We start from the raw sequence: 244,552 nt of genomic DNA on the forward strand, positions 1-244,552 counted from the left end.
ATATTGGTAGTAACTCAGGTAGGCCTGTATAATTCAATTTCAATTAACTCATAACATCATCCCCCAGCTAGCCCACGCTCTACAATAAACTGGTGTTAACAACCACCATCGTCTGTGTCTCTGTGTCCTGAGGGCCCTGAAAACACCACTTGAGTGGTGTGTGGTTGCGAAACTGGCACCTGAGCTCTCCGGCATGGGGAAGGGACATAGAAGGGCTGTCCGAAGACGCCCTTGAGCCACCAGCAGTTCAACAGGCAGCCCCAGCACCAACCCCCTCCCAACTCGCAGCAGCCACACCTCCGGGATCCGGCGGAGGACCGGGTGAGAAGCGGCGTAGCAACCACCATGGGTAATCGCCGGCAGCTAGCTTCTCCGTCCAGCAGCCATCGCCAGGACCATCCAGCAGCCCAGCAGCCAGGCCACCCCTCTAAGTAGCCCCTGCGACAGCCAAGACCGGCCATGCCTTCACAAGCCAACACAGCAGCTGGAGGTCCCACAGAAGAGAGGAGGAGAGTCTACATCGTCACTCTGGGTGAAGGACGCCGGTTGACCACTGTATTCCGCATTGTATTCCGCATTTTTTTTTTGGACATTTGCTGGTTTTTGGTATGGAAACCCTGTTTCAGAGTCTGGTGTTTTTAGCATTTTAGGTATAAGAACCCTATGTCAAAGTCTGTATTCGTTTTTATTCTGTTCTCTGCTTGGTGGGGGGAAAGTAGGCTTCGGCCAGGTAGTCTCCCTGGCCTCAGTTTGGTGTCGGGGGTATGTGGTGTGAGGATGGTGTGGCGAGCAGCCACACCTGACCTGGATCTAGGTGATTGGGATCAGGGTGGCTGCATATTTGTTGCTCGTTGGTTGGGCTAACGAGCAACAGGTTAAAACCCCCATTCCCACACACACCCAGGATAGAAGCCTGTGTCATGACATGTTCAATCAGCTCCTGGGCTAATTTCAACTAACCCACTCTCTACAATAAACTGGTGTTAACAACCCATTATCTGTGTCTCTGTGCCAGAGGGCCCTAAAACACAACTTGGGTGGCGTGTGGTGGCCAAACTGCCAGAGACTCCATCAGTTTTTCACACTGCAGCCCTCTCGTAATGAGGCAAATTACATCGTATGCTAGCTACTACGCATAACTATATATACAAATGAATCTCATTAGGATATATCCCCTGAAATGCATCATCTTGTAAAGTTAGCGAACTAGAGTTAGTTAGTGTTTACTAACTAGAGACACACCGATCACAATTTTCCTAGCCGGTTCCTATTTCTGATTTGAAGTCTTACCTGCAGATTCCGACTTCCGATCTGCTGTACATCAACGACAAATACATCCAGTGATCTGATCACGCTCACGTGAAAGGTACACTGCACATAGACTACCGCTGCAATTTTGAGTTCCCACAAAAGTGAGATTGCTGATTTTGACACTGTATATTATTGTCCATTATTTACTATGGAACAATAATAGAACATGAAACTGTCAATGAGTTCCAATAAAATGTAATATGGGACTTTTACCAAGTTTCAGTATAATTAAACCTGTAACTCTCACTTAGTTTTAGCAGGACCCAACATAACTAACATGGACATTTCCGATTCAAACTTCAATTTAAACTCTTTCACTTTAAGTGCAAATCAACATTCATATTATATTTATATGGTACTTTGCAAATAAATTGCAATCATTACAAAAAAATAAACTACTTAAATAATCGGCCGAGTCTACCTACTTTCGTTCACTGGAAGTCCTCCTTCCCTCACAGCGTTAAACCAACTGAATCAAATTGAATGACTGGTTTTGCTCATCTCATCTATCAGTCTCAAATAAAAAAAGAGTCATCACGAGCGGAGCTCTGCTGTGACAGCGGTAGATACGCAGTCTGCACCATGTTAGAATATTGTCAGGCGATGAATAAATAATTCATCGAATCTTCTTTGTTTACCTTGAAGTACCTCCAAACCTTCTTTCTTTTGCTCTATTTCAAGTGTCAACTAGTCAACTACGTTACATCACGTTGGCATCGGGTTTGAGAAACTGAGCATTTTTATGAGTACAGTACATAAGCACAGTATTGGTGTGTAAATTTGACCAGCACAGAATCAGATATATCTGACATTGATCAGCCACTGAGAACCGGCTAATTCCGGTCACCGGCTGAAAGGTGCATCTCACGATTTATATGTTAACATTACGGTCACATTTTTTTGCTTCATTATAACTCTCCTACTTCCCATTTTGCCTGGGTTTTCTGGGTATCAGTAGATGTTAAGTGGGAGGAGAGGGAGGGGTTACAGAACTCAAGGTTGTAGCATCCGGTCCAATACGAGGGATGTAATTTAAATACCCAATAAATTTACGCTATTTTTTTCTATTGATTGATTTTCATCATTAAATTACAATTTTATATATTTATTTTTATATATATACACTACTCACAAAAAGTTAGGGATATCTGGCTTTCGGGTGAAATTTATGGAAAATGTAAAAAGTTCACGCTACAGTGATATATCATGAAAGTAGGTCATTTAAGTAGAAGCATGCAATGGTGATTTCCTCATCTCAAACAATTTATTGAAACAAAAGCCAACAACAGTGGTGGGTAAACCACAACAAAAAATGTCAATGTCTCAACTTGTCATGTGGCCTTGAGCATCAATTACAGCTTGACAACGACGTCTCATGCTGTTCACAAGTCGACTTATTGTCTGCTGAGGCCTGGCCCCCCACTCTTCTTGAAGGGCGGCCCTCAGGTCATTGAGGTTCTGGGGTACAGAGTTATGAGCCTCTACACGGCGACTCAGCTGAACCCATAGGTTTTCTATGGGATTCAGGTCTGGAGAAAGTGCAGGCCACTCCATTTGAGGTACCCCAGTCTCCAGCAGCCGTTCCCTAATGATGCAACCTCGATGAGCTGGAGCATTGTCCTCCATGAAAATGAAATGAGGCCTGTGTTTTTCATGCAGGGGCACAATGACTGGATTAAAGATGTTATTCAGATAGTATGGGCTTGTCACTGTACCATTCACAAAGTGTAGGGCAGTTCTGTATTGACTAGACACACATGCCCACACTGTAACACCACCACCACCATAGGCTCGTCTGGTGACAACAGTGGCTGATGCATAGCGCTCTCCTTGACATCTCCAACATTGTTGGCGGCATCATTTCTGCTCAACGTGAATCCACTTTCATCAGAGAACAGCACTGAGGCCACTGGTCCCTCGTCCAGTGTAAATGCTCCCTGGCCCGTGCAAGACGATGATGTCTGTGCCTGGTGGTGTGATCAGGTACACTTGCAGGTCGTCTAGCACACAGACCACGCTGATGTAAACGGTTTTGAATGGTCTGACATGACACTTGGGTGCCTCTCACCTCCCTAAATGTGCCTGGAGTTGAATGGCATTCATCATGGGTTTCGCAGGGCACTGTTCACAATGAAGCGGTCATCAGTGTGGGATGTGGCCAAAGGACGTCCTGCTCTATGCCTTTCTGTGACTCTTCCAGTCTCTGTGTATCTCTGTTGCAACCTGCTGATGACACTCTGTGACACTCTAAGCTCAGTGGCCACTGAGAACATCCTGTTTGAAACCTTGCAATGGTGAGGTACTGTTGATCAATTGTTAGGTGTCGTCTTGGTCTCATGATGTCAAATTGTGAACAGCGTGATGAAGAGGACTGTTTGAATACCAATTCTAATTGAACCAGGAAATTTATTGGTCGATTCATGGATCAAACACCTGTTGTGAATTTTGCCGTTCAGCTCCTTGTTAGAGAACAGCAAGTTGTGCAAAAAGTACTGAAACATTGAACAGTTGGACATGTGCATTCAAAAGTTTATAGAAGGTCAAATTAAGTTCACCTGTAAAGGTTTTAGTGCATTTTAGGTTCATCCTGAAATTTCACCCAAAAGCCAAATATCCCTAACTTTTTGTGAGTTTTTGTGAGTATATATATATTTATTTATTTATTTCTTTATTTTTTGCTGAAACTCAGCTGGCATTTCGTACCTATGTATTTTGACTTAAAATTGCGTAGTTGGTACACAAAATGCGTACAGGTAGGCAGGTCTGTAATAATAACAATAATAATAATAATAATAATAATAATAATAATAATAAATATAATAATAATAATAATAATAATAATAATAATAATAAAAACGACAATGACAAAGTCTGGGCGTCTTCAACTAATAATCTCGTAGAAAGCTGAGCCATCCCAAAAGATGGATCCTCATACAGTGTTTTGTTGGTTACTGTGATAAACTTTAAAAAATGAACTTGACTATATGCTGTCACACATGACTAAACATGAACTCAGCGCAAGGAATTCCAGTTCGGCAGACAGTATATACCACAAACTAAATCAACCATGTCAATAACCATATCAACCAGATATAAACCAAGAGTCAAAGGATTCTTACTCAAATGCTGTGTAAGTGAGAACTGTGACACCCAGGAAGAGTGATGACAAGCCACAGCCCAGATAGGTGACGATGGTCAGAATCTTCTGGTTGTTTGGATCCACCTCTGTCCTAGAAACATCCTGGCCACATCACACGCACACATATAGTTGGTACGTATTCATGCACATTTCACACATTTTGTAATCCAGATAATTTTTGCACATAACACTATTAACAGCAAGCAGCAAGAAATAGCTCCTATTATTACAAGTCTCTGTGGAACACTCGATTTTGACCACTCGATCAGTTATTTCTGAATAATGGCCGCTGATCTGTTTACAATGACCGTTGTGATCATGTCCCTTGTTTGACGTCATCTAGTGGGCCATCTTGTGACGCCAACTAGAAACTCCAATGTAACGGCAGAACTCCAACGTTTGTGCAGTGTACGAGTGCGGGCCAGAGCGTGGATTTTTTTACCAGCTTCAACGGCTACGTAGTGAAGCGTCTCAGGTGCGTCAATGTTGTCTGAGAGAGGAGGAATATTGAAGACAACAGCGATTTAAATATTCTTTAACACACAGTTTGATATTTCTCTGCATATACGTATGAACGTATGTATGTGACAAATAAACCTCTCGAATCTTAATCTTGATAATGAGTTTTATGTTTGAAGTACCACCCATGCTTTTATCATTGATTTTTATGAAAAGCATCTTTGTGATTTCTGCTTATTACTTGTTTAAAATGTTTGCTATATTAAATACAGTATATGTTCGTTCTTTGTATTTAAAATGGGTCTTGATCAGTGCTTGAAGTGGAAAAAAATAAGTGCAGCTACTCTGTGGACAACATTCCCTTTGAATAGATTTCAAAACATGTCTACTGACATTTTGAAATAAACTGTAGTTTTTGTGTTTTGTTAACACAGCGACCACAGATTCGAATTACAGATTTCCGAGTTCCCATTGAACGCCGCATCACTTCCTGCTGTCTCTCAGCCCGATACAATGCTTTGTAATTCATCTGAACCAGAGAGCGTAGGCAGCAGCCTTTACCAACATTGGCAGAGAACTGGTGGAATAGATAGAGTGAAAGCAGCTGTTTCCACCAAAAAGGTGCGAAATAGAAAGTGCAAACATGGATACCCCAATTTAAAGATATCCCCCGTCCATGTCCATATATGGTCAATGACATCATGGCAATCTCAGCCGGAGCTCGCAGTTAGTCTGTTATGATAATAAAATCAAATAGTGTGCTCCGACTCAACAAAATATGATATATTTTACAATATGTCCAGTTGAATTGTCTACTTGAGAGGGTAGAACAGAGTACTGGCAACTTGCGAGAAGTGCGCAAAAAAAAGTCTCGGTACGCCAAAGAGTAAAAGGTAGAAGTACCGGTACTGCATACTGGTGAGGACCAGCCCACATCATCCTTGAATCAATAAGCAAATTTGACAGCAGCACTAGGTCTCTAGTACAATGTAGGCCAATATGAAAACACATTTAAATTGATTGCACTCTTTAGTTTAGTTTAGTTTTATCTTTTGTTTCTATGGGAAAGGCTCCCAAGGCCGTGTGCAGTTGGACAAAAAAAAGACCTCTCGTGCAAAAAGTAGAGAAATGTCGCGCAGCTGACAGTATAGATGAAACAGTGGATTAACGTGTACTTAATAGGAAGCTTGCCCCACCCACACACCGCGCCGCGCCCCTACGTTGTACCAACGCGCCTGGTGTAGTTCCACCGTAATCAACGCCCCATTCAGTCTCATTTCACAGCTAATTTAACATTAACAGTAAATAGCTAATTTCTAGGGAAACTAATTAGCCAAATTCGACTGTTTTTTTGTTTTTTTTCTTGTAGCAGAAGCTCTTAAACTAGGCATACTAGTTATACAATTATTTCAATTAAATATTCTGTGGCAATGTATTCGTTTTTGGAAAGTAGCCATGTAATAAGCTGGATAACGTACAGACAGCCATTCATTAGCACGAAATAACCCCTCTTGCTACTGATACGACCCCCCCCCTGCAGGGTCTTGGACCCCATTCCCATTAACATTACCCCCACCACTACTACCACTATACTTCTACTCTAGGTCTGACAAGATTAATACAACTTCTCCTACTGTTCAGATCATGTGATTCCTGTATCAGCTGTTTGTCGCCCTCCCTCCTCAGCCAGGTGTTTGGGGTGCCAGAGGGAGGTACGCAGTAGAAAGGTTTATGAAGGGCACCTGCGTACCAACAGAACTCCAAAGTGTGTGAGATGATCGCACAGACAGGCGGTGTAGTTGACGCTGGTGTTGTCTTTTTTGCAGCCGCGTCCATCCCAGCCTCCGTGGCCGCCTGCCCAGCCAGACGCACGCACGCACGCACGCACGCACACACGCACACGCACACACACACACACACACACACACACACACACACACACACACAGGTGCCTGTGTGTATTTATCATGTAAAGCTTTCAAAAAATTGGTACGATTAATATGGAAAGGACGACTTACCATTGTCATTGAAGTTCCAGTACACACACTGGACATTTCTGTTAAGCTATGAAGAGAAAAGAAAACCATTTATTTGCACTTACTTACTCCACTACATTTCAAAGCAACTATCTATACACCAGTCATGTTAGTTAAGTAAATTTTAAAAAAGATTCGTATTTACATCTATCAAAATTAATATAAAAATATACCCTTCTTTTGTAAATTGTAGCTAGGATCCGAGTCAGGGTATTTGTACTGTACTTTTAAACAAGTAAAATGTCTGAGTACTTCTTCCAATACTCTGTTTTATACTATATAGGTAAAGCAACACAACTTATATAAAATGTATATTTTGAATGTATTTCCCTGGAGTAAAACATGATTTTCAGAGGACTGTGGACCGCTATATAGATTCATGGATGCAGGCAGGTATCAGCCTAAAACAAATGGTGAAGTTAGAGGTGAACTCTCCTACCGTGTTGGGCGTTAGGTGGTGCAAAGTCACACTAACGTCCTGAACCAGCTCTGTGATTGGACTGCTGGCGTTGGTCACACTGGCGGACACCACAAATGTGTTGAGAACTCTGCCATTTTGGGTACTCTGTAATTGGAAATCATAACCAGGGGAGTTCTCCTAAACTCTGACTTACACCGTAGTCCAGGCTTACTGTATTTCCGCTAGCCTGGCTAACTTTCTGGATAAGCGTGCTCCTGAGATCCAGCTACAAAAGATGCCAGCTAGGTTACGGCGGCAACTAGTGCCTTCCTCCTAGCCTGGTCAAGGCCAGGCTTTGAAAATGAGGCCTGGCTTAGAGTGGCACTATTTAGCGGTCTCATAAAAAAAACCAATGGTTAACTTTAGTTCTGCATGATCATTTCTGTACTTTAATTACTTATCCACTTTGCACCCTGTGAGTTATTTTACCAATAATGACCGGCTGGCTATCCCTAACATATTTGATAGTCATTTTCGATTTTGTTCATCTTGAAAAAAAAAAATAATGTATGTAGTGTGGGGATGGTGTGGTTTGAGCAGCCACACCTAACCTGGGTCTTGGTAATTGGGTGGATCCAGGGTCAGAGGGGCTACATACGTACCTGTTGCTTGTTGGTTGGTCTAACGAGCAGCAGGTAAAACCCCCATCCCCACACACACTCAGGAGAGGAGCCCTTGTCATGACACACCTCCATCTGCTCCTGGGCTAATTCCGCCTAGCTCACTCTCTACAATAAACTGGTGTGTCTACAACCCCGTCTTCTGTGTCTCTGCACCAGAGGTCCCAGAACAAGCCACTTGGGTGGCGCGTGGTAGGCGAAACTTCCACACTGGCTTACTTACTAAACTCCTGAAGCCCAAATTACTCGCACACACCAAAACAGCATTTCGCTCCCAGGTGTAACGTACAGAGCTTGTGAATGGACTCGCTCCTCTACATCAAAATGGCTGATCAGAGCAACCCCCCCCCCAACCGAAGCCCGTTGCTGAGACCATGGGGAACCTTGAAGAGCATGGGGATGGCGTAGAACTGAAACTGGATCCTGGGAGGCGTCTGGGGGAAGCTGTGTTCCAGGACAGAAGGAAGAGAGATGAAGGCCACCGTGCCGTTGAACGGAGCCTTGTTGATGTGTATCTACAGCACACACAGGAACAGAATGCACACGTTAAGAACACGCTAAGGCCTGATACATGTTCTTCCAAATCCTTCAAAACATCAACCAGGTTCCATGATTTGGTGCAGAATGTATATTTAGCGGAAATTGTCATTGCATCACCGCAACAAAACAGTGAGTAAAATAATAAGGGCAATAATAAGATAATGATGAAATATAAGAATAAAAAATAATAAACCTAAAAATTAACAAAAAATTGGTAAGATACCTTCAACTATAACTACTACTGCTATGACTACTACTACTAGTAGTAGTAGTAATATAATTATAATAATAATAAATATAGCTGCAGACAGCAATACATGGGGTCCAGTATCGACACCAATTACAATTTTTCGCAATAGCATCAGTTTGTGCTGTCGCTCCTCTTTACATCAGCATTACTATCAAAACGAGTTACAATTTTCCGAGTTTCCCTTGAACTCAGCAGTGGCTGACGTAATGACGCGGTGACACGAGTTTTCCATGTCCTGGTGACACGTAGAATTACTAATACAAGCCGATACACCTGTTGTGTTATTACTTTATCCTAAAAATGAGAAGGTGGTAGTCTACTACCTGTAGTCCACAGAGTCCTGCCTCACAGTGTCTCTGGAAGGAAATCACTCCGCGTGGAATTTCACAACAACACCCCTCCATTCAAACGGATTAAACACTGCTGTCCCTCAAAGACATTTCATCAACTTTTTAAACTTTTGGGACTAAAATAAAACAGACGCAATTCAGACCTGTTGCTCTGGAGCTTCAAGGGAACTCCATGTTCGAGGACACAAACACAGAATATGTTTTTGGCTGTTTTCTACTCCTACAGTTTGTGTGTTACGACTGGCTCAAATGTCAGAATGTTCCCATGGAACGTAGCATCAGTTTGTGCTGTCATCTGAAGGTCAGCATTACGAGTTAAAGTTTCCATTGAAAGCAGCATTGGCTCACGCAGTTTGTAACGACGAGGAGTCTACACCACGCACTAGCGATGTCACGGTGTCCCGTTTTAGGGTGTATAGTGGTATTAAGCAACCATGGTTCTGAACCCCAAGCCTTTCCCTGTAATACTGTGCTCACGGTATAGATTTATGTTGAAAAAATTGAAGTTGTAAATTTTAATTCACCCATACTTTAGCAGACGCATTTCACCATCCTTTTTGGCAGCGGCAGAACTGCTTTACGCCAATATTTTATGACACGGTGCTTTACCTTACTTGGGAGCAAGTGTAAACAAAGATGGTGGAATGGGGTTCGGGAAATGACTTAATGGATGGATTATTACAGCATTTGGCTGTCTGCTACCATGCAGCGACAACATAAGGCGAGGTAAATAAAGTTGACATATGACATTTTTCAAATGAGTCAGATTTTGATATATATCTCCTTATTTTGCCTCTCCTGTAAATTTGAAAACCCTGACAAGCACCTTCCTGTGCTGCTCCATGTCAGAAGCTTTACCAAGTGTTTTTCTTTTTTAATATCAACTATTTATTGATTGAATATACAGAAAACAAAGGGGTGAATTAATACTGTGAAATACAGTAAACCGCAGTATTTTGGTAGATGGCTTCCATAGACGCGAATGGCGTTCGTAGCCACAACCAGGGCATTTATAGCACATTGGAAAATGATATCATTAAGCGCCTTACTCCACAAACTCATCTTGCTCCACCATCCGACTGGAAGTTTTAGAGCCTTCGGTGATGCGTGAAAGTTTGACTACTTGCGCCAGATTTTGTTGTTTTTTTACTAATTCCTGCTCTGTATGTGGATTGATTTGTATGAAACTTGAACCACGCGATGTCTGCAATGCCCCGCTTCTAACGACACCTCAACCGTGTCCGTAGCTGCAGCGGTCATCCTGTTCCGAACACCTTTAGCCCAAAAATGGCAAGGAAAATAATACAAATCCTAACAATAACAATCCTATGGGATGGACCCCTCATAATAATAATAATAATAATAATAATAATAATAATAATAATAATAATAATAATAATAATAATTCATTATAGCAAAACAAATATTAAAAAATAAAAATAAATATTAACAATTAAATAAATATTATAATCATTGGTAGCATAGTAACAAAAGTAACAAACACCTGGAGAAATAACAAAAATGTTACTTCTCCAGGTGTGTTCTATTAACTAACCTCAGGGTTTAAGCCGCCCTGGGCCGATGACACGCTGAAAGTGAGACCGTCAAACTGCCCTGGAAACACATCCACCACGGATAGAGCCACAGCAGGAGCCACCAGGGCAGAGTGGCTGTTATACCCCAATATCTTATCCCCCACCGCCTCTGTGATGTTCAGAATACTGAGAGGGAAGGACGGAGAGGGGTGGAGAGAAGGCGATGGAGAGAGATATGGAGGGTGATGGATGAGAGAGAGGGATAGAGAGAGATATGGTGGGTGATGGAGAAAGGGAGAGGGAAGGAGAGATAGGTGGAGATTGATGGCGAGGGAGCGGGATGGAGAAAGTGGGGATGGGGAGGGATGTGGAGGGAGAGGAATGGAGAGACAGGTGGAGAGTGATGGAGAGAGGGAGAGGGATGTAGAGAGAGGGATGGAGAGAGGGAGATGGGGAGAAATATGGAGGGTGGTGGAGAGGGATGAACAGAGATATGGAGAGTGATATAGAGAGAAGGAGAGAGATGCAGAGAAGGGATGGATGGAGAGAGGGGGATGGAGAGTGATTAAGAACGATGAAGAGGGATGGAGAGATAGAGAGAGGTACATGGAGAGAGACGGAGAGGGATGGAGAGACAGGGGGATGAGAGAGTGATAGAGAGGGAGATTATAACCATATAATATAACCATAATGGACCATACTTTAACTATAATTTAACAGATTATAACTGTCTTCTTCATTCAGCTGCTCCCGTTAGGGGTCGCCATAGTGGATCATCTGCCTCCAATAGCTTCGGTAACAGATTATAACTATAATTTACCATATTTTAACTACAATTTACTGCACTTATTAAAGGTCCCGAAACTTTTAACTTGAATATTAATCACCATTCGATCAGTGCTGATATTGTTTAGTTTTTGTTTGGTGGTGGTGATGGATCAACATGCCTTGTCATATCCCAGGAGACATTTTGGTTAAATTTGAGTGTGACGTTACACACATTTCTTTTTTCTCTCTGTAGGACCACAGGACAATGTGTGGACCCCTAACAGTAGCCATGGAGATTCTGAATCTCTGAGTCATAGTCCAACTCATGGCTATTCAACCAATCCCGAACCAGTGTGTGAGTTTATACGATCATTTTAAACCGAGTGAGAAAGATGGAGCATGGTGGGAGAAGAGAGTGCATTGGTAGGGGGGGTCCATTTCAATCAATTTCCTGATTGGAGCCTCTTTCAGCCACTCACGTGTTGGTGAACGGCTGGAGGTCGCTGTCGGACTCCAGGACGTCAGAGATGACGTTGATCACTGCCAGGCCCAGGTTCTGAGTAACCGCACTGATGTGCACCACTGCCTTCAGCATGTTGAGCACAGTCTGCAGCTCTTGGAAGCTCAGCGTGGATTGGTTACTGAGCAAATGCTCAATCATCACAACCACGTCCCCGGCATTGTCTGTGAATGAACATCAAATAGGACTGAAGTCTGTGAAGTGAAGGATGATGTGCATTCTGATGGGGGTTTGTGGTCGTGGGGTGTGGTTTTAGGAGATGATTAGCAGTCTTTAAAAGCTGCTGTGTGTGTGTGACCTTCCTTCAATTCGTCAACTGGGTGATGCAGCAGCACCAGGGGCGTAAATTACAGGGGGAACAGGGGGGTCCGGATCCCCCCTTCCTGGTAAAAGAAAGCGTTGTCCCCCTCAATATATCATTGTAAACATAACAATATAATTTTAAATAATCGCGGCTTTGCGTCCCAATTGCTCTCTGACGGCACCGACTGTTCCCACGGCGTGCCAGCCCTTGATCGGTGCGCCAAAACACTGTGTTTTTATTTTAAAACTCGGTTATTTTATTTTACTCTGCTTCCTCATGTAACGAAACAAGCACCATGTGTGATGGGGACACGTTCTCCGTCAACCCCCCTGTGCAGTCCCCCGTGCTGCCCCTGCCCCGTGCTCCGCCGTCATACTCGCTACTTCTCAAACCAAAGTTACGCCCTTGAGCAGCACATGCTCCCATATTAGTGTGGCAAGTCAATTTTAATGCTTGTTTGAAAAGACAATTAATGGCTCTGCTGACGTAAAACACCCGGTAAAGACTTTCTCCTGTCTTCAGCTGCCTCAATGTCCATCACTTAACCCTGTAAACATGCAGTCATGTTCCAGGTTTATTGTATGCATTGTATTGTATGTATATTGTATGCAATAATGACCATCTGGCTGCACATTATCCTGCCTATTACATGGGTACTTACAAAATAAATTAATAGATTGGAATAGATTTGAAATAATCTTATAACAAGTAGTTATAAAAGTAATAAAGTGTCTACATTTGTCTATCTCCATCAACAGTCACCTCTTCAATAGACAAAAAAACCCCAATAATAATAAATATAGCTGCAGGCATCAATACACAGGATCCAGTTAAGTCATGTTTGGCACATAATACGGTTTTCCGGATTCTATGAAACGAAGCGCGATTTTCAGAGTTTACATTCAACGTCGCATCGGCTTGTTGTCTCCTTGTTGTCTGCTGACCTACGCAGCGCAACCCTCCAACTGCGAATGAGCACCAAGAGACGAAACCGCACCGAACGGCACGGATCATGATGTCACATAACGCTTAATGATGTCACAAAGCGGCCCACTCCTGAAACTAATCAAAGCGTTTCAACGTTCGGACAGTTTTTCACTCATTTCTGCTCCAAATGTACATCGATATTGATCCAACTCGAATGTCCCGGTTCTAACGAGATCTCAGCCATGTCTGTGCATACTGCGATTGTTGTGTTCCAGATACTTTTAGCCCAAAAAACGATTCCATTCAAAAGGACTAAACACTGCATGTCCCTCACAGGCATTTCATCAACTTTTTAAACTTTTGGGCCTTAAATTAAACTGACACGATTCAGACCCGTTGCTCTGGACTTGCAAGCGAACTCCATGTGTGAGGACACATACACGGAATGTTTTTGACTTGCTTGGGGGTGAGTAAGGAATGTCAACATTTAAATTCCGGTACTCCAGAGAGCAAATATATAAATCGACAGCTCAGCCATTTAAGTGGAACGGAAATCTGTGTCGCAATTTGGTCCAGTAGATACCGATCATTTTGGCACCAGGCTTCGGTACCCAACCCTAGTTAGCACTGGTTCGAATGCCGCAAAATAAGGGGGGACACGACACCGGGTTCAATGCGAACAGAATGTGTTTATTTACAAAAGGGGGAAGAGAGATAAAATATCAAACAAAAAGCTGGGTGTTCAGATTGGCTGGACCCAGCGCAGATACTGCCCAGAGCAACCCCTAGAGACTGATGAAGTCAACACCACACACCTAGCACGATGCGAATGCCCCCCCCAGAGCCACAACCTGCACATATAGAACTAATTGGCTGATGATGTTACAACGTGCAATAAACATCCACAAACTCATCTCGCTCCACCACCTGACCATAACTTGTAGAACGTTGGCGTATCGGGATGTGCGTACATTCTACAACTTCCGTTAAATTCTCAACAGTTTTTCACTAGTTCCTGTCAGTCCGTGGGTTCGGCGATTGTCGTGCGCCGGACACTTTAAGCCCGAAAAATGCAGTCGTAAATTGATGATTAAAATTGGAGCAATAACAATAGGGATGGGCTGGACCCAAAATAATAATGATAATAATGATAATTATTATTATTATTATTATCATTATAATGATAATAATTATTATTATCATTATTATAATAAATAATACATCATCATAAATGGTAATTAAATGATTCACGAAAAAAACGTTAATCCACAGAAACTCGTCACCACGTAGAGTCAAGCCCACTTGACTGCGAATGGGTGATGCGTTCATGTACCAAGAACTCGTCAGAGAAATAGAACCTGTGAAACTGTAATTAGTCCGAGAGATACGCCAACGTTTTTTCGTATTTCATGGAAACGTGACCTATCTAAAATTCAATCCAAAGTAAGAAGAAGAGTAATAATAACTCACGAAAATAACTCACCGCTAATTTTACATAAACTCGATTATCTTCGTAAACTTCCATAAATATGTAAACCTCTGTAAATACGTTGCTTCAAACATGTGACATGAAGAGCCAATTGTACAGAGCAGAGAGACAACCATGTGACGGATGCCTCCTCTGGAGCTGACGCAGTAGGTCTTCCTGAAACGTCAATTTGAACTCAAAATTGCACTCCTCCCAACCCGAGTCCAGTGAGGTTCCTGTCCCCTTAAAAGGAAAGCAATTAAAGAAAGAATCCCCAGTAGGAGAGTCCAGAGCGCAGATTCTGGAACCTCGGAACCTCCACTTGTAATACGTAAGTAACACGACTAAACTGGACCCTGTGTATTGCTGCCTGCAGCTATATTTATTATTATTATTATTATTATTATTATTACAGACCTGCCTACCAACTACGCAATTCTAAGTCAAAATACGTAGGTACGAAATGTCAGCTGAGTTTCAGCAAAAAAAAAAAAAAAATATATATATATATCATAACACCAAAATGAAAGAAGCAGCATAGCATGTGGAGCATGTGAACTTTGTGTCTCTCTGTAACGAACCAGGAGTGACGTTGATGTCATTCAGGTCAGGGATGGTTTCCACCACCGGAGGACACTGGTCCAGGTCAGGGGACATCCAGTGCGTACTGAGACACAGCTTGCTGTTGGTACATTCAGATTTAAATTCATCCCAACATCATGTAAACCGAACAGATTGAAGCACAGGAGACAAACTCTGAAAAAAATAAAACTAATGCTATTTTTCACAAGACATCAAACCACTTATTACACCTCCATGCTCTTAATGATGGTAAGATTTTATGAGTACATTGTTATAAACACTGGCTGAATAGCACGCCGCCATCGAATCCCATGTGAACACCTCCCCCAAGAATAAAAAACCCAAATTGTATTTCTGTACAATAAAAAAGCTAAATACATCTACTGTGTACCCTATCGCAGAGACAGCGATCTGTTACTCATGGCACTGATTGTCAGATAACATAATACAATCAAAACGCTCTGCATTTATGGTTAAGAGGCAAAGGAAGTGACGACATCGTGCTTCTGTCCCACCCCGCGCAAATGTATTGCGGCTCGACTTCCCCTTCCGCCCCGCCCGGGCAGCCGTAGTCCATTCTTGGGATTTGTTGGTAGTCGCACTGGTTCCGTTTGAGCCCCTACACACCGCAGACATCAAGATCGTTTCTCTGAAGACGGCCTTGCTGCTAGCGCTCGCCTCGCAGAAACAGAAAGGCGAGCTGCAAGCATTGTCAGTCAACCCATCCTGCATGAAGTTCGTGGGTGGAGGCGATAGAGTGATCATGCGTCCTAACGCTTCTTTCAACCCGAAGATCAATACCACTCAGGGCTTTAAGCACAGGAGCCAGTTGTTTGTGTGCCTTGGTGCCCAAGCAAAGGGTAGGCCCTGTCCAAGGTACGGTTGGCTCATTGGCTGGTGGAAGCCATAGACTTGGCCTACAGCCTGTCATTAGAGGTCCCTCAGGGCCGGTGTGCACTCTCCACCAGGAGGGTCTCCTCCTCTTGGACCCTCTTTAAGGGGGCATCGGTGGAGGATATATGTTGGGCAGCGTCTTGGAGCTCCCCTCATACACTTCTGCCGTTTTCACATGTTGGAAGTTACTAGGTCTGCTCTACCACATGCTGAGTTTGGCGCAAAGACCTCGGTATGCAGGGGTTTTCAGTATCCCGTAAGCATTTTTCCTCACACGGCCACTGACATGTCTCCTGACATGGCCACATATACTCCAGTGGGGGTGAGGTCACGATATTATGTGAACCTATCTCAGGTGATCACGATACCACCACGTGATGGTATACAGTCCCATGAGTAACACATTGCAGTCCCTGGGATAACGAACATCTAGGTTGTGTTGACAACCACCAACCAAGCCGCAATAAATTCCTAAAAAGGCACTTCCTCTGCCTTTCAGGCTTGAATGCAGAGCGTTTCGATTGGATTACGTGATCTGACAATCTGTCCCATGAGTTAAAGATCTGGTCCCTCCTCAGGGAACCGTGGTTGCCTAGGCAACCTAGATGTTATCCTGTATGTCAGTGCTGCAACCAACAATATTTGATTCATTACTCAGGACAATTATCACATGTACTGTTACAGTCAGAAGAATGTGCATATCTTTGTATTCATATATAAAGCAGAATTCATCAGAATTCCTTATCCAACTTAAAATATGTAACATTGGATTGAAATAAACTTGAGAAACATGACATCAGATATCAGCACCGGTTAGTTCTAAAAGTCCCTTATATCAGCAACTGAACTCGACACACTGCATCACACAATTGCCTTCAAAAACAGGGAATTGGAATTGAATTTGTGTGGATGGTTTTAAAGGTTCGAATGCATCGCCAAGTGTGACTTCACAGAGTCAGGTGGGTTTCAGTTTTGTCTTGGCAAGATAGGTGTTTATCGGTGTTGTATTGCCGACTGAAGAGATAATAACCGAGATAACCGATAAGGATCAGGTCAGAGGACAGTGCTAGGACAATCGATCACAGAAACCATCTGGTGATTTGTTTTCCCTCATTAGCCACGGCAGCCTCCAGATTCAATGTTCGAGTGTACTTGATCGACACACGGAGAGAGTCCACAATACAGCTTCACAGCAGACTTAATCAACATCCATAATAAAGGTCAGTGAACATGCATTGGAGCGGTTTGCTGAATCAATTGTTTTCACGATAGAATTGTTTTGCAGATGATGAGATTAAGGATTGGGAATGACAGTCATTACACAGATGATTCCATCTGTTTGATTGTACTTTGCAGTTCTCGCTTGCCAAAATCTATTTTCCACTCTTACCAGTGTCGTGTGGCGTTGCGTTGGTGGTTTCCTGGGCATGGCTGAGTGGCGTTGTTTTGTGCCTTGGTAGCGGGCCACTTAAACAGGCCTTTTATGGTCTGGTGGGTGTGTCCTTCACACTGAACTATCACTGAAGAAGGAAAAACAGACAGGTGCCGTGATATTGGCCCTAATCAGATCTGGCATTAAAATGTGTCCTGGGTGATGATGATGTCCAAGTGCGCTGCTGAGGTCAGGGACTCATTGACGTCAGAGACGCATGGAGGTCAGGGACACATGGTGGTCAGGGCATGGAGGTCAGGGAGGCATGGAAGTCAAGGAGGCATGGAAGTCAGGGAGGCATGTAGGTAGGTGGGCATGGTGGTCAGGGACGCATGGAGGTCGGGGATGCATTAAGTTCAGCGACGGATGAAGGCCAGGGACGGATAAAGGGCAGGTAGGCATGGAGGTCAGGGACGGATGAAGGTCAGGTAGGCATGGAGGTCAAGGAGGCATGGAGGTCAGGGACACATGGAGGTCAGGGAGGCATGTAGGTAGGTGTGCATGGTGGTCAGGGACGCATGGAGGTCGGGGATGCATTAAGTTCAGCGACGGATGAAGGCCAGGGATGGATAAAGGGCAGGTAGGCATGGAGGTCAGGGACGGATGAAGGTCAGGTAGGCATGGAGGTCAGGGAGGCATGGAGGTCAGGGACACATGGAGGTCAGGGAGGCATGTAGGTAGGTGTGCATGGTAGTCAGGGACGCATGGAGGTCGGGGATGCATTAAGTTCAGCGACGGATGAAGGCCAGGGATGGATAAAGGGCAGGTAGGCATGGAGGTCAGGGACGGATGAAGGTCAGGTAGGCATGGAGGTCAGGGAGGCATGGAGGTCAGGGACACATGGAGGTCAGGGAGGCATGTAGGTAGGTGTGCATGGTAGTCAGGGACGCATGGAGGTCGGGGATGCATTAAGTTCAGCGACGGATGAAGGCCAGGGATGGATAAAGGGCAGGTAGGCATGGAGGTCAGGGACGGATGAAGGTCAGGTAGGCATGGAGGTCAGGGAGGCATGGAGGTCAGGGACACATGGAGGTCAGGGAGGCATGTAGGTAGGTGTGCATAGTGGACAGGGACGCATGGAGGTCGGGGATGCATTAAGTTCAGCGACGGATGAAGGCCAGGGATGGATAAAGGGCAGGTAGGCATGGAGGTCAGGGACGGATGAAGGTCAGGTAGGCATGGAGGTCAGGGAGGCATGGAGGTCAGGGACACATGGAGGTCAGGGAGGCATGTAGGTAGGTGTGCATAGTGGACAGGGACGCATGGAGGTCGGGGATGCATTAAGTTCAGCGACGGATGGAGGCCAGGTAGGCATGGAGGTCAGGGAGGCATGCAGGTCAGGGACATGTGCTCCTGGCCGTATTGAAAGGCCGCCCTTGTCAACCAGAGAGTCAGAGAGTCGACTTTTCATATCAGAGAGCGGTCATCGTGTAGTAATAACAGATTTTAAGCGACTTTCAAGCCAACCTAAACATCACTCACATATGCGACTGATCTGAATGCCCTGTGTTGCTATGGTGACGGAGCTGCTGTTGTAGGGCAACTCTAGGAGGTATCGTATCCTGTGTTCTGCCTCCATCGTGCCGGATTGCGACCTCACAACCTGAACCTGGAACACACAGCTCTCTCTGTGGACCAACAAGAGGCCCCTTCCACAGGGAGATGTGAATCAATGCCATTTTAGAAAGGGAATGAAAATATATGTAATTTAGAATAGTATAAATTTAGTATTTTAGTATTTTAGAAATTATTTAAAAATTAGGTGAAATACCTTTGCATGGAATTATTTGGTTGCTTTGTAAATAGAAGTCAAGATAACTAAAGTACTGCTCTTAAAAAAATGTATTTTCTCATTGTAACTGAAAGATGTGAAGTAAAAAGTCTCAGCATGGATGAAAATGGTGGTGATGGATGGATGCAGAAATGGATGGATGGATGGATCGACTACGAGGATGGATTGATGCATTGATAGACAAATGAATGGAAGGATACAGTGAATGGATACAGTGAATTGCCCATACCTTGAATGTCTGTGTGAGAAAACCTAAAACGGAATAAAATCTTTGAAGCAAACAGATGCTTCATCCAGCAATGTAAAGAAAATTTGCTCAACACTGAATAAGTTTTAAAGTTAAACATAAAAAACAAAATTGACATTTAAATGTGTGTGGAATAATGGTCAGATTTTGTCTTACCACTTCAGACATGGAGATATTTGATTGTTGATTGGAAGGAAGTCTGAAATGTGAATTTAAGTAATGTTGAACAATAATAAAATAGGTAAAAGATAATGAAAAATAAAATATGGATTCTGCATTTTGTTTAAATTACCATGCATTCTAACACACAATCTACACACCCAAACAGTTATTCTAACCCCGACCACATTCTTAAATTTCTTTGACCTTTTACATTGTTTTACTATTGTCCATTATTCTTTCTGTATGTATTTAATTTTTTGCATTATAATGATTGTTGTTGGTGCTGTATACTGTGTATATAGATTTTATATAATCACCTGGCAGCCTAGCTATTTACTAACATACAATATACCTACCTACAGTACCTACCAACTTATTTACAGGACCTACCTGTTTACTTGAAGCACCTACCAACCTACACTACCTACCTATCTACCTATTAACAGTACCTAATAATTTACCCACTACAGTAACTACCTACATACAGTACCTACCAAATTGTAGTACCTGCCTACCTACAATACCTACCATCCTACCTACCTATATATAGTATCTGCCTACCTACAATATCTACCATCCTACCAACCAGTACTGTATATAGTACCTGCCTACCTAAAATACCTACAGTACCATCCTACCTAACTATACTGTATATAGTATGTGCCTACCTACAATACTTACCATCCTACCTACCTAAACATAATACCTGCCTACAGTCACTCCCTCCCTAACTCCAGCCTACATTACCTACCAACCAATTTATAATAACCACCTACACTGCCTACCTACTGACCTACTTGTACCAACCTGAAATACCTACCTACCTACCGATAGCACCATCTCCCTACTGTACCTTCCTACCTGTAGGCCTGAGAAAGGACCTGAAAGTTGAGTACCATCATCTCATTGTTGGGTAGCATTGTGTTGAGCTGTGAAGAGGCAGAAGAGTTTCACTATTGGTGGTAGAACTTTTACCTGTAGATGTGGTAAGGTGGCCTGCAGATGGAGAGGACTGTATATGTAAACAAAAATGTTTTTTACAGTACTTTGTTGCAGCCGTAACACACTATTTTAAATATCTTCCACTTGGGCCATTTTTACTCTGCCGTTCTCATGAGAGAAGAACTGCAGTGAACCATGCTGCATTGCCTTCATATTCCTTAACAATGATGTTTCTCTGCTGTTCTGTGTAACACACCCAGATGGAGAGAAACGTCTCCGGGTTGCAGTCGCCGGTTATGGACACATTTACCTGAACCTCATAATAAAGCTCTGTATGGGAAGAACACAGCGCATAATTTAGAAACCAGGAAAAATGTATGTAATGAAATGTAATGTAATGTATTAATTAGGATCATATGAGCATTACATTGTAGATATAAAAAGTTGCCCGATACTTACCAGAAGGTGCAGTGAAGGCGGTTGTGGCTGGGACAGCACAGGTGGCAGTACTTGTATAAGTGGCGATGATGCGAGATGTGCTTTTTGGACGAGTGGGTGTAGGTGTGGTGGGGGCAATGCGGGAGGGGGTAGAAGAGGGGGTTTTGGAGGTGGTGGTGGATGTCATGGAGGCTGTGACAGCAGAGGAGTTTGAGACAGTTGGCTTTGAGGGGCCACCCCCGGGGAAAGAGCCTTTGGAGAGAAGGAACGGAACACTTTTCTTTGGCACATTGAAAGTATGCAAGAAAACTACAAAGTTAAGATACGTAGATAGATATGTAGACAGCTCCATCTTACCAATGGGGTTGGTGTAGATGTTCTTTGGGTCCACCATCACCTGAAGTAAGCCGCTGGGCTCTCTGTAAGGAGTTTGTAGATGTTTGTAGATGTTTGTCTGCACAACAGCCACATCCAAGCGGGGGATCACATTTATGTGAGCCAGGCAGCTAAATCTAGACAAAAGATACGTTGGTTGGAATACAGTGGAAAAACGTCTGTGAAAAAGGTGTGTGTTGAAGTTCAGTGCTGTATTATAATATTATTTGAGTCATCTCGTACAACTGACCGTCATACGACACAGACGACGCAAGCTTGAATCATATTGAATACCCAAACCCGATCGAAAAATAAATAATGAGTAGCACAGCCTCAGCAACTGTCAATATTACCACATTTACCTGTCAATACCGTAAGCCCACCACATCTGAGGAAGAACAAGGGGAATATTATACTACATTGGTTCACTAACAAAGAGGACAAGAGACATGAAATAAAACAAGGGAACATTCATTTGTAACTTGCATTTTGTCCAGTTTCTTTCACGTGAGACCTGTTAAGAGATTTCAGTTATAATTTCAGGTGGATAGTGTGCATTAAAATCAATTTTGACCTGGATATTATTTAAAGAAAGTGGTTTGATATCATGTGCAGAAGCTTGTCCTACCCGGTCAGCGCTGAAACAGACAGGCTGTGTAGATACATGTCGGAGGGCAGCACTTTTCTGAGCTGAAGGGACGACCAAAGAACAATCATTTTTGAGTTGTTTTTTTTATTTTGTGGTGCAGCGTATCGTCAATCAGCATGGAGTCTTTTTAGCTTTTCAACTTATTCTCAAAAATTTTGTTATTGTGGATCCGTGCGCTCAGTCCCAGCCATATTAAGCAAATATTAAATGACTCCCAGCCATAACTTCTCACCCAGAAATGAGCAATGTCCCGCGCTCTGTACAGGTCAGTTTTGGTTCCATCGATATGGAGGATGAAAAACCTCAGTTTAATCTCGTACAGAGACCAGTCTGTAAAACACACAAAGTAATGTCAAATTTCATGCATTGAGTTGTTATTTATTTGCTTTGATTAGTTTAATTACAATGCTGCAATGGGGGGGGTTCAGCTCCCCACAAAAAAAACCAACCACAACGTTTGGTTTGTTTTTCATTGCCATAAAGTACCAAAATACTATTTCAGTGGTTCACTCTTACATAGAAAAGCAAAGTCATTGTTATGTGTTTCATTGGCAAACTTTACTTCAGCATCTTGATGTGAAGTGAAAATTATTATCATTATTATTATAATTATTAAAGTATTTTTTTAATTATGAGGTAAAGAAATCGTCTGACGGTTAGGTTTTGCTTATTATAATTAGCTTTTAACATTAAAAGCATGATGAATTTGGGCTTTGCAGCTTAGCTGGAAAATATATCCATAACTGTATGTCTCCGTCACTTGTATGACTCTGTATGGGTCTTAAAACTATTGATCACAGCACAGAACTGCTTCTCTGTTTACTCTTGTGACAGAGGGAGGGGCAGTCAATATTTAAACTGACTGAATGAAGCGTGGCGAGACAGCCCGGCCAGACACCAGAAGAGGCTCCTGGAGCTTGTTAAAGCCGGCAGGGTCTATTTCCAAATAGGAAATTGTCCTATTTGCTATTATCCTATATCCAAAATAAAAACACAAGTGTGTCACCCAGTGTGAACATTATGCAAGGACAGAGGACCAGAGCAAAACATGTGAGAAATTAGTAACCTGCTGTTGCCCACATAACACAGTGAAACTCCAACCCAGGGGCAGTAGTGGAAAGCAATGAAGTACTTTGTTACTCCACTTTAGTACATTTTTCAAGAATCTTCACTTACTTAAGAATATTCCATTTTGAGAATTTTGACTTTTACTCCGCATCACTTTTCCAAGAAATATCTGTGCTTTTTACCCCAAAACATTTCTAACACAGTCCCATTACATTATTTAAATAATTACAACAAACTGGATTTATTTGTATCAAAAGTATATTCTATCCAACTTCTTTGTATTATAGTAAACAGGATCTACATGAGCACTCACCTGCAGAAAAAAAGCTACAGTAGCACTTATTTTAGACGTATTATCGACTTTTCACTGAGTTACTATATAAGAGGTACTTTTACTTTCACTACAGTCATTCTGGGTCAGGGTATTTGTACTTTTACTTAAGTAAAAGCCCTTAGTAATAAATTAATAATAAACCTAAGAGGTCTCAGTAGGTTTAGATTTAAGACCCTTTTTTCATGGACTCACAGCACCGCAGATTGGAGTCGGGGCACGGTGAGCACGCCTGGACGTCCCAGTTGCCCTCCTTCCATTTCACTACATCCCCCTCGGTACAGTCCTGCCACATCACTTCCTGGCGGCTGCGAGCATGAGCCCACAGTCGGAACAGAGACAGCCTGCCCTGCATGCGGCTGACAGGGTGGATCTGGAGCTCTCCGTCGGCCATCGAGTGGGACGCACCCAGTGTGAGGGTTCCGTTCGGAATGAGCCGGGGGCGTGGGGAGGACACGAAAGGAGAATCCTCCACAGTGGCGACTGCAGGACACAGATGAGGATCAGCGTAATTTGAAAATGCATGTGTTTCCTTTATTTCTGTTCTGAAGGGTGTTTTTCTAACTATTCTTTTTGAGAAAAACAAACCAGCGATTCAGTTAAAGAGTAACTACCAGGTTGTTGTTGTTTTTTTAATGGAGTTGTAATTTTGTGGAAGATGGTTGTAAAAAATCCTGAGTGAGAGCTGATGTGCAGTGGAAGCGCCTCTTGGTTATGTTTACATTTTTTGTCATATACAAGTATTTTAATATGATAGCTTTATTTATATAGCACCTTAAAAAACACAGTTTACAAAGTGCGTTTACAGATGAAATAAAAGCAGGGTGTTCAGATCATCAATTTAAAAGGCAAAGGAACATTAATGTGGTAGTTACGCCACCCAAGTGACGTTTCCAGGGCCCTCCTGCACAGAGACACGGACGACGATGTGTTGTAGACACCAGTTTATTGTAGAGAGGAGGCCAGGTTGAATAAGCCAGGAGCAGATAGAACATGTCAGGCTCCTCTCCTGAGTGAGTGTGTGGATGGGGATTTTAACCTGCTGCACGTTAGCCCAACCAATGAGCGTGCGGTGTGGCTGCTCAAACCCTCCCATCCACACACCACATACCCCCAACACCAAACTGAGTAAAAGATTGGACCTAAAATAGAACCTTGCGGTAAACCACAGGTTTTTTGAGCTGTCAAGGATTAGTCGTTACCTATGGAGACCGCAAAAATTCTTTCTAAAAGGTAGGAATAAAACCAGCCAAGTGCAGTGTTCTTGATGCCAACCTAGGTGCAGTGTCCTTGATGCCAACCCAGGTGTTAAGACCCCCACAAGTGGCACCTGAACAGGGACTTGGGAGGGGCAGGCCGCCGAGTGAAATGCGCCCCAGAACCGATCCGCTGGCTGCGGAAGCGCCTCGCAGACCTGGAAGAGGAGCGGGGCTTCCTCCACTGTCGGCTGGAGCACGTCCTTGTGTGAGTGTCCAGGAGCACGCTGCGACCTGCCACTGGCCCACCGCCGCCAACCAGGAGCCGGCTGGAGGACTAGACCTCGCGTCCATCCCCAGGAACCACACAGGATTCGCCAGGTCCCCAGCCCGTCCCAATGGCCCAGAGGAGAATGTCGTGGGGGGGGGGGGTCGCTGTGTCCAACCCGGGATTCCCAAAGGGGAACGGCCGGGGCTCCGCCGCAGCCACGGGCGCCACCTTTCTTTTCCGCATGATTCCCCTCCCGCCGGCCCGTGGGAGGATGGATGTCCACCAGCCCGGTCCTGTGGTCACCTCGGTCATGCTCTCTCCCCTTCCCGTGCTGTCCCCTCTCTGTTCCCCGTCAGGGTTAAGTGACCCTCTCTCTCTGCCCCAGAGGGCAGACGTGGCTGCACTTCAGTGTTGCTTCTCTGATGTTTTCTCCTCCCTGCCAGGCCTCGCGCCCCTCATACACCACTGAGTTGAGACAACCCCAGGGGTGAAGGTGCGCTATCGGCCATATCACCTGCACAAACACAAACGCTAGATTGTGCAGGTGGAATTAGAGGTGATGCTGAACATGGGCGTAGTTGAGGAGTCCACAAGTGACTGGTCTAGTCCCAAAGTGCTGGTGAGTAAGCCCCATGGGTCGGTCCAGTTCTGCGTAGACTACCGAAGGGTGAACGCGGTTTCAAAGTTGGACGCCTACCCAATGCCCCGGGTCGATGAACTTCTTGACAGGTTAGGTACGGCTTGTTTTTTCATGACACTGGATTTAACCAAAGGCCACTGGCAGATTCCCTTGTCTCAGGAGTCCAAGGAAAAATTCTCCTCTCCGTTCGGCTTGTACCACTTTTCGGGTTCGGGTTGTTCGGTGCCCCAGCCACCTTTCAGAGACTCATGGACCGCATCCTGCGTAGCAAGAACATGTAGCATACGCCGCGGCCTACCTAGATGACGTAATCATTCACAGCGAAACCTGGGAGCAGCATATGCAGCATGTAGGCGCAGTCCCTGAGGCGGACTTGGCTCACTGCCAACCCAAAGAAGTGTGCCGTGGGATGGAGGGAGGCACGGTATCTGGGGTACCACTTCGGTGAAGGCCTGGTTCAACCCCAGCCTGATAAAACCACTGCGGTCTCAAACAGGCCGAGACCCAAGACCAAGAAGGAGGTTAAGCAGTTCTTGTTCTCCAGTACTATTGGAGGTTTGTCCCCGACTTGTTAGAAGAAGAATTAGAAGAATCTTTAATCATCACACGACATGCCACACCACCACACATACATACACACACACGCACATGATTTGGATGGTGGCCGGTAAAATGTGGCCTCTGTATTTGATCCTGGCTTGTCCTTCCTCCGGGGGGGCAGCCAGGAGCAGTGGGCAGCATTCAATGACGCTCCCGGGGACCTGGTTCCATATGTCCATCGCTGGTCAGATGATGATGTGTGCATGGTTTTGGTGGGGGTCCTTACTGATGTTACATGGAGGAAACCCCATGTGAGCATGGGGAGAACAAACTGTCAGCCGGACTGCTCTCCAGCCTAAGTCAGGCGGTGGGGGTATGTGGCGGACCAAGGAGCGTGGTCAAGCACCAGCTGCAGACGACAGCACGGTTCCCTTTCCCGCGCCAAGCTGCCTTGAATCGGCCAAATTGGTCCAACTCGAGGCAGGGAGGTTTCTTAATGTTTGTCTGTCTTGCAGAGGAGATAGGCGCACAGGATCGTCAACAGACCAGGAGCCAGACTGTGGAACGCTATTCCTCGTGCGCTCAAAATTATCACCACCACCATCATTATTATTATTATTATTTATACTTGTGGCCAGCAAGCCCTTGTTCACGATAACATGGTTTGCCATGTTGGCAAACCATGAAAGAAGGGACTCCGCTCCCTCCCAAAACCCTTACCTGGGGGCAGAGATTCCCACAGAGCAATAAAGTGAATCTATGTTTGTAGAAAAAGTAGCCAGCACTAGCAGTCTACAGGGGGTGCAGTAGCTCCGGAGGTAAAGCGGGTCATCTCGTGATCAGAAGATCCCCAGTTTCTCCTGATAGCATGCTGAAGTGTCCTTGAGCAAGACACTGCTCTCATTGAGCTGGTGTGCGATGCAGGAATGAATGAGAGACAGAAGAGCCAATTGTTAATGCTATTCTCACAGGCTGCAGGGCTTGATGGGCATGCATGACTCACAATTCCTCATTCAGGAGCTGTTGGTGCATGACTCCAAACAAGATCCAAGAGTTGTCACCCATGGTTCACAGATCTCATTTGTGATCCGATTCAGGAGTAATTGCCTCCTCTTGGTGCACAACCGTCACTGGTTCTCCGCTGTTTTTGTTCAAGAGTCAAATCTCAGTTCAGCCTGTGTGCCTAGCTGCAGTTACAAAGTCGCAAATGAAAAACTCCTTTGCCAGATTGACTCACAGCTCCGGAGTCATTAAAAAGATTTGTTCACTATGAACAAATTGTTTGTGGATCTTGCATCATTAATGTGGAACATCACTAGGCTACGTGATGGGAATAAAAAACATTAAGAGCAGCAGAGGTGGGGTGCACACCTCTCGCTATATGTCTAGATGGTTCTATTATTCTGAGCCTTCTTATATGAAGTCAGGCAAAAAAAAAGCATTTGAGGGGCAATTGTAATATTGGATATGTAGCGATCCAGAAAATAGCAGAAAAAACACCTGTTCTAATTGGATCACGGGACTTGGTGTGGGGCTTGAAGGTTTACTGTAAAAAGAACTATAATTGTTTTTTAAAACGAATGAAAAAGGCAAAGGAAAAAATTTTGCAATTTGATTTGGCGACCCCATTTAAAATCTCCTGCGATCCACCTGTGGGACAAACACTGCTCTACTGTAGCTTACCTACCCGCTATCAGGTCCACGTCGCTGCCGTTCACATAGAGTGTGGGGGTGATAGTGGTTTCTGACCAGGTCAAACAGAGGTAGTGCCATTGGCCAATAGCCAGCTGTAAAATCAGATCAAATCATTTCCATTTATTACACAGCGCTGTGACATACTGTCTGTTAATAATCTGTGATTATTGTCACAGTCAACAGCTTTTGCGTGCGTGTATTCACTGGTATCACTCTGTCTACTCTAGCTAGAGGCAACAGCTTGTGGCGCTCCAAAGAAAGTACAGTGGAAGGCTTGTAGAGATTAATGCAGATGTTTTGAGAAGCTTTGCAGTCACCAAATGCGCCGCCGCCCAAGTAGTGACGCATAACCGTATGTATATGTATGTGACAAATAAACCTCTTGAATCTTGTATCTTGACATGCGAACGACTTGTTCGTAATAAACGCTTATTTTGTAGCCTGCTTCACACTGAACATGACAAGCACAAACCGGAAGTCCATTCATTCCTGTGGAGCCAGATTCTGCATGCGAGCAGCTATGATGCGCTGCGGTGCAAAATATCTGTGTCTGATTGAGGTGCCAGGATGCATCCAATTTTTTCCACTCACGCGACAAGTTTTGGTCCGACATTACAACCGGAAGTCACGTAGGTGAAGTTTTTTATTGGAACTTGGCTTAAAACAAATTAAACAAGTCATGTATTTCAAAATATAATTATTATTATTATTAACGTTAACATTGGAGGTCACCATATTCACTATCATTAAATCAATTTTTTATATAAGTGAATTGTGCGTATTTTTTATTGTTTTTGCACTTTGCAAACAATACATAAAGGACTTTTACTGGAAAAAACAATGTCTCCCATTAAAATGTGTGACGTGAAACTCAGAAGCAGTTCATCCGATGATCACTAGGGGAAGGATCCAACTGTCAAATACAATTACGCATTTGGCGTGAAGGAGCACTTTAAATGACTCAGGTGTGAAAAAAGATTGGGAGAGCGCATGGAGCTGAAAATAATTACAAAGGACTAAATTCCAAGTCCAAGGCTTAAAATGTCAAGGCAATGGATGTAATTCATATTGAATGTTGAATGTGTGATTTACATTTGCATTCCACCAAAATAAAACTTTTGACGCAATTGAATGGTTCCTGTGATCCAACTCTTCTGACTCGCTCATCGTTCACCGGAAGTGCTCCCTCACCCACCAATCATTAATAACATTGAGTGACTCAATGTATCCTTTTATTTAGTAAGTAGCTGTGACTTATATCGCACATTTCATACATGAAAGAAAGAATAGAAGGTTTTAAGCCTACTTTTGGGAAGGCGATCCACTTTACCCCGAACAGCCACACCACTATTTGACCAAACTCTCCCCCCAAGCCCAGGTCAGGCCATTGGCCAAGAGCTGCATGGTACAAGAAGGCAGTCCACGGTGAGACGGGCACATCCTGGAACATGGTGAGTTAAATATGTTTAAATACATTCTTTTTTTTTTTCATGTAATAGAAATAGAAAGGCAGGGGTAGAAAGAAGATTGCACATTAATTACAAAACCAAAGACACCCTCTTGGAAAAAAAAAAAAAAAAAAAGTCAGGTTGTGATTATTCAGTGTTCAGGTTGAACATACCTGGAGCTGCAAGTGCAGGCAGACGGTGAAGTTGTTCAGCGGCGGGATCAAGACATCTGGCCTCAGCCTCCAGTGGCTGCAGCCCTGCGTGAAGTCAGCCATCTTACCCCAAAGGGTGACCTCAGCTGCGGCTATAAATAAATACACCAAAGAAGGGACATGCGCCACAAGGGGATTAAACAGAAATCTGGGTCGATTCAGTTTCACATCAAGTAGAAGTGTTCACAATAGCACTGACTGACTCCGGAGAGCGAGTCTACTTTAAGACGGAGTAACATAAAAGAGCACAAATACACACACACACAATGTATATATATATATATACATGTATATATATATATATATATATATATATATATATACATATACATGTATATATGTATATAAGTATATATATGTGTGTGTGTCTATATTTGTTTTAGTTCATTTCATGTATCGACCATTACTCAAGCGTTCACATATTCACCTGAGCTGAGACAAAGGTTATACAGTATAGTTGAATATGTGCACGCCGTATCTCCGAGCAGGGTAGTAGTTCCACTGCAGACGGGACACAGTCAATATTTACTGTGTTGAAGAGATAGCATATCCTACTGTTGTTTAATATCAATATTCTCTGCATATAGAGAATCAACAACTTAGACGTCAGCTGCAGTGTTTATGACATTCCACGTAAAATGAAAAGTATACTTAGTGTAATTTGTATACTTTTTATGTATTCACAGTAAATATGGCTGTGTTTTGTTGAACTGCAACCACTTAAAATGTTCTGGGTGTTAGAAGTTGTACTTCAGATGTGCTTAAATGTATTAAAATACATAATTTAATGTATTTTTGGTTTCTTTTGACAAAATAGCACTCGATACTCACCCAAGTATACTAAAGTTCGGCCCATGTCTCTCTCTCTATATACATATATTTGCCCTTTCACTAACACTAACACTAACACTAACACTAACAGCATATTAATGACTAGTATACTAAACCTGTACTTTCAACTAGTTCCTACCAGTAAACAGTAAAATACACTTCAGGTATGATCACAAAAATAGTACAAATAGACATGAATGACACGAATAAACTACTAAAACACCAAATATATTAAAAAGTATACTTTCAGACTGGACTTTGTTTTTCTAGGCTATAATAGAAGGTACGTCCCTTTTGGCTGATCAAGACGGATTTTTGAGACATGTGCATGAAATGTTATTACTTACACATACATGTATAATGTTACACATTATATTTTCCTTCATCTTCTTTTACATCCAATGTGTTTTGGACCAATAAGTGTAAGATAAGCAGTTCCCTACCTGGGTCCACAGCCGCGACAGAGATCCCCAGGAGAGACAGGACCAGAACGGCGTCAAGGACAAAACACATCCTGGGCACGATAGCGACTGTCACAGTAAAAGGAATGTTTGTATCACATCTATCGTGCAGTACCATCTCCACATGTGTATGAAAACAGAATTTGTTCATGTTTCACATTAAACTACAAAATCTGAATTTCACATCTTAATGCAAGACCTTGCTGAGACTAACAACTCACAATGTTAAGTGTTGTATTACAGAATCAGATCAGCTTTTTACCTGTGTAAATAAGTCCAGAAGCAGGGGGTCGCCGTAGATAAAATCCTGTTTCAAACCACTGGGAGAATACAGCTGTACTCAGTAAAAATATCCCGAATTCCCCCCAGGGATTCATAAAGTGTTATCTTATCGAATTTCAAAATGCAATATTTGAATCCAAATTACATCCAAATCCATAAGACAGCAGACATAATTCTGTCTCTTCACACAAAGATGGTGTCAAATGTTTGATATGGTCAAGCAAAGCTCATCCATGTGTAAGTGGGATACTTTTTTATGAGTGAGGGAGTGATAAACTAAGCTGGGAATCATGAGGTACAGTACATATGAATATATTAGAATGCCAACTCTCATATAAAATATTGTGGAACCCGTAGTGTTAGTGGCTTATGTTTTTGTTTGAATGAAAACTAGTAAAAATAAAATAAATGTCTATCATTCAAATTCTGGCTGGTTCTCTCTATGGGTGAGGGCTTCGTTATGGAACATATCAGTGTCACTTTATTTTAGGTGTTTATAAAATGTAAACAATCCATTTTGTATTTTAAAAATTAGTGGGTATCGTCCTAATTCTGCTATGCACACGTTATTTGGTGGTTTTTCGTTGGGTAAGGATAATAGATTTGCAGCATTCGGCTTTTGACGTTTTATAAATTCATTGTTGTGGTTTGACATTACTGGCAAAATGTACTTGTGATTGTAAGCCTCTTCTGGACAATAAAACTGCCTCTCTGCCTCCAAATGCTCAGCTTAATAGGGGGAGACTTGTGACGACGCAAAGACATCACATGATGCCCCCTGGGGGCAGGACAATGGATTGTTTCAGTCTTTGGATTTGGCATGAACCAACCGTCATATTGGAGATGGAAATTACACCACTGCCATATTTAAGATGTGTTTCAGGTCTTGAATACACCATGTTTGTTGATTTTTTTTCTTTAATGTTTTAATTTCAAAAATTTTCAAATGCAGGAAATGAATACCCAGAACAAGGCCCACATTTAAATAAGGCAGATGCTATTAACACCTAGGTATTAGTACCCAACAATGCTGGTGTGGAAGAGCCAATGTGCTTCTTTGCATCCGGGTGCATAGTCAGAACAGCCCAACGGAATTTGACCAGTGGGAGAAGAATCTTTGTCACATGACCACAGCACAGGGAGAACATGTAAACTCCACACAGAAAGGCTCCTATTTTGGGAGATATCCTACCAGAGTCAACAGCACCCAAGGCAGGAATTGAACCCAGGACCTTTTTGCTGTAAGGGAGCAGTGCAATGCACTGCGCCACCATGCCACCAAGCAGCCCAAAACACGGCAACATGGGCCAATGACACGCATCTGTCTCACCTTGTTCAATTTTATATATTATTTAAATATTATCTATTGTTTAACTGCATTTTAGAAGTACAAATGTGTACAGTCAGTACCGGATGTTTGTAATTATTTATTGTTGATAGGCCTTCCCTGAAGAGTAAGTCTTTCAAGTTTCAGTTTGAAAGTTGGAAAATTGGCAATGGCATTATCTGACTTGTTCCCTGTGTTGAAATACCGTATACAGCCTGTTCAAACAGAGATTCATGAAACACTGATTGCCTGAATCTATCATGTTATCATCCCAGTGGTGGCCTGCTGGCAACAAATCCTTGACTTGCTCTCAAAATATCTGTTTTAGTGTGACAGTAGCTTAGAGTATCCATCCAGGGGTGGAGTATCCCCAGGCTGGTTGTGGTGGGCTGGTCTGGTTAAAAAAGTCCAGGACCATTTTGTAGTCCCTGTAAGTCCCTGCCTGGGTGTATATAGCATGGCGGAGACAAGCACCCAAGTTGTCCGTAGCAACAATGCTATTTGCACCCGGGCACACATTAGATACTGTATGTGTAAATGTATTGTATGTATATTTTAGAAACAGCATCAGAGTCCCGATGTGCTGCGCCACGTTAAGGACAAAGGTGGGGGGGGTGATTCCAGGAGGCTGTGTGTGTGGTACTTTGTTAGTGCTTTTAGAGGTCCTGGTGGCCCTGGTTTATTGCGGGCAGCCAAGCTAGGATGGAGTGAAAACTGGCGCCTCGCAGAAGAAATAGTGATAGCTAACACAAGAAAGGTCATCCCACGTTTTAAAACGGTTTGCATGATCTAGCAAAGCAAAAACAATACAGTCCTGGCTTTTCATACTAGATGGGTGGGGTTGACGCTTTTTCCAGAAGGTGAGATTCTTTGACAAGCTGAGACTTTCGCCATTGACCCATTCAAACCTGCCCTCCAACTTCTTGTCACTTAGTCCGATCCAGCCCCGCCTTTTCAGTCGTGACATTTTGGTCAGTTTGATCATTTTATTCAAGAACAATTGGTCATCTTGGGTGATCACTATCGCCAGGTCCCCTCCCATCGCCTCACAGTGACACCGAGCTTCCTCCCATGGTTTTTTTATGTTGGACAGGTTGAAGCAGCGCTGCGCGTGCTCCATCCAGTCAATTGGACAACGCTGACACTCCAGTGTCGTCATGTTGCATGAATGTGGCAGGTATTTGCTCGTTTTAAGCAATGATTCCAGACGATGTTCCCTCCAGTTAGGGTCCCACGGGGTAGGTGTGGTGGCAAAGACATGGACTGAGCCCACAATGATGGACGATAACCCCAAGATCATCACCAAGACACCCAGTCCTATTGTGATGCTGTTCCATGTAGACTGCATGATCTTCACCGGCTCCTGTTCTTTCTTCATTCTCCCTGGCTTCCTGGCTTTCTTGCCTCCATCCTCCAAGTTCTCCTCCAAATGGACTTCTTCAGGACTTGCACGCCCGGACATTTCACTAGATGAAAGACAAGACTGGATCAAACAGAGTAAAAAGTGGACCGTTTTCATGGAGATACTGTACCAGCACAAGCTTTTTATTTATTTGGACATTGGGTTGGGAACCAAAACTTGGTTCTAAATTAGAACCGAACTGTAAAAAATTTGAATTTTGGTTCTGCTTATCGGATTCTAAACACAATGACCCTTTATTATTGCAAACAAAGGCAGCCTTAGTAGTCTTTTATGATGGTGTATGATGGGAGGGTACTCGTAAAGTAACAGTTACTGTTATGTCGAATCTTGATTTGCAGAGAGATGACCAAAGCCCTAAATCCAAAGTACACACCTCCCGCCAGAGATAGTTTGACTAATCAACTGATTCCTTCCTGGCACAAGATGAAAAAGTCAAACATTATATGTGGGCTGAGTGAAGTTTGCAAAGTTGCATTAACCAGCGACAGTTGGACAAGCATTTATCTTACAGTGACAGCACACTATGTCATTGAGGGAAAGATGAGACAGATAGTAATCAAAACAAAAGCAGTCTATACAGCGCAAACATTAGTAGTTGTTGCTAAAGAAATTAGTGACATTTTGCAAGAATTTGTCCTAATTAATACAATAGTTGCTGTCACTGTTGACAATGTTGAGAACATGGATGTGGCAATAAAAAGGCTATGGTATAATTCGTAAAGCTAGGCTGATTTGCGCACACACACTCAATCTTGGGGCACAAAGTATCCATTATGTGGCAAAATGGACAGCCAAGATCAGGGATGTTGTCTGGATAAAGAGGTGATCCATGGAAAAGACTTTGCTCAGGGAGAAGTAACATGTCCAAAGTAAGCGTCTCTCAGTTCACTTAATTTGACCCTTTTATAGGACAGCTCATTCATGCAATAGGTACATTTTACAGGTCTTCAAATTTGTTGTAAGTAACATGACATATATCTCATGTCCTACTATGTAATTACGCCACATAAAACTGGATCTTCTCATAAAGATATGATAACTATTGTCTGTCACAAAGCAGCATAAATTGTCCTTTGACAAGGTTCAAAACAACAAAATACGCACATTTAAACACACACACACACACACATACACGACAAAATACACACATTTAAACACACACACACGTACGTACAATAAGACTAAAACTGTAAAAGTAAAATAATCTAATTTCCTATGGATTATCAATTGTAGGTCCATGTGTGATTTTTCTTGTTTGTGTCATAGAACTGCCTCAACACTCCTTCCTTTTTCAGCCAATTCCCTGCAAGAGGGCTTTAATGTCTCTGCTGGAAGAGCTTTTTGCTGCTGAAGATGACCTAAAGATGAAAATCTTATGAAGCAGCACCACATCCGTCCAGCACCAGACTTACAGAGAGCTGAAGATGTACCAAGAGATGCCACCAACAATGAGATCTGATGACCCTTTTACCTGGTGGTGTAACAAAAGAACAACGTATCCTTTTCTATCAGAGGTGGCCTTTTCGTCTCCTAAACCCTTAGTGAGAGGGTTTTCTCTGCTGCTGGAGACACTATTTGCCCAGAAAGATCACGCATACTACTGGGAAAGGCTGATATTCTGATATGCTGATTTCTCTTAACAAGAACTTTTGAGTTGCATGCAACTTTAACATACCGGTTTTGATGTATTGACTCTGTTTATTTGCTTGCAGGCAGCTAGATGTTGTGCACTGAATGCACTTAAGTTCTAATATTTTGCCCCATATTGCTGCTCAGGTGGACTGATTTTTCCCGAACATTACTTGAATGATATATTCAATAGGTTTCGACTAAATAAGACTGAAAACAAGCAGCTCAAAATTTTATTATCCACAAATGGCTCAACCGGTACTGCTTTCCACTGTGTTGTCATGGAATAGAGAATAATATTCATTACCGTTCTAAAACTTGACAATTATTCATGTGACTTAAAATTAGTTTAAAGGGACAATTAGAACATTTTCTTCTAATTATCCACAAATGCGACTGTGTTGTTTGGTTAATTTAAACATCAGTACTTTTCAAGACAAAAAGTTCCAACATTGCCTCTATCTCAAGTACTAATAAAGAATTAAGATATTTTTGTTATCTAAACATTTGACCTTTTTAGTCACTATTCTTGGAATCAAAACAGGGAATTGATAAGAACTGGAAGAAGAATTAGCAGAATCTAGATCAAACGATACCCAACTCTATTTGGATACCCAACTGTTTATAACACTAGAAACACAGGGTTTCTCTCTTTGTTAACGCATGGTATGGCATCTGCGTCTATATCCCTTTGTTCTGACTAGAGGGTGATCAGCCACTGCATCACTAAGACCAGGGCAGAGTGCAGGGGGTTGGGGCGAATATCGATAGCTGTGTGGTGGCTCTGAAAGTCTCTGAAAGTCTCTCATTTACAAAAATGCCATATTTATTATTTATAAGTGCAGAGTATTTAAAAAAAAAAAAAAACAGTGTACTCTAAATCTAAAAGAAATATAGTCTTTCTAAAATAAAAAAAACGACACTGCACCGGCACTGCTCAGCGTGCTCGCCATGCAGTGCACAGCGCTGTCTGAAGGACAGAAAATAAAAAGAATAGTATAAAATTAGAAAGTTTCTACTTTTACTGTTCTCACTGCCTCCGAATGGTCACACTTTTTTGAGCTGACAGAAAGGCTACGGTAACTCAGATTACCACTCTGTACAATTGTGGTGAATAGCTTAACATCTTAGAATGCACAACATGTCGAACATGGAGGCGGCTACAACAGCAGAAAACCACGTCAGGTTCCACTTCTATCAGACAAGAGAAAGCTGAGGCTGCGATGGGCACAGGCTCACCAAAATTGGACAGTTGAAGACTGGAAAAACATAGCCTGGTCTGATGAATCTCCATTTCTGCTGAGGTACACAGATGGTAGTGTCAGAATTTGACGTATTCAATAGCATGAATGCATGAACCCAACCTGCCTTGTGGGAACAGTGCAGATGGTGGCCGTAGTTTAATGGTGTGGGGAATTTTTTTCTTGGCACACTTTGGGCCTGTTAATACCAATCAATCATCGCTTCAATGCCACAGCCTATGGCATTACCTGTGGCCAATTTGAGTATTGTTGCTGACCATGTGCATACCATCATGGCCACAATTTACCCATCTTCTAATGGCTACTTCCAGCATGACAATGCACCATGTCACAACGCAAAAGTAATCTCAAACTGGTTTCATGAACATGATGCAGTTTGGTATTTTTTAGTATTTTTAAGAGCTTATAGAGCTTATTGTGCGTAATCACCAGGTGTCATGACATTTCACTGCATATATGTATGACCATATGTATATGTATGTGACAAATAATCTCTTGAACTTGAACTTGACTGTAGCGGACCAAGGGGCGTGGTTAAACTGTGGCTGCAGACAGCAGCATCGCTTCCTTTCCCGCAGCCGCCCAGCTACCCTGAGTCTGCTGAATCAGCAGACTCATGTTTCTCTGTCTTGCAGAGGGGATCAGTGCAAAGGCTCTTCAGCCGACCAGGAGCCAGATCGGAAATGTCTTTCCTCCTACGCCCAACCCAATGACAATGAGGTCAATGTTGTTCAGTGGCCTTCCCAGTCACTGGATCTGAATCCAATAGAATACCTTTGGGATGTGATAGATCAGGATATTCGCAGCATGGATGTGCAGGTGACAAATCTGCAGGAATTGCGTGATGCAATCATGTCAACATGATTGCATGGGAATCTCTTCCAACATCTTGTGGAAATCATGCCAAAAGGAATTGAGGCTGTTTTGAGAGCAAAGGGAGGCCCTACCCAGTATTAGTATAGTGTTCCTAATAAAATGCTCAGTGAGTATATATATATCAACTGCAAACTGGACTTGTTCCTGGCAGTAGTGTGTCCAATCACCAGTTTGTCTTAAATCTCCTCCTCTTCCTCCCTTATTTTGCTGGTTTCTTACTGTACGATCCATCTACCACTCTCCCACGCCGTTACCGCCCCACCCAGATGGCATGCTGCTGCTGCCCCCACCATCAACCGTGCTCCTCTTTCCAGACCCCATGGGAGGTTGAAAATGGTTCACGAGGAGGACATCACCCCTCGTCATAGCATCTTTTTACACCTTCATTGTAGGCCCCATCCCAATTTACCTTTAAAACAATTCAAGTTTAACAAACACAATACACACTTAATTTAGATGGGTGGCTGTTGGTGCTTTGCCATGTCTGTACTTGCATCCGCACTGATGTCATTCAAATTTAATTCAGGTATCACATGCAAGGGAATTTTACTAGATGGAACAATGAATCATAAGTCTACGGGCACTGTTTTTTTTTTTTCAAGGGAATGTACCACAATTGTGTTTCTACTTCTCACTGCCTCCAAATGCTCGGCTTTATGGGGGAAAGTTGTAATGTCACAATGACATGGCATGTGACATTAATTCACTAGACGACACAAAACCAGATCCAAGTAAGCCCAAAAGTGCATATTTTTTCCATGAAACACTGGACCAGCATAAGCTTTTCGTTTGGACGTGCAAATTGTTTTTTACGCGGCATATTTTTATTTTCTCTTTATTCTCCTCCAGTGTTCTCTGAACACTGCTTTTAAATTCCGAAGAATCTAAATTGAATGGTTGTGGCACTTTAATAATGCCCTTCTAATCCCTTGCAATTGTCTTCATTTCAATAAACTAAGTGAAATGTGTGATACATTGCTAAAATAGTTTCACATTTAACAACATGTTGCCAAGCCTTAGAAGCATTTTTACTTTATATTAAACTGAGATATACCTGCACACTTTTGGGTTTCATCATACTTGGCATACTTCTAGTGTTTAACCAGAAATGCAATCATGTTTCTCCTCTCCTTCAACCACTTCACTGGCTTCCAATCGCTGCTAAGATCAAATGAAAAATGCTGGTACTCTCCTACAAGGCCGTACATCAAATTGCCTCTCCATGCCTACAATGACTGGTCAGATTCCAAACGCTGGTTCTTAAGCTAGTTCACAAGGAAAACACATTGTCTGCCTCCCATCAATCACACCATCAGTCTAGGCCGCTCCCAGGTAAACAATTAAACATACATCTTCAACAAACACAATACATACATTGTAACAGTTGGACAGCTGTTCCTACTTCTCCATGTAGATACTTTGACCCGAGCTGATGTCCAACTTCTTCAAATGAACCTCTTCAGGGCTCCATCCAAGGGCATTTCACTAGATGAAACAGTGAATGATCAATAGACTTGCAATGGTTCTTTATTCATGATCGCCACATGTTAGTATCGGACAAAAGACTTTGACAGACCTCACTCTGTTACATTCATGACCAGTCAAAGAGATTGTACCACAATTACGTTTGTACTTCTACTGTTCACACTGCCGCCAAATGCTCAGCTTTATAGGGGGAGTTGTGATGTCACAAATACACGTCATGGTGATGCATCTAGCCGCCCAGTTGCCACAGAGGGGCGGGGCTAGGTTGGGAATTACCCTAATTGGACTGGATTTTTCTGCCCCATTCTCTTTTCTCATCGCCAAAAGTCAATATTAGATCAACAACAGGGACGGTAATACAACAAAATAATTCAAATACTTAGACTACATAAGATTAATACACAATTCAATGCACACAGAGCAAGCATTTCATGATGACCCACAGTGATCCTTCCATCCACATCCAAGCTAAATTCAATTTTCTTGAACTGGTCTTTTGCTTTGATTTGTTGTCTTTCGGTCAACATTGTAGTGGTGCAAGATATTCCTATATAGGAAGATGTGTGTGCTGTGAGCATATTATTAATATTATTATTTATTTATTTATTTATTAAATTTTATTTATTTATTTATTTTTAACCTGTGCTGTCAGCATGCTGGGCATACAACACAGAGTATTTGTATGCCATTGCATTCAGGACAGAGTTAGTCTGCAAGTGGAGTTCTCAACTTGCAATGCAACTCTTTATTAATTCTTAAATCATCAAGAACTGCTGCAATAACTCTGTCCTGTGAGCACAGTTTTTGGTTATAGAGAACCACCACCAACCCCCCTCTTTTGAGAACTATTTATCATCTTTAGGTCTATAAACAACTGATCACTACTCCAAGAGGGGGAGATTCACCACAGGTGAGACAATTAAACATAGAACCAAACAACATTTACATGAAAACATAAACATTGGACGACAACATTGTAGCATGGCCGCTACTCCCCCGGCTCCCCCAAGGCCACAGGACACAGGGTTTCTCGGGCTGAAGCGCCGGGTTTATTGCGCACACTGTTTCGACAGTTCAAGTCCCATCCACACAATAACAAAGGTGCTGTTATAGCCTGGCTCCCATGGGTCGTCCCGCCGCAAGCTCCCGTGCGGTCCCTCGGCCATCCTCTCACTGCAAGAGAAACCAGACATAAGAAGCTTCCCAGCTGTCGTGATTGGCCAGTCATTCAATTGGGCACAGCTGGCACCGAGGCGGACAGCGCCAGCCTACCACACTTGAGTGTCTGCAACATACCCCCACCGCCCAACTTAGGCCGATGGGGCTACACCAGTCACTGGTAGACTCCTCTATTACCCCCATTTCCAGCATGGCCATCAATTCTGCCTGCACAGTTTTGCGTTTGTGCTCGGGCAGCCGGTACGGCCGGGTGTGTATTTTCAACCCTGGTGTTGTCTCTACATGGTGGTGTATGAGAGACGTGCAGCCTGGCAGGTGAGAGAATACATCAGCAAACCATTGCTGTAAAGCGGCCACATCTGCCGCCTGGCCCAGCGAGAGATGGTCATGTGAAAGGGCTGGGGTCTCATGGGTAGCTTTTGGAACCTCCGGGCCCAACTCGTCTCTCCCGATCACCGTGGTGGCCAGCGAGACGGACACCCCCTCCCTCCACGCCTTTAAGAAGTTGAGGTGATACACCTAAGTCGCTCCTCGCCTGTCAATACGTTCAGCCTCATAATCCACCTCCCCTACTCGCCGTGTGACCACAAAGCGCCCTTGCCACCTGGCGAGTAATTTAGTTCTTGATGTTGGGAATAAGACTAGCACCCTGTCCCCCGGGGGGAAAATTGCCTCAGCCGTGTCCCTCTGTCATACAGTGCAGCTACCGTTCCTGGGCCTGGAGCAAATTCTCACGTGACAGGTGTGTGGAGTTTTGCCCACAGGTCCAGAACATACTGAACTTCATTCTTGCTGATACTAGGCCCTTTCTCCCAGTTTTCCTTCCAAAAAGGAGCTCAAAGGGAGAGAATCTCGTGGAGGCCTGGGGAACCTCCCACACGGCAAACAACACAGGGTCCAACCATTTGTTCCAATTACGGCTACCCTCGTATACACCAGGCCGTCGGTCTGGGGATGGTACACGCTGGTCAACATTAAGCGGATGCCCAATAACTCATATAGTTCCCGAAGTGTGCGTGACATAAAGGATGTGCCTTGGTCGGTAAGGATTTCTTTTGGAACCCCGACCCGGGAGATGACCTGGAACAGCGCTTGAGCAACACTTTTTGCCGAAATATTGCACAATGGCACTGCTTCCGGGTATGGGGTTGAGTAGTCCACCAGACTAACACAAAGCGATAGCCGCGGGCACTGCGGTCTAACGGCACGATGAGATCCATGCCCAGTCTTTCGAATGGGACCTCCACCAAGGGGAGGGGCCTTAACGGTGCTTTTGACGTTTTGACGCGGGTTAACCAGCTGACACTCTGGACAGGCGGCGCACCCCTTGCGCACGTCAGCTCAGATGCCCGGCCAGTAAAAGCGTGCCATTATCCTCTGCAGGGTTTTATCCTGTCAGGTGCCCGGCCTTTGGGTTGCTATGAGCTGCCTAGAAAAGTATTTCCCGGCGGCTTTTCGGTACCAACAATTGGGTGAGCTCCTCTCCTGAATGGGTGTCGCGGCTCACCCAATATAACCTGTCCCTACACTGCACTGCCACCCATCAATCCTTTCTACTCGTTCGAACACGACGTGCATTGTCATCACGAGACTGTTTGAGGGGAAAGTCCCCTTCAGGAAAGCTCATCGGGGCCGGGTAAGCCCCTTGAGGAGGCTCCCCCGTCCCCGCCCCCTCGGCCACCTGCATCGTATCGCTACAGTCCCCGGGCACCGCGCAGCACTTCCATGTCCCTACCTGCCATGAACGCACCCCCCCTGCTTCCTACATCAGCGCCCCAAAGCCCAGTCAATCCGTGCCTGATAACAGGGGCATAAGCATATCTATTCTATCTATTCCATTTTATTTCATTTTATTTTTATTGTATTTTATTTTATTCTATATATTTTTATTTTATTCTATAAGTATTCAACTTACTGTATTACGTTTTAGGAGTCAGTTAGTCGGTCTATTAGAAATAAATTTTTTCCTAGGACATATTGTGTGTTATCACCGGGTGCGTTGCATTACATTTCACTGCATATATGTATGAAAGTATGTATATGTATGTGACAAATAAAAATCTTGAATCTTGAATCTTGAAAGGGGGTGCGACAGGCGGGAAGTAACCACGGCCTGCACCAAATGCTTTTCCCCCCAGTGACAGATTTCCAGCTGCACCATCGGATACACGTGAATGTCCCCATGCACACATCTAATCTCCACCCGTGATGCCGTCACCAAAGCCCCGGAATGAACCAGGCCTTGCTGGATCATGGTCTGCGTACAGCCGGAGTCCCTCAAAGGCCGGTGTCTACCCCCTTGTAACCTTACTGCTACATAGTAGGCCCCTTCCTGATCGGGGGAGGGGCCCGGCGCGACGGCGACTGGGACAACCTGTCCGACCTCCAACAAGGGGCAGTCCCTGCAGCGGTGGCCGAGCCGCCCGCAGCGTCAGCACCCCTGCCCAAGCGTCTGAGGAGCCCTCTACGGGCCCACCTCGGTGCCAGGCAGGGAAGAGGGTAGGGAGAAAAAGGGGGTTGTTCAGGAGAGCGGCACTGAAAAGGAGTTAGTATGGGTAAGCGGTACGCCGTCCCGCGGCGCTGACGGTCCGGACTGGCCTCCAGTCATCCTCCTCCGGGCCGCAGGGATGGTCCAAGCCCTGGCCTATCCCCCGGTGGTCCTGAGGTCGGACAGAACGGCAGGCGGACGTGGGTCGCCAGGTGGTCTTTGGCCGGGTTGATCGCTGCCTCCACGGTGTCCGGCCAGTTGCAGCGGATCCAGCTGGCCGTCCGGGAACCGGTCCAGGAACCGGTCCAGGACCACGGCATCGATGATCTGGTCGACCGTCCTCTCCCCCGGCTGCAGCCACTGTCTGGCCGCATCCCTCAGCTGCTGGGCATAGGCAAAGGGTTGGCCGGCACCGGTGTAGGCCAGGGCTCGGAATCGCTGCCAGTGTCCCTCCGGTGTCAGCCCCAGCCGGTCTAGGATGGCCTTCCTCACCACCTTATAATCACGGCGGGCAGCGGCCGGCAAGCTGTGGGCCGCCTGTTGTGGTTCCCCCGTAAGCAGTGGGAGCAGCCACAGGGTGATAGTTCAAAAGTGGCGAGGAAGGCCTCGGCGTCATCCTCGCCTGTCATCCGGTGCAGCACGACCAGAGCTGGAGCATCCGGACGCCGTTCGCCGCTCGCTGGTGGGCGTTCCCGGAGCAGCTCTCGCAGCGCTTCGCGGTCCGCCTCCAGCGTCCGCGTTATTGTCTGGAGTGTCTGGGTCTGTTGCTGCAGTAGGATTGTTTGCACTTCCTGCATCTGGGCAAGGTGACCGACCAAGTTTTCCAGCGGGGACCACTCCATCTTGTGCACTCTTCCTTAATATCCTGCCGACTACAGCACTTGTAGAGCGACCACTACCCCCCGGCTCCCCCAAGGCAGCAGGACACAGGGTTTCTCAGGCTGAAGTGCCGGTTTTATTGCACACACTGTTTTGACAGTTCAAGTCCCGTCCACACAATAATGAAGGTGCTATTATAGCCTGGCTCTGATGGGTCGTCCCGCCGCAAGCTCCTGTGCGGTCCCTCGGCCCGCCTCTCACTGCAAGAGAAACCAGACAGAAGAAGCTTTCCAGCTGTCGGGATTGGGCAGTCATTCAATTGGCCACAGCTGGCACCGAGGCGGAGAGCGCCAGCCTACCACACTGATTTCCCTCACCTCCCAGAGCCCTCATGTATTGAAAAACAGCTAATTAGGTCCAGGAAAACTAGGACTACATTTGGGCACTTGGCCTCTTCTTGTCATAGTTAGGGCAGTAGATAAGGAGCAAAGGAGAGGAATGCACCCAGGTGGGTGCTGGGGTGCATTCGAAGCAGGTATGGTGGTGTGTGTGTGTGTGTGTGTGTGTGTGTGTGTGTGTGTGTGTGTGTGTGTGTGTGTGTGTGTGTGTAAGGTGTCCACCGGTAGGGGTACATGACTTATCCCACTTGGTTCTGGTGTATAAGGTCTGTATTATGTCTTGGAGGGACAATGAAAGGATTCTTGCTGTTACCTGAAATATATGTTAAGCATTTGAGTATATAAAGTACATAAAGTCTAATTGACTTTTTCATAAAATCATAACTTCCAGGATGCATCACCAAATTACCCTAGATTGTGCGATCTAGAGTGTTGAAATACCATTTCGCAGCATTTCTCAGTTTTAAAACCGATGATGCAGATAACTTACTAGGGTAGAAACCACGGCTAAGGATTACCATTTTCACTGCATCCCAGAAGTCTTTCACATTGACTACCATTATATTGCTGTGGTGGACTTACATTGTCACGAACTGAAAAGAAAGTTGAAATGGAAAATGGAAAAACAAAACAGAACAAAACACAAAACATGATAAAGCACTGCTACAAAACGTTTGAAAAGTTTTTCGATCTTGCAATGTATTTCAGTTATGACCGACTTATTTCTATGAGAGAATTCAACTAAATGTTCAAAGCTTTTTGTCAGGCATACTGAAAACACCCTTCTTATGCCCCTCAAGCCTCCACAGGCTTGAGCGGAACCAGGAACTGTGGAGGTCCGTAGAGAACTTAATACATTCAGTGTGTTGTATAAGTCTGTAAACTTTTACTTATTTCACCTTATCAGTCTACCAGAATCTGTCTCTGAACAAATCTGAGACGAGAAATTACCAATCCAATTGCTGGTTCTTCACTCATTAGATGTATAAGGTTTAACTTTCGTGAGGCACAGGTTCGCGCACAGGGATTTTTTGTTTCATTCAATTAACATTGGAAAATGAAATAAATGTAATAAATACATCTACAGTAAACACTATTTTTTGTTGGTTTTTATTTTTATTACTGCTGAGTTTACGTGGGCTGGTCCGCGCCCAAAGAGATGAGGCTCGACCGGGCAGACTGTCCTCAGTGTCAGGGACCGTGGACTTAATCACTAAAGGTTCCAAAAGTTCCTTTGTACGATTTTCCCCAAACCAACGGTTTTGAACTACTACACAGGTAATTTTAAGTCAGATCAACATTTGGTACATTGGCACGAGGACAAAAGGACAAAGACCGAATGTGGTGACTGTGGTGATTCAAATGGGAGAAGACAACTTCTGCATGCAAAGTCTGCATTTAAATTACACTGATCAACCTCACACTCTGAATCTATGTGTTAGTGACCAAGTATTGAACATGAAACGGGGTTGCTGGGCCATAGAAATACTTCTCCAGAGCAAAGATCCCTCTTTAAGCATCTACACACTGTGACCTGAGATTTTAGAAACTGTGTCCAAATAATCTATATGTTTCCTTCTTATATGACTTCTCAAAATTGTTAAAATTTTCCAAAACTATTCCAAACTGCATCGCTCACATTTTACTGTCTCTTTTTTTCTGTCGCCCAGGAAGAGAAGGTTCTGCAGGCTTCTTCGCATGTGCAAAGGGAGATGGCTGGGCAGTAACCTCCCTGGCTTGCAGTGCTTTGACTGTTGGTGGTGTCACTGGAGTTTGAAGGGTTCCTCTGAGTACCTGCGGTGGTCCCTCAACAATTTTTTCACAGGCTTCTGATGTTTGGGCTGACAACCTGGTCTCTGCAAAGTCTGCATTGTGGACAGTTGTGGCAGAAAGTAGTTCTGGTTGGATGGTTCAAGTTAATACATTGTCCAATATGCCGTGACTCGAAAGGTGCTTGATGAGTTGGTCTCTTCTAATTAGTGTAGCTGGACAATAGCAAAGGTGGAAGTGCCAAAGGTGGAAGGCTGATGTCCGAGCTCCTCACCCTCTCTCTAAGGCTGAGCTTAGTCACTGTCAGGGTTCGCCCGGGTCCTACCGGCATCGGCCACTAGATGCCGCCAGTACTGCCTTTTCAGGGTTGCTCTGCTTCACCTATTTCTGTTCCTGATTACCCTGCCTCATTAGGTGATATGTTTCACCTGTGTCTCGTTTGGTCGTCCCTATTTAGACCCTGTCGTTTGTGTCCTCGGGCGCTCAGTCTTGAGTTTGTCTAACCTCATGACAACGCTATTGTTCCAAGCTCCCGAGACTTCTTATTTGTTTTTGCCCAGTTTTTGTACTTGTTTTGAGGAAACCTCTATTTTTGCCACCTCGCCTCTGCCTTGTTCTCTGCACCTGGGTTCACTCAGCATACCTCCTAACAGCAAGACTGAGCCACAACATGGACCCAGCAGAGAGTCAGCCTCCAGAGGTGGAAAGCCTGCGGGTGGCCTTGACGAACCAGGGGACTGCGATTGGCCGTCATGAGCGGGTTCTCCAACAGGTCCTGGACAACCTGCAGTCGCTCGCCCAGGCCGTCCAGCAGAGCCAGGCACAGGCTCCACCTATGGCCCCTGCGCCAGCGCTGCCTCCCATGGACCCGCGTCCTCCAGATCACTGCCCTCCTCGAGGACGTCTCTTCTCTCTCTCTGTCCCTGAGACTACAGCCATGGAGGAGTACATCCGGGGGGCGCTCACCTCAGGTTTCATCCGCCCTTCTACCTCCCCGGCGGGCGCAGGTTTTTTCTTCGTGGGTAAGAAGGATGGCGGCCTGCGTCCCTGCATTGATTACCGTGGTCTGAACAAGATCACGGTCAAGAATCGCTACCCCCTTCCTCTCATGTCCACATCTTTCGAGCAACTGCAAGGCGCCACCATCTCCACCAAACTCGATCTTCGAAACGCATACAATCTCGTCCGTGTCCGCGAGGGGGATGAGTGGAAGACGCCTTCAACACACCTACCGGCCATTATGAATACCTGGTCATGCCTTTTGGATTGGCCAATGCTCCCGCTGTCTTCCAGGCCTTTGTAAACGACGTCCTCCGTGAGTTTCTCAACCGCTCCTTGTTCGTCTACATCGATGACATCCTCATCTTCTCCAGGACCCTTCCCGAACACATACAGCATGTGAGACAGGTCCTTCACCGCCTGCTCGCCAATGGCCTCTATGTGAAACTGGAAAAGAGTGAGTTCCACGCCACCACCGTTCAGTTCCTGGGGTTTGTCATCACCGAGGGTCACGTCCAGATGGATCCTGCCAAGACCGAGGCCGTCCGGGACTGGCCACCACCCACCTCGGTCAAACAGGTTCAGCGCTTCCTCGGGTTTGCCAATTTTTACAGGCGCTTCATTCTGGGTTTTAGCACTGTGGCGGCTCCCCTCACCGCCCTCACTAGGACATCCACAGCCCGCTTCGCCTGGACTGCGGAGGCTGATGGGGCGTTCAGGGCTCTCAAGACGCGGTTCACCGCTGCCCCTGTCCTGGCCACACCAGAGCCTACCCTACCCTTCGTGGTGGAGGTGGATGCTTCCGATGTGGGAGTGGGGGCCGTTTTGTCCCAAAGGACTCACGACAAGAAGCTCCATCCATGTGCTTTCTTCTCCCGTCGCCTCACCCCAGCGGAACGGAACTATGACATAGGGAACTGGGAGGTACTGGCAGTCAAACTGGCGTTGGAGGAGTGGCGGCACTGGCTGGAGGGGGCCCAACACCCATTTGTCGTCTGGACCGACCACAAGAACCTGACATATATTCAGGACGCCAAACGCCTCAACTCCCGTCAAGCCCGATGGGCCTTGTCCTTCAATCGGTTCAACTTCATCCTGTCATATCGCCCCGGGTCCAAGAACCTCAAGCACGACGCTCTCTCCAGACAGTTCGACCCTCCTGAGCTGGTTGAACTCCCCGAGCCCATTCTCCAGAGCTCCCGCATCTTGGCTCCGGTCCGCTGAGGAATCGAGACGCAGGACCGGCAGGCCCAAAGGAGGGAGGCGGATCCCGGCAACGGGTCCCCGGGTCACCTGTTTGTCCCGAAGGCTGTCCGATCACAAGTCCTGCAATGGGGGCATTCATCCCGCCTCACTGGCCACCCGGGGATCTCCAGGACCCTCGAGTTCCTCCGCAGGCGTTTCTGGTGGCCTACCATGGATCAGTATGTCCGGTCCTTCGTCGCTGCCTGCACCATCTGCACCCAGAACAAGAACCCCCGGTCACGTCCCATGGGGCTGCTGCATCCCCTTCCCATCCCCAGTCGGCCCTGGTCACACCTCTCAGTGGACTTCATCACCGGCCTTCCACCGTCTCGGGGCCACACCGTCATCATCGTCGTTGTGGACCGGTTCTCCAAGGCCTGCCACTTTATTCCTCTGCCCAAGCTCCCCTCAGCTCTGGAAACTGCTGAGCTCATGATGCAGCACATTTTCAGGGTGTTCGGCCTGTCCCTGGACGTGGTGTCAGACCGCGGTCCGCAGTTTGCATCCCGGTTCTGGAAAGCATTCCACCAGCTCTTCGGCGCCTCCGTCAGCCTGTCCTCCGGTTTCCACCCTCAGTCCAATGGCCAGACAGAGCGGGTCAACCAGGACCTGGAGACAACACTGAGATGCCTCGTGTCCTCCAACCCTGCCTCCTGGAGCGACCGTCTAGTGTGGACGGAATACGCTCACAACACTCTGTGCTGCTCTTCCACTGGCATGTCCCCGTTTGAGTGCCAGTTCGGGTACGTACCTCCTCTGTTTCAGGAGCAGGAGGCGGAGGTTGGAGTGCCGTCAGCCCAGCGGTTCGTCCAGCGGTGCCGATGGACCTGGCAGAGGGCTCGTCAGGCCCTACTGAGGACATCCCGGCAGCAGCGGATCCAGGCCAACCGACAGCGCAGACCAGCGCCTATGCTCCGTCCGGGCCAGAGGGTCTGGCTGTCCACCAGGGACCTTACATTACGGGTGGAGTCACGCAAGCTCGCGCCACGGTATGTTAGTCCCTTCAAGATCGTGCAGCGGGTCAATCCTGCTGCATACCGTCTTCTGCCCCCCAGGTCCATGAGGATAAACCCCACCTTCCACGTGTCGCGGCTCCGACCGGTGGTCACCAGCACCTTGGCGCCCACCACGAGGCCTCCTCCGGCGCCTCGCATCATCGACGGTCGGCCCGCCTACACGGTCCGCCGGCTCCTGGACTCCCGCCAGGTCCGCGGGGCCCTGCAATATCTGGTGGATTGGGAGGGTTACAGGCCGGAGGAGCGCTCCTGGGTTCCAGCCCGGGATATCCTGGACCCCTCCCTGATCCAGGATTCCCGCCGTCGCCACCCGACACTCCCTGGAGGAACGTCGGGAGCCGTTCCTGGACGGGGGGGTCCTGTCAGGGTTCGCCCGGGTCCTACCGGCATCGGCCACTAGATGCCGCCAGTACTGCCTTTTCAGGGTTGCTCTGCTTCACCTATTTCTGTTCCTGATTACCCTGCCTCATTAGGTGATATGTTTCACCTGTGTCTCGTTTGGTCGTCCCTATTTAGACCCTGTCGTTTGTGTCCTCGGGGGCTCAGTCTTGAGTTTGTCTAACCTCATGACAATGCTCTTGTTCCAAGCTCCCGAGACGTCCTATTTGTTTTTGCCCAGTTTTTGTACTTGTTTTGAGTAAACCTCTATCTTTGCCACCTCGCCTCTGCCTTGTTCTCTGCACCTGGGTTCACTCAGCATACCTCCTAACAGTCACCCTATGGAGGAAACTCATTTTGGCCACTTGTATTCGCGATGTCGTTCTTTTGGTCACTACCCAAAGCTCATGACCATAGGTGAGGATGGGATGTAGATGGACTGGTAAATTGAGAGCTTTGCCTTCTGGCTCAGCTCCCTCTTCACCACAACGGTCCGGTACAACGCCCGCATCACTGCGGACGCCGCACCGATCCGCCTGTCCATCTCACACTCCATTTTCCCCTCACTCGTGAACAAGATCCAGAGATACTTGAACTCCTTCACTTGGGCCAGAAACTCGCTCCCGACCCGGAGGGAGCAATTCACCGTTTTCCGACAGAGAAACATGGCCTCAGACTTGGAGGTGCTGACTCTCATCCTGACCGCCTCACACTCGGCTGCAAACTGCCCCAGTGCATGCTGGAGGTCACGGTCTGATGAAGCCAACAAAACCACATCATCTGCAAAAAGCAGAGATGCAGTTATGAGGTTCCCAAATCAGACACTCTCCTCACCTCGGCTGCGCCTTGAGATCCTGTCCATGGATACCACAAACAGAATCGGGGACAAAGGGGAACCTTGGCAGAGTCCAATACCCACTGAGAACGTGTTTGACTTTGTGACGAGAATGCGAACACAGTTTTCACTTTGGTTGTACAAGGCCCGGATGGCTCGTACCAACGGCCCCAGTACCCCATACTCCCTCAGTACCCCCCACAGGATCCCCAGAGGGACACGGTCGAAAGCCTTCTCCAGGTCCGTCCAGGACGGAATCCACATTGCTCCTCCTGAATCTGAGGTTTGGCAATCGGCCTGAGCCTCCTTTCCAGCACCCTGGAGTAAACTTTCCCGGGGAGGCTGAGCAGTGTGATATGATTAAAATTGGAGCACACCCTCCCCCTTCTTGAAAATGAGAACCACCACCCCGGTCTGCCACTCCACAGGTACTGTACCCGACATCCACGCGACACTGAAGAGGCGTGTCAGCCAAGACATGCCTCTTCAACAATGTCCAGAGCCTTCAGCATCTCATGGCAAATCTCATCCACCCCCGGCGCCTTTCCACCGAGGAGCTTTTTGACTGCCTCAGCAACCTCTGCCAAGCATATGGACGAGACTTCCCCCGAGTCTTCAGACGCTGCCTCTTCCCCTGAGGACGTATTGATCGGGTTCAGGAGTTCCTCAAAGTGCTCTTTCCACCGCCCGACAATATCCCCAGTCCGGGTCAGCCGTTCTCTTCCCCGGCTGAACACAGCCTGAGCCAAGCCCTGCTTCCCTTTCTGAGTCGCCGGATAGTTTGCCAGAACTTCCTTGAGGCCAACAGAAGGTCCTTCTCTATAGCCTCCCCGAACTCCTCCCACACCCGGGTTTTTGCTTCAGTGACCGCCGAAGCTGCAGCTCTTCTAGCCTGCCGGTATCTGTCTGCTGCCTCAGGAGACTCCTGGGCCAGCCAAGCCCGAAAGGCCTCCTTCTTCAGCTTGACGGCTTCCTTCACCGCTGGTGTCCACTAACGGGTTCTTGGGTTACTGCCATGACAGGCACCGACTACCTTCCGACCACAGCTCCTTGCAGCCGCCTCTGCAATGGAGGTTTTGAACATGACCCACTCGGATTCCATGTTCCGAACCTCCCCCGGGATGCGTGAAAAATTCTTCGGGAGGTGGAAGTTAAAGACCTCGCGGACAGGGGCATCCACCAGGCGTTCCCAGTTCACCCTCACTACACGTTTGGGTTTACCAGGTCTGTCTGGCAGCTTCCACCGCCATCTGATCCAACTCACCACCAGGTGGTGATCAGTTGACAGCTCTGCTCCTCTCTTCACCCGAGTGTCCAAGACATACAGCCGCAGATCTGATGACACGACCACAAAGTCAATCATAGATCTTTGACCTAAGTTGGTCTGGTCTGGTACCACGTACACTTATGAGCCACCCCATGCTCGAACATGGTGTTCGTTATGGCCAATCCATCACTAGCGCAGAAGTCCAATAACAAAGCACCACTCGGATTCAGATCAGGCAGGCCGTTCCTCCCAATCACCCCTTTCCAGGTTTCTCCATCATTGCCCATGTAAGCATTGAAGTCTCCCAGTAGAACTATAGAGTCCCTAGGCGGAGCCACCGCCTAGGGACGCCACCAAGAGACTCCAAGAAGGCCAAATACTCTGAACTGGTGTTCGGTGCTTAAGCACACACAACAGTCAGAGCTTTCCCCTTAGCAACTTGTCGCATAGAGGCGACCATCTTGTTCACTGGGGAGAACTCCAACACAGCGGCACTCAGCCAGGGGCTCATGAGTATCCCCACACCCGCCCGGCGCCTCTCACCCTGGGCAAATCCGGAAAAGGAGAGAGTCCAGCCCCTCTCCAGGAGTTTCGTACAAGAGCCAGTGCTGTGCGTTGAGGTGAGCCCAACTATATCTAGTTGGTAACGCTCCACCTCCCGCACCAGCTCCAGCTCTTTCTCAGCCAGAGAGGTGACCTTCTACGTCCCTAGAACTAGTCTACGATGCCGAGGATCAACAGGCCCAGGCCCCCGCCTTTGCCTGCTGCCCGGCTGACATTGCACCCAACCCCAACGCCTATCCCTGCAGGTGGTGGGTCCACAGGGTGGCGGCTCCATGGTATTTTCTCAGGCTGTGCCCAGCCGAGCCCCATGGGTCAAGGCCTGGCCACCAGATGCCGGCGAGCTCCCCTCCCAAGTCTGGCTGCAGGAGGGGGCCCTGGTTTCCCTATTCCGGGCAAGGTACCATGTTGCCTTGATTGTCGTTGCATTAGGGCCCTTCGAATCGCTCTTTGTCTGGTCCCTCCCCTGAGATCACTCTGCCTTAGGAGACCCTACCAGGGGCTAATGCCCCCGACCACACAGATGCCAGGGTCACAGGCTCACTGTGGTAAAGTGGCGATTGCTCAGGGGGCTATATACACCGTATCTCCTCAAATATAAACCAGACGGCAGTTGAGGTAAATAAAAGCCCCCGTCACTTGTTGAGGAAATATGGGTACTGTCAATAAATTACACTGAGTTTGATTTCACTATTTTTAATTTTATTTTTTTTTCAAAACCAAAGCAAAACCACTCCCACTTCCTCTCACTGTTGTGTTGTGCTTCTATCACCACAGAGTTCTTATTGAGTTCTCTGGTGGTTCTAACATCTTTTGTTCTCACGTCTTTTTAAGTGGATCCCCACCTTTAAGGGGTATTCTGGATTCAGTCAACATGTCTCGTAGCTCTGTTAAGGGCGGAGTGCAAGCTCAGAGATCCTAACGTTCTCCCCTGTCCCCAGCCAGTGCCAAGTAATGTCCTCGTTGGCTGTGGTGGTCTCATGATGCAGCCGAAGTACATTTATGAGTTGGACATTGATGTCCACGGTTTTAAGTTATACGTTCTGACCTCCTTGTTCCAGAGCAACGAAATTAGCTCATTGTGGAAAATGAAATCAACGACAAGAACTGGGAGCGTGGGGGAAGCTGCTGAATGGGGCTCCTAATTCACCAGGGACCGTTGTGGTGGAGCCGACACACAAGAACATTCTGGTGGGACGTGTTGTGATGATGATGTGGGGGGACCACCGGATGCCTGTCAAGGTGTTGAGCCAGATGTTTCCCCCTGCCTGGCTGTGGAGGATCGATCCTTCTGTCAGGGGCTGTGCAGGTCGCAGTTTGACGTCCCCAGCTCACCTACTTCGTCTCCACTGTCAACTGTAAGCCCCGAGCAGCTACTGAAGGATTGTGGCTTAGCGGACATTGATGTTGATGGCACTCTCACACTTCATTTTATCCATGGGGTGGTTTGCAGATATGGTTTGGCACCGGGCCAGTGTGCATCTCTCCGAATCCTAGTGGGTAGCCGATATTGCTGACGTTTTATGAGTATGTTGTGGGTATAGTGCGGTCATGGTTTGTATATTGGTAGGTAATTGCAATTTTTGTTGGGTGAATATAGCACTGTTGATTATGCATACTTGTAATTAGACAAAATCTCATGTTCATTGTTATTTTATTATTTTTATTTCATTATCATTACTATTTTATTTATTGTATTTCATTTTATTTCAATGTTCCCCCATCAGGAAACGATTATTGTAGCTCCTCCTCTTTTGTGGAGCATGTATTAAATACACCGCATCTCCTCAAATATAAACCCGTACTCACCGTATCCTGTATCCTTTGTTTTGCGATTTACTACTATTTTAGATATTTATCTTTCTAGCTTGCTTGTGCATCAGATTTTCCTTTGGTAAAGGTACAGTACCTATATGTACGTATGTATTTTGTCTGTTAATGTGCATTTTGTTTGCAGTTCATGTTTTGGCCTAACATTGGCTTTTACCTTTTTACCATTGGCTTTTAATGTAAATCGGAGTCTATAGGTATCAAATTTCCATTTCTATGCGCCAATACAACAAAAAAAAAATGTCCACTATCCGATTCAAATGAGGGCAACTGTCATGATCTCCGCCTTCTTCTACTTCCCCTCCCTCTCCTTTCCTGTCCCATTAGTCCAACTCCATTCACCTGCACACACAGCTGTTCCCGATCTGTAATCTAACCCCTATATATGCCTCTCTCACCAGTCACCCATTGCCAGTTTGTCTTTGATGCTTGCACCAGACTCTCCAGCGTTCTCCGGACTGATTCCCTGCTACCGACTCTGCCTCGCTCCGACCACGTATCCTGCCTGCCACTCCCCCTGTCTTCTGTCTGCACTCCTCGTTATCGAACCTGCCTGTCCCCGACGATGCATCCTGCCTGCCCCCTGCCTGTCTTCTGTCTGCTCTACAAATAAAAGACATTACCAAATATCCCTGCCTGTCTTTGTGCTGCAATTGGGTCCTAACCACACCCGTTACAGTACAAACTGGCCAACAATGGACCCAGCACACAACCCCGAGTTGCTGCCACGCCTGGGAAGGGTGGAGTCACAGCTCCAACACCAGGAGGCTGTCCGAGCCTCCATCTCAGCGGACGTTCGGCTAGTAGCGGCTAGCCAGGAGCAAGGACTCGCCATGCTAGCTGCCCAGGTCCAGCAGCTCGCCGCAGCTTGCCACACCTCCAAATCCCCCTCCAACCGACGCCCCCTCTGCCAGGCTCGGCTGCTCCTGCCCCAAGGCTCACATTCCCTCGCCATACTTATTGACTCCGATGATGTTAACATCATCGACGATAACCTAGCACGGCAGCTGGGTGTTGGTCTAGTTCTCCTGTCTTCTCCGGTTCCTGCCACTGCCCTGGATGGCCGCCTCCTGGGGACAGTCACCCATCAGACGGTGCCCATCCGCATGCTCCTGTCCGGCAACCGCCACGAGATGATACAGTTCTGCATCCTGCACTCAACTCGTCACCCTCTCCTCCTGGGGTTCCCCTGGCTCCGGTGTCACAACCCACACCTCGACTGGACCACAGGGGCTATTCTGGGATGGAGTTCTGCGTGCCATCAGGTCTGCCTGAAGCAAGCCGCCGCACCTCAGCCACCCAACAGCCCCAGCTCCGCACCCGACATGTTGGGGGTCCCCGCCGAGTACCTCGACTTCAGGGAGATCTTCAGCAAGGCCAAGGCGACATCCCTTCCCCCGCACAGGCTGTACGATATTGCCATCGACCTCCAGCCCGGCTCCACCCCCCCCCTGACATTACGGTCAAGAACCGCTATCCCCTCCCCCTCATCTCATCAGCCTTCGAACTCCTGGAGGGGGCCACAGTGTTCACCAAGCTCGACCTACGCAACGCCTACCATCTGGTCTGGGTTCGAGAGGGGGACGAATGGAAGACGGCGTTCAACACTCCCTCCAGTCACTACGAATATCTGGTGATGCCCTTTGGTCTCACCAACGCCCTCGCCGTCTTCCAGGCCCTGGTCAATGACGTGCTCAGGGACATGCTTAACAAATTTGTCTTTGTGTACTTTGACGACATCCTGATCTTTTCCCGATCCCAAGCTTAGCACGTCCACCACGTCCAGACGGTCCTGCAGCGCCTTCTGGAGAACTCACTCTTTGTGAAAGCGGAGAAGTGTGAGTTTCACGTCCCGTCCGTTTCCTTCCTGGGGTACGTCGTAGGGAGGGGGACCATCCAGATGGACTCCACCAAGGTCTCCGCCGTCACCACCTGGCCCGCCCCGGACACCCGCAAACAGCTCCAGCGCTTCCTCGGTTTTGCCAACTTCTATCGGAGGTTCATCCGAGGCTACAGCATGGTGGCTGCCCCCCTCACAGCCCTAACTTCCTCCAAGGTGCCGTTTCGGTGGTCCACCACCGCCAACGACGCCTTCCTGGCCCTGAAGGCACGGTTCACTTCCGCCCCCATTCTGGTATTCCGGTTCATCGGCCCATTCAAGATCGAGAAGGTAGTCAACCCGGTGGTCCATCCGCGTCCATCCCACCTTCCACGTGTCCAAGGTCAAGCCAGTCCGGGAGAGTGCTCAAGTCCCCTTGGCGCCTCCCCCGCCTCCTCCGCGCTTCATTGACGGGTTTCCTGCCTTCTCTGTCCGCCGTCTCCTACGTTCCCGCGGCCGTGGGAGAGGCCTGCAGTACCTGGTGGATTGGGAGGGTTACGGTCCGGAGGAGAGGTCCTGGGTCCCTGCGAGGCACATTCTGGACCACACCCTCATCAGGAGGTTCCATCAGCGCCATCCTGACCAGCCCTCCAGACCAGCCCTCCAGACCGGGTCAACCCTCCCGACCGCAGACCCCACCACCTCTCTTGTCTGCGTCCTCCAGCGATGTTTCAGAGGCGGAGGACGTCGACTCTGGGGGTCCAGTACCATGGGCAGTGTCCTATTTACCAACCGGATTGGCCGGAGTTTGATTTGATTTTGGAATAACAGTTGTGTAACAAAATAATGTCACAATATTTATAAATCTAATCACATAAACATATGCACAGACATAACGACGAACACAACCTCATATAACCCCAGTCACATATTTTTGTTTTCAGCAAACTGTTAATTCACACAGACACCCCAGCCTTGGAGTCTAGACGCAGCTATCAGTGTTTAGGCCTCACCGCAACCTAGCTGCGGAGAGCGAGAACAACATTCGTCAGAGTTCACCTTTTGATGCCAATCTGACTATATACTGTTTCTGACTTTCCAAAATAAACTGTTCAACTCAGAGATCTGGCCCTTGTACAAGTAAAAAACAATGTCCGTCTGCCTTTTAGACCACCGATTGACAAACTGCAGATTAAAGCGACCCTTTAATTTCTGTAACAGTGGAAATAGGTTCTGTGCTGCAACAGTTACAAGAGAAAGCCGCTCTAACACAAAATACACCACATTAAGTTGTTTTTAAGAAGCTAGTAGGCTACAACTTGAGCCAATGGATTTCATATTGATTTACATCTAGATTACAACTATGTTCCGGTTATTTCTTTAAGCAGATTGATTGAACAGGCTCAACTAATGACCCTGAGTGTTGTTCAGCCACAATAACAGTTGGAAAATGGTGGGCTCAATGGTTTTCTTCCTCTTCTCTTCTTTTGGTTTTACTCCAATGCAAACACCAGAATATGGATGTGCATGTTCTATGTTTTCATAATTTGTTAGTCTCGACTTAATATTTGTTTTGCACTAAATTTGTTTTGCACTACAGTTAGGCTATTTATTTTCTTTTAATGCATATTTGAGTCAATTATTTTCTTCTTGATATATTTTTTAAATAAAAAGTATTGTTAAGTTTCTATTTGTATTATATCTTATCAATTATGCTCTCGATTTAATTGTTTTTGCACTGCAGTTGTAGTCTTTATTCATTTTCTTGTACTCTCTTGTTGATAATTTTTATTTGCACTGTAATTGATATGACCTACTTTTATTATTTCTTGTTTTAAATTCTGTATAATAAAAATATTTAATAACCTGACATTTTTTTGCATAACTTTCATTTGTTTATTTGACAGGGAAAATGCACATTACATATATTGCACCAGATATTTCAATCTGCAGTCCCTTGGTGGGAGTTGTCGGTGACTGCAATTTGGAACAGTAAGAGATAAACGTAGTAAAATTGCCTTAAATTAAAAGGCAATACAAATCAAAAATACAATACAGTGCATAGCTTTACATTATAAATAGATAAATAAAGGCCTAGGTAGAACTCTAATGACTGCATGACGGGTTTGCTTTCAGCCATTTTTAATGGAAGACTTTCAAAGGACTGCACTGTCATCACCTTTTGTAGATTACAATGAGTGGTGAAACCTGCAAAATGAAAAAAATGATTGTGGCTAAGACTCAGATCCTTTCACTGCGGGGGAACGGTGCATGTTCAGTGATTCGTTCACGGAATGTGCACAGTGAACGTGAGCCCTGACTGGATAGCCAGCCGCTGAGTCGCTCAAACCTGCCCCGTCCCTCTCCCTCTCTCTCTTGTCTTGAAGTATCAAAGTAGGTGGTACCAAATAGTTTATTTAATAATTAGGTGTCATGAAAATATAAGTGCTGTACATAATAGTGTAGGACTTTGTTAAAGTAGCTTTCAGTTTGCAAATGCACTGAACGACTCGGTCAACAAATCTTTTGAACTAATCTTTTTAATGAACTGATTCTAATGAGTACATTAGAGTACACTGAAAAGAAGTGATTTGCCCATCACTAAGAAGGAAGGAAGTCTTTTAACCCATATAATTTTGTAAAAATAATATATATAAGGCAGAAGAATCATCAAATAAGACTTTTATGTAGACTGGCCCCATTACTGGTTGGCTACATTACAACAATTCATGTGTGCTAACTCTGTGTCCTTAATTTAGGAAACTAAACAAAAAGTGGCTTTGCTCATGGAGAATTAGCTCTGATTGCAATGGCTATATTATGATTATGATAAAAATGATGTGTGTACCATGTTTGTCATTATGTACTGTGGTACCATGTTAGTGCTGTTAGAGGTTCTGGTGTCCCTGGTTGATCGCGGGCAGACAGGCTAGGATGGAGTGAGAACTGGCATCTCGCAGAAGAAATAGCGTTTGTTACGACAATGATTGTTTTCCCATGTGCCATAAGAATTTGGGTTATCGTTGGCCAGTGGATTGACGATGGCGACACAGTTTCCTGCGTCGTTGGGTTCACCCCCTCTCCAGAAGGAGAGACTCAGTGATTTGTTGGTATTGACCCAATGGTAGTCTGAGCCCCTTCTTACTAACCCGATCCAGGCCGACAGCCTTTTAGGATTCCCAGAAAATTTCAGTTTTTTGAAGACTCTTTTGGCCCATTGTTGCAGGAAGATCTGGTCCTGAGTGGTCACCACCTCCGCTAGGTAGGCCCCTTTCAACAACTTACAGTGACAGCGTGCACTCGCCCATGTTTTTTCTTCGATGGACAGGTCGAAGCAGCGATGCGCGTGCTGTTTCCAGCCGCCTGGACAGAGCAGACACTTCAGTGTCGTCATGTTGCATAAATGCGGCAGGTATTTGTCATATTTGAACAATGATTCCAGACGACGTTCCCTTGAGCTGATGTTCCGCTCAACTTTGATCAGCGGTTCTTGCTTCACTCCAATGGGGAGGAGTACGCTCATAATGATCAGCGATACCCCGAAGAACACCGCCAAGACAACCAGTCCTTTTGCGGTGCTGTTACATGTAGACTGAATGATCTGCACCGGCTCCTGTCCTTTCTTCATTCTCCCTGGCTTACTTGCCTCCATCCTCCAAGTTCTCCTCCATATGAAATTCTTCAGTACTTGCACGCCCGGACATTTCACTAGATGAAAGACAAGACTGGATCAAACAGAGTAAAAAGTGGACAGTTTTCATGGAGACACTGTACCAGCACAAGCTTTTTATTTATTTGGAAATTGGGTTTGGAACCAAAACTCGGTTCAAAATTAGAACTGAACTGTAAAAAAATTGAATTTTGGTTCTGCCTATCGGTTCCTAAACTCAATGACATGTTATTATTGCAAACAAAGGCAGCCTTTCGCATCATCCTCTCTCTCATGTGATTTTCTTGTTTGTGTCATAGATCTGCCTCAACACTCCTTCCTTTTTGAAGTTAGAACTCGTTCTAACGAATTCCCTCTTCTTCATGAGAGAATGATTCCTCAAACAATATCCTGCAATTCAAGCAGCCAGCTTGGATCAGCGTCTGATGATGCACACATCATCGTCGGGGTTAAATGCTGCTCACTGCTCCTGGCTGCCACCCCCCGGGGGAAGGACAAGCCAGGATGGGTCAAATGCAGAGGAACCATTTCACCGGCCACCATCCAAAGCGCGTGTGTGTGTGTATACATGTGTTGTGGTGGCGTGTTGTGTGACAATTAAAGCTTTGGTTTCTTCTGAAAAGAGCCCCATATGCGGTCAGATCCTGCAAATTCTTCAAAAGATTGAGAAGCATTTTACTGTTGAAGAGGGAGACACAGTGTATGTGTGCAACCTTAAACAGGCTGTCTGGGTAAACCTGTCCAAGCCGTACCAGAGTAATGAAGAGTGAAAAGACAACAAAGAAAGAATGACGAGGACCAAGGAGAGGGAGGAGCAGCCACCTCCCTGCAAGAGGGCTTTAATGTCTCTGCTGGAAGAGCTTTTTGCTGCTGAAGATGACCTAAAGATGAAAATCTTATGAAGCAGCACCACATCCGTCCAGCACCAGACTGATAGAGAGCTGAAGATGTACCAAGAGATGCCACCAACAATGACATCTGATGACCCTTTTACCTGGTGGTGTAACAAAAGAACAACGTATCCTTTTCTATCAGAGGTGGCCTTTTCGTCTCCTAAACCCTTATAGAGAGGGTTTTCTCTGCTGCTGGGGACACTATTTTCCCAGAAAGATCACGCATACTACTGGGAAAGGCTGATATTCTGATATGCTGATTTTTCTTAACAAGAACTGTTGAGTTGCATGCATTTTTAACATACCGGTTTTGATGTATTGACTTTTCTTATTTGCTTGCAAGCAGCTAGATGTTGTGCACTGAATGCACTCAAGTTCTAATATTTTGCCCCTATTGCTGTTCGGATGGACTTATCCACAAATGCATAATAACGCTTCCCAGTCAGTCACCGAAATCCAATAGAATACCTTTGGGATGTGATAGAACAGGATATTTGCAGCATGGATGTGCAGCGGACAAATCTGCAGAAATCGTGTGATGCAATCATGTCAACCAGAATCTAAAAGGAATGTTTCCAACATCTTGTGGAAATCATGCCAAGAGGAACTGAGGCTGTTTTGAGAGCAAATGGAGGCCCTACCCAGTAGTGTTCCTAATGAAGTGCTCAGTGAGTATATATATATTAACTGCAAACTGGACTTGTTCCTGGCAGTAGTGTGTCCAATCAGCAGTTTGTCTTAAATCTCCTCCTCTTCCTCCCTTATTTTGCTGGTTTCTTACTGTACGATCCATCTACTACTCTCATCTACTACATCTATATGTATGTGACAAATAAAAATCTTGAATCTTGAATCTTGAATCCCACGCCGTTACCGCCCCACCGAGATGGCATGCTGCTGCTGCCCCCACCATCAACTGTGCTCCTCTTTCCAGACCCCATGGGAGGTTGAAAATGGTTCACGAGGAGGACATCACCCCTCATCAAAGCATCTTTTTACACCTTCATTGTAGGCCCCATCCCATTTTACCTTTAAACAATTAAACATAGAGGTTTAACAAACACAAAACACACTTATCATAGATAGGCGGCTGTTGGGGATTTGCCATGTCTGTATTTTTCATCCGCACTGATGTTCTCCATATGAACTTCTTCAGGACTCACATCCAAGGGAATTTCACTAGATGAAACAGGAGATGATCAGTGTACGGGCACTGGGCACTGGTTCTTATTTCAAATGGAACATACCACAATTGTGTTTCTACTTCTCACTGCCTCCAAATGCTCAGCTCTTTGGGGGGATATTTGTGATGTCACAAAGAAATGGCGTGGGACATTTCACTAGATGACACAAGATCAGATCTAAATAAGCACAACAGTACCAATGTTTTCCTGGAGCACTGCAGCAGCATAAGCTTTTTGTTTGGCCATGCACTTTTTATGTGGCATTTTTGTGTGTGGTTTTATTTTCTCATAATTGACATTATTCTCCTCTTCACAGCTCCTATGTTCCATTCTCTGAACACTGCTTTTTAATTCCTAGGAATCGAAATTGAATGGAAGTGGCCCTTTAATAATGCCCCTCTAATCGTCTGCAACTGTCTTTATTTCAATAAACTAAGTGGATTGTGTGATACATTGATAGAATAGTTCACATTTAAGACCATGTTGCCAAGCATTTATACTTTAGATTTAATTTAGTTTAATACTTTGTATCATCATATAGACTATATTTTCTCTCGTCCCTCTCTGAGATTGGAATTACAGGATCTGCACACTTTTGGGTTTCACCATAATTGGCCAATCACTTATACCAGGTCTCAAGGAGTCAACCTCGACAAGACTAAGCTGCTCGTTCTCCCTAGAAACTGCAAATTTCTCTATTACCATTGAGAACACCAACGTTCTGTCCACTATAGCACATCCAGAATGCAGCTGCCTAGTGTTTATCAAAAATGCAATGATGTTCCTTCTCTCCTTCAATCCCTTCGCTGACTTCTAATCGCTGCTCAGATCAAAAAAAAATTCTGGTACCCTCGTACAAGGCTGTACATCAAATTGCCCCTCCATGCCTACAATCACTGGTCAGGTTCTAAATCCCGGCTCTTTAGCTAGTTCACAAGGAAACCAAATTGTCTTCCTCGCATCAATCACACCTTCGGTCTAGGCCCCTCCCAAGTAAACAATTAAATATGTTTAACAAACACAATACATACATAATATGAGTTGGACAGCTGCTCCTACTTCTCCATGTCGATACTTTCACCTGAGCTGATGTCCAACTTTTTTAAATGAGCCTCTTAAGGCTCCATCCCAGGGCATTTCACTAGATGAAACATGAATGAAAAGTGAATGATCAGTGAACTAGCAATAGTTTTTTTTCGTGATCAACACATAATGTAAGTATCGGACAAAATACTTTGACAGACCTCAGTAACACTCATAACCAATCAAGAGAAAGTACCACCATTACATACTCCTACTATTCGCACTGCCTCGGAACACTCAGCTTTATAGGGAGAGAGTTGTGATGTCACAAACACACGTCATGGTGATGAACCTATCCCCGGCCCCTGTGGCAACCGGGAGGGGGGCTAGGGGGGGAATTACCCTGAAATGTTATGTCGACGTGTTTCTATGAGGACTGGATTTCTCTGCCCCATTCTATTTTCTCATCGCATGAAGTCTATATTATTAGATAAATGACAGGGACGGTAGTACAATAAAACAGGGTGGAAGTTGCTTAAAGGATTACAAGCTCAAACAAAAAAATACCAAAATGCTCATACATGCACTGCAACGTCGTTTCACATGCTATGGAGTTGGTGCGCTTTCACTTATGCAGTTTTAAGTTCCTTTGAATGGAACCCTGGAGCGTTTACTTACTATTCGATTTGGGCAGAGGTGAACGCAGAAATCACACTCTGATGCCGACCAAAACACCTTGTTCCAGACTATGTGTGAGAGGTGATCTCGAACCTGTTCCAAGCGAACCATAGTGGGATGAGCATACAATTCAACCCTGATTCGACCCAATTGCAGGAAGTGAACAATAACACATTTTAGGTTGCAGGCGGGCATTTGTTTTCTGCTGTGCTTCCCTGCATAAAAGAGAAGCAGCTCAGAATAGTGGCAGTTCAGGACAATTGACAAGTAGGACGACATTGATAACATTATTGGAAAAAGACCCCAAGCCAACCCGGTGGACACTGGAATCCTTCCAGTCCAGCACTCAAGCAAGTCTATCCACATCGCATCCTCTACAGCAGGGGTCTCAAACTCAACTTACCTGGGGGCTGCTGGAGGTAGAGTCTGGGTGAGGCAGGGCCGTATCAAGTATTCCACAAAGAAAGGGTTTCAAGTATTCCAAAAAAAAGTACAACTTATTTTCCCTTTCCTATTGCAACACCATGCTGTCTTTATTAGGTCACTGATTACTCTTGTTGAGTCCGCCCACTTCCTAAGTCCTGTGTACCTTGCACTGGGTGACAGGATATATTTTCCTTCCACTTAGTGTCACTCCGGAACCATGTTTAAACTAAGTGACCAACGCGTTGGCTATCTTGTCAACAAACACCACAAGCTGTCACGCCTGAGCAATGGTAGCCCATAAGTGATAAAAAATAAATAAAACGCCCAGGGCAATGACTCGGCAAAAAGGTGCGTGTGAGAAAAACGTGCGGGCCGCACTCACACTAAACTTTGATGTTAAGTAGGGGGCCACAAAATATCGTCCTGCGGGCATCAATTGGCCTGCGGGCCGCGAGTTTGAGACCCCTGCTCTACAGTCTGGAGATGGCAGACACACCCCTGCTATATATGACACCAATAAATGAAAGTCTTTTGCGAAAATATGACTCCTCTTCCACCATAATAACTATTTACACCCGGGTGTTGTATACTATTGTACTGTATGTATCTGTCCTTACTTTTTCTATGATAGCTTGGTATGGTTCACCTGAACATCAGCGACAAAATCCACCTGTGCTATATTGTGAAGGTGGCTGGTAAAGTTAGGTGTCCCCACCGGTCATCTTTGACCAGCAGGTGTATCACAGCAATGCAGGCCTGTATTTTCCAAGCCGTGATTGTATTATTGATTTAGTTGCTACAGCTGTCAAGAGAGGTTTTCCAGAGTAATAAACCTCCTGACCTTCTGTTAGTTAGAAGACAATATCGCAAGAAAAAGTTTATAAGTATATAATCTTTAATTCTTTCAAGACTCAAGTATAGTGAATGCTTAGACATGATAAAGCATTGAACGTCCACTATTCTCTCGGTGTAAAAGTGTTCTTACCACTGATCGACCGCTGCGTGCCCCGAGATACCACACCCATTCCGACTCAAGAAACATTGTTGTTGGATGGAGTTATGTCTTTGATAAAAGTAGCCCATATTTCATTGAATCAACTTTGTTTTTGGATATTGCCAATAGTCATACAATACTCGTTCTGCCACGCATATTCTGCTTGAGGTCCCCAAAGCACCTTTGGCCCTGGGTCGCCCCTTTCACTTTGCTGCAGCCGATGACTGGAACAAGCTGCAAAAAAAACCTGTAAAATGGAGAGTTTTATCTCCATTCCCGTTTTCAGAGACTCTATTACAAGCATTCTGGCTCACACCTACAGATGTTTTGCATGATGTGCCCTGCCCTGTCACCCCGCTCTCCGTTTCTTCCTGTTGTCTGCTGCTCTGTCCACTCCTAGTCTTAGCCTAATTCTCAAGCCCTCTGGTTACCTCCTCTCTGATATTTGCTGCTACAGCATGTGTGTTGTTGCTAGTCATGTGTGCTGGCATAGGTCATATGTGAGTCTGTACTTTATTGTTTATTGTACTCTGTGAAATCCCAATTAGTTGAATCTAATCTAATGCTGTTTGCCCTGTTGTCTGTTATGTACTGCCTGTACCGTCTGTGCTGTCTTTTTTGCCTGTTCATGTGGTTTGTTACCTGGTTGTGGCGGACAAAGGGGCGTTGTCAAGTACCGGCTGTGGACGACAGTACGGTTCCCTTTCCCGCGCTGTCCAAATCGAGGCAGGGAGATTTCTTAATGTTTCGTCTGTCTTGCAGAGGGGATCGGCGCACAGGCTTGTCAGCAGCCCAGCAGCGGAACGCCATTCTTCCTGCGCCCGAGAGGATCATTATCATCCGCATTATAATAATAATCATTTGTTATATATACTTGTGGCCAGTGTACCTTATTGTTGAAGTTGACAATTAAAAACTCTCCCCATGTTGGCGCACCACGGCCATAAAGACTCCCTCCCTAAGCCATTACCGGTGGCCAGAGCCCCCCACACTCGTGTTTTTGCTGCTCCCTTTTTTTCCCACCCTTCTTATTGTTTTTTTTTTTTTTTAATCTCAACCCATGTTCCCACAGGAGGTCTTTTCCCTCTTGCCAGGCTGTTATTGTAAATGAGAATGTGTTCTTAATTAACTTGCTTGTTTAAATAAAGGTTGATGATGATGCTGCCTAGAGCCCTAAATTCAGCTCTCCGCTGCAGACCTACTTTTGTCTTTGGATGGCTAGTGCCACCAACATACCGCCAGCTTCAGAACTTTCTCCTCATTCTCTTTGTCTAGTTTCCAGAACAGAGGAACCTCTGCGTATAGTGGCAACCAGGATGTGGCATGATTTTTCCCTGGAGTATCCTTTGGCCAAGGCAATCCCGTAGTGGGATGTACTTCAGCATGGTGGTGGCCTGCTCGGCTGCTCCAAAGGGTTCTGAGCAAGGCTTTACTTTTGGTTGTAGAGGGTGAAGCTGTGGGATCACTGCAGCAACCACTGTTTTGTCACAACAGGGAAGTAACACACAACACCACAGGTTTCCATGTGCAGCTTCATGTTCAACTTCTCAAGTTTTTTACTTAAGCATTGACGTTGATTGTCCACCAACCTTAATCCCATCAGCGTATCTGCGTCGCTTCTCTAATCATATCCAAAGAGAAATACCTCTAAGTAATTATATCATTCTAAACACCCCTCTCCTCTCCCACCATTAACAAGTTCCTGATCCCAGTCGAGGCCTGAACAGACCGCAGGATCGATAGATGAGTAATCGACATCAGGATCACAAAGATGCCGCATCCAAGGTCATGTCACAGAGTTTACAACACATTCAAAGCCGAAGCCCAGCAATAGTGACATTACCAAGCCCTTTCTTCACAACTTTTAATTGCACATGGCTCCCATGTTATTGTGTAGGAACCTCAAGTTTAATTCCTTCCACCAACCTCGACCAGAAAGAGCATTAATATGCTTTCTCATATTTTCTGTGTTCGGAAGTTCACCCGCCTGTGAGAAGAATGGTCATCTGAATTCCTCCAAATGGTTGAGCATCAGTCATTTCAACCAGTTTTTTTTAACTGTGTGAGTCTGAAGGACAAGCTCTCTTCACAATTCCATAGTGGGCAGTTGTTAAAGTGATCCCAATTTATCTCCATCCATTGGAGTAAGGTCCTCTCCGAGACGTCATCTTTTATGACTCACTCCATTCAGAGTCAAGTTCTCATTCCGTTCTCAGTCAAGTTCTCCTTGTGAAGGATTTAGGATGTTGACATCTGGAAAGGACGCAAGTTCAAGTTCAAGTTCAAGTTCAAGAGATTTTTTGTCACGAACATATAGTCATACATACAGTATATGCAGTGAAATAACATGACACCCGGTGATTATGCACAATAACACTGGAGACAGTCTCTCCATCCACATCCAGTGTTATTGTGCGTAATCACCGGGCCACCCTGTGCCACCCTGAAGCACTGTGCTGATCAGCTGTCTTCGGTGTTCACAGACATTTTCAACACCTCACTGGAGACATGCCATGTACCGGCCTGCTTTAAATCCGCTACCATCATCCGAGTCCCAAAGAAACCAAGGACCACAGGGCTTAATGATTACAGACCCATTGCCCTGACCTCTGTGGTGATGAAGTCTTTTGAACGCCTTGTGCTTTCCTACCTCAAATCCATCACAGACCCTCTCCTGGACCCCCTGCAGTTCACCTACAGAGCCAACAGGTCTGTAGACGATGCAGTACATTTGGCCCTCCACTTCACCACCCAGCACCTGGACTCCTCAGGAACCTACGCCAGGATCCTCTTTGTGGATTTCAGCTAAACCTTCAACACAATCATCCCGGCTCTTTTGCAGGACAAGCTCTCCCAGCTGAGCGTGCCTGATTGCCCCTGCAGGTGTATCACAGACTTCCTGTCTGACAGGAAGCAGCACGTGAAGCTGGGAAAGCTCTGAATCCCGGACCATCAGCATCGGTTCCCCTCAAGGTTGTGTTCTTTCTCCTCTGCTCTTCTCCCTGTACACCAACAGCTGCACCTCCAGCCACCAGTCGGTCAAGCTCCTGAAATTTGCGGATGACACCACCCTCATTGGGCTCATCTCTGGTGGGGATGAGTCCGCCTACAGGTGGAAGCTTGGCCATCTGGTGACTTGGTGCAGCCAGAACAACCTGGAGCTCAAGGTTGGGAAGATAGTGGAGATGGTTGTGGACTTCCGGAAGAACGCAGCCCCACTCACCCCCATCACCCTGTGACTTCCCAGTCGACTCTGTGGAGTCCTGCCGCTTCCCGGAACCATCATCTCCCAGGACCTCAAGTGGGAGCTGAACATCAGCTCCATCGTCAAGAAAGTCCAGCAGAGGACCGATTTCCTTCGGCAGCAGAGGAAGTTCAACCTGCCTGAGACGATGATGGTGCCCTTCTACACCTCCATCAATGAGTCCGTTCTCACCTCCTCCATCACCATCTGGTACGCTGCTGCAACCACCAAGGACAAGGGCAGACTGCAGGGTGTCGTCGCTCTGCTGAGAAGGTGATTGGCTGCAATCTGCCATCCCTCCAGGACCCTGAGGCAGGCAGGTAAGATTGTGGCTGACACAAACTCTTTGAAACACTTCCCTCTGGCAGGAGGCTGCGGTCCAATAAGGCCAAAACCTCTAACCACAAGAACACTTTTTTCCCCTCTGCAACTGGCCTCATCAACAAGGCCGCCACCCCCCCACTACGCCTGAAATTGAATGGGTATGTCTATGCGTTACATTACCGCACATTCCTCATTCTCTGGACTTCAGAAAATATAAATATATATATACTATAACTATAACATACTACATATAACTATACTACTATAACTATAACATTACAGATTGAACTAATCCTCGATAGCAAAACTATATGTCTGTATATTACAATATACATTACATGAATGTATTTATATACATTACTATCATTCATATTGTGGGTAATTATGAAATACAGTTTCATTGATCAGTCACAGCCAAAATTAAAACATGTATAAAGACACTGGGTGTAACTACGCAACCAGTTAAAAACTGGCACTGAAACGTTTAATCTGGCGCACACACAGCGGGGAGTCTGATACTAGATACTCGGGGGATGGGAAATAGCAAAGGAAGGACCGCCCCGCAAAGGGGGGTGTGTCGTTTGTAACAAAGGGATGAGCGGGGAAAAGTTTGAGCAGACTCCTGGGTGAAATGTCTGCTAGATGATAGACGCAGCTTAGGACTCACTACGTCAACATATAAAGTTTATTTTTTTATGGTAGATTCTCAAACTGTCCAATAAACTCTCCGTAGCTCAAAGTTCCAGTTTCATTGCATCATTCCGGATTTGGAAATTTTGAACACGACAACTTTATCCGTGGACATTGCACATACTGTTACACTTTAAACTGAACCTTTGCACATTCCTGCACAAACTGTACAGCTTTATTAAAAAAAAACGAAAAAAAAAAACCATCCTTATTTTACATATTCTTATATATTTTACTTATATTTTACTTATTGCTTTACATTTCTGTTTCATGTATGCACCGAACACCAAGACAAATTCCTTGTTCTGTAAACTTAATCGGCGCTAAAGACTATTCTGATTCTGATTCTTATTCTGGTCCTGATTCTGATTCTGATAAACTCTTTAAGCTCTCAAAATACTAAAAATACTAAAATGTAATCTAATAATTGACACGAGGTGCTCGTGCAGGCGGCGGCAAGGGCTGGCGGCACAATCGCGATTCTGAGTTCTATAATTATATCCTAGAATTAATTGTCTGTGTTGTATTTAATATACATTTAAATCCTCCTAAATGAAACTTACCTTAACTGCTCAACTCGTCACTGTAGTGTTTCAGCTCTGTGAATCGCCTTGGCAACACAATAAAGACTTTCACACAGGTATTGAGTGGATATCTGATGTATGTTTGTGTGCAAAGACATTATGTTTACTTGGCACACAAATATAACAACATATTAGTGTTGACAGCGTGATCAGGCAATCTAACAGCACAAATTTCAATAAGAAGACAGCTGGAAAGATTACCCCAACCTGCATGATGTTTGACTGAAGTAAGATGTCAAATGACAACATATAACTCATGGGCTATCTGATGAATCAAAACTATAGTTGAATACAAAATTTAATGAGAGAGGTCCATTATTATTATTATTATTATCCTCGTTAATTATATGATAATGACGGCATATCAGTATATCACTGTCAACAGTAGAGATCGAGATTTTGTTATAATAATAATATAATAATATAATAGAATAGAATAGACTCACAAACCCGATGGCAAGTCATTTTTTTGTAATTTGTTTAAAATTAGTTTACAACTGATGTAAAACGATCACACATTTTAAAGAAACATTCCCTTTCTAAACACCTGAACATACCAATATTAATATCCATACAGCAACCTTCTTCCATACAGTAACCATAAAGTATAATATATAATATAAAGTATAATATATATATAATCCATATAGTCACCATATTATTTGTGCATTCTTCTTTGAAGTAATATTTGTATGTCTGTATATTTTATCACCACACAGTAACGAGGCTTCACTACCTTACTGTACTGTGTCACTGTACTGGGTTGTTCGGTGTTACCCTATTGCTGCGCCGTACTGTTGTGTACTGTGCTGTATTATCCCACAAACACTACCTCACTTTAAACACATGCCACTTTAATGCACATATCTGTATTTACATAATTACCTATCCCATATACATAAGTCTATCCCATATACATAAGCCTATTCCCTTTATCTATTCCATTTAATTTTATTTTATTCTATATATTTTTACTTTATTCTTTAAGTATTCGACTTACTGTATTACGTTTTAGGAATCAGTTAGTTGCTCTAGTAGAAAGAAATTTTCCTAGGACATATTGTGTGTAATCACCAGGAGCGTAGCATTACATTTTACTGCATATATGTATGAAAGTATGTATATGTATGTGACGAATAAACCTCTTGAATCTTGAATCTTGAATTTTATTTCTTCTTCTTTAACTTGTTTCACTGGGTCCGGAGATATGGACACTTACAAAGTGGCATCATACAATCTGCGGAGGGCGGTGAAGGACGCTAAACAGACAGACGTACAGAGAGACTCTGGAGCTACAGATGGAGCAATGGGACACCAGACGCTTGTGGCAAGGGCTGCGGAATATAACAAACTACAAGAGCAGCTCCTCCCCAGCCACGAGTGTGGACACCTCTCTAGCCAACAAACTGAACTCCTTTTATGCGCGGTTTGAGTCTGGCAACAGCACCGCTAGCTCGCCAGATAATTGGAGTTACACCGCTGGGGAGGAGTGCACACTCTCAGTGTCCTAGCATGACGTCAGGAGGGCTCTGAGGCGGATGAACACCAGGAAAGCTGCGGGCCCAGACGGCATATCTGGACAAGGACTGAAGACCTGTGCTAACCAGCTAGCCCCGGTGTTCACTACAATATTCAACATCTCCCTGGCTGAATCAGTGGTCCCGTCCTGCTTCAAGAGGTCCATAGTCATTCCTGTCCCGACGATCTCTGCCTGCCTGCATGACTACCGTCCGGTGGCCCTCACCTCGGTGGTCATGAAGTGTTTCGAGAGGCTGATTAAGGATTATATCTGCGCCTCCCTCCCCCGCACCTTGGACCCGTTGCGGTTCGTGTACCAGCAGAACAGATCCACAGATGACGTGGTCTCCCAGGTACTGAACACCACGCTCACACACCCGGATGGCCGGAAGGGGGCCTAAGTGAAATTGCTGTTCATCGATTATAGTTCAGCTTTCAATACCATAGTCAACACCAGACTGGCTGTCAAGCTGAAGGAGCTTGGACTGAATACTCCGCTGTGTGTCTGGATCCTGGACTTCCTCTCAGCCCGGCCCCAGGTGGTTAGGGTGGGGAAGCACATGTCCAGCACCCTCACCCTGAACACAGGATCCCCCCTACTGTACTCCCTGAACACACATGACTGTGTGGCCAGGTCCAGCTCCAACACCATCATCAAGTTTGCTGACGACAACGTTGTCGTGGACCTGATCACCGATGCAGATGAGAAGGCCTACCGCGAGGAGGTGGCTGACCTGTCACTCTGGTGCCAGGACAACAGCCTCCACCTGAACGTCAGCAAAACTAGGATGCACGCGCCCTTGGTGATTAATGGAACTTCTGTCAACAGGGTGAGCAGCTTCAAGTACCTGGGAGTCCACATCACAGAGGATTTAACATGGACTTTACAAACAGACACTCGGCAAGGCAGTGTCTTTACCACCTCAGGCAGCAGAGGAAATTCCGGATCTCGGTGAGGATCCTCGAGTCCCTCTACTCTGAGTGGTGGAGAGCATCCTGACAGGCAACATCACTGGTGGTTTGGGAACTGTGCTGCTCAGGACAGGCGGGCCCTGCAGAGGGTGGTGCGTTCAGCTGAACGTACCACTGGAACTACCCTCCCCTCCCTGCAGGATTTATACACCAGGAGGTGTAGTAGCAGAGCCCGTAGGATCATGAAGGATCCTCATCACCCCAACAATGGACTGTTCCAGCTGCTGCGGTCAGGCAAGCGCCTCCGCAGTCACACAGCGAGAACAGAGAGACCGAGACAGAGTTTTTTCCCGCAAGCCATAAGAACTGTCAACGCTGACCTCACCAGGGGTCCTCACTGAGCCATACACATAGGCTCCACTACCTTACGTATGTACTGTATGTAGCATACTGTACCGCATACTGTCACTGTTGTGGGTTGTTCTGTGTTACCGTATTGCTGCGCCGTACTGTTGTGTATTGTGCTGTATATCTCACAAACACGACCTCACTTTATTCACATGCCACTTTAATGCACATATCTGTATATACATAAATAGCCTATCCCATATTCACAAGTCCATCCCATATACATAAGTCTATTCCCTTTATCTATTCTGTCCCCCCACCCTGCATTACCCTTGAGTTCTTATTTTATTTTATTCTATATATTTTCATTTTATTCTATAGTATTCGACTTACTGCATTATGTTTTAGGATTCAGTTAGTGGGTCAAGTAGAAATTCTTTGGTAGCTACTGTTTTCAGTCTAGAACATATTGTGTGTAATCACCGGGTTGCGTTGCATTGACATTTCACTGCATATATGTATGAAAGTATGTATATGTATGTGACGAATAAACCTCTTGAATCTTGAATCTTGAACCAAGAGAAATTCCTTGTGATAAATATAGATGATAGACGTAGTGCCACGGTTTGACCAGCAGATATCGCCAGCGTCAACATGGTTCTTCTCCATCGGTCACTCCCACGGCTCATGTCGTGAGGACGTGGCTTCTCAGATATGAAAATGTAGGCTTGCTGCAGAGCAGCACCGGTTCCCCAGACTGGACCCAGGTCAATCCCGTTCTGGATGAGCAGCAGAATTCAGAGTATTTTTATTATTTGGGGTATTTTAAAGCAGAGATGTCTTTCCCCTCTCAAGCCACGACTCGGGTCCAGCTGGTCATGGCCTATGGTGGTGGGTAGAATGATTGGTACTGAGGTGGACAGTACTGTGGTAGTTTATTGCATTATATTTATTCATTCATTCTGTCCGCACAGTTATAAAATCCATCCTACCAATATAAGTGCACTTGGAAAATAATCAAAAAATACATTAATAAATTGATTTAAACAACAATAAATGCCGCAAAACACTATTATCAAAATCAAATAAGACCTGCTCTGACACCATTTTTAGAAGAAAATTAACTATCCGCTATTTAGACAGTATTAAACAAATTGGACGGTATATTTTCTCCGCAAAGCTTTTGTTGATAGTAAAGATGTGTTTGTCGTACTTCCGACAGGATTTGGTAAAAGCTTGGTGAAAATGTAGCCTCTCGTTTGCTCGGTGCTACGTCACACGTTTCGTTGCTCTGACTGGTTGTAGCTCCATCCAATTTTCTGACTGGTTGTTGGACTATCTAATTGCGCCCAGAAACATTGGGTCTAGTAGGCCTACTCACACGCATCTGTGAATTGGTCTGGTGATGTCGCACTAAAGAAATGGCAGGGAACTCCTCCAACCACCTCGAACAGAAACCATAGTAATGCTAAAAAGGAAACGTTCAGTTAAAATAGTTGAGTTCCAGTATTTGCTCCCCGCACTGTTGCTTTACTCCCCGGAGCCCGTGTCATTTCGATTCTTATTATCATTGTACATTTCTGATCGGCGTTGACTGTGTTATTTTAAAAAGCGTGAATTAAATAAATGATTTCTTTCCATCTCACATTCCAAGTCAACTACATGAACTGTGTACACATACACAGTATGTTAAACATCAAACGTATTTATTTACAACAGTGATAGTATGAAGTTGAAGTATTAAGCTCTTTCGTATGAACAATTCGGAATATATATTTGTAAGGAGCATAAAAAAAGTGCACATCACATTTTAAAATCCTCTACTGAAAATGTCCACTCGCCTGCGCTGCGCTTTGCCTTTAAACGCTTTCGTCGAATGGTGGCGGTGTGTCTACGGCTTCAGCTGTAGCGTCCATTATCTTGGGGGGGGTTTTACTTTGGAAAGCGCGAAGCGGAAGTTAGAGTTTTATTTCCGGTTTCCCCGCGTCCCCGGAACTTGAACGCGGAAGCGGTGGAGTCTTCTGACCGCACGTCACTGCAGCGGCTCCGCTGTTGGGCCTTGTTTTATGTTCGTGTTTGTTCATCAACGATGAGTATACATTTGGATATACGACTCAAAAGAGCGAATAAGGTTTACTATGAGGGGGTAAGTCGACACAGGTTTATTTATCTTGCAAGGCTGTTATGGCCATGTCACATGATTCATGACGTCACCGTTTAAACGGCTAAAGGCGTGACGTGATGGGTGGATGGTAGATGGGTGGATGAATTGATGGGTAGATGGATGAATGGATGGTAGATATATGGATGGGTAGATAGAGGGGTATTGGGTATATGGCTGGATAGATGTTAGATGGGTGGATGAATTGATGGGTAGATGGATGGTAGATATATGGATGGTAGATAGAGGGGTATTGGGTATATGGCTGGGTAGATGGATAGATGTTAGATGGGTGGATGAATAGTAGATGATGGGTGGGTAGATGGTTGATGGATGGGTGGGTAGATGATGGATGGATGGTAGATGGGTGGAAGGTAGATGGGTGGATGGGTAAATGGTAGATGATGGGTGGATAGGTCGGTGGATGGATAGATGGTAGATGGGTGGATGAATTGATGGGTAGATAGATGGATGGATGGATGGTAGATATATGGATGGGTAGATAGAGGGGTATTGGGTATGTGGCTGGATAGATGGTAGATGGGTGGATGAATTGATGGGTAGATGGATGGATGGATGGATGGTAGATATATGGATGGGTAGATAGAGGGGTATTGGGTATATGGCTGGGTAGATGGATAGACGTTAGATGGGTGGATGAATAGTAGATGATGGGTGGGTAGATGGTTGATGGATGGGTGGGTAGATGATGGATGGATGGTAGATGGGTGGAAGGTAGATGGGTGGATGGGTAAATGGTAGATGATGGGTGGATAGGTCGGTGGATGGATAGATGGTAGATGGGTGGATGAATTGATGGGTAGATAGATGGATGGATGGATGGTAGATATATGGATGGGTAGATAGAGGGGTATTGGGTATGTGGCTGGATAGATGGTAGATGGGTGGATGAATTGATGGGTAGATGGATGGATGGATGGATGGTAGATATATGGATGGGTAGATAGAGGGGTATTGGGTATATGGCTGGGTAGATGGATAGACGTTAGATGGGTGGATGAATAGTAGATGATGGGTGGGTAGATGGTTGATGGATGGGTGGGTAGATGATGGATGGATGGTAGATGGGTGGAAGGTGGATGGGTAAATGGTAGATGATGGGTGGATTGGTCGGTAGATGGATGGATGGATAGATGGTAGATGGATGGGTATTGTGTATATGGATGGATGGATAGATAGTAGATGGATCGATGGGTAGATGGTAGATGGATGGGTATTGTGTGTGTGTGTGTGTGTGTGTATGTATATATATATGAATAGATGGATCGATGGGTAGATGGATCGGTATTGTATATATGGATGGATGGATGGATGGGTAGATGACTGGTTTTCAGCTTGATTGGCCACGACCGGTGACCAACCGATCAGATATATTTTGGGATTATGTGTCGGTCAAATTTGCAGCCCGATCCTGTGCTCATGTACTTGTAAAAATGCTCCGATACTCAAACAGGATACCAACGTAATGTAACGTAGTTGCCGCTCAAAAAAGAGAGAGAAAGAAAACCAAAGGAAGAAGACCAAAGGAAAACTGGCTTAAATAAAAATAACTGACTCAAAAACTCGCTAAATTAATTTGTTAACTCGATTCCACAGTTTGGAGTCGAGACTGCAACCGGAGTTGACTCCGATTCCATTCATTACTTGAATCGATTGTCAGAGTCAACGTGATGGAATCGAGAATCGACTCTTTTGGAGTCGACTCTCCACCTCTAGGTTCAGTATTCTTCCTACAGAAGTTGGCAGTGTGCAACCCCCATTCGCACATGTGGCGACAAAAACAACAAGAAGTCATTCTTTATGGCAGCCAGTGACTCCAAGCAATAGTATGTTCCTGCAATAGAGGATACTGCAGTTTTAAGACCGCAATCCTAGGGTCACATTTCTAGGACCCTAGATCCCCTAATTTTTCACGACAGTGCCACCCAGCGACTCATAGGTTTAAAGTTTTATTCCACCAAAATACTACTTTTTAACGACTTATTATTTTAGGTTTAAGGTGAGAGATGGTTAGTGTTAGCGTGTCGTCCATCGTGTCCTTCCTATGCGCTGTCACGAAAAACAACTAGGGCCCTAGAAATGCGGTCCTGAAATTGCAGCCTCCTCTATTGCAGCAACAAAAGTCCGACAAAATCTGTTTCCGATCAAAATTGAGGAGAGAAATGAGCCATTCAGAAGCTGAATATTGATGTATTTCATTATCTGTAATGCCTGGTGTACCAGTTCGTTAACAATATTTGGGACTTCCAGTCAGTCGACCCTCAAAAATAGCCTGTGTCCCCGTCACACGAGAAACTGCCCAATCGGAGTTGGATATGTAAATCTGGGGGTTCGCTGCAAGCGGCCGGTTGTGGGAGGCAAAAGTTGATGCAGTTTAAAATTTGAAGACACAAACGGCAACAATCAATGTCTCGAACACAAGAAAAGAGTACAGATCTGAAGAGACAGACAGCCAGCTGAGCCGGCGCCGGAAGTTCAGGTTGAGTGAAGTTATAGGGAAGCCGTGTGTGAGCATCAACTGTTCATAGGAAAGGATTTTTGTCAGATTCATAAACGACCAAGAATATGAATTATCTTCATGTCCTTAAAAAAAAAAAAAAAAAAATTTATTTGGATCCTTATATTAAAGTTGTTCCATAGAAATGTCTTAAGGGATTTTTTTTTTTGAGGACAGCAAGAAGGGAGAGCTGCTGGAAAGCGTTTCAGGTGTGTTCGACGGACTGGTGCGTTTTTAAAAGCTTTTGGATCTGATTTTATACGCACGACAGAAGGCAACACTTGTTATTATTTTGCCACAGCAAAATCTTACAAGCGGGAAACACTGTCACGTCTGCAGCAAAGTTTTTTTACATTCCTGCAAAGATGATTTATCACCTGCCACGGGCCTTTTCGCCATAACTATCCCTCAACTCGCATAACGGGTGAACGCTCGCTCTCGGCTGGCTCGATCCAATTTGGGATCGAGATAGGCTTTGTCATCGTGGCGGTGGAACGTGAAGGGGACGGTAAGTGACGGCGGGCGGAAGTGCCGGGCAGAAGCTAAACGGCAGCTGCCCTGTCTCTCTGACGAACGCTGCATTGTGTTGCCGCGTGCGGTATCTTCCAGGAGGTGCTTGCAGGCGTGGTGGTGCTGGTGAGCAAAGACGCCGTCCAGCACCAGGGCATCTCTCTCACCATGGAAGGCATAGTCAACCTGCATCTGAGCTCCAAGAGCGTGGGCGTCTTTGAAGCCTTCTACAACTCGGTCAAGGTAGGAATGCCAAAGGCGACTTCCAAGCGGCCGTATCCTCGAATTGATCCGCCTGTGACGCTGACAGGATGCCACCCCGAGTCTGCTCTAAGTCATTTGATGTCGTCCTGGAACAGCCCATCCAGCTCATCAGCTCAAACATCGAGGTGGCAAAAGCCGGCAAGATACCCGGAGGCAAAACGGAGATTCCCTTTGAGTTCCCTCTACACTCCAAGGGAAACAAGGTCCTATATGAGACATACCACGGAGTCTTTGTGAATATTCAGGTAAGCGAATAATCCAGGAAGGGCTCTTTCATGAGGCGGCAACTTGTGAGACGAGTCCCTCCTTCTGTCTCTGTCTCCGTTTGCAGTACACCATGCGCTGCGACGTGAGACGCTCTCTGTTGGCCAAGGACCTCAGCAGGACGTCCGAGTTCATGGTGCACTGTCAGGTAAGATAGGCCGACGTTAATTGTCACTTATTCAAATGTTAGCCGGCATTTGAATGGAGTAAACACACCCCTTAAGAAGCAAGCTTATTGAAGATCGATCCTCTTCTGCTTTGGGCTGCTCCCGTTAGGGGTCGCCACAGCGGATCATCTGCCTCCAATACCTTCTGTTCTGCGCGTACTCCTCCTTCTTTACACCAGCCGCCTGCATGTCCTCCCTCACCACATCCAAAAACCTTCTCTTTGGCCTTCCTCTTTTCCTCTTTTCCTCTTTTCCTCTTGCCTGGCATCTCCATCCTCAGCATCCTTCTCCCAATCTAACTCTCATCTCTCCTACACACGCGTCCAAACCGTCTCAATCTGGCCTCTCTCACTCTTCCACCAAACTGTCCAACCTGAGCTGTCCCTCTAATGTACTCGTTCTTAATCCTGTCCATCCTCCTCACTCCCAATGAACATGTCAACATCCTCTTATTGAAGATCTGTCATCTATATACAGAAGGGAAACTTCAGCAGCATGTGTCTGCGGCTGCTTGGCTCCCTTATTTTTTTTTTTTACTCTATATCACACAATTCATCAATCTTATATCTTATCTCATACAATGAAGTCCAAATCCATAGACTATAGTCGTATAAATGACATAACATAGTGACGTTAAACATTACGTTATCACATAGGATATAGTCCTCGGAATAACTAGGCTACAATTAGAATGTAACACATTTATTTTATTTTATTTATAAGCGCAAAAGGAAGCGATAAAACAAAAACCAAACATGGCAGGAACTGTGCGGGAGAGGTAAGAAACCTCAAAGGGCTTGGAACAGAGGTTTCCCAAACGTTGGTTCGGTTCAATCGATGAAAATGTTTTTTAATCGTCTCACCCCCCTCCTCTCGTACTAAGATGTGATCATACGGAAAACGTTTAAAACTGACGCCGAATGTGAAACTGCTTCAAATGTAGCCGCTGCTACATGAGGTTTCAGAACTACAACCTGTCAATGTTTTAATTTTTTTTGGTCTTTTTATTATTATCTTTGTACCATGTTTTGTATTTACATGGTGCAATTTCATGTTTTCCTTTCACACACCTCGTGGAAATACAAGTACTTTGAAAAAAAAAAAAACAACCTCATTTCAGGGCGACAAAAGAGGACATGACATCCAAATAACCCCTCCTCCGTTATCCATTTGAAGAAGCGGGCCCCCAAGTTAAGTCGGCTGCCGAAGCACTTCCGTGTCCTGTCGTGACGGTGTCGCGTCTTCATTTCAGCCGCAGAAGGCGAAGCTGGTGCCCACGGCGGTGGACTTCACCATCACTCCAGAGACGCTGCAGAACACCCACGAGGTGCGCCGCGCTTTTCCGTAGCCCTTCACCGGATACAGGTCGGAGTGTTGTTTACCGATGTTGAGCGAGGAACTTTTGGGCTCTCTCTCTCTCTCTCTCTCTCTCTCTCTCTCTCTCTCTCTCTCTCTCTCTCTCTCTCTCTCTCTCTCTCTCTCTCTCTCTCTCTCTCTCTCTCTCTCTCTCTCTCTCTCTCTCTCTCTCTCTCTCTCTCTCTCTCTCTCTCTCTCGTAGAGGAGCCTCCTGCCTCGCTTTCTTATCAGGGGTCACCTGGATTCCACAAACTGTGTGATCAGCGAACCGCTGACCGGAGAGGTGGTGGTGGAGAACTCGCAGGTTCCCATCAAAAGTATCGAGCTGCAGCTCGTCCGGGTGGAGACCTGCGGTGCGTAGCGCTCGCTCCCGTTGCCCTTTCACCGCACACTCACAGGACGGCATTTCCATATGCGACGGGTTGCCAAATGCAGTACCTGCAGACTCGACAGGCTGTGATCCCATGCTGTCGTCATGAAACAGGAACACACAAAAATGTTTGGTGGTGATGGGGTTTTAGAAGCTCCACTCACAGAAATTGCGCCATTATACGAAAAGAAACCAAGCGATTGAATGAGTTAATTCTTTTTTGCTTATAGTTATCATTGTCTTTGGCCATTATGCAGCCTTCATGGCTCCATGCCAAAAAGAAAGTCATTAAAATGCCCTCACGTCCCAGTTTACAGAACGTCAGTTTGGGCGGGTGAGTCTGATCCCATAGTATGCTGTGCACGTTTTGAGGTTCCCACAGGATTCATTCCAGATTTCCAAAGATATTTTGTCATTAGTTTTACCTGGTTAAGTGTTGCTAGAACTACATTTCTATAATGCAGGTTATTCAACATTTGTAATGCACGTTATTTAATATCCCCTGTCACCATATTCATTTATTTTCATATAATATATATTTTTTAACACTATACGAAGGGAGTTTTAAACTCTCTTTCGTGGAGCGTGGTCGTTTTCACTGTCCTCCCCGAATGTTGCCGGGCCCCAGGTTGTGCTGAAGGATACGCTCGAGATGCCACAGAGATCCAGAACATCCAGATAGCGGAGGGCGACGTCTGCCACGGCCTCTCCATCCCCATTCACATGGTCTTCCCCAGACTGTTCACCTGCCCCACGCTGGAGACCACCAACTTCAAAGTCGGTCAGTGGACAGCATTTCCAACCCTTGACCCCAACCCACCACAAAATCAAACTATCGGCGCAAACATTTTGTGTTGCTTGAGCAGTTTTGTTTTTTTGTTTTTTTTGGGGGGGGTCATATTTCTCGGCCATATTAGTCTTTTTAATTGTAAACTGGTTGAAGTCACATTTCTAACAACCAAATGTGTTTTTATTTTTAGAATTTGAAGTCAACGTGGTTATTGTGCTTCATGACGACCACCTGATTACAGAAAACTTTCCTCTGAAGCTTTGCCGAATCTGAAGCCGGAGCAGCGTCAGCACAGAGCCTTGGACTCTGAATTACTGAATGTGAAATAAAAGCATTCTTGGGAAGTAACCTTATTGTAAATATGGAGTCAAATGTAAAATATAACCCCAGATTTGTTCAGCTACTGATATTGGAGTCTTTCATGTGCTTATTTGATTATAACCTGATAATATTAAAGAATTTGTTTCTTTAAAATGAAATGTGGGGTTTTTTTGACGTCCAAGGTTATTTTATACGTACATGTTATGTTATGGATAAACGTTGTACAGGCTAAGAGGCTTCGTGGGATTATACAGTATGTGTGCTGGGAGAACAAATGAAGAAATTATTACATAATGAATAATACACGTGTGTACCCTTGTGGGAGATATTACGCTGAATTATTCATCAGTATTGCGGGGTCCAGCCCGTAGAGCTGGAGCTCTATTGTTATTGTTCGGGCGAAAATTCTCTGAATTTTGAAGCCTAAAACTATCTGGAACACAAACTTCGGCATAACACACGAACGCCGTTGATGTCACACGAACGAATCGATCCACATACGGAGCGGATGTTGACGAAAAACGGACCAAATTTAGATATATCAGACACGGTCCAATGCATTTCACGCTGAAATATGTCCAACCTGGCCAAAACTATCTGGAATACAAACTTCGGCAGAACCTACGATCACGGTTGAGGTGTCGTCACAAGGAACTCATGGTTTAAATTGCATCCAAATCCATCCACATACGGAGCAGATATTAAGTGGAAAAACCAAACAACTTTTGTTGTCTTGGTTAACTGACACGTCGCACGTCTTGTTGTAAAATGAATTTACAGTAAGACACTTTATGACTTTATTTACTATAAATGTACAGTTTCTGATTGAGATTGTCCATTGTGCAGCGTAGACTATCACTCTTGTTCTTACCTTGTACATATCAGATCTGTTCGATGGGTATTTTAAAAAAGTGGTCCCCATTACTTTGCCAGATGAATGAATAATACAATAAAAACAATCCTTAAAATGTTGTCTGCGCGTCCCCTTGTAAACACTGAAACGTGGGACTCTGATGCTTTCAAGATCCGGAGAGGCATTGGAAAAGTAGAAGCTGTGCAATGGTACCTACCCACAGAAATAACCACAACGTTTTCTGTACGTCTTTCATGGAAACGTAACTTACTGAAAATGTAATCCAAGCAAAAAAACTCAACTTTTCAAATAAATTGTGTAAATTCAACTTACCGTAAATCGACATGGATACTTCATAACGGGCATACACGAGACACGTCACCTACCAGCAGATACTCCTGATGTACTTCAATGCAAAAAGGAAAGAAAGCAATGACAAGATATAGTTGAAAATAAAAAATAAAATGCTTTTTTTTGTTTGATGTTAACAAATTATTCCATAATTCTAATTCCAAATTAATGTTAAAGTTACATAAATGTTGCCTGCATTACAATACAGACAAGTGATCTGTTAAACGGAATTTTCGTAATGAAATATTTTTATTGTTATGAAAAGTAACCACAAAGGTTGTTGTTACAGATGGTGAAAAATAGACGAAAATAAAGAAGCCACTGTCCAAAAATCCAGTTGCCAAGGTCAGTCGCAATATTAAAAAAAAAGTACTGAAGAAAAATCGGGTGGAAAAAAACACAAATAGAAAAAACTCAATGTAAGTGTTGATTCCTCATACATATTGGTGTTAAGAGGCTAATTTCACCTGGATGATTTACAATTTGGAGACTCCTAGAAATAAACAGTGTGCAGCTTAGAGTTTAACAGCAATTCTTAGAAACAAGATCCAGAATGTTTGCACATGGACACAAAATGACCTGGTCGAGGTCAGTCACAATATTCCAAAAAAAAACAAAAAAAACTACTATGGACGTAACTCCACGATGTTGGATGTTTGTACGTGTAGTAAATTGTGCATTTCACATAAAAAAAAACAAACCTGATACGTACTGTAAAACTCAGCTGGACCCCGTGTTATTGCTGCCTGCAGCTTTATTTTCTTACTTGAATCTGTTCTTACTTCAGGCATAATTTTAGAATTGCCTGTTTCGGTCGTAAGCAAAAATCACAACAAAATTAAATCTTAACCTCTCCTAACTCTACTGGAACTGCTTGTTTCTAGAGAATGTTTAGCTGTGGCTGTGACAGTGGTTTGATACTGTGACAAAATGTACTTATTGTATGTCGCATTGGACAAAAGCGTCTGATCGATGACATGTAAAGTAGGTGACAGTTGCATATTTGGCTTCATTTGAGGACATCTGTTTTTTCACTGTCAAGAGAAGCTCTTTATTTTTGTAATAATAAATTTAAATAAAAAATTTAATGGTACAGTACTCCTTCCTCCCCCATTCTGACCATGATATAATTCCAGCGTTTGTAAATGTTGATCGACGCCAGTCAGTCCACTGTGACCTTGATGGCTGTTGAGATTCTGAACACTCAAAGCAGTCGGCACCCAACTGTTCAGGGCGAAAACGCCCCCAACGCCCAAACCCGTCAACCTTCATTGACTTGCTGCCCCGCGAACCATGCCGCATATATCAGCGAAAGGGTTTCATTTCGGCTCCCAAACGCAGTACCTCTCTGCTGTGAAGGCCAAGAAGCCTCTGGAGCAGCGTCATGTAAATGTTGGTGTAGTTTCTATGACTTCCTTTAGAGGAAGCTCTTTAGAATAGAATTTCTGCCATTGTACAAGTACAACAAAATTAAGTTTGCAGCTTCTGTACTGGATACTATAAAAAGAACAGCAGATAGATAAACATATCAATTAACAATAAGGTACGGAACAGTATAAACAGTGTCTGGCAGATAGTGCTTGAAGAGTGCAGTGGTGTTAGTGGACTATTGGAGGTCCCCTGAGATGTGGATGCCCAGAAAGCTGAAGCAGGACACTCCCCCCACTCCGACTCCGTTGGTGATGACTGGGGCGTACTCCTCATTCCGTGACCTTCTGAAGTTGATTAGTTCCTTAAGCCCCTTTCCGACTTGCACTGTAAATCCTCTGGCAATGTTCCGTATTGGCATGTGGGAAAGGAGCCGTGTCGATGTTTTGTACATTTCCCCCCTCTCTACCTAATATAATTTACGGGAAATTGCCGTAACGGCTGTGAATGGAAGTGTGTGGGAGTGGAAGCAGTAACATTCCCGTAACGTAGGGGTGAACCCGAATCCAAATAAAGCACAAATATTGAATTTTTACCAACCGGAGGAGCTCGGCTGCAAAGATGAGAAACTGAAACACGTCCAGTCTCTAAGGAGACAGGTCATTTTTATTATTTTTCTTCTTTAAAATGCCACTCAGACCAGAGACGTGTGTTTTACAGTTAAGGGCGCAGTGCAGGGACATAGGGCACAATCGCTTGGCTTGCCTGCCAGCTGCACCGCAGCATGGAGCTGGACATGGAGAAGTAGAACAGGTTGAAAATGATCACGACGATCCAATAACATTGGGTTAGGGCGATTGTATCCGGGGACAGGGGGCTCTGTCCCTGCTCCATCAGCGGAGGGAAGAGTCCGTTTTTTAGCACTATTCTAAAAACCGCTTCTGTTGCCTTGTCTTATGTGATATTAGACACCTCTTGCACGAGCATTACATGCTGTATCCGTAAGTCGTCCCTGTGGGAACAGACTCCATACGGAACCGCCTTTTACGGATATTTTTTATCCAGCTCTGTTAGAGTCCACGTGGGACTCACCTCCACCTCAGCTCTGGAGGCTGATTCGTCTCTGGAGATCAGCTAAAGGTGATATTTTTGCAAATTAATTTGCGGGGGGGGAAAATAACAAATGTAGATGGATAGATACCAATTTTCCCACAAGGGTTGATAGTTATTTTAAAAACAAAATATGTCAAGGGAAATACATTGTAAAATCATGCATTAAGTCTTTATTAAATTGGTGTCACAGTTAACGTGTTTACATCTCACAGAGAACACACAAAAATGATATTGATCGTAGTATTGGGTTTTTTGTCTTCGGGATTAGCATGTTTCAACAAAATTCAGCAAAAGGTCCTCAGCATTACTTAACTAGAATATATATAAAGGATTAGATTGCCCTCTGCGTTTATCAGCATTATTTAACTAGAATATATATAAAGGATTAGATTGCCCTCTGCGTTTATCAGCATTATTTAACTAGAATATATATATAGGATTAGATTGCATGACATAATCATGCAGTACATAGTTATACTACATGGTTTGCCAGGTAATATGCCTGGTAAAGGAACCAATTTACTACTGAATCAGTGTATTAAAAGAGAAAAGAGGAAAAAGTAGTATAAAAACACTTGTTTCAAATTAAACAATATTAAAAAAAAAAAAAAGCTACACAGACATTATAGGGAGAGGATTCCTAGAAGAAAGTTGCCGGCGGATTTCCCAGGCGCTTCCGTCCAGCCAGCATGGGGAAGTCCTCAGGCAGCAGCGCATGCTCTCTGCAGGTGGGACACGTATTCTGCTCTTTGAGCCACGACTTGATGCACTGCCAGGTCACCAGGCACAGGAAGGGGAAAGACAAGGTGAGCCACTAATGCCACTGCGTAAATTCCGGAAGCTGACTTCTACCTTTTACCCATAAGTTGTTTCACCCCCCCCCCAAAGGCAAGAGACAAGAGTACAAAATACACGATGAGCAAAGTCTTAAAAATATTGGCGCTTACATAACAGTCATATTTTAAGCCATCATTTATGTCGAGAAGGGGAGCTAGCGCATCTTTAGTCTCTCCACTAAAACACAGTTACCTCTTTGTGAAAGCTGTGCCTGCACTCCAGCACAAACACACTGTCTGGGTACATGGCTTCGTAGCAGATGATACACGGATCTTCCATGTTCAGCTACGGGGAGCGGTTGACGTTGACAAAAAGAAGGAACGAAAACACAGTCAGGCAATTAAGTTCTTTGCGTTTGATTCATCAACAGTCTAATTCCATATCTGCAAACTCACAGCCTTCTTCTGAGAAGGTCTCTGCTGCTTGACTGGCAGCCAGGCCTGGGGAGGGGGCGTTCCACCCCGTCTCGCTCTGCTTCCAGGGGAGTCACGTCTGCTGTTCTGAGCAGAGTTGGTCTCCTCCTGTTATCAGACGAAACAAGACAACCCTTGTTAATCCACCGAGGAACTCCCGTTTCCGCTTCTCCGATAAAACTGCTCCCAGAAACAGGGTTGAAAAGATGCCAGCTAGGTTACCGTGGCGACTAAGGCTTTCCAAGCAGGCTAGGTGAGCGGACGCTGAGGTTAGTGTTACTATGCAGCGGCGGCATATGTGACCAATGGCTGACTTTAGTACCGTGTGATAAGTTCCAAGTTCCAGTAATATAAGTTGTAATTATTGGATTGTCTGGCTATAAGTGTTTTGCATTAAAATGCCAATATGCCCATTTATTAGAAGAATTTATTCCATGATATTTGTGCGATTTAATCAAAATGTTTAAGATTTACTCATATATGAGCCTAAAGAAATAATTGTATATTTTAAAAAGTTCTGCATGAAGTTATAGCCATACTATGATTTGATTATTGAGAACAGAAACACACAATGGCTATCAAAATGTATTTAATGGCATTTTCACCATAAAGAAGCCGTCATGGTTCTCTATTACCTTTGCACTGAGCTTTGCACCAGTTGCTAAGACAGACCTTTCTCCATCATTCAAACGTAGAAAAATGAAAGCAAAACAGACGTGCAAGCTTTTGGGTTTAGAACTACGGACGGTCAAAGGGTCAAATAATGGAAAAACACCGTAAAAAAATGTATTGTTAATGCGGAAACTTTACCATGCAGTCTGGAAATGCTGAAAACCTGACCAAAGCCCCAGTATGCTGCAGAGTGCACAAAATGCTCCCTTAAAACAGTGGTACTCCACCCTTTCCAGCTCAGGCGCCACATAAACAAAAAACATTTTTCGCAAGAGCCAAATTTCTGGAACCTCCCTTTCATCCATCAAACCATTATACATTTTAAAATAAGGCTACTAGTTAAATGTTATGAAGTAATGGAAAGCGTGGTGTATGCAATAATTGCAATTTAATATTATTATCATGTTTTTTTTTTTTATTAACATTGCAACCACAAATGTATTATCAAAAAACAATGAACAAAGCGACGAGCCTACTCTACTGCGTCTGGCCACCCTCCCATTCCAACATATTTCATCCCGACCTTGTCAGGGTTGGGCCAACCACAACCATTTATCTAATATGGGGCGTTGGGGTTTTATACGATGACAATGCAGAGGAGAGCTGTTGAGGCATTTTCGTAAACAACCAAGATGGCTGCCGGTGATGTGGAACGGTCTGTCGAATCCTCTATCGCGACAGTATCTAGCGAACTGGGCGGTATATTTTCCTCTCACAAGTGTTTGCTGTAGTTCCGACAGGACTTCGTATAAGTTCAATTTCAATCGCTCAGCACTACGTCACTTCTTTGGTTGCTCTGACAGGTTGTAGGTCTATCCAATTGTGTCCGGAGATATTTTGGTCTGCGCCTGTTGATAACGGCCCTTGGAAATCGAAAATGAACGGAGAGATTCCAGACTAACATGCATTTGGGAATAAGTCTGGCGATGCCAGGCGAAAAGATGCCATATTCTCTGGAATATCGCATTTAAATTAAGTTAAATGGCTTTAATAAAAACCCTTGATTGATATAAAAGTTGTTTTTTCAATTTATTAATTGCATGGAAGTTGTTGTGGTGCTTGTTGCGTGGAAGCCGATGGAGGATTTGGACACCGTGGTCTCGCGTGGCACAGTTGGTCCGGTGATAAAGTTGCCGGCTCCAGGTTATGACTTATATATGGTGATAATATGATTGAATACAAATGCCAGTGGAAACCAGGTGATCAGCTGTTAATCACTCAACAGATCAGATCAGTTAACAGAGCAACGATCACTACCAGGGAACAGACGTCATGGGAAATCCAGTTTTGAATACTGCAGACAATTCCCCCCCCCAAAAAATAAATAAATAAATAAATAAATAATAATAATAATAATAATTCAATAAATTTTGTCTATCTAACACTTTAAAGAGCTGCATCTAGTGATAAAAGAACTGCGGGTTAAGTATCTCTGCCATATATCAGGTTCCGAAAGACATTTATTACCAGTACATTCCGAGAGCACCATGAAGTGCGAGGTGCATCAAACAAGTGTAGGTTATACCTGGTGGTCTAGGATGATCTGGGCCACCCCACTGATGACATCCTCGAAGGCCATCGTGGTGAAGGAAGAGCCTTTCATTGTTCGCAACTTCTGAACAAATTTCATCAATTCTGGCCTGGATTGACACACACACACACACACACACACACACACACACACACACACACACACACACACACACACACACACACACACACACACACACACACACACACACACACACACACACACACACACACACACACACACTTTTGGACTTCAAACTTTTACACCGAGAAAAATAGTGGGCGTTCAATGTGAAACTACACAACAATGTTTTCTGGAATATTCTCTAAATAATGTCTGCGAAACAGAAAACGAACACATAAACCCAAGGGGTTAAACTGGGCGAGAGCTACACTAAATTGACATGTGCCAATCAAGGAATGACCGTTAAAATGAAGCAGCTGATAATGCGAGAGATAACGCATCTTCACTTTCTGACGTACTGTGTTGGAGTTCACAGCTCTGGTCAGCTCTGGTGGCCTGGGTTGAAAAACGGCAAACAGACCTTTTAGCTGAATGTTACTGTACTATAGGGTTGGACAGGGTTGGGGGGGATTGGATATATATTCGTCCAATCGCCCAAGGCGACTGTACTATGTAATGAATAGCTTTGCACTCATGTGAAAGGTTGATTTGAAGAAAATGGCAAGAAATGTTAATAAAGGTTATTATATAAAACAGTCCCCATCAATTTAACATGCTCTAGTGTCCTTGAGCAAGACACTTAACCCCTAATTGCTCCTGATGGCTGCGTCCGTCGGTGTTTGAAAAACTGTAAGTCGCTTTGGATAAAAGCGTCTGCTAAATGACTAAATGTAATGTTAACCCCATCAATTTAACTCTGTCGACCGCTGGCTCACCAACCTCTCATTTTCCAACAGCCCCAGAAATTCCAAGATCGAAATTTGAAGAAACGGATGGTGAATTGAAATACTCCTAAAATCGCAATACAAACAAAACAAAACCAAAAAGGAACTCAGCCAACCCCTACCTTGTATAGTCAGGAAACATGGTCCTTAGGGTCTCGAGGATCCTCTCGAACACGTTCTTTTGATGTCCTTCCAATGGTTTATTCCTCTCTCTGCTCTGGCTCGACCGGGCCCGATGAGCAGTTACTGCATCGGCGCCACCTTGTGCCGTAGAAGGGCCTGCATGCTGGCTGTGTGTGGGGGCTTGAGGGCTCATTACCGGGCCTGTGACAATGGGCGGGCCAACATAGCAGGCCTGCGGCGGCTGGGTCAGCGGCTGGGCTGACAGAAAAGTCTGGACGATAGCGAGAGGTGGAGAACAGAAAGATGGAGTTTCATTTTGAAATGAGAAACCAGTTCTTCTCACCTGAGGGAAATGCTTCCAGAGACGAAGAATAAGAAACGTCGACTGAGATTTAACGACACAATTTCCGAGCATCAACATTGTGTCATCTTTTAGCCACACTCCGTCATATTGGACTAAAGAGTTAATCACCATTAAATATCATCTAACAATCTTGCAATCTTGTTTCCTTCAAAATATGATTTAAAGACTTAAAATAAATAAATAAATACCCATTTCACTTCGCAGGATTTATCCAGGGCTATGAAAAAAACAACCTGAACATTCCATAACAGTGACATTGTATATTGCCCACAATAATAAAACCTGATATAATGGCAAGTGCTTGGGTTGAGGGAGCCTTACAGGCATGGCGGGGGGCTCGGGGGCACTGGGCACACTGACGGAGGGCAGTACGTTCAGCCGACTCCCAGTTTTCACTTGCAGCATGTGCTCCTGGTACAGAGTCTGCGGGACAGCAAAACACAATATGGGCTTCGCACCTGAACGCCGACTGGAATAGACTCAACAGCAGAATATAAAATCAAAATACAATACTGGAATTGGATGGGAATTCATTCAGATACAGAGTGTATCAAACTTGCATTTCTCTAACGCCATATTTCTTCTGGTCATAAATAATAGTACTCTGCCACGAAAAACAAGGTCCCGGCACAAACTATGCTTTTACCGACACCCACATAAAATGTATGAAATGGCATCTAGAATTTCACTAACAGACTGCTGTGGAATGGTGTGTGGTTCTGGTGTACGGTGGATTCTGTTATTACGCATTTATGTTAGACGTACGCAGAGTGATGTGAGGCATGTGAACGGTCATTTTTATCATATTTTGAAAACTGACCAATATTGCTGTGTTAATGTGGGACAAATGCCTCGACAGCTTCTTTCCTTGGCATCTACAAACCTCTACAACAGTGATTTTTTCTTTGGCCTCCTGGACACAGATCCCCCATTTGTTTTGAAGGACGCACATGACTTGAGGTGGGTAACTGCAAAGAACAAAATTTAGTTTAATTACTGGTCCATATTAATTAAAACTAATATAATGACTGAGCAGGTGGCGGCCGTGGTGTCTTTACCTCGGCGCTACTTCCTCTAGTTTGGCCATAACATCTGTGGTGTCGGCCAGTGCCTTGCGCAGGCAGTACAAGGCCTTCTCACGACGGTTCTCCAAAATGGAAAGCTGGAAGATGACAAATGGCCACAGTTTGGATAGAATGATTGCTTAGTTTGACCTATCATTTGTGGTTATCTTAAGGCGCCACATCACCAAAATAATTAACCAACTAACCTAGGATAAATAAAGCTAGCCGTTCTGAGAATCTGAGGGCTTCTCGTCCCATGATTGCGGATCCTCTCAAGTTAAAATCTCTAACGAGCCTGAAATTGTCAAAGACTTTCCATACCCAATTCTTTATTCCTTCGTCTCTTTATCTTTTCTTCATACTCATCTTTTCCCCCACGTCTTCTCTTTATCTTTGTTTCATCAGTAATGATTGGCTCACTGTTATTCTCATTTTCTAGTACTATTATCACTGTCTTGACAATTTGTTAGGAGATACAATACCATGGACTCAATACATCATAGAATTGTCCTGGCCTTAAAGGCACCATATTATTTGTACATACCATGTCATTTATTTGAAGGACTTTAGTTGAAATGACATTTCACGTACAGAAATCATTGGCATTTTGTGAGGGAATAGAAAAGTCCTACCTCTGCTGCCTGAGACCTCTTGGCTGCCTTGACACGCAAATTATTGCGTCTTGTGATTTCATCCTTCAAGCTCATCTTTTTGGCCTCCGACTCGTGGCTGCAGGAAAAAGGTCTCATTACTGTCAGAGGGCTACAGTGTCCATCAAAACATTTTGCAGTATCTTCATGCTTTAACAAGTCATCGCTTACCTCGGTTCAATGAAGACATTGAATTGTGTTTCGTACTTTTTCTTTTTCTCTCTTATACTTCTGCCAAGGCTGTGCATCGGTTAAAGGAAAACAAGAACACATATACATGAGGGAAAGAAATTATGATTTTAAAGGCAATTGAGCCCCTCAATTATCCGTACGATTAATGTCTAATTTACCCAGACACACAGCAAAATAAAAACACCAGTCAGTGTATGAACCAGCGAATTGGGAGTAGTTGGGGATAGTGCTGTAACAATATGTACACGCACACACACACACATGCACATGCTTTGGGTAGTTGCCGGTGAAATGTTGCCTCTGCATTTAACCCATCCTGGCTTGTCCTTCCTCCGGGGGAGCAGCCAGGAGCAGTGGGCAGCATTCATGGACGCGCCCGGGGACCAGGTGATGAGTGTCCATCACTGGTCAGACGATGATGTGTGCATGTTTTTGGGGGGGGGGGGGTCCTTACTGATGTTAGGTGGAGGAAACCCCATGTGAGCACGGGGAGAACATGCAAACTCCACACAGAAAGGCTCCTTTTTGGGAGATAACCCGCCGGAGCACGGTGCCAACAGCGCCCCAGGTGGGAATTGAACCCAGGACCTTCTTGCTGTGAGGCAGCAGTGCAATGTAAGTACAGGTACTCCTCACTTAAAGAATTACCTGGTTTACGACTGTTCAGACTTACAACCAGCTCTCTGGCCAGTCTGTATTGTTCGCTGCGTCCAATAGCACGGCGTCTCATCATCAAACATATCATCGCGCATTACCCTTTATATACTATTTACACTATATATACTGTATACATCTCATCTCTGTTCTCAGTCTCGTTCCCACAGTCTGTCAGTATTCACGACACTAGCGTTCGCAAAGGCCACGCCCCCTTACCGTGAAATAACACGGGTCCTCGCTACTCGACCAATTTGCTTAACGACCTGGTTGTAGGAACGGAACTCTTGTCGTTTAGTGAGGAGTACCTGCATTCAAAAAATTATTCTGCTCTGTGTTTCATTCAAAAAATGTACTTTATCCACAGACTTTTAAATGAGGCCTTGTAGATCTCATATCAGGGAAGATTCAGCAACTGGATTTCTTATTTCTCTTTCAGAAACAGATTTTGGCGGACTGATAAGGTGAAATCAGTGAAAGTTTACAGAATAAATGCATTGCAACCCAGAGTAAAGCTCAACCCCCATTGGCCCACCGAACCTGGTATTTGTGCTCAAACCCCATTGGCTCACAGAACTAGGGGCCTGGCAGCTAATTTACATTTAAAGCTACACACACAGAAACAGTCCGTTTTGGAACAGTATGCTATGCATGTTGGAGTGGCTTGAATGCAGTGAGTGGTATTTTCAGCAAATTCAAAAACATGTTTTGGGGACCTCAGAGACCTATATTAACTTGTTGAAAAGGAGCACAATAGGTCCCCTTAAAGTAACTGATCAGTGCAGAATGCATTGCTGCATGCTGTAAATTGACATGTCTTTGCCGCAAATAATGGTGTTGAAGGGGCCTATAAATTAAAAAGTACCTGTACACCCACTTTAGTGTTTCCAACAATTCAGCTTCAGTCAAGAACTTACATTTTTGCAAATCACTAATTACCTTAAATTACCTGTTGTGTTATTAAACACATTAAATTAATTGCATATAAATGTACTAATCGGCAAAAAGTATTGACTGCAAAATGTATTCTAGATATAATAGTTAGAGCCCCAAACATATATACTGCTTAGCCACCCGAATGGTCCTTCGCCTTACCACGCCTGTTTTTTGGACAGCTCGTCAGTCTCCGTTTTCAGGGCTCGAAGCTCCTCCTGGTTGGACTTCTTTTCCTTCTGGTCTGTCCTCACCATCTCCTCCAGCTTCTGCTGGAAAAGCTCCAGCTCTTTATTAGTCACCTTAATACACACACAAAAAAGCTGTTAGAATTTTACTCGCAGCCATCTGTGAAACCAATAGTTGTTTATGTGTACTGCTGTCTTTTGGCGGTTACCTACTTGTATGTTGGTGATGGTAACCTCCAATTCCTCCTTTTGGATAGCTACAGACTCATTGCGTTTGGCATTCACCCTGTCATAGTCTTTCACTATGGCGTCTATCTTTTCTTTCAGGTCCCTGCTTCTTTTCACTTTCTTGTTGACGTCATGCTAGAATGTGGAAAAACATTCAAGGGGGGAAAAAAATAAATAAACAAGTGTTGTATCTTAAAATAGAAAGGCTTTCCAAAAGGTGTGAAGTTGTGATGTGACTGTTTCAGCGTTGGTTAAACTCACTTCGGTTCCTTCTGTATTGATGGCCACACTCCTCTGGTCTCCGTGATATGCCTACAAATGGGGGAGAAGGGAAAGAAAAAATAATAATAATAAATAAATAAATAAAAATACACATTCAGCATTTACAAATCCGTATGTACTTCATGCTTTTCAGTTTTCTTGGATGCATAGAGTAAGCAACGAGTTGGTCCTCACATGTGCATTATTATAAAGCTCCAAGTCCACCAAGTCACTGGATGAAGGCTGGGAGACATCTTGTGGATTCTCAGCTCCTTTGCCTCCTGTCGCACTGAAGGACTGTGGACAAAATGGTATGGAAGCCCCGACTGTGCTAGCCACGATGGTAGCTGACAAGGCAGAATGTGACTGTTGGGAGCTGAGATCAGAACAGGGAAGACAGGGGTGTGCTTCAACGCTTTTAGAGGAGCACTGTCCATGGTCCGTGGAGATTGGGATCGTGTATTGGTCTATTACATCCAGGTCATCCAGACCATATCCACTAAGTTGTGGAGCAGTGTCCAGAAAAGAAAAGGCGTGCTCAGCAAGGCCAATACGCTCGCCCATCATAACAAAAAGGGGGGATTTCAGGAGAAAGGGCTGACAACCACCAGCCTTCTGGATCTTTTGTTGAGCCTCGGAGGGGAAATTGTCCAACTGGCCCACCAGAAGTGGATCCATGGCATCCAGGGGACCATGCTCCTCAAAGATTCGGGAAAAGTAGCTAAAGTTGGAGAAAGACATTGAAGAAAAGCAAACACACACATGAAGGGGGTGAATAATAAAGAGGATATGTACACCAGGTGACTTAAGAGCGCAAGCACAATAGAAGCACCCCAACACAAGGATTTTAAGCTTGTTGCTATCTTCGTGTCAACTAATAGCAAACGTTTTTTTTGATAGTTACAGCTTACAGTTACTGTAAAGGACCCAAAACCGCAATAACAATTTAATCTTTTTTATTTTTTAACAATTCTAATTAATTTGAATGGTTTTTGATAACGTTTTGGTAAATGTTAACATTGTATGCATATGATTAATTCGACTTAGTTTACTGTATGTTTCCCCATCTTCGAGTTATTTTTAAAGTTTGTTGTATTTGCCAATTCTTAGCTTTATTGCATAAAGCTAAGAAGATATTTTATTCATGCCCTCTGTTTTAAATATAATGGCAATTGTAATTATATCTTGGATATTTTAATGTTGATCTTTTTATGTACATAAACGCTGAAACCTCCCACATACCACTGAATCTTTTACCATAGTTTGGCAAAAATTGTGCTTGTGGTTGCTTAAGCAGGTTGTAGTGTCACTAGTGGATTTGGTTCGACCACCATTATGCAGTTATATACTGACATACTTTTTTAATTCAAGGAGAAAACAGTGGGGAGATTTTTTTAAAACTGGTTTTCATCTCAATTAAGCTTCTTCCTTTTGTATTTTAACTGGATTTTCTTTCAGTGATAGTTTGGAGGACAACAGGCCGTTAACATTAGTTTGAAAGTCTAAATTCCCAAATCCATTTATAATCATAAACAAATGTAAATAGTAAAAACTAAATGGACTTACTCATACAAATTCTCTTCAGTCGAGCCTGAGTTATTGTCTAGAACGGATTCATGTTCAAGGTTTCGATTGCCAATGGCGTTGTATTGGCTCTCAAAATCAGCCACTCTGCCTTGAAGGTGATCGGGAACTCTGAACGGATCCCCAGGGTCAAACAACGATCTACATGCAGAAGAGGTTTTCAGTAAGACAAGCCATCCACCACACCAAATTAATGCTTTATGCAGATATGGAAATGACTTACAGAGGGTCATCATCAAAAAGGTCATGCTCATCTCTTGGAGTCCCACCTCTCATCCCAGACAAGACAACGACACTCTGGGAAGGTAAAATGACTGAACGGTGAAAACAACACTGGTGACGATATGAGTATGAGGCACGCCCCCATCCACCTTCTCAGCTCACCTTTGGCTCTTTCTCTTTCTTTTTCCGACTTCGGTTCTTAGTTTTGATAGAATTCTAAAAGTAAAAAAATTAGCACGTGAGAGCAGCTCAAATACATTATTTTGCCTTAGGGTTACAAACATTGGCTTTCAAGTCAGTACAAAAGTTATTCATCGGGGGTTGAACTGGGATTTGGGAGGTGGGCGGACCCTCATTTTTAAGCAATCTATGCAAGTTATTTTTGTCATAAAAGATCAAACATCTGCAAAAAACAATGTATTAGGATATCTGTTGGGCCTTCGTCTCTGAAGAGCGAGTGAGATGGTATATTACCGTAATTAATAGATGTGCAACAAAAAGAAAGTACTTTGTAAGTAATTTGGCCACTCCTAACAAAGAGAATTTCATGGATCCTCAAGATTATCAGTGAGTTGACCCTTTGCAGAAGGCCCATATAGGATATATATAAGATATTTAGTGTACCCAAATTTAGGCGTTGTTCCTGACAGTTGAAATGACGACTTCCATTTGGCCTCTTCTAATCTACTTCTGTGTACCTTGAGCAAACCCACCAGATTCTTGTGACATGATGTACTCACATTCTGATTTCCATTCTGAGACTTTTTCATGACTAAACAATGGCCATCTGAAAGATAAAAGTCAATAGGCAATTAAAACAGTCAAATTAACCGGGGCCCACTCCTGGAGCCGGGCCGCTCCCATAGGATTCCTCCGCCTACAGTTGACATCACTTGCTGATATCTTTTCAAGTTCAAAAGATTCTTACCCAGAACTTCAAAGTACTCATCAAGAATAGTGTGGCAGGAGTCATATTGATCCCGATGCTCCTCCAGGCTCCAGATAAAAAGACGAACATCTTGTGCAGAGGCCTGCTTCAAGTATTCGGCGACAGTTATTGCTGTTAGACTAAAAAGTTCTTGCCTGATACCAAACCCCGCTATAAGCATGTCCTGCACTGGAGTAAAACTGAGAAGAGGAGCCAGATCCAACACCTCAATGTGTCCTATGTAGAGTTCAATGAACAGTTTGGAAGCACTTAGACCTATGGAAAAAGGAGAGAGAATTTTTTTTTTTTAAATGCCTTTCCAGCGAAAAAAAAAAAAGCAGCACTCAGTAGACAAGCCCTTAAAGATGAGAGGATGTCGCACTGTAGGGATTAACACCGACCTTCATTGTCAAGTTGTTTGGCCCAGTTCAGACTGTTGCTGAGGAATTGGATGAAGACGCGAGCCCAGACCCGGTTCTTCCGTTCCAGCAACATGTCCATCATTTGTCCCAATGTCTCAACCTGCACATGGTCTGTGTCTAAGATCCTTCCTGCAACTGGGTTTCCCTTTGAGCAGTCCAGCTGCACCCAGGGCTTCAGGATCAGCATCAGAGCATTGACATCAAGGCACCTGTCCTCTCTGAGGAGCTCTTCATTGAGGCTGATCTGAAGGAGGACCCGGTCCCTGTACAGGGATGGTGTCCGGGAGCAGGCTAGAGTACCACACAGGAGCAACATGACAATTGATGGTGAGGATAAAGAGCTATAACACAATGACTTATTTTTGAGATTGCCATTTATCTCCAATTTTGCAATTATACAATTGTTATTATTCTCAAATTGAATTGCGTGTTGTATGAAAAACACACTGTTAAAGATTATTACAAATTTAGAATTGCAAGGAGCTGTTCAATTAAAAAAAATAAATTTTAATATTTGTCTCAATGGTGGTGCCATACTCCAGACAAAATATGTATTTTATTTGCATGTAAAATATTGTATAGGCTCTGTAGAACCTGACAACCTTCAAGAAACACCTGAAGACCCTGCTCTTTCGAGAACACCTGAATGAATACCTGATCCTATATTAGCTATGATTAACTATTCTTGTTCCTGTTGATGTTAACTAGATTTAAGTTGTTTTGTTGACATAATGCACTAACAACATTAAAAAAATGTTGATCTTTTTTAGCCTCTCATGTTCGCCACGTTGGACAAAAGTGTCTGCTAAATGAATACATGTATTGTGAACGTATATTCTATAAATATATTGTGGGGGGAGAATCACAAACCTGCAATATTAAAGTAAGAATTTTGGTAGGTCTTCAATTTGGGGAAGACTATCAGTTTAAGTGGCTCCGAGAATTAGTCGCCTCTTGTACAAAAAATAAAAAAATAAAAACATTGAGTGGTATCTGCTCAAGCATGATGGCAAAGGTTTAGATCATTTTACAAAGTCGTACCTTCACTCAATACAGCCATACCCTCGTCTTGCTCACAATCTTTCTCCATGATATTGCAAATATTTGCACTATTCTTTTCTTTGGATGCTTCTTTGAACTGCTTTCTCCTGAGCTTTCGGTCTTCTTTGGACTGTAGCTTCTTGAGGCTAAATAACAAAAGGAAATGGTCATCAGTTCTTCCATAGTGCAGGCTGTTTTCCAGATGAAGAATGAATTATGGACAGCAGTTTATAAAGCACTACATTGAGTGGCATTTCCTAACAGAAGCAAAGCAATTTATAAAAACTTGATGGAGGGGGTTTATGTTCATAATTATAATTAGTTGACAGTATGGGTAAACTGACATCAGCTTGTTTCACTCATCACTTATTACCTTGTACATGTCTGATTCACTCTGAACTTCTTTGGACGCACAGGAATTTTGACCCGCGCCTCCAACTATAAGGAAAGGGGGGACAATTAACAAATCTTCAAAAGGCATATCATCCTTTAGTTTAATTCATGCCAAGAACCACGATGAATGACTTGATAAGTAATTATAAAGTACTTATGATGTAAATATGTAAAGAAACGCCGTTTCAAATTTTGGACAGTCCATGTCCACTTTGGGACGGTTTAAAATTGTGTTTTGGGACGGTGATGAAAAAAGTTAGTACGGCATAAACATAATGAGGAAGATGCACAGGAAGCTACCATACCTTACATTTGATCAAGCCTGTTGAATCATATATTTTTATACTACAGATTTTCCCTCCACAGTCAGGCGTAAAACACGGCTGTTGCAGAAAATCCTATGAGAAAACGTAAAATATGCACTTAATGCTGTGTACATAACAATATTATAATATTGTTTTTCCTTCTATTACAGTGCAGACCTACCTTTTCATTCCTATTGGGGAACAACGCTGCCTTGAGGCTTTTCCAACAGGTGAGGTGGTACTCCACAATGCAGTGTTGGCAGCAATCTATTCGAATGAATCCCTAGAAAATAGAACCATGTCAATGTTTATGATATGTGCCTCTCAATCCACAAGAAATTTCAGAAAGATGCAACTTTGATATGTACCTTAAAATCTGGATCAGTGAAGTAAATTTCGATTTTTGTGTAGCCATGGCAATTTTCATGGTGACAAAGAGCATCTGGCTTCGGTGGGAACTTGCAAGACTCAATTGCATTCATCAGAAGTTCCTAAATTGGGAGGATCATTATTTACATTGCATACTGCATTATACAAACAAACAAACAAACAAACAAAGGAAGGCCAGGGCCAGAAGTGTCAAGGTCACAAATTTAGTCCAAGGGATTTATTTATTTTTAAACTAGCAGGTTTTGGTCGATGTACAATTTGGCCCATTTGACCTCTGAACTAAAAAAAACAGACACTAATAAATAAAGGTCATGTATAAATTCATTTAAAAGGTAGACATTCAGCATGTCAGGCTCATTGAAAACAGAATAAAAATACCTTGAAATAGTCTTGCTGAGTCTCTTTGACAATCTCTTTTGTCAATGGCCAGGTAAGTTTACCAGGAGTTATTTGTTTGTTGACCATCTGGAGTGAATCGGAAAAATGTCTTTGTGCATCCTTAAACCTGCAAGAGATATAGATGAATAACCCACGCAGTAGTTTCTCTTTAATAATTTGCTCATTGACTTTCAGTAGGACAAGTAGTCAAAAGCTTCGACTGAAATAATCCATTCATAACTCCCTGATTTATGGTTTGATTGTGATGACTAATGGCTCCAAACTTGTTTTTTTTACTTACACTCACTTAGCCAACCATTATTCCATAGTGTATTAAGAGTGTTTTACAGTTAAATCTAGTCTGCATCTGAAATCCCTTTGAGATTTATAGAAATTCAAATAAGTTGTGTCTTTGATGATAAGATCTTGAAGTCCAGTGATGGGTGGGAGACTTCAGAAAGTCACTTCATATAAAAGATTACCAATAATAAAATAAATGTATAAATATAAAATGATATTATACAGGGAAATAACTATTTGTAAGGATTTAGTGCTTGCTCACCTGTTTTCCTTTAGGTAAACCCGACCAACACCATAGTAAACGAGACACATGAATGTTCTAGCCTGAATGGACTTGATTTTGTCGAATTCTCTTCGTGCTGCTGTAAGTTCCTGTGTTAAATTGACAAGATTACTCATGTTAAATTAACAACACATTTTTGTAGCTTAAAGTTGTGTTGTTAAGATCAGGGAATTCAGAAAGAGGGATGTAACGGTATGCCATTTTACAGTATGGTAACTACCAAAATGTACATTCAGTTGATAAATATTTGATATAAAAAAAAGACAAGGTGAAGCCTCTGCGGCACAGCATGGGAATGCACTTGGCGGGAATCTCAAATTTACAGCAGAGGCAAAATAATGGACATATTAAAATCCAACTTATTTGAAAAATCTAAGATAAACTTTAATTCACTTCACCTTATGCTTCCGCTGCATGATAGCAGATGGCTAAATGCTGTAATATTCCATCCAATGAGTAATTTCCCCAAAAGCCGCGTTCCGCCATGTTTGTTTATACTCTCTCCCAAGCGCGTACATGTAATGTAAAGCACTGTGTTGTAAAATATTGGCATAAGCAGTTCTGCTGCGTAAACCTAGATGGCGGAATGCGGCACTTTGGGAAATTACTCCTTAGATGGATTATAACAACATTTGGCCGTCGGCTACCTCGCAGCTGTCAGCTTTGAGCGTAGCAGCACAGTCGCAATTTTGCGCCCAGTTGGGTCCTGCTGCTCTTAAAAGATTCTGATACAGCAAATAAGTGAGTTACCTCTGGTTGCCCAATTTCAATCAGGGCTGATGCCCGGCCATAGTGCAGCAAGGCTACATCAAGTGTAGAAATTCCAAGTTCCTTGAAAACAAACAAAAAAATGGCAACGTTAGAATCAGCTTATATTACCTTGCACCTTAACTTATATTGTAGCATATTGTTTTTTGTTAGGATTAGAGGATTGGATTACCCACATGCCTATGCTGATGAATCTGAACCATTCTAAAAAAACAGGCACATGCTCACAACTACTAATAAGTATAAACCATAATAATAATGAATATAGCTGCAGGCGGCAATACACAGGCTCCAGTTTATTCGTTTTAGGTACATGTTACAGTTATTATGGAAGAACTTGTTAAGACTTAAGTCCAATTTTACTTCATTTCAAAATCGAGTTCTTACTATGCCTTAACCTGTCTCCAGACAGATCCACTGAATAAAGCTGAAAGCACCTTTAAACCAACCAAGTCTCAACTTTGCCCCCCAGTATACAGACGTGGACAAATTTGTTGGTACCGTTACAGCTCCTGACCGTGAAATAACACGGGTCCTCGCTTATCGAAAAATTCACTTTATGACCTGGTTGTAGGAACGGAACTCAGTCGTTAAGAGAGGAGTACCTGTATAACAAATTGGATGATGTCACAAAGCGCCCCGCTCCTCCTCCCCAGCCGCCCCACCTCAACTGCTCCGCCAATGGTCGGCTACTCTGGTAGATTGGCAACGTTTATTCTCCAAATAAAGATCGATGTGGATCAAACTTGGACAGCACAATCCAAGGACACATTCATGTCCGTGGGTTCAGCAGTTGCTGTGCGACAGAAACTTTCAGCCTTAAAAATGCCAAGGAGAAAAATAATATATATAGCTAGAGGCAGCAATACATGGGGTCCAGGTTTGTCGTATTAGATACAAGTTAAAGTTTTCCAAGTTCCCATATAACAGACCATCACTTCCTATCATCAGCAATTACAAATTTTAGAGTTCCCATGTAAAATAGAAATCACAAACAGATTTAGTTCTTCTAGCAATGAAGTCAGATTTGTTCATTGTTTTTCCATTTTCCCAAGTCACTTAATATCAAATTAATTCATGACGCCAGGGTGGCCTTAAGAATTATTGTGCTTTCTTCAGCTGTTTTGTACTGACTGCATGTAGACTCAGAAACTATGCTGATGTTACTGATTTGGCAGCCTCTTTGATGAACCTTTTTGCTGCTACGATGACAATGAGAGTTCACATCAGGACGAACACTTTGACTAGAATATATTAATATTAATGTTATAACTAACTACAATTCAAGATGACAATCAACTTATACAATTCAACATAACCAAATTAAGGGTCTGTAATGAATACCATCTGTGATGCAGACCGTGATAAGAGTTGTGGCCGGTGGTGTAGCAGTGATCCACTGTGTTCGCCTCTCTGCATGGACAGTTAATAATCTGCTTGTATCTTGAGTTTGTGTCTTATAGCCCCTTGTGTGCCGTGTAAGGCAATGATGACGGAGTGACGTAATGGCAATTCTGTGTGACTAATTATAGTTCTGGTGACAGGCAGCATTAATACTAACACGAGTTACAGTCTTCAGAGTTCCATGGAGCACATCATCAGCTCCTACAGTCTGTAGGTTTACCACTAGCTTGAATCCCACAAAACACAACACCATATCTAAGACCTGGTTAAATGCAGAGATATTATTATATTATATTATAGATGCAGATATTGCCCAAAGCAACCACTAGAGGGCAGTGTAGTCGACACCGAGCACGATTCAAATGCCACCCTGGAGCCTGAGCCTGCACACATATAACAAATTGTCAAATTGATGTCAAAGGTCCACCGCCCTATTTTTAAGTTTTAGAACTTCCAGTAAATGTTAAACTGTTTTTCACCATTTCCTGCTCCAAATGTAGATCGATATGGATCAAACTTGCACCACAAGATGTCTGAGACATCCCGGTTCCAACAAGACCCCACCATGTGCGTGGGTTCGGTGGCTGTCGTGGGTCAGGCACACCAAAAATTGCATTAAGGAAAAACAATGCCCAGGAGAAAAATAATAAAAATCCAAATAAAATAGAAAAAAAGAAATCAGAACAAAAACAATAGATTCAACACTTACTATGAGCCCTGCGGGCCGGATAATAATATTAAAAATAATAATAATAATAATAACAAATGTAGAACCATTCTTTTTTTAATTTTGTTTTTTTATATTGTATAATATTGAATATTTGTACATTCATTTTCACAAATTGTGTTTGCCTATTACATTTAGTTTAAGTTCGGCTATATAATATTCTAGGAATCTGACGTCTTTTACTTGTAAGTATCCATGGTCTCAATAAGAACATATTGATAAATCCAGATTTCTTCATGTGCGTACGCACAATGTAAGCATGTGATTAAGCCCCGCTATGAACCGCCAACACAAAATGTATATATTAAACTTTGTCAGAAAACAACCATTTCCAACCTAAACTCTTAAGGCACTGATGTAAATGGATTCATAAAGGGTAACTCAAATCCATAAAGATTAACTTCAGAGAAATCAAATATAGCTTTACCTTCGGCGTATTTGTTTCCAGCAGCGTGATGGCCTGTGAGAAAGCCTGCTCCGCCAGACGGTTACGGAGATCATCCAAGGCGAGGTGACCATCCTTCACTGCCGACCGCAGGGCAGCACACAGCCCTAGTCTTGTTTTCTGTAGTGCAATCACAGGGGGGGTAAGAAATCAGATTGAGCCCAAGTGTATGTGTCATCACAAAGCTATCGTGCCATGAATTACTGGAGTAAGCATTATGACCAATTTAACAGCTTCACTAATTTAACGTCAGCACGAGTTTAACCACTCGTGTTGGGATGGCTCGGTGAAGGGTCTTGACTCAACTGGGTTCACGCTTCTCATAATTTCATCGTGATAGAAACTTTCTTTAAATCCACGTGTAAGAGTTGTACTTGAGCCGACCTCTCACATCGGCACCAACTTGGTCATGTTACATCGCCAGGTTGCTGTAAGGTGTGACAGGCTCAGAGATTTGAGTTGCGAACTACAACTACAGTATATCTATAACTATTCACATCAACTTTAGGAGGTAGGAAAAGCTTATGGTATCAGTAGATGGGGTAGCTGTTCCATCAGTGGAGCCCAATTTCAATGGTACAGTGGGCTCACGGATTGGTATGTCTCATGGTTTTGGGGCTTTGGTAACGTTATCTTTTAGAAATTAAAATAATGTTTTTATAGTAGTCTGCCACAAATAGTGAAATGCTCTGTGTGTATGACTAGGGGGGGGGACAGGGGTTCAAGTTCATTGGTGGTTTGTTATAATTTGCATAGGTTCATTTGATATTGGAGGGATTGCACTTTGTGAACCTGACGTAACAGTGGGTGTGCTCCTTTTCAGCCAGGGCCCTTCCCGGGCTGGGGAGGAGCATAGGCTATCTTATATAGAGGGGGAAACATTTTCCGGTGGCAGGAGACAGCAACTTAAACAACACAGCATAAAACTTGACCTCTTCACCCAGCTTAACTCTGTTCCCTTCATTCCGCCAAAAGAGCTGTTCAAAAGAACCCGATCGTTCCTGAACAACGTGGTGACAAGAAGTTCGTAATAAAGAGGGACACAATCCCAGGGTTATTTTCCAACTGGACACATTGATTAATTGCACTCTTTAAACATTTCTATGTAGTTTTATCTTGGGTTTTTACTGAAAATGCTGCACAGTTGGAAAAAAAACAAAAAACAATTCGACCTCTTGTGCCAAAATGGAGGAATGCTGTGCTGCTCGGACCCCAACAGCACACCGTGCCCGTACGCTGCGCCAACGTGTCCGGTGGACTTCTACAGATACCGTAATACTGTGGTTCATGTGTGCTGCATCTGCATATTGAACTGTAGGGGGCGTACCCAATGGCTCGATAACATGCCGTGTACCGTTTCATCCCTCACGTACACGTTCTACACATGCACACTAGAAATCGAAATGGGTAAAAAAGAAAAAGAAAAAATTAAAAAAAAACACAAATTTACTGCAGGCTTTTTACAGGAATATATAACGTTTGGCTTAACAGCGCCAATACAAACAGCGCCATTTAACTCAGAAGTGGGGAATACCTGCTCAGAATTACCGGTTTCCAAATTCCATGGAATGCAGCAATTGCTTAGCACTCTCGGAGGTGACGATTGTCATCTTATTTTATGGAGAAAAAAAATGTGTTTTCCTTTCATGATAAGCAATGGTGACATTTATGCAAATGCCGTTTACAAATGTTCCAAAATAAAAAACAATACATATGAGCTTCCCCAGAAAAGTTGTTAGGCCTGGTGGCAAGTATCTTTGGTCGGGGGTCAGCAGCCCGGTATGGGTGGGCAGCCAAGTGTCTTTGAGCAGCGACAGACTGATGGATTAAGATAGGGGGCCCTATCGTGTCTGTGACAACAGAATTACAGACAGAATTGCGTAATTGAGAATTTAAAACAAGCTATGAATATATTCCATAGGGCCCTACATAAATTCAGTGCTAAAAGCTGACTGGCGATTTGAATATGCCTACGTAACGTGTTATTATAAATAAGTCATTTATTTAAAAAAAAATCTACAAGAATAGCAGAGTCTTACAAAGAATCTAACAATGTAAAGTCTTTGAATATGTTGTTTTCAACAACAAGAAAATTAATTAAATTAATATAAAGTTTTTGCACGAAACCCGAAAAAAAGTCTGGATTGGCTACTGATTCTTACAGCCTTGGAATGCTGGGCACATTTCAACAACAAAATAAATACAAATAAATAATATCAAAGTAGGGGTGGAAGGGGCAATATGGCAAGAATAGGATCAGGATCACGATCACGATTCAATCGTGACCGGTGCAATATACAAAGTCTTGCAATGCTTGGCTCTTAAATTATTACCAAAGTGAAATGGTTCTAGATCGTATTTAATAAATATGTTCTAAGATCATTTTATTTTTCTGTCTTGTATTCATTTACAAAAGCAAGAGAGAAAAAAAAAAAAAGACATCGGAAGCCAGGAGCCGGCTCAAAACAAATATAAATATTGTTTTATTTTAGATAATATTTTATTTCCGTTAACTAATTGAAGGAAACAACCCCCCCCCAATACTATCGATCTCTCTGTAAAGGCAGATCGTGGAGAAGTGTAAATCATTCACAATCTAATATCGCCGTATTGCACAACCCTATATAAATAGTTTTCACTCGACAAAAAAAAAATTAAATGAAAATAATACTCAAGATCTGATTACTTGCCCACCGCCCCAACCGTGGTTTTGCCACAAAATGCCATGAAAGCCATTTTGTTAATTTTCCACATATCAGCACCCACGTTCAAAAATGAAAAAAATAATTGATTGAATTTGTAAAATACTAATCGCGTTATCAAGCCTTATACTGTATTCCCATGGAACACGGTAGACACCACAGTAACGGGGTAACAGTTTAGGCGCTTTCTGAACTGCAAGGTGGGATTGAGGGACGGATACTAAACAAGGGCGACAATATGTTTCTATGGTGATGTACGAAGAATAAAACATTCAACTAAATTATTTTGTTTCTGTTATTTATAAGAATTTATACAACAAATAAACTGGAGCTGCAAGACCAGCATGTCCAAATCCTCCATCTGCTTCCTCGCCTCCATGCAATTACTAAATAAGGAAAAAAAAAAACCTTTTAGATCAATCTACTTTTTTTATTTAAGCGATTAGGTGCAATATTCCAGAGGAAAGAGCTTCTACCAGCTCTGGCACCTGTAGTTTAAAGTAAAGAAAAAAGATCTTCAAATGCATAAAATAACTGGGAGGACAACTCCAGCCGAAAGGCCGCCGGGCTTGCAATACATTGGGGGATACAAAGAAATGTTTTTTATTTTTATTTTTTATATACAGTATAATCTTTATTTAAAATATGTATATTATAATTTGCTTTGCCTGCCTTGTTTACTAAAGAGTTGGGAGACATGAGTACAGCGACAATACTGAGTTGCAAGGCAACAAGACCAAACCTTTTCAGTGGCAGATGCATTTCCAATCTTTGACTTCTTTATTGGGGTGGGTGTTCGCTCTTCCCACTTGATTTCATCCGTCGATTCTCTAAAAGAAGCAGATTTTCTAAATAAATAATGGAATACTTTTATGAAATTTACAGCTGATTTCTGACTCAGCCAAATGTGATGATGTAACTTGTATTTAAGTCGTTCAACTTCTTGCAACGTTTTGTATCCAAGGATGCAATCAGGCGTAGCAACAGGATGGGTGAAAGGAGGAAGTGCTGATATATATAGATTGCTTTGGCCATAACTCACGACTTCACATCAATAACAGAGTACCAAACAATATTTTCAAGTCTCCTTTTAGGAATGAGGGTTAGATGAATCCTCTGTAGTTTAGGAAGTGATTCATCGCCCACTATCCCCCCGCCTTTTGTTGACTTTTGTTTGATGCTGGCAAACATGCCATTTTCAAAGTTACAATTTTTTTTTAATATTGTGCTTTTGCTTGGGTTCCAGTAACAAGTCTGTTAAATAATATTGCATGCATAGTCATGAGGTAGGCTATGTGTTCTCGGAGTAGGGGAAAAATGTTTTCTTACTCTGTTGATTTAATATGGCAAAGTTGTGGCAATTTTGCAAAATTGCAAGCTCTCGAACATTGTGACTTCGCATCAATTATTGTGATCTTAAAATTGCAATTTCCTAGAGGGAGCACCCACCACTATTGGCCCACTGGAAGTTTATAGCATTGAAGAGGAGTTTTATTTCTGCACAAGTTTTATTCCTGATTCGTAATTAATTTATTTCCATCAATATATTTCCCTCAATGCTTCATGCAACACCCACCCACAATTAAAATGAGGCATGTAGTTTCTAAAATGTTGTAGTCTATGATAATTTGGAATAACACCCAACAATAACTGGACAAGACATTTCAAATTAATTATCAGTTATTATTTGAATTGCAATCAGGAATTACCACTTACATTTTTGTCTGTTTGTAGTCTTTTGTATTGTTTGCCACACGCGTATTCCTTTCACATTTCTCTGAGAAGAAAAGATTAAAGCATGAAATTGGGAAATCTTGATGAGTTTAGGGAAGATACACTTAAAAAACTAGACTGGTACAATAATACATGTTTGCTCATCATTAGATCATCAGATGGATATTTTAACAAAAAAAGAAAAATGTGAAAATATGTACGATATACACCGATCAGCCACAACATATAAACCACCACCAACATTGTGTAGCTCCCCCTTGTGCCACCAAAACAGCTCTGACCCGTTGAGGCATGGACTCCACAAGACCTCTGAAGGTGTCCTGTGGTATCTGGCACCAAGACGTTAGCAGCAGATCCTTTAAGTCCTGGAAGTTGAGGTGGGGCCTCCATGAATCAGGCTTGTTGTTCCAGCACATCCCACAGATGTTCCATCGGATTGGACCCTCAACCTGGCCATCCACATGATGTAGAAGAAACAGGATTCATCAGACCAGGCCACCTTCTTACATTGTTCCAGGGTCCAGTTCTGATGCTCACGTGCCCATTGTAGGTGCTTTCCCCGCCGGACAGCGGTCAGCATGGGCACTGACAGGTCTGCGGTTGGCCCTTGTTAAACTCGCTCACCCATTTTTCCTTCTTCCAACACATCAGCTTCAAGAACTGACTGTTCACTTGCCGCCTCATATATCCCACCCCTTGACAGGCGGCATTAGAACGAGATGAGCAATGTTATTCACTTCACCCGTCAGTGGTTTTAATGTTGTCGCTGATCAGCGTATATAAAAAAATGTTTGATATCGTTGATGGCAAAGACCTACCTGGTTGGGTTTGCCTGTCCATTTCCACCTGTAAGATAGTGGGGAAAAAAAGGCAGTAAAATCTGAAATGTGCAAAACAGTTGTAAAGGACAAACTATTCACAGTTCTAAACTTTGTTTTTGGACGGCCTACTCGTTAGAGGAAATCGGAGACAAATACTTTAGGTTGGTAAAGTATTTAATCTTGTACAAGAGGAGCAATTACAAAGCAACAACACTATGACGTTACCGAGGAAATGGTCAGTTCTGGCTAGAGAGCTGAGCCTATTTATTCACTCTCGTCCCAGGATGGAGACCCTGTGACGTCATCGGCCGCTGGAGCGCCTCTGGTTGGAATCAGTTCTTTGTGATCCACATGTTCTTTTGTGATCAGTTGCGTACATGTTCTCGTACATGTTGTTCTTATTAGGACATAATGTCACAACACTTCATAAATTCAATTGAGGACACACAGAAATATAAAATTCGGAGAATGACAAAACCGTTTAAATATGTAACTTGCGCATATATATTCCTGTAAGCGCGAACCAGCTCAGAGTCATGCCGTGAACTTCTGCATTTTGAAAATAATTGAGGAGAAACGCTCCTCGTGGCAAGTCACAAAAACTCGGGGGGTGTGCAACGTCGTGATGTCCCCACACACTACGACTTTTCCGGATGTTGACGTAGAGTAGCTTTAATGTTAGCAATTAATCGATGATTGTTCGTTAAGGTTAAAAAATATCGATTGAGGAAGTTCCTTTAAGTTTGCATCCCTATTTAATACGGAAAATAATAAAGCACTTCTAATAAAATGTTGCTGATTTTACTTGCCCATTTTCCATTTATCCATCCACTGGCCACAGTGATTATTGGCTGTGAAGCTCCACTGCAAGTGAGTTTGGTGTTACCAACAACAAAATCCAGCTGACTGAAACTCAACACGTTGGTGCTTTATGATCACTGTGCACGATCACTGTGCCGAATGTGTGGATGAATGGATGCATTGCTTGAGAGACGCTGGAAGGTATATTTTCCCCAATTTTTAGTTACAAAAAAATACACGAGTATCATAGCAATGTTTTTTTTAGTTTATTTTTTTTACTTAAGAGTTGGAGACATGAGCACAGATATTGAGTTGCAAGCCAACAAGACCATACCTTTTCAGGGGCAGATGCATTTCCATTCGCTGACTTCTTTATTGGGGTGGAAGTTCGCTCTTCCCTCTTGATCTCATCAGTTGTTTCCCTAAAATAAGCAGATTTTCAAAATACATAATTAAATACTTCATGAAATTGAAAGCTGATTTATGACGCAGCCAAATGTGATGATGTGATTCATATTTAAGTCCTTCAAAGTCTTGCAAGGTTTTGAATCCAAGGATGCAATCGGGCAAAGTAACAGGTTGGGTGAAAGGAGGAAGTGTAGAGAAATGGAGATTGCTTTGGTAATAACACTTGGGATGCTAATTTAGAATTGTATTCCCTGTTAACCGATCATTAAAAGTTATCCAATGATATTTAAATATTAGGGGACTGTCCTCCCCCCCATAAAATCATTAGTCTTTTGTTTGGAATTCACAAATTATAATTATTATTTTTATACACAAACACAGCACTCGTCCTGACGGCAGAGAGCTGTGGAGCTGTTTGCGCCGTTCTGTATTTGTTCCTCCAGATAAAAACTAAAAACAGCAAGTTTTTAGTTGTTTTATATGTAGGAACGGGGACGGGTGGTTGGAGGAACTCGTGCCCCGTTCCCCTGTGCACCTGTATTATTTGCGGTGATGACCCCACGGTGACGTGACATGACCGCAAGGTTGCGGTAATCGATACAGCCTTGGTCGCATGTGCCAAGAGCTGAATTTAAGAAATAGATTGTACAGCTTATTTTTCTTTTCCCATGCAACAAACTTTTATAAATTTTTTTAATATAATTTTTATTTTTTAACTCTTTAACTGTAAGTATTATTCTGTCAAAATTCCTATTTTCGGTTAACGGTTAATTCTTAACATCCCTACTCAGGACTTCACATCAATAATGGAATGCCACAAAATATTTTCAAATCTCCTTTTAAAGGGAACCTACTATGCAAAACTCACATTTTCAGTGCTAGTGCACATACATGTGGGTCTGTGATGAGCCTACTAACACACAAACTGTGAAATAAGACAACCCGGTCAGTTGTTTGTGAACTGTCTTATTTCAGAAAACATGTGGGAAACGAGCCGCTCAGCTTTGCTGCTCTCCTACACGTCGCCAAGGACATTATAATAATTAGAACCACCCACCACAGGTGTCACTCTACCCACAACTGGAGTGAAACCCAACCCGCTAGCATTGAAGCTAAGAGCCAAGCACGCATGGAAAGTGCTTTGCTGTTGGCCGCAAAGAGCACCATAAATAATTTAAAAGAAAGAGGAAGTAATACCAACTGTCTGAGAACAAACTGCAGATGAGGGAAGTATTTTCTGTGTGGTTCTGTGTGCGTCCACGTTCCTCCAAACAAAACTGTAGATTGATTTATTTTACGACGTTTCCGTAATGGAATGGAACAAAAAAGCTGGAATTAAGCTCAAACTCCATTGGCTCAGAACTAGGGGCTTGGCTGCTCATTTACAATCAAAGCTTCACAGAGAAAACATCCCGCTTTGTAACACTATGGTATTGAGGTATGTTACAATGGCTGGAATGCATAATCTGAGTGGTATTTTCAGCAAAAAACTTAAAAAACATGTTTTGGGGACCTCAGAGACCTATATTAACTTGTTGGAAAGGATCATAATAGGTCTCCTTTAGATGAATCTTCTATGAAGTTTAGGAAGAAGTTAATATTCCACTATCCCTCTGCCAATGACTTGGTATTGTTGTGACTTTTGTATGATGCTTGGAAACATTTTGTTTCATATTGTTTTAAACTGCTTCCAATTATGCCATATAAATAATAATAATAATATATAAAATATATATATAAAATATATATATAATAATATAAAAATAATCATTCTGCATATCAGAGAACATGAAGAAGCATGGGCTCAAATTTACAAAAAAAAAAAAAAAAAAAGAAAATGTTCTGTTTTTGCATGGGTTCCACTAATAAGTCTGTAAAATACATAAAACACCAAATGAAATCAATACAGCATGCTGACGAACACTAGGTGTTCTCAATTGAAAAATGTCAAGCTTTCACGAATATTGTGAATTTGCATTAATTATTATAATTGTAAAATTGCAGGGAGCACCAATCGGCCCATTGGAAGTTGTTAGTCAAAAGTAGCATTGAAGAGGAGTTTTATTTCTGCAAATGGGTATTGATTTGCAATCAATTCATTTCCATCCATCCACCCCCAGGCCCAATGCAACACAAACCCACAATCAATAATGATACATGTTTCAAAAATGTTACAGTATATGATAATATGGAATAACACCAAACTCTACCTAGACAGGAAATTTTAAATTAAATATCAGTTACTATTTGAATTGATATCAGGAATTACCACTTACATTTTTGTCTGTTTGTAGCCTTTGGTATTGTTTGCCACATGCGTATTCCTTTCATTTTTCTCTGAGAAGATTAAAGCATAACATTGGGTATCATAGTGAAGATACAGTAAGAGACTACACTAGTACAAAAATACACATAGAAAAATGTGATGGTAAAAACCCACCTGGTTGGGCTTGCCTGTCCATTTTCACCTGTAAGATAGTGGGGGACATATGCACACAACAACCTGTTCAGTTTCAAAGACTACCCACAGCTGATAATCACTGCGCCCAACGTGTGGATGAATAGCTGTTTCCAAAATAGTTCAAAACATAGCTTCATTTCAAACATCCAAGATCTTGTTTTAAATTTTAATAGTCAAAAAAAAGCAAAACGCATCGCTTCAGAGAAGCTGGAAGATGTATTTCCCCAATTTCACAGGAGGCTAGGCTAGTTGACACATACGGATGAGTTTGGAATTCACTGTCTTACCGGAATCTGTATAACAAAGACAAAGGGCGAATTTCCCCCAAAAAGTGGAGTATCCCTTTAAAACACCAAGTGTAGCACTTTGCACATTAAAATATCACAATGAGCATGCCTATTTTATTCCGTGGATATTTTCCTAGGAATAACAGACAGACGTAATATAGCAGACACATGTTACGAACCTTGGCTTGTGGTTTGTTCAAAGTTGTGGGATCACCTTTGGCAGCAGGCTCAGTAGTGCCTGGCAGCGAATCCACACCATTTGCTCGGCTTGCACTACCTGATCTATAAAAAAAAGAAATATATATATATTTTTTTAAAAGGACAATGTCTACTGTTGCTTATTTTGGAGCCTTGTGTGGTTTTAATCCTCTGTTAAAAAAAAAAAAAAAGTGGCTGTTTATACCTTTCATTGCAACTTTTAGGGAGCAGTCCGTCTAAAAGAGGAGCACATAGAGATAATGTCAGGTATGATCTGTTCTTTAAAAAGCGCCTTTTAAAAAAACGCTGTAGCAATCACCTGTATTTATCAACACTCAGTTGTTTGAAACAATGTCAATAGAATCTGTTTTAAGGGGTTCAAATCTGTTAAAAGTTGCAGGTGCCGCTTGGATTTAAGACTCAGCTGGATGATTTAGACACTATGGAAATCATTCATGAAGACTTCTGAATGCTGTGCCATATGCACCTCGATAGCATCTATCTGTGACGGCCAACTACATAACATTTTCAAACTTCTGAATATATCATTCATCTGTAGAATAAAGCTCTATAGCATTTTAGTGAAGAAGAAAATGTTTTAAAAAGTAACAATGGTATGTAATTATTACCTTTGTTTTCTCCCATCTCAGAAGTGAACTTGTTGTGTTGCTGCACAAGAACCTTCATACCCTCACAGTCCTGTGAACATCTAGTCTGGGCCAATGTGTTTGCTTCAAGAGCCCATTTTTGCTCTCCCAGACAGAACAAGGCCTCACAGTAGCGGTAGTGACCCTGGTAAGCAAATGACAGTCATTGCACAAGAGTGGCATTGATTTGGTGGATATTAAATTGTTAACTCAACACTGGTGATGCCATACAATCTTTATGTGATGGCATATGTACAAGGTCACAAAAGATATGATACGCACCTTCGCCCACAGTGGCTCTATCAGAGTAGCACGTTTTCCGTCACCAACAGCTTTTCTGAAATAACAAATATCCACATGACATTAAATACTCACATTTTTAAGTTCCTCCGATGATTTAGCTTTACAATTTTGAATTTCTTTTCTTTCCCATAGAATGTTGCACTCATCTTACCGCCAGCTGATAAAAATAAAAAGATACTGTACTGTCAAGGGTTGAACACATTTTATGAATTAATCTACAGAATTCTGTAAAAAAAATATATTAATAGATTATATTAATATATTAATATATATTATAGAAATATTGAAGAAAGAAAGAAAGATTGAAAGATATATATTTCCAAATGACTTGCAGGCAATCTATTAAATTACATGGTATACTTACAAATATTTCTCACATCGGATATAACACAGGGCTCTGTTTCCATAAAAGATGAAGTTTTCAGGGCTGAATAAAGATAACCAAGAGTTGGGTTACTAACCATGGCTGCGTTGATATGCAAACAGTCAAATAAATGAGACCAAGATCGAGGCAAAATTTAAAGTTGGATTCTGTGTTTTTTTCCCCCCTACAATTAAAGGCCTAAAGAAATACCATCTCAAAATAATCCATGACTAATATTTGTTCAATGAAACTGAGGCTCATTTTCAAAAGGAAACATTTACATCCAGTATACATTTCTCTGACTTTGCATATTAATTTTCATTCTCTCTTTCCAGTCTTTCCATGAATTAAAAAATGATTAATATACAAGAACAATATTTAGAATAATTTCCAATTGTAGCTTGAAATTGTCCATTGTACTTTCATAAAAGTGAGGCTCACCATAGATTTAGATGATTATTAAAGATTGGCATTCCAAGTTGGGAATTTCAACTCCACTTGCAGGTTTAATCAGTTGTTCTATTCCCCACCTGCTGGCACCACAGGTTAAAAACCAAACATAAAAACTTCTAAATCTGTCTTTTGGGAATACCCCACTGGTCTGAACCCAGGGGAATGTGAAATTGACAAATTACTTTCTTTGGATTAAGTTTTGAGACGGAATTATTTTAATTAAAAATTTTCGACTGAAAAAGTCCATTCATAAATCCCTCATTTCTGGCTTTATTGTGATCACCAATGAATCCTCTATACCTTAACTTGTTATATAACCTTAACTCTCACTCATTTAGCCATCTAGGTATTCCATAATGTAAGAGTATTTTACAGTTAAATCTCGTCCGCAGCTGAAATCCCATTGAGATACATAGAAATTCGAAGAGATTGTGGAATTGTCTTGGAAGAGAAAGTACGGTAAGATACTGAATGTCTGGTGATGTTAATTGGTTCGGGTTAGACTTCAGAAGGCAAATAATAAAAATACAGTGATACCTTGATTTATGAGAGCCCTAACATACTAGTTTTCCGAGTTACGAGCCGTCGCTCCGTCGATTTTTTGTATTAATTTGCGAGCAAAAATGTGAGTTACGAGGAGCGAGCTTCAGGTACGCCGCCGCTAGTTGGCGTGGTGAGCGAATCCGGCCAGCATCCCGCGTCTCACTCGTTCACTTCACGGGGTTACCTGAGCGTGGAAGCATCTTTGTGTTTTGTGCTTGCGTTTTGTGCTTTTTGTGCAGTTATTTTGCAAAAAAAAATTAAAAAAATTCTAACCATGGGTCCTAAGAAAGTAAGTGCTGAGAAGAAGAAGCGGATGATGTCGATTGAATTAAAGCATGAAATCTTTGAAAAACATGAGCGATTCTCTTCGACATTCTCTTTTATTATGTTTTAATACAATATTTGTTATTTAAAAATACATTTTTCTTATTTAAAAAACACATAAAAAAATTTGGGAATGTTTTTTTGGGGGCTGGAAGGAATTGATGGCATTTAAATTAATTTAAACGGGGAAAACTGATTTGCTATACGAGCAAATTTAATTACGAGCTCTGTCACGGAACGAATTCAACTCGTAAGTCAAAGTACCACTGTAGTGGCCATTTTGAAAGTAGTGATCTGTCCAAACGCTTCTGGTCACCTGAATCTATGCATGAAAGTTTCATAATTTCAAAATTATGAAAGCAATATTCTTGTTTATACTCTCGAAGACACACACACAATGTGTGTGTGTGTGTCTTCGAGAGTCCAATAACTTATGGTAATCCCCCTCACATGATGTGAGAGGAACGCTCTGCGCTTCAACAACAATTTGGGTTGGGTTGTATGGGTTATTGCCAGTAAAACCTACCAAGCTTTCGGGGATACCCCTCAGGTTTGACAACAGCAGAAAATAAACAAAGAATTGACTTGTACTGTATTCAAGGCCCATGGGGAAAAGCTGCTCCAAGCAGACTAGTAGAAACCAAAAGGTGAACAATTAAATTCAGGTTAATGTAATCTGCTCACACAGTATCTCATGAAATGGATAGATAACACTTACGTATGTCTAATGGCTTCAGAGTAACACTTTATGGCAGCATTGTAATTCTTCTTCTGAAACAAATCATTTCCAGTCATTTTCAGCTTTTCGCTTTTCTGGGTAAAAGGTGAGACAATAACAACATGTCAAGTCCTTACTGGGTTTTAATTCAGTCAAACTTCCTTAAAAAAAAAATAAAAATATGAACAATCACATGAGGGAGGTTTAGATATAAAGTAATACATACACACCAATCAGCCACAACATTAAGAGCACCACTAATAACGACTAATATTGTGTCGCCCCCCCCTCATGCCGTCAAAACAGCTCTGACCAGTGGAGGCATGGACTCCACAAGACCTCGGAAGGTGTCCTGTGGTATCTGGCACCAAGACGTGAGCAGCAGATCCTTTAAGTCCTGGAAGTTGCGAGGTGGGGCATCCATGGATGGGGCTTGTTCCTTACCGCGGCTATGGAGCCCCGTAAGCAGCACCCTGTGATGCACTGTGTGTAGACACCTTTCTATCATAGCAGCATTCACTTTTTAGCAATTTGTGCGACAGTAGCTCTTCTACGGGATCGAAACAGACGGGCTGGACATTGCTCTCCACGCGTAACAATGAGTCCATGGGCGCCCATGACCCTGTCGCCGGTTCACTAGTCGTCCTTCCTTGGACCAGGAACACCCCACAAGACCTGCCGTTTTGGAGATGCTCTGACCCAGTCTTCTAGCCATCACAATTTGGCCCTTGTCAAAGTGGCTCAGATGCTTACGCTTGCCCATTTTTCCTGCTTCCAACACATCAAATTCAAGAACTAACTTTTAACTTGCTGCCTAATATATTCCACCCCTTGACAGGTGCCATCAGAACGAGATGAGCAATGTTATGAACTTCACCTGTCAGTGGTTTTAATGTTGTGGTTGATGAGTGTACATGCCTTGTACACCAACATACACTACTCACAAAAAGCCAACAACAGTGGTGGGTAAACCACACCAAAAAATGTCAAAGGCTCAATAACTTGTCATGTACCCTTGAGCATCAATTACAGCTTGACAACGACGTCTCATGCTGTTCACAAGTCGACTTATTGTCTGCTGAGGCATGGCCCCCCCACTCTTCTTGAAGGGCGGCCCTCAGGTCATTGAGGTTCTGGGGTACAGAGTTACGAGCCTCTACACGGCGACTCAGCTGATCCCATAGGTTTTCTATGGGATTCAGGTCTGGAGAAAGTGCAGGCAACTCCATTTGAGGTACCCCAGTCTCCAGCAGCCGTTCCCTAATGATGCCACCTCCATGAGCTGGAGCATTGTCCTCCATGAAGATGAAATTAGGCCTGTGTTGTTCATGCAGGGGCACAATGACTGGATTAAAGATATTATTCAGGTAGTATGGGCTTGTCACTGTACCATTCACAAAGTGTAGGGCGGTTATGTATTGACTAGACACACCTGCCCACACTGTAACACCACCACCACCATAGGCTCGTCTGGTGACAACAGTGGCTGATGCATAGCGCTCTCCTTGACGTGTCCAACATCGTTGGCGGCATCATTTCTGCTCAACGTGAATCGACTTTCATGAGAGAACAGCACTGAGGCCACTGGTCCCTCGTCCAGCGTAAATGCTCCCTGGCCCGTGCAAGACGATGATGCCTGTACCTGGTGGTGTGGTCAGGTACCCTTGCAGTTCGTCTCACACGCAGACCACGCTGATGTAAACGGTTTTGAATGGTCTGACATGACACTTGGGTGTCTCTCACCTCCCTTAAATGTGCCTGGAGTTGAATGGCATTCATCACCCAGTTCCGCAGGGCACTGTTCACAATGAAGCAGTCATCAGTGTGGGATGTGGCCAAAGGACGTCCACTTCTATGCCTTTCTGTGACTCTTCCAGTCTCTGTGTATCTCTGTTGCATCCTGCTGATGACACTCTGTGACACTCTAAGCTCAGTGGCCACTGAGAACATCCTGTTTGAAACCTTGCAATGGCGAGGTACTGTTGATCAATTGTTAGGTGTCGTCTTGGTCTCATGATGTCAAATTGTGAACAGCGTGATGAAGAGGACTGTTTAAATACCAATTCTAATTGAACCAGGACATTTATTGGTCGATTCATGGATCAAACACCTGTTGTGAATTTTGCCGTTCAGCTCCTTGTTCGAGAACAGCAAGTTGTGCAAACAGTACTGAAACATTGAACAGTTGGACATGTGCATTCAAAAGTTTATAGAAGGTCGAATTAAGTTCACCTGTAAAGGTTATAGTGCATTTTAGGTTCATCCTGAAATTTCACCCGAAAGACGAATATCCCTAACTTTTTGTGAGTAGTGTATATTATATCATAAGTCAAAAAAAAGGAATACATTTGCGCTCCCAAATCCATTCATTTGTTGTTTTATAAATCATTCGGCAACATTTGTTTACTTTGTTATCTTAATTTGACCTTCACCTGTGTTTCTCAACGTCTCTTTCGAGGAAATGAGAGCACAATAGAAACAAAATTAAGCCAATCGGTATTGGCTCAGTAAAACAGTTATAAAAGAAACATGATTTAGCCATAAAAGCTTGTTTTTATTATTTGCTGTACTTTACATTGTCCCTTGGTCGAAAATATTAATAAATATCTCTTACCACCACATTTTCTTCATATAGACATAATGTTAGAGCCTTCTTCATCCCATCACAGCTAACACCCATGGAATGAACAAACAGAGCATCTGGTCAAAGAGAAAATACAATTTTCCATTCAGTCACCCTTGAAATAAAGTATGAAACATCCAACAATACACCACACACACACACACACACACACACACACACACACACACACACACACACACACACACACACACACACACACACACACACACACACACACACACACACACACACACACACTTTAACATGGTTAAGGCTTAAATGTCTGCATTTATAATGATTGAGTAATTGCAGAAGAACAATTTCCCAATAGTTAAGTGTACAGCAAGGTTGTGCTATTAACAGTTTTGTTTCATTCCGTCCTGCCTGCCAGAGCAGCAATCCAAAGTACATAGTACTCCTCGCACAGGTTCACACATACTGTCAGAAAAAGTCACGTACACAACCATCTAGATTGTGTGTCCGTCCTGGGTATAAATCGACACTCCCACCTATGTCCAGCCTCTTAATCTTTTTGCAGGTACTCTAATTTGCTTCACTGATCTGATGTAGTTTTGTGGAGCGACAACCAACCCACAACCCTTTGGTCTGATCACGACTTCACCCTGCAAGGCTATATCTTGTGAACAACACAATACTGTTTATGTGTCCAAACTCTTGTTTGGACACAAGGGCTGAGGTGGAGCACATTAGGGCTATTCTACAGCCACCCGAGATGGCCACTCATGCCCGCCAACCTCTCCTGCCAGAGTGGCAAGGATGCCAGAATACGAGACAGCGATGATGCCATGTTCATTCGGGTGTCAAACAGCATGCTTTTGAACCACAAGTATTGGCCTAGTGAGAGCACCGTCCTACAATGTAACTTCGCTGCTGGGAGAACTCACGTGCACATTCCCACCGTGGCAAAGATGCCAGAACAGGGAGGTCTGTTCGGGAGGACTCACCCTTGATTGGTGTGTTTTCAGTCAATGTTCACTTCACGGTGTTAAGCTATTGGGTATGAACCAATCTCCTGCCCTCTGCCAGGGGTACATGTTGGCATATTTTTGAGGCTGAGTGTGCTGCTCAACAATTAAGGTGCAGGTTGCTGCCATATCATGACAACCACATTGGTAGGTGGTCTCTGGGCATCCTCCCCTTGATAACCCAGTTTCTCAGACCGATGAGGCAGCTCCTACCCTGAGAGATATGCAGGCACCTGCCTGGGATCTACATGTGGTCCTTCAGGCACCCGGGGGCTCGCCTTTCAAACCAAACGGATCAGGCCACCTTAAATGGGTGTTAAGAGAGCGCTTAAGAGGGCATTTTTGATGGCAGTCACTTTAGCCACGTTGGTGAGCGAGATTCACACTCTCTCAGTCAGTCCAGTCTTCCTCCGTTGGAAGAAAGATGGCTCTGACTCTTGACTCGTGACACTTAAGCCTTATATATCCTTTCTGCCAAAGGAAGGGCCAGCTTGCTTTGTTGGTTCAAACACTGAGATTATACAGAAAGTGTCACGGAAGGGTTCAGACAGTGAGACTACCTTTTTGTCTGCCATAGTGGACTAAAATAATGGTATCAGCAGACACTGTATCAGCAGAAGATTTCTCATTGGGTGGTGGGGACTATTGAGCAAGTTCATTTCCAAGGACTGATGCCTCACATTGTTAAAATGTCATTCCACAAGGAGAACTGGCTATCCTGGGTGGAAACGACAGGGGTTGCATTAGCACTGCAGCTTCCTGGACAGTTCCCAGCACTTTCGGCAGATACTACAAGCTCAAAAGCTGTATACAGCACACATTGTGCATGGCTATCCTGTCAGTGGCTTTGGTATCAGAGGACCAGTAGGTGAGTGTCTGTTTCTCATGACACTTCTGGCATTAGTAATCCATTCTTGATTACGCTACTTTGTCAGGAAGGAATGAACCAGAAGGAAAGTTTCGGGTGCAACTATGAATCTGTGAATTCCTTGATGACTGACAGTGATCCCATCACTCGGAATCTTGGGGCGAGAAGATTACTAGAGGTCGGACTTATGCAGATGTATCATTATATACCGAAGGTGGACACAGGTGACATTACGGCTCGACCTAAACAAAGTGCGAGGCATAATATCCATGGCGATTACTGTACTAGCAGTCATCCAGGAGGGAACTTTCATTATTAATGATAGGAAGCAACATTTTAATAAGGTCTTAATAATTATTTTTAATTGTTATTACTGTTGGGAACACTTTATTTTCCACAGGCAAAAAATATATAAAAAGTATAAACAACAACTACGGCTTAATGGCCAAAACAATATCAGGTTATAATTACACAACTATTTTATATGTTTCTTTGTAGACAAAAATCAGTCAGTCAATTGAATTGTTCAAAGGGGAAAATAGAATTTCAAAATGTTTTCCTTTGGATGGGGGAAGAGAGATCAGAATAGTCTGTAGAATCAAGAAATCTCAATCCTCACAATCCGCAAAGATGTGCTGCAGTGCTAGGTAGCAGACTTGTCTGTGGCCGAGATGCAGGACTCGCTGGCAGATTGTCAGATCTCCCGTTCGCTCAAGCCACAGAAGAGCATCACCAAGCGCCTCTGAAACATGCTGGTGGCACACAGTTACAGTTAATAAATACCTCAAGAAAGGGTTTTTGAACAATGTGAGTTTAAACGCAACTCAAAACAAACAAATACATGTATGTACATGCATGTGTGCATGCAATTTTACTCACACAAAAGAGATTAAGATTTTCATTGTCAGAATTAGAACTGCTTTGTTTTCATTGATATGATCTCATTACCATAACTTACCATATTGAATTTATTGCTTATCAAGATCAGTTGCTTTGTTTGGTCCAAGTTCAACTAAAAACGGGAAAAAGCAGCTTGTGAGCATTTTAGATCACAGTGTGCAATTCATGGAATGCAAAATAGACTCAAGATATGGGAACAATGTATTGATCCTCAAGGGGGCGGTTAAGTGTATAAATTGAGGACTTTATAATTGTAGGTGTATTATTGTACAGACGTGGACAAATTTGTTGGTACCCTTACAGTTCATTGAAACAATGCTTCATTCCTCCTGAAAAGTGATGAAATTAAAATCTATTTTTTCATGTATACCTTGTGAGAGAAAAATGCATATGATCAACTATTTGAATGAGGACAATAGCCTCTTCCTGTTTAGGCATTTTATTTTTTTTAATTTTTTTTAAACATTGCCTCTGTGTTTCCGGGAGCCAACCCCCAGAGTTTATGTAAAGAGACTGTTCTTTCTCTTTACAATGTCAATTCTAATACTGAAGAACCAGATCACATTTCGTCCTGTTTACTTCGTATGGGGATAAAGAATAACCCCAGCAGAGCTTGGAAGAGCATTGTAAGGGATTGTAATCTGTGTCTGCCACCAAAGGTTTAGAATTACCTGTGAATTCACTGTTTGAGGGTAACACCGGGGAGACAAATGTGGGGCACAGTCTTGTAAATAACTTCTGACAAATGGCCACAACCCCTATATGGTATAAAACCGTCTTCGTCAGAAAGAGGGTCAGACTGATCAGAACACTGTTTTGGAGCAGTACTGAAGGATCTGTCTCTTTATTCTGCAGAATAAATATCTTTAATATTCTCAGTTTTGTTTTCTTATCGCAGGCAGATTCACCTCACTGATCATGCAGGAGAATTTCTTCTACAACCTGCATGTCTTCGGTATGTCAGAGAGTAAAGCAAAGAAACTGTGAAAAGAGATACATTTTTGCTCAAGAGATCAATTCAATTCTAAAATGGCCTAGACAGATTTGTGGGTACCCCTTAGAAAAGATTAGAAATAATTTGATCATAGTGATATTTCAAACAAACTGTTTTCCTAAATTAGTATCACACATGTCTTCAATCTTATAATGAGTCATTCAGCCTATTAAAATGGAGAAAAAAAGTCACTCTGCTGTTTGGTATCATGTGCAGCACACTGAACATGGACCAAAGCAAGCAAAGGAGAGCTGTCTGAGGAGATCAGAAAGAACATTTTCGACAAGCATGTTTAAACTAAAGGCTATAAGACCATCTCCAAGCAGCTTGTTGTTCCTGTGACGACAGTCGCAAATATTATTAAGAAGTTTAAGGTCCATGGGACTGTAGCCAAACTCCCTGGACACGGACACAAGAGGAAAATCGACCCCAGATTGAACAGAAGGATAGTGCAAATGGAAGAAAAAGAGCCAAAGACAACTTCCAAAGATGTACAAGCTGAACTCCAAGGTCAAAGTACATCAGTATCTGATCACACCATCACTTTTTGAGTGACAGTGGGCTCCATGGAAGAAGACCCAGGAGGACTCCACTTTTGAAAGGAAAACATATAAAGCCAGACTGGAATTTGCTAAAATTCATATTGACAAGCCACAATGCTTCTGGGAAAATGTCCTTTGGACAGATGAGTCAAAACTGGAGCTTTTTGGCAAGTCACATCAGCTCTATGTTCACAGACGAAAAAATGAAGCTTTCAAATAAAGGCACACCAGACCTACTGTGAAACATGGAAGAGGCTCTGTTATGTTTTGGGGCTGCTGTGCTGCGTCTGCCATGGGGTGCCTTGAATCTGTGCAGGGCACAATGAAATCTCAAGACTTTCAAGGCATTCTGGAAACGTACTGCCCAGTGTCAGAAAGCTCTGTCTCAGTCGAAGGTCATGGGTCCTCCAACAGGATAATGACCCAAAACACACAGCTAAAAGCACCCAAGAATGGATAAGAACAAAGCATTGGACTATTCTGAAGTGGCCTTCTATGGGCCCTGATCTGAATCCAATCGAACATCTATGGAAAGAGCTGAAACATGCAGTCTGGAGAAGGCACCCTTCAAACACGAAACAGCTGGAGCAGTTTGCTCAGGAAAAGTGGGCCAAACAACCTGTTGACAGCTGCAGGAATCTGATTGAGAGCTACAGAAATGATTTGATTGCAGTGATTGCCTCTAAAGGTTGTGCAACAAAATATTAGGTTAAGGGTCCAATCATTTTTGTCCATGCCATTTTCATTTGTTGTATTATGTAAAATATTCAGTTGAATCAAAAATCCAAACCAAAGTCTGATTTCTACTAAATATGGAATAAACAATGATGGATGCCAATTACTTTTGTGAGTTTCAAGTTATTTCAGAGAAAATTGTGGGTTCTTCTTTTTTCGTTGAAGGGTACCAACAAATTTGTCCACGTCTGTATCTACTGTAGATCTTGCTTCCTGTCTGTCTTGTTCTCTGACCTGAGCCCAGTAGTGGACAGCATTACAGTGTTTTCCCAAACTATCAATGCTGAATGTTGTTGCTGTGAGATCTACAAATCTTACTTCCATTCTGAGGAAGTATGGATATGAGACATTATTCCATTCCTGACATCTTACTCCAAATGTCCAACAAAAACAAGGTCATTCTGGTCATTCACTTTTCATGAGAAGTTAAGCCATTTACCAGAGGGTATGATTTTTTTTTTTTTTAACAGTTTGGAATATGGCTGGATAGGGTCTTTAACATTCAGAAGTGGGGATGCCATAGAGGGAGGGAGACAGGTCCCGATCTATACCTGATCGAAGCTCTCCTATAGCCTCATCTCCTCCCGTAATAAGCAGACTGTGCTGCAAGTCTGCTGTGTGCTCACAAGGAGACATTCAAGTTCTCTTCTGTAGCATCTGACTAAGTATTGATACAGTGGGGGAAATAATTATTTGATCCCTCACTGATTTTGTAAGTTTGCCCACTGACAAAGAAATTAACGGTCTATCATTTTAGTGGTAATTTTTGGTAGGTTTATTATAACAGTAGGAGACATAATATAAAAAAAAAAATCCAGAGAATCACATTAAAGAAAAGATAAATTATTTTGCATTTCATTGAGTGAAATAAGTATTTGATCCCCGACCAACCATAAAGAATTCTGGCTCCCACAGATTAGTCCTCTCGCTTTAAGAAAGTACTCCTAATCTCAACTTGTTACCTGTATAAAAGACACCTGTCCACAGAATCAATCAATCAGACTCCAATCTCTCCATCATGGGCAAGACTAAAGAGCTGTCTAGGGACATCAGGGACAAGATTGTAGACCTGCACAAGGCCGGAATGGGCTACAAGACCATTGGCAAGAAGCTGGGTGAGAAGGAGACAACTACTGGCGCGATTATTCGAAAATGGATGAAACACAAAATGACCGTCAATCTCTCTCGGTCTGGGGCTCCACGCAAGATCTCACCTCGTGGGTTATCAATGATCATGAGAAAGGTGAGGGATCAGCCCAGAACTACACAGGGGGAGCCTGTTAATGACCTCAAGGCAGCTGGGACCACAGTCACCAAGAAAACCATTGGTAACGCACTACGCCGTAATGGATTAAAATCCTGCAGCGCCCGTAAGGTCCCCCTGCTCAAGAAGGGACATGTACAGGCCCGTCTGAAGTTTGCCAATGAACACCTGAATGATTCAGAGAATGCTTGGGAGAAGGTGATGTGGTCAGTTGAGACCAAAATCGAGCTCTTTGGTATCAATGCGACTCGCCATGTTTGGAGGAAGAGGAATTCTGACCAAGAACACCAGCCGCACCGTCAAGCATGGAGGTGGAAGCATTATGCTTTGGGGGTGTTTCTCTGCTAAGGGGACAGGTCGACTTCACCGCATCGAGGGAAAGATGGATGGGGCCATGTACCGTGAAATCCTGGGTGACAACCTCCTTCTCTCAGCCAGGACACTAAAATGGGTCGTGGATGGGTCTTCAAGCATGACAATGACCCAAAACATACAGCCAAGGCAACAAAGGAGGGGCTCAAGAACAAGCACATTAAGGTCATGGAGTGGCCTGGCCAGTCTCCGGACCTTAATCCTATAGAAAATCTGCGGAGGGAGCTGAAGCTTCGTTGCCAAGCAACAGCCTCAAGATTTGGAGAGGATCTGCAAAGAGGAGTGGTCCAAAATTCCTCCTGAGATGTGTGCAAACCTGGTAATCAACTACAAGAAATGTCTGACCTCTGTACTTGCCAACAAGGGTTTCTCCACCAAGTACTAAGTCATGTTTTGATTGGGGATCAAATACTTCTTTCACTCAATGAAATGCAAAATAATTTATATCTTTTATTTAATGTGATTTTCCTTTTGATATTCTGTTCTCACTGTTATAATAAACCTACCAAAAATGACCACTAAAATTATAGACCATTCATTTCTTTGTCAGTGGGCAAACTTAAAAAAAAAAATCAGTGAGGGATCAAATAATTATTTCCCCCACTGTAACACACTTAGTATTTTACACATCATTTTTTTTCCTCATTTGAGGAACGTTGGCACTGATATGTACAAAATAACTAAATGGGTTTTATTTCTATAACAAAAATTAAAACAAATGCCGTCAGGAAATGTAATCGGTCTATGCCCGAACACCGTAAACCGCGGCAACCCTACGCAGAAGGGGTGTTTTTACTCTTGTAATTCGCAGAGATTGACTTAATGTCATGGGTTACACCTGACAAGATCAGCACACTAGGGTTTTAATACTTACGGATTGTAACAATCCATTGAACATACTTGCGCAGTAATGGGAACAGGGCTTTATGCCTTCAATTTTCTTCATCACATCCAACAACAGAACTTTTGTATCAAAACATGTTGATTTTGTATACTCTGGAAATACTTACACATCCTTTTTCCAGTGCTTCAAGAATAGCCTCAAGTACTTCTATCTTTTGCACTTGCTTTAAACTCAAGTCGGCATCACTACAAAAGACAAATACAATTAATTTCCCATTCAAATACTGAACATACATTTGTAGTACATTAGAGTTGTTCCGATACCGATACCAGTATCAGTATCAGAAATGCTCAGATACAGCCTAAAATGCTGGATCGGGTATAGACGAGTATGCGAGTCTATATACCGACCCGATATCACGTAATGATTAGAGTTGGGTTACCGAGACCCAGTTTCAAATGGGCTTCAGGGCTTAATTATTAAAGACAGTAGTATTAATAAACTCCAACATTACTACTGTAAACAATATTGGAGAAGTTAAGAAAATAGATTTGACTCATCGATACCCATATTTTTTAGGTTCAATAATGGAGACAGTAGACTGCTGCGGCACAACTGTTTTATACTGTTATTGTACTACTTAAAATTTGAAATGTCTTTCATTTTACTAAATTGTGACTGCACTTTAACAGTTTTTAAATGAATTGTCATTTATTCCAAGATTTATTTGTGTTTTCAGTTATGACTGACATGTGTGTATACTTACACTGTTATATATCACTCTATATACTGTTATATAGCATTAATTCTCTGCATGTATTTGTTTATGTTTTACAAAGGATTTAACCTGATCCAGGCCATACAACAGTGACAACAATCATAGCACATCCATACAGGGGTAGTAGTATACAGCTGCTAAAAATTAATAACATATATATTTATATTTTTAATGCATTGGGATTGGATCGGTACTCATATCGGTCCATTCCCAAGTTCAGGTATCGGGAAGGAAAAAATGGTATCAGAACATCGCTAAAGTACATATTGCAAATGCCATTTCCGTATTTGTTTTTTCGCAAAAAAAGAATGCTTACTTTGAGTCTATGAAGCCCACTTGCATAGCCCAACGTGTCGTGCCGTCTGCTCGTTGGCGTTGCAGAAGAATAGGCAGCCAGAAAGTACATACTTTCATCAATTGACCATATGTCTTTTTGATACCAGCAGTAATATCGTTCCAGCTGTTGTAAATGGCCTCTGTAGAAAAGAAAACACAGAAAAAAAAAAAAAAAAAAAAAAAAAAAAAAAAAAAACACACAGCTCAAGCAATGTTAATATTGGCTAGTTTTTAAAATCAGAGACTGACAAATTATATTGACACAATATATTTTGTGACTTAAATCCAGTGGTGTAAAGTTACAAAGGTATACATAGGTATACATGGGTATATTTTGGGACTATTTGTCCTTTGCTTGAGTTATATTTCTGTCAACTTTCATTAAGCTACAATTAGCCAGAAGAAATACACATTTCCCCTGAACAGTGCCGTTGCTCGCTACAAAATAAAATCAGAGGAAAACTGGTCAATGATGTTAGTGAAGCCAGTTATCACCAGGTTCATGTTAGAAATCAAGGGTCATATCCAGCAGCAAGCTAAGTGTAAACAAACACTCTCCCCACTCAGCCCGTGTTCAGAGTTGCCACGTCTGCGGTTCTCCCACAGAATTGGACTACTTTTTTAAAGTTGAAGCAAGTTGGGGTTTTTTGTCCGTGGATTGGGGATGGCTGAGACACCTGGCGCACACACACACACGGAACAAATTAAACCTGTAAGTCAAAGTACCACTGTAGTGGCCAATTTGAAAGTAGTGATCTGTCCAAATTGTTTTGGTTACCTGAATCTATACATGAGGGTTTCATAATTTCAAAATTATGAAAGCAATATTCTTGTTAATACTCTCAAAGCAGAACACACACACACACACACACACACACACACACACACACACACACACACACACACACACACACACACACACACACACACACACACACACACACACACACACACACACACACACACACACACACACTTTTATCCAAGTAGTAGTCTTATGAGTGACTTTCACTTTTACCAGAGTAGTGTTTGAGTATGATCTCTCTACTTTTACTCAAGTGTGGCTTCCCCGTACCTTTCCCCCCCCACCACTGGTTAAAACTGTAATACTCCTTTCCCATTGCACCAAAAATCTGGTAACACCCGCTAACATTCTGAATTTGTCATTAGTGGAAAAAGATTACACCCGGGTTTCAGTCCCGGGACAAATTATCTAGCAATATTCACAGGGATTTATTGGCCCAGCTCCAATTGGCTCTGATGGAAACACAACACCCGGGTAGATACACAGACAGGCGTATACCCAATTTAGAATCCAAAAACAAAATCAGAAGTTAATTACTTTTCCCCCCTGCATGGGGGACCATGAGATGAGTGTGAGGGATGTATGGGGATCGCTCCATGGGGACCACAGCGGAGAACCCGCACGCTCCCGGCCGGGCTCCAACATCGCCCCAAGTCGGTCTCTGAACCGATGCGGGCATGGATACTCCATGCTGCTTCTACAGTTCCAGTGTGTTTGTGATGTTGAACATGACACACCAGAATGGCATACATCTCCTGGCAATGAGAAAGGTGCCAACCACCCATTTTTTGCGGGTTTACCCACGTTTAAAAAAAACAAATAACATGGGTATACTCAATAATTTTGGTGTAAAAACAGTATAAAAGCATCATTTTAGTGTAAAAACAGTATAAAAAGCACTGTGAAGCAAATTTATGAAGTGCAGATCTGATTCTAGCGCCACTGTCTGTGTGAAGCAAGAAACATTGCCAATACCTTTTAGTTCAAGGAAAAAAAACGAAATCAAATACGATAATAGTATCGCTTCAAAGCAGTAAAAAAGGCAAGCCTCAGCAGCCAAAACAAAGTTGTTTGGTGTAGGGGGGGTCAAGACCAAGCTTCTTTAGAAGTGGCTGAACTGTAGCTGCTTTGAAACAGGGTGGAAAAGTACCTGTGACTAGGAAGCTGTGAATAGAAAAGAAGGGCCAATATCCTCAAAAGAGCCTAGCTGGGACTAGATCCATGTCACAGTTAGTGGATTTGATCAGTGGCTGAATTGTGAATTTGCAGGTAAATACGAGTACACCTCAATTCTTGAATCATACATTAACCCTCTGAGTTCGACAATGGCAACCACACGATCGCAGGTAAAAAAATTGTCACTTAGCCCTAGCCTGCCAATACCTCATTTCCTTGCAACCTTTAAGTTTCACTTATGGTTACAGTGACAAACACACCCCCGCTGCAAGTTTCCACACAACCAAAAGACTGCTTTATGAGCCTAGCTGGGACTAGATCCATGTCACAGTTAGTGGATTTGATCAGTGGCTGAATTGTGAATTTGCAGGTAAATACGAGTACACCTCAATTCTTGTATCATACATTAACCCTCTGAGTTCGACAATGGCGGCCACACGATCGCAGGTAAAAAAATAGTCACTTAGCCCTAGCCTGCCAATACCTCATTTCCTTGCAACCTTTAAGTTTCACTTATGGTTACAGTGACAAACACACCCCCGCTGCAAGTTTCCACACAACAGCCAGGCAGTCTTCCTCGGCAAAGGTATGTTTCCAATTAATTTGCACTGTGTGCGTGTGTGTGTGTGTGTGTGTGTGTGTGTGTGTGTGTTTGCATGCAGACCATGACTCCTCTCACACCGTGGGTCAACTGAAATAAAGTTGTGAGCAGTTGTGATAAAACCTTGTTTTTACCTATTTAGACATCAGATTTGATCAACAATTTTGACGTCATTATATACCCAAGATCTTGAACAACTTTTGTATTGACAAAAAAGCTTGTCAAAATATTCTAGTGTGTGCTACGGCAACATTTCTGGCGGCAACACAAAGCACAAAAACATACTCTTTATGTATTGTGTATTTTAGATCTATCTAAAAGCTGCATAATGATACTGACCGAACTATTGATGGCATATCAATGTAGCTGCGATTTTTCTTCATATTAATATATCAACCACTTTGGACTCTGGAGTGTGTTAAGTTGATTATATTTCGATAAATATCAGACCACTCTAAAATCACAATGCTTCTCTTATTCAGCAGGGACTCCAGAGGACAAACAGACATTGCTCTCTATTGCTTGTCCATTGCAGTTCTAAAAAAGTAAAATAAGGTAATAAATAAAAAAGTGTCGATGCACAAAAGATCATAAAAGAGCATCTTATTGGAGCATGGACACTGCTCTGGTGGATCGTTGACTTCACTGGCTCAACTATTTCAACATTTTCCTAAAAACTTCTTGACTCGTAAAAGGATAGAAGATTTGGTCTTACCTGTCGGGTGTACTGTCAGGAATTGGCCATCATGACCATTTATCTGGGAGAAAATTTTGGAGTAAAAACCATAAAATAAGTTAAAAAAAAGACTGTTTGCCAGAAGAGGTAACATACAAGGAATTTACTGTAAAGAAATAATCACGGTATAATCATTCAGGCATTACAGCAGCATAAACAGTGCCGTCAACAAAGAGATACACATTAAAATGAGATAATAACATATGTACACAGTACAACAAGTTACTAGTTGGCATTGTGCTACTCCATATCAACTAATATTTGTTCTTTCTTATAGAAATACATTTGGTTCAAAACTTACAAAACGCCACTGACGTCGAAGGTCTTCACAGTCAATAAGGTCTGAATCAGAGTCAGAATCCGACATAATGAGTCTGTAACACAAGTCAGAGAGCGCATCAATTAAATGCAAGTTTAGTGTCGTTCCTTACTTCCTTTTCAAGCAGAAATAAGCATTGGCATGAGCTAGATTCTGTTGAACGTTCTAACAATGACATAGGACAGGACAAAAATCCAATATCACTCGAAAATATCGGGGTTTTTTTCAACATAAAGAAGCATGGGTTGCAAAGTTGCAAAAAGAAAGAAATTGTGATATTGCTTGGTTTCAAGAAATAAGTGCGTCCTTTATTAGCATCGTACGATCATGAATACTCTTCACTTAACGACGGGGCTCCGTTCACACAACCAGGTCGTTAAGCGAATTAGACAAATAAACCTCTTGTATCATGATCTTAAATTGGTCGATAAGCAGGACCTGTGTTATTTCACAGTCGGGGGGGCGTGGCGATTGCGAACACTAGTGTAGTGAATACTGACAGACTGCGGGAACGAGACAGACCGAGAACGGTGATGATATACAGTGTATATAGTATATACAGTGTATATAGTATATATAGTGTATATCGTATTTAAAGGGTGATGCGCGATGAGCTGTTTGACGCCGCGCACAACAGCCTGGTCGGAGAGTTGGTCTTTAGTCCGAACGGTCGTTCAACAGGTAGGTCGTTAAGTGAGGAGCACCTGAATGAAGTAATCATCGTCTGAACATCATCACCAGAATGCATCATAAGCATCGTGAAGTATTTGACTCATTTTCAGGAAATTGACTGAATTATTGGGAGCCTTCCGGAAATTGACTCGGGATTAGCTGTTATTGGAGTAAATCACTGAATGTTGTTCTACACACCTACGTTTTTGGTTGTTGTTTTTTTTTTTCCAAGGTATTTCAATTTGAAAGCCGATTATATTTTATCCTGACTAGCGTTGACTCGTTAGAATTAGTTCAGCCTTGAAATTTCTATCTTGCAACACAAGCACTCAATTCCGTTCTTTATTATTATTATTATTATTATTATTATTGTATCTTTTTTTTTTTAATCGGTGGCATTTGGAAAATAATTCACGGCGCACCAAGGTGAGCGGCTTTCTGACGTTGTTTTAATGAACCACCAATTTACGCGGGTGTATTTCAACATGCGGGGTAGATTCCGAATGATATTGAGCCGGTGACACGTTCGCTCCGCAACAGCCGGGTCGCGTCGAGTTCGGTGTTTTGGACTTTTCACGGCGGAGCGAACTTTCCTCAAGGGGCGCGAGGGAGCGGGCGTTTGTTTCACGCGGCAGGCGGACGTGCGCAGTTGGTTCGGCTTCCATCCTCGATCGAAACGAATAAGACGACGTGTTTTGTTTCGTTGTTGTTGTTGTATTTTTTTTTTTTTTTTCTCAACCGCGATCAAACCAGATGTTTAACGTTCACTACGTTACACACGGCGACATACCTGCTGGTCACTCGGCGGTGGACGTGCTCGCTCCGACACGTACGTGCATGTCGTTTCGCCCCAAGAAAAAAACAAAAAACAAAAGCTACGGCTCCGAGGCGGAAGCGGAACTTGGCCCACCGTTTCCGGATACAGAGCCAGCGCAGCGCAGCACCTCTTCTTCGTCTGTTGGGGCGGCGGACGTGACATCCAACTGGAAGGCGCATGACCACCACCTGCTGGGGTGGAGTGTGGGGGGGAGACTATTTCTAAATTCGAATTATCATTCCCCACCCCCCCCCCCGTTTGTTTGTTTGTTTGTAAGTTCGTTCTCTCTAATATTTTCTCTCTCTCTCTCTATATATATATATATATACACATTTTTATGAAACACGCGAATAAACATAAACGCCACAGTGGTGAAAGGTCGGACTCGTTCGAGATTCGCTTCCTCACGAGTCGACTCGTTCGACCCGATTCGGTTGTCGTCGAGCGAGGCGCCGACTTCCGGTGAACGACGAACGAGTCACAAGGGCCGTTACTGTAAAAAAAAACAAAAAACAACAAAAAAAACAACAAAAAAAAAGATTTAAGCGGAATCACAAAAATAACGAATTTATATCAAATTATTTATTTGGGCGGGACGCGAACGTGTGAATCGGTGACGCTCCGTGTGAATGACGTCAAACGATCTTCGGAGGTTGGTTCGCTCGGACCGAATCGCTCGTTCACCAACCACTCCGCTCGCTGCTACGACCGAGTTGCTACTTCCGGCATCTGGTGGTGGTTTGGGGGGCGGGGGGTCAGCACCGACAGCGGGTACTCCGATGGCGCCGTGACTCGCGTTCCGAAGAAGATGCTCATGACATTATGTTACGTGTACCTCTGGGTGCGCTTTCAGAAGTGCTACGCGGCGGTGATACGGAGCGCCCTGCGCGGGCAGTGCAGCGGGGGCGGCGCTGTCCGCTGCACCTTCCGCGCTCACCGCTCGCCCGTGGCAGGGCGGTCCGCGCCCACGCAGCGTCCCCTCGCCCGGCGGCGGTCCTCCCTCCCGTCCGAGGAAACCCTCCTGCTCCGAGTGGGAGGAAAGGCCGCGTACATCACGGAGCCTCAGGTGACGCTGTGCCCCCGTCGTTGACGTTAGCCGTGCAGGTAGCGCCGAGTTCACCTCGTGTTGCGCGGGTCCATGGCGATGGCGTACGTGAGCGGTCGCACGCCAGGTAAACCAGGAGCTGAAGAATTGAACGTGGCCGCCGCTTCGGAGCGAAACGAAACGCGTTGGAACGAGGCCACTGCACATGAACTGGTTGCGGGCTTGCAAACCGGTCGTTCTGGTGAGCCGACATATGAATATGTATGGGACGAATAAACCCCTTGGATCTTGACCAGAGACCGTGGTACAGTCACTTTGACGTATCGGTTGGGTTCATGTTACACAAGTCCCAACATTTCATTGTCAAAAATGTCAAACTTCAATAGCTTTTTTCATTTGTCATGTGACTGAGAACAGGCAAACTCGTTATATATGCTGCACAGCCTTTTATTTTCAAAATACGTTTTTTGTTTATGTATATATATATATATATATATATATACATAAATAATTTATTTTTCTCTGTCTTGTGGGTCATCCACCACACGCCGCACAAATCAGAAGGGCCCGGTGCAGAGTGGGCCGAGGCTCGCGGGACCCTGACAATATAAACTGGCATCTGCGCTCCGGCGGGTTATCTCCAAAATAGGAGCCTTTCTGTGTGGAGTTTGCATGTTCTCCCGCGTGCTCACATGGGGTTTCCTCCACCTACCGTCAATTAGGACCCCCACCAAAAACATGCACACATCATCGTCTGACCAGCGATGGACACTTGTTACCCGGTCCCCCGGGCGCGTCTTCGAGTGCTGCCCACTGCTCCTGGCTGCCCCTCCGGAGGAAGGACGAGCCAAGGATGGGTTAAATGCAGAGGCCTCATTTCACCAGCCACCACCCAAAGCATGAGCGTGTGTGTGTGTGTGCATGTGTTGTAGTGGGGTGTGTTGCGTGACAATTAAAGATTCTTCTTCTTCACTGGGGATACTCACCAGCCCCGGTTAGGCACCATGCCAGTCATGAACTGTCCATAACACGCACCTATGTTCGAATACAACGACGCTCATAAGTGTAGTTGGTGCCAGGGCACCTAGTGCCCAAGGTTAATGATCGACTTTGTAGTTGTTTCATTGGACCTCAGGCCGTATGTTCTGGTCAAGAGATTTGAAGAGCTTTACCAATCCCTATCAAAAGCGATAACACTGTGTACAGCGGCGCTTTCGTCAATTGCAGATAAATCATCAAGAAAAGTAATTACCATTACACCAGTGAACGTAGTTGACAGCGCGTCTCCATAGCAGTGCCTGCTTCCACCTGTCACTCAAACTTAGTGACGGCAAGCCCCCCCTCAGTGGCTTCAGATGTAAAAAAAAAAAAAAAAAAAAAACAAGTGTGGTTTTTATGAGAGTTTTCATGGGTTGTCTCTCTTCTCACAAGAGCTGTTTCTCAATACCAAGTACGCGAAATCCAGACCTGCGGATTTGGTAGTTCAGACTTTGCAAGTTCGACTCGGGAGTACAGACTCCCGGGGACCATTACCATCGCTTGGTGCGAAATGCATTCTGGGATACTTGGCTGTCCCAAGTCGACACAAGTCACCACCGATGCATCCTCGATAAAATGGGCGGAGCAAGTCCACATCCGGGCATTTGGACTGGACTTGGCTTGATGCGTTCTCTGAATTGGAACAGTACTTGGGCTGCGACTGATGACGTTTCACAAGTCCACAAGAACACAAGTACAGACAAGAACGCAGATTGAGATGATGAGATGATGATGATGCCAAGATGTCAGCACCAAGCTCCATGTTTTGTCCTGTGTTCTGTTCTTTAGGTATGCTCTGACTTCAGCGAGTGGACGGTATTAGGGCCCTCTGTGGCTGGTGGCCCAGCGGTGGATCATATTTCATTTGTCGTCGAAGCAACTGTGGAAAACAAAGCGGGCCAGCGGTCTCCCCGCACATCTAACAAGAAAGTATGACACAGCAAACAGCAGTAACTTATGAAAGATACTGTAACTATTTAAAGTTGCAGTTCTTCATCTTTCCCATGCAAACCTCCTAACTCGTATTTTTCACCGGTCAAAAACAACTGAACTGTGTAGTTTGCCAAACATTGTTCGATATATTGGGTTTCATTCAGTTTGTCAATAAACAAAAGTGCGAGTGATTTCGGGAGGCTTCATTGGTTAATTTAAACATTTGAATGTAGCGCATAGTCTTGGAGTGATCATTTAGTGATAACCTTTATACAACAACAATAGTCTTGCTGACTTTCTTTGCCATAAAAGTCTTCATTTCCTTTCTGTTTTTATTTATTTTCAAAAAGCGTTCCCATTAAATCTCCTCTAACCATAACTTATCACTCTGTTGTTTCAAGGTGCTGAAGTTGTCTGATTACTGTGTCCCACTGGCCTGTAGCCCTGGACCCCCATTCAAAGCTGTAGCTCAGGCCAGCGTGGAAAACTTCAGCCACCTCGGAGTGGCCTTCATGGAAGATCGCCTTCAGCTGGACAATGGATTAATTCCTTCTAAGATAGTCTGTAAGTAGCTTCCAAAAAGTGTCATCAGCATTTTGCCTTGTCATAGCTATTTTTACTGCACCTTACATTCGACTCCTATTTATCGGTAGTGTTAACCCCTTGAAATGAAACTGCTCCTTTCTGAGGGATTCCATATGTGTTTTCCAGTTCAATTGCTATAAGTAAAAGTGTGACTTGGGCCAAAAAAATAGAAGGCCTGCTGTGCATGTATTCATGGGCATAATAGTTGTATCTCTGCAAAATTCCCATAGCTGTCATCCTCCAAGAATCCACCATAAAAGAGCTGTTGAAGAAGCAAAATGCAGAGAGTCACAATAAATTCATCTTTCCTTCACTAAACAATGCACAGACTGTAATGGTGTCCTCAGAATCGGCACCTTGTAACAGGTCAGTCGAAGCCCAGCGGGTAACCTGCAGAAAGAGCAGTCTTCTCCTTGTCCCAGACGCAAAGAGAGGGTTGGAAGAAAGGAGAGGCTCAGAGCCCCTCTGCATCACCCAGCATCATGTAACCATTGCTAACAAGGAGGACCATTCCCTGGGGAACCATATGGAGGGCCATGGCCAAAATCTCCATCTTTCTAACTGCAACGAATGCTTGGAGCTTGAGAACAGCACCATCCTCTCTGTCAAATACGCCTCAGCTGAGAACATTCCTGACCTGCCCGATGACACAACCACCTGCTTGGAGTGTGGGGACAAGAGTTTGGATGAGTTTGAGGATGATGCCAATGGATCTCTGAGTCAAAATGGTATGGTCAGTGGAAAGCCACCCAATGTGCTCATTTACACAGGCGGTTGCCAGGAACGTTTGCAGAGAATTCAGCAGCTACTGACTGAGTGCATAAATATGGAAAAATATGTCATTTACCCCTTGAAGCCACAGCAGGTTCTGAGCGAGCCATGGTTGGAGAGCACCAGGCTTCTGGTGCTAGCCGAAGAGGAGCCTCTTACACCACAGCTTCAAACGCGTTTCCTGAACTACCTCAGCCAGGGAGGCAGGGTCCTGGGTCTTTCCTCTACTCTTTGCCCCGCAGGGCTGTCTCTGGAGGCCAGGACAGGGCAACAGAAGCAGGTCAGCACGCTGAGCTTTACCAAGGAGGACAGCACCGAGCTGGAGCTGAGTGTGCTGACCACAGGATATGTGTTCATAAGGGATGAGGATGGCGGAGGAGAGGTAGAGCTTTGGGGGGAACTGAAGGGAGACTTGCCTCACGGAAGGAAAGATATGGTCATCATCAGGATAACTCACGGCGAGGACGGAGGGGAAGCTGTACTTTGTCAGGTAACATGCGCCACATTTTTTATATGTAGCTGTTATCTGCACCTCCTTTGGAGAGAGTGAATAATGACTACTTAAGTTGTCGCCCTTTGTTGACCTTTGACCCTTGTTTACCAAACATTTCCCCTTGTGGGTCATTTAAATAAATAGTGTTCAGCAGAAAGAAAATTGCCTTTTACACAATGACAAAAATAACTACAAAGAATTGTTATTAATCATCAGATACCCGTCCCTACCTCACTTATGTAAATTCAACCAGATTTATTTTGTCTGGTTGGGGACAAAATTATGTGAGCTCTCATTGATCATCGATTTAAGTCAGAGTGAGTAGTTAGCTCTTGTAATGCTCAATCTTTAAAATGTACTAATTTCACCATCCAAAGCCCTCTGCCAGACTTCAGGTTTTCTCTCCTGTTATGGCTATTTCAACTCTCAATGGAAAGGTCAGCAGTAGGCTTTTGAAGTGGTATAAGCCAAACTTTAATGTAAAATCGGAGCTTTATAGATTGGAGTGAATAATTCATAGTGCAGTTCACTGCAGCGCACTTGTATAGGGCCCCAGTTGCACCAAATGTAATTCATTTAATGCAATTGTTGCGATGAGTACATTCGCTTCCAGTTACAAAGTAGATTGCCCCAAGGTTTTGCGTGGAGCAAAAACATTTTTGAAAATGTGGAAAAAAAGTGTCTCATTATCCTAATTTATACACAACTGCATTACCAAAAAATAAATTGGCTGCATTTAGTCATGAGGCAGAGGCAATAGAGCTCAACAACGACCGCCCACTTTCAGAACGGCTAAGTTTCCAAAAGTGAATTTCCCATTCATTCACCCCATTGTTGTTTCAGAAAATCTTTATATAATGAGTTTTAAGCATGGAACCAAGCCAACCAAGTACAAGATGAATTATGAGAAAAAAATGACAATTGGGGGGAAAAAAAGGCAAAGATACAAGATTGTGTACATGATTATTTCAAGAGTGAAGGAGCTACTCATCCCATGAACCATTGTGAATTATACCTTTCCAACGCCTTCCAACATAACGATAGTTTAACACGCTTCTTCTCGAATTTAACCATTGTCTTATTATGGTGTTTAAATTGTCAAAAATAGTGTTGAAATCATGGTTGCTCTGTGGTAAATGATTGAAGAGTTCCGCGGTAACAGGACAGTGACCTAATACTGTGGAAAATGTCACTGCAGATGCGGTAAACGTTTCCATGGTAACGGCTACACTTGAGGGTTGTGGGTTGTGTAGTACTTCTCCATGACATTGCAAATAAAACATGTTTTTTTTCTGAAAACGAGGTTGATATCACATGGACTTGTGGCCTCTACAGGTGCATATACCATTGTTTCACAATCTCATAGCTGGTGGTAGGTCTACCTTGGACGGTTACGACATTATGGCTAATAACCAAAAACCCCGATTCAGAAAGAGAATGGAATTTCTTTCACTTCCGCAAACTCACTGTTGAGCTCTATTTGTGTGTCTGTTTTACTGCTTATAGTTTTTGAACTACCCATCTTGCTAACGGACTATATAACTTTAGCCCCTGTACCGCCTACGTCACAAAGACACACAAATGAATTGCCCATTGGCAGCTTCTTGCGTGATTGGGGCCCACGCTTGCGAGAGCATTTACTTAGTTTTTGTCTTGCATTTTTTAAGTCACTGGTTTAGGTAAGCGACTGTCTACGCGTCACTCATCCATCGCAGTCTATATTTTTTGGTGATTTATCTTGACACTAGTGATTCATATCTTTTAGGGAGTCCTCAATAATGTCTTACTTAAGACACAATGTCCTCTGACTGCAGGTACAACTAGAGGTGGCTCCCGACCCTGAACAAATCTCATCAGAACACTTTAATGTGCTGAAAGTTAGCAACGTGAGGCGCTATGAGGTCCTCGCAGAGATCCTCACTTCCCTGGGCCTCAGCTGTGACCTAAACCATGCTCCTCCTTCTAGCCCTGTCCACCTCCTGTCCACCTCGCAGGTAAGACCTAGTCGTCAAACGGAGTGGTGCACGCACTACACAATGGGTCACATATTACACATTAGAAGGTCCTTCGATTTGTGGGACCCCGAAGTCCAGCTGTCTCACAGAAACAAACAAAATGACAAAACATTGCACAGAGCAAACAAAGATGACGCTTGACAAAAAAGCAAACAGCTTGCTGTTCTTGTTGCAACTGCACTCATTTGTCCCAAGAAATGAAAGCACAGGGCAAGACACAAGACTATGGAGGAGACAATGTTTAGGCGGACCAGTTCCATTGTCAATTCTGGAGAGACAATTGGAGATGGAGATAAATTACAAGTCCTCAATGGTGAAGTGCAATGAAAACACCTAATATTACATGCATGACATGCTTTCCATATAAAGTTACAGATTATTCCTCCCCCTGGTTTTATTGTCTATTGCCAAACTTGTCACATATCTACAACTCTTTATGATTTTGTGCCGATAATACACTAAAAATATCGGGGTGTCTGCGGTGGCTCCAAACAGTTCTGGGGACTCCCTGACGGGAACTAGGAGCTGGGGAGGTCCCCCAAGAACTAAATACCTTCAAGGTCTTTTTTTCTGGTTGTATTCGCACCGCACTGGAACTCTGACGTGACGTCATCCAACGGGGTTTCACCGTGACTTCCGTGTTATATTTACTCCGTAACTTTACTTTCACAGAATTCACCTTATCAGTCCACCAAAATCTGTTTCTGAACAAATTTGAGGTGAGAAATAAGCAATCCAGTTCCTGGATATTCACTCATATTAGATCGACAAGATTTCATTTAAAAGTTTTATTTTTATTGTTTTTTTTATTCCCACTGTGTTAGTGGGCTGGTCCGCACCCAGAGCAATGCGACTAGACTGGTTTGTCTTACATCTGGTACTTTTCACCACAAACCTACGTCAATGATGGTTCCTCTTCAGTCAGTCCCTGCCCTGGAGTAGGAGCTAAAAAAGTTCCCCAAGACGTATTTCTAAGAACCACAAACGTTCCGAGTTCCTGCACTGCGTACACAAAAAGGGGACGCTTCCTCCAAAAAGTTCTTAGAAACACGAAAAGGTTCCTGCGGTGCGAAAATGCCTAAGCTGACCGGTTCACACTTTTTACACACTGCTATAGCTCTGGATGACATGTCATTCAGTTCCATTTCAAGAGATTCAGTTGGATTGTATTCTAAGAATCTGGAAAATAGAATCTGTCTCCTGTCGATTTAAGTATTTTAATATTCTTTACATATTTCCAAAAGGTAGTAGTCAAATAGTCAACTATGAGTGACAAACAATTGGAACAAAAGGCTTTCAATGAACTGATGAGAAAGAAGGATTTGGTTATTGAAATAACAGATTAAGGAAATGCTTTAGTTGTTTGGGATTGAGATAACTGTAGATTGTGACAATCGCGATTCGGGGTTCTGTATATTATATAATATAATTAATTGTCTGTGTTGTATTAAATATACATTTAAATCCTCCTAAATGAAACGTACCTTTACTTACCTCCAGGGCTTACGCACATTTTAGTATTTTTTAGAGCTAATAGAGCTTATTGTGCATAATCACGGGTGTAATGACATTTCACTGCATATATGTATGACTTGTATGTGACAAATAATCTCTCAAACTTGAACTCCTCATGGACCATGATCAGTCACAATCTAACTGTGCACTTACTTAAGCACGAATACTTTGCATAACTTTCGTTTCTTCAGCTGGTCGAACGAGTTTAGCAGCCCTTCAAGTGTTGTTGTTGTTGTTTTTTTTATATAATTATTATTAATTTTTTCTTTTTAACTCGTCTGTATCTTATGTCTTTGCTGCTAACTAGCTAACCGTCTCCACAGGTAAAATGAAGTGCAATCTGATGTAATGCAAGTAATGTAGATTTACCACTAGGGGGCATCAAAGCTCCATATTGCTATTCCTAGCACTTATTCTACAGATAAAATAATCATAAATATGGAAATGAATTTTTTGGATACAATTTCTTAGTATTCATTATGCAACAAATTTGAGAGCAAAACAGTTCAAAATAAGCTGAAAACAACAATCGTAAGCATGTGACGTAAATGACTAATGATGCAAATTCTGCCACTGCCATAAAGAACATGTTTATCCAGGTATGGACTGATAGGTCATACCTGTAACAGCGCATTTTTTAGAGATTGGTCACTCATATACAATTTTTATTTTAAGTTAAAACCATGACAAAATATCACAATTTGATAATTCGCTATCACGAAAAATTAAATTCTGGATTCAACATCAGTGGATTGTTATGATCTCAAAGGGATATTGCCAGCTCTATTAGACCTACGCTGCTTCTGGAACCACATTCTATTAAGAAAGCCAGAGTAGTGTTTAGTCAGTCCGAAACCATCGTTTGCTCAAATAATATGTGAAAAGTACCGGTGAAATATTGTGCTATGCAAACACTGCACACTACGCTGGCAAGTGTGTCCCACAATGCATTGTGAGGACAAGATATAAGTATCTATGCAGTGTCGTCATCAACTGTCCCTACTAAAGGACACTCACACTGGACAAACATGTAGTAGGTCTGAAACTCTCTCTCTCTCTCCCCATAGGAACGGAAGGTCAACTTCCTCAAGTGGCTGCGTACGCGTGTGGATAAAGACAGTGTTGTCAAGAGTTCAAAAGCCTCCCTCAAAATGGTGTCCGTCGCTGAGCTCCAAGCGGGACTGACGCTACCCACCGACTGCCTTGCCTTGGTCACCGACCCCCCAGAATCCCTCAGCTGGGATCATTTCCAAATGGAGACCTACAAGAAGCACCTGCAGACGCACACACTAGGGCACAACGTGCTCTATGCTGACGTAACCCCAACCACAATGGACCTGCTTGAAGGGTAAGCAAGTCATTGTAAAAGTTGGTCGATCAAGAGAAGGTTTATCAAATCAAATTTTACTGCTTGATGAATTGATTAATGAAAACAATTGACAGACCTGATGAAACTAGTCTGTCAAGTGACTAGTTCATGAAACTATAACAATGCGGGTAGGCTTTCCCAACTGAGGGAACACAGAGAGGGATGTTTCGAACTCGTGATGTATGAAAGACATAGGGCACAGGGAGGAAAGACCGTGCGCCGGGTTTGTCGTCGTCTTCGATTTTGGAACGTCCCAGCCTTCCGGGAGACGGCAGCGCGGATTTTCTGTTTTGAGGCGCAGCAGGGACATCAGCTTCTGTAGCCAGTCGTCCACCAACACAATTTGGTGCACACCAGCTGGCATCTCCAACACCTGCGCTGGAGGTGAAGCGGCTTGCGTGTCAGGAGAAAAGTAGGCTCGTCACTGATTGCTGATTACTTACAGATGCAGTGCTCACTGGACTCTGGCAAGCTGCCACCTATTGAGGAAGGGCACTGTCCATTGTGCTGATTCCCCTGGTTGCTCGGTGAGATCATGCAATGGGGAGGCCGAGCAGTTCAAGGAATTTCCCCAAACGATTCTCAATGCATTTCCCCTGTCTATAGGCGGCAAGGGGGCAGGTTATACAGAATTGTTGAAAAAAAGGTTGAATATAATAATAATAATAATAATAGGGATATTAATTTTGGGTCCTGAATATCCCCCTGGGGATTAATGAAGCGTTATCTTATCCGTACTGCGGACTGACTGCTATTCTTACAGGAGCGCTGGTTTTAAGTGTCCGTGTGAATTCAGGCTCATTTCGGTCAGAAATGACGCCCTGTGAAATAATTCCTTTAAGTAAAAACTTTGAGAGGAATAACGACTCAACAGGAAAATCCACAAGAGAAAAAAATGAACTTCTTCTCAAATGTGGGTGTTAATATAGATTATGAACTTATTTACGTCATTCTAATCAATGAGGCAACAAGAAAATATAAACTTTTGTCATCTGACAGTTCTCCTTTTATCCTTTAGGACGGTTCAATTGAAAGAGTATCAAAATGCAGTACCTCATGCCATCGACAATTGCATCAGTTATCTAGTATCAAAATATTCTGTGACATTCAATTTCTAATTTTGAGGAAAATAAATGTATTATATTAGATTTAAAAAATATTCATAATTATATATTAAATATTAAAACTTAAGTCTTGTTGTGTAAGAGTAAATGTGTGTAATTTAATATTGTGTATTTATTTTTAAAGCAATATGGGACTACTATAGGCGGCAATAACCTTAAAGAAGCAATAGACAACTTTTTTGCTTTTAGTTTTCGTTATGAAGTTAATGTTGATTACACAGTGTAATGGCTAAAGAATAATGACACCATCAGCATTTACGTTGGTTCCTTATAAGCCTCGATATCACTATGCATTCGGACTCTCACCGGGTACTTTATCTCCGGGAAAATGATCTATTTACGGCAGAGCGTCACAGGAAGTGCGTCAACCAATGCACAACCATTAGCGGAAATGGCGGACGGTGGAGCAATCTACTCCAGGTAGATCATAAACCTTCGAATATAATAACGACTCAAATCGGATGAGAAATGTGAACCGTATAGTGCTTTTTATCCAGAAAAACGCCCCATTTACTTGTATTTGTTTACAGGGCAGTCTTGCCCATTCCAATATGGCAGTGACATTGACGTATCGCAGCAATGGGCTGAAGCAGCCAGTGCTGCGTCTATGTATATACAGTATGTCTATGATTGCGCAACCAAAAGAAATACAATTTCACTAAAATTGTGACTATTTCAATTTACCTCTTCAGTGAACACGCTTCTTTCTTCTCTTATTTCCAAAGTGGTGTTGATCATTTATACGGGGCACTCTGAGCGACCATAAAGCCATACGGTCATCTTGGCGACGTGGGTGCAAAAGTTGTCTATTGCCCCTTTAAGGAAGTGGTATAAAAGTGCATGTGTCCAACAATACCCAGCCTTAAGTCTGACAGAAAACTGGGATGGGCTCAAATCATCATACAGCAGTATATGTAGATAACAACAGCTGTTCGCAGCTACCAATGCTAACATGGATAATTGCGTCATGGCTGTGCGCCATTTATTAGTGGGTCAAAGACAGTTGCAGACTTCACTGATATTCTCTCTGGGGTAATATATGCGACACTGTTATCGGTTACAACAGTGTCGCAGCATCTTGACGCAAGGCGAAGATGACGCACAGCTCTGGTCGTATTCAGAAAAATCCAACAGAGAAGTCTCTACCACACTGCTCAATCCCCGCTATGTGTTCAGATGAAGCAACACTTCCTTTTGTGCTCTTGTCTTTATTCAAAGAAAGAATCTTTGGGTCTTGTTTGGCTCTTACAGCACTTTCCTAACTAATGTTGATTATCGAGAGGATCTGTTTTCTGTCTGTACAAGCTTGAAATACAGTCCACCGGAGCAAACATTTAAGCCTTAAAAAAACCGTTCAATGAGGATTATGGAAAAATACATTTGTATTATCAGTTAAGCCTTTGATATATAGATGAACACATGGTTTGTCTGTTCGTTATGATGAGCCATTACAGCTTTAATGGAGTTTGATGTATTTATAAGAGTGAATAGGAAGCAAAGGTCCATTGTGTATTCAAATTGCTATTGAAAGACGTGTGTGCAGGGGGCATTTGGGGGGGAGGGGATAGTAGTTGGGCTGGAACTAATTTAAGTGCTTGAATGACCTCACTGCAGCAGAGGCGAGTTGTGCCTAATAAATGTCTCCATCCAAACATGCTCACTTGTAGCTTGCCTTTCACAAAGGCAGGACCCCCCAACAGCAGGTGGGAGCTATTAGAGCTGTCATAAAGTTTGAAAAATGGATTGTGGACCTGTGCTGAAGTGATTGAATTTGACAGTGTTGTCATTAAGCTTGTATAGGAAAGAAAGTAGGCTAAATGACTTGACCAGGCGAGGAGAAGAAATTATTTTATAGTTTGATTTTCCTCTTAATGCTGGAATTTCCAGATGTCTCTCAAATTCACCCTCCGTTAAAATGGCTTTGTTCTCCAGGAAAATATTTTTTGGTGATTATTTAGCTCTTTTTTTTTATGTGCACTGTTGGCGCAATGCTTTGTACTGTCCAAGGGAATAGGAAATATATAAAATGTGGACTTAAAGATCATCTGTAACCTTGGGATATAGTCTTTTTGAAATGTATTAATGATTGCCTTTAGAAATTATGCAAGTAAGAGAATGAAAGAAGTGCCATCGCAGATGAAGATTTACTGGCTGTTCTTAGATCGGCAGGGAGAAAATGATCTAAATTCACTATTATTTCACTAAAGATAATGCAATGTATGCAAATGTCATGCAGCCCTTAAATTGAACATTTAACCATCTTTCAATTTAGTTAATATCATGTCATATGTTGCATTTACATAGTAAAACTAACATTAAAATTTCATTCATAAACATCTTATTAAAACTATATGATCCAGTGGAAATCCTCTCAGCTCTTTTTTTAATTTTTTTTTTTTTTTTTTTTTAATCCTCAGAGATTTTGATTTAAAGATCAATCCATTATTGGAGCCCTTTGAATAGACAATGACAAAGGGATTCCCCTATTTTGGGATAGAGACACCATTGAGGGAGAGCATATTAAACAGACAGGGAATTGCTTTTGGGGCTAAAGTGCCCAGTTCAATGCTTCCTAGCATTCAGTGAGCTGATGAAAACACAGCTATATTGACAATTGATTCCAGAGGCCTTAGGATGAGGCTTGATAGCCAAAAGGCTTTGTGTTTACCCAGGGTATTAGTGCTTTATTTGGCTCTGAGCAGCTAATTACAGATGGTGGTAGTTGTAGTAGTAAGATGGAGGATTTTATTATCAACTGGGCTTACCCCAGATTGGAATACCAGCGCTCTTTGCCATGGCCACTCACCGGGTACTGCAGGCCTAACCAGCAATCGTATATTACCCATCATGCTTTCAAAAAAACTTTCTGCGATGATAGAATTTAAAGATATTTTTCGTTATTTCGGAATTTCTCATTTAGATGTATTTTCTATACAACGCCGAGCACAGCCTTTTAATATCTAATGTTGCAACAGTGCCCTACAAAAAACACTTAAATGAACCATGATTGTGGACATGTTTGAATATAATATGATATATTGGAAAGAGGCAGCAAGTGAGTTAAATGTGCACCTCCCCCCAAAATGTTTTGATCCACTTGCCATATGATGATTGAAGCATCAACAATGACACAAAGGGTCTCAAATATGATCCGAATTTACCCCAGCCGAATAATAACATTTAATTCACAATGAGAGTAACGCAAAGCACTTTGTGGTTGTGTGGTTCTTTCTCCTTTGTTTTCAACCCACCATCTGGCTCTCTCACATGAATGTGATGATGCTATTTTCATGTTGTGCAGTTTGACTGAAACACACGTGTAGCATACAAACTGTTAAAAATGATCAGCATCCCGATTTTGTTGGATTTGAATGTTCTCAAGTCGTAGTAAAATTATTATTTTTTCAAGTGTGTGTGTGTGTGTGTGTGTGTGTGTGTGTGTGTGTGTGTGTGTGTGTGTGTGTGTGTGTGTGTGTGTGTGTGTGTGTGTGTGTGTGTGTGTGTGTCCCACCCATCAAACCAGTTCCACACATGGACATAAACAGGAGTAATTGCAGATTCAGTCTCGTACAGTTGTTGTATTTATTATTTTTTTTTTTATCTTTTAATCTATTAAATTAAAATCAACTGTTTGAATTCCTTTTCATAAAATCCATATTTCTGAGCATGGCACATAAGTGAATAGTGTTTAGTTAACACTAGTGTAACACCTTCCTACTCTGGAAATACAAATAAGTGGAAATGGTCTTAACAAGGGATTCTTCTAGTTAAAGCTGTTCCAGTTGTAGAGCCAAAGACCCGGCAATCAGTGTTTATTTTGACATGGAATCCAATATCCAAACTGACACTGTATGGAATTAGGGGCCTGTTTCCCTTGAAAAACACAAACCCTGAAATGAGAAAAAAAAAAAAAAAGGATCTGTTAGAGAGAGAGAGAGAGTGGTAGCCTCAAACTGCTGCAAAGGGCTTGTGCATAAAAATCAAATTGGTCCAATTGACCTTGCTTGCTCTACCCACAATTATATAAGATTGTAAGCAGATGCGCAAAAGTTTTCATTTATTATTCTACGGAACATGTGGTGCTGTGTGATGCAGTCTTATGTTCAGTGCTCGGCGCTCTGGCCTCTTGAGGTGTGAGTCAATGTAGCCGCTCGTTCTGGAGGGCAGAGGCCGTTGGCCCAAAAGAAAAAGTCAGCTGGGATTTGACTCGAGACGTGTGCTTTTGCGAACTTGCTGTAAAGGTAAAAACAAATTGTTACCTGGAGTTTGAAAACACAATGTAGTTATTGTAAGTGTCGTGTAAGGTTTGCCGTTTTTCAACCCAGCCCTTAGTAGAAGGTTGGTTTACATCATTTATAACTGTTCCTAGGACAACCAGTCCAACGGGGCAAATGTTTGAGCCTCAAAAAAATATATATATTTTTTTGTACGTTAGATCCCCTTGGAAGCTCACAGTATTGTCAGATAGTGTTTATATGTGTTATTGACTCTTTTGAATTTCCGCTAATCCGCCGTTTCGGCCGGGGCTTTAAACTGCCCCGTTGTGTTGCGTTCAAGCACAGTGAGAAGCTGCAGCAGAGCAGTACATTTCTCAACAGGGAAGCGCTGTGAGGTCGTGCTATAAACAGTTAGAATTGATGGCAACCAACATTTGAATAAGGTCTGCAATGGAAAAATGGCACAACCCATCCTATAACAATCCAGAGTAAGGTAAGGCCTAAAGAGATTTGTCTAAAGAGATTTCCTTTGCCATGCTCATCATCTGCCTCTCAGTAATGGACACAAGCTTCTATTATTGATTACTTCCAATCGCGGTATATGGAAATTATATCTTTTTTTCAGCGTTTCATCCGTAAACACGATTAGCCCAATCACATTTACCGACTAGTTTATCTTTTCCTTATTGATTGACTTTTTATGGTGGTAAATGATCAATACAAACTCACTTATGCACATGCAATCCTTTTAATAATGAGCAGCACGGAAGAAATAATCTTTTAATTCCGAGACGTTTTAATCTTATCAATCCAACCGGGATTGAAAGCAAGAAGTCCTGGTTAGAGAGGTCTGCCGATAAACGGCTTTGGCCAAACTGCTCCCTCAGCTAGCTGATAGAAACACAACCAATAACAGTCAATACAACTCTCTTTCTACTGGCTTTGGATCTGTTTTTCAAAATGTCTTTTCAGCATGACGATACATTTCATAATTTACCACAGATGCGACTGAAGCAAATTTTGACTGAGAAAGATTTTTTTTTTTTTTTTTTTTAATAGGCCAGGGTGTTGTTGTTTTTTTAATTGTTATGTTTGGTGTACTTTTAAGCAAACAGACATCCCTGCCCAGAAAGTAAGGTGTCTTGCCACCGCTCTGAGGATCTTCGAACAAAGGCCAGCACTCTGTGTTGCCCCACGCCTTCTCTCCCCTCCGGCCGGTGCGCCGAAAGGTTTCAATCGTCCCAAGGGTGTAAAGCTGACAAATCTTAGCACCCCATCAGCATCGCCTTTAAATCTTCATATCCTGCCCTTTACATCCAGTGTTGTAAACTGCACTGTTTTTAATCTGGCAGGAAAATCCCTCAGCAAGTGTAGTTATCGCCTTCCGCTTGAGAAATCTCAACTTGACCCGCCACATGTTGCTGCTTTGAGGAATCCAGCCTAAGGGCCTGCAAGTTGAGGATAATTGTGTGTGTGTGTGTGTGTGTGTGGGTGTGGGTGTGGGTGTGGGTGTCCGTGTGCACGGTGGGAAATCTGTAAATTATTGTGGGATACCTTTCCTGAAATTCACTTTCTACAGCTTCGAATATCAAATTTTGAAGAACATTCGACATGCCTACAAATCTTTCGGGGGGTTGTTTCTCACCACTTCTTGAGAATGTAAATAAGAATAATTCTATTTACTTTTATTCTTTTCACCAAGCAGTTGCCTAGCTCTCTTGTTTTAAGTGGCTACGTTTTGAAAATGAGATTAACATTTGAGAAGAATGCACTCTCTGCTAATCCTTGCAGCTCTGGACTGATTGGGGTGGGCTAAATGTACTTAACCCCCCAGTTCAGCCAACACAGACACACACACTTAAAGATTCTGCAGGGCGCCACCTTTATTGACAATCTTGCGCTGAGCGTATAAGAGCATTACTGTGTTGAGACACAGTGGACCTTTTGAATTATAACCTTGAAAACAATTTACAAAATAAATTGTATAACTTCAACTGTATAAATCATGCTATCAAATAATATTAAAAACAAGATAAGATGGTCTAAGATAAAATATGACTTTGTTTAGTACGGGAGCTCAGTGTGGAACATAAAGTATGGTGTGAGAGGATCAACACTAAATTTGTGCATTCAAAAAATGAACTAATAAACAGCTCAACAAAGTAAACTATAATAATTGAAGTAATAATAAATGGCTCAAGAATATACTGTTTAGTTATTTTCAGTGAATAAAATATTATTAGTATATAGTATAATAGTATTTAAAATATGAGATGAGCTGTATGCAATGTAGCATATGGAAATATGTGATAACAATATATAACATATAATATAACAATAAACATGCTGAGACCAGCATGTTTATTAATTATTGTTATAATTGTTATTAAAGTGCTTGTAGTAGGTAACGGAAATTATGTATATAATGGGTATTTATAAGATCCTTTAATACATTGGTACAAACCACAGTCAGGCAGTTTACAAATTGTTATTTTGTTTTTTGTCCAGAAAATTAGAGAATCACAACAATCCATTTGTGTGATGTTGTATAATATCTTTCTGCAAGGGATTTGCTGATAATCGAACAAGTCACCCTGAGCTCAGTGTCACTGTTATGTTTATGCCAATCTGCATTTGGTAATCTAACCCATTTCACACGACCAACGGCTTCTGCTTTATCCACCAGGCAGCACCATTGGCAGCCTGGCGGAGGAGGTTAGCGTTCGACTTGCTTGTCTCGTTCGATCTGTTCTCATTAAAAGTCATTGTTGAGAGGCTCCTTGTCTCCTTGGAGCCAGGCTGGGGTCCTGATCCACCTCTTTCGTGGAGTTTTGTTGGGGACCAGTTTGCCTTCATCACAAAGCATACACAGGCTGGATTTCTGGTGATTCTGCCAAGAGTGGCAATTACCAATTAGAGCCCCAGACCCCTTTTAAGGTGGTATCAACAAAGTCCAACCTGGCTTGTGAAAGGAAGCTACTTTGAAGCTTCAGGGAACGTGTTTGGCTGAAAAGACTGGAAAATCGGATTCACTGAAAGCAGCTTCCATCACACAATTTTGGGACGATAGATAAATCCCTGATCTGCATTAAGGTTGCGTTAGGATGTCACTGCAAGAACAGCCTTTGAACTGAAACTTTTAAGCCCTATAATATGTTTTCTAAGACAGGCTGAGTCTATTGTATTCATGCAGCAGATCAGATAAGCAGCGGGTTGGAATTTATTTCCGGTTAAAATGAGCCTCTAGACTTTAGGAAAAACATGTACTGTGACTCCATAACCGAGGAACCTAACTTAACCGGTGTCGTGTATCCTGATACCCCTATACGATCAAGCCAAGTAAGAATAGCACAATTTTGAATAGCGCATTTTGAGTATAATGCTTGTGATTGGTCTGCCCACTGGGTTTCTATGACAGGGTTTCTAGAACCAAAATGTGAGTTATTATTCATGCTCTCTATCATACTTACTGTACAGAGTTTGACAGGGTGATGTCTTTGTTGTTATTCTTTTCACTTCTTGCCTCTGCACCTTTAGGCTGGTCCTGCACTTACCTGAAGACTGCGGATTGATAGCTGTAGCTGGTCGTCAAACCCGTGGCAGAGGTTGGTGTTTTGTTTTCCCAGACCAACGGCACATGTCAAGATACTCTTACTCACTAACTGACATTTTGCCTTTGTGGCATGGTGTCTTGGTTGTGACTCCTAATGTATTTACTTTATAAGCAGCAGTTGCCCAAATACTTATTTCTCTCCAATGGAGGTGCATTGCATCCCTCCAAAATGTTTTGGTCTTCTAGTTTTTGATGAATACGTGGCCACCATAGAAAAGTAGACGTCATTTCATGCAGATTATGCACAATGCAGCCTTTTAAGATCAGTGAGGTGCAGTAAGTCGTTATTTATTTATTTATTTTTTTCTTCTCTTTCCCATCTGGTGTTACTTCAGGCCGTGGAGGAAACGTTTGGCTGAGTCCTCTGGGCTGTGCCATGTTTACGCTGAATGTAAAGGTGGCGTTAAGCTCCGAGCTCGGCCAGAGAATCCCCTTCCTGCAGCACATTGCCGCCTTAGCTGTGGTGGAAGCCGTACGCACCCTGCCTGGATACCAAGTAATGAGCCAACAATCCATTTAGCCACTGGCATGAAAGATGGATAAAAAGCACAAAATATTTGTTTTCTTATTAACAGTTTAGTTATTTCTTAACAAGTTTCTAAATATATTTTTTAATATTATTTTTGCCTCCTATGGCTCACAGTGACAGCAGAAAATTGTTGAATTAGAAGCCCACAGGACTGACAGAAACATGACTGAATGTACAGCAAAACTCTTAAAACAGTTAGACTACAATAGAAACAACCAATGTGAATATCCTATTTTATTAGGTACTTAGGTACATATAGTATTTTTATTTTTATTTTATTTTATTTTTTTAGAAACAAGCATCCTACAATACCTCTATATACCAGCTGTATATAAATATATTTTACTTGCCAGTGAAAGGAGATCGACGTAAAGCTATTTTTCGCAATGAAATAACTTTTTCGCGTGGCAGGAGCCATACATTGTTCAATACTCACTTCCAGTTAACTTTATTTCGATTTTTGTGTTTTTTTTGGGTTTTTTTTTTCTAAACAACCTTTTATTTGACAGACTTATTGGTACGTATTTTTGAGCTGACATGCATGCATAGTGACGGCGTGAATATGTTTTTAATCATTTGATCTGTTTTAGGACATAGACCTGAGAGTGAAGTGGCCCAACGACATCTACTACAGCAACCAAATAAAGGTTGGAGGGGTACTGGTGACCTCCACCCTCATGGGACCAACCTTTTATCTCCTCGTTGGTAAGGGTGGATGCACTGATGGACTGAATGGAGAGGTTCTATGTTGCCTTTTATTATTTTATTAGCCATCGATCTAGCTTGCTATTGTAACACTGCTTGGCAACTAATTACTAGGGATGGTCAAAACTCATCTTTTCCACAGTTGAATAATGGGTGGGTGCTCTGAGCGAGTAATTGATGAATCCAAAATGTCGACAAGTTCCACAAACTGCGTAATCGGTACCGCACAGTTATTAATGAAATAAGACAAGAAATATCAATTGTGTGTATAGAATATTTTTTTCCTTTTAAATAAAATATGACCTATTTTTTTCAGTGAAGGCTATCAGCACAAAAGCTGTTGCCCTCAAAGAAAAAAGATAAATTCTTGCCATTATGAACAAATGATTGAATATTCTGACCAATCCCTGCTAATTACCACACGATTTTTTGGCGGTCGTCTATTTATTTTTTCAATTTTATTTTTTAGAAACAATATGGAACGTGATTGTTGCAACTTGTGCTGTTAAAGTAACGATGGCCAAAATATACATTTACATATTTAAAACTACCTGTCTATGACAATACTCTTCCCTCTTCAATTATTTGAAATGATGCTGGTAAAGTTATGTTTCTGTGCGACATGGGTGTGCAGCATATTGTGGCAATGACTTTGATGAAATCGTCATTCACATTGAACATTTAATTTAAATGTGTATTTTAGTGAAACATTAAAGGTTTTGCTTTAAATTATTTGCTATATAGTCTCTACCACCTTGATTATATTGTCCATCAAAAACGAAACATCCACTTTTTATTTAATTGATCTTGTGATCACGAGAAAATTAGCCCCTGCTTTCTCTTTTAACTTCTATCAATTATGTCTGGAAATTTGAGAAAATGTACATTTTAAAGCGACATTGAGCAGTGTTTCTGCGAACAAATTAAAAGTCTCCCTGCAATGTGATCACATCCAAAGTTGGAGTTTGCCACATTAGTCACGGATTGTCTTGGATTACAATCGCCATCAACAAACCGGTCAGTTTTGAAATACGCAGGATGAGAAGGATGATATTCTTTTTCTTTTTATTTATTTTTTTTATCTTGACCCACAGGCTGCGGCTTCAGTGTGAGCAACAGCAACCCGACCATCTGTATAAACGACCTGATTGTGAAGTATAACCGAGAGCACAGTACGAGCTTGGAGGCCCTAGACTGTGCACAGCTCATCGGCCGGACCGCCACCGTCCTGGAGTCGCTCATTTCGGGCTTCCAGGAGAAAGGACCGGACGCTGTGCTCCCCGTCTATTACAAGAGGTGGCTACACAGGTACTGCCTGGAAACCCGGGATGTGGTTCCTAAGCTAATTTAGGCAGTTCTGCCTTCTTTCAGCCAATGGACCCAAAATAGTTTGTAGTCAGTATGTTTAATATAAGTTTGAAAACCTGAATAATTTAATTTTCTTCCATAAGTTTGACTGATGATGCGAGAGAGTTAACTTAAATGATGGTATGGTTTGCTGCCTTTACCTCTGCATAGTTTCCCTCAATAGAACCAGGAAATTTATCGTTAAGCATATACCTTTTGGTTCTATATACAGAAATATGCTAAATCAATTAATAATAACTTATCGCATTTCAGAATTGACTTTGGATAAGGTTTGATGATTTATTTGAAGAGGTAATATTTAATGAGCTTGAAATTAGCTAAGGATGAAAAGGTAACTTCACAGGTCGCCCCCCCCCACACACACACACCCACACACACACACACACAATCACCAATCTGATAAAAATGCATGCTTTCCTGTACTCTTCAGTGGAACTCGGGTGCATCTGTGGACCGAGGACGGGCCTGAGGCTGACGTGGTAGGCCTGGATGACAATGGCTTCCTGCAGGTGCACTGTCAGCAGCGTGGCGTGGTGTCCGTGGAGCCCGACGGGAATTCCTTTGACATGCTGCGGAACTTAGTGGTCACCAAGCAAAGCTAGGAGCTGTCACACATACACAGCGGTCAGCATGCTTCACTTTTTCCTTTCATTTTTACTATTTGAGTATATGGAAGAATATGTTTAAGTATATCTACCTTATATGCAAGTTATTTCGGCGGTGTTGTTTACCAGAAACTATTACCATAGATATGGTCATAGATATGTTATACTATGGTTATACATGTCTGTGCAACAATTTCGATTTCACTGTAGATCTGAACTATTAACCTGTAATAAATTCTTTAGCACAAATACATTTGTCATACATGGCCATAATATTCTCTACACAAATAGTTTTACATCTTAGAGATATTTTTTCAAAAATATCCTTGTGAGCCTATGACAGTCATGTCTTTCAATGGACATTTTATGATGTATTTCAACATGTGTTTTAAGGGCTTCTGCATCCAGTCTACGGTAATAACCATTCCAGATGGTATTTTGTTGCATGTTTCAAAAGCCAAAAGCAGGACATTCTGACTGACCATTGTTTCTCACATGACTTGGGTTAGGGAAAATGTAACCCACAAAAACATTCTTATCGATTGCTTAATACATTTTTCAGATAATCATACAAAGGGTTAAGGCGAGACATAATAAATTGCAAAATAATTAATAATTAATAAATGCAATTGAAAAAAATTGGATTATCAACATTATCTATTTATAGGAAATGTATATTTTGTTTTTATTTCAGTGTCTTTGGTTTACATTTGCTTGGACTAATTGACACTAGAAGGAAATAGAAAACGTTTTATTGCTTCTCAGATTTGCACTTTCGCCATTGAAATGACTTGTCAGAGGTGGTGGGATAGGAAAAAGAGTTGACATTGCTGACATATGTTTAAAATAAGTAGCTGCTCATTTAAAGTAATGAAATGAAAATAATATAAATTGTAATATCATTGTAAATAATATCAAATGGAATTACATTGTAAAAATGCAAGCTCCATTTTTGGAGTCATTTGAATATTTTGGGTTAAAGGTTTATTCATGGTTTGAAATTCGTGAATTTAAATTTAACACGTAAGATGGAAATGATAATGTGCATTTGAATACATGCATTACATTTTTTTGGAAGCAGTGAATAATGCTTTAAGTTAATTTGAGCCATGACGTTTGATTTAAGAGCGAAGTATCTTGTAAATGTTTTTAAATAAATAAAAGTGATGTGCACAACACAATATTTGTTTATTTTGAGCTGAACAGGTTAACTTTGCACATCTGTGGTCTTTTGGGTCACAACACACAACTACTCTGTTCAACTACAATCCCCACAATTACCTTGCAAAGACATTACACAGCATCCGCCCGTATTGGGGTCTATAATGACCTGTGTCAAATGCAAATTCCATTTGTCCAAAGCATAGCTGGGAAACCCTTAAGCAAGCAGTCAAATGTGAAAGCCTCAGCCCCACCGCCCTGTTTGACCGAGAGACCTGAAAGTTGTTGTATACAGTAGGTGTCATGTCGATGCCGAACATTTTTTCCTCGAGGATAAAAGCATATAAAGTCCATCGAGATAGAATTTCCGCAAATGGAAATTTTGGAAAAGCTTTTTCGAAATCATCTCACGATCCGTTAGTCTAAATAACACCAAATGTTGTATGCATGTTCCGTGGACACGGAACAAAGTTCAAGGTTGCCATAAAACAAAAGGGTTGACTGCAATGTCTGAGATATTATCTAATTAATTAGCCGATGAATGTCATGTTGCAATATCTAATTATCACAAGTCCACGTCACAGTGGCATAGCAACACAACTCAGTGGGCGCAGCAAGGTCAGCACTGTCACGGACCACACCACAGAAAAAATACTCAAATTAAAGCAGCATATTATGAGTCAAATAGGAATAATGTGCAATAGCCAGCAAATCTCTATTTCCTATTTTATTTTATTCTTTTCAGTTTTATAAAGGACATCAGAGCTAAGAGGTATTATTTCATGCAGCTTGCACCTATTTCGTAAACCGCAGCGTCTGAATCCACCTCCTGGCATCCGGAGGGAAGGGATGGTGGAGGTGGAGGAGGGGAATGTCGGGCTCACATTTGCTCTCTTTTTTTTCCTCTCAGTGGGGTAGTGATGAAGTGAAGGAAGAACCCACTCGTTCAGAACCCTGGTGTGCCTGGAGTGAGGAAAGGGCCAACATTTCCCTTTCCTTTCATATCCCCTCAAAGCTCCTGAACACCACCCAATTTATCTTAAGCACCTCTTCTACTCCCCGCTCAGTTTGAATGTGAAAGCAGAACAGAAGGCTCTGACACACACCATTCAGCTTAGTACCTCATTACAAGTTCAACAGCCCTTCCTATGTTGGTTGCAGTTACAAATATGGTAGTGATTAGTTGAGCAGGTCAATCACAGGAATTGGATTTTTCACAAATTATATATATATATATTATTTTTTCATTTTTTTATTTCAGTAAACTGTTTTTTGCACTCGATCATGCACAGTGAGTGAGGGTTGAATTCCTGAAGGAAAAACGAGTCTGTTTGTCCCTGAGTTGTGGAATTCTCCCTAGAATGACCACTCTCGGCTCCTGGTTTGTTTTTTTTGTTTTTTGAAAGGATTTGTTCACTACAAGCAAATCATTCACTAGTCTTGCATCATGATTTGTCGGCCATGATGATAATAATAATAATAATAATAATAATAATAATAATAATAATAATATATTAATAATACATATAGTTACAGGCAGCAATACACAGGGTCCATTATCGACACCAATTACAAATGTTCTAGTTCCCATGGAACGTAGCATCAGTTTGTCCTGTCGCTCCTCTTTACATCAGCATTACGTCTAAAACAAATTACATTTTCAGAGTTTCCAATCAACGCAGCATCGACTCACGTGATGATGCGGTGATTAGATTTTTTCCGAGTCCTGGTGACATGCAGAATTACTAATACAAGCTAATACACTTGTGTGCTATTACTTTATCCTAAACATTAGAAGTCTACTACCTGTAGTCCACAGAGTCCTGCCTCGCGGTGTGTCTGTGGAAGGAAATCACTCCGTGTGGACTTTTCCAACAACACGCCTCCATTCAAACGGATTAAACACTGCATGTCCCTCAGAGGCGTTTCATCAACTTCTTAACCCTACGGACCGTGAATAAAACGGACCCGATGCAGACCCGTTGCTCTGGAGCTGCAAGGGAACTCCATGTGTGAGGCCACAAACACGGCATATGTTTTGGACTGTTTTCCACTCCTACAGTTTGTGTGTTACGACTGGCTCCAATGCCGCAGGAGGTACACGGCACCGGGTTGGATGCGAACGGACTGCGTTAATATTTACAAAAAGGGAAAGAGCGTAAAATGTCAATCGAAAAGCCCCACTGACATCAAGCAGGTAAGATGGTACACACACGCACGCACGCACACACACACACTGTCTGCAACCACTACAGAGCGATGGATTCCACACCACATAGCTCGCACGGTGCGTACAAAGCCACAACCAGCAAATATGTAACAAACTAGATGATGTCACAAAGCGTCTTACTCCACACATCTTGACCGGAAGTTTTAGAACCGTTGCGTGTCGGTGATGCATGGAACGTTCGGCTGCTTCCGGTCAAATTGAGTCGATTTCTCACTAATTGATGCTGGCACTGCATGTTGATCGATTCAGATGAAACTTGAACCACGAGATTTCTGCTTCAGCCTGACCTCAACCGTGTCCTCTGCAAAAGCGCAAAGGAGAATAATTATAATAATCCGAGCAATAACACTGAATAATAGTAAACATAATAGGCACAGTTCTATGGGTTTGTGATGATTTTAGGGGTTAACACGACAGCCTATAGTGCAGGAAAAAAAGTTTGGGAAATCTTGATCATAATAATAATAATTCTGATAATTCTGCATATTTATAAACCGAAACAAAACGACACACCCAGCGGTCGCTATGCAGGCTGAAGCTCTGCAAGCTGGAAATGCTCCCAGTATTTGGAAACGGCACCATATTTACAGTGCGGTTTCGGGATTTCGGCGCGGAATCGACATCCTCCTGGAGGAGAAGCCGTCAGTGTCAGGTGATTATATCCTGTACCTGTAACCACCCAATCACCTCATCTCAAGTTCAGTGATCCTTCGCAGGAAGTTGTGGAAGGGTGGGTCCATGGTGTACCTCATGGCTACAATAAGCACACAATCATTTTTGTGATGACTCGAATAAACCTTTCTCTTTAAACTGGTTTCATGTTTTATTTTGTGTTTTTCATGAAATTTCTCCTCACAATTCCTCAACAAGATTTGAGACGTTGACCGTTGAGTTTGAAACCTTTGATTTCAGAATCGGAATCAAATTGATTCAGCTAAGTTTCACATACAAGGGGCTTTTCTTGGTGAATTTCCGCACAGACGATTAGCATGAATAAAGATTAACAGTGTAAATTATTCAGTTGTATACAGAACATACAAAACATGATTCTGTGCACAGGATAATTCTAATTATATTGTATTTTGTGAATGTTAATACATTATGCCTTTTTTAATTGTCATGGAAAATTGGTAACAATTTATCATGAAAACTGACAGATGCAGCTCAAACGAAGGACGTTGTTTTTCCAATTGCGTCAGAATTCCAAAAACATTACCCACAAGCCCACAAATGTCATCCTAAATATGTTGAATAATATGGATGCAGTTACTTTTGATTTGTTTCAGGTTGATCTGAGCCTGTATCCATGTCACAGAATATTCACATGGACTGGTCTTTTTTTTTTTTTTTTATACTAGGTGTGCTATTATGGCTGTAATTGAGCGTGGCTGCAGTAATGTGAAAAACGAGGGTAGAAATCATATTTCCAGCCGGTCGTGAGTTGTACAGAGGCTTCAGAATAGCGTAGCTGTCCTCCTCTAAAACGCTTCCTTGTTCAGAAATCCATTTAATCAGAGTGGTAAGTGTGCAAAGCGGTTTGGACCAACCGTACACAAACAACATGCTGTTTAACTCCGAGGGGTACCCTATGGAATAAAACGATGGTGCACACTTCACCTGCTCCGGGAGAGGTTAAATCCAGGTTAACAGAGAAGATATAAACACTGACATAAATACAGTCTTTTAAACTCTTTAGATCATGAAGTTTCCTCCGCCGACAAAAATGAGGGTCAATATTATTGACAGTTATGACGTGACTAGAAAGATGTGACTAGAATCATGATCACAGCACCGTGCACATGTAGGCTATTATCCAGGTCTAAAATGGGCGAGTATGTAGGTCAAAACTAGCAAATCGAGGAGTTTGTCGACTATTAGGGGATACTTTTTACCGGAAAGCTTTCATATTGATTGAAAATGATTAAGGGAGAAACATGTTAAGATAATCAAACACTCTTAACTGAGCCCCAGCTAAGGGGTCTGGGGAGCAGATAATGCATGGAGATATTAGAGCAAGGCTACATTGCCGGAGAGGAGGCAGATGGAAGTGAAGGTGGGGTCCAGCCTCAGACTGAAGAGATGGGCCTTCAAGTCTCCAACGAAAGACGGGGAGCGATTCGGCCGCTCTGACGGACGAGGGGAACCTCGTTCCAACCATCGGGGCGTCGGGAATGGGGGGGGGGGGTCGTGGCTGTGATAAACGACCCTTGAGACCACGTAGCGGCGGAGGAGCGAGGCCTGCAAGGGGGGAGGCGAACCAGATGGAGTTTGGAACAGGACCAGCGATTGGAGATATGGAGGAGCAGTTGGATGGACGGCCTTGAAGGAGAGCACCAGCTCTCTGAGCAGAGATGGGAAGACAGTGAAGTGACTGAAGGCGGGGAGTGACGTGAGCAAATCGTGACTGGTCGAAAAACCGGACCGGCTGCTGCGTTCTGGGTGCGCTGTAGAGGTCTGATGGAAGAGGTAGGTCGTCCAGCCAGAAGAGCCTTACAGTATTTAGTATCTTGGAATCACGCAGAGATGCGCCTCTTGGTTTGCGATATTCCAAAGTGGGGAAAAGGGAGCTAGAGTTGAGCGTCATCGGCATAGCAGCGGCAGGAGAAGCCATGGGAGGGGATCACGTCGCCGAGGGATTTAGTGCACAAGGAGAACAGCGGAGGCCCCAAGACCGAACCCTGAGGGACGCGGTTTTTAGAGCGCAAGGTTTGGACAGGGATCCTCTCCATGAGACCTGCTGTGAGTGACTGGCCAAGTATGATGTAATCCAGGCAGGCGCATATCCTGTAATTCCGATTTCGGAGAGGGCGGAGAGAAGAATGTGGTGGTTAACTGTGTCGAAGGTGGTAGAGAGTTCTGGGAGGGTCAGGACAGACGAGAGGGAGGAAGTCTTGGCAGAGCGGCGAACCTCCATCACAGCGAGGAGAGCGGTCTCGTTGGAGTGGGAAGTCCTGTATTGCCTGTTGATAGCACAGGTAAAAAAAAAAAAAGAAAAAGCCCTAAATTGTGTTGTAAAATGTTACCAATCTATGAATGAAAATAACGTTTCCCATTAAAGGATTAATAAAAAACACGATTTTTGACGTAATTAAAGAGTCAATTTTAATTTTAAAAGGTGTATTGTTGTTAAATCTGTAATTAAAAGTTTATGCTATGGTAAAAAATGGTCAATAACCAGTCTGTATTTAATCCTCAAAGATATGCTGATGCTCAAATAAAGAAACCACATCATTTGTACTGCATCAGAGTGTTCCAGAGGTTTACTTGCAACCGGTTGGAGCGTTTCAAAAAGTTTACAATGTCGTTGCCTGATTCAGAACCATGCTGCACTTTATTTTTATTGGTATAATGTTATTTGGCTGCATTCATAGAAATAAGATAGAAGTAGATATTCACAAAATCCAACAAGGCAATTGTAAACAAATATATTCCCATATAGTCCTGTGTTAACAAAGTGTACACAACTCATTTGGGATGTCATGTTGCCGAAGACAGAGAACAGAAAAAGAAAAGTGACCCATGTGTAAACTGCGATGGTGGAATGCTGCCCACCATGTGCGTTATTGTTGTCAGAGTGAGTGAGTGTTATTTAGGCCCTGATCATAAAACATGGCTCATACTGAGCTGCAGAAGGGATGTAATGAGGGGAGACAACACAGTTACATAGAGATTGGAGTTAACATGTACTTCAGGGTGACGTGTATGGAAGACAGATGGTTGTCTTTTTTGAATGACAAATCAGTTCAACCGTATTTCCAATGTCCAGTCCAGTTAAAGAACTATGACCACAACATAGATTAAATTATTTTAAATTTAGCATTAAATGCTTTCAAACCACTTTTATCAACAAGCCTGAATTAAAATTCCAGGGCAAAAAAAAAAAAAGACTTGTGCAGAAGGTAGCATATGAAAATGCAAAACAGAAAAATCGACATTTTTAACTGGAACTTACAGCGATTGGGGAAATGATATGAGACTGTAGCTGTGATTACATTTTTTTTTTATAAATACATTTGACAGTCTGGCCCTGAATTTAAGCCCTAAACTTAAGTGTGCCTAATAATTTGACATTTTCATTTAAACGGATTAATGGTGAAAATATTGTTTTGCAAATGCCATACAGTATATATAAATACACTGAGATTTAGATCGCATCGGCTAATAATATTCAGCCTCCTAGCAAAAAAAAAAAAAAAGCCTTTAGTTATAGTCATGCTCATAAACAAAGGAACGTAATTTTGAAGACAAAAAAAAAAAACCACTTAAAATAATCTTTGGAGGGGTTTTGCCAAATATCAGCAATATAATCTGAAAACAGTCAGTCCACTTGTTTCTGGCAATACAAGCCCTGAGACAGTCCCCAACAGGGATGAGGTCACCTCTCGTTGGTGATGATAACGGATGTGCCAATGTAATGTGGGATGTCCCGGTGGCCTTCTGGGGAGGGACTCGGGGCGGGGCTTTGGATTTTATAGTTGAAGGGCGAAACCTCATTTCCATGGCAACTGTAACTGTCCGTTAAATGGCTTAGTGTGGCGTAGGGAGGGGCCTTCAATGAGCTATGATTGCCCAGCACTTGGTGAAGGTTCAAAGACACGTACGGGGCTTGGGCAGGCAGCCCCACCTCAACTCCGACTCCGACCCCTACGCCCATTCCTATCCACATCTTTCTCTCCTTCTCCAAGGCCTCACACTCTGGTTCTTTATGGTTTGCACGCTCTTTGTGGCCGCCGGCATGTTCTGGATACCTGCCGGCTTTAAAGCGGTAAGGAGCATCCATCATGCGGAGCTTCCTCCTCTGCTCCAGCACCACCTGCATGGGGAAAGGCTGGCTAATAGCAGGATAGGGGCGGGGCTGCTCACAGCTACCCTTGCTCAGGACCAAGCCACTGAGTAAAGGATAGGGCAATGGCTTGCCTTCGCCTCGACCCTCACCGCCATTAGTGGCTTTGTAGTAGATGTCCTGTTCGAACGGCTGCTTGCTGTCCTTAGCGGCCCGTGGTTGGTGGTAGTCGTCGCTATCTGTGGCCCTTCTGTTGATGAGCGCTTGGAGTTCACAGGCCTCGTCCTTGAACGTGCCGTTGTGACACAGGGCTGTGCAGCTGGCGAACGCCTCCGTGTGGCTCTGACCGGGGTAATTCCCACTAGTTGCCGCCACAGGGTCTGACAAAGAAAATGGAGATCAGTGAGAATTTACACTAATCTGCCACTCAAGAAAGGGATGAACTACCTTGCCAATAATATTGAAGAAAATATCCAGTATTTTCAAACCTAGTTCACCAGGTGTCAACTTAATCTTCGGTCTAGTATTAAGAGAATAGCTTCAGCTGACTGCCAGTCGTGAGCAGTCATGACTACGTTTTCCACGTGATAACAGTTTTCCTCCTTTCCTTGTGATAGGGGCACCAGGATTAATAATCGTAATATAAGCAAAATATAATCATAACAGTTTTTTATCTCATAAAAAGTATTTAGAAGTACGTTTTTCAAATCAAATTCCTAAAGTTAAAATAAAAAGCATTCATAAGCCATGTTCAGCAAGATGGTGGTCTGTGATATATTAGTCTGTGACTAATATATACATTATGTGATATTTATATGCATAACAGCATATTCAAAGCTTCAATATGATTGGAATCATGACGTCAACACTCTATTGATGTTAAGTTGATGTGAAATAACTTTGCATCCAGTCTGTGTGGGTTTCATCCAAAGTCTACCTTTTGTTGTGGTGATGACCCCCGAGGGGCTGAGGGAAATCCCGTCGTGCGCCTTGGGACTGGCATAATTCCAGCGCCCAACGGGCCCCGCTCCCTGCAGCGAGCTTATGAACTGCTGAGCCAGGTGAGAGGGTGAGGCCAGCGCAGGGACGGGAGATCCAGCCAGAGCTCTGTTTTGGGGCTCCACGTACAGGTGGCTGTAGGGGTAGGGAACAGGAAGGCCGCACGGAGCGCTGCGGACCACGCCCCCGACGTCAAGAGTGGAGTGTGGCCTCTGCTCCTTGCAGGATGTGACGAGGTAGTGTGGCGCCTCGGTCCTCTTAGATCCCTGCGACGAGCAGCCCTGCTTGTCCGCCTCCACCGGGCGGCTGCACAGCTAGGATTCAGAAACGGCAGTGGTGACATTTTCCAATCTTTTGATTTTTTTTTTTTTTTTTTAATACAGGCTCCATAGAGATCCAGGAAGATACAGGACCTTCCCCGTTTCATTTTGACGTGTTTTAACATCGCATCTTAACTGGCACATAAACACTGGATATATTTTCAATACTATAATATAAATAATAAATAAATAAATAATACAAATAAACACACACACGCACGCACACACACACACACACACACACACACACGTATAAAATTATTATTATTATTGTATCTTTTTTTTTAATCAGCCATGTGCATGAGGAGCAAGCCCCCCCTTAAAAAAACACAATAATCTAGGATAAACATGTAGTTGACTGTTGACTGTTCGACTTTCAACATAGAACAAAGATGACTTTGAAGTAATACCTAGACATTGGGAGCGGTTCCTGTTGGACAAAAAATGACCATGCGCATCAATATTAAACTATAGCGGATCACAATGTGTGGAGTAGAGCTGTGACGGTTTAAAAATGCTGAACATTTTTTAATATCAAACTGAAATATTTTGCTTTCAAATTCCAAATGGCAAAAGAAAAAAAAAACGTCTCATACGGACTAAGACTTTAGAATCTCAATATCTAAATTCACTTCTTCTAAATGACCAGGATCAAGCAGCGTTGTTTACGCTGTTCCATCATGTGAGCAAGTGAGTGAGCCTAGGTTAGTCTGCAGTCTAGGCAGTCTGCAGAACGGGCGATGTTCAACGTCGAACACTTAATCCCATCCCCCCGTGATTTGATTGGTTTAGCCGTCGAATTTGGGCGGGGTTAAACATTGATTTCATTGGTTGGGACTTAAAAGAACACAGGGAACTGCTCCTTGGTAAATGCTCGGTTTCGTATTTTAAAACATAATGATCCCTTTGAACCATGAGTTGACAAGTTAAACATCCATAATATACGCCTGGTAAAAGGAGCATGGCATCACTACTCATGTTCCAGAGGGTTCCGGTCATTTTTATCGCTTTGTTTTCATCCAAATAGTCTGGAAAATGTCGGTTTAGAGATGGTTAAAGGGGACCTATTAGGAAAAACTCACATTTTCAGTGCTGGGGCGCATACATGTGGGTCCGTGATGGGCCTACTAACGCACAAATTTAAATCTATTTCAGAAAACATGTGGGAAACGAGCCGTTCAGCTTTGCTGCCCTCCTACACGAGGCCAAGGACGTTATTCTCATTAGAACCGTCCATCATCGGCGTCACTCCACCCACAACTGGAGTTACCGCTCCGCGTTTCTCCAAACAAAAGCGTCGATATTTATTTTTCTGACATTTCCATATATTAAGTAAAATAAAAAAGCCGCAAGCCCCGCCGTATCCCGCTGTGCTCTAGTTTAGATATAAGCTTGGAGATGGTTACGTTTGGGTGCAAGGTTAGAGATGGCGGTTAGGGTTATGGTGTCATCCAAGTCCAAAGGGACATTTTTTCGGACGATTGGGGTTTCGTAATCATGGGCCCTCAGGACGATGGCATGGCACCTGGATTGTAACTAAGGTACATTTACTCAAGAACTCTACTTAAGTCCAAATTTGAAGTTCTTGTACTTTACTGGACTATTTCCATTTTATGCAACTTCATACTTCATATAATATTGTTTATTATTGTGTAATTGTTTTCTATTGTTAAATATTCTTTTTTTCCTCCACTACATTTATATGACAGATACAGTTACAAGTTACTTATTTTTTACAATTTTTCAGCCGCTTCCTGTCCAGTGAAAACTATGTATCACCAAATTGGGTGAGTTTCAGTGTTTGTGATAAACTGAAGGATTAAGTGTTCCTTTATGTGTACTTCTGAAACAAAATAAACTATTTAAAAAAGAAAGCACCTTTGGATTAGCTGGGGAAAAGCATTGTCACGAAGCGGGATGTGACACTCGACGCTCACAGCTAGCATCCAGTCACCATCGACGTTTAACCTCGCCCAAATTCGAGAGTTAAACCAATCAAACCACGGTGGCTGGGAATAAACGAACCCCATTCTGCAGGCTGCAGCAGGGTCACACCGCCGGCGATGGGGCTACAGCGTGAAGCCGAGCAGCTCTCGTCTCGTCGCCGGGTCTCTGTGCCTCTGGCTTTTGTGGGCGTGTCGGCTCAAAATGGACTAGCTGTTGAGGGCGCATCAAACATGTCAAACCTCTCTCCCTTTCCATATTTAATATACAGTATATAGATAGACGGTGCCGTGGGTACTTTTCTTTCTTTCCTTTTTAATGGTGTAGCTGTTTACTGCAAAATGAATTACCTCTTGAAAAGACTGCGCAACTAGTCTTGCCATCCGTCCCTTAAAATAAAGAACTGTCTTTGTAACATAAAATGACGTGTCCCTTAGTTTATGGATAGTTTAAGGGACTTTTTCCATGAAAAAAAAGAAGCCTAAAACGTGAACGAAGAAGTGGTCCGGGAGTCCATTTTCCAAGGATCAGTGCCATTGATATCATATCTTACCTCCCATTGGCTGTCGCCTGGCGCCCGACTCTGCTCATTTACATAATGTTGAAACCTGCTCAACTCTCTATAATTCCGGAGCTGCACATGAAGTATGATGGGGGTTTGTAAGACTAGGACGTCCATGTCAAAAGATCGTACTTTAATCATGTGGTGAGCTTTTTCCAAGAACACCCATCCGACAGTACCTGAGGATATGGGGCGGTTTTGAGTTTGGTCTTGACTTTCGCGGCTTTGGTTTTGAGATGTTTGAGATGCTCCTGAGGGGATGCCAGGTTGCTCCTGCAGCAGGGGTCCGTGTTGGTGAAGCGGCTCTGCTCTTGAGATAGCTGCAGCTCCTTGTACTCAATGTCCCTGTACACGACGAAACACACAAAACCCAGACATACAGTAGACTATTTATGTAATTGGTTGCGGTAAAATGTTGCGTGTCTTAAATCATCGTCAGCTGTGTGCCGCCTGTGAAACTCCACGTCAGTGGTGTAGGGTTGCCAGTTGAGTCAGCTGAGTTTTTGTGGACAGTAATGATCTGGTGCGAGGCATTGCAGTTTGTACCTGGCAACCCCCTTCTCACTGGAAGTGGTGCCCAGCTGACGGATAAACGGTTTACATCCATAATAGTTCTGAATGTAGCTGCATTTACAACCCCTGTGATCCGTGTTTTTGTTTTTATTTTTGAAATCGTCATAAAGACACAATGGAGCGGTTTCGTGGAGACAGATTAGGCCTAACATGATCACACTTTTAATCTGGACTAATGTAAATGGCCTCTCTCAGTCATGTTTAAAAAAAGTCTCAGACTTGCCCTAATCTTGAAAAAAAAATCTGATTTCCAGAAGGAAGATTAGAGCTAATCTAGGTCCAAGTGAAGTCTTAAATTAAACCTGGGGCTCCAGGTGGACCTTGACAATAGAGAAAATGGATGATCTGGACTCCAGCATCAAGGCCAGACAGAAGCAGCTGACTTGTCCTTCATGATCTTAGTCTAGGACCTCCTAGTCTAGACCTGATTCATCTTAAATTAAGCAACGTCTCAGAAAAACATCTTTTAAATTCTGGATTCATTTAAGTAGGATTAGTCTGGATTTTTTGATTAAACGCTGTCAGTAAAACCGCCCCATGACGTATAACCTTGTATAATAACTCAGCTTTTGAGATGCCGAAAGATGTATATCACGAAGCAAAGTCCCCGAAAACTGGGATATTTCATTTGGTAGGTGGGAAGCGTGGACTCACGTTAGGACGTAGTTAACGCTGACAATGCAGTGAGGTCTGGAGGAGCGACTGTTGTGGATGATAGTGGCGTAGCTTTGTATCCACACCCAGCCTCCCCGCTTTGAAAGCATCCGGTAGTACTTTGTGGTGACCTGCCCTTTCACCAACACTACGGGAAGTTGAAAGAATAATTAGCAATTATCAATAATAAATAAATGTTATTGTTATATATGTTATAAATGTACATTAAAAAAAAAAAAAAAAAAAAAAATATATATATATATATATATATATATATATATATATATATATATGAGTTAAGATTATATATTCTGTTTATAACGTGCTTCCTATGTGCATTGTATAGAGAGGGAACGGAAGAAAGAAAGAAAGAAAGAAGAATCTATTGCGATATTAAAGGTTCTCATCCACACTTACGAAGCACTGGGGGAGAGCAGCTCTTTTTCATGTGAGAAACATTGGCAATCATTATTCCCTGTCGAGAAATTTATCGAATCTTCGTGTTCATTTTGGGATAGATCCAATTTTTACAAAATACAGATCTATACTAATATATAATCAGTATTCATCCCACATCCTATCAAGATTTGCTTGAAGCTGTTCCAAATTGTACAGCTAGGCATCCTATGATTCTTGTGCGTTGCTGGGCAGTACTGTGGAATTACAAGGGATGCATTCTGATCATTGTATTATTTGCAATTGTTTGAGCAGTTGCTCATAAGTCGATGCTGTTTTAAAAAAAACATCACACAATCATCATCCTCTTCTTCCGGAGGTTTTCTGCCCCTCGAGAAGACTCACATAAATGATGAGCGTAGCGTAGGTGGAAGACATCACAGCCGTGGACGTGGTGGTACAGGGTCTTCTCAATCAAGTCCTGTGGCTCATAACCTGTCAGATCCGCCACCCTGGCTCCCACAGTTTGGCACAAAAACATATTTGCTTAAATGGCTTATATCTCATAGTGATTAGTACATTTATTATGCAATAGAAGCAAGTGTCCTACGCCAGCTGAAATATCTTCATTTCCTGACCATCCCAATTCTTCAACCCCTTAATTATCGAATCCATCTGTCCATCGATCCACTCCTCCGACAACCCATACACCCATCTTCTTTATCCAAGCAGCTATGTATTTGTTAGATACCTATCCAATCGACAGTCTATGCAATTTCCCTCTCCATACCTGGAGTCCAAGAAGATGAGCTTGAAGTCCAGACTGGCGCGGAACATGAACATATTACTGTGAAGCTTTATCTCTGTGATGCCACTTGGAGGTAGCGAATGGCCGACAGCCACCAAGCCCACGATTTGGTAGCAGGTGTCGTACAGCGGAAGGTCCATCATGTACTGACGGATCTTCAGGTAGCCACTGCAGTGGATCACCTGCCAAGGCAAAGAATAGGAAGTTTCTTATTGGATGACTCAGATGAAGAAAACAGCGGTACAGGTTCGTTAGGTAGCCGCCTCATCCGTTCAAACAGCCAAATCCACATGGAACAAAGTGTGCGTTCGTGGGAGACCTCATCCCTTCCTGATTGCCTTCGTATGCTCCCTACCCTCAATGAATTATGGACAAAACCATCTCAGTCAACGCCAAGTAAAGACCAAGATGCATGCAAGTCAGGAGCAAGAAAAGGCTGTTCCTGGCCGAGACCAGGTTTGAGTACCAACAGTAAGCTCCTGTCCTTTCATATACTGTAGCTATATAAAGTATTAGTATATATTCAAATAAATTAGTATGTTAAAATGCACTGACCTTAATCTGTGTTCCCACTCAAGAGAAAGAGACCTTACTATTGCGCAATATCCAGACTCATTTGAGAAAAATAATGGTGTGAGAGAAATTCAAGTTATTTTCATTTCAGCTTAAACGTCTGAAAAAAAGTTATTGGGATATCTCACTTACTGTATTGCATAACTGAGACAAAGCAATTACTTACCACTAAAGGTTCACAGCAATAAATTTGCACCAAATGAATCCTTCCTGACCCCCCGCCACCGCTTTTTACTTATGAAACCTCGACTGCCAAAGAATATTTTTGTCGTCCCAAAGAATGTGTTGTTAAAAATCACCAAGCCTGCCCGCGCCTGAAAGCGAGAGATTGAGCAAAGCCCAACTCTACCTGTCGGCGAACCGATTCGGGAGATATGTTCGGTTAAGAATGTTTTCTTCATTAAAACAGAGTGTGTCATCACCTTGTATCCTCCACACGTCAAGCCTGCATTGCGCTTAGCCAGGACACACTTCATCCTCAGGAAGAAGGAGCGCTCCATTTCATATTCTGTGGATTAAAGACATATATGAGAAACGCAAAGGGTAGACTTTGATTTGACAAGCTGTCAGCCGGCCAAATGTCAGCCACATTGCAGCCAACCCTTTTATATTTTTAGCAAAGACACAAACTTTTTCAATCGTGCGAGAAAGTGATATTGTTTAGAATAACTAAGCCAATGCAAAACCAAATACTGAATATAAGATCCATCCATCCATCCATTGCAGCCTGGCCTAGTCAGGGCCTATCGCAGATTGCTGAGCGCACAGCAGGGAGACACCCCGGATCAGATAGCACCTACACTATATAGGTTTAAATACTACTCTGGGAATCACAGATGAGAACTTTCCCAAAAACAAGACCTCCGTCACCCTTCATCCGTCATTCCAGTTCACTCATTGGAGTACTCTGCAGAAGACCTTAAAACTGGAACATCCCCATTTACCTTTTCCTGGACCCGTGCTACCGTTCCTCCGCGGAACACGCCCCGTCCCAATACCCCGTCCCATGCCTCAGCTGATCCCATAATATTCCTCTCACTCTCCCTATCTGCTTGTTTTTTACTTTCCCTGTTTGCACATGTTTGTCTGCTACATGTATCACCCTGTGCCTCTGTTTGTCTGTTATAAAAATGTGCTGTCATTATAAAAAATAATTTGTTCTCAATGCCTTTGCTGGTAAAACAAAGGTAAAATAAAAAATAGACAAACTAAAAATGGAACAGCAGATTATTCCCCAAATCAAGGTAAGATGAATAACAATTAGGACGCAGTTAGCAAAACTCTGGCAAAAGAAATGTGAAAGACTTTGTGTTCGTCTTTGTCTGTCTGGGCCCCAACTTTGTTACTTTGCTCTAAAGTATTAAATGCAAACAAAATGTAAACAACATGAATGAGTTGGGCAGAGAGGTATTCATAAATGCAGGTAATAATTGGGGGCCGAGGTGAACGAATGGAGGGGGAGTTACCTTGGGAGAAGCAGTGGTGCGGTGCCTGTTGGGCACTAAGAACGCTGGTCATCTCATCATGGTCAGACGGATGGATATACTCAAATATACTGTTTCCTGTCAGTTCTACCTATGGGACGCAGACACATGCATGCATGCATGGAAACAGACATTTTGATTACGATGACTGCTACTATATACTTAAAATATTATACTACTTAACCGCCAGTATTGCATTTTTGTATATTTGTATATCTTTATATATGACTATTTCTGATCTGCAGTGTAATGCACCAAACCCCACCAGAACAGATTCCTGGTATATATAAATGTACCTGGCGAATAAACTCATTCTGATTCCGATTCTTATATAGCTTAATTTAGACATCCTCAGTCGGGGATATTTTGGTTCTTTTTCACTGGGCAGAAAGATCATCATGTTTTGTGTATATGTAAACACATGTATATACATGGATGACACTCATCTTTAGCCAATCTCTCCTTGTCCAATACTAGCTCCTTGTTGTCCTTGTATAGTCAGCTGATGATTATTAGTTTAAGTGAAAAAAATATGTGAGACTTGTAGAGACTTGACCATATTGGAACGGAAATCCATGGTAAAGGATAGTCTGACGGTGGTGTAACAGACGGAAAATCTCTGATGTTCGGTCTTGCTGTCTCCGCACATCAGTCTGCAAGTAACATTCTCTGGTCTCCAATGACAAAATGCAAAGAACAGCGAGTGATACAGGAAAACACTAAATTAAACCAATGACAACAGAAGAAAATAGAATAGCTTTGTTTTCTATACGGGAACTTTGTTGTCTGTTTACTCATTTATTATATTTTTTTATTTATAATTACTAACTTACGAATGCTCCTTGCTATTGCTTGTGCTTATCTATTCAACATTTTGCAACTTCTGATATCGAAGCACAAAGAGGCTTTAGGGGAAGATATCCACTAAATGAGTCTCAAAGTGATGATTTAAGGGATGTGTTGGGAGACTGATAATGCATCCCGAATGTAAGTTCCTTGGTGTTGAAACAACAATGCATTTGAGCATTTAATTGTATTATAAAGCACATTCTGTTATTGGCCAGGGACGTCCTGGCCAGCAGATCAGATGAGTTATCAACCTGGTGCATCTTTTATTAAGCGATAGGCCTTTGTGTGAAAATGTTAAGACTTAGTGCAGTGGATTGCATTACATGACATTAGATGCCACAGCAATTTGGGAGGCCCAGGCCAGCCACCTGAGACTAGTCTGGCCTCCCATGGCCCCACTTATAACCACCCGACAGGTCTGCAGTGGGAGAAAGTTTTCTAACAGTATTCATTATTTGGTCTTCCTCTCAATGAAATGCATTGATGTAGATAGACGGTGACTTTTCTTAATAACCGACACCTAAAGGCACCGTGGATGAAGGAGGTGATCGTGGACCTTGACCAACACTGACACTGATCACTTACCCCCTCCTCTATTCTGAAGGACGGGGTCTATCGAGCTCAAACTGGACTTTTATGACTACAAATAAGTGCTTATACTGTACCACAAGCTAAAAGAGGTCTTACCTGGGAGAGACCAAGGTGAACTGATGCAGTTTCAGAGATGTACATGATTTTACCATCCGAAGCAACAACGAAAACAAATCCATCCAGGGTCTGGAGGAGGAAGAGAGCACATTGTAATTGCACAGAAGTAATGATTAGAAAGCAAATATGGGATTTAAAATCTTTCCTTTTTTTTTTAAATTAACTTATATATTTTTTTGCATGTTGAACGAAATCATTTGCATGAATTGTTCAGTGATCAGCATATGGACTGATAAAAATATAAATTTTCAACAGTTTTAGGAAACGTTATACTGAAAATGGCTCGCCTTAAAACTCCCAAATGGAGTCCAGAGGAATCAGAATAAAGAACTTAGGAGCCTAGAACATATCAATAAAGCATATCGCCGATTGATCTGAACTGTCATCGTCACCACAGAGTTACAAATATCCCAGAATGAGATGATTACATATTCAGTGGAGAACACATCTTAGCTTAAGAATTTCATTGTTTTGTGATTGGAGTAAAGGCTCCGTCCCTTGCAGGCCAGGACGAGCCCGCCCGTGCTGCGCAGGGAGATCTGCATAACCCTGGACTGAGCCGTTGTTATCACTGTTATCTTCTGATGCTGTAGGTGGGGACTCGGGTGGAGGTGGGAACATTCCGGCAATCGGCCGGAGCACCGTTAAGGGTTAGGATTTGAATAGGCTGCCTTGTTGTGTGGACATTGTGATTGGTACACGCCATCAGTCAGCTGACTACACTCCATTCTCTGAAACCGAGGGGCTGGGAAATCTGGGAAAGACAGGACACCCGGGTTGATGCTAATTTTGGCCTGTTTACCTGCGCGATGTGACGCACGTTGAAACTTTGGACGTTGGTGCATGAACAGACAGAAATATCAATATATCATTCCATCGTTTCATATCCCATTTTAATTCCAAAATCAGAGGTTTTTGACTTTTTTCCACATGGGGGGCCGCGAAATGTTGTGAGTGTGGGGATCGCACCGTGGGGAGCACCCCGCCGGGCTCTGCTCCACGCTGCTGAAGGACCGGTGCGCGCACCGGCAGCATGGATGCGCCATGCTGCTTCTACTGTGGTGTTGGGTCTTTCATGAACGATCCGATTCTTTTGAACGGCTCAAAATACTCACTAATACTACGTTTTCAAGTTTTATGTTGTTGTTCGTTGAAGTTGCTCTCTCCTCTACTGTTTTATTCCCAATCACACTGGCACTACGATACGCCCCTTTTCCTGACGTGTTTGTGACGTCGAACGTTATGCACCAGAAAAAAACGGCATTTCTCCTGGCAGTGGGAAAGGTGTCAATCGTCTATTTTTAGCGGGTTGATCCGGGTTAACCCGGATCAACCCGCTTATTTTGGTGTGAGTTATATTCCGGCCGCCACTGAATGTAATGAGACAAAAAGAGTTATGTAATGGACATGGGGAAGGTTGAGAGTAATAAACCATTCATTATATTATCAAAATCTCCATTTAAGGCCATTACTGACATACATTGGATTTTGGCAGCAATATTGGATCAAGCATTGAACACAATTAGAGGTCAAATGATCTGTATAAACATTTCGGAAGGTACCTGATCAGAAAAAAGCTCATCATATTATAATTTATTCCCATTTATGGGAGCATGAACCTCTAATTAGTGATATTTGTATTTGATTCATATTGAATTTCAGAGGCCGTGTTGGATTTGGAGAAAAAATCAGAGATGGCCCCCTCGCCAGATCCGGGAAACAAAAGCAACCACTCTACATAGCTTTCACTCACTTCTTTGACTCTTACATTCTCAACCCTTCCAAAATTGGCTAAATTGCAAAACGCTAAATGAATATATGCTACTGGGAGGTGATAGATAACGATCAGTCGACGCAGAGAGCAGCCTCCCTGCGGGAGCAGCCCTCTACAAAGGGGATCACCAGAGCAACAGAGGACAAGCGTTACAATTCAGAAAGGACGAGTTGTCAAACAGACGGCCGACCTCTATCCACAACCACCACATCCCCGTCCACATACCCACCCAAGCTCCAGGACTGGCCGTTTCTACAAGACTCAAATGTAGGACCTATATCTGGGAAGATAGTTCTATTTGACCCTGAAGCTGTTGATGTTGATCATCTTTCAACTCCTTACGTTGTTCAACTTTGTGTTTTTTCAAAGGCCCCTTGTATATTTTTCCTTTTCGCTGACTATATGCAAAGGGTAAGTGCCAGGTCCAATACTAACAACATATGTACGTATAGCATAGCACATGATACTATAGTGTAATATGGTCACGCAAAATGTCAATGTCAATCAGCAAGGAATGGTCAGGCTTTACTGACTTGTAGTAGGTGGGAGCCCAGTTCTTTGGCCATGCTGTCCAGATGACTAACTCTAGAACATTGACCCCAAGCATCTCCAAGGCCTGCGTGGAGAAGACACACACACACACACACACACACACACACACACACACACACGCACACACACACACACATTATATGACAGAGAGAGAGAATGACACTGCACATATGGAATATTTCAATATCTCATCCTCAAGAAAAACAACTTGAACCTTCTAGCCAAAAATGGCCTGTTCTAGCCTGACGTAGACACACAGGCCACCCCGACGCGTTTAGATTTAGTCCGTGCAGAACGTCCGAGCCAAAGACGGAGACATGCCGTAGCATTGAAGTAGAGTGGATAATGTGTCACAAATAACTTGAGTGATGATATGAAGTGTAGATCAAGAAGCTGTCTTTATTTATTTTAATGTATTTATGTATTATTTCTGTTTTTTGGGGTTTTCTTGTTAAAAAACAAGACCAGCCTGATATCTTTAAATGACTAATTTAGTTTTATTTGTTAAACTATATATTTATATTGTAAACAAATACAAAATAAAGGACATAATATGAGGCAGGATGTACTGTATAGCATTGATGCCTGACCTTCGAAACTAAACTAGAATAATATTTTGTCTGAAATGGAAATTCAAATGGAAAATACTGGTAACTGTCCATGGCTCCTAAAATATGACAAAACATGAAGCTACCCTCAACTTCCTATTAAAAATATAAACAGTGTATTCACATGTTTTTGTCACCATCAGACAAACGCACAATGACAGCAGCTCCAATGTTTATGTTAAATTCTGAATGATGATGATTTCTATTAATTGTAGGCCTTAATAGGATGTGAAGGCCAATACTTTAAAATCATGTGTTGTGTTATCACTATGTGTTCTGTTGTAGGCCGACTGTATTTCCCATGCAGTGGTAGCTCTACACACTCGCTGTGTTTGGGCTGGAAATGTGTGCCCTCTCATATTCGTGAAGAGGCATGTGTTCTCATACTCGTACGATTTACAGTCATTCGATGGGAGCACTGGGATCATTTTTCTACATTATTTTGGGCCTCCTCTCCGCACTGCTCCAGCTGCAGTGTGTTGACATGTGTGTTGTGGTTTTATTTGTGGGGCATTTTGTGGGGCTCCTGCCAGTTAGATATTCCATATTAAATTCAAGAGTTACACTTTTAACTTAATATTAATAATGTAATAACAGAGAATGGGGCGAGCGGTGGATAGCTAATTTTAATTGTATCATTTTAGATGTACTTTTATTTTCAGAAAACTGTGTTTTGACTCGTTATTATTATTTTTTTTATATTTGAATGTTTTCTAAATGGCGGAGGATGAACATTTACATACAAATATTTAGTTTCCACTAAAGTAGCATTTCGCCTGCATTTCTACCCCGAATTATTACAATATTCAAGCATCTGGGTGAAAATGTATTCCTTTGAAACGGCCAAAGGGGAAAATATAATCATCCAAAGTAGATTTAGAGGAGTCCTGGCCTTGTTTCAACTTTTGAACCAAATGCCAGATCACATTTGACTGTGTGTGTGTGTGCATGTGTGTGTGTGTGTGTGTGTGTGGCCTATAAGTACTACTACTGCTACTACTACTACTACTACTACTACTACTACCACCGCTACTACTAATAAAAATAATCATAATCATAATCATAATAACATTAAATATAATTATCATAATAATCATAATAATAATAATAATTATTATTATTATTTATTACAGAATTGAGAGAATATGATTTTTTTACTAATTAATCTATTTATTTTATGTATCTATTTATTTATTTATGGATTTCTGAAGAGAAATGCTTGAAATGCAAGGCATCCTGTAATCTTTGTACACGATTAGGTAATACAAGACACGATAAGATATATAAGACAAGACAGGATAATACATAATGCGATACGACTTTATTAATCAGCGGAATAAAATATGTTGAAATGAAATACAGTATGTAGGCTTGCTGAATTAAAAAAACGGGGGGAAAGCAAGTCACAATATTTTAATATTATTATTATTATTATTATTATTATTATTATTATTATTGAAGGCGTTTCAGACTATATTTGTGCTGATTTAAGATTAGAGCACATGATGTTGTCTTATGTAAGTATACACGCTATGAAAGCTGTTGTCGTCCTGTCGTATTTCCCTAAATATATCGGCTTAAGTCGCGGCCTGACAGGGTTTGAGGAAACAATATATTCTATATATATATATATCTATATATATATATTTATCTATATATATAATTGACAGTAATTCTCCACAAAATTTGCGGAATAATGACGTCAAGGCAACGTTACTGTAACATCCAATCGAAACACTGGCAAAAATAGCTGTTGTTCATATCTGGACCCAATCCTCGTATTTTAATGATAAGCGCTGGCTTTGCTTAAACATTCAAACACATCTTGTTCAAAAACATCGAAATGTTTTGAGACGTGGTGTCACTTTCTGGGGCCAGGTTTGAGGGTTGCATGGTGGCCCGAACACACTGTGACCTTATGAGTGATGGCAGAGCAGGAAAGAGGCTGTTTTTCTGACCTTTCACCCCCCAAGTGCTGCTCTCCGGCAGTTTGATCCAGCCATTCATCTTGTTGATTGCTTGAGTCATTTAAAAAGGACATTTGTTTCAAAGTGGCGGAGTCGTTGTCTCGTAAAAAGGTGGAGCAACGACCATTTTAGGACCGAAAACGGCATCCACGGAACATGGGTTACTGAGAAGAATCTCATAATAAAAAAAATATAACAATAATAATAATAGTAATTACAATAATAACAATAACAATAACATTATTATTATTATTATTATTATTATTATTATTATTATTATTATAGGCCTAATATATTGGTAAAATTAGTCGATTTGGTAGCAGTAGTGGGGGAAAAATACTGGTTATTAATTAGCCATATATTATATTATATTATATCATATTATATTATATTATATTATATTATATTATATTATATTATGTTATATTATGTTATATTATGTTATGTTATGTTATGTTATATTATATTATATTATGTTATGTTATGTTATATTATATTATATTATATTATATTATATTATATTATATTATATTATATTATATTATATTATATTATATTATATTATATTGCACCAGAAACTAAGCTTAATAAGATAAATGTTTTAAATTTCCCCGGATTGAACACAAACACATTTCCTCATAGGAAACATGCTGATATTCTTGTTTTAAGATTCTACAACAACAACAAAAAAAACAGTTCAAATAAACTCTGACTTTCACTTGATCTGATAGACTGGAACAGTGTCGGAATTACATTGTCAACTACAATTGAAATAATTCAATTCATTTTCGTCTGCGTTGCCAAGGACCCATCGCATCATCGGGTCCTTGTGACTCTTCGAACGGCTTATTCTGATATGAACATTACTTTCTGTTATTTGGAGAAAAAACAATCCCACAAAGGCGCGTGTCTATAATATACACAGAACAATTGGGTTATAGACGACGGTATAGAATATTCTGTGTATGTTAATGTATTTGACTATTTCGGTTTTGAATTTTTCGGCTATTTGTGTATATTTGGCATATATATTCATTTTTATTTTAGTTTTTATTATTTTATATTATTATTTTTGTTGTCGTTATTATTACATGTATTATTTATTCAGACGTTGAAGCTCATTTTCTATGCTATTTGGTAACGGATCAATCACCATCATGGGAAATTCATCGTATATCCAGAATGTACTTGGCTGGATCAATTAATTCAGATTGTCCCCGCGGTGCGTTTCGGATGTGGACGGCGAACGGGCCTCCGGCGGGTGACCTACCGTCCGGGAACACCGCTCTCATCTTCAGGTAGCTGCTGGTCAGCCTGATGATGGAGGCCTTGTCCAGCTGGGAGGTGATGGCGGAGGGCAGGGGCAGCAGTTTAGCGAGTTCGTAAAACTCCCCGTTTTCCTTCTCTCGTCGCATCTTCGCAGCGTTCTTCGACTTCTCCTTCATCGCTGTCTCCGTGGGCGCGTTCAGCATCCGACGCGATCGCACATAACAGCGGGCCTCCAGCGCTCCCCGGGGCTCCTCGGTGCTCCGGCGCCTTAGATCGTCATCTGTTCATTCGATTTGCAAAGAGAACAAAATCTCTCCCGGGCAGCCGGTGATGGATTCAGACATCTGGTCTTGTGCAGAACCGGACTTTAACTCTCCAAAAACACGGCTGAGGAAAAGCCTCGATCAATAGAAATAGACAGCTCCAGTGTCGTTCTGACAATGTATTTATTTTCTGTTATTAAAAGCCCGAAAATCCATTCTGAGAGAGAGGGAGATACCGAGAGCGAGGAAAAATAATCTGTTTCAACCAGAGATCGGGGGGAATGCTTCGTTCCCTTTCAACTTCTGCTTCAATTAGTCCCGAAAACCAAAAAAAACAAAAACGAGTTCTGCTGTCGGTGCGTGCCGCGTGTTGTCAAATCGTCTGGTCACGGGTCGTTGCCTAAAGGCTCCAAAAAAAAAAAAAAAGAAATGCGTAAAATGTACTGTGGGTCCCTCCGTTCCTCCTCCCCCCCCCCCGCCCCCCCAAGTCCACGGAGGCCCCCGCCCTAACTGAATAGATCCACTTGATTCAGATCCGTGCAGGAGGGAGCTTCTGCAGGGTTTAACACGTGGAGCCCGCTCGCTCCGGCAACGTCCATTTGACCCGGGGAGGACGCGTCTCAGACGAGCGCGCACCGGCCGAGGGAGGGAGGGGGGGTCCGGTCTGGCGCGGTGGGGGCGTGCGGAGCCGTTCCGGTCCACGGGCGGCGGCGGCGGCGGGCCCTGCCCTTTCTGTCGTGGGTGCGACAGTGGCCCGCTCTTCACGTGACAAATCACGTTGCGTGTGCGTCCAAAGAGGCGATGCACTAAACTATACCAAACTGGCGAACGAGACGTGGCGGAACACTCGTGGCGTGAGAGATTCATGCTGTTTGCCTCCTGCTCTGTCCACCCTAGACCCTGTTCTGCACCCACCCACCCCCGCCCCCGTCTACCTCTACACGAATCTCTCTGCTTCACCGTTTATTTAATAAGTTATTGTATATATTTCATTTTTGGACATGATCATTTTATTTTTCTGGTATTTTTCACCTGTATATTTTTTTAAATCCATTTTATTGTTTTTTTATTTTCTGTTATCTAAGCTTAAATGTGTTGTTTATTATTATAGGTTTAGTGTATACTGGCAGATTTTTTTTTTAATCTATCTATCTATCTATCTATCTATCTATCTATCTATCTATCTATCTATCTATCTATCTATCTATCTATCTATCTATCTATCTGTCTATCTATCTATCCATCTATCTATCTATCTATCTATCTATCTATCTGTCTGTCTGTCTGTCTGTCTGTCTGTCTGTCTGTCTGTCTGTCTGTCTGTCTGTCTATCTATCTATCTATCTATCCATCTATCTATCTGTCTGTCTGTCTGTCTGTCTGTCTGTCTATCTATCTATCTAGTCCAGTTCACTGTTATTTCAGATGTCCTCATATTAAAACTGAATGTACTTTAGTTCATCAAAACATGGTACGCTCGTTCTTTGGAGAGGGGGTTTGGTGATGGACACCACAAATGTAAAGAAAATATATGTTATGCAGATCAACTCTGTCTTGGATGCAATGGCTTACAAATACCCTCTGTTTTGTGCCATGCGGACTGACAGCACGGGTTAAAAATAAATAAAGAAGAAAAACTAGGTATTTAATCAGCTGTTGCCCCCTGACACCCCTGTATATACGTCTCAGTCTCCCACAGTTATGGAAAACACCATACAGCCTTTACTTGGGGAAATCATAAGGAATAACCAAATGTTTTGGACTCATTTCTGACTTGACAGGCAATGCCTCTGAAGACCCTTTCTGGGCTTTTGGCCCCTGCCCCTGAAAATGTCTGTACACGGACTGCTCAGGTGGGTTTCCATAAGGCTCCAACTTGGAGTGATGAGGGACCAGCTGAGTCTGAAGCTACATATTATTGTATATAAGGTGCAGATTGCCTGGTTGTGTGAGAGTCAGAGAGAGCAGCAGCTCTCACCTGGTGGGTGAAGAAGGTGCAAAATGAATAAAGCATTTCAATGTTGTCTATTTTGATCAACAATGACCATCTACTGTACGTGATTCTCCGGCTCAGAACTATGTTATGATATGTCAGATTAGTCAGACGAGACTGAGTAAAAACCCCTCAAGGAATCTGAATTCCTCAAGATAGTGACAATTGAAATCAGAAATCCTTCCAAGACCAGCTTGTCAAAATACAAGAAAATTGTGGTTTTGAATCAAACCAAACGGGCTTACTTAGACCAAAGAGGCCAACTTTAGACTTTCCATGACCTCGGGAGAATAGCTCTAATGATCCACGCCCAATGACTTAACCGTTTTTCCTACTTCAGTTGTGTCAAAAATGCTAAGCAATGGAAGTCATGCCATTTTTAGGAGTGTGTAACTTCCTAGTGTGTAGCGTGGCTCTGCAGTGTTCTCACGGGCCACCAGAAGTCAAATCTCTCTATTCGCTGGCTCTGGTCAGGGCGCCTGCATCGACTTCAAAGTGGGCACCTCGTAGACGCATATAGATTTGACACACCGATAAAAATGGCTGCTATTCAGGCGTCGCACTGCGGCATTATGAAGCAAGGCGGATGGATTTGTGAGCACTGTCGCCCTGTGAAACCGAGCGGGCCGCCCGTGGTCGCGACGCTTTCCTAGTCTCAAAACGGTGTTCCCCCAAGTAGCAGGTCCACAAAGCATCATATACACAAAGCAAATGCTACAAATCCTTCTCCTGAATTACGCTGGAGGTTGACACGTTTGTATACAGTGTAGGCCAACTGCTTGTTCCGTTGGTTTGCAGGGTAAGATATTTTCTGACGTAACTTGCCTCTAAAGAGTCCTCTCTCTCGAGGCGCCACCGAGTGTGTTCCACCGACCAGGCAACCACGCGCAAAAGATTGGCACGCGCATTCGCCTTCAAAAAAAGAAATAACGGAAATGATCTCTCGCGTTGCAAGATCAAAAATTGCAAGGCTGCGCTAATTCGTCCGATTCATCAGCTGCAGCCGGAAACGAGTCGTCCGATTTTCCGACTCTTTGTGCGTTTGGGTGGATGGATGGAATGACTCCTTGAGCAAGAACAGAAGAAGAGTCACAATGAGTACGGAGAGCGGGTTTGGCTCCGAGTTGTGAATGGAATTCCCGCCGGGAACAATCGTTTGATTCGGTCAAAATGACATGTTTTGGTGGAATGCAAAGAGTGAATCAGTCATGTTCAATATCAATTATGCCAAATATATTTCCCCGATTTTTCTTGGGCTTTAATGTAGTACACAGAAATTATTTTCAGTTTGTGGGTCGACTCGCTTGCCCTCTCTTTCGCACGACTCACAACTCCCGAGTCATCGAAAGGATTTGCTCCATACGGATGAATCGTACATCCCTATCTGTCGGTCGGCCGTAATAATAAGGAGGAAGTTCTTAGAAATAAGTCGAAGTTGTACGTGTTTCTGACAGGTTTTTTTTTAGAGGTTAACAGGCTAGTGGTGCAGTGCCGTGGGATTATTTCATTGTGAAATGGTGTGTCGTGGAAGGAACAAGGTTGGGAAACTTTGGACCACCTTGAGGGAGCTCCAAACCTGTGTGCACGCAAGTGTGTTCGTGTGTGTGTGTGTGTGTGTGTGTGTGTGTGCGTGTGTGTGTGTTAATAAGTGCAAGAGAGCGTTTGACCGCGAGCCAAGTCCCCTTGCACTCAGCGGCTGAATCAGAGCAGCTGAATTCCCTGTTGCCGCTCTGAAAGGAGGCAACGAGCAAGAGCACGGAGCCTCCCCGAAGCCGTTCTCGCCCTGAGCCACTGCCAACGTCATCTCAGTCTCATAACCAAACATTTAGCTCGCGCTGTAATTAACACTTAGCTATCACACCTAGGACTCACATTATGCATACACTGGATAATTGTGCAGTTGTTGGAAAGGCGGAATGGCGGAATCCTTTGCACCCCTGAAGGAAGCTTTCATAAGTCTCAGTAATCCGTCCATTTATTTGCGTTGGCGTGAGCACGCGGGCTATCGCTTTTCTGTGCGGCTGTCAGCGTTGATGGATGAACACAGCTCTGGTTCCACTGGAGACCATTTCACTGCCCCCACACCCCCTTCACAAAGTGAACACCCTTTCCTTTCTACTTATCAAAGCCGTTGATTGAACTTTGTGCGATTTTAGATAAGATGATGCGGATGAAAGTATTAATGTTATGGAGTTCTAAATGATTTTGCGATAAGTAATAGGAAATAATCTGATGATGCATGTAAGGTGAGGTGGTTCAAGGTTTTATCTTTAAATTTTGTTTCTCTCTACCCCCCCCCCCCTACCCCCACCCCCCCTCCAGTCTTTCAAAGGGAGAAAATACCATCGAGGCGAAAAGGAGTGTCAATTGCAAATGTCAAAAGGTTTAATTTGTACACTTTTTGCCTTTGTCCAGGCAAGCCGAGTATTTGTAAAGCTCTTTATCAGCGGTCCGCTCTAAAAGAGCCTCGCAGTTTAATGACACCTTTGAAACGAAATTCCCCAAAAGCCCGATAGCAAGGGAATGCATAGTGTTTGCTCTTACGTCCCTTCTTGAGGGGACAAAAGAGCAAACACTGTGCATTATAATGCACGGCAATAATAGTGATGAAATCTTGATAAATGAAAGTACATGAAAGTACATATTGAGGGATATTAACAGTCAGCGAGGTCAACAAGGCATCTGCTGTGAAATATCAGAACCAGAATTAGAATGAGTTCATCCCGTCAAGTACTGTAGGCTACATCGATCAAATATACGAGGAATTTGTCGTGGTGATGATTAAGGTGTGTTTCTTTACAGAGACATTTTTTTAAGGCCAAATGGTCTAGAAAAATAAAAACAAAAATAAAAATGAAACAAAAAACATAAAATAGCCAATATGAACCAATATGAAAAATACAGAACAGAAATAGCCAAATAAAATGTACTGTACTGTACTGTGTATAAAATATATACAGAACAATGTGATACTAACATATATGTATATATATATTTATGTAGAAGGTTTAGCAGTTTGAACAACAGAAGTCGCCAGATTCTAAACTGCTTTCGCAAATTACAGTCTACAGTATGTGTATTGCTCAGAAGAATTACTACAAACCCTCTGGGTAACTTACATGAACATTTCTTCTCTCATAATCAATATAAAGGGAAATCTCCACAGAGCAAATTCAATAGCACAGAGATAGCAATGAGCAACTTTTTAAATAGGTCCATGCCACCTCTGTCCTTTACTTATACATGACTTCAGCCATGGTTACTGTACCATTCTCTCCCTCTCTCTCTCTCACTCACACACACACACACACGCACACACACACGCACACACACACACACACACACACACACACACACGCACACATACACAGCAAAGTGATTAATCGCAAAGTCAATTGGCCGCACATTTACCCATCCTTCATTCCTCCTAATAGCTTTCTAATGGTCTGTTGGCTTTTCTTTCGCTGCAAAAAGTGTTTTTGGAAATTACAACAAGTGGTGGAGGTTTGTTTTGAGTTGGATTACGTAAATGGGCATTTTAGGGCCACTTCTGGCCGTGGCGAAGGACCGAGTTTAGGCCTCGGTCGATCATTCTGATGATATAATGGTTGTCTCAACACGGTGCGTCTTGATTTAAAATCCTTGTTTCCGAAAAGGACGGGAATATGCAGAAACACATGGCTGCTTCCATCTGGCCTTCCTTTGGAAATGGCTTCCATGGCTTGTGTTGCATTTGAAGCCCTTCCTTTCTGTCTTTTCATCACTTATACTCTTATCCCGACAACACACTCACACTAACACACATCACACACACACACACACACACACACACACACACACACACACACACCCAAGAAGAAGAAAAATCCCTGTCCAGGTCTGTTTTTTATCAGGCCACCGTTACAGCGGGTCGTTTAGAAAAACATGGTGTGCCACCCCTATTATCATCTGAGCCATATGGAAGCCATTTCTGGGCTCATGTGTGCAAATCCTACTCAAATCCAAAACTGTCGGTCCTCTGCCTCCTGCCCCTACTGCTGTACCAAGAGCTGCCTAATTAACCTTACTCAGCCCTGCAGACATGCTCCGCAATCTATACACACACACATACACACACACACACACGCGCGCGCGCACACACGCATGCACAAACACACATGCACAAGCACACACACACACACACACACACATGGGTACACACACACATACGCATGCACACACACACTTACACACACACACACACACACACACACACACACACACACACACACACACACACACACACACACACACACACACACACACACACACACACACACACACACACACACACACACGCACCCACACACGTATTGCATAAATAAATACTTTTCAGTGCTCTCCCTCTCTCCTATGGATATAGTCTATGGGGTATTCTCCCTCAGCACAAACTTTTGGGAATTCACACAGCTCACACACAAATTTCTCATATTAATAAACAATTATTTCATGTTATGTTTAGGACAATAAAGCTCCATTAAACTCCTACATTATAATCATTATGACCCATCTTTCAACCCCCCCCCCCCCCAAAAAAAAACAACTCTTCACGATATTTGGATCTTCCATATAAATTCGTGGTAGATTTAATTGTATAGTTTTTCAGCTATTACTTACTTTTCATGTTGTATTTATATAGATACATGTGTTATGTGGTGTACATATTCCCTTATTTACTATATCCCTTTATCACGTTCCCACTCTGAGCTGCTGTAACCCCCAAAATCTTCAATAATTTACAGTCTTATTTTATCCAGTCAGCAAACTAGATTATAAAAAGGAACTGTGAAATCAAACAATCATGTATTGGTGTGATATTATTATTACCTTTTTGGACAGTATGGTTATATGTAAATGTTACTGTATTCTTTTAACACTTTGCTTTACGCACATACTATGTTATATTATTTTTATTATCTTTTCATGTTTAACTTTGCGCACTTTGTATTTAACTTTTTATTATTCTAATATTACTATTACTATTACTATTACTATTAATATTTATATTTAAAAATGTAGTTTTTATCATTATTATTATTTAATTATTTATTTATTTATTTATTTATTTGTGCATTTGTTTATTAATTTGTTTGTTTATTTATTTGTTTGTTTGTTATTTTTATTTTATTGTTATTATCCCTGTTGTTATTTTTCGGATTTGTGTCCCCTATTGATATTGTTCTGGGAAAATTCTCAGAATTTTTCGAAATCGAAAACTATCTGGAACAATATTGGCAGAACCTATGAACACGGTTACATCTCGTTTGAACCGGTATGTCACAAACACCTTGCGGTTGACGTTTCTTCCAAATCGATCCAGATACGGAGGAGAGATCAGTGAAAAACCAAACAACTTTGATCCCAACCATTGAGCTGGTCATGCTTGGCTGACATATCACTATTCATAAACAAAATGAACGAGATGAGATTTACAGTAAAACGCTTTATAACATCATCATATTTTTTATTATATGGGTATTATTACAGGTTCCAATTCACAATGTCCAGTTGGACCATGTCCAGTGTGTGCAGCGTAGACTTGACATTACCAACTATCGGTTTACATGTATATATTTATGTAATTTCTTATCTGGTAAATGTCAGAAGATCTGTTGGAGTGATATTTTATCACCATGGTTCACATTACTTTGCTTGATTAAGGAAAAATACAATAAAAAGTAAAAAAAAATATATATATATATATGATATTTCGAAAAAACCCGTAACCACGTTGAGTCGAATCCACTAAAATATGCGACTCAAGATCGATGCGTTCAAGATCCAGCAAGGTGTCGGAAAAATAGAAGCTGTGAATTGGTAATTACTCACAGAAATACCACAACTTTTTTTCGTATATCATGTAAACTTAACTTATTGAAAATGTAATCCAAGGAAAAAAGTCACCAAGTAAATTATATAAATGCAACTACTATCGTAATCCTGTATCGTATTCCGGTAATACATAAACCTACATAAATACATCATTATTGACGTATATAAGACACATTCCAGATGTACTTACATACAGAAAGGTAAGTTATAACAATGAAAAGATTTAGTTTAAAGTAAAAAATAAGTGTGATTTTTTTCACAAACGTCATATATAAATATTTTCCTACAACTAAACTTAACAAACTCTAATGAAAAGACAGAAAGTGTCTTTAAAAGTTCTTCCACAATAATTCTAATGACAAATTAAATTTAAAAGTTCCATAAATGTTGTCTGCATTACAATTTAGACAAGTTATCTATTAAACTGAATTTTCCAATTGTAGATGACTAACGGTCCTAAAAAAATTAGGACCGTTAGATTAGCTTTTTAGAACTGTTATTTAGAACTGACCTATCTCATATGACACAAACTATGTCACATTAGAACTTAAAAACAAGAGTCGACGTCTGGTTGAAATGAGAACGCTTTATACGTTATGTCATGACAGTTTGATTCATGGAATTACATGCACGTAACGACATGATGTTTGTAAGTTCAGTAAATTTAGCTGTATTTCAAAAACCAAAAAATGTAACACATACCAAAAAAGAATAACCCAGACCCTGTGTATTGCTGGCTGCAGCTATATTTATTATTATTTTCTAAAAGTGTCTGGAACACCACAACCGCTGGACACACGGACACGGTTGAGGTCTCGTTAGAACCAGGACGCCCCAGTCATCTCATGGTTCAAGTTTCATCCATATTGATCTACAGTACATTCGGATGAGGAATTTATGAAAAAACGAGAAAATTTGACCGGAGGTAGCCGAACGTTCGCGAATCGCCGAAACGCCAAGGTTCTAAAACTTGCGGCGGGGTAGTGGAGCGAGATGAGTTTGTGGAGTAAAGCGCTTTGTGACATCATTGCCCAGTTTGTTATATACATGCGGGTTGTGGCTCCGAACATCCATTCGCATCGTGCGAGCTGTGGAGTGTAGAGTCAATCCCTCACCCCTCAAATAGACAGAATACAGTCAGATCTGGAGAAATGTACTTTACGACGTGTGTGTGTCTGTGTGTGTGTAGAGGAAATGGCCTGCACTTGACGGCACCGTCTCACTTCACTTCTCTTCAAGGAAAAACTATGTTTTATACAAAAAAATACTCATGAGTTATGAATCTAAAAAATGATATGAATGTTTCAAGAGTTATTACGATAATTATATTATCAAGAGCTGGGGGTACGGATCAATCATGCAATAAATGAATCTTAATTTATCTTAATCTTACTGATTTCTTAACACCAGTGGGACACTCTTCATTAAATAAGTGTCCTGCCCACAAAGTGCCCTCATTGACATGTATCGAGTTTTATATAATAATAATAACAATTATTATTATTATTATTATTATTATTATTACTATTACTATTACTATTATTATTATTATTATTATTATTATTATTATTATTATTATTATATATAATGACAAGATCTTTCCTGCAGCTGTATGCTCAGGTTCATTTGCTGGTTCCTATTAATAAACATGGATTCAATTACTGCATTATTACATGGAAAAACCACACACTCATTTCTCAAAGTGTCCCTTTGCTTCTGTGTTTTATTTCAGAACAGGGTCTGAAAGAAATTATGGTGATTATCGGCGTTGTGTCTGCACTGACTCTCCACTCGTGTTATTTCTAACGACTTGACCTCTTAATAATCAGCTTGCACGTCGAGACCCCCTTTTCACCTTCCCCACCTCCTCGATAAATTCCTCTTTCGATTATTAGAAGCGGTATTTGTTGTGCGTGGGAGAACACACCAGGGACCAGAATTATTATGAGTTGGAGTGATTGCGTTCGATAAACTGCTCACTATAAGGGATGTTCCGTTAACAGTATCAGGGCAAGGTGCGGTACTGTTTTAAATATCGGTACATCTGTCTCTTTCTGTGTGAAGAACGAAGGATTCAACCAGAAGCGACACGCTAATAATGCTGTGTTTGCCGTTTTCTCCGCGCGTTGTCCTGATTCTCCTGTTGCCCACTTGATTTGAGACGCACATTTTTGATGGATCCTCAATCGCTATACCAAAACTAAAAAATGCGTGAATAAATAAATGCATCAACCAAAAAAAATAAAAAATAAAGAACAAATAAACAAAACAAAAGTTGCACATAAATGCAAGACATAAAAATATAAAAGAAATAAATGAACTAATGAATGAGTGAATACTTCATTATAATTAATTAGAATATTAAAAAAAACTGTCGCACCCAGAGGCCACGCAAACACACACGGGGAGAACCAACATAAACTTAACATAATTGTATGGATTATTATAGAGCCTCCTATTTTGTTGTTTGGGCGGGCAAGTAAATAAACAAAAACAATCACATGGTTAAGCAACCAACAAACCATCGTTCCTGCTGTATACTGCAGGGCCATTGTCATTGAAGGAAAAAGAAACTAAACCTCCCAAAAACAAAAAACAAACAAAAAAAAAAAAAAGCTGAAATATGACAAAATTAAAATAAAAAAACAAAATGAACTTAAACTGTTCCCCTAGGATATTCTGCCCCGTCGTCCGCCTCCTCCGTCCATCCCGTTGTGCACGGTGTCGTCTGCGCTGCGGCGCTGGTGGTTATGACGTCACTTAACAGGCGCTCATAGCGGCAGCATATTTGAGGGTGACGTGTTAATGCCGCCAGCCGGTGTTACAAAGATATCATGCTTTAAATGAGTGTTCCCTAACCTTTTTTTTTTTCATCTCTATCCTGTTAACCACTAAACACGTGAGAAACATGTTTAGAACTGTGCTTATTATTATCGCCGCACGGATAGTTCACATCAACAGAAAACGACAAAATAATAAAAAGGCAATGCGATAAAAAAAATATGAAGGAAAAAAATGGACAATATATGCTCAAATCGGAAAATCTTTCATATATTGCCATTCTGTTACTGCTTAATACACGTTTATTTTCTATTGGGTTTTTTTTTGTCTATTTGTTAGGCTTATATTTAATGTTTTGTCATTCGGTTTATTGTACATTGTCCTTTTTATTTTATTTTATTTATAATAAACGAAGATTTTTATTATATACATTTTTTTATATATATCAAATTATATTCATTACATATTTTTTATTATATGAAATATTCCCTTTTTTTTGTTGAATATACCCTTTATTCTTTTTATCCCTTTCAATGCTGATATACCTTATTGCTTTTTTATAATGCTATTTATTATCCGTTTTATATTATTATATGGATTGGAGCCTCCGAATTTCACACGAATTTTGAATCTCTTTTTTTCTCAATCTAGGTTCGGCTTTCTGGTTCACAGCTAGCTTTATTTCATCCGTTTATCATGTTTATTGTTGGATTTAGTGAATGTTGCCGGTTTTTTTTTTTTTTTTGTTTTTTTTTGGTATGGTGAACTGTTGTATATTTCCACATTTTCATTATAATGTCATTTTCTTTCTCTTTTTTCGCTTCCGCGCGTCCATTAGAAAGGAGGAGTTCCTATATTGTTGGCCGGAGGGAGGCAGCCGCGCACTGATCGCCGCCATGGACGCACGGGGAAGAAGACGTCCAGACCCCGGCGCAACGTTCGATTCTCTTTTGGATTCGGTTCCTGGCAGGTCACCCAGTTAAACGAAAAACAAACACAAAAAAAGACTCGTTCATTTACATTTACATTTACGTTTAGTCATTTAGCCATTTAGTCATTTAGTCATTTACAATTATTCATGGTTCACGTTCAACATTCCGACTCTTGGTTGAGTTTGGTTCGGTCGGTGTAACGCCCGGTATAAATATAAATATATAAAAAAATATATATATATATATAATAATATATAATACAAATATAAAATATATATATTCTGTCAAACGCATTGGTTTAGACAGACTAAACAATTTATTCCAAAGTGTAAAATCCGTCTTTTATTTTGTTGTTGTTTTACAGTGCTGGCCCCTTTGGCCGTGGACATCGATTGAGTCCCCCCCCCCCCCCGTAATTAGTCGACGATCGCCCGCTCGTCCACTCTTTTGCCGGAGTGACTCCGGAGTCCCGAGTCAGATTCGTGGTCGTACGCCACGAACGAAGTGTTCGCGAGTCCCGCATCTACTAACCGCGTGTGGCGTGGATCCGCTCGACGGCGCGGGACTCCCCGTCGGTGAGTGTCTTCCGCGACCGTTCGCGCTGTGCGCTCCAGCGTGATTTTACAACCGTGCGGCTGTGTTTTGTTTCGAGTTGGCCTCCCGTTGCGCCCGACAATAAACATGGCCTGCGTTCCAAACGGCGTAATACATACTTAGTACATGTCGTAGAGGCGCGGGGGGGGGGGAGCTCCGAGGCGCTGTGTGTCCGCGGCGAACCAGAGAGAGGTTTCGACTGGAAACCAAAGCCCCGTTTACATGTTGGACTAACGAGGCTGCAATGCGGGAGTGTGAAGTTTGACGCTTGCTGTGGGTTGTTTTGGGCTCAGGTGTTAACGCCGTAGTCTTTGGCCGTCACGTTCTGACTGCGGCTGCCAGAAATGGTGGCCTTTAGTACTAGGCTTTGTGGGCCTGCTCCTAAAGAACTTTAACACTAGGTAATGCAAATATCACTCGCACATGCGGCACAAATAAACACATTTTCAGAAAATGTTAGTTCATAGCTTCATATATATATATATATATATATATACATATATACACATGTATTAAAATGTAATTGCAACGCAACGGAGATAATGCACAATAAGTACAAAGACACAATAGCTAAGTAATTAACTAACTAAGCTAACTGAACTAATAAGTCCAAGGACACATAACCAGGTCAATTAAGTAATGAGCTAACTAACCTAACTGATTCCTAAAACGTCACTCACTCAATAAATTGAATAAAATATGCTTGAAAGGGTCATATGCGGAATGGGGGTGCAGGAAGGCCAAAGAGAAGGTGTATGGATGTGGTGAGGGGGGACATAACAAGGGAGGAAGGTGCGCAGAACAGAAGGTATTGGAGGCAGATGATCCGCTGTGGCGACCCCCCCGACGGGAGCAGCAGAAAGAAGACTATTGTGTATATACAGATATGTACAGTCAAGTGGCATGTGAATAAAGTGAGGTAGTCTGTGTTGAGATATACAGTATCAGGCCCCGCCTGTCCTGGGCAGCACAGTTCCCAAACAGGCAGTGATGTTGCCTGTCAGGATGCTCTCCACTGCTCCGGAGTAGGAGGACTTTAGGATCCTCATGAGACCCTGAATTTCTTCAGCGTCCTGAGGTGGTAAAGACGCTGCCTCGCCTTTCTCACCAGAGTGTCTGTGTGTCGAAGTCCATGTTAAGTCCTCTGTGATGTGGACTCCCAGGTACTTGAAGCGGCTCACCCTGTCAACAGAAGCAGCATTAATCACCAGTGGAGTGTGCATCCTCAGTTGTAATCTTCTCCTGAAGTCCACAATCGGCTCCTTAGTTTCGCTGACGTTCAAGAGAAGGCTGTCGTCCTGGCACCAGAGTGACAGATCAGCCACCTCCTCACGGTAGACCTTCTCTTCATTATTGGTGATCAGGCCCACCACGACGGTGTCGTCAGCAAACTTGATGGTGTTGGAGCTGGACCTGGCCACACATGTGTGTACAGTAGAGGGCTGGGGACGCAGCCTTAGGGGGATCCTGTGTTCAGGGTGAGAGAGCTGGATGTGTGCCTCCTCACCCTAACCACCTGGGATCTGGCGGTGAGAAAATTACACCCATCTTAAGGCCTGCCCCCAGTTTATAAACTGGGTCACCGCCTGTCATACTTTCCCTATGCTTATTCAGCTCTCCATTGTTGGAAGCAAGCCCTCTATTACAGAGGGGGAAAAAGAGAAAAGAAAGGAAATAATTATGTCTGCTGCAGCCCACACATGACAGGGATACTCACCCGTTGTGCGTTTACTGTCTTGGCCATGCACACCCGGAAGCGGCGCTTTTAGGACCTGTTCTTTTGCGTCGACTGCTCGAGTCTGCCACTGGAAGTCATCCACAATTTTGCGGACATCTTCGGTTCCCTCCCTAGTCATCCCCACACTCCCAAAAGGCCTATGAGTTTCTTGGTGGAGTGCGAAGAGGAGGATTGGGGACTTGCTTCGAGGCCACGCTCCCTACCTCTGTTGATCCCCCTCAGCATCCGTGTAGGTGAATCAGGAGGAGTTGCCTGCGCACCACGAATTGCCGCCGCAGTCGGGATCCAAACGGCCTCCAAGATCATCGCGGGCCTAGAGCGGCCCAAAAATATGAAAATATGAGCCCAAAGCCTCAGGTGAGGCCGGACATGTCACATGAACACTGGTGTGAGCCTCCCTTCCCATACAATGTGTCTGGAGGCTCAATTTGTGGGAAAATCCGCCCTGGTGCCCTTGCTACCAGAAACCAGAGCATGCCTCTCTGCTTGTGTGAGCGTATGTAGACACGCATGCCCAGTTTCTCCCTGGGTAGAGAACTGCGCTGCAGTTCGCCCTTTGTCCATCAGCCTTCGCTGGAGACACACAGACATCTGTCATCCTGTAATGGAAAATTCAGTCTTGGAGAAGGGCGGCATTCGCCTGGTAGTAGACAGGGAGAGAAACTGCGCTCTCCTACACGGGGGCCGCTGCTCGACCATCTCTGCAGCCTGGTTGTTCTGGTGAATTGTAAAAAGAGCGCTTGTGTTCCAGCCCAGTGCACTGTGTATTTGGGTCTCCATCCTCCATGCGGTCGATGTGTGTATGAATGACAAGGAGGTTGGCTGTGGTCAAGGCAGCTTGCACGCTGTTTGTGTGCAAGGGCACGTCGGGCTTGGGCTTGATGGCAGCTGCCGCAGCCGCAGTCCCACTGGGTCTGTTCAGGATGAGACCTCTGCAACTCTGGTTTTTAAAACAGCAGTTGCGTCCATCCAGGGACCTCTCCCGGGAACTGACCATTATGCGGAAGTGTCAAGACGACCTGAGGTTTTGCCTGACCTCCAGAAACCTCATAAAGGGGGGTCCAGCTGGGTCAACTGACACTGAGTGTGGTGATAAAAACCGATGTCTCCTTGTACAGCTGGAGTGTTGTTTGCGAGGGTCAGATGGTCAGCCAGCGCTGGGGGGCACACAATCCCCAGCACATCAATGTGTTCACTCCCTAGCAGGCAAAACCTGGGAGTGGACTTATAATCGAGGGGACGGCTGCAAGCTTCAGATTGGCGCATTCACCCGCTGGTCATCGACATGATCTTGCGTCGATTTGGCCGAGCAGAGGTGGATCTGTTCACTTCATGAGACACAGCTCATTGCCCTCTATGGTACTCCATCCGGAACGACGACCCCCCATTGGGCCACGTTGCCCTGGCTCACCGCTGGCCTCGGGCTAGTTAGTATGCATTCCCTCCCCTCCCACTGTTGTAGCAGGTGCTGGACAAGGTCAGGGAAAACAGGGTGGAACTGGTTCTGATGGCACCTTGGTGGCCGATACAGACTTGGTTCGCGGACCTGAGGTTCCTCATCTTGGGTATGCCGTGGTTGCTCCCGCTTCGGCAGGACCCCTGACACAGGCAGTGGAGAAAATCATCTTTCCAGCTCCCTACAAGTCATCTGGCCCCTGAGCGGGACCGGCTATTAAATGAAGGTTTACCCATGAGGTGGTGAAAATTATTCACAGCGCTACTGCCCCATCAATGAGGTCGCTTTACATATCCATACATAATTTAAATGCCCCGTTGGATGAATGGAGTATTGCTGTGGACAGTTTTTAAGACGGTAGGCCAATAATTCTTTACTGGACATGCCGTGAAAATGATGTACACAACTACAGCAAAAGAGGGAAAACATGAGCATACTTAGTCTGGCAGTTTTGCCTACCACACACCACCCAAGTCAGGGACCTCCAGCACAGAGACACAGAAGACGGGGGGTTGTTAACACCAGTTTATTGGAGAGAGTTGGCCAGTTGGAATTGGCCCAGGAGCAAAAAGACATGTCATGACACGGGCTCCTATCCTGAGAGTGTGTGGTGATGGCGGTTTTAACCTGTTGCTCATTTGATCAACCAACGAGCAACAGGTACGCAGCCACCCTGACCCAGGTCCCTAATTACCTAGATCCAGGTCAGGTGTGGCTGCTCAACCACACCACCCATTGACTTACCTTTTCTATCACTTTCCCAAGCAGTCCATAGGGTGCCCTTTTTCCGAACCCAGTTGATAAAATACTTAAAAAAAAAAACACTTCCCCATTGCAATCTTTTTTGTTGCTTTTTGAGGAGAAATGGGGAAACCTTATCAGTACTCTTAAAGTGCGCCATACCTTTTCTATCACTTTCCCAAGCAGTCCATAGGGTGCCCTTTTTCCGAACCCAGTTGATAAAATACTTAAAAAAAAAAAAACACTTCCCCATTGCAATCTTTTTTGTTGCTTTTTGAGGAGAAATGGGGAAACCTTATCAGTACTCTTAAAGTGCGCCATACTTTTTTCACTATTTGGATTTGAGTAGCACTTTTGAGGAGACCCTGCTTTGAAGAAGTCCCAATGAAAGCAACGAGAGAGGGACCAAATGGGGCAAGTGATCCTCAAAATATGTCGGCTTGCTCCAGCAATGTGACGTCAGCTTCACATTCCTTATGATCACATTCCTGTATCGAACCGATTTGTTGTGCACCATCATTGCCCAACCACTCGCAATTAAGTTATTCATCGAGCTATAGAATAGATACTGCAGCAAACAATGCAAGACTTCATCCACTGCTAGGAGTCTGAATGCTGGTGTTGGCACCAATAACAAATACAAAGATGCAAACTTCACCATAAAATAAGGAGTCGTGGTGTAGAGGTCTTTCTATGTGTCCACCCCAACATCGTGGGTGGCGGTCTGTCGTTTTTTCCTAGTGTGGTAACCGATACAGTGTCTGAGACATTATATGACTTTGTGAAACAAAGTCTAGCCACACTACTGGCTCAAAGTTTGGTGAGGCTGGATTAATTCCAGATCTACCTGACATTCGAGTTGTCTCCGATCACTCTTCCCTCCTCGGCAACCCCCATTCAGAGTAGAAGCCCTGGTCAAAGTTATATCGTGCCCTGGCTGGTGACCGACATATGAAAAGAACTGATCTTTGACTCTGACATGTCTAAGTCTTCATCTTAAATAGAAATGTTGTTTGTAGAATCTCTTGTTTTTTAATCTAACCTCCCTTTTCACATTTACTACTACATTTGATATTTTCCCCAGATAAACGATGTCGAAAAAAGGAAAAGCGCCAGCAATGGCAAGGACGGCGTCTAAAAGACAGAGCAGTCACGTTGAAGAAGTTCCTCCTAAATTAAGTAAGGGCCCCATCAATGGCGTGGCGTCTTGCTTGTGTTTCGACACCCCTGCAAGCCTCTTCCAAAGCCTCATCCATCCCATGGGGCAGGAGGAATTCTTCAGGGATTACTGGGAGAAGCAGCCCCTCCACCTCCAGAGATCAGACCCCAACATTGCCTCTTACTACCAGTCCCTGTTCCAGCTGTCAGACCTGAAGAGCCTTTGTGCTCAGGGTTTGGAATATGCCAGGGACCTCAACGTCTGTCGTTGTATCCAAGGCAGGAAGAAAGTTCTGAACAAGGTCGGCCGTGTGAAGTTCAACGTCCTCAGTAGGGACTTTAATCAGGAGAAGGCAACCATCCAGTTCCATCAACCGCAGCGATTCAAGGTGCGTGGGTGGTGTGAAAATGTTTTGAGAAAAAATATTGAATTCTGTGTAAAAAAACAACGGGGGAAGTCATGGAGACAGCGTGAATATGGACAACATGCTTATGACTTCTTCGATTTCAGTCAGCTTGGCTCGTAACATACCTTACACCACAGGATAATCTGGCACGATAATCTTTAGAACCATCAAGAAGTCAGGACTTTGCTCTCGGTTTTGGGAAGTGGCGAATAGGGGACTAAAATCTGCTTTATTATGTTGTAGTGTGTACCCCACTTAGGACACAATCACAGGTAGGGTTGGTGCTTATTGTTCACATGCCCTGAGCTCTCAGGCACTGCCTACCCTGTGAAAAACACTTAGGATAAGCACAAGCCCTTGTTTTGCTCTTTCCTGTCAGGATGAGTTGTGGAAAATCCAGGAGAAACTGGAGTGTTTTTTTGGCTCACTGGTCGGCTCCAATGTCTACATAACACCTCAGGAATCCCAGGGGCTGCCTGCACACTATGATGACGTTGAGGTAACCCAACAGCAAAATATATTAGAACGCTGCCCACCATATGTACCCCATATTCCAATATAAGCCGTAGTTATAGCCCTTGTTTTGGGTGACACTGGATGTCGCCCCGTTGAGTAGTCAGCTGGCCCCTGAGTAGGACTGGCTATTAAATAAAGGTTTACCCATTAGTTGGTGGAAATTATTCAAAGCGCTAGTGCCCCATCAACAAGGTCACTTTACACATTCAAATGGATAGCCATTGAGGCTGGTGTGTGGCACGTGGAAATGACCCATTTACACTGTAATATTGGCATCATACACTCAAAACATGTCTACTTGGTGGAGACGGGCCAAGAGTAGGTGGTACAAATACCACCACCTTTGGGACCTTTAATATGACATGTCATAGTATGACATGTCATTAATTTAATGTATACACAAAATAGAGTATGCAGAACAGTACAGAGCTTATTTGCATTTGTGTGAAGTTTTTCTATTACATTCCATGGAAATGATTTCCAACTGCAAATGAATGAACCATTTTAAGGAATCCCTTTGAGAATCCTCTTCAATATAACAAATTATTTATGTGGATCTTGCTGTTTGAGGCTTTACAAGATAATTTATCGGTTATGTATAATCGCACATTATGTTATGTCCTTGGACTTTTCAAGAATTGTTCGTGCTGCCGGTCTTCGGTCTGTCCAGGTGTTTATAATGCAGCTGGAAGGGGAAAAACGTTGGCGTCTTTATAAGCCCACAGTGCCCCTGGCCAGAGAATACGCCGTAGAACCAGAGTCTCGCATTGGCACTTCCACCCATGACATCATACTCAAGGTACAGTTTTTCGACGCATCAACATTTTAATAAACTGTAGAAAATATACTTGTGCTCAACTGTAAAACGGGACACATACGGGACCGTCGGCTTACTTCGCTATTTTTCAACCCAGGCCTTATTAAAATGTTGGTTCTTATTATTTATAACTGTTCAGAGTGCAACCTCACTGAACGCTTTTCTTTTGAGAAACATACCACTCTGCTGCAGCTTCTCACTGTGCTAAAATTTAGTCCACTGGGGGCGAACATTTAAGCCTTAAAAAAATATAAAATGGCATATCAAATCTCAGTTTATAATTGCTGTACCTCATTCAAAGCGCAACGTTGGTTAGACTTGGTTGCCATTAGGAAGCGGCACAACTTCCCGTTTCTAGTCTCTTACGCTTGCGTGGATGTAGCCAGAAGAGTCATTAGACAAACAAACAGAATCTATAAAATGCTGTCCGGTTTGCGATAGCACTTTTCCCAGAAAACCTATAAAGGCTGTTGGATCCGATATTGCGAGCTTCCCATTTTTAAAAAGAACATTAAAAAAAAGTTACCTACGTTGCTTTGGACTACGGTATAACTCTTAGCAGCTCTTAAAATAGGCATACCACTCTAGTAATCAAAATAATTTAAAATGTAAAATTCTGTAATATTCATTGTATTAATTTATTTGGTATTAGCAATGTTATAAGCCAAATCACCCTGTCGTGGGTTATATTCAGATAATGACCATGTGGCTGTACATCGTCCCATACTTTGGTTTGTGAAGAAGCGGCAATGTATGAGATGTATCTCCATCTTTCGTGACAGGCCGGTGATCTTCTTTACTTTCCCAGAGGAACCATCCATCAGGCAGAAACCCCCATAGGAGTGGACCACTCCACACACCTGACCCTCAGCACCTACCAGACCATGTATGATTTTTTTTTTTTCCGATCTAACCTTTCACCCAAAAAAATCACTGCCTCTAATATGTTTTAGTGCGACACCTAGAATTTGTGGGGACAAGAGTGCTAAAAGTAACCATCAAATAAATGAATGTAGTCCACCTATACTTATGGGCACCAAAAATGTCCAAAGTACAGATGATCTGTTTTGTCTTACATTACCAAGGAAAACAATTGGCTTTGAGAAACGCACCTTTGTCTATTTTGTATTGTAATTCATATTGTAATTGTAATTTGTATTATATCCTTTGTAATGTAAAGCACTTTGTACGCTTTACATTAATCAAAGGCCATCAGATAGTGACAATAAAATCAAAGCAGGCAGTAAAATGCATTTACAAAGTAGAATAATAAAATAAGTAAAATAATGAAATAAATTTAAAACAGGGTAAGAATAAGAGTTCTTCGGAAAATTATTTTTGTATTTCAATGTAGTCTTGGATTTTACTCATGACACCGAAAATGCACAAAATAAACCCCAAATGCTAACTTTTCTTACCTGCATTATATTTCATCCTTATAACGGTTTCTTTCTTATTTACTTCCTAGAATCAAAACACATATACAAACATTCACCATCGGTTTCTTACACTGTTGGCCAAAAGGCTCTCCTTTTTAAGAAATACTTTTACTTTTTACTTTACTTTTTCCAGAGCATACACTGTGATCTCTATCCACGAGCCAGCCGTCACACAGACGACTTTGTAAAGAAAACACTTGCACAAAGCATTTCCCCGGATCATACACAATGATCCTCAACCTTGGGTACCAGTCGTCACACAAACGGCTTTTAAAGGAGGAAATAAACATGGTATGATGACAGATGATAAGACACATAAATTTCCAATATCCATGCTTGCACAAAGTAAAGTGGAACCGGTTTGGAGATGTAAACCCCGTAGTTCATGGCGGTTCATGGGATTGAGAGGCTATGGACGGGTCTGGGGGCGAGGGAGCATTTCCTCCGAAACAGAGACTCTGGAAACATCAGCAGCCATTGAGGTCACAGTGGGCTGACTGGCAACGATCAACAATTTTTTTGAAGCCCCAGAGCTATGTCAAGGTCAATTTGGGTAACGAGCAAATAAAATATTACTTGGTGTATGTTTTTTATGGTCATTGTTTTTGGTAGGCTTAATCTAACCTGTGAAGCACCTCTGTATCCCACTCACTCCATTCTCAGGTCATGGGGGGATTTACTGTTGGATACATTTCCCAGCTTCCTGTTGGACACTGTGCAAAGCGATGCCAGCATGCGGCAAGGCATGCCCATACGACTTCTACTGGTAAGAATTTTCTTCGGCAAACCTCTTTCGATGTGCGGAATACAGTGGCTCTACTACTGATCCTAAATCTAGTTCTATTTAGACAGTTGAGCTCGGGCAGGTCATCCAAAATTGATTATGCAAAATAAGCTATCGGTGGCATCCTCACAGCTAACTGTACTTTCATGGAAAGGTAATGCTAGGGTCACACCGCCGGCGACGGAGATGCAGCGTGAATCCCTGTGGCTCTCGTCTTTTCCCCAGGTCTCTCTGTCCCTGGCTTTTTGGGCGTGTCAGCTCAAAATCAACTTGCTGTTTTGGGCGCGCCAAACATTTCAAACCTCTCTGCCTTTCCATATTTAATATACATTATATTAATAATGGTGCCGTGTGTACTTTTTAAAGATTATAATGGTGTAGTGTAGTGTGGGGGCCTTAGACTTGTTGAAATCATTCTGTTCAACTTGTAGCTGTCAACGCTTTGCTCTTATGTCTGGCCTCAGACAATTATCTGCTTTCTCCATTCAAACTGGATGAATAAGTGACAATTAGATTGACTTCAATGAACAATTCACTTAAAAAAATGCACAGAACTGGCAACGATATCTAATGATTAATCCAATGTCTATGTAACAGTAGAGTTGACTAATACTGGTGCTTCCTGTGTAGGCAGTAGATTGCTGCCTTTGCCGTCTACTCATTGCCTCCTACAGGCTTCACCTGAAGATGGAAAGGCATCAATCTAATGAGATGATTCCTGCCTATACCTTTATCGCTGTAAATATAGATTTGAATATACTGTCGCTAGACTTGCATAGTGTCTACGGATCTCGAGTCTTTGCTGACCTGCCATCTTCCTTAAACACCTTAATTTACCCTGGGAAGCATGCCAGTTGTATTTGACTCCTTTGCCGTTTTCTGGATCTTTGTGTTCAGGACAGCGATGGAGACTTGGACACAAGAAAGCGTCTGGCAGGCTTCCTAAGAGGCATCGCCGATGAGGTCGAAGCAGGAAAGCTGAAAGGACGCTCCGCCGGCATGAGGAGGGACTTTGTGACCAACCGGCTGCCCCCGCACACCGAACAAGAGCAAGATATTACACCATGTACGCCAAAAAAATAAAATTCAAACTTCAAAATCAAACTGAAACCTCTTTTAACTTTAAGACTAAAAAGAGTAAAATCATGTTGTCCATAGTTTACTGAAATACTACTACAATGGACCAAATCGAAAAATGCAAGTGTCCACTTTTCATTTACATATAGTCCACTGGTTGCTTTGCCTTTGCACTGTGTCTATGTATACGAGCTGCAGTTTTGTCAATTTTCCAATTGCCACTAATTTGTGCACAAAAATGACCGATGCAGAGCATTACTGCTCTGTTCGAAGCAGACTATGGAAATCAGTGGCACCATTTATTATCATTGATGGTCTGAAATGAATCAAAAGGTCAAACAAGCAAAAAAAAGGTCAAAAATAATTTCAAATGTTGAATTATTTTTGCTTTGTTCTTAGAGTAAGAGTCACATGGATTTATTGTACATCGCCAGGTAAGTGGCTGAGTCACTTGTTTTGTGTTTTTTCCACAGCTGGAAAGATCCCAGAACTGGATGATTCAGTACGATTAAGATTTAGAGACCACATCGCTATTACAGTGGAGCCCAGACAAGAAAGGACAGTAAGTTTAAAAAAAAAGATAAAGAAAATAACTGCTCAGCACTTTGAAGTACATGATATACACTCGGTGGCCATTCCGATATGTGAATCTAAAGCTGCTTTCACACATGCATTGCAACCCTGAAATTTTCTGGACAATACACGGTGGAGCTCTATGTGTGAACGCAAATGTCTGAATCTTTTGGACCAGACTTTAACCAGACTTACCAGCCAGCACCCTAGTACAAAGTCTGTGTAATGTCCGATTGAGCGATATGTGTGAACAGAGCAGGCGATTGTCCGGATCATTCACAGCGAGCAAGTGGGCGTGTTGTGCCAGTTATTTACCTTTGTGCACGTCTTCATGCATGGAGCATATGTGCTTCGTACTCCGTTCCTTTATATTCCTTTCCACTCTTCCATTTATATAATGTCCAAATACATGGAGTATCAGTGCCAAAGAAGATAAGTCAGTAGCCTCGTCCGCCATCTTGGCTGTCACTCAGCATCTCACTCTATCTGCACCGATTGCAGTTTCTTCTTTCTTTTAGAGTATCACGTCCAAGTCACCCAAGTCTTAAACGCAAGTGTGTTGTTCAAGGACGGCTCAGCATGCTACCAGGAAGTGCCAGGGGTCGAACTGGAACATTTCCGATTACTAGACAACCCGCTGTACCTCCGGAGCCACTGCCCCCCAGATGTTGCAGTATCATAACAACTAAGATGATATAATTCATTTATGGGACATACTCCTTAACTGTTTTTATCACTTTGAAATTCCACATAGCTGGATTTTAAGACATGTACTGTAGGATACATGCAAGTTTGAGAAAAGTTGTAACAGATCGACCTCGTCAAAAACAAATCCACACTATTTGTTTCTCTGATTGTGGAAACCTGATCGGACGTAACTAGTATACTGTGAATGATAAACAACAAAATAAAAAATGAACTTGGTTGTTATTTGACCTTCTGTCCTGTGTGTGTATCAGGATGAGGCATCGGAAATGATGGTGTTCGTGCTGCATTCTCTTACAAACAAGAGGCAGAGTCATATGATGGGAGAGTCTGGAGACGGGAGCGAGGAGGAGGAGGAGGAGGAGGAGGACAGCAGCATCTCTGAGGTAACTTCTGACAAACTGGAAAATATACTAAAAGTATACTAAAATATACTTTCCTATACTTAACTACACTCTATAAATATTGCCACTGCTGTTACCACTGGAGTGACACTTTGCACTTTTAGTGTAACCACATTGGTACTCTGTAGATAGATGTGCACATATGTTATATTTGGGGTTTTTTTTTTTTGTGGGGCATGTGTTTCTGTCATTTTATTGTTTTTGCATATTGTGTTTACAGTGGAATACAAAAGTACGGTGGCCCTGTAAGCTCAACGCACTGCAACTTAAAACACATGCAAATAGACAAAACACAATCAAATTAGGAAAACATCACTTCACCAATTTGACAACATACGTGCAGCATTTAGAAAACGGGCCGCAAATCCAGATGCGTCAAAACAAACTGCATAGTTGCAGCTCCAGGTAATAACTTGTATAAATTATTCTATATAATTACAGACACTAAATCATTTAGTCAAATATAATTGATTGCAGATAAATCGCTGCATCCGCAAAACATCGTATTCATTGTTTGGTTTGGAGTTGAGGTATCGCCAAAAGGATACAATAGTGGAAATGGTTATTCTCCTTTTCTTTCATTTTATTCAAATCAGTGAGAATATGCTTGCTTGCCATTCAACTTTTTTTCTTGCAGATAGCCCCGATTGTGTTCTAGGGGTGTGTCTTAAAAGGAAAAGCAACAACCATTATATATTATTATATTGGTACTGTATAGTGCCGTTGCCTCTATGTTTTGAATTATTCATGTATAGTTTCTCCAAGCAGATGTACAACTTTTCTCTCTTTACACAAGGCTAAATACATGATGTAGTGTATTCATTTGGGCATTTATATCCTGCTCATTTTCAAAGGCTGTGCCACTGTTTATCTTAGAGTTCTAATTTTAAAACTTTTTCCTCTCTTCTCCAAGGGTCTGTGCTTCCCGCTGTCCCACCTCCAGGCCCTCCGTCAGCTCCAGGAGGTGGAGGCGTTAACCGTGAGCCAACTGGAGCTTCTGTCGGACGGAGATAAAGTCAACATGGCCCTGGCCCTCTGGACAGAGAGTCTGCTGGAAGTGTGCCCCGCATAGGAACAAAAAATGTTTTATCATTTGATTTAATTGGTTTTACTTTTTGCCGAACCACCACCTGATTTGGCCCAATTCTGCCCAGTCGGATTTACATCGGACAATATTTTCACAGTTTCTGTGAGTGTGAAATTGTGAAATGTAACATAAGATGATCCAGATTGGCATCGGTATGGAAAAATAAAGGGGGCGTTAGAAATGTATAAGTATAGAAAAACAAAGTATATATATTTTTTGTCTGTAAGATTGAATTGTGGATATGGCCAAGATAACACCACTTGAACACATCGCATTAACCTTTTGGGTAATATCTAAACATGAATTATTGTACTGTTTATTTATATTACTCCATCTGTCCGCTAAATAAAGATGATCAGTGTTATAATCTCTGAATGTATTGCAGTGTTTCTTTTTAGGTTAGGGTGACCAGGGGTCTCTTTATGTTGTACTGCACAGCATTTTCATCCCCCGTCCCACATATTGAGATGACGTCCCACAGCTTCATCGCCTCTAGTTTGCTAAAGTCAAACCACTGCGGGGGAAGACGCTTTTCCAAAGTCTGTCTTTTATCCCATGGCTGTGAAGAAAGCAGGGAAGGCTGTCATCACGGGGCTACGTTGGATGTCAAATCAAACCGGGCACACAGTGGGTCATAGTGCAGGTTGACCCGTCACCATCAAAATTGCAAAATACTAACGTCACAAACTATGTAGATTTATGTGGAATATGATGGAAACGAGAAGCAAGAAAGGGAAATGCGGTGGCAACCAAGACTGGGGATCTACATATAGCTGGGTGAAGCAGGCTCCCGAGTTTTTTTGCTGAATTTTCAAAAAGAGCGGAGTTTTTAAATTTCACATGGAGACGAATACGACCAGAAACGACACAGTGCGTGTGAGGCTCACAAGAAAAAGGTGCCTAGAGATGTTACGAGCTAAGAGGCAGAATAGAAATGTTTATTTATTAAGTTTGATTGACATATCAAAATGTTTCCACTGCCTCTCAGCATTGGTAACATGTTGTGGCTTTAACCAATTGCTATTACCAATAAAACTACTATATACATATACTGTACACCTTGGTTAAAGGTGCGGTATAATGTTTTCTTGTGAAGCGGGCAAAGACAGAGGTTTATTGGTAATGGCAATACAACTGGCTGTACCAAGGCTGTGTTTATAATCTAGTAATTTGTAAGGCAATCACTATAATCTACAGTTTCTAAGGGTATATCTATAATTTGCCCCCACAGTGTCCCACGTTTGGTTTGCTTGCATCTGGTCACCCTACCTTAGGCACATTTGCAGTTCATAGTGATTACGAGTACTTTTATTGGCAGTGTTCGCAGTTTTATGTTTCTACTGTTTTTCATCAATTCCTCAGATGTAGACGGCGTTATGCAGTACACGTTAAAGGCGCACTGTGTACGATTTAGCGGCGTCTGGTGGTGAGGTCGCAGATTGCAACCAACCGAATACCCCTCCCCAACACGGCGGCCTCCGTGGAAGGGGAACCGCTCCCTAGGCAGACAGGTTCACTCTAACGTATCAACACAACGATTCTGATTTTCTCGGGATTATATGCCAATTAAAAACATACGTATGAATATTATATTCCATTTCTGCCAGGCCCCTCACGTAGATTCTACATGCTGCACCTGTAACTTTATATTATTTACACGAACATGTCAAATACTATGATGTTACGATGCACTACATTGTATTCATTGGTACTAGGCAAGGCGATATATTTGAGCTAACTGTGTTTTCATACATTCAGGGAGAAGGATAACTCGGAGGAACGACTGGAGTTGATGGAAGAGACATTGCAAGACACGCCCACCTCGCGTTGACGCTCAATATCACTCAGGGCAACCACGCCCCCCCAAATACACGCGTCTCTCCACCTTAAATATTCACAATGGAGGAGGGGGGTTCCAAAATCATAAACCAAGACACCGATTAGAAGAAGTAAACATAGACATTGAGACTCTAAAGTCTCGTGTATAAACGTTGGCTCTGTAGCTCCTTTTACGGTCGACTCCTATTCAGTCGGTGGTTTTCTAGCGCTACCATCTAGCGGTCATTAGCTGAACTGCATTTCATGGGACTTCCGCGTTAGTAATACCTGTGGCCGTAATGGCGGTCTCTAGCCCAAAACAAGGCGGGCTGGTTCCAAACATATCCCTCAAAAAAAGAACCCGCGGCTGCTATGCCTTTGAATGTTTATGCGTGTTTCACTCGAGTCTTTGTTTTTATTTTGGCATAACGCGTCTCTATCTCACCGTTAAGACGGCCTCGGTCCATTATTCCGGGTCGCATAATAGTGACGTAGACGGCGACGCGACGCCCATAGCGACGGAAGTAGTCTGGGCTATTTATTTATTTTACCAACGCGCTAAAAAAAAAAAGGAACCCGGAATGCTCGTTTTCAGCCCAACTGAATTAAACTTGAGACATTACTCGCAAAAGAAACTGTAGGACTCGTGACACCAAAACTGTACACGAGTACGATTTGTTTGACTCAGAACCACAACAACAACGGTATCACTTTGCTGCAATCTTTGCCAGACCGCTTTGGAGACGATAGCGAATGTCTGTGCAGGTACTACTCTTATCATTCACACCCACATCCTCCAGAAAAATTATCATTTTATTATCATCATCATCATTATTATTATTATTATTATTATTATTAATATGTCCAACTGTAATACATGTAATCGTTCAGTTTTCCATCGTATGCCACTGCCACAGTATAATCCTATACGAGTGTAATAATTCATGTCTCCCCATTGGAGAAGAGCCATCTCTTGACATTGAACAGCTGCCTCAATCCAACTGCTGGATATGGATCTAATTCACATTGTATTTGGTAAAATTATTTGCTAAAATTCCCGTGACAGTTTGGACGAAAACATGCGTTTGTAGAGTAAATTATGTGTACAAAAAAAAAAAAAGACTTGACTCTTACGAACAACTGCAACACGTATTAATTGTCAGTCTTCATTTTGGTTAATATCGCAGACAATGATGAAGAGTCGGGATATAGAATTTTGATCTTGCAGCACAAGACCTTATTTCCATTTATTTCTATTAAAGCAGAGTTTTACAAATCTGCCACAACATTAAAACCACCTGCCTAATATTGTGTAGGTTCCCCCTCGTGCCACCAAAACAGCTCTGACCCGTTGAGGCATGGACTCCACAAGACAAGGTGTCCTGTGGTATGTGGCACCAAGACGTTAGCAGCAGATCCTTTAAGTCCTGGAAGTTGCGAGGTGGGGCCCCCATGGATTGGGCTTGTTGTTCCAGCACATCCCACGGATGCTCGATCAGATTGAGATCGGGGGAATTTGGAGGCCAAGTCAACACCTTGAACACTTTGTCATGTTCCTCAAACCATTCCTGAATAATTTTTGCAGTGTGGCAGGGTGCATTATCCTGCTGAAAGAGGCCACCGCCATCATGGAATAGTGTTGCCATGAAGGGGTGTACTAGGTCTGCAACAATGTTTAGGCAGGTGGTACGTGTCAAAGTCACATCCACATGAATGCCAGGACCCAAGGTTTCCAATAAGAACATTGCCCAGAGCATCACACTGCCTCCACCGGCTTGCCTTCTTCCCGTAGTGCATCCTGGTGCCATTGCTTTCCCAGGTAAACAATGCACATGCATTCCACATGATGTCAAAGAAAGCGTGATTCAGCCGTTTTGGAGATGCTCCGATCCAGTCGTCTAGCCATCATAATTTGGCCCTTATCAAAGTTGCTCAGATCCTTACACTTGCCCATTTTTCCTGCTTCCAACACATCAACTTCAAGAACTGACTGTATACTTGCCTAATATATTCCACCCCTTGACAGGTGCCATTGGAACGAGATGAGCAATGTTATTCACTCCACCTGTCAGTGGTTTTAATGTTGTGGCTAATAGATTGTGTGTGTGTGTGTGTGTGTGTGTGTGTGTGTGTGTGTGTGTGTGTGTGTGTGTGTGTGTGTGTGCGCATGCAAATGCAAATGTGTGTGTATATATATATGTATGTATGTATGTATATATGTGTATATAAATGTATGTGTATATATGTGTATATATATGTATGTATATATATATATATATATATATATATATGTGTGTGTATATATGTGTGTGTGTGTGTGTGTAAATTTTTATAGATATGTGTGTGTGTGTGTATGTATGTATGTATTTACGTAAACATGAAGACATCATGATAAGACTTTTCATTTAAATACTATGTTTCAAAATGCAATTTCCTTTTAATTGAAATCTCGCTTGCATGTTTGTTATCTTTCAGTTGTTGGTGATTTATCTCCGCTAGTGGATGTTTGCCCACCTCATAGCCATGACATCCCATGGTTTTAAAAGCAGTCAACAGGATTTCACATTTGGACCATGGAAAGTGACTGCTGCTAAAACACACATCATGAGCTCCAAGGACATTGAACAGTAAGTTTGTTATTCAGCAAAATTCAAAGTCAGATAATTATATATATATTTTTTACATCCTTTCCTCCAGCTTCATCAGTTGCATACTGCAATGGACAAACGCATTGGTTATTTTCAGATGCATGCAGAGATATAGTTACAGATTTAGGTCAAAGTAGTATCTGATTGTCAGATGTGGCTTTCTGGTGAAGTTGAATGTGTTGATTTTATGTTTGTGGATCATACTCGTTTAGTGATGGGTACACAGAGTATATCAATCTCTCTCTGGCAATTCACTGTATACTCACCCACCAGCCCAATATCGTTTGAAATATATAGGGCAGTATTCCCATTTCCTTCCATTCCCAAAATCACTATTCGAATGCTGAAATTGCCATTCAGTTGTGTATTTTTATATAAATAAATAATTAGTTCTAAATGGTTTGGCTAATGTAAGCAATCAATTCACATGGGATGAGCAATTAAGTAACGGGGACCCAAGTCGGCGGAGACGCACGAGCACACCGGCGCGTTTCCCTCTCCTCCGGTGTTTCACTGTACAAGGGAGAATGCTGGCCTTGGGCCAGAATGTCCAGTAATTCCACAGATGTAGCGATGAAAATGGGAAATAGACCTGACCATCACGGACGCAATGTCCTCTAGTTAAGAGGTTCCAAACAACTGTCTCGTGGGCTGGATTTTTTCAGGCGCGAACTGCGATCTGGAGGTTTTTTTTGCTTTGTTTGGAGAGAAGAACGCTCTGATGGGAGCTGCGTAACACCCCCCTTGTACTAAATTTGAGCATTAAAATTTTTTATATTTCAGAGTATTAAAAATAATAAAGCATACAAATTTTAAATGGGATTATAGAGGAAATCTGCAGCCCTAAAACACACACATGCACTCTTTCAAATAGTGTACCCATCTCACCAACCAGCACTGCAGCCCTGATTATGCAGTGTATAAATAATGGACGATACTTATACTTGGATCAAGTTTTAGGCTCCCAGGTTTATTCATTCATGCTTTGCTCAACTGAACATTGTAGTCTACCCTGAACAATCCTCACTCCTGGATAAATGGTAAAGTTCTGTTCACAACTAAATTTTAAAGAGATTGCTCAATGCAGTGTTGATCGTTGGAAGGCAAAGCCAGTTCCCAGAGACTCTCAAGGCCCCGTGCTTCCAGGTTGGCAGAGGAGATGAGCATGCCGGCCCTCCCTGAGATGCTGTTTGGAGACAACGTTCTGCGTATCCAGCATGCGGACGGCTACGGCATCGAATTTAACGCCATCGACGCCCTCAAGAGAGTCAACAACATGGAAGACTCGCTCAAGGTGGCCTGTGCACGGGAGTGGCAGGACAGCAGGCAAGAGAGTCTTTGCTACAAAATTCGCACTTGCCTCAGGGATTTGCTTTGCTATTCCAAGTATTACATACAAACCCAGAAAATACTGGCAACGGATTCTCCACATATGGAATTCTCGCTTTCTCGACGCAAACCTTATGTTGCTTAAATTCTCTTCGTCCTAGGGCAGATTCTGAGCACTCTCAAGAGGTGGTGAAGCGCTACGACTGGACCTACACCACAGACTACAGAGGCACTTTACTAGGCGAAGACATGAAATTACAAGTAGGTGACTTTTACAAATGGAATGCGTACATATTCCAAATAGTTCATATTAACGAAAATCCAATTTTATTCGGACAACTATTTGGCGTTCTTCTTTTGCATTCGACTACAGCTGTATTTCCTCTACCTATACTATACCAATGACCCCCAAACCCATCAATGAAAAGATTAGAAAAAAAAAGTCCATATGAGCGACCAAAGTTCATTTAATTGTAGCACCGAATTGCAGCTTTTGCCAGGGAATTATCTTGAGATTAAATTTTGTATCTTGTAACCTTGCAGCATCTGTGTTTAGTAAAAGACCTGTGCGTCTCTGAAGGTCACAGAGACGCTGGATCGCATCGACATGGAGAAGCTGAAGGCACGGGAGCAGATCATGTTCTTTGACGAGGTGCTGCTGTTCGAGGACGAGCTGCATGACCACGGCGTGTCCATGATCAGCGTCAAAATAGTTAGTACAGCCTTTTTATAATGCAGCATGATCACAGCACACCATATTTCAAATTATTTCAAGATTCAAGATTCAAGAGGTTTATTCGTCACATACTTATACATACTTTCATACATATATGCAGTGAAATGTAATGCAACGCACCCGGTGATAACACACAATATGTTGGAATAGATAGAAGGAATATGCTTATGTATATGGAATAGGCAATTATGTATATACAGATATGTGTATTCAAGTGGCATGTGGATAAAGCGAGGTAGTGCTTGGGATAATCCAGCACAGTATACAACAGTACAGCGCAGCAATACGTCATCACGAACAACCCGGAACAGTGACAGTATGCGGTACAGTATGCTACATATAGTACAGTAGGTAGTTGAGCCTATGTGTATGGCTCAGTGAGGACCCCTGGTGAGGTCAGCGTTGACAGTTCTAATGGCGTGCGGGAAAAAACTCAGTCTCAGTCTCTCTGTTCTCGCTGTGTGACTGCGGAGGCGCTTGCCTGACCGCAGCAGCTGGAACAGTCCGTTGTTGGTGTGATGAGGATCCTTCATGATCCTGCGGGCTCTGCTACTACACCTCCTGGTGTATAAGTCCTGTAAACCAGGCAGTGATGTTGCCTGTCAGGATGCTCTCCACTGCTCCACAGTAGAAGGACTTGAGGATCCTCACCGAGACCCGGAGTTTCCTCAGCTGCCTGAGGTGGTAAAGACGCTGCCTCGCCTTCCTCACCAGAGAGTCTGTTTGTAAAGTCCATGTGAACTCCTCTGTGATGTGGACTCCCAGGTATTTGAAGCTGCTCACCCTGTCAACAGAAATCCCGTTAATCACCAAAGGCATGTGCGTCCTCCATTGTGATTTGTTTATTTTTCTATGGCTTTTAAATATAGACAGCAGCTTTTTCATGAATATTCTTCAACTTTATGATTAGTCCTGAGTCCTGCCCTCCCCTTCTCTTTAGCTCAAGCATCACTGACTTTCTATGTCTGATAATTTACTTAATAGTGTCAATATAGGATGTAAAAATCAGTTTGATAAAAGGATGAATGTGTTTAATATACTCTACGAAATATATTATACATAACTGTACACCGCTCAGCCACCACATTAAAACCAACACTAATAATGATAAATTGTGACGCTCGCCCTCGTGCCGCCAAAACAGCTCTACCCGTCGAGGCATGGACTCCACAAGACCTCTGAAGGTGTCCTGTGGTAATCCAAACCATCCACATGATGCAGAAGAAACATGATTCATCAGACCAGGCCACCTTCTTCCATTGCTCCATGGTCCAGTTCTGATGCTCACGTGCCCATTAGAGGTGTTTTCGGCGATAGACAGGGGTCAGCATGGACACTTTGACCAGTCTGTGGCTACGCAGCCCCATACGCAGCAAGCTTTGATGCACTGTGTGTTCTGACACCTTTCTATCATAGCAGCATGAACCTTTTAGCAATTTGTGCCACAGTAGCTCTTCTGTGTGATCGGACCAGACGCGCTAGACTTCACTCCCCATGCGCATCAATGAGCCCATGGTCGCCCATGACCCTGTCGCCGGTTGTCCTTCCTTGGACCACTTTTCCTCGGTACTGACCACTGCATACCGGGAACACCCCACAAGACCTGCTCTGACCCGGTTGTCTAGCCATCACGTCTTGGCCCTTTTCAAAGTTGCTCAGATCCTTACGCCTGCCCGTTTTTGCTGCTTCCAACACGTCAACCTTAAGAACTGACCGTTCACTTGCTGGACAGGTGCCATTGGAACGCGATAATCTATGTTACAGTACACCTGTCAGTGGTTTTTATGGTGTGTGTGTGTGTGTGTGTGTGTGTGTGTGTGTGTGTGTGTGTGTGTGTGTGTGTGTGTGTGTGTGTGTGTGTGTGTGTGTGTGTGTGTGTGTGTGTGTGTCACACAACAAAATTTGCAGTATATGATTTACTAGAAAGTGCTTCAATATGAAAATATTTTTTTCTGATTTAGAGGGTGATGCCCACGAGTTTTTTCTTGTTGCTGCGATTCTTCCTGCGAGTGGATGGCGTCCTCATTCGCACAAATGACACACGGCTCTATCACGAGGTGAGTGAGCCGGCTGGGTTTCGGAAACGTTTTTGAAGGGACATACACTCAGTGGCCACTTTATGAGGTCTACTTTCCTCGTACTAGGTATGCCCCCCCTCCCCCCAAAAAAAGCCTTTATTCTTCCTGGCATGAACTCACCAAGGTGCCGGAATGGATTCCGGTCCACGTTGACATGATGGCATCACGTATTGCTGTCGATTTGTCTTCTACAACGAATTAAGTGACCTAATAAAGTGGTCACCTCTGTCTTGTAATTGTTTCAGTTTTCCAGAAAATATTCACCTCGAATGCAGTGTCATGTATTTGCTCATTCCTCCCCAAGGAACACAGAAAGTTAATGCCGATTTGCTTTCCAGGCTGGAAATAATTACATGCTGAGAGAATTCAGCATGAGAGAAAGCAGAATTGATGACTTGAAGGTAAGTCATGGCATTGCATTCAGTGACTGCTAATCTTAAAGGGCCGATCTATGAACTGTCGGTGCAGACACAGAGTTTCTGTTGTGTTAACCTGCCCTCATACCAAAATACCTTTACGCCGCTTCACTGAATGCATTACTAGCTCTTCACTATACTGCAAAGTAGTCATCATAAGGTGTACTGTAAAATTCCCTGAAAACGAAATCAAAAGGTTCTGATGATATTCAGAATAAGGCAATATTCCCAATCATGCAGCTGCCATGTAAACATCGTATTCACAACATCTGATTAAAATAAAGGCCCTTTCTTATATCAATGTGTAACTCCCTCATATCAATGTGGCTTGTTTACACCTCAATCCTATTGCTTATGGTCTGAACCAAAAGGACAGCCATTGCCTTCATATGCATTTAACAGGGAAACTGGAGTGTGGTTACACCGCGTATAGTATCAACGGAAGACCTGAATATTTATAGATCCTCGGTCGACAAACAAGAAGAGGAACGTGACTGCTAAAATGGGTTAAGCAAAGAATGTACGCATCACTTTCTCTGCTCCGAATATTTTGACTGACAAGCCGTATGGGCTGGGTGAGTTGAAGGAATCGACACAAGCGCAAACACATGTACACCTTATTCAAAATATCCTATTCTGGGTGTTCACCTTATTGTGATTAATGTGTGCATGTAAATGCACTGGGTGTTGGATGATACAGAATACTCCACAATGATATCGCAGCCCGTTTCAAATGTGTAGCACGTTTTTACGGCCCATTATAAAGGCTTACAGTACGTCAAGCAAGGCAGGCGTGTTGAACTGCTTTTAGGAAATGATGACCGAAGTTTATGGCCCTCTCGTATTCCAGTGCAGTGGTGAAAGCTTTAAACTGCCAGGGTGACATACAGTAGCAGTCAGTGAATGTGAGCTTATCCTCATCGTTCGTTTGTAAAGAAAATGACAAAACTGACTTCTTTTAAACGCTTTTTTTTTTTTTTTTTCTAAGCATGTTCCTGCCGCAAAATACACCAAGCCCAACGAAATTTCCCAGCACTTAACCTTGAAGTTGACGGAGTGTGAGAAGCTGCAGTTCCCCCCGGCAGAGGAGAAGATGGGCGGCGCTGAATAAAATGGGAATCAAAGAAAGAAGAATGGGTTTGGTTATTAAATACTGTGTTCCAGTGTTAAGGGAGGAAAAAGGAATCACCACACTCACCCTTGTATTTCAAGTTCTGAAAAGACGTTTCGCTTCACACGCTGTTTACCCTTGACACGCGCATGATGCATGGATGTTTGGAGAGCGGCGACGGTGCCATCTTGGACTCGATAGGATGCAGAATATTTAAAAAAATAAAATAAAAATAAAAACACGTGTCGCTTTTAGCTGTGTTATAGACATTGTTAGGTGATGCGAAAGCCGAGTTTGTCGAGTGATCGCTCGTGATACAAATTGTGATTTTTTTCAACTGCAAAAATGTATTTTCAATCTGTGGCTAGAATGTGGAAATTGGAATACGTCGTGGGCCCTCGATACAAGCCATGACGCTCCGTGACGACTAGCAGATGCTTGTCCACATTTGCATTGTTATGTTGGGGAATAGCTTAACCTCGCTGTGCTTTCGTTAAGTGGATAGGTGTGTCAGTTGGAAGAAACAAGCTAGTTTTCCACGAGCGGCTCAAAATCTTCCCACGTGGCCGAAACAAATCCGGGACCTGTGCTTAGAATATCGAAGAAAAAAAAAAAGATCCATTCAACGTTAATTATTCTGTTTTGCTGTAATGTCTTAACTTGGAGACAAGTTATAGTTGAATATAATACGTTTTTTTTGTGTCAATTACCAGCTTCGATGGCAAACCGCATCGCCTCCCAACGGTCAGAGGGGGGAAAAAAATGATTTGTTTCCTGAAATGACTAACTGTCACTCCTTGAATGACACTGGTAAATTACCTCAGATTAGCAGCCGATTAATCACCCAATCCCCTCTTTGAAACTCAAATGTTTTCCTCTGTCGTGTTCATGCGTGTGTAAATAAGTAAGCCTGATTCCCCGGCTGTGTTTAAACCATCTTGAGAGGTCATGTTTTCATTTATACTTGTAATAAAGAAGCAGAAAAAAACTCCGCCCTTGTTATAGTGGGTGGTCTGTGTCCCTGCTTTCACGGGAGCTGGGCTGGACGCCTCCATCTGCAGCCTTGCATTGCGCTCACACGGCTCCCACGCAGCCGGTCACTCCGCGCCGGAGACACGGGGATGAAATCGGTGTTGACCTTGTCTGAATCTGGCGTCAGATTGACAAAATGAATGGGGGAAAACAAATTTCTCACAACACTGGAGCGTCCCCCTGAAAAGTTCCGACTTTTATTTCAAGGGACTGAACAAAGTAATTGTTTACTGCTCCAAATTAGATGGCGAGCGAACGTTATTGCCACTTCAACACAAACCTGGCTTGTGCATGTGCAGAAGATTGCACCGAACTCTGGTTACAACGAGAGAAGGAGATGTGTTTTTATATTTTTTTTAACTATTAGTTTGAAGGCAGGAAGGGGGAATTGTCTGTTCTTGCAATAAAAAAAAAGCCATTTACTATTTAGATAGATATGAAAATGTAAATCTACATTGGATGATAAAAAAAATCGAATAACTTGTGATTGCAATTAGAATTGACTTTATAAAGCCCAAAATGAACCTGAATAAGACAATCACATTTAAAGTGATTGTAATGTTAATGTAATCTGCAATGACGTAGATGTTTACATATTTAAAAAAAGTTCATTATTGTGTTATGTTTAACACTAGTGAATAAAGCATCGCCTTAACACTGACTGACATTATAGGTTATTACATTTAAGATTTGAAGATTTCGCCTATATTCACATTATTTTATATTATCTAGATTATCTTCTACAATAAATCCATAAATAGAAGCTTGCTAAATGTCATGTTTTAGAAGTCTCATTAAGTGTCTCATTTCTTAATACTAACAAAGAAATCCTTTGTGTATTGCAAAGCAAGAAGTGAATGAGCCAGGCGGAATTTTAAAAGTCAGCTATATTAAAACACCCAAGATACTGTAAATACAACAAATATGAACACACCCCCAGATAGTTGTACGTCTAGTCTGCACAATGATTTAAAAAAAACAACAAAAAAACAAACACCAAAAAAACATACATGAAAAATGCAAAGTTATTACAACAATCGTTAGGATTCGCTGTTTATCAAACCGGAGCCTGTTAAAATGTTGCTTGTCAGGGTTCATAGCTGTCCCCAGCGCAACCCCGCGGAACTCTTCCACTTTTTCACCGTTTGTCAATGCAGTCCAACGGGGCGAACGAATGAATGACTGAAGTAAAACAAAATAATAATAATTGTATTTGAGAGAAAGTGTTGGGAGCTCGGGTGGCTTCGTCTCGCGAGATGATTTTGAACAAGACGCCTTTGAGTTTGAGGGCGTGACACAAACCGTGTTTTGGGAAACGAAATGGCCAGCGGACGTCCGTTTGAAGTTCAGTTTGAACCTACGTCAGCGGCTGTTTGCCGACAGTCGAGGCCGACCCCGCGGGCTCCTCGCTGTTGCCACAACAGCGGGGAGCGAGGTGCGGTGTGCCGGGCGACTTGACGTGTCAGGGTTCTCCTCGCGTTCGTTTCTTAAATCTTCAATGCAACACGGATTGTCTTTGAACTCTTCATCCTTTGCTCACTCGAAGGCTCGGAACAGACGAACTCAAACTACGAACTTACCTTGGCAATCATTCCTGAGAAGGATTTCCAAGGTAAGTTTGTTGTTTGAGCTGTGCCCGTATAACCTGAGTGCTTTTTTAATAAGTACATATTGCAAATATTTGACAGCTTTTGAATCATGCTTTGAACAGTCTCATTTGCTTTCAAAAAGTAACAGCGACGCTTAAAACCATTAAACATTCAAAACAACAAAACAACCTATCCCAACCCACAAGGAATAAATGTCCTTTTTTTTGAAAAACAACGTGTTTTCGAGAGTGACGTTTATTCAACAGCGACAATTATCCGCGAGCGTCGCCAAGACAAATCGATTTGAACCACGTCGCGTCGTCCCGTCAGTCTCTCTTGTATTCCTCCTCCAGTTTGAGCTTCTCCGTGCTGTTGCCGAAAAAGGCGGCGTCGTTGCTCACCTGCACCTTGTCGAAGAAGCTAAAATCGGCCACGTAGCGGCCGCCGGGCGTGCTGAAGAGCACCGGCTTGAACTCGTAGCCCCAGAGGATTTCCTGGGGAATGTAGGACGTGCGGCTCTGGCACGTCGCCGCCGTGGACTCCATGGTGGCGTTGAGGGTCACCAGGAGCTCGAAATCCCGGGTGCGGAGGTTGGCGGCCGTCAGGCCCGCGAGGGGACTGCCGCCGTCCAGCACGTGGTAGAAAGTGAGCGGCAGGATGAGGAACGGGCAGTCCCCGCTGGAGTCCATGTGGAAGTCCACGTGGCTCTGGTGAACCAGGGTCTTCTCGCCCTCCTCCGTCTCGTGGGGGTGCAGCAGCTTGCCGGTCAGCTGGCACTGGATCAGCAGGCTCTTCCTCATGTTGGCCACGCGCACCATCAGGCAGAGCTTGCCCCGGTGTCGGCAGACCACCGCCGAGTGGCTGAACTTGATGGTCTCGGCCCGCTTCTTGGGGCGCGCCAGCTTGGCCAGGAAGGCCCCGGTCACGAAGATCTCGGCCAGGCCGGTGATGATGAGCTGGGCCACCAGGGTGAAGATGGCCAGCGGGCACTCCTCGTTGATGGCGCGGTAGCCGTAGCCGATGGTGGTCTGCGACTCCAGGGAGAAGAGGAAGGCGCCGGTGAGCGTCCTCACGTTCTCCACGCAGGGCGTGTGGTTGGAGGCGGCCGGGCCGAGCGGCGCGTCCTCAAAGTCGCCGTTGCCCATGCCGATGAAGTAGAAGACGACGCCGAAGATGAACCACGTCATGACGAAGGTGGAGGCAAACAAGGTGAGCTTGTAGCGCCATTTCATGTCGACCACCGTGGTCCAGATGTCGTGGAGGTACAGCTTGACCATGCCCTCCACGTTGTCGATTCGCACCTTGTTGTGGCCGTCCTTGGACACGATCCTCCGCTGGACCGCCGCCTTGCTCGTGGTCATGTCGCACAAGATGAGTTGCAGGTGTTTTTTACGGTGACGCCTATTGCATGGCCAACGTCCAAATGTGCTGAAAATGGAGAGAAAGAAAAAAAGTTATTTGGATGAGAGTTGTTTTTTCCACCTCAGCTGCTGCTGTAACATCAGATCAGATAACAATTGTGAATGGTTTGGTTTCTTTTCTGGTATTTGAATATACAATGTAACTCATATTCGAATAATAATCCTTTTGAGAACATTTCTCAATTTGCGCCTTTAGACAAAATGTGAAAAACCATTCTAACAGGATGAGAACAGATTTTTTTTTTTTTGTTATTTTGTTCAACAGTAGTCCAACCAACTCGGCTTTGTCCTCTAACTCAATCGGCCACTTCAACTTTTCAGTAAACCAGTGAGCACACGTAGCACAGTTACCAAAGAAACAACAACAAAAACATAACGTCGTCTTTAACTCTTGCCAAATGTTGTGTCAGTAATCAAAGAAAACCATTTGTATAAAATAAAGGAACATTTAGAGAGGAAACGTCTTCAGACGGAACCTCTCTGACCTCCTTTTTTTAATTTATTTTTTTAACCTATCGATCAACTTCCGTCCTGTTGAATGAAATGGTGTCATTTGATTTGGGGAAAATTGATTCAAATGTGTTTTTTCGGCTCACCTGCTTCGACCGTCACCTTGCCGTCGAATGCTCGTCACTTGGCTCCTGTAACGTGTTGGACACAACTCACCTCAGACAAAAACAAAAAAAAAAAAATCTGCCCAGCCTCTCCTTTCCCCTATTGTGTGTGTGTGTGTGTGTGTGTGTGTGTGTGTGTGTGTGTGTGTGTGTGTGTGTGTGTGTGTGTGTGTGTGTGTGTGTGTGTGTGTGTGTTAAACTTTGGCTCAGTGATATTTAGGGCACTTGGTAAGGACAGGGGATGAAAGGAAGTGTGGAGAAGGTTTTGTGTTGGAGGACAAAACCCCACCCACCCACCTCCACCCACATTCTCCCCCTCCCCCCGGGGGCCCGATCGTTTGCCGCAGCAGGTCATGGAGGAATTCCTGAATTATCCATTCGGTGCAGATGCGACCGCGCTTTATCCTTAGGATCTCTGAAGATATGAATCCATTTAAAAGTTTTTGAAGCCGCTCCGAGCGCCCAAGAACAAACACAGTAAACGGCACGACCTTGAGTTCTGCTCGTAAGTGTGTCGATTCCGCCTCATAAGTTTCTTATTAACCTCCAGGTGTTTACAGGAAATAGACTTTGAGCGTCTGTGTGTGTGTGTGTGTGTGTGTGTGTGTGCGTGCGTGTGGAGGGCGGCGGGGTCAGAGAGACAGGACACCCGTTGTACTTTGTTTCACCAAGATTTGTAATCAGAAAATGATTGCCGCTCCATAAATATCTATTCTCATTGTCTAAATTGTTTCTCGGTGCTTTGCTCCTGTCAACGTTTCTCCTTGTTTCACAGATTCTCTCTCTCTCTCTCTCGCTATCACACACACACACACACGCACACACAGACACACACACACACACACACACACACACACACACACACACACTGAAGGCCATATATTTTGATACTGGAGCTTTCGGGGACAATAGTGTTGAGATGTGTGAGAGATAGCACCGGGGACAGAACACGCCGTGTCATGCCGCCGGCTGCGGCTGTTTTTTTGGATGGCCATGCCTCACATGAGAGACACAGATTAAAGGGACACTGTGTGATATTGACGCGCTGGCGTTTACAAGGTGAAGCGCACTCGCAGTCCCAAAGGCGTGATGCATAAAGACGGATAAAGAAGTCAGTACGACAGAGTCATGCGGTACGTCCGTTTAGCCAGTGGCATTCAAACTGTTTTTTGTTGTCCAGGGTGCAGAGAATCATTTAAGTTGAAATGGCAATAGCTGGGGCTAAGTTTGCTGGTTCGGTTGTTAGTATGGTTACAGGTATAGATAAAATAAACTATACATATAGCTAGATATACTGTACAGAAGAATAAATATGAATACAATACTCCCGGGATGGATAAGAATGAGTGAGTAGGTGAAGTCATTATTATTTTATTGCTAAATGATTGCAACTTCTACAGTCTTATTATAATATAATGATGTGAATGTATTAGTCTTTAAAGTTTGTGTGCATTGCGGACATTGTTCTTTCACCGTTGTGATTCAGAGCAATGTCAATTCAACACAATGCTCCTTCTACTCGACAATACGTGAACCTAATCTCATGTGATCCCTTTTGGGGCGAGTCCCCTCCCTGCCTCATGCCCTCCGTTACCCTGAGCACGAAAAGCAGGTAAGACAATGCATTAGTGCATACAGGCCTTCTGGACCCATTCAAATTCACAAATAATCACAAAAAGACATCCAATATGCAACATTTTGCCCTCAGTTTGATCCATCAGCATAAAATCGACAAAGAGAGAAGCAATTTATTTGAGCAACAAATAATTCTTGCGTGTAGAACTGTAATCTGATCTGTACCGGCCTGCTTGTGTAAGAATCCTGCTGAGCGGATAAACAGGGAGCGATTAAGTTTCCAAGATACAACAGACAACAAATAACAGGAGCTTTGCGGTCTATCCCACAATGTACCGAGGTGGCATGTACACGGATAAGAAGGGGGAGAACTTTGAGAAGACTTTTTAGTCTACCTCGGAGTGACCTTCCTCACCCCCTATTGTTTGGAAGTGCACTTCGTAGTGCACTATACAGGGCACTTTATAGTGCACTATGTGGGACTACCTAGAACGGGGACAAAGTGCTTCGCAAGGAAGAAAGAAAATAAATGTAATCATGTTATAACGCAAATATATAAAGTTTCGAGTTGCATTTGTTCCAATTGCGTTTTTGGTACGCTGAGAATATGGGGAATTCTAAATAAATGTTAAAAAAATATATATACTTTTTTTTTTTTAACCAATGATATGGTTTTTTTTTTTTTTTTTAATATAAAAAGATTTGCAATAAACAAAATGAATTCGAAGGTCACAACTTTGTATGGAAGAATAATTTGTTTCAAACGTGTTTTTAGCGGCAGTGGCCCGCGCACGCTGCGCACACACATGTCGACCAGCAGATGGCGTGCTAAGCTCACTGCCCAACGGTTGACCGCTGAAACAAGGTTCGTGTCCTCGTCACCTTAATGTATTTCTATGACTTTGTCTTGACATTATATAAGTGAATGAACTGAGTTTTGTGTTGTTAAACCTTTTTTTTTTTTTAAGAATTGGAAAATAACTTGAAGGGTCAAGAGGAAACATCTCTTAATTTTCGACAGAATATATATATATATATATGTGTGTGTGTGTGTGTGTTAAACTCTTACGTTTGCAGCTGTTGATACAGAGGTGCACTGGTTCACTGAATCATTTTACGTGATTGTTAATTGCATAATGGCATTTATTGGAAGCATAACTTTTTTTGTTTTCTCTGGCTCGATGCGTTCATTGCTTGCCCGCGATCGCCTACACGTGGGACTCCACTTCTGATTTCGTTATTTTTTTTATCAAAAACATCGAAACTGTTTTTCGCCATTGCATTCACTGGCTTTTGCACGATCGTTCACCTATTGGATCGATATTGCAATGGATTTTTATATGCACTGGTCGAGTCCTTGAGCGGCGATTGTGCCCGATAAGAATTCACCGTATTGTCTAATCTTATATCTTATTTATTTGTGATAGCGTCTTTTTTTTGTGTGTGTGTGTGTGGTGCTGCTGTGCAATCGTATGCATTCACCGACGAATAAAGTAATAAATAAAGTATTAACGATAATAACGTCTGACGATCCCCGGTACGCCGGGTTGAGGGCGTGCGTGCGACTCTCCATCCCCCGTGGGTCGACGGAGGAGGAAGCGTAGCGAGAGGAGACCGGAGCGTCACATCCCCCCGAGACGATGGCGGAGGAAGGGACGGGGCTCGGCTTCAACATGGTTCCTTCCCCGCACCACCCGACACAGCAGCGCGCAGGGAACACGCCGCGTCTTGCGGGAGACGAGCCGACGGGATCCCGATGAGGGAAGAAGCGGAGCGCTGACGCACACACGGTATGGGAGCACGACGTGGACGATTAGCGGGTTAACCCGTGCTGCTCGCCCCGTAGGGGGTGCGGGGGGTGTAACGCGGGTATTTCCAGAATTGTATCTCATAAAAGAAGAAATGCAGTAATAATAAAAACAAAACAAAAAAAAAAACCGATGAGAGCTGAGTTGAGGGTGGGGGCGGGGGGTGGGTTTGGGTGCGGGCTTTACGTAACGCGCACCTACCCTAACGACTCATTATAAGGCCGGGATGAACTCGCCCGCACGGGGCGCGTCGGGGATATAGAAATAGCGCGATTTTGACCATTAACATACACAAACAAACGCGACGCGGCCCCGTGGAAGAATGTGAAATGTGATTTGACGGGTAGAAGATGCTCTTCTGTCTCTTGCGTTCGACCGGCAATGAAAGGCCTGTTGGCCATTGTCTTAAAAAATATATATATATAAAAAAAAAAAAAAAAATTCAAATTGTTCTGACGCTCCACGCAAGAGATCACGCAACGTGATGTTTGTTTGTTTTTTTTTTGTTTTGTTTTGTTGTTTTTCGTCTAGACAATCATCTCCCAACCTGCTTTTTTTTTTTTTTTTTTTTAAACCCCGCGACAGCCACAGGCGCGGATGCGGGTGTAAACTAAATATAAACTCCAGAGAGACTGGTCTCCATGACGACGGAGACAATCACCCTGTCTCACTGTGCCGCGCGTGTGGGCGCCGAGTTTCCGTGAGGGGGGGCTCTGTGGTGTGTGTGTGTGTGTGTGTGTGTGCGTGTGTGTGCGTGTGTGTGTGTGTGTGTGAGAGAGAGAGAGAGAGAGAGAGAGAGGGTCTTATACATATACAGAGGGTATTATACATGGGGATACTCTCAGACACCAGGACGCCTCCCCCCCAAAACACGGAGAGGGGAGTGAGTCAACCACCCCTCCCTCTCCCCGACCAACCCGGTGTCACGCTTTTCTTTCGTGCTCGTCGTCACTCGAATGGATCTATTGAATCGCGTCCCGCAGCCGCGACCCCGCCGAGACTCCCTGTGGCAGGGGTTTCGCTCCCTTCTCGCCATCCGCTTCCCGAGGTTCTCCAGACGAGACCCACGAGGACCGCGGTGGCCACTGTCCTTGCCATGGGCTGCGACACAGGCTTCCTGTGTGATGCTGGCAGAGCTCGGAACGCCTGTAGAGTCCGGACGGAGCCTCTTCCAGAATAATGCATCTGTTTGGTTTTTCTTTTTACCTTTTGTTAAATTGAATGAGCACAAAGGTGTCCCGGAGCACACAGAGCGGCACTCCGTGTATGTGGACGTATACGCAACATTTTCATAAAAAATAATACATTTCTGTGAAACACTGCAAATCTTTCAAATGTTAATTTTCAGATTCGAACAATTACAGGGCTTGAAGTTAAATTAATGAGTTAATATTATACTGTGATTTAAGGTTTTTCTTTTTAGAATTCACTAGTTAAATAAAGATTTGTTGGTCATACTATAGAATGATTTATTGCTTGTGTTTAGTGAATAATACAGAAGATAAGGAACTTAAAAAAAAACGCAAACAAAATCGCAATTGCAATATTGGTCTAAAAAATAGCATTTTACTCATAACCCCCTTCGCTGCGTTGCTCCGTGGTGGCGTTTACGTGTACCTATACGCAGAAGCATAAACCAGGCTTTAGAACACCAAGGAGGCCCTCCCCTGGTGTTTCTGTGAGGATTGTAGCCATGAAGACCTGCTGCTTCCCCACCAATAAACCATGGATCAACAAAGACATTAAAAAATACTCCAAAATAAGAAGAAAGGGGCCAATGGGGGACAATGCAGTGCAGCAATGAACCAGTGAAAGAAAGATGAACTCTTCTCGATATGCAAGTCGTCATGAAAGCAGCCAGGTGAATTACGCATAAAGCCCAAAGCAGTGGTTATTGTGTTTAAAAGTGGGTTACACCTCTGACCCATTTGAGGAAAGGCTATGTCATGTATTATCAGCGGTTCCATTATCCGGTAATTGACGGTTTTTGACAGGGAAAATCTGTTGAAGTCCGACATATTTATGCAGCTTTTCTAATGATCTCCTTATTGGTATTACACAGCTCTCCCTTCCCCAACCCACGCAGAATGATGCCCTCTTTCCTAACTTATTCTGTAGTTTTCAACAGTTCATGTTAACGCATACATTTTTAATCACCTCGTGCACAGTAGACGGAACGGGAGGTCTCCAGTGGGACAGAGGCAACATCAAAAATAGACTTGTGTGAGCACACTTGTGTGGTGGCTGGCACCTCCATCAAGTAAGTCATGTGACGCAATGTCCCCAGGAACAGCCCAAACGACAAAACAGGGTTGGCTTTAAATACAGAAATATTCGGCCCAGATCGTGATAAGCGTTACTCTTCTCAAAACAAATGACAATAGTCGAAATGAACCCCCCCCAAATATCCAAATATATCATGGTTTGTTTTGTTATCGTGTATCAGGTTGATCTTTCACCCTTCCGGATCCTCCCCTCACTGTGTTGTCATGGATACATACTCTCAGTGTATGTACATTATATACGTATATTTGCCATTAATGTTTGAACTCCTGTTTGTCCGGCTCATATGAACACAAGTTACTGTGTTCCAGGATAAACATGAATGTATATGTAGTTCAGCAAAGCGTAAGTAGTGTGAAGCATGGTCAAGTATTTGGCCCCGAACAAAATTGTTAAAATCCAGTTGAAACATTAGTGATGATGGTAACACCTTCAGCTCAGCACCCTTTTACTAACAAAGTTATGGATTTACTATTACCAATTCACACAATTTTTTGTTACCCCACAGACTGTACTATTAAACATATTATGAGAAAAATCAGTTTTTAACCCCTGATGAGCCCGACGGCACCCCTGAGATACTTGGTCTAGATTTATAAACCGAAATGGAACCGAGTGTTAGGCCTCAAAATCAAGCTTCTACTTTGCTTTCTTGCAGACAATGTAATTACCGTGATGTCTCAAGCTATTTTGTTTGTGGCATTTAATAATAATATATTAATACAGATAACACAATGCATGCTGCTGCAGTATCAGATGCTGCAATGAGGGGGGCGCTATATCGAGAAACAACAGGACTGTCAGAGGGTCTCTGGAATCTAAATCACCTATTTGATAGGATCCAGCACCTCCGCACAAGCTGCGGAGGCTGTGGCTCGAGCTGCGAGCTCCGCGTTCCCCGTTGCTCCAAACGAAACAAATAGAAAGACTGTGTTATTAGATGATTATTTTGAGGTCTGTACCCAACTCAGAATTTTGTCAGTCGAATCGGAGTCGCAGCTGTCTCCCCACACTGTTTTTAGTTGTTTTATTTGGAGAAACGGGGCACGGCTCCCCATGTTGTTGCTCTCCGCCATCGGGACGCATGGAGGGCCGCTTCCCGGTCCGTGTCTGAACGATTCACACGTACTGTATAAAAATATATTTATGACTCCCCTTATTTATCCCCTTATTTATAATTCCTCATTGAAATGTTATCCCTGTGCATTTTGTAATCTTCTCTCTGTTTTATCCTGTTATTGTAATGCACACTGACTGACAACAAAGAAACGAAAAAAACAACAACTGCTTGACTTTGAATCTCAGCTGACTGACGGGTTTCCGAATGATGATCCGACTCGTAGACTTCCAGGGGCAGCCCTAGCCCTTTTTATTTACGTTTCATAATTGAAGGGAAACAAGGAACGAAAGAAAATGATTCCCGTGCCTGGGGCTGAAGCTTAAGCCCCGCCCCCCCCTCCGTGCGTTCTGGGCGTGCACACGTTCTGTGACTTTTTTTTTTCCCCGCCTGACCTATTTATGCACTATTGGGGGGAACAGCACTGCTTATATCCCATTTTTTTGTATTCATTTTTAAATGTTTTTACTTATTTTTCTCCCCATTTTAATCCCTATTTCAAACAAAAAGAACTTTACTCGGTGCTTGGCACACAAAGTTACCTCAAACTTAAAATGCCCTGTGCTCGACCCATGAAAAAAGTCACAAAACGCTGCTGCCTCGCTTGTTTCATTTGTGCTCCGGTGGAAAACGCTGAGGCAACGGCACACGGTAGCCAGAGCTGTGTGTGTTGCCATGGCGGCCAATGCAGCTAGCCAATAATTTTTTTCCTCTCACCATCTTTAACTAGGGATATTAATAAATTGATATATTGATAGAATTGATATATTAATTGGTTTGTTCGTTGATTCACTAATTAATTTGTTTATTTATGTATTTATTTGTTTGTTTGTTTGTTTGTTAGTTAATTAATTTATGGATTCATTTATTAAAGCAACACTGTCACTTTTTTACCTTAAAATAACAGCTTCCAAATCCTTTCGATGGTACACTGACTTGTAATTTGGAGAATGGCACCTCTTCCATTCCCACTCACCCCGCGAGCGCCGCGGGAGAAGTGCATTACGCTTCACGGCTCTACGTCACTTCCTTGATGTTTGGCTCCGGGAATTGCCATTTTTTTGCTCATACAAACGTAGCCGCGACAAGGATGAGACCTCAGTCGGCGCGCGCTGGCACTTGCTTTCATCGCGCCGCGGGGCTTGTTTCACCCTCTGACTCATCCCTACCCCAGTCCTCGTGCCCTCTGTCCCCTGGATCTGTGGACTGAGCACTCAGTCGCGGCGAGGTCCGCAAGGGCCGTTGTGACCTAGGTGTACATTATATTTGCGTTTGTAACGTAGACTGTTATGAAACGTGACCGATAAGGTTCAAATCAGTCAGGTAAAGCAAATTTACACCTGACTGAGTTTTACGACAGTGACGTAAAAGTGCAATTGCACTCAGAAACTGTCGGGGCGCCAAAACCCAAATACCAAAAGTTACATAGTGCTGCTTTAATTAGTTAATAGATTGTGAGAGGTTCAACCCAGACTTGAGAAGACGCAAACCTGCTTCGCTGTCAGGAACAGACTGAGATCCTTGTTCTGTTAACGAAATTAATTTTGCAAAATAAATGAGATAATAAAGTGACGCACTTTCAAGCAGTGAAACAGCATTGTCTGGTTATACTCGTCCAGAGGGAGCTCTTAAGCACACAAAAAATGTAACCAGCTTCTAGTTTCGTACAATAATACAATACATGATGTGCTAAAAAAAAAAAAAAGAGCAGTACCGTTCGGGTGCAGGTGCAAGATAAGAGACATGCGAAGGCAAACAGTTTTCGGACCAGTTTTCTGATGGTCTCTTTGTTTCAGAGGGATAGGGGAATAGGGTCTGAAATAGATAAGCAGTAACTGGGAAGAAAGGGGGTGTTAATAGATGTCTCGAAAATACTAAACAGTGTACAGTATGATTGTCTCTTTCATGAGAATATGGGAAGCAAATAGGGAGCCATGCACCTTTTTCTTTTGGTTGATTAAAATACTGCGAAAGCAAGCATGATACTGTATCTCTTACTGAGCGACGGCTTTCACCGGCTGCGGAATTGCAGACACAGCAGAATACAGACGAGACCAAATGAGGCATACACAGGCGAAAGAATGATATAAGAATAAATCTAAGAATATAGATGTTTCTATCACAGGAGGTTCACTGGAACTAGATTTAATAACACGTCTCTGAGAGGCCCTTTAATATTTCATAAATGTTTAATCATAAAAAAAAAAAAAAAAGCTACCCGATAAGCTGTGTGTGTGGGAGAGCGAGAGGAAGAGCCGGTGGCAGGGTGTGTGTGTGGTTTCTTAAATAATTCAATTGGTTAAATATGTCTCGCATTTGCTCCTTTGGATTTTCACACTCACTAGACATGGGAGATGATCTTTTTTTTTTTTTGTACAGCGTTTTAGACCCAGGATGTAGGACAGCACTTAGAGAGTTTGGTTAGAAGCCAAATCGAGGCCTCCGGGTTGGGGTGAAAGTGGGCACACTGTTTCACGCAGGAGGGGAACTGTGCTTCGCTGACTCAACTCTGCTGTTCCTGCTACTGGTGATCAATAGACACATGTCTTTCTCCCATATGCTTTTCCAACATGGCCGACTTGTCAATTTCCATTATTGCATGAAGTGGAATGAGTTGGGGGTTGCCTGGTATGAACAGCAATGCCTCCTGTCGGAACACTGCCATCAACAAAACTCAACTGAGTGAACCGGCAACCCTACAGCACCAATGTTTTTTATTAAGCTGATAACCACGGATGGATAAATGGTAATGCCTCAAAAATACTTCAGAATGTAGCTGCATTTCAAACAATTTATATCTGTGTTTTTTTATTTTTTATTTCACTGGTCATGAAGAGATGGCAGATGTTTCGCTTAAATAACCCATTTGCAATTAGCTACCCTCGGTGGAGACCACATTTCATACGGTGCAATTCTAAGATTCCTAGAGGCACACTGGTCACTGTTGTAAAATTTCTGTCTTTATCTGCTTTTAGGTTTGAATCTACCCAAAAAGCCCATGGAGCAGGATGTGGAGAGCCCGGCCATCATTAGACAGCCAAAATTGCCAAAATACGCCCGGGATGACTCGCCTAAACAGCTGATAGACCTGGACAGGGCAAAGAGGATCCAGAGGTATGTCCAGAAGGACGGGAAATGCAACGTCCACCATGGAAATGTCCGCGAGACGTACCGATACCTGACGGACATCTTTACCACGTTGGTGGACCTCAAGTGGAGGTTCAACCTCTTCATTTTCGTTTTGGTGTACACTGTCACATGGCTTTTCTTTGGCTTCATGTGGTGGCTTATTGCATACCTTCGGGGTGATTTGGACCATATAGCAGACAACCAGTGGACTCCGTGCGTCAATAATCTCAATGGGTTTGTATCTGCCTTTCTATTCTCCATAGAGACGGAAACCACCATTGGTTATGGTTACAGGGTCATCACTGACAAGTGCCCAGAGGGGATCCTTCTGCTGCTGATTCAGTCAGTGCTCGGCTCGATTGTGAACGCCTTTATGGTGGGCTGCATGTTTGTGAAGATTTCACAGCCCAAAAAGCGAGCAGAGACAATAGTCTTTTCCACCAACGCGGTCATCTCAATGAGGGACGGTCGACTGTGCCTAATGTTCAGAGTCGGGGACCTCCGCAACTCGCACATTGTGGAGGCCTCCATCAGGGCCAAGCTGATCAAGTCCACGCAGACCAAGGAAGGCGAGTTCATCCCCCTGAACCAAACAGATATAAATGTTGGCTACAACACAGGGGATGACAGGCTCTTTCTGGTGTCACCGCTCATTATCTGTCACGAGATCAATCACAACAGTCCATTCTGGGAGATCTCACAAGCACACCTGGCCAAAGAGGAACTGGAGATTGTCGTCATTCTTGAGGGGATGGTGGAGGCCACAGGTATGTAGTCATAAAACTCACACAGACTTTCCTGAGTCCTATATTATAACTTGATTTATGTGCTGCTACAGAAAATAATGTGTATAATGAATTTCAGTCCATAAGTTATGCAATGTCTAGTCAACAATAGCCCACACCTTGAACTCAGAAAAACCCTACGCATGCAAATTGTTTGTGACGATGTATTTTTTGCTATGAGTCGAGCCACATTTTGGATGCTATAGATTCATTATAACAAGGAGTTTTTTTCATTAATTCTGCAGTACATATATTTTACTACCACTGATATAAAATAAGTTATTTCTGCACCAAAGGTTGACGATTTCAAGGAAATACACCCACACACATCTCAAAAGCTGAGCAATTGAAGCCTGTACATTTTGCAGCCTTATGACAGGTCCATCTTGGAAAATTACCTTGTATGTATCATCATATGCGTCATCAGGTTCAGGTGAGGGTGGAGATGTAACGTTTACTGGTACCGGCAGCTTCGAACCCAAAAGCACGACAATGAGACAGACCAAGTTGCAAGGGAGAGGTCAGTTTACTTTAGTCAACAGGCAGGGTCAAACCCGGGAGCTCAGTCACTCAGGCAAACAAATCCGACAAGGGGCAGGCAGGGAATCCAAGGTCCAGAAGACAAGCAAGCCGGATCAAAAACAGGCAGGTCAGGGAAAGAAACGGTACTGAATAATTCTGGAACGCTTGGCAAAACACACAAAACAATCTGGCCGCAAACAAAGGAAGGGGACTGTTATAGATGCTGAGGGACTAATAAAGGAATGAGCTGCAGGTGAGGTGAGGAGGCGGGCGGGGAAGCTAGGGGTAGGTAATGAGGCTGATGCTTGACAAGAGGGAGTGACCGGATCTGAAATGACAGGAGAGTTAGTGACGTGGCATAATAACAAAAACCCGGATGTAGTAAACTCATAATTATGGGAATTCGTGACAGGATGCGTCGTCCATTGGCGAACCGTTGGTAACAGTCATAGGAGCGTAGGAGGGTGGAGCAGGCCTGCATCCAAGTGCGCCAAGACGGCCAGATGAACGCCTGGGCTGAGGGGACGTTGGCCTCCCGTTCCTGCTCGGGGAATAGTGGTGGTTGGTACTAGTCTTGACGATACGTAATTTACGATGAAGTCGTCAACCAGCTATCGACTCCATCGGTCGCTGGTTGACATTGATGACAGACGATTTTTTTCATCCGAGCATTGAAACGGTGTAAGTGCAGTTTACTGTTTTCTGAAACCTGAGCCGAGAGGGAGAGAAGGGAAGAGGGAGAGCGGGAGCAGAGGCTCCCCCGCTCTCTGCTCAGAGCCGTCAAGTAAGCGCTGGTGATTGGCTCTCACTTCCCAACTCTACAGTCCCGTGCAGAGACGTTAAGAGGGGCAGTTGCTCTGAACCTGCTCCGATCTGACTGAGAGATCTGGAAACTCAGATGGAACAGGCAGACTGGGAGCAGAAGACAGGGCCCATCTGAGACAGACAGCATGACAGTGAGCACTCCCAATAAACTGATAGTTAGGAGAATTTGTGACAGGAGGACAAAAATATGCCTCTTCAAAAATGTTAGTAGAGTGCTGACTCTGTTCAGTTTTGGTCTCCGTTCCTGGGAATCAGCGTTGTTCACCAGTGGTTGCTATTTTGCTTCTAATGCACAACATTCAATTAGCGACACTAACCACACTGCTGTTTTCTTCGGGGGGAAGTGAGAAGTTGTATCATGGGAGGTATGTATGTGGAGCTTAATTTTCAACTACACTTTATTTTCTGATATCAGCATTGGCAAGAGAGTAGAAGAAAAGGGTCGGTGAGCTCTGTTCAGGCTCCCCTGCCAGCTCGTTGTCGGGACATCAGCTGGGGCCAATAGGGTTTTGTGGAGGAGATGCAAATCGGATCAGATTTCATTATCAATAGGAAAAGGCAGGTGCAGGTCTGGTTACACAACCAGAAAAGCATGATTATAAACACGCAACAAAGACAAATCTCTAGCTGTTGAAACCAGCAACAAAGACCAGTTCTCACTGTGAATTTAACCGGACAGAGCAATGTCTTTTAACTAGTTATGGTGAATTTTTATTAACTTGGTTATTAATCAGATTTATTTTGTTATTATTTTATACATTTTTTATTTTATATATTTTTTTATTTCTCAAAATGTATTATTATTATAATTATAGAGATAACAATAATAATATTATTATAATTGTTATTATATTTATATGTTATATATGATATTATATGTATTATGTTTTCTTTTACATTTTTATATATGTTATTATCTTAAAGCAACATAAAATATAGTAATGAATCTATTGTGCAGCAGTATCACAATAGATATAATGGGAAGATAATTTCTGTCATACTGCATTCTACTCGTTTATTTAAATGTGAGAAAATGATCTGATATGGTTTTGGGATGGCTCTCCACAATGATGTATTAAACAATGGATGCAGTGGCTAGGCGTGGGTTCCACTGCCATCCATGGGAGCTGTTCAACAGTGCAGCTGCCTCCTCATGTATTTACGCTCAGGTTGCCCTTACAACCTCTATTTACACATAGAGTATTTGTACAATTGTTTATAACAACCATGGCTTGTCAGTGAGAGAAGGGGACATCATAGGCTCATCACTAGACACTCCAGAGTTGGAAAGAAGGAACAACACAAATCCTTTTCTCCCTGAGGTTTTTGAATGGGCCAAAGTGAACCTTATTTTTGTTCATATGTCAAGGGAATGAAAGTCAGTATTTCAAAATAAATATTCCAATCAGTAATCAACAAAAGCTTTAATTGCAGGTGCTGCAGTCCCATTGCCTTGGCTTGCCAAAAATCTGTGAATCCAATTTAAAAACAAAAATGTGGCCGCCCAGAGCCATCGAGATTTGGCGATTTGTGAAACAAGTGAATAAGATATCACTTGATTTTGAAAGGCTTCAAAAATGTACGTTTAACAAGGGGATGCAATTTGAAGTTGATCCAGTGACTTATTGTTCTCAGGACACTGAGTTCAGGAAAGCTGGGTGGCCACTTAATTTCATTGCTTTTTTTTTTTTTTACAAAGCTAATCAGATTTGACAGTTTGCGAATATTTATAACCTTAATAAGGATGTTGAGAGTACACTGTCTGAAACAATTTTTTTTTTCCGAATGCTTGGTTGGAAAGTATGTGAGATCTGTCAGGCATATTATTTCGCCAGAGCTCTTTACAGAATAAAATCATCATAAGAGCAAATTGGATTTGGCCCCATGTGGATCGCAGTCATCTTTGACCCACCATTTGCATAAATTCGCGCCAGACACTGGGAAAGCAGGGGGAAGAGTCATGTAGTCCCGGCGCTCATAGCTTCATTCACGAGTGCCATAAAGCAGCTGTAATTCCGTTGTCCAAGTGTCTTAAGATGTGAGCTAGTTTGGACACTTCTGCAGGAAAGACTGCTAGGCCGTGTTTTAGCATCCTACTTGAATGCACCTTGAGGGATAGTTTTAAAAATAATACTTATATAATACAATCGTCAGAGCTCTGTGAGAGCCGATGAGAGCCAATGGGCTAAGGGAACCCACGGTCCAGGGTGCTAACATGACCCAAGAAGAAGGGTGTGCATTTCAGAAGGCAGCAACTAAGATAAACCAAGCACGAAACCAATTTAAAGGAGATATAAACCAAGTCCAGTTGATAGTGCCCAGAATGAATAGTGGCTCAAAAGCGATTTTATGCAGAAAACTTGACTATACAAATAAGTGATAATAAATAACCTGAATACGGTGTTAGATCTAGGACAATGACTTAAAAGTGCTTAGGTCATTAGGAACAGAATGTGACATACAACGCAGAGATTTATTTCCTGCAGACAAACTCCTCGTAGGCTGTAATAACTTACAACTTAAATACCTGCATATTGACCTTGGACCTTGTACCTTTGACCGTTTGTTTGCTTTCTTTTAAACTCTGATCTTTGAATCAAGAACCCGATGTCTCTTGTGCACCGCAGGTATGACGTGCCAGGCGAGGAGCTCGTACGTGAGCAGGGAGATCAAGTGGGGACACCGCTTCACGCCAGTCCTGACTTTGGAGGACGGCTTCTATGAGGTGGACTACAACAGCTTCCACGACATCTACGAAACCAACACGCCCAGCTGTAGTGCCAAGGAGCTGGCCAACATCACGTCCAGGGCCCGTCTGCCCCTCACATGGTCCCTGGCCAGCAAGCTGAGCCAGCAGGGCCTCCCAGGGACCCAACTGGAGGGTCTGGACAATGAAAAGACAGAGCTGGACACCCAGCAGGACAGACCTGGAGAGCAGACTGAAAGGAATGGGGACATCGCAAACATGGAGAGCGAATCCAAAGTCTAAGGTTGTATTGAAAGAGAGAAGAGGGGTGGGGAGCGGTACGTCAGATGTTTAAACAAGCTCACTGCACCAAGTTTGAGGCCTAATGAAAACTTTACGGAACCCTCAAGTGCATTCTGGAAGCCAAGAATTCCTGCATCAAGAACAGCTTTTTGCTCAGAAACTGTTATTTACTGCCACCCACGAATCAGCCACACATTGGACGACAGCTGCTTGTAAACCTTGCATTTCTCAAATGCATGTTTCCGAAACGTCACCCCTGAAATGAAAACCATTTTTTTATTCAAAGATTCTAGGGGCATTGCATTAATGTTTTTGTACATACAAGACGATGATTTGCGTTGTGTTAATATTGGATGTTTGATACAATTCATATGGATTAGTAGTGTACATATTCCACGCCTTATTTATGGAGCTTTCTCAAATACAGATTTTCAAATAGGTATATACAATATATACGCATGTATAAACATTAACACGAGTAAATCTATTCTGTTCTCTGTATAAATGACAGAAACCTAGGTAGTGATGGATAGAAGAAATGGATCTCTGTAGACCGCATCTATAACATGCTCGTGAAGTGCCACACATTCACAATTTGCTGTCTGCACTGTACGGCCTTTACTTGTCTGTTGCCTACTCTGCACTGTATTTTACTGTATTTTACTGCTGTTACTGCTACTTTATAGGTGTTTGTGAGCACACCGACATATTGAGGTCCCGTGATGATTTAAATGTCTTAGTTCATGTTCTGTAACAAAGACCTTTAAAGAGATTTGTTGATTCATGGAACATCTTCAGTTAAGGGACGAAGGTGAGAAGCCAGACCACACACACCTCTGCCACCTCAGGAGGTCCATGAGGCTCTCCTACCAGCAGGACAATGCCCAAATCAGCTCCAGTAGGAGCCTTCTGAGGACATCCTGATTAGATAGGCCAAACGACATAAACTGGCTCTTCTCCCCTTTCCCAGGGGAGAAGTGGCTCTAGTCGTGGAGTCTCTCGAATTGTTTTGCTTTACATTCTGTCCCAAAGTGTGAAGCTGCAAGCTTTGAGGAAGCCCCACTTCAGCCACTTGAATCACAGATCTTGTTAATTTAGTCATGATCCAAGTTATATTCCCCCGGCTGAGGGTGGGAATGTAGTCTGTCCTGTACACCAAGAGCTTTGTGCAAAAACTCAGCTCTCGGAGTTTGCAACCAATCTCCTTTCACTCCTCATGTCAGGTTATTGTGCAAAGTAAGTTGCCTTAAAAGGATACCCAAGTGTGGCAGCTCCGCCCGCCACACACCACCCGGGTGGCATTTCCAGGGCCCTCCGACACCAAGACACAGGCAATGGAGTTGAAAACACACCAGTTTATTGTAAAGACAAGGCACGCTGCAACAAGCCCGTAGCAGATGGACACATATCATGACAAGGGCTCCTCTCCTGTGGGGGGATGGGGGTTTTACCTGTTGCTCATTGGTTACTCTAACGAGCAACAGGCGTACAACCACACTGATCCTGGCCCCAATTACCTAGACCCAGGATGGGTGTGGCTTCTCAAACCACCCCACCCCCACATCACATCAAGTTTTGGAAAATTTGGGGAAATTGCATTTTTGTCAAGCGCTGCCTCTGAAACTCAACATGTTGGCAACCCCAACTTGAAGCTGTGCTTCACAGCTGATAATCCCTGCACCAAGGAGAGTAGTAAATGGTTATGTGTAAAAATATCTATATTCTAAAGATAGTGGCATTTAAAACAGTCTTGTAAAAATATATATTTTTTTTAGATTTTAGGCTTGAGCTTCAGCTTTTGAGATGTGTGTGGGTGTATTTCCCTAATTTCACAGGAGCTAGGCTAGTTGGTTCCCTCTGCTGCCTTGCATTGAGCTAACATAGTTAGCATGCAGCTGTGCTGGACACACAGAGATAAAATTGGTGTTGACCTTCTTGTCTGAATCTGAGTAAGATAGACAAAAAGCTAATTTTACCAAAAGGGAAATTTGTGAGGCTTAAGAGCAGAGGCATATGATAGGTCAATGAGTGCAGCCTGGATGCAAGTGCAGGGCCCTCCGGGTCCGTCACCAAGGGTTACGGGCCCCTGCCTCTGTATCCCAGGCTTGAAAAATCCCTATCATCTTTTAAATCACTTCTTATTTTATATAAAGGCTTCTTCACAGTATTTGTTTCTTTCTCTTTTGTATATTTATTATGTTTTATTCCTGTTTATTCAGATTTTGTTTATTTGAGTGCTCTTTTATTTCACTTTTGATGCTTTATGTTGAACTTTGATGTATATTTTGTGTTGTAAGGCACTTTGTAACTTTGTTTTTGAAAAGTGCAGTAATATAAATAAAGTTTATTATTTATTATTATTGCCTCAGTGTATTGTACTGTGTACACTTAGAAGCGGTGTTCAGAAACGTGTGTCTGTCATTCTTTCTTGTGAAGTTATTTCTTTACATAGATATTTATTTTTATATCACATCTTATTCGTCTGATCGGATCGAGATTCAACATTCTTTATTTCTCACGTCCAATCATACAAGTACGGGGCAGTAAAATGATGAAATGGAAAATGAATGAGAAAAAAACAATATGCACTGCTGCCTCACAGCAAGAAGGTCCTCCCGCCCCAGGTGGGTTCGATTCCCGCCTGGGGCGCTGTTGGCACCGTGCTCTGGCGTCAGTAAGGACCCCCCCCAAAAACATGCCCACATCATCGTCTGACCAGCGATGGACACTCTTCAACCGGGCACCAAGGATGGGTTAAACGCAGAGGCCTCATTTCATCGGCCACCATCCGAAGCATGTGCATGTGTGTGTGTGTGCATGTGTTGTAGTGTGGTGTGACGATTAAAGATTGTTCTTCTTCTATGTATGTAGTGACCAGGCAATAGGGCACCAACCCCAATATGTCAGACAGAAAAAAAAAGTTTTCATATAATGTCTTCTAAAATATACTCGTTATGCATTTATCAACAACAAGTTTATTCTGTTGGTTTTGTTCACAAACCATTGTTATGAAATGCTCAGTATTTCTCCCTAGCCCCGTTCGAGACTCCATTTAAACCCAAATGAATGCATGAATACTGCATGAAGATACTTGTAATGGAGTGTGTTGAACTTTTCTGCAAGCTTTCTGCAAGTTTCTTCAGCAAGGTTGCTGTCTTTCAGTGTGGCTGGCCTTCTTCAAAGACATGCAATCTATTCCATTCATATAATAATTGTTCAATTTGAAGTCTTTCATTAGTAGGTCAGTACTTTGGATATGGCTGGCTCTTGGCCATGGATTCAAGTTAGCTGTAGTCAACACACCCAGTAAGAGTCAAGTATTGTCAATGTAGACCAATGTATGTTATTATGAGGCTCACAATGAATGATCATTGTATAATTGTAATATAGCCAATACACAGAGTGCAGCCAAACATTCAGAGCAGTAGCTCTGAATGTTTATTAATTCATAAGGTGGCAGCATTTGACAAACATGACTTGCAACAACCAAAAACACGTGCTAATGCAAAAGAGCCTGCTCCAACCTACTCAGACCCATGTTCACTCAGCCCTATGTTCCCTCAATCCCATGTTCCCACAACCTCATGTTCCCACAACCCCATGTTCCCACAACCCCATGTTCCCACAACCGCATGTTCCCACACTCCCATTGCGGTGTGGGGATGGGATGGTTTGAGCAGCCACACCTGACCTGGATCTAGGTGATTGGGTCAGGGTGGCTGCATACCTGTTACACGTTGGTTGGGCTAACGAGCAACAGGTTAAAACCCCCATCCTCACGCACACTCAGGATAGCAGCCCTGTCATGACATGTTCCATTTGCTCCTGGCTAATTCCACCTAGCCTCCTCTCTACATTCAACTGATGTCTACAACCTATTGTCTTCTGTGTCTTTGTGCCAGAGGGCCCTGAAAACGCCACTTGGATGGCATGTGGCAGGCAGAACTGCAACACAAATGTTCCCTACCCCATGTTCCCTCCGCCCCATGTTCCCTCCGCCCCATGGGTAGTCAAACCACTCAAAGTGGTTTAGTCAGCCCAGAACTACTCATTTCCTGCCACATGGATGACGTTGCCTATATCCCTGAACAGGTTAGATTTCAGTTTGCTCAAGCATAGGAAAATGTCCAGCCACCAAACAACTACCATTGCAAGATCTCTCTGCTACGGACACAAAGAAGCCTCGTTGAGGAGCAGTCACTAACTTTACTGATTTTGCCTTTACCTATCTCAGCTTTTGAGATGCCGGAAGATGTATTTCCCTAACTTCACGGGCCCTGGACTAAGTTGTTCCCCCCTGCATTGTTGCACAGTTATTGTGCCGCCCATCTCTGTCTCGGCACTTGGAACACCTTTTCATTGCACACGTGCATGGGAGCTAAACTAGTTATCTTTTCCCCCACAGATGTGGCCTTTTGCTTGGCAGAAACATCATTCAATTTCATCAGCAGTAACGACATCAGAATAAAAATGACATACTGTTGACTTCACTGCTCTCTGCCTGGACTGAGCCATCATCGAGGTGGATCAGAGAGAGATTCGAAGCACACTTCTAAAAATAGGACTTGAATTGCAATCAAGGGAAAACTCCCAATATGGATCAGATGCAATGAAGGACAGAGTTCCCTTTTTTATATGTTATTGATATAGTTACTTGTTTATATTCCTTTTTTGTCTAATTTGGATCTGCATAAATTTAAACGCTGCTTTAGCCATTTTCATGTGGAAATGTTCAAGCAAGACTAAGAATATCAAAATCAGAATCAGAATCAGAACTAGAATAGTCTTTATTGCCAAGTAAGTTTACGCAAACAAGGAATTTGTCTTGGTGTTTGGTGCATACATGAAACATAAATGTAAAACAATAAGTAAAATAGTGGTGAAATATATAAGGCTAAAAAATGAAGGCTGTTTTTTTTTTAAATAAAGCTGTACAGCTGTACAGTTGTACAGAATAGAAATACATTTAAAAGTTTTTTCAAACGGATGATAATGACACATCGACAGAGGCATGTGTTTTTAGCAGTGCATCAGCCCCTTTGTGGAATGAGCCAAAAACATGAATAATCAAGACACCCAATTGCTCTTTAATCATACTTCTAAATAGGCCAAATCCCGGGTGCGAAAGAGCCTCTCAGGAACAGGACAGTGGAGCGAAACAAAGGAATCCACTGAAGCACATGGATGATATACGCTTTTTATTCAGGTGCAATTACTACTGTGAAAAATGTGACTGTATCGATGAGGGTGATCAGCATAATTTTTACATAACTTTATAATGAAATACTACTTTGTGGTGGTTTCAGAAAAATACTTGTTTTTATTTTTGTTTTTTTTGTTTTATTTACCTGTGCTGTCAGCATGCTGGGCATTCAACACAGAGTATTTGTATGCCATTGCATCTAGCACAGAGTTAGTCTGCAAGTGGAGTTCAAGTTCTCAACTTGCAATGCAACTCTTTATTAATTCTTAAATCATCAAGAACTGCTGCAATAACTCTCCTGTGGACCACCTGTAGGATGACAAGAGCACAATTTTTGGTTATAGAGAACCACCACCAACCCCCCTCCTTGGAGAACTATTTATCATCTTTGGGTCTATGGACAACTGATCACTACTCCAAGAGGGGGAGAGTCACCAAGGGTGAGACAAATAAACATAGAAACAAACAACATTGACACAAAACAAAAACATTGGACGACAACATGAATTGAAATACTTGTAATGACGGTGAAATGCTTTCAAAACCCATTTCACACTGGGCCAAAAAGCCAGTAACACCTGCTAACATCTGGCATTTATCAGTCCCAGGTTAAATAACCCTGCAAGACTGCTTTGGGGATCAATTGTTTGTTTTCCTTTGCTTTTAATAAGACACAATGTCTCCCATTTTGAACAAAACCATCCATCCATCCATCCATCCATTTTCCTCCACTTATCCGGGGCCGGGTCGCGGTGGCAACAGACTAAGAAAGGAGCTCCAGGCCCCCTTCTTCCCAGCAACGTTTTCCAGTTCCTCCTTGCGGACCCCGAGGGGTTCCCAGGCGAGCTGGGATATATAATCCCTCCAGTGTGTTCTGGGTCTACCCCGTGGTCTCCTACCAGTTGGATGTGCCCGGAAAACCTCCAAAGGAAGGCGCCCAGGAGGCATCCTGATCAGATGCCCAAAACACCTCAACTGGCTCCTTTCAACGCGAAGGAGCAGCGGCTCTACTCCGAGCTCCCTCCGGATGTCCGAGCTCCTCACCCTATCTGTAAGGCTATGCCCAGCCACTCTACGGAGGAAACTCATTTCGGCCGCTTGTATTAGCAATCTCGTTCCTTCGGTCACTACCCAAAGCTCATGACCATAGGTGAGGGTGTGGACGTAGATGGACTGGTAAATTGAAAGCTTTGCCTTCTGGCTCAGCTCCCTCTTCACCACAACGGTCCGGTAGAACACCCGCATCACCGCGGACGCCGCACCGATCCACCTGTCCATCTCACACTCCATTTTCCCCTCACTTGTGAACAAGATCCAGAGATACTTGAACTCCTTCACTTGGTGCAGCAACTCGCTCCCAACCCGGAGGGAGCATCCACCGTTTTCTGGTAGAGAACCAGGGCCTCAGACTGGAGGTGCTTACTCTTATCCCGACCGCTTCACACTCGGCTGCAAACCCCCCCAGTGCATGCTGGAGGTCACGGTCTGATGAAGCCAACAAAACCACATCATCTGCAAAAAGCAGAGATGCAATTCTGAGGTTCCCAAACTGGACACTCTCCTCACCTCGGCTGCGCCTTGAGATCCTGTCCATGAATATCACAAACAGATTTGGGGACAAGGGGCAACCTTGGCCGAGTCCAACACCCACTGAGAATGTGTTTGACTTTGTGCCGAGAATACGAACACAGCTCTCACTTTGTTTGTACAAGGCCCGGATGGCTCGTACCAACGGCCCCAGTACCCCATACTCCCTCAGTACCCCCCACAGGATCCCCGAGGGACACGGTCGAAAGTCTTATCCAGGTCCACAAAACACATGTAGACTGGATGGGCAAACTCCCACGACCCCCCCAGCAACCCTGCAAGGGTAAAGAGCTGGTCCACTGTTCCACGTCCAGGACAGAATCCGCATTGCTCCTCCTGAATCTGAGGTTCGACGATCGGCTGGAGCCTCCTTTCCAGCACCCTGGAGTAAACTTTCCTGGGGAGGCTGAGCAGTGTGATACCCCTATAATTGGAGCACACCCTCCGGTCCCCCTTTTCTAAAATGGGAACCACCACCCCAGTCTGCCACTCCACAGGTACTGTACCTGACATCCACGTTACACAGAAGAGTCGTGTGAGCAAAGACAGCCCAACAATGTCCAGAGCCTTCAGCATCTCAGGGCTAATCTCATCCACCCCCGGCGCCTTGCCCCCGAGGAGCTTTTTAACTGCCTGAGAGACCTCTGCCAGGCATATGGACGAGACCTCCTGAGTCTTCAGACTCTGCCTCTGAGGACGTATTGGTCAGGTTCAGGAGTTCCTTAAAGTGCTCTTTCCACCGCCCGACAGTATCCCCAGTCCGGGTCAGCAGTTCTCCTCCCCAGCTGAACGCAGCCTGAGCCAAGCCCTGCTTTCCCTTTCAGAGTCGACGAACAGTTTGCCAGAACTTCCTTGAGGCCAACCAAAAGTCCTTCTCCATAGCCTCCCCGAACTCCTTCCTGCCAAAGCCGCAGCCGCAGCCCTTCTAGCCTGCCAGTACCTGTCTGCTCCCTCGGGAGACACCTGTGCCAGCCAAGCCCGAAAGGCCTCCTTTTTCAGCTTGACGGCTTCCTTCACCGCTGGTGTCCACCAACGGGTTTTTGGGTTTCCGCCACAACCGGCACCGACTGCCTTCCGCCTCTGCAGTGAAGGTTTTGAACATGACCCACTTGGATTCCATGTCCCCAACCCCCAACCGCGAAAAATTCTTCTGGAGGTGGGAGTTGAAGCCCTCGCGGACAGGAGCATCCACTAAGCGTTCCCAGTTTACCCTCACTACACGTTTGGGTTTACCAGGTCTGTCTGGCAGACCCCCCCGCCATCTGATCCAACTCACCACCAGGTGGTGATCAGTTGACAGCTCTGCTCCTCTCTTCACCCGAGTGTCCAAAACATACGGCCGCAGATCTGATGGCACCACCACAAAGTCGATCATCGATCTTTGACCTAAGGTGGTCTGGTACCACGTACACTTATGAGCCACCCTATGCTCGAACATGGTGTTCGTTATGGCCAATCCATGACCAGCACAGAAGTCAAATAACAAAGCACCACTCGGATTCAGATCAGGCAGGCCATTCCTCCCAATCACCTCCTTCCAGGTTTCTCCATCGTTGCCCACGTGAGCGTTGAAGTCTCTCAGTAGAACTATGGAGTCCCTAGGCGGAGCCCCTTCCAGGACGCCACCCAGAGACTCCAAGAAGGCCGAATACTCTGAACTAGTGTTCGGTGCATAAGCACACACAACAGTCAGAGCTTTCCCCTTAGCAACTTGTAGTCGCCTAGAGGCGCCCATCTCGTTCACTGGGGAGAACTCCAACACAGCGGCACTCAGCCGGGGGCTCATGAGTATCCCCACACCCGACGGCGCGTTCCCCACCAGAGAGGTGACATCCCACGTCCCTAGAACTAGTCTGCGATGCCGAGGATCAGCAGGCCCCGGTCCCTGCCTTTGCCCGCCGCCCGGCTGGCATTGCACCCGACCCCAACCCCATCCCTGCAGGTGGTGGGCCCACAGGGTGGCGGCTCCATGATGTTTCTCTGGGCTGTACCCGGCCGAGCTCCATGGGTCAAGGCCTGGCCACCAGATGCTCGCCGGTGAGCTCCCCTCCCAGGTCTGGCTCCAGGAGGGGGCCCCGGTTTCCCTATTCGGGGCGAGGTACCATACAGCATTTGGTGTTTTTTCATTGGGGTCCTTTGAATCGCTTTTTGTCTGGTCCCTCCCCTGGGACCACTCTGCCTTGGGAGACGCTACCAGGGGCTAATGCCCCCGACAACACAGCTCGCAGGGTCACAGGGACACACAAACCCCTCCACCGCGGTCAGGTGGAGATACTTTGGGGGGTTGAACAAAACCGTTAACAGAAAAATGAAGGCCAGTGAAATATAACAGACAAAGATGGTGATTATTTGTTTAATTACATTAATTATATCATGACAAACCTCATTGGTTTAGAAAAAAAACAAACAAAAAAAACCAACGGATAGGTTCCTGGTAGTAACATGGACAAACATCTAATGTTGTTTCTTTGATAGTTTTTGAAAGAGCAGTTTTCTCTCCCCTTACTCAAATAAAAAAATGATTTATTGGTTAAAAGTTTTTTATTTTGTTTTTAGTGCACATGGGTGTGACCAGACCTGCACAGAAGGGGGTGGGAGGGTGGGCACTTGCATTTAGCCAGTTTAGGCCTTTCTTTTTCTGAATTATATGTTGACCGACACGTTGCCTTACTAAAATGTATGCATGTAACATCATGTCCAAGAGAGAGAACAGAACACAATGGGTTTTTGAAGTGAGAGTTTACCACTTTCTAAGACTTAACTTTAGACACTTTCCAACCCTCAACTACAACTCCAACACAACTTGATATGTCCTTTAATCCAATGTTAAAGAATAAATAACAATCAAAACAAAAACTAAAAACTTCACTCAGATTCAGCCAGACAAGCAGATTTGGTCACAATGGGGATTAAATGGCCACTTCTTACGAATTGGATGAATAGAAAAATGCAACAAGAGTAGAAAATCAACAACTTTCAAGACTTCCAAAGAAGCATGAGAAGCAAGTGGGAAGTGTGACGAACTTGACAAAACCTCCAACAGCAAAGATCAGTAACTGATTGACAACAAAGTCACAACTAAACTTCATCATTTGCCACGTAATATGTAACTCGCTGTCTTAGAGCAGTGTCTGCAAACCTTCTTTTTTTCTGCCACGGCACAACTCTTTACAATGAAATAATCCCACAGCACACCACTGCCCTTGTCAACCACTTCAAACATCATAAACATATATAACAGATTATCATTATGGCCCACTAGTAGGGATGCGAGACTCGCAAACGATTCTTTCGTAGCGAACAGCACTTTTAAATGACTTGTTGGTCAGGAGCAACTCAAACAACAGAGTGGACGAGGGAGGACATTTTCAACTCACAAAATAAAAATAATTTACTCTCCTTCATCGTTCACCGGAAGACCTCCTTCACTTGCTGTGAGACAAACCAACTGACTCAAATAAACAAAGAAACTGAAAATCAAAGGACTCTCATCAAGAACCGAATCTCAAACAAGAGTCAACCTTTCGTCGCTACAAACAGTCATCACTTTCAGAGTGAAAGTGCTGAGTTGGTACACAGAGTTGGTACTATGCTGGAACCGATGTATTACATTTATTAGTACAGCCTTGCAATTATGATCTTTCAACACAAGCGCTTATTCCCATTATTTATTTTTAAGTGAAATTTGGAATTTTTTCATGGCACACCTAGTGAGGTCTCAGCACAGTGGTTGAAAAACACTGTCTTAGACCACAGCATTACCATAGTCCTACAAAAATCAGACATTTAAGAAAATGAAGTGGATATATTTTGACAAACATTACATCAAAAGGAGTTCTTTAGTTGAGGAAGGTACACGCTGGGATGTGGAAACAGGACTGAATTACCGTTTATCGAAACCTCATTTATCATTTATTTGCCAGAACTCCTATAGGCACGCAGTTAAAGTTAGAGTTCAATATAATGAACATCTTGTCATATGTCTGTATCTGACAAAGTTGAATCTATTGATTTTATCTTTAGGGAAGATAATGTAGAGTAGTAGAT

General features: G+C 43.0%; 9 protein-coding genes across 12 annotated transcripts in view; 5 read left to right on the forward strand and 4 right to left on the reverse strand.

Moving 5' to 3' along the window:
• adgrg4b (adhesion G protein-coupled receptor G4b) overlaps positions 1-19,624 on the reverse strand; it is a gene marked incomplete at its 3' end in the record, with an annotated part of 22,835 nt that extends 3,211 nt beyond the window's left edge. The window contains exons 1-11 of the mRNA XM_080014205.1: positions 19,617-19,624; positions 19,078-19,244; positions 17,554-17,683; positions 15,269-15,369; positions 11,948-12,152; positions 10,721-10,886; positions 8,409-8,540; positions 7,385-7,510; positions 6,928-6,973; positions 6,660-6,763; positions 4,431-4,552 (exon numbers count right to left, since the gene is read on the reverse strand). Coding sequence (XP_079870331.1) covers positions 4,431-4,552; positions 6,660-6,763; positions 6,928-6,973; positions 7,385-7,510; positions 8,409-8,540; positions 10,721-10,886; positions 11,948-12,152; positions 15,269-15,369; positions 17,554-17,683; positions 19,078-19,174 — 1,229 coding nt within the window. The 5' untranslated portion in view covers positions 19,175-19,244; positions 19,617-19,624. The remainder of the gene's footprint in view (positions 1-4,430; positions 4,553-6,659; positions 6,764-6,927; positions 6,974-7,384; positions 7,511-8,408; positions 8,541-10,720; positions 10,887-11,947; positions 12,153-15,268; positions 15,370-17,553; positions 17,684-19,077; positions 19,245-19,616) is intronic.
• Positions 19,625-74,270: 54,646 nt separating this feature from the next.
• vps26c (VPS26 endosomal protein sorting factor C) lies at positions 74,271-81,906 on the forward strand. Its single transcript, XM_080014299.1, has 8 exons — positions 74,271-74,415; positions 77,558-77,701; positions 77,818-77,967; positions 78,054-78,134; positions 79,406-79,480; positions 79,712-79,862; positions 80,508-80,660; positions 80,860-81,906. The coding sequence occupies exons 1-8, from the start codon at positions 74,359-74,361 to the stop codon at positions 80,940-80,942; spliced, it is 894 nt and encodes a 297-aa protein (XP_079870425.1). The 5' UTR covers positions 74,271-74,358; the 3' UTR covers positions 80,943-81,906.
• A 2,911-nt stretch (positions 81,907-84,817) lies between these two features.
• On the reverse strand, positions 84,818-132,462 carry ttc3 (tetratricopeptide repeat domain 3). 2 transcript variants are annotated; one of them, XM_080013663.1, is made up of 50 exons: positions 132,389-132,462; positions 130,909-130,981; positions 130,587-130,629; positions 127,270-127,429; positions 126,342-126,420; positions 121,483-121,536; positions 121,144-121,276; positions 118,662-118,747; positions 116,048-116,142; positions 114,010-114,072; positions 113,625-113,679; positions 113,325-113,487; positions 112,901-112,931; positions 112,677-112,779; positions 112,190-112,217; positions 112,026-112,086; positions 109,676-109,763; positions 108,538-108,565; positions 107,702-107,762; positions 106,728-106,815; positions 103,266-103,403; positions 102,591-102,695; positions 100,690-100,770; positions 99,919-100,028; positions 99,357-99,483; positions 98,957-99,079; positions 98,770-98,871; positions 98,589-98,681; positions 98,264-98,328; positions 97,891-98,036; positions 96,829-97,140; positions 96,428-96,703; positions 96,240-96,286; positions 95,662-95,715; positions 95,501-95,574; positions 95,260-95,418; positions 93,889-94,414; positions 93,694-93,744; positions 93,418-93,567; positions 93,179-93,318; positions 91,409-91,477; positions 91,220-91,316; positions 90,582-90,685; positions 90,407-90,491; positions 89,845-89,946; positions 89,159-89,430; positions 88,123-88,237; positions 85,908-86,033; positions 85,705-85,797; positions 84,818-85,444 (listed from the first exon to the last, which is right to left on the reverse strand). In XM_080013663.1, the coding sequence occupies exons 2-50, from the start codon at positions 130,972-130,974 to the stop codon at positions 85,316-85,318; spliced, it is 5,556 nt and encodes a 1,851-aa protein (XP_079869789.1). In that variant the 5' UTR covers positions 130,975-130,981; positions 132,389-132,462; the 3' UTR covers positions 84,818-85,315. The 2 variants fall into 2 exon arrangements, with proteins under 2 accessions (XP_079869789.1, XP_079869790.1); XM_080013664.1 differs by lacking the exon at positions 102,591-102,695.
• Positions 132,355-155,510, forward strand: hlcs (holocarboxylase synthetase (biotin-(proprionyl-CoA-carboxylase (ATP-hydrolysing)) ligase)). 2 transcript variants are annotated; one of them, XM_080013666.1, is made up of 11 exons: positions 132,355-132,427; positions 135,288-135,428; positions 135,833-135,995; positions 136,247-137,277; positions 139,095-139,274; positions 141,878-142,158; positions 151,058-151,125; positions 151,469-151,629; positions 152,253-152,367; positions 153,462-153,675; positions 154,166-155,510. In XM_080013666.1, exons 3-11 carry the CDS (start codon positions 135,944-135,946, stop codon positions 154,335-154,337), a joined length of 2,274 nt encoding a protein of 757 aa, XP_079869792.1. In that variant the 5' UTR covers positions 132,355-132,427; positions 135,288-135,428; positions 135,833-135,943; the 3' UTR covers positions 154,338-155,510. The 2 variants fall into 2 exon arrangements, with proteins under 2 accessions (XP_079869792.1, XP_079869791.1); XM_080013665.1 differs by lacking the exon at positions 132,355-132,427 and adding an exon at positions 133,180-133,481.
• A 6,596-nt stretch (positions 155,511-162,106) lies between these two features.
• sim2 (SIM bHLH transcription factor 2) lies at positions 162,107-178,730 on the reverse strand (the record flags this gene model as incomplete). The annotated part of the gene is made up of 11 exons (XM_080014206.1): positions 162,107-162,894; positions 163,452-163,827; positions 166,519-166,684; positions 167,567-167,714; positions 168,368-168,474; positions 168,753-168,952; positions 169,766-169,851; positions 170,810-170,918; positions 172,364-172,453; positions 174,692-174,774; positions 178,556-178,730. 11 exons carry the CDS (start codon positions 178,728-178,730, stop codon positions 162,107-162,109), a joined length of 2,328 nt encoding a protein of 775 aa, XP_079870332.1.
• A 12,161-nt stretch (positions 178,731-190,891) lies between these two features.
• riox2 (ribosomal oxygenase 2) lies at positions 190,892-204,261 on the forward strand. 2 transcript variants are annotated; one of them, XM_080013737.1, is made up of 10 exons: positions 190,892-190,969; positions 196,008-196,470; positions 196,868-196,987; positions 197,675-197,803; positions 198,604-198,707; positions 199,924-200,026; positions 200,942-201,110; positions 201,595-201,683; positions 202,654-202,785; positions 203,717-204,261. In XM_080013737.1, the coding sequence occupies exons 2-10, from the start codon at positions 196,015-196,017 to the stop codon at positions 203,873-203,875; spliced, it is 1,461 nt and encodes a 486-aa protein (XP_079869863.1). In that variant the 5' UTR covers positions 190,892-190,969; positions 196,008-196,014; the 3' UTR covers positions 203,876-204,261. The 2 variants fall into 2 exon arrangements, with proteins under 2 accessions (XP_079869863.1, XP_079869864.1); XM_080013738.1 differs by having other exon boundaries at positions 197,723-197,803.
• Positions 204,262-206,245: 1,984 nt separating this feature from the next.
• On the forward strand, positions 206,246-214,966 carry tiprl (TIP41, TOR signaling pathway regulator-like). The gene is made up of 8 exons (XM_080014108.1): positions 206,246-206,473; positions 208,184-208,335; positions 209,503-209,682; positions 209,847-209,946; positions 210,266-210,397; positions 212,383-212,478; positions 212,838-212,900; positions 213,904-214,966. Exons 2-8 carry the CDS (start codon positions 208,211-208,213, stop codon positions 214,024-214,026), a joined length of 819 nt encoding a protein of 272 aa, XP_079870234.1. The 5' UTR covers positions 206,246-206,473; positions 208,184-208,210; the 3' UTR covers positions 214,027-214,966.
• Positions 214,967-216,930: 1,964 nt separating this feature from the next.
• On the reverse strand, positions 216,931-218,778 carry kcnj15 (potassium inwardly rectifying channel subfamily J member 15). The gene is made up of 2 exons (XM_080013203.1): positions 218,665-218,778; positions 216,931-218,075 (listed from the first exon to the last, which is right to left on the reverse strand). The coding sequence occupies exon 2, from the start codon at positions 218,006-218,008 to the stop codon at positions 216,974-216,976; it is 1,035 nt and encodes a 344-aa protein (XP_079869329.1). The 5' UTR covers positions 218,009-218,075; positions 218,665-218,778; the 3' UTR covers positions 216,931-216,973.
• Positions 218,779-228,454: 9,676 nt separating this feature from the next.
• kcnj6 (potassium inwardly rectifying channel subfamily J member 6) lies at positions 228,455-233,717 on the forward strand. Its single transcript, XM_080014060.1, has 2 exons — positions 228,455-229,361; positions 233,354-233,717. The coding sequence occupies exons 1-2, from the start codon at positions 228,464-228,466 to the stop codon at positions 233,713-233,715; spliced, it is 1,260 nt and encodes a 419-aa protein (XP_079870186.1). The 5' UTR covers positions 228,455-228,463; the 3' UTR covers positions 233,716-233,717.
• Positions 233,718-244,552: the final 10,835 nt, after the last annotated feature.

Source organism: Zeus faber, assembly GCF_960531495.2.
Source record: "Zeus faber genome assembly, chromosome: 14".
Classification (NCBI taxonomy): Eukaryota; Metazoa; Chordata; class Actinopteri; order Zeiformes; family Zeidae; genus Zeus; species Zeus faber.

Excerpts from the sequence above, each read along its gene's own strand:
- ttc3 (XM_080013663.1), bottom strand. The coding sequence starts at position 130,974 with ATGTCGGATTCTGACTCTGATTCAGACCTTATTGACTGTGAAGACCTT. Across the intron at positions 126,421-127,269 it reads GTGGGCTTCATAGACTCAAA|TGATGCCGACTTGAGTTTAA; the intron begins GTAAGCATTCTT and ends TGTCTTTTGTAG. Across the intron at positions 85,798-85,907 it reads GACCTTCTCAGAAGAAGGCT|CTGAACATGGAAGATCCGTG; the intron begins GTGAGTTTGCAG and ends CGCTCCCCGTAG.
- kcnj15 (XM_080013203.1), bottom strand. The coding sequence starts at position 218,008 with ATGACCACGAGCAAGGCGGCGGTCCAGCGGAGGATCGTGTCCAAGGAC.
- vps26c (XM_080014299.1), top strand. The coding sequence starts at position 74,359 with ATGAGTATACATTTGGATATACGACTCAAAAGAGCGAATAAGGTTTAC. Across the intron at positions 77,702-77,817 it reads CCTTCTACAACTCGGTCAAG|CCCATCCAGCTCATCAGCTC; the intron begins GTAGGAATGCCA and ends GTCCTGGAACAG. Across the intron at positions 79,481-79,711 it reads CGCTGCAGAACACCCACGAG|AGGAGCCTCCTGCCTCGCTT; the intron begins GTGCGCCGCGCT and ends TCTCTCTCGTAG.
- hlcs (XM_080013665.1), top strand. The coding sequence starts at position 133,224 with ATGCTCATGACATTATGTTACGTGTACCTCTGGGTGCGCTTTCAGAAG. Across the intron at positions 151,126-151,468 it reads TCGTCAAACCCGTGGCAGAG|GCCGTGGAGGAAACGTTTGG; the intron begins GTTGGTGTTTTG and ends GTGTTACTTCAG. Across the intron at positions 153,676-154,165 it reads TACAAGAGGTGGCTACACAG|TGGAACTCGGGTGCATCTGT; the intron begins GTACTGCCTGGA and ends TGTACTCTTCAG.
- riox2 (XM_080013737.1), top strand. The coding sequence starts at position 196,015 with ATGTCGAAAAAAGGAAAAGCGCCAGCAATGGCAAGGACGGCGTCTAAA. Across the intron at positions 196,988-197,674 it reads CACACTATGATGACGTTGAG|GTGTTTATAATGCAGCTGGA; the intron begins GTAACCCAACAG and ends CGGTCTGTCCAG. Across the intron at positions 201,684-202,653 it reads AGCCCAGACAAGAAAGGACA|GATGAGGCATCGGAAATGAT; the intron begins GTAAGTTTAAAA and ends TGTGTGTATCAG.
- kcnj6 (XM_080014060.1), top strand. The coding sequence starts at position 228,464 with ATGGAGCAGGATGTGGAGAGCCCGGCCATCATTAGACAGCCAAAATTG. Across the intron at positions 229,362-233,353 it reads GGGGATGGTGGAGGCCACAG|GTATGACGTGCCAGGCGAGG; the intron begins GTATGTAGTCAT and ends TGTGCACCGCAG.
- tiprl (XM_080014108.1), top strand. The coding sequence starts at position 208,211 with ATGTTTGCCCACCTCATAGCCATGACATCCCATGGTTTTAAAAGCAGT. Across the intron at positions 209,947-210,265 it reads GCGAAGACATGAAATTACAA|GTCACAGAGACGCTGGATCG; the intron begins GTAGGTGACTTT and ends GCGTCTCTGAAG. Across the intron at positions 212,901-213,903 it reads GCAGAATTGATGACTTGAAG|CATGTTCCTGCCGCAAAATA; the intron begins GTAAGTCATGGC and ends TTTTTTTCTAAG.